The sequence below is a fragment of the Glycine max genome, chromosome 9 (assembly GCF_000004515.6).
Source record: "Glycine max cultivar Williams 82 chromosome 9, Glycine_max_v4.0, whole genome shotgun sequence".
Taxonomy (NCBI): domain Eukaryota; kingdom Viridiplantae; phylum Streptophyta; class Magnoliopsida; order Fabales; family Fabaceae; genus Glycine; species Glycine max.
The window spans coordinates 135,501-377,464 of record NC_038245.2 but is presented as its reverse complement, the minus strand read 5'-3'; the positions used below and the strand labels follow the sequence as shown (position 1 = coordinate 377,464).

At 33.1% G+C, this 241,964-nt stretch overlaps 25 protein-coding genes and 2 long non-coding RNA genes across 53 annotated transcripts in view; 11 read left to right on the top strand and 16 right to left on the bottom strand.

The window, feature by feature from the left end:
• The window catches only part of LOC102670490 (glycine-rich cell wall structural protein 2), a 7,453-nt gene extending 813 nt beyond the window's left edge, over positions 1-6,640 (bottom strand). Inside the window, exon 1 of the mRNA XM_006587912.1 lies at positions 6,451-6,640. Within this exon, the coding sequence (XP_006587975.1) occupies positions 6,451-6,640 (190 nt within the window). The remainder of the gene's footprint in view (positions 1-6,450) is intronic.
• Positions 6,641-8,590: 1,950 nt separating this feature from the next.
• LOC100798980 (probable transcription factor KAN2) lies at positions 8,591-12,462 on the bottom strand. The gene is made up of 6 exons (XM_003534658.5): positions 12,072-12,462; positions 11,687-11,763; positions 11,449-11,485; positions 10,852-10,975; positions 9,588-9,717; positions 8,591-9,160 (listed from the first exon to the last, which is right to left on the bottom strand). Exons 1-6 carry the CDS (start codon positions 12,361-12,363, stop codon positions 8,969-8,971), a joined length of 852 nt encoding a protein of 283 aa, XP_003534706.2. The 5' UTR covers positions 12,364-12,462; the 3' UTR covers positions 8,591-8,968.
• Positions 12,463-23,180: 10,718 nt separating this feature from the next.
• On the bottom strand, positions 23,181-26,242 carry LOC547630 (adenosine 5'-phosphosulfate reductase). The gene is made up of 5 exons (NM_001248683.2): positions 26,089-26,242; positions 25,812-25,967; positions 25,546-25,666; positions 24,001-24,808; positions 23,181-23,890 (listed from the first exon to the last, which is right to left on the bottom strand). The coding sequence occupies exons 1-5, from the start codon at positions 26,183-26,185 to the stop codon at positions 23,660-23,662; spliced, it is 1,413 nt and encodes a 470-aa protein (NP_001235612.1). The 5' UTR covers positions 26,186-26,242; the 3' UTR covers positions 23,181-23,659.
• A 6,872-nt stretch (positions 26,243-33,114) lies between these two features.
• Positions 33,115-37,130, top strand: GLYI-10 (putative lactoylglutathione lyase). 3 transcript variants are annotated; one of them, NM_001353857.1, is made up of 9 exons: positions 33,115-33,230; positions 33,604-33,736; positions 33,818-33,942; positions 34,091-34,155; positions 34,246-34,458; positions 35,610-35,657; positions 35,777-35,884; positions 36,311-36,463; positions 36,892-37,130. In NM_001353857.1, the coding sequence occupies exons 1-9, from the start codon at positions 33,143-33,145 to the stop codon at positions 36,931-36,933; spliced, it is 975 nt and encodes a 324-aa protein (NP_001340786.1). In that variant the 5' UTR covers positions 33,115-33,142; the 3' UTR covers positions 36,934-37,130. The 3 variants fall into 3 exon arrangements, with proteins under 3 accessions (NP_001340786.1, NP_001340785.1, NP_001340787.1); NM_001353856.1 differs by having other exon boundaries at positions 33,190-33,327; NM_001353858.1 differs by lacking the exon at positions 33,115-33,230 and adding an exon at positions 33,342-33,365.
• Positions 37,131-39,823: 2,693 nt separating this feature from the next.
• On the bottom strand, positions 39,824-45,693 carry LOC100798449 (arogenate dehydratase/prephenate dehydratase 1, chloroplastic). Its single transcript, XM_041005274.1, has 10 exons — positions 45,345-45,693; positions 44,080-44,144; positions 43,904-43,996; positions 43,556-43,756; positions 42,550-42,630; positions 42,348-42,443; positions 41,390-41,467; positions 41,227-41,316; positions 41,074-41,141; positions 39,824-40,725 (listed from the first exon to the last, which is right to left on the bottom strand). The coding sequence occupies exons 1-10, from the start codon at positions 45,637-45,639 to the stop codon at positions 40,518-40,520; spliced, it is 1,275 nt and encodes a 424-aa protein (XP_040861208.1). The 5' UTR covers positions 45,640-45,693; the 3' UTR covers positions 39,824-40,517.
• A 5,533-nt stretch (positions 45,694-51,226) lies between these two features.
• LOC100797386 (ankyrin repeat domain-containing protein 13C) lies at positions 51,227-53,820 on the top strand. The gene is made up of 2 exons (XM_003534655.5): positions 51,227-53,008; positions 53,199-53,820. Exons 1-2 carry the CDS (start codon positions 51,608-51,610, stop codon positions 53,535-53,537), a joined length of 1,740 nt encoding a protein of 579 aa, XP_003534703.1. The 5' UTR covers positions 51,227-51,607; the 3' UTR covers positions 53,538-53,820.
• Positions 53,821-58,337: 4,517 nt separating this feature from the next.
• On the bottom strand, positions 58,338-60,081 carry LOC100784677 (autophagy-related protein 8C). Its single transcript, XM_006586693.4, has 6 exons — positions 60,026-60,081; positions 59,856-59,918; positions 59,530-59,585; positions 59,384-59,436; positions 58,602-58,720; positions 58,338-58,520 (listed from the first exon to the last, which is right to left on the bottom strand). Exons 2-6 carry the CDS (start codon positions 59,890-59,892, stop codon positions 58,426-58,428), a joined length of 360 nt encoding a protein of 119 aa, XP_006586756.1. The 5' UTR covers positions 59,893-59,918; positions 60,026-60,081; the 3' UTR covers positions 58,338-58,425.
• Positions 60,082-70,859: 10,778 nt separating this feature from the next.
• LOC100527312 (uncharacterized) lies at positions 70,860-72,486 on the top strand. The gene is given in 2 exon segments (NM_001251072.2): positions 70,860-71,181; positions 72,023-72,486. Coding segments are annotated over 2 exon segments (645 nt in total). The 5' UTR covers positions 70,860-70,996; the 3' UTR covers positions 72,483-72,486.
• A 798-nt stretch (positions 72,487-73,284) lies between these two features.
• Positions 73,285-74,691, bottom strand: LOC102668809 (thaumatin-like protein). Its single transcript, XM_041005273.1, has 2 exons — positions 74,253-74,691; positions 73,285-74,109 (listed from the first exon to the last, which is right to left on the bottom strand). The coding sequence occupies exon 2, from the start codon at positions 73,951-73,953 to the stop codon at positions 73,453-73,455; it is 501 nt and encodes a 166-aa protein (XP_040861207.1). The 5' UTR covers positions 73,954-74,109; positions 74,253-74,691; the 3' UTR covers positions 73,285-73,452.
• A 197-nt stretch (positions 74,692-74,888) lies between these two features.
• Positions 74,889-75,682, top strand: LOC121172801 (uncharacterized). Of its 2 annotated transcripts, XR_005886461.1 has the most exons (3): positions 74,889-75,086; positions 75,217-75,269; positions 75,354-75,682. It is a non-coding gene; the product is annotated as an uncharacterized lncRNA (long non-coding RNA). The 2 variants fall into 2 exon arrangements; XR_005886460.1 differs by having other exon boundaries at positions 74,889-75,269.
• A 1,073-nt stretch (positions 75,683-76,755) lies between these two features.
• Positions 76,756-84,274, bottom strand: LOC100819943 (chaperone protein dnaJ GFA2, mitochondrial). The gene is made up of 18 exons (XM_006586691.4): positions 83,956-84,274; positions 83,774-83,864; positions 83,395-83,481; positions 83,135-83,217; positions 81,237-81,320; positions 81,087-81,125; positions 80,301-80,390; positions 79,763-79,813; positions 79,592-79,679; positions 79,416-79,480; positions 79,246-79,320; positions 78,954-79,026; positions 78,556-78,647; positions 78,403-78,474; positions 77,647-77,703; positions 77,514-77,562; positions 77,267-77,333; positions 76,756-77,138 (listed from the first exon to the last, which is right to left on the bottom strand). Exons 1-18 carry the CDS (start codon positions 84,025-84,027, stop codon positions 77,042-77,044), a joined length of 1,332 nt encoding a protein of 443 aa, XP_006586754.1. The 5' UTR covers positions 84,028-84,274; the 3' UTR covers positions 76,756-77,041.
• Positions 84,275-86,235: 1,961 nt separating this feature from the next.
• LOC100816204 (FT-interacting protein 1) lies at positions 86,236-90,551 on the top strand. Its single transcript, XM_006586690.3, has one exon. It carries the CDS (start codon positions 86,332-86,334, stop codon positions 89,872-89,874), a length of 3,543 nt encoding a protein of 1,180 aa, XP_006586753.1. The 5' UTR covers positions 86,236-86,331; the 3' UTR covers positions 89,875-90,551.
• Positions 90,552-93,137: 2,586 nt separating this feature from the next.
• On the bottom strand, positions 93,138-96,261 carry LOC100796856 (O-fucosyltransferase 20). The gene is made up of 6 exons (XM_003534654.5): positions 95,432-96,261; positions 95,073-95,238; positions 94,639-94,728; positions 94,244-94,527; positions 93,880-94,138; positions 93,138-93,767 (listed from the first exon to the last, which is right to left on the bottom strand). The coding sequence occupies exons 1-6, from the start codon at positions 96,052-96,054 to the stop codon at positions 93,531-93,533; spliced, it is 1,659 nt and encodes a 552-aa protein (XP_003534702.1). The 5' UTR covers positions 96,055-96,261; the 3' UTR covers positions 93,138-93,530.
• An 8,754-nt stretch (positions 96,262-105,015) lies between these two features.
• On the bottom strand, positions 105,016-109,252 carry LOC100807128 (beta-glucosidase 24). The gene is made up of 13 exons (XM_003534425.5): positions 109,063-109,252; positions 108,884-108,953; positions 108,223-108,281; positions 108,054-108,129; positions 107,796-107,873; positions 107,622-107,709; positions 107,265-107,517; positions 107,026-107,141; positions 106,089-106,303; positions 105,952-105,983; positions 105,710-105,812; positions 105,500-105,596; positions 105,016-105,389 (listed from the first exon to the last, which is right to left on the bottom strand). Exons 1-13 carry the CDS (start codon positions 109,186-109,188, stop codon positions 105,221-105,223), a joined length of 1,482 nt encoding a protein of 493 aa, XP_003534473.1. The 5' UTR covers positions 109,189-109,252; the 3' UTR covers positions 105,016-105,220.
• Positions 109,253-110,456: 1,204 nt separating this feature from the next.
• Positions 110,457-113,575, bottom strand: LOC100796323 (G-type lectin S-receptor-like serine/threonine-protein kinase LECRK3). The gene is made up of 2 exons (XM_003534653.5): positions 112,719-113,575; positions 110,457-112,214 (listed from the first exon to the last, which is right to left on the bottom strand). Exons 1-2 carry the CDS (start codon positions 113,563-113,565, stop codon positions 110,620-110,622), a joined length of 2,442 nt encoding a protein of 813 aa, XP_003534701.1. The 5' UTR covers positions 113,566-113,575; the 3' UTR covers positions 110,457-110,619.
• An 8,837-nt stretch (positions 113,576-122,412) lies between these two features.
• LOC102668053 (uncharacterized) lies at positions 122,413-123,720 on the bottom strand. 2 transcript variants are annotated; one of them, XM_006586688.4, is made up of 4 exons: positions 123,505-123,720; positions 123,358-123,428; positions 123,145-123,292; positions 122,413-123,075 (listed from the first exon to the last, which is right to left on the bottom strand). In XM_006586688.4, exons 1-4 carry the CDS (start codon positions 123,562-123,564, stop codon positions 122,539-122,541), a joined length of 816 nt encoding a protein of 271 aa, XP_006586751.1. In that variant the 5' UTR covers positions 123,565-123,720; the 3' UTR covers positions 122,413-122,538. The 2 variants fall into 2 exon arrangements, with proteins under 2 accessions (XP_006586751.1, XP_006586752.1); XM_006586689.4 differs by having other exon boundaries at positions 122,413-123,072; positions 123,505-123,702.
• Positions 123,721-128,912: 5,192 nt separating this feature from the next.
• Positions 128,913-135,129, bottom strand: LOC100802340 (protease Do-like 10, mitochondrial). Its single transcript, XM_003534416.5, has 8 exons — positions 134,745-135,129; positions 133,722-133,967; positions 132,350-132,545; positions 131,585-131,844; positions 131,311-131,438; positions 130,523-130,726; positions 129,765-129,815; positions 128,913-129,280 (listed from the first exon to the last, which is right to left on the bottom strand). The coding sequence occupies exons 1-8, from the start codon at positions 135,034-135,036 to the stop codon at positions 129,071-129,073; spliced, it is 1,587 nt and encodes a 528-aa protein (XP_003534464.1). The 5' UTR covers positions 135,037-135,129; the 3' UTR covers positions 128,913-129,070.
• Positions 135,130-135,283: 154 nt separating this feature from the next.
• LOC102667834 (uncharacterized) lies at positions 135,284-140,511 on the top strand. Of its 2 annotated transcripts, XR_005886459.1 has the most exons (5): positions 135,314-135,419; positions 135,521-135,725; positions 139,026-139,097; positions 139,206-139,268; positions 140,246-140,511. It is a non-coding gene; the product is annotated as an uncharacterized lncRNA (long non-coding RNA). The 2 variants fall into 2 exon arrangements; XR_415803.4 differs by having other exon boundaries at positions 135,284-135,725.
• Positions 140,512-142,428: 1,917 nt separating this feature from the next.
• LOC100795266 (pseudouridine-5'-phosphate glycosidase) lies at positions 142,429-149,620 on the top strand. The gene is made up of 13 exons (XM_006586687.4): positions 142,429-142,588; positions 142,675-142,780; positions 142,855-142,965; positions 143,418-143,500; positions 144,317-144,376; positions 144,463-144,523; positions 144,845-144,951; positions 145,032-145,109; positions 146,248-146,293; positions 146,371-146,491; positions 146,590-146,675; positions 147,229-147,310; positions 149,308-149,620. The coding sequence occupies exons 1-13, from the start codon at positions 142,517-142,519 to the stop codon at positions 149,312-149,314; spliced, it is 1,020 nt and encodes a 339-aa protein (XP_006586750.1). The 5' UTR covers positions 142,429-142,516; the 3' UTR covers positions 149,315-149,620.
• A 2,998-nt stretch (positions 149,621-152,618) lies between these two features.
• LOC100795799 (ethylene receptor) lies at positions 152,619-159,444 on the bottom strand. 11 transcript variants are annotated; one of them, XM_014761816.3, is made up of 8 exons: positions 158,894-159,444; positions 157,430-157,553; positions 155,313-156,260; positions 154,248-154,616; positions 153,872-154,138; positions 153,644-153,771; positions 153,296-153,493; positions 152,619-153,152 (listed from the first exon to the last, which is right to left on the bottom strand). In XM_014761816.3, exons 3-8 carry the CDS (start codon positions 156,216-156,218, stop codon positions 152,798-152,800), a joined length of 2,223 nt encoding a protein of 740 aa, XP_014617302.1. In that variant the 5' UTR covers positions 156,219-156,260; positions 157,430-157,553; positions 158,894-159,444; the 3' UTR covers positions 152,619-152,797. The 11 variants fall into 11 exon arrangements, with proteins under 11 accessions (XP_014617302.1, XP_006586744.1, XP_006586745.1 ...); XM_006586681.4 differs by having other exon boundaries at positions 157,430-157,516; XM_006586682.4 differs by having other exon boundaries at positions 157,430-157,497.
• A 2,385-nt stretch (positions 159,445-161,829) lies between these two features.
• Positions 161,830-164,922, top strand: LOC100793330 (CIII PRX family protein PRX17-like protein). Its single transcript, NM_001289380.2, is given in 3 exon segments — positions 161,830-162,113; positions 162,189-162,380; positions 164,169-164,922. Coding segments are annotated over 3 exon segments (1,029 nt in total). The 5' UTR covers positions 161,830-161,897; the 3' UTR covers positions 164,790-164,922.
• Positions 164,923-165,081: 159 nt separating this feature from the next.
• On the bottom strand, positions 165,082-175,557 carry LOC100788400 (SCY1-like protein 2). 3 transcript variants are annotated; one of them, XR_003262739.2, is made up of 15 exons: positions 174,806-175,543; positions 174,372-174,476; positions 173,416-173,526; positions 172,635-172,817; positions 171,892-172,018; positions 171,171-171,232; positions 170,987-171,073; positions 170,544-170,630; positions 169,135-169,248; positions 168,903-169,031; positions 167,991-168,053; positions 166,817-166,978; positions 166,565-166,683; positions 165,357-166,433; positions 165,082-165,227 (listed from the first exon to the last, which is right to left on the bottom strand). XR_003262739.2 is itself a non-coding variant. In XM_003534389.5 (14 exons), exons 1-14 carry the CDS (start codon positions 175,295-175,297, stop codon positions 165,482-165,484), a joined length of 2,793 nt encoding a protein of 930 aa, XP_003534437.1. In that variant the 5' UTR covers positions 175,298-175,557; the 3' UTR covers positions 165,082-165,481. The 3 variants fall into 3 exon arrangements, 2 of the variants coding, with proteins under 2 accessions (XP_003534437.1, XP_006586743.1); XM_003534389.5 differs by having other exon boundaries at positions 165,082-166,433; positions 174,806-175,557; XM_006586680.4 differs by having other exon boundaries at positions 165,082-166,433; positions 174,591-175,543.
• Positions 175,558-178,157: 2,600 nt separating this feature from the next.
• On the top strand, positions 178,158-197,926 carry LOC100787334 (molybdenum cofactor sulfurase). 8 transcript variants are annotated; one of them, XM_006586679.3, is made up of 22 exons: positions 178,164-178,412; positions 178,494-178,592; positions 178,687-178,745; positions 178,855-179,015; positions 179,969-180,120; positions 180,191-180,317; positions 181,763-181,868; positions 181,950-181,995; positions 182,333-182,371; positions 182,444-182,600; positions 184,334-184,436; positions 184,743-184,859; positions 185,014-185,091; positions 185,196-185,297; positions 185,590-185,662; positions 187,947-188,057; positions 189,565-189,629; positions 192,825-192,973; positions 194,071-194,303; positions 195,692-195,828; positions 197,361-197,465; positions 197,560-197,926. In XM_006586679.3, exons 1-22 carry the CDS (start codon positions 178,295-178,297, stop codon positions 197,662-197,664), a joined length of 2,442 nt encoding a protein of 813 aa, XP_006586742.1. In that variant the 5' UTR covers positions 178,164-178,294; the 3' UTR covers positions 197,665-197,926. The 8 variants fall into 8 exon arrangements, 7 of the variants coding, with proteins under 7 accessions (XP_006586742.1, XP_006586741.1, XP_040861203.1 ...); XM_006586678.3 differs by having other exon boundaries at positions 197,557-197,926; XM_041005269.1 differs by having other exon boundaries at positions 178,165-178,412; positions 181,766-181,868.
• A 3,860-nt stretch (positions 197,927-201,786) lies between these two features.
• On the top strand, positions 201,787-204,943 carry LOC100783254 (SUN domain-containing protein 3). The gene is made up of 4 exons (XM_003534379.4): positions 201,787-202,078; positions 202,165-203,321; positions 203,432-203,517; positions 204,658-204,943. Exons 1-4 carry the CDS (start codon positions 201,946-201,948, stop codon positions 204,905-204,907), a joined length of 1,626 nt encoding a protein of 541 aa, XP_003534427.1. The 5' UTR covers positions 201,787-201,945; the 3' UTR covers positions 204,908-204,943.
• Positions 204,944-206,061: 1,118 nt separating this feature from the next.
• LOC100778966 (dynamin-2B) lies at positions 206,062-224,871 on the bottom strand. 2 transcript variants are annotated; one of them, XM_006586675.4, is made up of 22 exons: positions 224,396-224,871; positions 224,266-224,316; positions 224,046-224,166; positions 223,828-223,920; positions 223,351-223,412; positions 223,139-223,256; positions 222,650-222,992; positions 222,248-222,395; positions 220,944-221,045; positions 220,752-220,871; positions 218,273-218,356; positions 217,963-218,090; positions 216,631-216,715; positions 216,365-216,512; positions 214,583-214,659; positions 212,493-212,549; positions 210,596-210,740; positions 210,342-210,493; positions 209,010-209,123; positions 208,850-208,917; positions 207,473-207,654; positions 206,062-206,721 (listed from the first exon to the last, which is right to left on the bottom strand). In XM_006586675.4, coding segments are annotated over exons 1-22 (2,544 nt in total). In that variant the 5' UTR covers positions 224,540-224,871; the 3' UTR covers positions 206,062-206,719. The 2 variants fall into 2 exon arrangements, with proteins under 2 accessions (XP_006586738.1, XP_003534419.1); XM_003534371.5 differs by having other exon boundaries at positions 207,485-207,654.
• Positions 224,872-226,632: 1,761 nt separating this feature from the next.
• LOC100776835 (eukaryotic translation initiation factor 2D) lies at positions 226,633-232,827 on the top strand. 2 transcript variants are annotated; one of them, XM_003534367.4, is made up of 8 exons: positions 226,633-226,875; positions 226,969-227,080; positions 227,576-227,766; positions 228,043-228,137; positions 228,223-228,648; positions 229,237-229,345; positions 230,323-230,968; positions 232,524-232,827. In XM_003534367.4, exons 1-8 carry the CDS (start codon positions 226,741-226,743, stop codon positions 232,643-232,645), a joined length of 1,836 nt encoding a protein of 611 aa, XP_003534415.1. In that variant the 5' UTR covers positions 226,633-226,740; the 3' UTR covers positions 232,646-232,827. The 2 variants fall into 2 exon arrangements, with proteins under 2 accessions (XP_003534415.1, XP_014617301.1); XM_014761815.3 differs by having other exon boundaries at positions 226,696-226,875; positions 226,959-227,080.
• Positions 232,828-237,750: 4,923 nt separating this feature from the next.
• Positions 237,751-239,680, bottom strand: LOC100819053 (solute carrier family 22 member 3-like protein). The gene has a single exon (NM_001253285.3). The coding sequence runs from the start codon at positions 239,579-239,581 to the stop codon at positions 238,058-238,060; it is 1,524 nt and encodes a 507-aa protein (NP_001240214.1). The 5' UTR covers positions 239,582-239,680; the 3' UTR covers positions 237,751-238,057.
• Positions 239,681-241,964: the final 2,284 nt, after the last annotated feature.

The window sequence follows — 241,964 nt, the reverse complement described above, 5'->3', positions numbered from 1 at the left end:
TCGATTAATACTTATTTGCTTGACGTTCTTGGTCATGATGGTCCCTTTATATAGGGACTCGCATATACTAAAATAACCATGCTCATTACTAAATTCAAAATGGAAGTGTGATGTGCAAGAAAAGTGAACATCGATATGTCCAGAAAGGTCCAATCAATTCCTTGCTTGGTCAACCATGGCCGCCTGAAAACATGACACTAGCTAGTTTAGGCCAATCATAAATTAATTAATGTCTAACTAATAATAATCCAAGGCCTTAGGTTCACATGATTGTTTGTGATGTGGCGTTTTATTATATAGTATACGAATCTCCAGTTAGACAGCATTATACTATAATTAAAAAATCGTATGTGGTGGAGTTGGTGACAGTATCATCTCCTAATATACAGTAAGAAAGGAACAAAGATATTCAAGTTTGATTATATGTCATTCAAGACTTATCTATCATTTCGATTTAAGAACGAGATATTCTTGAATGGGAATGAACTTAACATCTTATCCTTACGACTAATAAAAAATTAACTTATAATAAAATATATAAAATTATTTATTATTTATTAAAATTAATCTAATTCCTTTTAATAAAGAAATTAATGATATAATTTGTTTCTTCAAATAACAATTTGATCATACGAAGATATATTGAATATTTATATAATAATAAAAAATTTCAATTTCTTGTTTATGTGAAATAAAATACGTGACTAACTAAATGACAAATCATATAAATATAGTTTATATCTATTTTATTATTATTATTATTACTACTACTATTATTATTATTATTATTATTATTATTATAAACTTGTTAAAATTTAAAAAAATATGATGATTTTAAACTTGATTTTTTAATTAAATAAACATTAAAAAATTTCAGAATCTAACTTGTTATTAAAAATAAGCCTAGAACACAGTTAAAAAAAACCTAGAATAATCATTTTATATGTTTTTCTAAAATATTTATATGTATTTTAAAATTTATATATAAATAGATTTTAAAATATATACATAATAATCTATTTGATATATTATATATAATATAGTTTACTTAATATATTTAAGAAATAAAAAACTAAAAAAAGTTGCATAAGAGAAATGGGTGGGTCACGTTGCCACCTAAAAAATCAAGAGATTTAGTTAAAAAAAAGTTCAGAAGAAAAATGGATATAAATATTTAAAATTAAATATATTTAAAAATACATATAAATATTTAATAATAATAATATTAAAAATTACATATAAAGTATATCTATAAAAAAATCATTTAGTTTTTTTTGTGAAAAAATTCATTTAGTTACTTATAAACAAAAGATAACAAAAAATTGATTTTGTTATTATGTAAATATTTAATATATCTTCATAGGATCAAATTGTTATATAAGAAAATAAATTATATCATTTTTCTTATTAAAAGAAATCATATTAATTCTAATAAATGATAAATATTTTTTCTTTATTTTTATTAATTGTTATATTTTTATTGATTGTGTGTAGGAGTGAGATATAAGATTTGTGCTCACCCAAGAATATCTCTTCAAGAACTGCTTCTAAATCTAATTGATCAGTGCTCACTTATCTCTAATTTAATTGACCAATTAATGGATGTTCATTAATCACCTGCGATCACATGGGCAAAATGGATGCAAGAGCAACAATGTACGTGGGTGCCATGTGACGAATAAAAAATGTGAAGTTTTGGTTACAGAGTATGTTTGTCTTGGTAGTGGCTTATTAAACACTTATTGCAGTGTACGCCTAGCAAAATACAAGCAAATCCCCCACTTGCAGTACTCCTAAAATTTCATCATGGAACATAAAAAGTTGAAGACAGCTTTGCTTTGATGTCTTAATGGATACGTGGACTAATATCTAACCACAAAAACTAAATATTTTTAGCCTTTAAATCACACCCATCGCACCAAATCACCATGCAATTAATCCCCGTTAAATTAATGCAAGTATATCTAATGAAAAGATAGTCTATCATTGTCGAATTAAAGAATGAAAGAGCCCTTGGTTGCTTCCTTTTGGGTTGAAAATAGAAGGCTTTGTAATATATGGAGTTGAGTTCCTGCGTGTCTCAGGATAATTGCTTGTCTAAGGTCTGCGGGTGCTTCTAATACCTGCCACGTTATGACTAAGAAAACTAAGAAGTACTATATATTATATACAATAAAGGGCACGTTTTCTTCAATGTCCAACATAATTCATCAAATTATGAGTAGACTCTGCTGCTTTTTATCTTGCAGAATTTTTAAAAACTTTGGGAGGCCCAAAATCGTTCTAAGATCTTGCTTATTATGGCAAGAGAACATTATTCTTTGTAACTCTTGTCATTTTCTGACAACAAGTAAATCTTGATTGAATTTATAAGATCTTCAGTATTTGGTAAAGCTCAACTACACCCAATATAATTCCACTTCTGATCAATCCATAATTTTTATACATGAATGAACTTATAATAATCTCAAGGTGTGGAATACAATCTCTGCCAGAGCATAATTGCTTGAAGTTATTCATCCAATCTTAAGATATATTTTCAGATCAAGTTCGGTTATTTACTTATTGCTATTATAGATCTTTGAAAATTTCAGTGCACCTGCCAGCCCCCACCCAAAATTTGTGATTTAACTATTTTTTGAATTATGTATTTACCTTGTTCTGTAAAAAGAATATTTGAAATGTCAAAACAAACACATGTCAACGTGCTTCTAAAATCAACTTCAGTACTGTCATGAAATTATTTTGCAAAATTATGAAATAAGTGGTATATTTAAGTATATTCTCTTAAATGAAAATTAAAATTCATAGCAATGCCAACGGAGTGATTAATATACGAAAAAACTAATAAAATTTAGTTAAAATTCATCCCCAAAAAAAAATCCAACCAAATTTCTGAGGCAACATAATTAACACTATCTGGTCTCGTAAAAAATAGTACGTGTTTCCAATATTCTATAAAAGCTTGTTGGAAAATGTTTCTCTACTAAAAAATAGTTTTTATTGGCAATCTTTCCTTAACTTATACTCAATAATTTGTTAAGTAGATTAGATTCAAATTGAATACAGGCCAACTCACTTTAGTTAAACAAATGTATATATACATATGTACAGCTTGTTTCGCACCGTATATAAATTATTGTTCGATCAAATTCAAATAATTTCATTGAGTTCCAATTCAATCACCTTCATATTCATGATACATCTGCTCTCTCACTTTTACAATATTTACTTGTGTTAAATCATAAATGCACAGGTTATGCACGTAAAATTTACGTGACTAGTGGGATAAAAGGTATATTAAGAGAATTAGTTGGTATACACAGAAAGTCATGAATTTGCTAATTATATGTATACCTACTTATTTTTCTAAAAGAAATAAATTAGCAAGCCATAACTAAAAAGCTAAATTATAATTTTTGTCTCCTTTTAATTTTAATCTATGATTTTTTTATATAGAATTGATCTGTAATTTATTGGTTCAAAAAAATAAAAGAAAATAAAAAAAAATCAAAAATTAAAAGTACCAAAAAATTGTTGGATGAGATCATATTTTATATTTGATTAATCTTGGCTGAACCTTTTTTTTATTTTCTTACTTTACCAAAAAAGAGTATTTTATATTTGATTTTGAAAAATGATCTAATGTTTTTAATGACGACAAGCCTCAAGTCAAAAAAAGATATCCCAACTATGTTGGCATTCCTTTAAAAAAAAATATGTTGACACTCCCTCGTCAAACCATCATAAGCAAACTAGCCACAAAATATATAAATTTCTATTTATACATATATAAGTATATATTTTTATTTATAAATTTATGATATCACTCATATTCAATTTTTTATTTCTTATATAATCTAAAATTATCATAACTTATATATTTATGAGAAATACATTTAGTTAAAGATAATATTTTAGTAAGTATTTGATGTAAATGTACATCAATATAATTATAAGAATTAAAAAATAGTTAATTTAGTCAGTAAGATTTAATTTGTACTAATTGTTTTCTAAAATTATCCCAGACATTAATGAGAAATACTTTTTATTCTTTTTTCAAATATTTTTATTACTTTTGAATTTAATATTTTTAAGCTCACTCATCATTAATATATTTATTTCATTAACTTTTACTAGCTATTTAAATCACAGTTAGACTCTCAGAGTTTAAATCATTGAATGTATTTCACTTATCATTTATTTAACTTATAAAAATTAATTCATACAATTAAGGGTATATTTTTGAAAAATAATTAATACAGAAAACATCTTAAATTGATTTTTATAAAAAGGACTAAACCAAACGTCTAATTTTGATTTTATAAAAATGACCAGAAAAAGTTGTATTTATTTGAAGAGTTATATTACTAGTAGTTACTGTATAATAACTTATAAATGAGATATTTGATATAGTTTTAACAAGTCTCAAAAAGATAAATACGGATTCTTGGTGGGAACTGGCTGTGCAGTTGAGACATTTTCATCGGTAGGATCATATAAATGACTCCAATCATGTCACGTGTTGCATCTTAATTTTTTCTGAGTCAAACAAAAAAAGAAGTAATGGCACTATGTTACTAGATAATGTTGAAAATCTCATCCTCCACCGTCACCCTTGCAAGACTGCCACCGTCGTCGGCTACTTCCGCCTCTGGAACTCCCTCTCTACTACTCCTTTAATTTTACACGTACACCAGCTCATTCAAAGTCACCTAACAATTAAATCATAGTCCCAAGAATCAAAGAATCAAGATTAGAAACATAATGCCCCTCCCACTATTCACTCAAATGCCCCTTAAAGACAGTTTATGGAAATTATGATTAGTGACTTAATCTACAAAGTACAAATATATACTTATAAGGATGCAAATACTTGAACAAAAGGAATTCATCGAGTGCTTATTTTGTTTATGATTGGCATTTGGGAAAGAATAATGTTCTGATAGTGTTTAATGTTCTTCAATGCAGGGAAGAGAGAGAAGCACAGATAATGTGGTATATGTGGCAAGATTTGTATCATTCATTTTCATCTATGGTTCATGTTTATTTAACTGGATATTCTTCGGTTTTTGACAAATGGATAAAGGATACACTTCCTAGAAAGATATATCATTTTTTATTTTAATTTACTCATATATTATCATCTATTATAAATAAAATATTATTTTTACTTATAAAATTTTTATTTATCATTTGAAAAAAAATACAGAAGATATATTATAAAAATATATTTATTTGAAAATTTAGACATGAATAATTCCTACTGATAACATCAACATTAGGAAATAAAAGATAGAATTTCTTAATATGTGCACCTGCTATATTTTCTTTTATCTTACCATTAAAAAATTTCTTCCATTAAAATACAGAAATGTGATAAGATAGTCAAGAGTTTTTATAATAAAAATGAAAAATTATCACGTAAGGAAAAGTGAAAAATAGTTATGTGTTCCACTACAACCTAAACTATTAGCGAAATGAAAAATTGAAAATACTACAAATTTGATAATTTAAAAGCATTAATTGAGTTTTAGAAACTTAAGATAAAATTATTTTTATTATAATATGTCAAGAAAATAAATAATCTAATTAATTAATTAACTAATTATGTATCAAAAAATTAATTTTTTTTCTTTTCAAAATGTCTATTTTTTTTTTTGGGCATTAGGGTCTACATTGTCACCCTTCTAGCCTAGACCTTATGTATTTTGGCTTGAGCTCGTGGTCACTTAGAGCTCATTTAAATAATTTATTTTTAGTTTCAAAGAAGTTTTATTATGTCACGTCATATTTAAGTATTTCACTTATATTGTATTTTAATGCTGTAACTTTTAAAAAAGACTTGATTACTTTTTTGGTACAACTGTTTATTAATTTATTCAATACATTCTATTGATTTAGGATTCAATTAGGCTCCATAATTTTTAAAAATTAGTTAATATATATTACTCTTTCAGTCCAATTGAAGTAAAATTAAACATTTAGGAAATTATGTAACTTAATTGAAGTAACAAAGGATAACTTCAACTCAATTTTAAAAAAATTGGAATCAAATTAAATTATATATTAATAAGTGAAATTAAACGGAATAAAATAAATAAATAGTAGGAAAAAATAATTAAGCCTTTAAAAATCTAATTTTTTTTATTTTTTTATTTACACTTAATTTTATTTTACCATTAAAATATTATTTTTTTAACTACAAATTAATTTTTTATGCTTGTTTTATTTGCACTTAATTTTGTTTTACAATTAAAATGGTAATGTTAGTACAACATAAGACTAAAATATGTGTTGTGTGGAAGATAGTTAATCCTAAAATCATTACTTTCTATTATTCATTGAACATGGTACGTAACAACATAGGCGTATAGCAGGTTTTTATTTCTCAATTGATACTAACAACAGCACTACAAATAAAAACAAAACAAAAGTGAAATGGTAAACTAGTTTTAAAGTCAGGGTCGTAACTGATCCATGAATTCTCCACAAATGCCTCCTCCATATCCGCCGTCGCCCATCCCACCACCACCAAATACTCCGTTTCCGGCGCCAGCAGCACCACCAAATCCTCCATTTCCGCTGCCAACACCACCTCCAAATCCTCCATTTCCACCACCAGCTCCTCCGGATCCATGACCATACCCACCTCCTACTCCACCCTCATAGCCGCCGCCGCCACATAGGCATGCAAATGGTGAATCATTGGCTTCTCTTCACCAAAACCAGCAAGCTTTCTGGCCTGGGAGCTGGCAATTGCAGCAAGAAAAGCAAGCAAAAACAACTTGGAAAACATGACTACTAACTACTTATGTGATATGCGATATAAGAAGAGAATATATGTGCCTACACACAGAACATATAGATTCTCCACATGCTCATGTATACCACCAAAAATGTGGTGTTGGGGGTTTAAACTTTGCAGTTGCCCCACGCAATCCATGCTTCAACACCTACTCGCGCCACTCTCTATCCGCTACCCTTAGTTATCACTTCCACTTAATTGTGTGGGGTGTGCTCACAAAGATCCGTCCACGCTATGTATGCCATGCATGTATTGTAGTCTACATGAATCATTTCATCTTCAAAAAATCATCCTTAATATTTTCATAATAAACTAGCTGGTTGGAAGACTAGGTTCAATAAAAACCTGTTAATACAGATTAAAAAAATAAAAATATTTTTTTTTATCAAAAGTTAAAAAGCAAATAAACTATGCGTGAAACAAGTTTTTTTTAACTTTTAAGATAATCAATTTAAAGATTATATCAACTATTATTTGTGATTGAATAGCTGAAAACTATCTAATTTCTTCTTTTTTTAATGCTCTTTTGATTTAATTTATCCAGAAAATGTTAAAATCAGTGAATTTTCAGTATTTTAGTTCTATTTTTTTTTTATAGAGTTTGTTTCAACAACAAAGGTATGAAAGATGTTGAAGAACTAGGACAGAACACTCAAGTGCGAAGTTGTATCATGCATGCTTGCTAAACACAGCATATTTGAAGGACACTATGTTTTTGGAGGTAGTATTCAGTAAGGACGTGAAAGAGAGGCATCATCACTCACTTGGAACTCTTCTTCCATTTCCTTGTTTCATCTTGTATTTTTTAGCCTCTCATGATTATGAGAAGTTAAATTATCATTGTTGGGGGTTTGGAGATCAATCACTTTTAATGTAATGATCTTTACTATTCATTTAATGTTATTTCAATATTATTGCTTCCTTATAATGGTTTGACTTTTATATGTATGTTATTGGGTTTTAATTATTGGGAAATGTTTTTATCCTAAGAACTTGAAAGAGCTTCTAGGTAATCCATGCCTAGGGATAAAATTGTGTTACTTAGTCTTATTTATGTATTTTTATTCTTAAAGCAAATTATTTGGTTCAGCTTTTAAGTGATTAAGAGTGAAATTAAGTGATTTAGACTCCTTTACATAAGGAATCATGGTTAGTTTAGTTAATAAAGATAATGGTTAGAATAATTTTAAATGGTAAAAAATCTTTAAAATTACATCAAAAATAATTTTGGTATGTCAAACACTCAACATTTTCACGAAAATCTACACCAAACATCAATTTCCTCCTCCGAGTGTTTGTTTTCTTGTCTCTTGCATATGTTATGCTCTTTTTTCCTTTATAATGGTAGAAGTTTATATTTTTGTATTATCACTTTAGTTTAGTCATTTATTCACTTAAGATTAAATATATATAAACTCTAAGTACAGTCAAAATTTTTATGGACTCACACTCGATCTTATTATTTTAATATGACTTTGACAAATTGGTACATTTATCAAGAAATTAATACAACAAAATTATTTTACATTGTAATTGTAACTGTCTACATCATTAAACTTAATATCAAATGTTTATTACATTAAACGGTCAGAAATATTTAAGACATGCTTTTAAGTAATTAGTAAAAAACATTTAATAGAATATAATTAACGCTGTGCTGGAAACAAGCTAGCGAAGGAAGTGAAGTGAATGGCAATTAAACCAGCAAAAACATATTGGATAAATCAAACAGCCATGGTAGCTCAAACAACTAAGATTGAAATTTAGACAATTAATGCAACTACATAATATTTTTTGATTTTTAGGAGACACGATTTTATGTTCTTAATTAGTTCACTTGATTTCTAGTACTTCTGATCATGGGCACTAAATGATGCGAACTAAAGTAGCGTTGGTATTACAATTTCCTCGGTCTCCTGCTAACAAGTGCTTTTAGAGACATTTATTAAGAAATTAATAAATAAAAATGCATCGACAAAAATTTAATAATTTTTTAAAAATTTTAATTTCTTAATCGATGTCGGAAAAACACTTGATAGTATGGATTGTTCTTTCTTGAAAGGTCATGCACCATTAGTTTGTAGTGTAGTTGTAGGATGGAAGAAACATGTATAAATGATGACAAAGAAAAGGCTTGCTGTTATTATTATGTGCATGATTCTAAGAGAGCGTGAGCTCAAGAGAGACATCATTCGCATCTGGACCAGTACTGTGGCTCCGATTCAAGAACGAATGTGAAGAAGGCCTTGAGCTCATTGAAAGGGACAGAGTTGTGTCTTGGAATCTTTGATGGTCGCTTTCGTAACCGGCATCACCTAGTGACACCTTTTCAGTAGTAGTAGTTTTATTCTCCTGAAAAACAAAATGGAATAAACTGTTCATTCAACCATGTCTGTGTGTTATATATATAGATATATAGCATGTCCTTCTTTGATTATTATATACTCTTTTCCTTTCCTTTCGGATTATATCAGGTTTTTGATACAGGTATTTAAGAATTTAATTGATTTGTTGAATTTTAAAAAAAACATATTAAGTAATTTTTAATATATCATTTATTTATTTAATTAATTGTTTATTTATTCTTCTCATGCACTGTTTTCATTAAATATTGATTAAAGGTAATCTTAAAGAATATTTAATATAACATTAATTTTATAAAATAGCATATTTTGAAATAATTTATTTCTTTAAAATATTATTTATATAATCCGAAACCGATGGAATATGTGCCACAAAATCAACGAGACACTAATGAGAGTAAGGAGTTACTACTTACTTGGACAGACTGGCCTCTCAGAAGACCCTCGAAGATGATGTAGGAGTGCACCTTCTGTTCATTGCCGTTACAAATTATAATCGATTCACCCCCTTGGTTTCCATTGTAACACTCTTGCTCATCATGATTCCTGGCATAAGAAAACAAAATTACTGATGAGTTCTTTGTAACGTGTATGTGAAATTTATTAATGCTTCATTTTACTACTTCCCGATTCATGCATGTTTTCAAAATTCAAACCAATTAATTAAGTGCAGAAAAATTCTGATAATTAATTTATTTTAGTTTTCAAGAATATCCTTTCACCCCTTGTCAAGTAATCAGGGGAGACAATGGCGAAAGATGAATACTACTTTTTTCACATACATAAATTTGCAGACGAAATTTAAGACTTGTCGATTAAGTTAACCAAACTTTTTTCAATCAGACCAATATATATTGGTCATATTTTCCGAATATATTTGGCTATGGAATGATGATACTTTGCCTTAGTTTGGTATTTTTTGTTCACCTAGTTAACGAAATTGACAAAATACAATTTTTCTCCATGTTAAACAAATTTATGATATGAGGTACTCATATTTGGAAGGAGGAGTTTCAGTTTCGCCTATAAATAAATATTAGTTTTTAATTATCTGTTAAATAGATGTCCGTGTGTAGTTCACTATTTTAAGCATTAAATATAATATAATATATATATATATATATATATATATATACACTTAAATGATTGTTGTAATTTTGTGCACGCATTATATTGCTGAGCAAAAAATTGACACTAATTGAAATATTCTTTTAAAACCATTTCAAACATTTATCTTTTGTAGGTTAATGTCTTAATCCCTTACCCAAACAAAATGTCTTGATTAAAAATATTATAGCTGGCGAATGATGGCGTAATTTTTTTTTACAATGCTCAAAATTAAATATTTGCCAAAAAAATGTGACTAATCGAAATGAACTTTTTTAGGCCATTTTAAACATTTTTTTACAGTCATTCTAAAAAAGCACATTTTTTTATTCTTGAAAGATACGTTAATATCTTTATCTAAAAGAAATCCACAAATGCATATATACATTATACTTATACGAATACGGAGGAGCCTAATGTCTGATGTACGTAAACTGTCCCACATTTTTTGCAATTAATTTAAAAAACAATTCCAAACTACTACTATAACACAAATTATAAAGTCTTCAAAAAAATTATACACACTGTCAAAAGAGATGTACGATAATAAAAAGTAAAAGAAAATAGAAATACCATTGAGCTTGGGTGGGAACAAGCTCTTCCGTGCAGCTTCTTTTGTGAGGTTTCTGTTGCCTTGGGCCAAGAGTTGCGAGTGTGGAAGCTGGGAAATCCGGAGCCATATTATTCTTCTTTGCACCTAGTAAATAGATATTAATAAAATACTATAATTGATCATATATTTAATAAGGTTAAGAAAACGTTCTACCATGTTCATTAAGGTAGTAGTAGTATATAATTTATTTTGTACTCAGTGAGTGACCTCATGAAAAAAAAACATGTGTAACAGTATCAAAACACTAAAAGTTATTTTTCTAGGAATAAAATCCTGAAGAATATTTGACGTTACTTTCATTTTCTTGGTGACGGAAAAGGGAATCAACCCCTCAAGCTGACGTCCACTTTCCTTGGTTGAGTTCCTTTAATTTCTTGGTATATATGGATATATCTTCTTTTCAGTGTTTTAAAGATCTAATTTCCTCAATTGTACCAAACAAAATGTCTAATATTCTTAACACCTAGCTATTTCTTCCATATAAATGATGCATCATACATCTGTGGCATGAGAACTTGCACATAAATAACTGATGCACAGTACAATTATTTATATACCTTGACTCATCTGCTCGTGTCTCATGCTCCTGTACATCTGTCATCAATAGACCAGAATTTTGAAACTTTAAGAGTTAAGACTAACAATGAATTATGAAGCACTTGCATTCTCTATGAAGAAATTCTTTAATTATATATTTTAAAAATAAAGAAATTAAATAAAGAAAGAGAAAACAACTGATAACGCCTTTTTAATTTTCACCCATGATTTTTTTCGTGGCTATGGAGAAAAGAGTACCTGAAGGTGGCTTTTGACGTGAGATATAGTAAGCCCCTTTACATTCATGAGCTGTAAAACCAACTTTGGTGTGGCCCCTGTAAATCCAAATATATCAACAACATTCAAAATTAAAGGTTCACCATTAGAACATAGCAATTGAAAAGATTAAGCCTTTTGTTAGAGAAAAAAAAAGTGAATGAAATTGAATCTATATACGTTAACATAATCTTGTAGAAGAGACTAATCTTTCACTTTCACAACACCGCAAATTAATGTTTGAAACTCAATTAACGTTGAGTGGCCGACATCACCGACCTTACCTTAACGTAACTCGAACAAGATATGTACGTGAAAAAAGAAAAAGATATATATGTAAATGCAATAAAAGGTAATAATAAATTACTGTCTTCTCCTCCAAGTCTTTGAACTGCATGCACGAAGCAACGATGGAGATCTGGTGTCCAACGAAGCCTAGGCATTTTTGATCGAACATAAGGCCTAACCATAGGGGTTTTGAGGCTTATCTCAGGAAGGTGATGATCAGAGGTGAAACGACGGCGTGCCGCTCTTAACTGAGAAGGTTGAGTAGGGTTATTATTATCAACAAGAGTGGTGACAAGAGAAGAGGAGGAAGAAGACATGGTTGAAGGTGGGAGAGAAGTCTCACTCAGAGCTTCACCCTTCTTGTTCTTCATTGAGGGGCTGTGAAGAAACAAATAAAAGAGAATAAATACTAAGAGAGACTGTGTTGCAGAAAGGGTTTGTCCTTTAGTGCAGCTTTTGTTACCATGCACCCCTCTTGGGAAGGGTCAGTTTAGTCCTAGAGAGGTTCGATGGATAAAAGGAAAACTTGAGACACGGAAACTCATAGACCAAAAAATTGTTCAAAAATGCCTTCATCATTAGGTGAAAATGAAAGGTTAAAAAAGTGAAAGAGCCGTTGCATCAGAGGGTCTTTGTGATATCATTTTCTTTAGACATTCCCTTGGGTCTTTTCCAGATATTCTTTGTCTTTAAGGAAAAGAATCAGCTACTTACTTCTTTATTATTATAAATACATTTCAGGAACACTACAAGTGTCAATATAAATAGTATTAGCAGATGTGAAGCCAATATACCGATATACTTTTTACATGTACGTTTTAATTACATAATAATTCTTCTAACACATTTTTTCTTAACATATTTTATGAGGAAGTATTAACAATATATTTTTTAATATATACAGTAGTACATTTTTTCTCACGCACTATTTCTTATACAAAATACTAAATACACACAACTTCTCACTTCTTGATCACATATTTCTCTCTTCATTTTCTTTATTACATTTATTAGTTTCTCTCTCTTTCTTTATTAGCTGATTACATTTTTTATTAATTAAAAAGACTCAGAGATAATTTATGATTTTTAACAAAATTTATTGAATGATAAAAAGTGTGTTAAAAAGCGTATTTCATTTTTTCATTGTGTTATTGCATTTGTTAGTTTCTCTCTTTCTTTATTTTTTTTTATCTCTCTCTTTCTTTCCGGACTAGTAGAATTTTATGATTTTTAACAAAATTTAATAAATAGAGAGAGAATACAAATTTAATTAAGAAAGACAATAATAAATATCTTTGACAGAAATAATCAAATGGTACATGATTTAAATTTTGATGATAAGTATAAAATTAACTGATTTAAAAGAAACCAATTACTACTTTTGATAAGAGTTATTTGGTATTAATATTATGATAAGAAAAGATAATAAATGCTAATAAAAATAATTTATGACAGCTGAGGACAAAAAAAGAAGGGCAAAGTCAAGATTAACTGATAGCGAGAATATAGGTGGGAAATAGCTGGCTAGCTTAGAGGGAATTGAAGTGAAGAAGATGCATGACATAAGCAAAAATGAATGTGCCAAAGAAAGCAAGAATTGCCCTTTGTCATAAAGCCAATGTATTTGAAAGGCAAATAAAGCTTCTTCATTCTCCACACTACCCAAAGGACCCCATATTTACGTCACATACTATTCACACACGCTGCCTCCACACCCAATCAGCTGTTGCCACCAAGACATGCCAAGCATGTCGGGGATTCCTCCCACGCTTACACCTCGTTATTAAGTTACCATTGGTGACCATGCATGGAATATTTCAAGTTTATTTTGTTTTTCTTCACACAATATATGTATATATGTGCCAAAATGCTTCAACTGAAATCAATAACACACACGTGAGATCGATCGACCTCTCACAGTCTCTTACTCCACACACACGTACGATCGAGTTTGTGTAAACTCAAACACATGCAGGGACAGGTGTTTAGTGGCTTTGAAGGACACTGATCAATTGAGAGGTTTTGGAAGGTTTTCTTGCGAGAACACGATAACTATGCATGCGTTTCATGAGAACCGTTTGATCTCCATCCAACGATTTTCAAGAGTAACATGCATGCAAGTCCACGTTGTCTAACTAAATATTTCAACTTTTGAACTGTGAGATTAATTAACCCTCATTCAATAACTTTTTATGGATAGTTCCTCGTCTTTTTTTCTTATAAGTGTTAAATTCTTAGAAATTTTTTATTTCTATTTTTTTCGTGTTTTCAAGGTTTAAGATAATATTTATTTTCTTAATTATTAATTTATAATTGCATATGAATTCAATTCAAACATTCTTTCACAAATCTCTCATAATTGATTGGTTCCTCAAAATTTTAAAATTCTCACAATTAATTCAATTTTGCTTATAACACATTTTAAAAGCATCAATCCATTGCACCTCTGATCAGGTGTTTGCAGTTAATTTTAATTTAACCTTTATTAAAAAAAATTAATAAGTGAGGGTAGCTTTGTAAACCTCTCGTGATGTGTACGTTATGTTCGAGAGGTATGAAAACTCATGAATCATGATTACTATGAAAAATAAGAATATGTAATTATAAAATATATTAGATTGGAATTCATAATTTAAGTTATTTTTAATTGAAAATTTAACATAATTTGGCTTTTTAATTAAATGTCACATGTACAAGTGATCAATAATCAATAAACCAATCCGAATCATTAATTTTAATCTAATGTTATAATTAAATGTTTTGATTTATTACCATAACTACAATTCAACAGGTTACTATTATAAGAAAAAAAAGGTTTAATTGTAAGCATATTAAATTAAAATTAATGGTTTATACTATTCTTTATATTAAGGATTATTAGTTAAAGAGAAACAACATGTGCTATCAATTTTAATATTGTAATTTTATATAATAAAAAAATATGCACATTATATTATACAAAAATATTCCCAAAATGAATAATACTCATCTATTTTGGCCCCACTATAGAGATCAGATATTTTGAATCACTTGATTCATCAATATCTTATATGCATGTGCAAGGGAATTTTCATTATGGACTTCTTATTAACAACTGACGTGTTTCTCACTTTTGCATACTGTTTGGGATAAAAGTACTTTTACAAACAATCACAGTTTTATTGAATAACTAAAGCTGCAAAAGAATGATAATGAATTATGACTCTCTTCATATAGTAACGACAAGTCATGGGTGGGGGTAGAAGAATTTTGTTCATCTTAGGAACCACAGATGAAAACAAGTTCAGCTTCTCCATCAATAGCCTATAGACCGTAGTTGCAATAGCCAAGGACAAAAAGTTTCACCCTATTTCAGCATTAATTTAACCACATTATTTTATATTCACACTAAATTTTGTGCATGTCTTATATTTAACTCAACATAAAACATTTGTTTGACTAAGTTAATCTATACTTAACATCTTAATCATTGAGGATAGAGCAGATAGTTTACAAGTTGTTTATTCATTAGTTATTACTATTTCTTGAGTAAATATATGCATGTCAGGTAATCTTTGAACATGTGTCGATTTGATTCTTGTTTACATCTATATAATTTTTTTTAACTTTCAAATCATAGACGTTAATTAAAAAATACATTAAATATTCAATATAATTTCACGAGATTTAATTTCATTCAAGTAACCAATTCTAGTCAATTAAAATCAATCTAAAGATTATTTCAATTTCATTAAGAATAAGAATTCATACAATCTTATTTCTCAAGTCCATCAATTTCACTCGAAATGGTTTGGATGTTTGGTCTCTAAACATGTTGATTTTGTGATAAATTAGTCTCCAAATTTGATCAATTTCACAAATTAATTTGTCAAGTAGTTGACGAATTTAAAAAGTAAATACGACTACTGCAAATTTCCTAAGACCAAATTAACCCATGATACCACTTATATATGAGAATAAAGTTATGCATAATTAATTTAATTGCCTTGCAATCACAATCTCAAGTTATGAATGATACCACTTGGAAGATGTATACACTCTAAGATAGAATTCCCTTGCCCAATTCTCAGACCTTACATTCCACATTCCCACATTAGAAACTTTAATTATAAATTGTTGTGGCATTACATGGAATTTAACTAATAATTAGACACGTGTTTTCTTTTTCTTTTCTTCTCTTATTCCTTTTTTTAACCTGAGTGGTGCATCTAGGGATAACGTCTCTCAGATTGTAGTATGCTCTACTTGTAGGTGTCCATTGCCCGCTACCAAACCTAATAATCTCATAACATGAAATGTCATATATTTGAATTACACATAAATGCTGAAACATGGTTAAATAGTTATATTGGTAATTGGTAATGAGCTTACCCTACAACAAAGAAAGGACAGCCATTAATATGCCACGTACGACTGCAAAGAGTTTTCCCAGTTTTGGAACACAATCTCTACAAATTCATGACAGAAGTTTGGAGGTGGGCTTTGCCTTTGGTAGTGTTGGTAATGCATGGTAGGAATGCTTCCAACAGAGAAAACTCCAGAGATGTTGAATAAATCAGCTAGTTTCAACGGGGTATCTGGTGCTTATCTCTGCTTGCTATTGATAATAGGGGCAGAGTTTTCCAAAATGATGGTTTTCATCCATACTGGTAAGATGATCCCTGAGGGTTTGGCCTAGGTCCACTTGCTGTAATGTAAGGAGCAACGAAACAAAACATTACAACAAGCTATTAGTTAAATAAGAAGTAAGGATCATATACATATGTTACTTGGAAGTTGGAACTGCCAATAATGAAGTTCTATTATGTACATGAAAATTATACTAGTTTATAGGCTACAAATTGTGAATAAGTTAACAAAGGGTACCGAATATTCCTGGCCTGAAAAAAAGTGGAAGCAGTGACATGGGTAGTAGTGAAAGGAAGACATTGAAACAAATGCGAGTGGCTCTTAGTGTGTCTTGAACCAATCTCCAGCAAGTATGGTGAAGTCCCCTGCAGGAAGAGAGAAAGGAACAGGAATTCTGATGCCGCCAAATCCTCCAGCAGCTTTGTGCATTCCCAGAGATGGTGATACGAACCGAAACTACTCTACTGCTATGCTATACTACTGCTAAGTACTAAGAAGGAAGACTAATTGAGATAATTGTTCTGATATCCTCCATTAATTCCACTTCTTTGCATATTTATAATACTTTCCTTCTAACAGAATATAATTTGTTATAACTGCCTAACATCCTCCCAGCTAGCTAACTTGTGGAATTGTTATAAATGCATAAGGTAGTGCCTGTTGTGCTGTTATTTCTATCAGGATTGCTATCAATACCCACCGCTCCAAAAACAACCTTGTTCTCAAGGTTGGACAATAAAAACAAGCAAAAACAAGGATGAGTTTAGGAAACAAAAGGTACGTAAGTGAAGTGGCTTTGTTTGTGGGCTAGTATGGGTCCTAAGAATGATAAAGTCACTGCTCAGGGTTACATCAGCTTGCAATGCCTCCATGAACTCCTTGGTCCTGGAACGCGCAATGGTAACCAAGTTGTTCACCAGATCTGCTTTGGTCAATCCAATGCCGCGGTCAATAATGGAAAAAGTCTTGCTGGCCTTGATGTCGATGGTAGCGGAGATGATGGTGGAGGCGGTGGCTACGGAGGTGGTGGTGGTCGTGGCAGCGGGCATTGGTGTTGAGGACGAACAAATCAACGCTGAGTCTCAAAAGTGAAAAAAACCCAAATCCAACGCTGATGAATCTGGTGCGCGACGACGGGGTCCCCGTGCAGGATGATGTCATTGTTGTAGGGGATCTTATAGTAACGACGGTGGTCGGTGCGGAGTGGCAAAGGCAACACCTGGTTGGACTGGAAGTGGTGGTTGATTGTGACACGATGGTGCTGCCACACGCTGACGGGGAAGTCGATAGTGCTAGAATCGATTCCAATAACAGGACCATCTCGTTGTCCAGCCATGGAAGGAGGCACGTGAGAGCGAGGTGGAGGAGGGTACTGGCTGGGGTGGTAAGAAGAAGCATTTGACGGAGGAGCTGGCAGCGACGGCAGCGGTGGTGGCTGTGCCGAAGAAGGAAACAGTGGTGGCGACAACAACGGCGGCGATGGTGGCAGCACCGATGAAGGAAACAGGAAACGTTGGCGAAAAATCATGGTATCCAGTTTCCGGCTAAGGAGATCAAGTTTGAAGAGCATGGAAGTGTGGAACGCATCTAAACGAAGGTGAGATGCATGGAGATCGGAATCCACTGTGGCGAGGTTGGCCATGGCTGCCTCGAGCCGGTCCAGGCTGGCGTCGAGAGGTTCGACACCTGCCATTGAAGAACGGCAGAGAAGGGACAGGTCGAACCAATTGATACGAATAACGCTACTCTAATGTTACTGCTACACTACTAAGAAACTAAGAAGGAACACTGATGGAGATAATTGTTCTGATTGATTATTCATTCCACTTCTTCTTACATTTATACTACTATTAGTAACTGAATTTTGTTATAACAGAATATTGATGATAACAAATTGCTAATATGTATTGCTAGTAATGGAAATATAGCACGTGTTGATATTTCTTCTTGGTCTACTAGTATTATTCTATTCTGGTGCATCTTCTAGTATGTGGTCTGGTATAATGGCTCTGCTATCAACACCATTCTCTGCTGAATTGCTATCAGATGGGAAATTAAAAAAAAAAAAAAAAGCTACCAATCTGGTCTTCACTTGGAGAACATAAGTGAAGTGTTTTCCCAGATGTGATTGGACAATTTGTGCCACAAACTCCATCCTGCCATGAGTTTATCCTTTGCTATAAGCCATTCCTGCACAACATATGTTAAGACTATCAACATAATTCCAATAAATTATGTCTTTTACCAAGTTAAATGTTCATAAAACAATTTGTATGCCAGTTAGCAGAAGACAAGTCTTTAATAAAAAGATAAGTCCATTTAATTATTATCCAAGGTAGTGAAACCATGATAATTTTTTCAAGAAACATTAACTTCCTTACTAGTTTTCCGCAGCTAAAAGCATAATAATATTGCTGGATAAAAGGGGAGAGTGCTTAATTTGGTGATATTTTTCTTTCTTGTAACCAAAGATTCATTATTAATAGCATACATTCCTAAAGACTGCTCCAAAGGAGTTGAATAAGATACAAAAAAAAGTACCATGATATAAGCAATGGTTCCCTAAGGTAGCTATGCGCATTGATGATCAAGTTGTCATTTGTAACCGCGTCTATGAGGGACCCAGGGAACTTCCCATTAATCAAGATCCCCTGCAAATTGAAACCAAGAATCTCGTTGAACCCAAACAATTTCTTCCACAAGAGTGATCATCAGTTTGTTCAGCCAGATAAGAAAAAGATAAATCATTTGTTGCTCACGATAGCAAAATCAGCAGATCAAACTCTCGTGTAGGTTGCAATGGCATGCAGTTTCTGATAGGAAAAGAAAAGAACCTAGTGCTTGACATCAAGAGGGTAAATGTTACCATAGGTGAGCTTCCAAGTGAAGAAATGCAAGTTGACTCCATTGCAAAGGAATTCAAGTGCAAGAACAAGAATGAGAGAAGAAATAGCTTTGCATTGTTGCATAGTCTCAATGTGAATACACTTATTTTCTCCCCCGCTACCATAGAACTTGTTAAAACGACAGTGTTGTTGTTTATGAAGATTAAATTTCGATTTGTTGTTAACAAAGTTTTAGCGCCAATTGATAAAGAACCTATATATAACTACAAGGTCTCGCACTCTTTCTTATTCTTGTTTGTATAACGAGTAACGAGTGAGCAAATTAAAGAAAGTTGGAATGAGTTTGTGAGAACCTCAAAATCAGTACATACATAAATAAATATATAAATAATATAAAGTTAGTCTCTCACTCAAATTCGTGTATTCCATTGATGATCTCTACTAGAACTGCAAGAGACTCAAACTGCATCCAAATTAAATATTGAAGTTGACGAAAGAGATTGCATGTGTCCACTCATAAATTTTGTTAAAAAAATAAGATAAACATATCAATACGTAAAAAGAAGCTGTTATATTGGAATTAAGATACTCTATTACTTCATCTTTAAACAAAAAAGAAAAAAATCCTCTAATACTTGATATACTCGTGGAATTTTAAGTTAGAAGTCACCAAATAAAGGAAAAGACAAGAGAATCAAATATAAATTTTATAGAAAGGGGTGGTCTAACTGCCCCAAATAAAAATGGGGTTAATAATGATAATAAATTTGTGGAGATAACTCAGTTGATCCACGTTCACCAAATTATTTTTATACTTTTCTTTACCTTTTATTTTGTCAACTTCATATCCTTTATTCTTTAGTTGAGTTGGCTCACACAAATTTAACAAACTCAACCGAAACACAATCTTACTCGTGTTCACCGCTACAGTCCATTAGTCATTGGGTTAAGGGATTGGACACAGACCAAATAAGTTTGTGGTTGAGCACCTCAAATTCAGTACACACATATATATAGTGTTAAGTGTAATTCAAATATCAGTTAGTTAGAGATATGTCAGTTAATAGTTAGTTAATGTGACAGTTAATTACCAACTGTTAAACACTAAATAGTGTTATTCTCTTTATAATACATAAGTCAGTGTGAAATCAATAAACCTTTACCTTTCTCTACAGAAACTCTCTCAATCATAATTTCCTTGAGTGTTGTTCAACTTATTCTAACAAATTGGTGATCAGAGCTTATTTGTTCTTGGACCTGAAAACTCTAAGAGTGTGCAATTGCATCTTTGGGAAACAACTATGATGGGTTCAAGCTGAAACCTCCATTCGCAGTGGCCAATTCTTGTCATCAAGAACTGGGATAGATGGCGAATTCAGATAAGGGCGCTATTTGGCATCCGGGACATGCTGGAAATCATGATGGAAGGCTACCCAAAACTAGGTGAGGGAGCCTCAGATGCATAGAGGGAGATCCACAAAGAGAACAAGAAGAAGGATGACAAGCCTTTGTTCATGCATGTTGCACCAGTGTGTTGATGTAGCCAATTTCGACAAGATTGCTTATGCTACAACTGCAAAACAAACCTGGGAAATTCTTAACAAATCTCATGGGGGTGGAGAAAAGGTCAAGAAGGTTAGGCTTCAAACCTTGCAAAGGCAAAACAGAGAAAAGAGAACCAAAACATCTCATGGAACTTGGTGAAGGAATTTGACTTCCATTGTCAAAATTTTGGGGATTTGGACAAAAAGGAGAAGTGATAAATAAAGAAACTGGTGGCATTGTATGAAGCGTTTACAGTTCTATGGTGGAAGACAATGGCTTTACTTTCTTTTAACCAATTATGTTATGTTTGTGACTAAAGATGATTCTTAATTAAATTTCAACAGGACAGCCTGGTTTGTGCAGGGACGTTGCTTGTTCATTGATGCATCCAAAAGCTTTTCTTGCTTTGTATAATACACAATAGTTAGCTAATTGAACCACTTGTTCACACAATTCCTCCCCAAAGAAACCGAACTTTATGACCATAAAGCATTTGAACATTTACCAGTTGAACACATCTGAGGTGTATGCTTTTGAAAAAGTTCTCTAAAATATACATTTTTCAGTAGTTACTATAAAATAAGTTTTTTATAAAGCATTGTAAAAATGTAAAATATGCTATTTGCTTGATGACACTTAAATTTATAGGAGACTATGTTTACATGGAGAAGACTCATGTCACCCTGTTGTGTGTCAGCAACAAAACATTAGCAACTGTTGGTCACAGTATCAGCTAGAACGATCATGAGGCTGATAAGCATAGGATACTATTGAATATCGGACTAGTTGATATAAAAACACTCGAAAAATGTAGGACATGTGCCTTCTAAGATACCCAAAGAAAATACAGCATAAGTTTCAAATAATCCTTTCGGTCTTTCACCATAGCCAAATCTATTCCTTATTTGATCTCATAAAAGTGACTTTCGGTTACCAACTTTACCACCGTATATTTACCACTTGGAAGCTTTAATATTTCAATGATAATCGCAATAATTAGTCAAAGAATTATAATCATTATCTTTGCTTATATAGCCAACTTATGATCAATGAAAAAAAGGAGGAGGAGGATAATGAGATGTCCCAATTCATGCCACTAAAAAACTCTCTTTTCACAGATTGGAAGAGCTAGCGTGTGGATGATGTTGAACCACCACAGGTGGGATTGTTCAACGGCAAACCGGCAAGTGTTCCTAATCCTATGATAAAGTTAAGAAAAAGAATAAAACTTTACTAGGAAAAGAGACAAAAAGACAGACCTTAAATCGACATAAATGATGAATATATATATATATATATATATATATATATATATATATATATATGTATATATCAATCGAGTAATTAAAACGTTCTGGCAATGTTTCTGTTTGGACATCAATAAGCTAGTTATTGAAGAAATGGAAAATGCTTTGACAAATAAATAAATAAGAGTTCAATAGTCAAGCAATCTGAAATGGAATCCAAAGAAACGAAGGAAAAAAAGTCTGCATGTAATCAAACATACATGTGACACTGACAAGAAGTAGAACTTTATTAGAGTTTGTACTTACTGTAAATATTTGAAAGCACTGGCTTCTTAACTGGAATTAATTTGGGACCCATAAATAATATAAAATGCCAAAAATACTATGACAATTTAATTGGTAATAGTCTACATAATTTTATGTTCCCGGGCTCAGTAGCATCACATTATAGAGCTTAAAAATTTGGTAACTATTTTGGCTGCAACCTGATGTGCGATAACTTGGACGCCCCACTTCATCTATCCGTTGCAGTGTTTGATTGGGAAAAGTTCAGTACACAGAACTTTATAAGTACAAAAATCTCAGTGGCTCGAGTTTTATTGATGTGGATGAGAAGTGATAAATGATGTATTTTCACTCACGGATTTAAAGTATTTGCACTTCATTCCTTCTTCAATATTTGAATTTGTTTGATCATGCAGTGTTCATTCATGGACTTTCTCCACAGGGGCCCAATGGACATGGGTAATAGTTATGGCCCATCCTGTGTCATACTTCAGCTGTAGAAGTATTGTATTTTAATAACTTTGCTAAACTAGAACAAACGAGTAATTTATCCAATCGAATTTGAGACATGCGGATGAAAAATATCTCATTACCTTACCTCAATATCTGAATCTAGTTAAAGTACTTGAAAAAAGTAATATTGCACGGATACATGTTATTGCATACTCATTGCAGGAAAGAAACATAGGAAACCAATGATCAAATCCAAATTGGTTTTTGTTCCGTTGTGGCTAGAACATTTTAACAGAACCATTCCATGAAAACATACGAGACAGGGACACTATTATTTCACACGGAACATAAGCTGAACTATTTAGCCTTCGTTCTTGGAAATCTGGCAAAACTAAAAACGTAGATTATGATAGTGAAGAAACAACATAATACAACCATAACTCTACTCATCTAACAAAACAGGAAATCACATTCTCAGAATGACTACTACAATTATATTTGTGAGGAAGATTATCTAAACCTATACAGGGATACTTCTAGCTGAGAATCTTCGTTTTGCTGTCAAAACTGCCATTCCCATTTTCAGTGAATTGCCAAAACTGTGAAGAAATTTATTGCCGGTATTGTACGACGGAACATTGAGCAAGATACTCAATTAACCATCACCGTAAAGCATTCACGAATGCCGTCAATGAATCAACATCTCTCTTTTCCGAAGGGTACTTAATTGGTTGAGAAGAGTGTTTGGGGAAGAGTAGTATTGTGGGGAAGCTTCCCAACTGCAGTTCAGTCTTTGCATATTCCTTCTGGTCTCCATCCGCTCTGAATTTTGCAACCTTCACTCCTGACCCAGCTAACTTTTCTGCCAAATCAACATATGATTCCTCCATAGCCTGTTACAAGTCACAATAAACATCTCATTAGAGAATGGATATTTCAAACCAAATGAACCATAGTAAGATAATCTTAACAGAGTATTCAAGTTTGGGGAATAGAGTTTTACCTGACAGAAGCGGCACCATGGTGCATAGAGCACAACAAGCCAGGGTTCTTTTCGGTTCTCCAATTTTGCCAAATTCTCAATCCCAGACCTGCTCAAGCTGACCACATCCTGGGAGTTGAAAATGTCAGCGACAGTGGCAGATCCATTTGCTTGGGAGGCCCCATTTCCATTAAGCTGGGCAGCATCTTCATGTTTTATATTACCTTTGTGAAGACCACACTCCTTGGCTTTGGCATCCTCCCACCACCACCTTCCTTCTCTTTCATGTTGACCCGGTAAAACTGGCCTTGTGCACGGCTCACAGCCAATCGAAACATATCCTTGGGAATGCAATGAATTTACAGGAACATCCATGGTCCTAAGGAAGCTCCATATGTCTAGACCATTAACATTTGCAACCGGGTTCCACTTCACCAGGCTGCCAATTCCACCATCCAGTCCCTCAAAAACAGGATCAACCTGGACAACAGGGATTTCAGACCTAGTACCAGGAGACTGATCTTTTCTCTGTCCAGTGATCCATGCTTTGAGACCCTTAAGGGCTCTCCTCAAGGGCCTCACCTTCCTTACTCGGCAGCACTCTTGATGCCCATCCTCGTAAAATGAGAAGAGCCCTTTAGTTCTTACTAATGCCTGAACCTCAACCGCATCAGGGAACATGTACTCAATGTGAATTCCATAATGCTTCTCAACCGCATCAAAAAATTTGTAGGTTTCTGGATTCAGTCTCCCAGTGTCAAGACTAAACACTCTGTAGGGTCGACCCGTCAAATGTGCATACTCAATCAAAGCAACATCTTCAGCACCACTGCAAGATAAAAGTACTCATTAAAATTCAAATCCAGATAGATATCATAGCACTTGCTTTCTAGTTAGTCAGAGTCACACAAAATTCAAGTTACAATTTTCAAAATACAATTGACAATTAAACGTGTTAATGAATAAAAACCCACAAGCAAAACAAACGAATTACACAACATAATACAAACGGAACAAAAATTAATTGTCAGTTATATTTGAACTTCATCGTTCTTGTATTTCTACCGATCGATTCAGCAAATTTCATATTGATTTTGCATTTTCACCGAGTGACCCACGAAAACATTAAACAATTAGTTTAATATTTTCCATGTATTCTCTTATTAATCTCCTTACTTGCTTTGTAATATTTTTTTGTTTTCAACACATTAAATATAGACATATTCACTTTTCATTGAATACTTTCTTTAAAATTATTTGTAAAAATATATAACATTTCTCTTTACAAGAGCAAGTTAGAAATTATTTGTCTCATGTTCCCCTACGTCACTATCTACTAGAAGCTATGAACGTGACATTAGTTTTTGAAAACACCTGCGGAACATTTGAAAATCTTCCCTCACCAATAATTTGGGCCATGAGAACACGCTTGAAGGTAAAATTCAAAAGAAAAATTCATACGCTCATGCAACACCGACATAAAATTTCTTTCCCATGTATGGAAAAAAAACCGACAAACAAAACATCATGCAACCAAAGCACGAAAATGTAAAATTAAGAATCTACCTAAATGCAATAGCGATGTCGTTCCCAAATTTCTCGAGGGCCCTATCCATAATTTCAAGAGGAGATGCATTTTCAAGGTCTTTCGCTATTTGCTCAAAATCTTCCTCTTCCTTCTCAACCTCTGCAAATCACACGCCAAAACATCAAAAAAACGCTCTAATCGCCTCCAATTAAGAGGGGGGGGGGGGGGGGGGGGGGGGAGCTTTATTTCAGAAAATTCCCTGAAAACAAGGTAATGTGTTCATAACATAACGCGGAAAACGTACCAGGAGCAACGATAGTTGCTGCAAGAGGAACAATAGAATCGTTCCGTTGCGGTTCGGCGTTGAGTGGCCTCACCAAGGAGCGTCGTTGAGTTACATTGACAACAACAGACGAAACAAGCGACCTCTCCGGAAACCGAAACGAACCGATTTGAGGAGCTGAAAACAAAAACACACACGCATCAAATTAACGAAACCCTAACACATCATAAAAAGCGACAAATTCAGATCAGGTTAGTTTTTTTTTTTTGTCCTTAAAATGAGGGGAAATGATGAGTACCTTTTGCGTCGGAGGAAGATCCGAGACGAGAGAAGAAGGAGCTAGAAGCTGCAGCAGCTGCTGAAGAGGAAGAAGTAGTGGAAACGGCGAGAGCCATTGTTGGAGAAGGAATCTAAGGTAGAAAAAAAGAGAGTAGATTCTGTTGGTTTTTTTCAGGGACATGTAGGAGAATGAAGGTTACATTATAAAGAGGAGTGCATTTGAACCTGGACGCAATTCTTGCTATCTTCGTTTTGCTTACGTGGCGTGAAGCTATTGGATTAACGGAAACCCGTGGCGCGTGGCCTCTCTTCGGTCGCGCGGCCAAATTAGACTCTCCTGTCACTTTTAATCTTTCGTTTTCGTTATCTTCCCCGATTCTTCCTCTTCTTTTTTACTATAAGCACTTACTGCGTTTAAAACTGGAATTTATTGATGCAAATTTATCCATTTTTTAATACTGAATTTGATTCTTGAGAAGGACTTGAATTTGAGCAAGTTGAGACAAGAAGACTGTACTAAAAGTAATTAGCTATATTTTTAATTAAAATTAATTATCAATAAAAATAGATTAAATTTTAATTTTAATTTTTTATAATTTTAAATTTACAATTTTATTTTCATTATTTCTATATCAAGATATTTAATTATTCTTTCATCAATTAACATGATATTTATATTTATGTGAAAAAAATTAAATAATATAATAAATAATAAATATTTTAATAAAAATTGAACTCATAATTTTTATATTTATAAATAAGATAATAAATTATTAAGATATTTATTTTGTTTAGTTAATTATATTAATATTATCTTGTATGTATAATTTAATTTAATTAAGAGTTATTGATTTTTTCAAATTATTAATAATTCTTGATTAATGATACATGATATTAATATAATTAATTAATAAAAAAACAAGTATCTTAATAATTTATTACTTTATGTATAAATAAAGGATTATTAATTTAATTCTTATTATAATATTTTTTATTTTTTATTTTATTTAATATTTTTTATATAAGTGTCATACTGGCTCGGTAACTTCACATCAAGATCAACTAATATATCAACAAATAATGGAAGAATTAAAATTATTTTTTAAAAAATAAAAAAAACTAAATATTTTAATTTAAAAATAAGGAATTAAAATAGTATATTTAAAATTATAGAAAGAAAAAATTATAATTTAAACTAAAATATATTAAGAAATATTACATATCAATATCATAATAATCTAAAAATACTAATATTTATGTAAATAATAGGAGACATACATTGGTATTTAATTGTTTTTTATATATGTTTGTGAAAAAAAAATCCACCACTTGTCCCTGATTAATTTCTAATCACAGATAATTTGTGTGATTGTCACTTTATCGAAAAAGAAAATTATTTATGTGATGTGATTGTCACTGGGCATAGTGGATTCAAGCCACCGGCTAGCTACCAAAAAGATGTTATAATCAATGAGGCTGCAGTGCAAAGGGAGCAATGTTGCAAAAATGAACTTGGAAAGGCCTTTTCACAAACCAACAAAGAATCCATTATCTGAATATGTCATTTTCATTGGTGCTCTTCTTTAGATGATTTTTTAAGGTAAAATTAACTTATATTTTTAAACCATCTTATGCAAATTTGTTTTACTTATATTTAAATTATTTTTATAATATACGCAGTGACCCATGACGCCATAGTTGGTGAAACAACTAACAATCACCTTCCCATTAAATTAGTTGACATTTAGGGTGAATGATTGAATGAAGCAATATTGGAGAAGTCACAACTTTTTGTTAGCTTATGCATAATAAAAAAAAATCTAGTGGAGATCCGAAAGGATTTATTTTCTTAGAAATATGCTATGGGACCTCTAGATCCCCACCCAACGTAAGGCCACACGCACCACTGACTTTTATTTTTCTTTTAAAAAACAGACAAATAGCAAAGGCCAAGATTGTTTTAATTTTCATCGTATTCATTAGTGCAAAATATTTCCTGAGTGATTAATCTTTACAAAAAAAAAATTGGCTGATCATATTCAATAAAGTCTCCCTTTCTAATTATTTTAAAAATTAACAAAAAAAAGAGTTTGTTTAAAAGTTTCAAATTAATATCTCTCATGATTGAGTTATAAGATTAGCTCAAAGATAAAAGAAAAAAATTGACTCATCCACTGATATAAAAATTAATAACTAATAATTAATATTTATCAATAAAAAATCATTCTTGTAATGATATCAATGACATGTTAGCTTACGAAAATTGATTTTAAAAAGCGTTTTTTTTTTTTCAATCATGCAATAATACCTTCAGCTGCTTCCTCTCGAACTTCGTATCTTATTGGAATCTTTTAAAAGAGAAAAATAGATTTTTTATAATATCCCTTTTATAAAAGAATCTAAATTTAATATAAGATTTCGGGTAGAAGAGATTATATACAATCAAATACTAACTAAAAAACTTTGTAGCGGCTTTTACAGATTCTTCATTCTGGTATAAAGTTTTTTATATTATCAACTTAAAGTTTAATATACAGTTTTTTATATTATCAACTAACTAAAGTTTTTCGTAGCAATTCTTATAGCAACTTTTACAGATTTTAGTACAAAAAATTATATTATCAGCTAATTAAAACTATTATAAGTGACTTACAGAATTTTATGCTATCGATGTATTTTAATTATTATTTTATAAAATATATTTAAAATGATTATATATGTTCAGTATTTTGTAATTAGCAAATTTTACATTCAAGAAACCTCAATTTAACATCAATGAACTATTCATATTTAATTAATATTTAATATTTTAAATATGTTAGATGGAATGGTGGATCTAATAGTACTTTCAAATAATTACTTTTAAGTGAAATTTTTATGTTAGCGTTTATTTAAATGTAAATATATAAATAAAATATATTTTTAAACTCTTTAATTAAATAAAAAAAACACATTTTGAGCTGGTTATTTGTTAAGGAGATTTTAAAAATTATATGAAATAAATAAATAAGAAGAAGATAAATAAATTAAGTACCAACAACTTTTTTTTATTAATACAACTTCAGAAATTATTGTATTTTAAAATTGTTATAAATTAAAAAATTTAATTATTTTTTAAAATAGACTTAACCAGCAAAAAGTTTAGGTAAAACATTCACGTTAATACATCAAACGAAGGTCCTAATATTTTAATTCTTCGGTTCGTCTCCACATTAGTTGCGTTGGTCATTTTGTGCTCAATTATCAAAATTAACAATTAGGAGTGTAAATTTATTCACGTAGCTGCTTCGAATAAAACCGAATTAAAATTCTTAAACAATGTCGAGTGTAAATATATGGTTGGAACTTCGAAGTGTGATTGGAAGTAAGAATTTCATTAAAAACAATTAAGCATTGACAATGCTTTTAATTTTTTTGCTGAATATCAAAAGATGAATGGAATAGAATCATAAACTTGACTACAAGTCATAAGTCTTGATGCTCTTGCAATGAGTAATATAATTAATTTGTCTCCTAATGAAACTCGTCCCAGAATTTGGAATTTGTAAAAAAACTTGCTCTACATTAATTTTGTCAAGGATAACATGCAATAGATACACCATTTGCAACATGATTAAAACTCTCCATTATATATAGTTTTGCAATCGCTCTAAAAACTGTTATTGAATCCCAGCTGCTGGATCCATTGGATTAGCACATTCAGCTTCTGACGATGGTGATGGAATTCCTTGGAAAATATTGGAGTTTGATTTTATATAGCTTCCATGTTCTCCTCTGATACAAAGACCACCTCCAAATGTGTTTATCTCTTTGAGAATAGCAGCATCTAAGTTGCGTTTTAGGAAGCCGTTTGGAGGAGGAATCCAAGTTCTTTCGTTGTGATCTGTGCTATGTGGTTGCGTCATATTTGACTTTCTCCTAGCTGCATTTTAATCTGAAATATATTGTTGACTGACATTAACTGATATTGAAGGATCAGTGTGCGTCTCGTTCCTCATACTCGGTTCTAGTTAAATTAGTTAATACAAATATGGTCTTAAAAAATAACTATAAATAAAAAAAATAACGCATTTTATTTCCAAAGTTAAAGAAAATGTGTTTTTTTAAAAAATATATATATATAGCATAGAAAATCAAATTGATTTCATCGAAGAAGAGAAAAATCAAAGCTTATACTCATTAAATAGTCGCAACAATAGATACTCGTCTTCATGTAAATGAAAATCTCATGAATGAAATTCAACAAATAACAACAAAGTTGTTTGTTGGCAAAAGTACACTAAAATTATAAATTTTGCATAATTGTTCCAATTTCTATTCCTATGACAAAGTGTACTTTAAACTATGACAATTATAAGATTGAGGTATACATATTTTTAATTGATCGGAAAGATCATATTTAAATACTTCTTAATGAATCCAACAACAATTAATCATGGGGTGATAGTCTCTGATATGCTATCAAATCATGTTTTGTATTTTTGTATTTAAGTTTTCAAACGATACATTCATATAAGACAATCTGACATAACCTTAAGTAGTGTATTTAAGACTTTTATTTAATATTTTGTGTCTGAGATTCTTTATTGTAGAAAATATTCTCCTAGAATCTTGAAGAATAAATGAAATTCACAATCTAAAAGTGTTAATTTTCACCAAAAGGCATGCTCTATTGGTGCAAACCTGCTATAATGGAAAAAGTAACTCTCTTACTAAAATGTAAAACACGCCAACCTATCAACATGAACTTTGCATGAAGAAGGAACATGCATTTAATGCAAGCATTGAATGTTCCAACGACCTCAAGACTTCATATGAAAACAAAGTGAAGAATCCACCCGTTGAGAGACAGTAGATACTTGAAGATAAAGGCTATAAATAGGAGAAGCTTTGAAGAAACAAGGCACGAATCTACTTACAGATTATTCATTCATTCTTTTTTGTAAAAAGCTTTCTACAATTTTTTGTATAGATATTAAGCTCTCAAAATATCTTGTAAACCTTGAGAGAAAAGACTAAAGTACTAAGAGATATATTCGTTTGCGAGATGATCTCATATTAGTCATTGTGCAAACTTTCAACAAATCTTGTTAATTTGTTTGGAGTCAACAGTTGCTTGATAGAACAAAGAATGCTAGGTTGAAGTCAAACTTGAGGTAGAGCTTGTCTTTGTAAGAGTAAAAAGTAATAGTGGAAAATGCTTATAACGTCTCACAGGTTAGTAGAAATATGGTGGGTTGCCAAGAACTTAACGTAGTCTCAAGGTAGAGATAAACCAATATAAACTCCAGTGTGTTTTTCTTTACTACTCATCTTTGTGTTTTAGTGACAAAGGATTTGAATTTGTTTTTAAATCTTATATATGTTTTTGTGTTGATAAAGAAAATCATTATATGATAAAGCTATATTTATTTGTTTTCTTGAAAACTTGTATTAGACAATAAACATATTTTTGCTAAAAGAAAAAGTTTAAAATTTCTAAAAACACAATACAATTCCCCTTCTTATGTTATTTGCCTCTACACTCAACAAAAGCATGTCATCTTTTTCAACAGAAGTATACTTTTGTTTCAGTGAATAGGGGTGGAAAAAACTAAAAAAAAATAGAAAACACAATTCTGTTATAAAAATTCTGGTGCTTTTTAAAATGTTTTGGAGCATTGGTGTTTGTTGGTTCAGAATCTTTTATTGCACACCGTAAGTTGCCATATTTTGGGAGAAGAGCACATATACTAATTTTTTATCAGTGCAATGAGACATTTCCCTTTAAGGGCATAGCATTGCACATTTCAACCTAAACTTTTCTTAACTCTCCTTTGTTATATATATTTTTTTTTGTATTGATTGTTATAAGCATTGTATGTGTTTTTCATTCTATGTGAAATATAAAGGATCTAGGAATGAGAATGTTCTTACATTTCCACTTTAAAACTTCCAGGTTCTTAGAATTACCATATGGTTATCAAAGATAACAAAATATTAAATCTCCCAAAGTGGAGTTTCATCATGGAAACCCTAAAATTTCTTGAATGGATCTAGGGGAAATTTTCTTGTTGCTCGGTGGGAGCAGGTCGTTGATATTGGAAGCATTTGTGGCCCCCTGTCGACTTGAGCGACATTATTTTGGTTCACACCCTTATCTTTGTTGCAAGCGAGATTGTGTCGTGGTTTTCAAATCCAACACAAGAATAAGGGGTCCCCATCGTCATCTCCTTCGCTTCATTGTCCTTGCCGCTTTCATCTTGGATGCCTATGCCTCTAATGAAGTTGACACTGCCTTGCTCATCCCCAACCCTAATTTAATAGATTTTTCAGAGTGCCACCATGACGAGCTTAAGGGTGTTCACCATGAACATGAGGAGGTCGGTGGCGAAGACACGAGCCCAAAAAAGGTCGACTTGTTGCTGCCCAGGAGGATGGGAATAGGGTGCAACAGCACAAAGAGAATAGGGTGGTGCAGTTTATGAGTAACAAAGGGCATATCAGTCTATTCATGTTGCCAATGAGGTGCAGAAAGTAGAAAAGGAGATGCAAAAAGCAATTGCTCATTTGTGCGTAAAGACGGAGTGACTTAGCTTAGTCTTCCCTTATGAGCCCACTAGTATATCGATTATCGAATGCAAACGCCTCTCCTTCCAAATAATGTTTGTGAATTGTTGTGATGAAAATGGAAAACAATACTCCCTCCATTTTTATATATAAGATCCAATTATTTAATTTATTAATATATTTTTTCTTTTAATAAATAATGTTTTTAATTTAAAAATAATTAATACAAAAAATATTATAATTTGAGTGTTATAAAATATAATAAATACTATTTTACACTTAAATATTTATAACTTTATTTGGGGCAGCAACAACATTAAAAAAAAACATAAATGTCATTTAATTTCTTGGGAGAAATTAAATGTGCTTACCTAAAGGGTGGTCTGGTCCGGGCCTTATGATGGATCAATGCTTCACAATACCCACAACTCTGTCCTTATACATTAACTAATAATCGGCGGCCACGTAGACAATTTAAGTGACAGGCTGTTACATTATCACTCACTCACTTACTCAGATGACTAATGTTACTTTATAAAGCTACACGTCCTCAGTGTCGGAGATTGTTCTGGTTTGTCGTTCTTTGTCTCGCAATCTTCACTATTTTCACCGGTTAGACACCTCTCTCCGGAAATGGGGTTTTTGTCTCTTTGATTTCTTCATCCCCTTCAATTTCATTCACATTTATCTACAATTGTTGCTATCCAACGTGAGATTTGTGATTCATTAGGCAATTGGCATTTATGAGTGTGTAATTTTTTATTCATTTGTCAAATAGCATGCTTTTTTATTTATTTACTTTTCTATTTTGCATTCCAAACCTGTGGAGGCTGAAGGGTCTGTTTGTTGTTACTTTGTTAACGAGTTGAATTTTTTAATTAATAAAAAAATGCTAGATCAGCCTTATTTTTCTTTTTTCTGGTCACCACTTGGTGTTAATTGAATTTCACTATGCGTTAAAGAAGGTTTCTGAATGTTGTTGCAGAGCATTTGCATTCCACATTGAATATGGCTGAGGCTACACAATCTAATGCTGAGTTATTGGAGTGGCCTAAGAAAGATAAGCGCCGCTTCCTGCATGTTGTGTATCGTGTTGGTGATCTTGATCGCACCATTAAGTAGGATTTTGCTGACTTGGGTTGTTGAAATTCGCTCTGAAGTGTGTTTAGATGCTCATTGTTTCCTTATCGTTCTATCAGGTTTTATACTGAATGTTTTGGGATGAAGCTTTTGAGGAAAAGAGATATTCCAGAAGAGAAATATGCCAATGCTTTTCTTGGATTTGGCCCTGAACAATCCCATTTTGTTGTGGAATTAACATATAGTATGTTTTGCTCTGTCAACCTTTTGAATTCATGCATAACATTTCTTGTGATTCTCTGATTATATGTATCTTTTGTCTACCATCCGTTATGTGTTTGATTGAATTGGGCATGGCATGACTTATCTCCACATATGATGTTTTTGGTCAGATTATGGGGTGACCTCATATGATATTGGAACTGGCTTTGGACATTTTGCTATCGCAACTCCAGATGTAAGCCAGAGTCTTGCCTTCACCACAGGCTGACCATTTATTCGACCTTTTGTACTGAAATTGAAGTGTATATATCTCTTCCACTTTTAGGTTTACAAATTGGTTGAAGACATCCGGGCTAAGGGTGGAAATATCACCAGGGAGCCGGGTCCAGTTAAGGGTGGGAAGTCTGTTATTGCCTTCGTGAAGGATCCTGATGGTTATGCTTTTGAGCTCATTCAAAGATCTTCCACCCCTGAGCCATTGTGTCAAGTAATGCTTCGCGTTGGTGATTTAGAGCGCTCAATTAAGTTTTATGAAAAGGTGACAGTCCAAGTCATGTTTTTCTATTCATGAGCATGCAATTTAATATAAAACCACATTCATCTCCATAAAAACTGTTTTAAGTCATTTGCTCATAACACAGTTGCATAAATATTCATGTCTACCAACTTATAATTTATAAAATTTTCATACTTTCTATTGCTATTATTTGCTTTTTCTTTACAGAAGCCTCACTTTCTGCTGATATTTTGATGATATAAGTTCTGTGTATCACCTCCCTCAATTATTTCCTGCCTGGATCATACTCCACTGGGAAAGTGGCAAATCAATTCTAGGCATGTGGGATAAAAAATAGTGGAAATTTCTAGAGAGAATGTTATGTGTTCAGTACATTCAGTCACACTAAGTAAATCTTTCTTATTAATATAAAAAAAACACTTTCAGTTATGCCTTGAACCTACTGCCCAAAAGCTTAAGCTATTAAATATTTAAATGGATGTTTGGGTACTTCTCCGTTGAATATTTGAGTCACACTAGGCAACTCCTACGTACTTTTGTCAAAGCCTTTGTTACTTCTCTGTTGAACTACATCAGAATTCGTGCTACCAAGCTTTTGGTGGGAAAACAAACTTAGCTTAAGTGAATGCTCATGAATGCTTTTTACTTTTTACATCTACTATTATTTCCCCTTTCCGCAAGAGCCTATTTAGGCTTGAAGCATGGACAATCCACATACCCAGTTACCATGTGCTGAATTTCAATGTTTATTCAGATATATGTGAGTAATAAGGTTCTAACTCTGGATTACTTGGTCATAGAGGCTCTAATATCATGTCATTAACCAACTATCCTAAAGGCGTTAGTTATTATGAGAAGTTTCATGAATGGATTGTAGATCTAACATGTTGCCTGGTACTCTACTTATCCATTTTCCTTTTCTCTCTTTAAGGAGGGAATGTGCAAGGTGAAGCCTTGGGTTGAGTAGAATGTGTAGGGTCTAGTGCTTATACTGATAATTTTGAAATCTGTTTCATTGATTGGTTTTATGGATTTGTGTGGCATTATGGATCTGGGTTGGAAATTATTTGTTTTTGCTTGTGATGGACACAAAAATCCATGACAATGCAGTTGGTATATTATGTTTTTAAGTTTTACTGGGTTTTATTAACTATTGGATCATGTTTGTGCAGACTTTGGGTTTGAGGGTGGTAAAGAAGACTGATAGACCTGAATACAAGGTGAGTTTCCTTTTTGATCTTAGCAATCCACTTAAGGCAGGACATATTTCATACCAAAGCTTTTTGACTTCTTAGGTTTGACTTATGATTTTTCCTGGATTATGTTGCATATCTTACAGTATACTATAGCTATGCTTGGGTATGCAGAGGAGCATGAGACAACTGTGTTGGAGCTGACATATAACTATGGTGTCACTGAATACACCAAGGGAAATGCTTATGCACAGGTTAGTTAATACTTATTATGTTATACTCCCTCCGTCCCTATATATAAGACCCTTTTCAGTTTATTGTTTGTCCCTAAGACTCTCTTCTAATTGTTTGGTTCATTAATTATTGTTTTTCTATAATACCCTTAATTAATTACATTCTCTCTCTTATTAGGATTGGAGAATAGAAGAAGCCATATTAATTAATTAGGCGAGAAGCAATTAAGTGGAGAGAGAAATGAAGGATAATCTTGGAAGAGTAGTATAATTTATTGAAAAATTTAATGCAATTAACTAATTAAACTAATTTTCTTAAGGGGTGTAAATTAGTTGAAAGAATCTTAGATATAGGGACGGAGGGAGTATTTCATTCTGGAAGCCTAAACCAGCTATCTTCACTTTTCTGTACCCCTTGAAGTTAAAATTTGTGTGCTGCATATACAGGTTGCTATTGGTACTGATGATGTATACAAGAGTGCTGAGGTTGTCAACATAGTCACACAAGAGCTTGGAGGGAAGATTACTCGGCAACCAGGACCAGTTCCTGGCCTTAACACAAAGATCACTTCTTTCTTAGATCCTGATGGATGGAAAACTGTAAGAATTTTCTTTTTGTTTAAACTTTATGTTGTGAGGGTGTGGCTTACTTTCTATTTCTTTTATTGTATAATCATGAGATGAAATAATAGGTGAATTATGACATGTAGAACACATGCATATGTGCATACTCAGGGGCAACTACAATTGTAATTTGATGATAGTATAATGTTTCTATTGTCATCAACTATGAATTTGAATATGCATAATTATGAATATGAGGAAAACAATTGTTTCTGCAGCTAGCAAAACATTATTAATAGTGCCTTCTCTTCATCAATGATAATAAGGTTTTTTTCTTAACCTGTTGGCTGAAATGAAGTGCATTTCTTTGAGCATGTGCATATTTCTACTCTTGCTTGTGTTAAATTTCTGCCATTATCAATGGTGAGTATGTGGTATGATTCATTTTGTATGAATTTTTGTAGGTTTTGGTTGACAATCAAGATTTTCTGAAGGAGCTGGAGTAAAGAGTTCTGGCTTTTCATAGTACTAATGCTATTATATGAATAAGTGATCAGCTCGTGTTTATCAGTGAAGTAGTAGTGTTCAGTATGGTTTCTCTGATGTGTTTGCCTGTTTGGTTGAGATTCTAGACAGTCTACAGTGATATCCAACAGTACTTCAATATATTTGGTAAAAGTTGGAGAATAATTCTCATGTTTTACAGCAGAACCTTAATCAATTTAAGCCAAAATGATCCTGGACTTACTGGTCCAATAAAATTTAACTCTATCTACGACAAGTATAATTAATTAATATAAAAAGTCAATCTGATTTACATATGGTAATAATATGTTTTAAAATTTTATCCCCACAAATAAATATAAAAACAAAGTGGTATTGTGCTTAGATTAGAAAAGAATATAGAAGCAATACGTAGCATAAAACATTTAGTTTCAGTCTCTCAAATTCAAAAATAAGACGTATGGGTCTGTTCTGCTATAGAAAGAAATTACGAAACTTTATTCAGATATAAAAATACAAAATAAAAAATGTATTTAGATTTCCATGGTTTTAATACGGACAGTGGTTAAACTAGTCTTAAAGTTGGCTTTATCTTAAAACATTTTTTTCTTAAAAAAAGTTACTTTTAAAAGTTTACTGATAGCGTATTCTTTAATAATAATGTTTTTAATTATTACGGTTTTAGATCAATGTGAATCATGAATTGCGATAAAATTAGTCTCATCCTAATTGGTTGGAGATTTTTTATTCAAGAAAAAAATTTATAAAGGGCTGAAATTCTGACTCAAGAAAATAATTTATAATAGGTTGAAATTCTAATATATTTGAAGTTAAATAAATTTCAGATTTGAGTATTGTGTATTAGAAAAAAAATGTAATAGGAAGAGGAATGGGTGAACAGTTAAGTTTTTTTTTTTTGGGGGTAGAAATTGATCATCAGTATACTTTATAAATAACATGGCTACAAAATAAAAACAAATAATATACTTAAAAAAAATTTAGGAACAAGTTCATTTCACGAGTTTAGGTAATGCTTGAATTAGTGAGAAAATGAAAAAAAAAATCGGATGGAAGCATAATAAAACAAAATGTTTTAGAATAAAAATAATATTCTATTGTTTGAATATTTATTTTATAATGAAATTGAACAAAAATGCATTGCATAATTTGAAAAAAAAAAGAAGACTAAATAGAATGATTCACAACTTTTTAATTCACTGTTGAATTATATTTATATGAATCAACGGGATTAAATTGGAAAAGCAGGCATTCTTGGTAGGGTTTTGCTTATTGAATTTTATTTCGAGATTTCTCCATCCTAAATCTACTTAATTCAACACGCTAAAACTCTTAAGTATTTAAATTAATAATTCTCCAAAATACCGGATTTTTTATGGATGTTTATTTTTTTTTCCACTCATTTTATTTGTGTTATCACCCATATGGTGACGAACTGTTATATGAATTTCTCTTCCAGTGTCTCGAACAGACTTATGTATAAAGCAAAATACTCATCAGAGAAAAAAAAATATAGGTCATTAATTCTTTGCTATATGTATTTAGTTAATGTTATTTATAAAAAAAATTATGAATACTATGCATATTTCATCTTAAAAATTCTTTGCAAAGTATAATAGTTATTACACCATGCATAATGTCTATTAAACTACCTTTTTTATAATTGGATATTAAACTACTAGTTAATAAAAAAAGGTTGTGGTTTAATATCTGATAAAGAAAATAAAATAATTTGATATATTAGATGTGTTTCTTTAAGTTTTTTTTTTTTGATATAGTAAGAAATTTTTTGTCTATTTTTTTAAAAAAGTTTTTTTTTTTGCTTTTTGTAAGAAATTATTTTTTAAATATTATTTTTAAAATATGTTTTTAAGTTGAAACAAACCGACTCATTTGAATTGAATGATTTACATAGGCATAAAATAATTTTTTTATTACGTTATTTGGAAACTAGAAATTTTTAGGTAAATTTGAAATTTTCAAATTTATTTATATTATTTTATCTCGTGTTGATAAATTAAGAAAAAAATAGCTAAAATGAATTAAAATATATTCTACCAAATTATTTTATTTTATTTTAAATCTTCCAAAAAATGCTTAAATCATTTAATTCTTTATGCTTTCCTATACAAATATTCATTTACACAAAATCCTGATGACATTTTCTTTTGGTATGTATGATTTAATCTTTATTTATGAAAAAATAATATTGAAAACATTTATTCGGGAGAATCAATATTAAAAAAATTATGTTCTCATTGCTCTACATTCTCTCGCATTCTTTCTCATTTGAATTTTGTCTCACACACATTATACACAAGACATTATTGTTGAAAGATATATTTTTATTATAAAATTAAAATGTAATATATATATATATATATATATATATATATATATATATATATATATATATATATATATATATATATATATATATTATTTTTGCGGCTCTTCTTCATCCTTTATATTCTGTATAGCTTATCCATTTTTTTAAATTATAGTCTCTAATTTCTTGAGATATATTGTTATTTTAAAAAGATCTTTCTATTGACTATTTAAATAAGGTAGTAAAAACCAACAACTGTCATAAGTGTAAGTGGTTCAGATCTTCAAATTATAATACAAATATATATTTTTTTAAAAAGTTATGAATTCCAAATATAAAATCCATTTTATTCTGCAGAAAAATAAAAAGAACTCACTTAATTATTTCAAATCAATTACATTCATTATATATTAATTTTGAAAGTGCTAATTGTAGACAACTGACATCCTTACTGTGCAAATCACGTTTGACTAATGCATGTTTAAATTAACAAAAATTGTAAAAATTTCCTAAGTTTTGTTTCTCCAAAATTAAATTTTCAATCAAAATTTTAAACTTAAACATACTTTTGGGTGTATGATTCCAAATTAATTTTAGTTTCGAACATACTTTTAAAATGCTCACAAAAAATTCAAAACATACACATAATTTTTGGATAATACAAAAATGTTGAGTTTACGAGAAGATTCATCCCAAGTTGATCTCCCTCACGATTGAAGATCAATCTGATGTATCTGTTTTATCCACCGGATAACAACCAAGAACACGAATAAATTTTGTATACTCCTGAAATGAAGGGGGAAAGAACCAACAATTTGAGTTAGTATTTGACAACTACATTGAAAAGTCCTAAAAAGGCTTAATGCCAGCAAATGAAAAATATATAACACATTTTGCTTAACACACAGTGAAGACTGTTGGAATTTTTAATTTAAAGAGTGTATCATGCACAAATGTAGAACAATAATTTTAAGAATGTAGCATGCAATTGGCGTGGGATTTCGTGGAGCATATTTGTCTAAATGAGATGTTTTTCCCTATCCAGTCAGCCAGCCACCAAAAATAAAAAGAAAAAAAATACAAACAAAGGAACAAAATTGAAAAACATGCTGCATTTCTAGCAACGTTTTGGGATATGCTAATGTATGAAACAATGCAACATTGGACTCTATACATCATCAATAAATTAAGAAATCTCACCCCCATCAATCCAATATTATAGAATGCAAACTAGTTTGATTATAAACAAAAACCAGATTTAATTAGAACATGAAAAGCATCATTGACCATGTAATCATAGAATTTTAGATGGGAGAGTGATGATAAAAAGTTTATAAGATGTTTTTTCTGATATGATGGGCTCACCTGCAAATTTTCTAAAGCGTACTGGGCTTGCGGATCTGCCATTGAAGCTTCAAAGTCAATATAAAAAAGATATTCAAAATACCTGTCACCAAGAAACATCATGCCTGAAGTCAGATTCACAACACACTTCCACATAGAATACCAAAATCATTAGAGCATACCAAAGAGTAAAACCGTACCAAACCCCTTTCCCTAGTTTTTCCTTCCAATTTTGAACCACAAAGTTAGATATATGCTTTTTAGAGTAAAACTATAATATGTTTGATAATCTATTAACTTGAATGCTTAAACTTTAAAGTGATTTTTACATTAAACCCTCCAATATTTTTTTTTACTAGATATGAACATTTAATTGTATATAGTGAATTTATAGTTTACATACTGATACCATTACAAATATCCAATGGGAAACAAAATATCCATTACTCACTTAGCCCTCTCATCAATTAAATCTTCAACAATCCTTAAGGGAGACTGTTTCAAGGGGCGGCTCTCTATCTGAAATCACACCAAAGAAATGAGAGCAATGAAACATGAGTTTTATCTTCAAATTTCAATAGTTCTAATTATTATTGTAGCACACCTTTGACAGATTAATGTTTCTTAAGGCAAATGCTCCTAGGGCTTTGAATAGAACACCTGGACCTTCGTCTAGGCTGAATACAATGCTAGTCTGGGGAGAAGTCATGCATACATCAGCAAATTCATGAAGATTATATATAATTAAATAATATTTTTTTTCATACCTTATAGGGCCTGTCATTTCCTGGAATTCTAGGATCCCTCGCGAGTATCAGAAAACGAGTAATATTAACGTCGTCATCCTAGCAAAAAAAGAAAATGAATCAGCTTAACTTTAATCTTGAGACAACCAACAATAATAGTCATGTTTTCTATTTTGTTTTTGTTACACAATCATGTTTTCTGATAAAAGCTGAAAATGGTGTAAAAGAATGAGAAGTAAGAAGTTCAATCACTCTTTGGATATCCATGCGTACGTATCTGCATGTGTCAGATTCTCAGACATCCTTCATTATTGTACTTTCTTTTATGTTAAAATCTCAGAAAAGTACATACCCAGTTTTACAGTCTTTCTTAATGCAAAGATGCTTGAAACTCAAGTAATAACTGCTATACAAAGACATTTCTAAAACTCTAAGTATAAAGTATAAAGTAACAAATATTGATTGACACAGACAAGGTATAGGCCTTCCTTTTCATACGTATGTTTCACTCTTTTAAGACCAATATTAGCTTCCAAAGCAGCATGAAAAAGGAAAGGTGGGAATGTTATAGGTATCTAGCTGAGGGACGGAAAAAAAATTATAGGAAATGTGATATGATGTTTCCCTCATTACAGTCTAAATGTTATACCGAAGCAATGTACTGTATTGTTAATGTCATTAATTCCAAGAACTTTATTGATTAGGGTAAAAAAAGCATGCTGACTTGTTCGATCATTTCTAAATGAGGAATGATAATCATAGCTCATTTTTAAAATTGGCATAAAAATTGAGAAACTTATAAATTTGCATCATCCATCCTAGCAAAGAAAGGAAAACAATATTTTGGAAGGCATAAGCTCCCAACTCCAATGAACTCATATTGCTTAAATTAAGACATTTTGCCATAAGAGAAAACCATACACTAAGACTAAAATGTAGTAGCAGCCGAGTCTTCCAAAACATGTAAATGAAATCTTACCTGGATTCCTTCAGCTAGAACGTCAAGGCCATACATATTTGCTGCCCTTGAACCTGCAATAGCTCCAATGTCTTTTCTCCCCTTTAAGAGCACTGCCTGTTCACAATATCCCAATTAATCATTATTAGGAAATGCTGCTACTCTACAACCTAATCAAAGCTTGCTTTCAGTGGAGTTTAAGAAATTTATATTTTTAATATACCTTAGCAGCTGCAGCAGTATCATCTACACTAATCTTGGCAATACCTAAATCAGTTAGCATCTTCTTACATTGAACAAGAGCCTGCATGAAGGAAGATTATCTTAAGAATTTTGGAAGTTATATCTAGGTATTTGTCATCAACAGTTATGTTAATGATAATGACACAGTTAGCTGTATAAAAAATGTATGCAATCACAAATCCAATTAAGAGATGACATTTTTTTATTTTTTTATTTAGCATCAAGAGATGACATGTTGAGATACCCTAACGTTTCTGTTGAAAATACTCAACGGTTATACGCGCATTTTTGGTTTATCGTTTGCACGATTCCAAACGTCTGTTCATGCATTTCGAAAACAACAAATTAATAGAGAAACAAATATATTAGTGGATTGAAAAAGATATGGGTTATGTTCAACTCAACATTTTTCTAAACATACCTAAGATAGGTACACGTTAGTGAGGGATTGATAGGCACATAGTGAGGGAATAAGAGATAAGGCATATTGTCGTAAATACGAGTAAGGATTGAGAGAGGAGGTATATATTCTGTCATTGAAATACTTGATTGAGTTGGATCTGACAACTATAAGAAGGATTCCCCAAATATTTAATTAGGTGCTTATGATAGTATTAAAACTGTGGCAATAAACCTACTATATGATCCAATAACTTGTACTAATGTGAATTTTAAACGTTGATGTAATTTTCTAGAAAAGTAAAAGAAAGATTATTGTATCATGAGATTATTCTAAAAGTAATGCCACTAGAAAGTTGTAGCAGTAATGTAATGATTATTCTAGAGAAAAGAAGTGTTAGAATGTCAGAAATTAATAAAAGGATAACATTGATGAAAATGCTGCTTGAAATTAGAAAGAAGAAAAAGTTTTGAATCAAAGCCATACATGCACTTCATTTTTTCTAAAAACTAACATTGAGGTTTTGCTGGCATCATATGTTAAGCATGTGTGAAAAAAAGAATTATATATATATCTAATAGCTAACCTGAGGATGACTCATTACAGCTTTGAGATCCTCTTTTCTCACACCAGCCAATCCTAAGAGGCAGTGGTTAATTAGCAACTGCACCTCCCCAACAATGTGTAGCTTGTGTCCAAGAAGTAAATCATAATTACGGTGGATGCTTCCACCAACAGAATTTTCGATTGGTAGAACAGCTTTATCCACTAACCACGATTCGACAGCCTGCTTGCAGAAAAGAATATTATAAATATATCATCACAGAATATTTTAGTCAAGGCATCATATATATATATATATATGTGTGTGTGTGGGGGGGGGGGGGGGGGGGGAGAAAGAGAGAGATGTTAATTAAGAAACAAGCAATGCAACCTTGAATGAAGTCTCAAAGTCTTCACATGGCACTGTCTCACATTTTGGATATGCTTTCAAAACTGCATCCTCAGTATATGCTCCTGGAAGGCCCTGTATCAAGTAATTCACTAGTTAGGAGAGACAATGATGCTATGTGAATCTTTTTTTTTTAAAGAAACTATCATGCATCATACCTTGTAAGCAACGCGCAACTTTGCCCCACCATCACTTGAGGAAAATTCATTAGCCATTAATGGCTCTGCAATTAAAGAAGTTGTATAGTCATGCCAAAAGAAATTAAGAAAAAGGAAATGAGATTAAATCACTTCTCTCTAGCAAACAATAAAGGTTGCATCCATTATGATATAACTTTCTTTTTTTACATGCTCACACATGTGTATGTGTGTGCATTTCAGCATGGATCTATAGCTAGTTTGAAGTGTATTCTAAAAAGGAGGATATATATATACAAAACTCTATGGAGTACAGATCTTTATTACAACCATCAATTTTAAACTTAAAACGCTTAATGATTCATTACAAGAAACATAAGTCTAATATTTAGCTGAGCAACTTAAATTTATTTCTTGAGTGGGCACAAGCTAGGATCAATCAACTGAATATATGTTGCTGTGACAAAATTCATATACTAACGAAAAGCTAGGATTATATAATCCTTGCCATCATTCTGAGTCAACATTTTAGATGGTGTGTTACCTGTGTTCACCATTTCACATGGATCACAAAGGACAAGATTCCATATACATGGTTAAACAAGAAGAAACACTAGTGCCCCATGTACACATTTTAGAATACCCTATTCTCCATTGCCTTAATCTCATTTTTGTTTTTTTTTTTTTTTTATCTTTGGTGCACCACAAACATAATTAATGACATCGTTCACCAACATTTTCTATTATGGCAGTATCCATTTCCAACTATTTGAAAAAGGGAAGGGTAAAAAACAAATAGAGAAGCTCAGTCAAGTGTGTGTGTGAGAGAGAATGCACATGGCATGTCTTCATCGTTTTCCACATAATTTCGACTAAACACATCGACGGTAGCAAAGTACATCCAGCTCTTAAAGAAAAACCAAATTCAACAACAGAAAGCATATATAACAAGGAGTGTGTATGAGTGCAATCACAAACCCTAACAAGAATAAAGTAGCTAGCGCCCGTATCTATGTGACTAAATACGATTCGCCTTGCCAGTTTAAATACTCAAATCCTTGAACTACAAATTGTAACAACAAAAGGCATGCATTAAAAAACCATACCGCAAAAGGCCTAATTCGTGATAGAATAGTTAATAAGCAAAATATCATTATGAGATATCAGATACGCAAGATTGTTATAAGTATAAACTCGATAATCACATAGCAATAAAAAAAAAACTAAAAAATTCTCCAAATACCAAAAACCATGGAAATGTTAAATCTGAGACATGTATAACTCACTAGTAAGCAGATTAACATCCTTGTGAGGCCCTTCTAACTCACTTAGCTGAACCTCGACGACGTCATCATTTAATGAAGACTCATCAACCCCAGCGACAACGTGCTTCTCATCTTCAATTGGAGTCAAAGCTCTTGGACTCAAAACACGCAAACAACAACATTCCCACTTGCAGAATTTCTCAAGACCATGTTTTAAATTCACACTCGGCCTAGAACTAGAAGGCTGGAAGGTTGCAAAGCCCAATTGAGGAGCTTTGTTGGCACAACCCCAGATGGAACAATCCTTGAGAGCCATAAGATCTTAGAATTAGAGCAAAAAGTCTGATTCAAGTCAAAGAAGAAAGAAGTTCTCACCGATCAAAGTGCAAAAAAAAGAGGTTGGTGAACTTCTTATAGGCAAGAAAGATAGTGTCTAGAAGTTGGTGATGCAAAAAAGATGAAGGCGTTAGCATTTGACCAAGTAATATTATATTATATATATTTGTAATATGATATCAGTGAACTGAACTGCACCTTCAATGAAATCAAGTTTTAATTGGAATTGAACGTGAGAGAGAATAGAGACCAATAACTCAGACACCTGTTGTTTGAAAGAAATTAACGGTTAGGCAACTAGAACTTTATAATTGATTGTATATGTAACTGACACGGTCTCTCTCTCTCTCTCTTCATATAATATTTTTGCTTTCCACATGTATTATGAGAACAATTTTTTTTTTAAGGTTCGAGAAAAATCTTATTTCAGAGGTTGTTGAACACTAGATAATAAACATAAACATAGTCATCTTTTTAAGCAGACACTTAAACCTTAATTCCTGTAAGAACCTGGGTATTCAACCTCTCGTCAAACCTGTCTGTCATTGTATATAATGCTAATGAATAATATATTTTTTTAATTTAATTATATTGTATTGACACAATAAAAGATTTATATATTGTCATTCAGTAATAAAACATCATGTATTGCATTTTTTTTAATTTTTATGATAATTATCATTTGAAAAATCTTAGAATGTTTTTTAATTAATTTATTCACATTCACAGTATATGAAACTTAAATTCTTTGTTTGAAGACCAAAACAATGCATTCTTTAAATACTTTTTTTATATTTTAGTAAATTATATTAAGCTTCATTAAATAAGATATTTAAAAATTAATAAGTCATTAATGGTAGTAAAGAAAAAGATATTAAAAATATTAAAAATAATATAACATTAATGGTAGTAACGGTTAAAGTTAAAAGAGAGGCAAGAAAAAGGTGGAAACATTGAATCTTTTTTGTGTACATTTACTACTAAAGAAATTTGGTCAAGTCTCTTGCTCATTTCTGTGAAAAACATCACTTTGGTAGGGAACTGTGAATTCTCCCTCCATAGTTTTAATACCATTTTTTTTATAAAAAAAAAATCAAATTCGGCTAGTTCATAGTTCATACTTGCTCTCCAATATTAAGAATTTCGCCATGTAAGATTTCTTGGAGAAACAGTGACACCTATGAAAAATAATTCTTTGTGCCTATTTGAAAGTAGTTTTGTATGGAAGTTTTTTTTTTTTTTTACAGAGAATTCAATTTATGAATTATTTTGGTTTCTCAATTTATAAGTTATTTAAAAAATCATTTAATTCAAAGTTTAATTGTAATATACTGTAAACATTTTTACAGTACTGCAAACCAATTAAAAATTATTCTAGATCTAATTTTTAAAACAATTATAATAAAAGAATAATTTTACTATATACACATAAGAATTCATGATTAAATAACAGCATATATATATATATATATATATATATATATATATATATATATATATATATATATATATATATATATATATTATGTGTTATTTTAATTAAAATCATACTTATCATCACTCAAGTACTCAAATTTAAGTAGATATACAATGCATTAGTTTCTTTCTTTATGTGCAAAAGTGTCTTACATGCAATGAACGAATTAATTGAAAAATTTAACCGTTCCCATGTAAGAAAATTGACCACGGCGTAAAGGAAAATATTAAATGCTCCTAAATAAAATGAACAACAATTTCAATTACTTAGTATGAAAGACATTGAAAATATATGCATTTAATATTTTAAAAATATTTAAGATTTCTTTTGTGGGATATATTTTCTATGCATTAAGAGTGTCTCTTAATTGATTAATCAGGGTGTGTGAGTGTTGTATTAGTATTGTGTTTGATTCTTATCAATAATAATAAAAAAAGGGATTATCAAAGCAAAACTTGCATCTCTTGAGAAAGTTTTTAAATTCATTTTCTTTTATGGCATGTAAGCACAAATGTTTATCCAAAAGTGATAGGTAATACAGGAAAGTTGTGATTTAGACGAATTTTATCTTTAATATACTTTAGATAATGTTTGATCCTTTTTTTTTCTTTAAAAGGAAATTTTGGATCAAACACACTTGGAGGAAATTAGATTTTAAAAGAAGCTTATTTTTATATAAAAAATGACTGTAGCTTTTTAAAAAAATTGAAATAACTTTTACTGTATGTTTAAAGTTCTTATACTAAAATTTAAATTTTAAATAGCTTTTAAGTTTTTTTTTCTTTAAATAAGAACTGACCCAAACATAATCTAAATTTTAAAATTGTCACTTTGAAAAAGACTTCATTATTCACTAAGGGAAAGAGAGGCACTCTCTTTGCCTCTTTATATTTTTTTTAACTCTATATAAAATGGAAGTGTAGGGGGAGACAAGATATTATATAAAAAAATTAAAATAAAGTGAAGAGTAGTGGGTGTGGTTACAGCAGACACACACACACAAAAAAAAAAGATTTTAAAATTTGATTTACACCCTCAACTGTTTCCTCAAGTGAATTCATCCACAAATTTATGTTTAAGTTCAGGGGCAAAGACATCTTAAAAAAAGTGGAAAGTAAAGGAGTATATCATTTTTATAATAGTTAATAAATCACCTTTATTACGAAGCGTAGTTTCCTAATTTATTTTTTATTTATGAAAATATTGGTCAAAGATTAAGAAAAAAATTGAAGATAAAAAGAGGTTTATTTTAATAAGTACTTATTGCTATACCTATATTATTATTATTATTATTATTATTATTATTATTTAAAATTATTTTATCTAAAATACTCTTTTATTTAATAAAAAATAAAGATGTTTTAAATTTAAATATTTATATAAAATGGCACCAGAAAAAACTTTTAATTTTTTTTATACTTTTAAATGTATTATATGTAAGTTTTATTAAATGAAATATTAAAAAACATGTTACTAATGGTATAAACAATTTCTTTCAAAAGAAAAAAACGGTATAAACAGATAAAGAGGGAAGAGAGACAAGGAAAGGCAGAAAGGGTTGAATCTGAATTATCAATTGTTGGTATAAACTACTTATCCTTTATTAGAAACAATACTAGTGAAGTTTGTAAGATTGTTATTAACAGTAAAACTCCCCGAATTTGATGCAATGTTGTTGGAGTTAACGGAGGAGGTCAAGATACTCGAGATTTCCATGAAGTTAATTATCTGAGGATATTTTTTGAAGACCTACAATATTTATCAACTGTGGATAATGACGGAGTAAAACCATGGATATGGAGAAGTTAATTAGGGCTTTGTAAAAGGAAGGATGCATATCGACTAATAACAAGATGGACTGATTGTGTACACATATGAGTGGCCATAGTAGGCCCCACACGTTGTAAGGCCCAAACCCAAGACAACCCAAGTCTACTCACAACCAAATCATACCCAAAGGATCTGCATGAGCATCAGGGTTATTACATAATTGATGAGCGAAATTAGACATTAATCTTTTAATTAACATTCTTTCTTTCTTTTTTCTAAAGCTTAGCCATGAATGAAATAGAGTCTAAAGACTCTACACTACAGCTGGTTGCAAGTAAAAACAATTGGAGTAAAGAAATATATATAGCCAAAAAAGGAAGCTTCCTAGATCTCCTAAAAAGCAGGGATATTATACAAGTTGGAAATACCACCCCTACAACCTTTCTTTGATTTGATCCTCTTACTGCGTCCTTCATTCCTATGTTATAGACCTGATCCCCCACCCAACAAAAATAAAAGAAAGAAAGAAAAGCATTCAAACATGTTTTGATAGAATGTCGTAGAGCTAGTACAAGCTAAGAATGGATTCCTTTGCTTTTTGTCTCTCTTTCTCTCTCCCCATTACACAGAAATTAAATTAAAAAATAAGATTTTTTTTCACTTACAAAAACAAAAGGCTGATAAAGCTGAATTCATATTAGCAGAACAGTTTTAAAGTCGGACATGAAAGATGCACTTTAGGATAGATGCATCATGCTCATGCTCATGCTATTGCATCCCTTAGCTACCTGACTCACCCACTATAGCACGTGAATTCTATATGATTTGGGTCTCAGGCTAAAGATCAAATAATAATACTCTTGAGTAAATCTGCACAAAATTGAAATAAGGTAAAAGCAAAAAGAGAATTCAGATTTGTGTGAATCGATCATTGGGTCTCCTTAGGCTTTTACATAATAATTTGCAAATGGAGGCAGCCTTTTAACTCATCAGTGCTTGGTCATAGCTAAAGTGTTTAGGTGAATTTTATTTGTAACATGAGATTGTCACTTTATAAAGAGAATTTTAATTACCCTACTATTACCTCTAACTTAAAAGTTAATATCAATCAATGGCCCCAAAAAAAAACAATAGAGGCAGTCCTTGGAGCTGGAGAAGAAAAGTAGCCAGAAATGGCGTCTGTGTTTGTTAAATGGGAACATGCGGATCAATAGGGTCCCAATCTCCCCCGACCCAACAGTATGGTAGAAATTATAAAATGCACCCTTTGGTATCTGCTTTGTGCTTTTCAATCTCAACTTTAGACCAAATCTCCATGTTATTTAACCAAACCAACTCTCAAATAATCACCATTCTACTTTAATTTGTATAGAAATCAAAATCAAAAACCAGCTAGCTAGTGTGTTTTGTGTTCTATTTTTATGAATACTTTTTTTTTTGTTCTGCTTTTAAACTAAAGTATTAGTTGTAAGTTCGAGTTATTTTTTTATTTATTTTCTGCTTTTACACGCACTTTGTTTCTTGCAACGTTAGTCTTGCCGCAGCAAATTCTTGTACTATAATATAGTAGACACTAGACAGATAATCATATCCCCTGGTATAATTAGCGAGTTAATTTTCAAATCTATGAAAAAAAAATCTATTTTTAGAGATCGACGTCTTAATAATTAGATACTTTAGAAAGAATTAATATCTAACTTTCCAATAAAAAATAACTTGGACAACTAAAATAATAAAAAAAAGTCTTTAGGGCAACGAAAATTAGCCACAGCGCCTATTGACTAGTAAATAGTACTCCAGGCTATATTTTCTCTATTTGCATGGCAGAATGACATAATCTGAGTTTTGTTTTTCTATGTATCATACTAGAGTGACTTTGGTCCCCAAAATTCTTATTGTGTGAATTTAGTCTCTCAACATCTTAGTTAATGATATGATTTTGATTCCTTGGTCAATCTTTTCTTAAATATTTAATTTTTTTTTATTAATGTGGCAATGACATGATATTGTGAATGATGTAGTGCTAACACATGTCAAATGATATGGAAAATGAGATGGCAATAGTCAATAGATATGTTATGTATCACTACCATGCTAACAAAGACACTTATTTTGTAGTTAACTATGCCTAATCGTGACATCCCTCCACCACGTGCCATCTTGTGATTCTCTTTTATGTCACGTGCCCAAATCACAAACGACGAGTCAGAAGGTAGAATAAGACTCATTTGAGATTTGGCACAAAGGCTTTGAAGCTTCAAGGTTCCCAAATCTTCTCACAAATGGAAAATAAATAACGTCATTAACGTGCCTTGCCATCAATTTATATTAGATAAAACTAGCTAAGAGAGAATAGCTTTTTTCTCTTCTAACAGAATACCATTTTTTATTTTGCACAAGTCTCATATTAAAAAAATGTTAATTTATAGGACGAGCGCACGTAGCAATATTTTGTAGGATAAAGTCAGCGCGTAGATATTATAAGTTTAAATCGACAAAGTAATAAACTAGGAAAATTATATATTTTAGCTTTCAATGCATTTCATTTGAGGTTAAAAAGAGTTTCTCCTACTCGTCAACAAATTAATCAATACACATAACGTTTAGTAACACCTCATCCAATCAGGTACACACTTTTACGTTTTAAGAACAAAAGAAAAAGACATTACTGACTCTGTTTCATCGCAATTTGCAAATAGAGATGGCGAAATCGAGCAAAAATCCCACCACGTCGTATCCGGCGATAAAGGCAGAGCAATACTTACACAGCCCCGTTCACTACGCGCTGGCCATTCGCGACCACACAAAGCTTTCCAGAATCATTTCTTCGCTTCCCCGAGTTCCCGACCCTGCCCGAGTCATCACCGAGTCCGACTCGCTCAGTCAGGACCGAGTCGGGGAGAAAATCTCCGCCGTCCTGGACCGCCGCGACGTCCCGTTCCGGGAGACGCCCCTCCACCTCGCCGTCCGCCTCAACGACGTCGCCGCAGCGCGCGCCATAGCCTCCGCCGGCGCCGATATCTCCCTCCACAACGCCGCCGGCTGGAACCCGCTCCAGGAGGCGCTCTGCCTGCGCGCCTCTGACATCGCACAGGTCCTCGTCCGGCTCCACCACCGTGCCGCCTGGGCCAAGTGGCGCCGCCGCCTGCCGCGCCTAGTGGCGGCTCTCCGCCGCATGCGTGATTTCTACATGGAGATCTCGTTCCACTTCGAGAGCTCCGTGATTCCCTTCGTCGGAAAAATCGCTCCCTCCGACACCTACAAAATCTGGAAGCGCGACGGCAACCTCCGCGCCGACACCACCCTCGCCGGCTTCGACGGTCTCAAAATCCACCGCGCCAACCAGAGCTTCCTCTTCCTTGGCGACGGTGACGCCATCGCAGGCGTCCCCGCTGGCTCCCTCCTCGTTCTCAACCGCGACGATAAGAAAATCTTTGACGCGTTCGAGAACGCCGGAGCTCCGATGAGCGATTCCGATGCGGCGGGATTCTGCTCGCAGAGCAGCGTGTACCGGCCGGGGATGGACGTAACGAAAGCAGAACTCGTCGGAAGAACTAATTGGAGAAGACAAGAGAAGATGGAAAATGTTGGAGAGTGGAAAGCTAGGGTTTATGAAGTACATAACGTGGTTTTCAGTTTCCGGTCACGGAAAGTTACTGGAGGCGAATCCGACGTGGCAGGGAGCGAGCAGGTTTTACCATTGGAGCTTGATGAAGACGAAGACGGTTTTCTCGTTGCGGAAAATCCGAGTTTTGGAATGCCTCTCGGTAGTAACAATTCCGATAAGAGAAGACATAGTAGTTTTGTGAGAGAAGAAAGAGAGTGGGTCCCAATAGGGAGAAAAAGCGTGGATTTTCCTTCCGTTTCGGTCGCGCCACCGAGGAGGTCATCGGCGGCTGCGGCGGCTCCGGCTGCCCCACTGACGAAGGAGAAGGAGTATTTGAGAAGTTTGAGGCCGGCGGTGTGGTTGACGGAGCAGTTTCCATTGAAGACGGAGGAGCTGTTGCCGTTGTTGGACATTCTGGCGAACAAGGTGAAGGCGGTACGGCGGCTCCGGGAGCTTCTCACGACGAAGTTCCCGCCGGGGAGTTTTCCAGTGAAGGTAAGTGACGTGGTTGACCTATGCTGTGTGTGTGTGGGTCCCAGTCCCAGTGGGACGGAAAATGATTAACTTGATTATTGGTTTGATTTGATTGATGTGTGTGGGTTTTCGATAGTTGGTGAATGATTTTGAATAGTGATGGAAAGTAAAAAAAGATTTATGTTTTTGATGTTGTGGTTTTGTGGGGCAGGTGGCGATCCCGGTGGTCCCCACGGTAAGGGTGGTGGTCACGTTTACCAAGTTCGTGGAACTGCAACCTGTGGAGAAGTTCTACACGCCGTTATCGAGTCCTACGCATTTGCTCAATGCAGATGATGATGATCCTTCTGGGAGATCCACGTGTCTGAGAAGAACTAGTACTAGCCATTCGTGGGGTGGGGGGAGTAAGCACCAACAACGATCTTCTTCTTCTTCTGGGGCTTTGGATTCGGACCCTTTTGCTATTCCTGTTGGATATACGTGGACCAATAATGGGGATGATTCGTCACGGAAATTGAACAAGTCCAAGTCCGTCAGAAAATCCAAGTGAAAACGAACCACACAGCAACATCAAGTATGCATTATTGGGAAAGATTTTGAGCTGAAAGAATTCCACGAGATATGAACTATACATTGTAGCAAATTGCAATGTGCCAAAAGCTGCATCCATTATTATTGTGTAAATATCCCCGTATTGTTTTTTTTAATCAACTGGGGGCTTTGAGATAACGTACGTGTTCATAGAGAGGTTTCGCAGTAAGTAGTTTTTACAAGATAGAACAACATTATTACTTGAGTCACAGTTTTGTTGTCTATTTTCAGTTATATAGAAATTTGCTGTGGTTTAATTTTTCTTCTTTTGAATGGGTGCTGGGTGCAGGGACAGAGATCAAATGTTTCTTGCTTGTTTTTTGTTAAGTTTCAAATTGGTTCAATGCTACTACCATCCTTGTGCCCGATTGAGGCCAAGTTCCCTATAGCCAGTAGAATTGGCAATTTCATTTAGTATACCGTTAAAAGTAATTTTAATGTCAAATGTTTAGCAAGGATCTTGTACTCTAGATCTAACTTTGTGTATCTTTCAATAAAAGAGAATTAAAGACCTCTAGGGTAGAGAATGAATTTTTTTTACAAAGAGATCTTTAGGACGGAGAATGAATTCTTCTACAAGAATCTTGAAGATCTTTAACATACTTAAAAAAAATATTGAAACGAGAAGAAGAGAAGGTCGTTGAAGGAAAAAAAAAAAAAAAAAGAACGAGGAGGGGGCTACGAGGCCGTGGAGGAGAGGGGGAGGGAGGAAGGAGAAGGAAGAAGAAGGTGGAGGGGAGGGGGAGTTATAGGAAAGAAGGAAAAAAAAAAAAGAGGGAGAAGAAAGGTCAGGAGAGATAGGGAGGAGAAAAAAAAGAAAGAAAATATAATTAAGTATATTTAATTTAATAAAATATTTAAAAATAAAATTTATGTAAGATTTAGAAAAATTATCTAAAATCTTAAAATGAGATTTATCGTTAAAGAAAAAAAATTAAAAGATTCACTAAAAAATAATGTGAGATCTCAATTTAAAATTTATGACTAAAATTATTCTAATGATTTTCAACATGTATGAATTTTAAAGTAAGCAAAGTGATGTTTAGTAAAGAGAAATATCAAACAATCTTCACGTGATTTTGTAAAAATGCAACATGAGAAAATGAAAATCAGTTCTTACTTTCTCTCTTTTTCTTATGGGCAAAATTTTAGCGGGTGTTTGAATCCAACATAGGAAAAGCTTTCGAGTTCACAAAACACATGCAAAGAATTTCTATTTACCTCGTTCTGAAGATATAAGAGATGACTTACAACCTCTTAGATGCCAAATTCTGTTTTACTTTCAATCAATCTCTTGGGATTAGTTAGTTTTGCTTATCACTATTTTTCATTTTTATTGCGACTGCTTGTTTCCGCCTCAAGTGGTTGGTAAATGGTAATGGACCTGAAAGCTACAACTTGTAACGTCATCTTAAACGCACTTGTTGTGCCCGATAACGTGAAACCAAAGTTATATGGGAAGAATGTGAATCACCCACGAGTAAATTGAAAATTTTGATTACGCCCTCAACCATACACCCCCATCCTCATTGATATATAGAAGATTCAAGGGTCATCAATAACCAACAGCTCAAATGGTCAAAGACTCAAAGGCATATAAGACTTTACTTTGTCAAAAGCAGCCTTAGTCGTATACCCAATATTGTGAAAATGTATAGTAATTACATAAAAGACATTTTCGTACACTCAACCAGTACTAGATAGAGCAGAAGGGCTTGTGTTTTTTTTCTCAGCCACAAGAAATGCTTGATGTTTGTATCATACTTTGGAGAATATGCGACTAAAAATATGAGAGACAAGCGTTTGTAACGCTCTTTATTTTGAGTGCAAATAGCGCCAAAAGTGTTGATTATTAGTGATTCACAATATAACTGCACGCTCTGATATATATTGATTTGAATCAGGCTCCACTGACTTTTACTCATGATTCAGTCTCCCTAGACATTAGTAGTACAGAAGAAGGCATTTCCTTGAATCTTTATTCCTTATACCCCACAATTTGGACTAGGCTTTCCCTTTTCTTCTTAAAGTTTCTGATTGTAACCTCGAACCAGATTTTTATTTCCAATTGAGTTAGAAGCAATAACACAGGTCTTCTCAATCTCCTAGAAAACGTGACAGTAAATTTCAATTTTAACAGAAAAATGCTGTCACTTAACGAAGTTGATGCTAGAAAGTCCGGAGTTATTATCAGATGCTAAATTTAGTGTACCCTCGAAGTACAAAATGTTTCTCTTTAACTTAACCACTGACCACTGATTTTGATGTGTGTTATTTTGCCTCCAAAATGTGGATGATTTTTTTTTTTTTATGAATCCAAAATATGGGTGATAATATAATGATTGAGTGCTATTATAATAAATTAAGTAATTCATGCATTGATAGAAGTGGACTAAGGTAGAGACAACGGGTAAATCACCTTAACTTTTAGTGTTGAAAGTATTAAAGCACTATCACACGATTCCCTAAAATTAAGAAAAATTTAAATAAATCCCAAAATTCTTAGCCATTTTAACCACTTAGTATGGTTTTGATCCTTAAACAAATGTTAATATTAATCACTCAAGTCACATGTTACATGTGAAATTGAAAGATTGCAATTTCAGAAAAAAAAATTACTTAATTTTAGACACTAAAGTAACAAAGCTTAACACTTCCATGGGACACACTAGGTGATTTACTCTTTTAATAGTACAATATTACCAAAGCTTAACAGGACCCAATTCACAATGACTAGAGGTATAGCTAACTTACAATGCTGGCCGAAGTATCACTACTACGTGACAAGGTTGAGGATTAATAATGAAATTACCGAAGATGCCTCACAAAGTTTGCTTAATCAGGCGGAAATACTCAAATTGGTGAGTCGGCAAGATAACATTAAAGATAGATTAGGCAACGTAAGAGGGATGTCTAGTTGATTCAGGCCCCTTTCTGTTCCTCATTTTACATCTAAGACCAGCAACTGAGTCATACGAGCCTAGGTATTACTAATTACTCATGTCTCTAAGCATTTGTTTCAAGTTTTCAACTCTTAGAGTAGGCAAATACTTGTACGTAAATCTAAAAACTTCTATTAGGGCATGATTCTTAGAATCTACGTTTTGATTCATGGGGATGCATGCATGATGCATGTGCCCGTTGATGTTGCAAGGCAAGTACTTCTTCCCTAGGTTCATCAGTATTATGCCAATAATGAGAAGATTGTGGTTCCTCTACAAATCTAACAAAGGTTTAATTTAATGTTTTATTGTATTGAGGGCACATAGGAAAGAAAGATGGCGAGCGAGGCACCACGTTGGGCTGACCAATGGGGTGCTGGTGGTATTGGTGCTATGGAGGATGATGATGCCACCAGATCCCAAAAAGACATGCGCAAGAACAAGAATTCTGGTGGTTTTGCCAAAATTAAAAGCGGGGCCTCTATTTGTGTCACATGGATCAAAAACCAATTCAAGAGAAACAACACTTCCAAATAGTTGGGAGGATCCAAATCTACGTATAATTCTCCGAATGTCACTATTGCAATACCTTTTGAGTTTCTTTCTTTTGTAACATCTTTCGATAAAGATTTTCTATTTATTGATTCTGTGTTTTATTTTAGTATTTTTAAAAATAAAAACAACTTCAATGACTTGTTCAGAAGCAAACCCAGTTGAGGATTAGTGAGTTGATCCTATCGCTGCACACAGTAAAACATTCTGCACTTCTATTATTGTTTTCCAGTATTTCTCATTGCATTATGGAAAATCCATTCTGAAATGTAATGGATTTTTCATAATGCAATGAGAAATGCAGGAAACAATAGTGAGAGGACAGGAAGCAACAGTCCACTGCAGGATTGAGATTGGAGACTTGGAGCCCAATGTTCTTTGTAAACCATAAAATTCAATCAAAATTGAACGGCTTTCCTTTAAATTGCTTTTCGGGGTCGATCAGAATTGTGCAGTGGCAGATGACAGAACAAACGTCTATTTTAGCTTCAAACAATTTTACGATTTACCAACTTTAATTTCAGTTTGAAACTTCATTAGTAAACCCTGATCTCTTATTCACCTTCAACAGAAGAATGAATTAATAAGCCGACCCGGACAAATTTTATTGCTATAAGCCTGGTGTATTTAAAAAATTTAAGGCGTAAATCTGTTTTATTACCTATCATAGTTTTTTTAGGCTTGCACTGGCCTTTTTAAAAACCCATCTTGACTAATTTTAAAGACCCATTTCATATTAAAGTTTTATATATAACCTTAAAATAGACCAATATAAAAACTTCATTGGGACAGGAATAGAAATAGGTATTTATAAAAATCGAATCCAACTTATTTACGATATAAACTTATTTTTAAGAGTTTAATATAACCTTTTCATAATAACTTGTTTAAAAATCTTTGAAGAAGAAAAAAAAAATACTTGTTTAAAAATCAGAGTTTATCCTTCGCCTCCAAACAGGATAATACCTTCACCCCATTGATTTGTTTTTAAAATAGTTCATATGAGCCCACCATTGGGTTGATGAGAACCAGTGTTTGTGCAAATGTCAATTTGTATCAATAGTGCTCTTCCTACAATTTTCGCCCAAAAATTAGCATCACAAAGTATATCAATGTTACTGAAACCAAGCAACACAATTCAAATGCGTGGTAACCAAATCTAAATTCATCCAGTGAAGATTTGGAGTAGGAAACTAGATGTTACTGAAAACATGCGTGGTAATCAAATCATAATTTAAAGATAACATAATCAAAGTGTAGGATAATAATACTCAAAAGGCCGTGCATTGACAATTGGGTGCAGAGAAATTATATTTTGTGGGAGCTATTTACAGAAGTTAACATGCATTATGCCTAGTGGGATCCGAAGGTGTTCTCTCCACTGTAAGTCATGTAAAGAAAGCCATCTTGATCCTTATTTTCTTCATAAATAGCAGACATCAATGCAGCTGCAACAACAAGGGATTTAGTACATAAAATCATTGCTATAAAGGTAAAAAAAAAATCATTTGGCATGACTGGATACTTACCAGTTGGAGGCAGAGTGTTATTGATGAAAACAAAAATAGCCTTCTCTGCACTGAGCTTAATCCTTTTGCGGACAACATATACAAACTGGCCAACAGTCAAATCAGCAGGGACAAGGTATCTACATCATCACAACAAGAAGAGAACCAATTGAGAATCCACTAATGCACAGAATAACTATACACATTAATCAAGATTAATATAACCAATACTTTATAGCAGGAATATGGGGGAAAAAATTAAGTCTGGTCCTCCAACTTTCAATACTTGTCTTATCTCTAGCTTATATGCTTCAATGTTCAAAACAATATCAAACTAGAATCTCACTTGGAAGCAGCTTCACTGTCATGATGGATAGTTCAAAAGAGAATATTTGTTTAGAAAAAAAACAACAGTCAATATTCGTAGCCATTCTGCACATGCATATGAAGCATGCCCCTATTAACAAATCAAATAATCAAACATTCTTAAGCAGAGACTGTTTTACATTACTAACAAACCACATTTTGATCATGAAGTTATGATGTGGTATGTAAAACTATATAGAAAACATGATATAGCTTTAACAACAATACAAAATCATTAAATCTTGATTGATCACCATCAATACCAGCATTTTATATGAACATCAAAGTATCAACTCAACAGTTATTACGCACTTCCAGGACAAATTATGAACCTAACCCCCACCCACCCCCAAATAAAACCCTTCAGGCAGCAAAACAAAATCACCAGACCAGGAAACTAATCAAAAGGGACGAAATAGCATAAGAAAATCGCTCACTTTTTCTTATCAATGTCAGGAATGTCACTTCTTTCAGCTTTCTCCACAATCACCTGCACACAAAATTGCCATATATATTTAAACAAGAATGCTTCAAGAAAAATAAAATAAAATAAACAGAATATCTAAATTGAGTACAATCTTACAGGTATTCTATCAGGATATTTCTCTCTAATGCGAGAAGCTTCAGCCTGCCTTCTTTCTGACACATAAAATAGCAAGCTATTAGTTAAGTCGAATGAACAAAGGGTTTTAGAAACTCAGAAGAAAAAACTCGTGTGAACATAGTAAGCACGTTCATTCTTCTATCCGTGTAGGTAGATAAAAAGCTGAAGTCCTTGTCCTTCACCAATAATTTCATTTTTTTAAATTTTTTACGATTCAGAAGGCATGGCCAACAAAAAAATCTTTCGGTTTCTAACAGATTTTATAACAAATTGGAGAAAACAAAAAATTAAAGAAAAAAACGTACCCAAAGGATGCTGAAGCTTGAAGGAGGTTTTGGCCATGATGAAATTGGAAGAGTAATTCGTATCTGCGAATTTGAAACACCGAAACATTAAAAAATTCGCCCACCTGCGAAATCGAAAGGGGGTGGGAGGGGTTGCAAAGTATTACAAAAACAAAAGCAAATTCGCAAACCTAACAGGAAAGGATCAATGATTGAAACGAGGGGTTTGTTTCTCCAAACGAAAGAAAGAGGCTATGTCTCTGTCTGAGTTCGAATCAAAATCAAATGAAACAGATGAAGTTGAAATTAGGGTTTGGTTTGATGTTGTTCTGTTCTGTTCTGTTTTAGAACAACACGGAACGTCTACTTATAGTTTCTGTATACGCCTCGAATCGCCCCTTTCACAAGTAAACTTGGCTGTGTGCAACCTTCTTTCAATAACTGACACGTAAATATATATTTGTTTTCATTTTAGATTTTAAATTTATGATACAAAATTTAAGTTACGATATATATTGATAATAACTAAAAAAAAACAAATTGAAATTAAAATTAAAGGTGTTAAAACCGATAAATTAATATTAAAAATAAACAAGTGTTATACATTATGAAAACTTATGGTACGAAAGTGAAATTTACTCTTCTTTACGACGCATTGTTAGTTTCAGTGACAGGGAGACTTCGGGGAACTCTATGTGGTGGTCACTGGTCAGAGAGGCCATTGTCGCCGGCAGCGAGAAGTTAATCCAGTGATGTATGGAGCACTTCTTGTTCATAGGACGATGTTAAGTTATGTATCACGTCTCATAGTTTCTACTGGTTGAACATTATGTCACAGGTGATTTTAATCCATATAAAATATATAATTTTCCTTATAAATACGAGAAATTATATTAATTCTTCTTCAGGAATTATATTCGTACAAATACAACAAAATATATGACTAAAAGAGAAAATAATAATAAGTTTGAATTTGAAATATAATAAATAATAAAATGGAGGAAAGAGATCGACACAAAATTAAAGTGATATAAGAATAGAAATTAAAACTAAAAATAACTACTACTTTAAAACAACATTTGTATATATTTTTTGTTTGATTTTAAATTTTAAATTAATTTTACATGTCATTAAATTATAAATTGTAAAAAGTTAAAACTATTTTAATTTATAATATTATTTAGTGTTTCACAAACACTCGTGAGAATTATTTGATGATATAATTTTATTAGTGACAATGGTAGTAATAGAATAGATGATAAAAAAAAGCTAGACAAAATGAAATAAAATAATGTAAGAAAAGAAATAAAAAGAAAAAGGAAAGCAGAATAGATAATAAAATATATTGATAGTAGTAATAGAATACAAAAATAAAAACAAAAGGTAAAAAAAAAGTTGTTTGGAAAGAGAAAAGGAGAGAGAGAGAGAGAAAAATTTTGGAGAAAAATCTTTTAATCTAGTAATGACATGCGTCCAGTTTGGAATTTGTTTTATTAATAGTAATAGAAATAGAATAGATTAATAGTAATAGATTGTTTTGGTCAGGCATGCCTTTCGTACTTTGGAAAAAGAATAAGTTAGAATCAATGTTAAGATTCAAATTCATATCCTCAATAAATGAAAATAACAAAATTAAAATACATAACAGATTAATGGTGTGAAATTATAGTAATATAAAAAAAGAAAATAATTTGAATAGGAATAATAATATGTAAAAATAAATGTACAAATTCAAATCACTAATTTCAAGTGTTATAGTTAGGGGTAGAAATGAGTCAAGTCAAACCAAGTTTTATAGACTTAGCTCGGCTTAAGTTGAATATGTAAGGCTTGAGTTTGACTATTACCTAAGCTTTTTTTTTAAGTTCTGTTTAATTTACATAAAAGTCTGACTTGGCCTATGAGTGTATTTAAAAGTCTGTTTAAAGATGTCTTTGATCAATTAATTGTTTTAAAACCTAGTGAAATACTAACTAAAAAAAGAAACTTATAAAATTTCCTATAAGTAATATAGAAATCCAAAAATAATTGATAAACAAAATCATATTAAATTCAAATTGTTAAAACACAAAGTATATCAAAAGAAAATGAAAAAAAGATCATAATATAAAAAAAATATAGATTAGAAATGATTTATATTAATATAGCCAAATAAAAATATTTAAATTGTCTAAAAATGTTTTTACAAAACACTTTTTTCTTTGAAAGTATTAATCTGGTTGCATTATCCTTTTAACTTAATCTTTTTCTTTTTGAAAATTTTTCACATGCAAGTAAACTCTCTAAGAATTTTATGTCACTTCATCCTATCATTCATAATACCATAAAAATGGTGTAGATAATAGTTATTATTATTATTATTAATATTATTATTATTACTTAAACAAGTCGACTTGTCAAGTTTAACAACTTTTTTTTATAGTTTGGCTTTGACCTTTTTTATCTAATTTTTTTTTAAAAAGCTTGAGCTTGACTTTTATAGTAAACTAACTAAAGCCAAGTCTAGCCTTAAATAGGTCGAGTCAAAGACTCCTTGACAAACGGTTCGACTCATTCCCATCCCTAATTGTAGTGATTTGAATTTAAACATTTATTTTGACATGTTCTCTATATTTCTAGTATTTTTTTGGTAGAAATTAATTATAATTTATAACATTATTTTATGATTTTTACTTATGAATAGTATATACATTTTCTTATAAATACAAGCAATAATACCAATTCTTCTTTATAAAACTAAAGGGAATATTGAGGTCTTATATTTCCACCATTTGCATGTTAAAAAGGAACATGAAAATGAAGTTTCCACATCTATTTTCATTAATTTTCACGTTGTTAGTAATCGGTTGCAATGTTTGTGAATCTCAAAATTGTGGTAGTCCATTCAAAACCATTATTGTTAGCCAATCAAGCAACGCAAGTTTCAAAACAATTCAAAGTGCCATCGACTTTGTCCCTTCGGAAAATTCTCAATGGATTCACATCCAAATTTCGTCCGGTGTTTACAGGTAATATATATGCTCATATTTATAATTATTTATTTGTATGCATATTTGTGTTGAGTTCAATGTGAATTATTTGATATATTTAGCATTTTATTGTCACGTTATTTTGCATATATTTAAGGTTATAATAAACTTAAGCATTATGTGTGCTTCGTGCAATACAGAGAACAGGTTGTAATTCCCATAAACAAACCATGCATTTTTCTTCAAGGAGCAGGTAGAAATTCCACAAGTATCGAATGGGGTGATCATGGTAATGCAACTTTCTATACAAAGGCAAATAATACTATTGCAAAGGGCATTACTTTTACGGTATGATCACTTTCAAGATATTTATTTGAAACAGGCAAGGTTATTGCTTATATTAAATAACGATATCACATTTTGCACTTTATATTCTCAGAATACACTCAACAAGCCTATAATATTGGAGGATACTAGCACTACAATCACACAAGCCAAGGCAGCTAGAATCCATGCAGATAAATGTGTTTTCTTTGATTGTGCATTTCTAGGGGTGCAAGACACCTTATATGATGATGATGGTCGTCATTACTACCGTAATTGTTATATTCAAGGTGGATCTGATTTCATATATGGGAATGGTCAATCAATCTTTGAGGTATCATAAAATTAACTTCATTTCGTATTCTTCTAATAATTTCTTCAGTGCTTTAAGTAATGTATGTTCAACTCAACTTATTTCGGAGGAAAAAAAACTCACACGTAAGAGAAATGATATTTGTAAAATAATTGGTATGATAAAATATATAATCAAGAGAGAAAAAGAGATAAAAGAAAAATCATTTAAATTAATAAATGACAAGATTGAGAAAAAATATACACATAAAATATGATGTTAAACAAATTATTATATAACTTGTTATGTGTATCATATTTTTTTATATAATAATACTTAATTCTTTATATAATAATATTTAATGTGTATCACTGTATCTATTAAAACATTTATTATATCTTATATTTCTCTCTCTTTTCAATTATTATTTTTTGCTCAATATTGAAATTTGTTGAATGAGTTTTGTTGTATAGATAAAATTCCTCCTTTTCTTGAGTACTTTTCTTTTATATATATATATATTGATATTCATTACAAGTAGTAATTTGGTTGTGAAAATATAGGCGAGTCACATACATTTTTCAATGGGAAAAGATGGTCCCGAAAGGGATGGGGTAATTACAGCACATAAAAGGCAGACACCAAATGATACTAGTGGATTTGTCTTTAAGAATTGTAACATAACCGGGGCAAAAGGAAAGACTATGCTAGGGAGATCTTTAAGGCCTTATGCCAGAGTCATCATTGCCTACTCATTCCTATCAAATGTGGTTACACCTGAGGGTTGGAGTGCTCGTACCTTTGTAGGCCATGAGTAAGATATTTAAATTTTATAGTAAACTTCAATTTATTTATTTATTTTTATTTTGAATTTTGGATCCTGAAAGTGTGCGTGTAATTATAATCATTAATCTTTAAATAAAATGGTTGAGATTATAATAAAAATACGTGCACATGCATAATAAACTTACAATCTCAATAATTGCTATAACTATACTTTTATCTTGTAAATTATACTCTCCTCACTTCAGAGGAGTCTAAATAAGAAATTGTTTTTTATTAAGTTATCTCCTATTTCAATGACCTCTTAACATTGTCTTGTACATTCATGTATAAAATAAACTTAACTACAGAGGAAACATCACATTTGTGGAGGAGGGGAACAGAGGACCAGGGGCAAATAAATCCAAACGTGTGAAATGGATGAAGCACTTAAGTGGACTAGCACTTGATCAATTCCTAAATATCTCTTACATTGATGAAGAGGGATGGATTGCAGAATTGCCACCCAAGATCTTCATCTAATTGACAGACAGATTATGGTTGTAAAATCAAATTGTTCATAGATTTTGGTACTCTCGATGGGTGTACTATCTTTTTTTTTTGGTAGGTCAAATAATATCTCTTATAATTAATCAATTAATAAAGATTAGTTCCTCTTTAATTCTTGTTTATAACTATCTTATTGCCAAGGATAATACTTAGATATAATAATATAATTATTACTGGTAATTTTCTCCAAACAAATTTAGGTATTATATTTCAACTAATAACTATTGTTAACATCCAGACTGTTGATTTCATCTTTGTACCTAAAATGGATGCAACGATTACCAACGTTATTTAGATTAGCAAAGAGTACCACAAGTACATATGTTTCTATAACTAAGTTTTGACCTTTTATTAATTGAGATCGATTTCGTAAAATAAATGGATAAATAAATAAATTTAATTGAGAAAAGTTATCGGAATTTTTTTTCCTTTTTGGTAGTTGTATGGGAAAGTTTAGTATCAATTGAAGATTTTTCAAAAAGATTTTAATGATACTAGTAAAATAGTTTTACTTATTAGTGTTTGTATGACTTAATACATGATGAGTTATACTTAGATAATTTTATAAAATTATTTTATATTGTTATTACATAATCATTTTTCCTTTAAAAAAGTATATAGAGAAATTTATTTGCAAAAAAAAAAAAAAATAGCTCATGCCACGACATTTAATATTGTTGCCAATGTGTATAGTCAATATTATTTAACATAGTGGATTTTAAGGTGATATAGAAGTGTTCCCCTTTCACTTGCGAGGGAGTAAAATGACATGCAATTGAAGTTTTCTTTTTTATCTTTTGGATATTTGATTTTTTTAGAATCTCAAGATATTTTTTATAAGTTTTGATTCATTAGACCGATAATAATACTAACCATTAGAAGTGAATAGGCAATTTAGTCCCTAAGATTGTATTCATTTTGCATATTAATCTCTAACTTAATGTTAAATTCAAAATAGTTCATATTTTTATATAAGTGTTGTAAAATAGTTTTTCCATTAAATTTTAAAGTAACACGGTTAGTGAGGTCAATTTTAGTGCCACGTGGACTATCCAACGTGGCACTAAAAGATGACGTGGCATGGCACGTGAACGTATCTCTTAAAAGATGTCACGTCATTTGATGATAACAAAATGAGTAAATAGGCAATTTAGTCACTGACTTTGTACTCCTGTTGCATATTAGTCCCTAACTTAATGAAAAAATCAAAATAGTCTCTATTTTTTGCATGAGTGTTGCAAAATAGTCTCTAACTTAAAAGATGTTAGAAATCGTGCTTAAAATATCCATACATTGCGATTATGTGTGTCAAATTTGAAATGGTTTTGATGGCATGATTCAAAGGTGGTTGTGTAGAAAGGAGCGTTTTTAATGAAGTTCATTTATTTCCGATCGTGGCCCCTTATGGCGGTGATTGCAAAGGGGTTGTATCCCATGTCATCGTTTGAACTGTGCACGACAAAGAACTCTGTGGTTGGTGGGTGGTCGGAGAATAACGAGACAGAGGGAATGAAGACTTAATTCCTCTTCTGAATCTCCTTGCTTTCAATTATTTCTTATGCTCTAAGATTTTTGTTTCTAAATTTGTTTTTTGAAATGTGTTTGTGATTTAATTATTGTTATTATTATTGTTGTTATCGTTTTGAGGAAGTTGAGATTACTTTTTAGTTTTGTTTTTGAATTTGTCTTGTGTTTGTTATAATTTTGATTTAGATTTGATTGTGGGGGGTGAGTTTTTGAAATTGGGTCTGATGACAATGATGAGTTTGACGATGCTAGAGTGGGGGTTTGATGATTTTGATTTGATGTATATATATATTTTTTGTTTCCATAGGTTATTACCTTCCTATCTGAGTTTCAATAGATGAAGAGTTGCTTTGAGTTATTTTTGAGTTCATGTGCTAGAAAACGAATCAAACAAACAAAAGGGATAGGGATGTTTTGGGGATAAGAATCATTAAAACATCATATGTCAATGTACAATCTGTTAACGATGTTAGCGATATTTACTATAATTTTCTCTAATAAGAATGAGGGAAGCATGTGTAATTTGTGTAAATCTTAGGAAATATTAGTATAATTTGCTCTAATAAATATAAAGATAAGGAAGAACATTGTACTACCAAAGGTTTATTTAGAAGAGCCAAATTTTCCTAGCCTAAGCCTAACCCACCATTTTGCACGCCGCATGTCTAACCCATGGACTACACCTCTTTTTTTTTTTTTTTTTTCTTTATAAAAATAATAATATAAAAAAATAAAAAAATCCAAATAAATTATTTTTTATATAAAAAGTTAATAAAGTATTTTTAATAAAAGATATAGGTTGTCATTTGTATTATAAAATAACAAAATTACAAATACAAAAAAATAAATAAAATATAATGCACCAATTATAACAATAAAAAATATTAGAAATTAAAAACAAAATTCAACGTGCATAAAATATTAACCTTAAAATGAATATTAACTACATATGTAATATGAAAAATATCATTTATGACTTAATCAATTATAAAAAATAATAAAAGAAAAATTAGCCAACCAACTTTGGACCAATGAAAATTGGAATTAAACTAAGCCAAAATCGGATAAAACCTTCAAACTGGACACATTTTGACACCTCCAGGAATATGATACTTCATTCAAACTCAAGTATAATCAGAGACAAATATCTCATGAATTGTGGATAAAATACAAGCAAACTTATCAGCAAGTCATTGATTATTAGACTTGATCTACTTGAGCAAATTTTTGAATTTGAATCTTATAAATAAAAAAATATAATTGAAAATAGAGAATTTCACTATAAATAATCAAAATTTCTGATAAAGATTAATTATTGATAAAATTGAATGATACTTCATATAAAAAATATGATAAAAAAATATAAGCAAAATCTTAGCTAATTTCTCTTTATTTATTTCTAAAATATATTTCGGAATTTTATTTTCAATTATCAATTTTTTTATTTTTAACATGAAAATATAATGAAGGAGAATTTTAAAATATATTTTTTAAAATGTGATTAATAATATTAAATGATACCAATTAGCTTTCTTATTAGTGCACAAACTAATTAATTTTATTTACATTTAAGTTTAGTGGGAATTGTCCTCTAATTTGATCCAATGAACAGGTTTATAAGAAATCCAATATTCACAAACACTAAACATCAACAAACACCATAATGGCATAATCCATTCGTTTATCAAATTTGATTCAATAATGCATAAACGAAATTGAAATAACTGAGACTTTTTATGCAAGAGCATGATGATAAAACACATCTTACAAAACTCACCATTTTTGTGATGGAAAATTAATAATAAGTGATGCACAATTATAGTATGTTAATAACACATAATAATCACAAAAACAATCACAAGAGGTTTAAAAGGCGTGTATCTGATTATATCTCAAAATAAATATAAAAAAAACGTGTATCTGGAGCGGATATAGAATTCATCCCAAGTATGATAATTGAATCAAGATCACACTGAATTAGAGAGATACTATGAATGAGAGAGATATTATTCTATGAATGATGACTATAATTTTCTTATAATGTTGTATTATTCTAAATTTATCTAATGAGACAATAACTTGATAATCACTAGACGAGAACATAGACTTTTCTTTTGGACACTCAGGGAGTGAGACCAAGGACATAAGTAGGTACTGTGGTAGGGGGCCTTGGCCCCTTGGCCCTCTCTCACTTTTTCCAAATTTGTAAAATTAGTAGAATCTGTTTTGTTTAGGAAAAAAGGTTAATTATATTTTGTTAAACTTTAATTATTAGGTAATCAAATTTTCATTTTGTTAAGGAGATAACTTAGTTGATTAAATAGAATATGTGAGTTATTATCAATTTTTTTATGTTATCTTCAATTTTCACTAATAAAAAAAATCAATATTTCTTTTTTCATTATGCGCTTTGTTAATCACTAATTGTGTTGTGAACCTCTCTTATTATCCTTAACTTAATTATAATGAAAACAAAAATTAAAATAAGTTAAATCCTAATTTTAGGAATGCTTATTTTTCTGGAAATGCACAATAATGGCACGAGTAAATAGTTACGATCAGTACGGCAAAGCAAAAGTTGGTGCACAAAACATATTAAGGTCTTTTTAATTTTTTATTGTTCCATATTTTGTGAATTTTTATACATATATATCTTATATGGATTGAATCCAATATATTTTTAAAATAACTATATCTTTATATTAGATAGGGGTGACAAAATAGGTTAACATGTTCCAATCATATCCTACCGTTGACTCGTTAAAAAATCTATTCTGTTTTAGATAATAAAAATGATTTGAGAACTTAAGTGTGTTCTGTATATCCTCGGGTTTGATGGATTGTCCGGTTGACTCATCAAAGACAAAAGATTAAGAAACAAATAAAATAATAAATATATTTTAATTGATTTTATCTTTTATTAGTATTAAATAATAAATACATATTAAAAAATTGAATGTATTACATTAAATTTTGAATAATATTTTATTTAGACAAAAATAAATGAAATAAAAATTAATATATACATAAAGTATCAAAATAAATATTAAATTTATTTATTAAAAAAAATGAGTTGGTGAATTGATCCATCTTTGTTTTTTCTTTATTCATTTTTTATGGATTAAAATAAGCCTAGTTAAAATGTGTTGACAGACTAAAAACCTCAATCCAACCCACAAAAATAAGTAAGTTAGCAAGTTGACCCTTCAAGTTATATCCCTTTTGCCATCCCTTCATTGTATGTAATCATAAATTTTTAGTATATATAAAATTAGATGTGCATGCATTTAAGTCAGTTGATTTTTATACTTGCCCCGGACATATAATTCTGCTTCGGTCCCTGAGTGATGCCAAACTCATCATAGGAACATTCACATAATAAGTTCAAATAATTAATATCTATCAATTAATATATTATATATTTTATTTATATGAATTAATTAAAAAAATTTCAACATTTTGAACCATAGATAATCAAGATTAATTTGTCATTATTTTTTATTTAATTTTTGCTTCGAAGATTTGTCACCATGTATAAAAATAGATTGTCATATAAAATAAATAAAAAAGATTGATTTTCAATAATTACTTTAAAATTTATCTCTGAAACTATTTTTATTTAATTTATATATATATATATATATATATATATATATATATATATATATATATATATATATATATATATAAAAGCATTATTATATAAAACATTGTTTAGTCACATATAGAATAGTTTAGTTACTAAAGCGTGTGACTGCTAACCCAATGTTAGTGGGTTGTTATCGTTTCTTTTATCAAACTTATGTATAAAAAAAATATTTAATTACTGTTTTAGTTTTTAAATATGGGATATGTATTTTTTTAGTGTTTAAAATTTAAAAATATTTCTTTTAGTTTCTAAAATTTTAAAAAATTACTTTTTTTGTCTGTCACATTTTTGTGATAACTTTTAATTATCTTAAATTGATTTTTATTTTTACCTGTTTAAATTTATATTTAAAATTCATTACAAAATACTTAAATTTTTGTCACAAAAATGCTTAAAAATAATCACAAAGTATTACTTTATTACGTAAAACATTAAAAAAAATTAATTTTTCAAAATTTAAGAACTAAAAAAATACATATATTAAATTCAAGGATTAAAAAAGTAATTAAGAAAAAAAATATTAAAGTACATTTATTTATTATAAGACTTCTCATACATTCTGAATCTGGAGCATTCACATGAACATGAACCCCGAAGCGATACAGTTGTACTTGTACCCATCTTAGATTCCATCATTCCACGTCACAGTTAAATATATTTGCTTTGCTTCAGTTAATAAAAGAGGTGTCGACATCCCAATCTTCCTTTCTTGTCGTGTGTCCCAAGTTGCTGTCCTAATTCCAAACTGTAAACTCGTTTTTCTCTGCTTTCAGCAAAAGAACGCCTTTCAGGGGCAACACGAAACAAACAATTAATGAAAGTGAAACTGATTGACATGCCATTTTTTGCTTACCCAAATGCCAATCTAACCAAAACCAACCACCCCTTTTTCTCTTTCCTATAAAACAACCTTCCTTGGAGTTGGAGCACACAAACAAAGCGTGTGCACATAGAAGAGGTCTCGTTTTTATGCAGGGTTTGCCTTGTTGAGTGCATTTTTCCAAAGGGTTGTTTTGTTTGTTGAAGAATGGTTCAGTGGCAGGGTGATGCTGATGAGGGTATCGACTACATGTTCAAGATTGTGATGGTTGGGGACTCTGGGGTGGGAAAGTCTCAGCTTTTGAATCGGTTTGTGAAAAACGAATTCCACATGAAATCGAAACCCACAATTGGGGTGGAGTTTCTGACTAGGACGGTCGTCATGGATCACAAGCTTGTCAAGGCACAGATTTGGGACACTGCTGGTCAAGAAAGGTCCAACATTTTCTACTATGCATTCAGTTTCTTCAAAATGAATTGCTTTTTATTATTATGTGTTTTATGTGCCACAATGTCACTATGCTTGTGTTGAGCTATAATTATCATTTTTCTATTGATCATGATTGAGAATGCAACCAAGATCTGAGAAGTAGTGGTTAAGATCTGAATAGATATTTTCAGAATCGAGATAAAATAAAGCAGCATGGTTTTTTACTATAATTAAGCCAAAAGTTGCATGTGGGTGAATTATGGATTTATGGTCCTTCAAGTAAATTATAATCATCAAATATTTTATCATTTGATGGCTTCTTGGTTGCCTCGGTTGTTGCATTTTGCTGCAACAGAATAGGGAGAGTGTGTGAAGAGTTTTAACCAACGTTTTGAAAAACGGTCTATGACTGTGAGTTCAGCTGCAACATCAAGGTTTCGGGGCTCTCCGCAATTGCAATTGTGGTTGCATCAGCTGAATTTGTCTACAATTTCTCTTTATGTCAAGGATGACAACTAAATTGTGATTGCAATTGCCATTTAAATTTAAAACCTTGGTTTTAACTATAGTTACAGAATTCTCTCAATAACCCTGTGTGTTACATACCAAATTCACCGTAGCACGTACTGTGAACTGCGTGATGAGCCTTGTACCTACATGAACTGCATAACCGTGTACTATGTTCTATGTACCTAGTAACTACGGTTTTAACTAGTCTATCAAATGTCATGTTTTTATTTTTTTATTTTATCAGTTTATTTGTATGTTGTTGATTTAGTTCCTGAAAGTGTCCTTCAGATGCATGTCTATTTCATTTTCATGTGACAATGTTGGCATTCATCACAGGTACCAGGCTATTACAACTGCATATTACAGGGGTGCAACCTGCGCATTACTAGCATACGACATAACCAAGCAGCAAACCTTTGATCATGTTGAAAAGTGGTTGGATGAGCTACGGATACACACGGATAAAAATATACTTGTCATGCTTGTTGGCAACAAATCTGACCTGAGTTCTCTTCGAGCAGTGCCTACGGAGGTAGCCAGAGACTTTGCGCAGCAGGAGGGTCTCTTCTTTCTTGAGACATCTGCGCTTGACTCCAGCAATGTGGAATCAGCTTTCATTGGCCTCCTCTCTCAAGTATATAGAACCGTCAGTAGGAAGCTCATCCTTGTGGACGGACATGAATCAAATTGGGATAAAGTAAACCTTGAACTTGAAGGAACAAAAATTAAGGTCCCTTCACAAGAACCTGAATGCCAGAATGCCAAAAAGAGATTCAATTGTTGCAGTATTCTTTAAAATTTTGTATTGACCCCCTAGATGCACCTTAATTCTTGTGTAAGGACTATTTTCCTCCCCCCCTCTCCATGCTGTTGTGGATTTTGTATACATTGCCATCTATTTTTCTTTTTACTGTACTTTACCTTTCAGGAGATAGGTTTTAGGCATAGTTTTGCAAACTCAAGAATGAAATGATGAATTTGAGTAGTCTATTCAATGTATCTAGCTGTGACTCCTTTACCATGGCTGTTTATTCTAAACAGCTTTCCATCACAAGAATGCAAATAGGACAGTATTCTCAGTTATATATGACAGAAAAAATGCCATTGTTATTATGGATAAACATACATTTGAAGCCAGATAAACAATTCATTTTAAAGATATGGGGTTTGAAATGAAATAATGAATGGCTATCCTGAATCATCTCCTTGCTAAAGCTGTTACCACTTTTGCCAGGCACTACATTTTTATATTGTTTTCATTGCATACTACAATGATCTCAGCACATTCCGATTGATGTGATCATTAATTTTCATTTAGGATTTGTGTTATAATATAATTGGACCAACCTCATTGCTATATATTAGTAATTTCTATATTCTCCAGCTAACCAGATGCGAATGAGGATTGCAGAAGACTAAGTTTCTAATGCATTTGTAGGAAGCCTTCTTCATTAATATTAAATTTGAGAAATGTTTATGTGTCTCTGCAGTAGATTAATGGGGTTTTGCATTACTCTGGAATTGATGTTCATATATTTGGGTTTGATGGATCTCAATTTTTTACTATCTACAGCCTGCTTTTCATTGATAAACTTATCATACATAATTTTAATCTCAACCATTTGTTAAATATCCAATGGTTAGGATATTTCTCATAATAAACTCGTGTATATTTGACATGAGTACATGACATTTCTGGAGAAAATCTAAACTAGAGGAAGCAAGAACAGAAACACACACATAATGTCTATTCCTGCCTATCCTCTCTAACAAAACCTAATTAAGTAGTTTGCTCCTTGGCAAGTGAAAGTGCTTGTTGCATCATCATAGGCATAGCTATAAGCCTGAGGACAAGAAGCCTTGAACACCTTTGAATAGCTTGTTGGCTGGCACTTCTTCGGGCTATTGAAGTAGCCTGTGCAACAATATTCCGGCTTGTTGAAAGCCATACATGCACTCTTACAACCAACAATGTGACTTTGGTTTCTCACCTCCAATCTGCTGGGGCAGTTTCTGTTCAAATCCGACCGGCATGTAACCGCCTTACACTGCCTGGATCCTCCAGTAGGGAAGATTGACACTGGCAAGTTGTAACCATCAACAAGGCTAACATCATAAAAATCCCCTTCCTGGCTGTCTAGTGTAAACTCTGCTAGTGAAGCGGGTGGCGCACCACCAACTCCATCACACTTAAGCTTGCCTCCACAGTCTCCTGTGATGCATGTTCCACTGCCAGAGCTATCAAAGATGCATCCGTGCCGGACCATCCTTTTGGTGCAGTGATGTTTATTGCTTTGCCAGGTTTTAACTCAATCCCATCATCCCATCATCTACGAGTTGAGGTCTTCCTGCTCCTGTTAGGATGCCAGGCCACACTATGTCCCTACATCTATTTTGTAAAGTAAAAACTGTTGCATCCACTCCTGAAATTAAAAAAAAAATATATATATCATGAGGTAGGTACATTGACATAAAATTATATAGTAAACAGTAAATTCAAACACAGTTTTAAATATCAAACATCAAATGTGGTGTATTGGAAAAGAGAACATGTAATTACAATTACCTAATGAGAAAAGCATCACAAGAAGGGAAATTAAGCTGTTTCAATGCCATTAAAGTTTCTGATTTTTGTCACAATTTACGATTTGCTTGAGCTAGGTGATACTTATAAGCGAGGGAAATTAGGAGGTTCAACAAACACAATCTTTATAAAATAGGGAAAAGGTGAAGTTTAGTTTGCTTGCTTTACATTATGACAACTGTAGAGTTTATATTGAAAGAATCAACAGATTGCCGATATTTTATTTTCAGGTGCTAAACTGTCCGGATTTTTCTTAACTAAAATCAAAGACCAAAATTTGATTGTTGTGTTGGCTAAAGTCTTTTGGTTAGTAGGAGGTAGATGAGCAAATGGATGTGCCTCCTGCCTCTAGTTTCATTGTTGTTGAGATTTCTGTTCTAGTTGTGCGTTACGTATTTGAATAGAATGGTAAATGAAGTATTAATCTTAGTTGGCATTTAAGACACTAAGTTGTTGCGTATGGATGGATTATACTCCCTGGTTTCCCATAGAACCTTTATTTTATTGCATAAAGAATCATTATCAAACTTTAACGTGTGTATATATATATATATATATATATATATAATTCTAATTTTCATTAACATCAATCATATATATCACACGAAATGAGTCATGTTACATGAATGATGAATGAGCCCCAAAATCCATCCACACAGCACTATAAATACATGGCTCGCTTTTGCTACAATTTCCATATTTTTCCACTCACTAACTCTCCGGCCATCATCATCACCACTGAACAGTGTCTCTGGGGCGAGGTCACATCTATTGCTTCCTGGTGATTAGTGTTACTTATAGGAAGGCAAAAGAAAAGTATATCTGGAAATCAGTTGATTAAAGAATTTATATATCATGACAAATAATCTCTTCAAGATTGATTTTAACACAAATAATGTGTTTGTCTCATAGACTATATTACTGACAGCCATTTCCTTTTGCACAGTTCATCGATCGTAAGCATTTGCTATTAAGCAGCCATGGTTCCGCTTCTAGAAGGTTCTCGTGAGCTCCTACATTGTGAGCAGGTTTGTTGTCAAAGGGAACATGTTAATAATTTATTTATTTGTTATGTACGTGCAGTGGATTCTTCATGATTAGGGAGATGAAGAGTGCATCAAAATCTTGAAGAACTGTAGAGAAGCCATCCCAAAAGAAAATGGAAAGGTTATTATTGTAGATCAAGTGATTGAAGAGGGAAGTAAGCACGGAAAATTTAAGGACGTAGGTTTGATATGTTGGACATGGTAATAATGGCGCACACTAACTCAGGCAAAGAGTCATCAAAATGGAAGGATTCAGCTCATACACTGGAATCCATCCATGCTCTGCAATTTGTCATTATAGCTTTCTATTAATTTAACGATTTTAGTTCTCGTATTCTATGAATCAGCTGAAGCAATTAATCTTAATTATTGGAAGTCTACTGCTACGCACGTAACAATTATAAAGCTAAATCTGATATGAAATTTCCTCATGTCTCATTTTTTTAGTAGAGTAAATAACTAGAACTAATGTAATTTATAATTAGCATGATTTGCCAAATTTACTGATACACAAGCCTCCATCTAAACACAATGCATGAGTGAGGGTTATTGGTTTATGTGACAAAAAACATTGTGTAAAGATTTGTATCAACCGTGTGTAGTCTGCTGTGAGAGGGATTACATATATAATATTACAAAATTGTAATTGTGGTTCCTTTCCTCCCTATAATCATACAAACATGATTCTACCAAATTACAGCCAAATAAATAACAAGATAATAGAAGAAAATACAACACATTATGCCCTGATTTACAATAGATTTAATTCCCAAATTACTGCTAATCATATAATACAATGGGTCAGGCAAATGAATTTAAGTTAGAAGAGGGCAAACTTTTTGTAGATAGTAAGTATGAATAGGTGGTGTTATGTGTAATAGTGCTGAATGTTGATATCTGGATAATTTATACATTATGACACTTTACACGATAATATCTTATTTAACATTTTTATTGGTCATAACTCTATAAATAGTATTTTTCTATAGTATCTTATTTATGCAACTTATTTTTCTTCATACTAGTACATGAAAATTGAACTGAAAAATAAATTACACACCTTAACATTTCTCTTCCTCTCATCCTAAACTAATTAACGTAAAAACAAATAACTTCTATTTTATTTTTAAAATTCTTATACTGAACTTAAACTATAAAAATAACTTTTAATCCATAAAACAATGAGCCAAATATATCTCTATTTAAAGAATAAGATCACTTATTTAGAGATAATTATTTTAACTTAATTCAAAGGCACTAAACTTGCAGACTTTTTTAGTCATGCTAGGCTTTCAATCATACTCAACTAAGTCTGGAAAAAAAATAAAGGCCTGTCATGTAAACCGGCCTCGTCCAAACTTTAGATTAAGATGCATGCCAATCTTAGACCTTGTAAAGCCTAGTTTAACCAAGCTCTTCTACCCATGGTACAAAAAGAATGACAGTTTGTGACTTGCACTCCTGCTAAAAGAAAAAATATGTACAACATGACTAGTATTCCACTGATGTATAACCACAAGGGAATTGTCTTCTAAATACTGACCTTAAAATTTAAATTGTTAACATCACTTGTGACAAAAAAAAAAATATTACATACACTATATGTGGATGGGGCAAAGAAAAAAAAAACTTTAATGCTCCTACAAAACTTCTAACAAGTGGGTTCCCACCTAGTTGAGCATATGACTTGACAATAAACAAATAGAGGAGATTCTGCAAAAGTTTTCAACCAGAAGCCGAAGCAGCTCTCCGTTTATCACATTCCTCTTGTCCTTCCTTGGCAAACTCTTCAATTAATTCACGCTGTCTCTGTGTCAGGTTTCTGTAATAACATTTCAAATACAGGCCTTTATATTCTAAGCATCCAACAGAGAACCTAAACATGGTGTAGAAAGAGGAGCGAACAGCACATAATAAAAGACACTATAAAATATGTCATATGACACTCACGTTGGGATGTTGACATTAAAATGAACATATTGATCCCCAAATGTGCAAGAATTTTTAGTCTTGACCCCTGTTCAAAGAATAACCAAGATAAGAATGATGAAAAAAATGTGCGTAACTGCTTAAACTAGCAGCCTTTAAAAATCCATGCAGCATAATGCCCATAAATTTCAAATGTATTTTCGCCACAACGATCTAAAAAAAGTAACAAAAGTTCCCAAATTCCCCCAAATGGTATCAGATTGCTTACCTTTCTTTTTCAAAACCACTTTCTGACCAGGTTGGGTGCCTGGGCGAACCTGCCAAACAAGACTCATCATTCAAACTTCCCCAGTTACTGAAAGTGCCATAAGAAATATTATGTCTTTCAATATAATCCTAACCTTAAGTACAACATCTCCAGTAAGAGTTGGGACTTGAATAGTTCCCCCCAAAATTGCCTGAAACACACATATACACAAATTTCCAGTGTTTAGTTTAACTACAATAATGTCACTAAATGCAACATAAACAACTAACAAGATGTTTGGGATCCAAAATATTATGACAATAAACTTCCAGCACTAACAACATCCACCACCATCACTATTACTACTAAATAAAAAATTGAAATAATAATTTTCATGAAACCAGTTTTCCCCAACAGTGGCAAACAAAATTCATGCCATCAAAACTTGAACAGGGCAACAGCTTCCAACACAATTCTTAAATATTTATATATATAAAAAAAAAAGATACCTACTTCAGTACTACCAAACGATTATATATACCTCAATGATAGATGTTTAAACAGCATTTAGAACTACATTTTCTGGAGTATTGCATGTGATTCTAGAGTATAACAATTTTAGTGAACAAATTTCTTTTTAGAGTAAACTACCATTTTGGTTCCTAAAAGATAGGTGACACCAAAACAAGTGACATGATATCACCTATCTTTCATAAACCAAGTAGAAACCCACACTCTCTTAGGGACCATAATGACCGTACAATTTTTTTAGACTAAACAACTAAGTTGCTCCCGAAGAATTATAAATTAATGCATACAGTTAAGCACAGACATAAGTGGATCACAAGAAAACTGAACCAAATAACTGCATAAAACATTGCTAAAGGTTTTCTTCATCAAAGATCATCACCTGAGTGATACTTAAAACAGCATCTACATGAATATCAGATCCTTCTCTGCGAAAAACAGGGTCTTCTCTAACCTGCAAAAAGGACAAACAAATAAAAATGTCAAGTTTAAAAGTATCAACAAAAAAATAGCGACTTCCAAGCTATTGAAGTACCTTGATAGTAACATAAAGATCACCAGGTTGATCTCCATCAGGATCTGCTCCACCACTTCTATAAACCTTTATGGTCTCGTTGCTGTCTATCCCTGAAAATGTTAAAAACATAAATCAGTCAACCTCTCCATAGCTTCACCTAAGGCAAGAGAAATAAGAGACGGGGTGTGCATCCACCCCACCCACCCCCCCCCAACATCCATCCTAAAATTATTTAAAATTTAGGGTTTCCTAGCTTCAATAGGACATTAGGTATCTTCTTTCCTGTGTACTGTTATTATGATAATTAAGTTTAGTGGTCAGAGGAGTGGGCTCGCCTAGTTCCTTAGATCTCGTATTCACATAGCCTACGTAACTAGTAACAGCAATGCATCCCAAAAAATTGACATGACAATTACCAGGCATAATATCCAACTTGATCGACTTCATTCCTTTGACAATCTTTGCACCCCTGCAAGACTTGCAGTAATCCTGATACCAACAAAAGACGAAAAGTTACTATTTACAAATATATTCCCACAATTTTGTAATTCGTATGAAATACCATATAATTAAGAAGAATAACCCAGTTATGTGGATCACACTATCATAGTGACTCCATCCATCATATTTTCTGAACCATTGGGCAATATACTAAAAATAAGAGATTTAATAGTACAAATGTAAAAGAAGGGGATAGTTATACCATACCGATACAATTTTTCCAGTTCCTTTGCAGGTACCACAAGTACTCTCCATTCTGAATATGCCAGCTTGTACAAATAACTGAACATGTCCCCAAATTATCAATTTTACAACACTTGTCTAATTTAAAATTATATATAAAAAAAAGATTAAATTATTTTCAAGACAATACTGACCACTCTGGACCCTTTACACGGCTTACAAGTTTCAGGCCTAGTACCAGGAGGAACACCACTGCCACCTGTAATAGATCATTAAGCAAAAGGGTTGTGGCTGAGAACTTCATTTCCAGGTGCAGTGAAATCAATATAGTAGTGACAGATAACACTTTAGAGCTTATTAATGAGCATACCACAAGCATTACAAAGCACATCCGTTTGAAATGTCAAAGTTTTGGTGCACCCTTGTACTGCTTCCATAAAAGATAGTTCAATAAAAGTCTGAAAGAAATTATTGAGATGCTTTTGGTCAAACAACACCTTAGCATACTTAAAAGAGTCCAAATATGAAGAAAGAAAAAAACCTTGACATCCTCTCCACCAATATTCTCATGGAAGAAGCTCTTGACAAAATCCTGATTGCCATTGAGAGAATTGAGAAAACCATATTAGATTTCAAATGTAGGATGAATGCAAAGGAAATTTTAGAGGCATTTATATTTAATTAAAGACTACATAATTAATAAAATACAGATTTCAGGTGATAAAACAAGCCCAATATAAACTTACAATTGAAAATGAGAAACTGATGCATAACAAGCATACAAATTAAATGGAAAATTTTGACTACAAAGTTCACCATATACATTTTTGTCCAGATGTTTAATGAATCATTAGATCATTTTATCTTTAGATTGAATTAATAATTGAAACTCCACTTCTATGGTGCTAGTACATCACAAATTTAACAATTGAAATGATATAATAATGAATTTTCCTTATTATTGTGGAGTGAATGTAATTACTTTGATTTTACAACAACAATGCAGACCAACAAAGAAAGAAGTATCTCCTAATAGAAATGATTAATAAAATAAAGGGAAGAAACTACCAAGTTCTTACATGATCACGGAATATCTGCTCAAAAGGATTGAAGCCACCCTCGCCTCCAAAACCAGTGCTTTGTTGGTTTACATAAGCATCATGACCAAGCTAGATATTTATGTTAAAAGTGAATCAAATGAATGATGCAGTAGAGACTTTAGAGAACAATCCACTCAAAACAAATTTAAAATACTCATATAACCAAGAAACATGTGCGTAAAGTATGAGTTGTACTGAAACATGAAAAACCTAAATTGTTGCTCATACAAAATACGAAGTCCTGCTATTGAGCATAAAAAGTGTAATATCAACAAAGCCAAAAAAAAATATTGGAAGCATTAGTAATCTGGGCAGTAAAATTTCACAGCAAGGAAAATTTTCTGACCCCACTCTGTAATCACTATAGATACTAGAAAATGAAGGTTTTATCTCATTTTAGATTTCACAAGACATAACACAGAAAATGACCACATTATCAGCTCTTTTAGCAATATCATCACTGTACATGAAGGACAAATACCAGGGACAGGAGAATACTCTTATTATCTTCCAATGCAAAGTACAAATGTGCCATGTTACCAACTCCCTTTTTCCATTTTTTTCCTTCATAAGTATCCTTAGACAAATTTCTAATTCTCCATGAAGCAGAACTCCACTATTTAGATCTTACTATTCCCTCATTTTCTAATTCCACTATGTCATTCATGTAAATTCATTCTACAATTTATCCCAACTTAGAGAAAAATGTGTAACAGAAAAAATTTGAGCAGAAAAGCCAAAAAAGTAATCAGGAAAGTGCTAAACCTGATCATACTGTTGACGCCTTTCCTCATCCTTCAAAACCTACAACACAAGAAAAAAGACAACAAAGCAGCAGAGAATTTGGGATATGAAGATTTGAAATAGACCTCTCTGGCTTTGGTACAAACTAAAACATAAGCAACAAGAGTCCACCTCATATGCTATTGAAACTTCTTGAAACTTCTTTTCAGCTTGAGGATCATCTTTGTTTGTATCTGGATGGAGCTTTTTTGCAAGCTGCAGACCATTAAGAGAAATTGAGAGGGAAAAAATACATATCATTTTGGAAAGATAATTCATATGCTGGCCAATCCTGTTTTATCAGTTCATGTCAAAGTAGAAAGAACGGCAAAAAGTAAGGATGAACTAAAGTACTTTCACAATTGTGAAGCATAGGGGATGACAATGCAAACATGAATATAATACAAAATTGCATATTCAGATTATAGAAGCATATAAAACAAATAACAACAATAGCCTTATTCTACTATGTGAGGTCACTATATGGATCCGATCCCATTAGATTCAGTTAAAAACCAAATTTCCAAGGATATTATCACCCTGAGACCCCTTATAATAATTTCCTTCAATGTCCTTCTTAGTCTTCCTCTACCCCTTTTCAAAGGATTAAAAATCATGCAATCTACTCTCCTCACCAATGCCTTCTTTGCATGTGTTCGAACTACCTTAACCGATTTTCTTTCATCCTTTCCTCAATAGATATCACAAATATTTTCTCATATACAATCATTTTGTATCATATCCTTTCTTAAATGGTCACACATCCATCTTAACATACTCATTTATACTACTTTTCTCGATTGTCCCTTTAAAGTGCTACATTCACTACCCTAGAGTGTAATTGGTCTGTAGCAATATGATAAACTCCCGTTTAAGCTTGATAAGTATTTTGAAATCACAAATAATCCTCAATGTCTCTCTATTTTAGTCAGCTACCTTGTATCCTGCGTGTGACATCTTCGTTAATGTCTTCATCATTTTGTAATATTAATCCCAAATACTTAGTAACATATGGTAAGACATCTCCAATTTTTACTTTCAAGTAATTTTCCTCCTAATTCTTAATAAGTTGCAATGCATATACCTTGTCTTGCTCCTACTCATAGGTTTTATCTCTTTGTAAATTATACAATTTTGAATATGTCTCTTGTTCTTATATATAGGAACCAAAAAAATTCATCCTCCATCCATACAACATTTTCTTAAATCTCAAAATCATAATAAATAGCTTAGTGAACCAAACGATACCCTGTTCTTTTACACATTTTCAAGCTTCAATAAGAATTTAACACTAGGACCAACAATTGTATTATTATTCATCTTCTTATCGACTTCTTTTACCACTCTAACTCAAATTATGCTAGTAAGCCAAATTTTTCTCATCCTCTTGAGTTTCTAACCCTTTCATATTACACATCAATCCTTACCCATCATTAAAATCCTTACAAAAAAATAATTCTCCAATCTCTCTTTGATATCTTGATCTATAACCAAAACTTTCTCTTTCTTCATCCTTAACACATCTTACTTGGTTTAAATCTATGCCCTTTTACTATTTTTGCCAGGTTTATGCATCTTATGTTTTCCATTCTTTGTCCCAAAATCTCGATAAAATTCCTCAAAAACTTTGGATTGTACCTCACTCACAACTTCCCTTGTACTATTTTTATTTTCTAGCCTTCTGATACATTACCTAATTTTGAGCATTACTACACTCATCTAAGGTCTTAGAACACCCCCTTTTGTTTCTTACCTCTCCTTCAACCATTTCATTCCACCACCAAGATTCCTCACCTCTTTTTCTCCTAAGATTACTTTAACAACATTCTAACCAGGAAATGGGTCATATAACTATCTATTTTTTTTTTCTATTTCTATCCCTCATTTCTCCCCTATCTATTTTATTCCTCATCCAAAAAAATTATTAGTGAATTGATAAAGTTTAACCAGGAAATGGGTCAGATAACTAAAGCACACATATTTTCGGTACCTAAATTTATGTATACTAACAATGGCAAGGAAAAACTTACCCCATAGTAAGCTTTCTTTATTTCAGAAGAACTTGCATTCTTACTCACACCAAGAACATCATAATAGTCTCTTGCCAATGATGCTGTAATAGTTTTTGAGGAAAACAAATAAGTCGTCAACATGCAAGCGACAACAAACAAGTATACATACGGAAGCAAAGAGAGTATTGAATGAAAAGTAATGAACTTCAAGCTCCTTCTGATTCCATGAATAGTTAAAATCAAGCCATTTATGTGATGCTGAATTTTGTAATTTATACCCGAGCCATGAATTGATCTAGATGCCCCCCAATATTTATTTGCCGCTCCCAATAGCAACCATTTCTTTAAATTAACGGCATCTCCAACTGCAAATGGATAAGGGGGACCAGGTGAGCATAAACAACAGTTGAAAAGTATATACCTTTGGGGGTGGAGAACAGTTAAATTAAATCCAGCATTGCAAGGAAAACAACCAGTAGTGAATTCATGCAGCAATTCATTGACTTATACCAAATAACCATACAACCAAATTACAAAAACCCGAATAGAAAATTTTGAAATAAAAACAAAAATTGACAATTTACTCAATTTCCCAAAGAGTCGTGTAATGAACTTAAAAAGAAAAGAAAAAAGGTTAATTTAACAGTTAACACACACCATTGGATGCAAAAGTACCAACAACTCTAGCTGGACTGCAAGGCCCAGAGTTCAATGCCCTATAACCCTTTTGGAAAAGTGCTTGATAAACCTGCAAATTAAAAATTGCCACATAATTGGAAAATGATATTTCATAGCAAAATCCTGAGAGAAAGAAAGAACAGAAAAGGATGCGTGCGTACAGAATCGTTGGCGTGACAGAAAGATCGACGAGCAAGGCGATTAATGAGGGTGACGCCATGGGAGCAAAGCATTTGGGTATTGAGAAGGAGAAAGTAGGATTATGGTTTTGGGAATTGGGATGAGTAATTAAACCCTAGATAAACCCTAATTAGAGGAAATTGATTTGGAAGGTTCTAGTAAGAGCAGGAAGATGAGCTTTGAATTGGCAAATCAAACTGCTCAGCTCTGCTCCTACGTTAATGGAACTCTGCGAGTGTTTGTGGTTCATGTCCCTCATAAGTGTTTGGCTGCGCCATCACTATTTTATGACCAGTATTTTATTTTGTTTTAGTATTGTCCAAATTGCATGTTACAAAAAAGTTCTATTTCTTTCTTTCTTTCTTTCTTTTGAATTTTGACCTTAAATCCAATCGACTTTAGTTGATGAGCTACATTGTAAATTGTAGCTTATTTGGATGTAGGGAATCCAAATCCATGCATTTCCATTTCCAATAATATACATGACACATGCCTCTAGCTTATGAGAACTACTCAAGGAATAGAATTTGGTAGTTATAAATTTATTTATAAGTTAATTATTTGGCAAAGATAAGTCATCTTTAATAGTAAAGTTCACGGCATCGCTAGTTTATAAGTTATTAATTTTTTTTTCTTTTTTATTTTTATCTTTGTTAACTTTACCAAACATTTTAAAATTAGATTAGTTAGTTTATAAATTTTTAAGACTCATAACCTACCTTTTAAGATGATATCAAAATCTATCATAATAATATGTTGTTATGCTTAAGATATATAGTTAGAGAAATGTGTATTAAAGATCTAGGTGGTTTAATAATATAGGCAAGTTAATTTATATAGGTGAATTGTAATTTCACCCGATTAAGGCTCATAATCATATTTTAAGATGCTTATAAACTAATTTTGCTAAACACACAGTCAAATCTAACTTAATGTATTTATTTTTTCATTTTGATGGTTCTCTCGTTCTTTCCTTTCCTTGGTAAACCATATAATTTCCAAACCAACTCGAAACAGGAGAGGATTCAGTGTGACTGTGGCATTAAACTCTAAAAAAAAAATTGTTACGTTTACTTCCAGTATCCTCTCTTCGGAGAAAAAGATACTTCTTTAGCCATCATATACGGAAAAAAAAAATAAAGGGACTGGGGAAAACTGAAATCGTTATATTCACTTATTTATTAATGAATTACATGATTACCCACTTCTATATTATTTGCATTTATTTTAACTATAATCAAAAGACTCAAATAATTATTTTGACTAATTATTACTTCCTTTTTTTAACTTTAAACTTGCATGAAATAGATATCAAATTTGGGAGAACATTTTTTGCGTCAAAATAAAATATAGATATTTTACGGCATTTTTTTTTCCTTTGCTAAGGTCTTCATCATGTTGCTCTATTATCTTACTGCGTGACATTTGACTTGCCTTAGTTATATGTGTCTTGCATGAAGTCATGAATGAAAGCAAACTCGGCATATAAGACAATTATAATATATAGTATTCAATCTTAAAAGGAGGATCGAGGAGAATGAAGCACAAGAAAAGCATCATAGTCTATGATATGACACATGCCTTAACCAAATCTACCTTTGCTTTCTTGCAGCTTCAGCTATGCCTTTCATGCCCCTTTTATTTCCTTTTTGTACACTTAGACATTGCTGCACATAGAAGAAAGCAATTATCCTGAAAAATGCACATATAATAACCATGCATTTGCTTAGATTAAACTAATCCCTTTAGGCCATTTACCGCCATTAAGTAACTAATACATTGACAGACAGAAAGTTTAGAATCATTTTTGCTTTATCAATAAGTTACGAATCAAACAATTTTTCCTTATTGTCATTAAACAATGATATTCATATTAGATACACAATAAAAAAAGAAAGGCAAGCAAGTAGCAGCTAAAATAACAAATTAGAACCATGGTTTATTTGTTTGCTCAGTGGAAAATCAAAATTCTGAGATTGCCATTTAGCATTCATATTATTTTTTTATAATTGTTGAAGAATTAGCATAGAATTGTAACAATTACGACAACCTTCAGACTAGAATGATCTTGGCTTTAAGTTAGATCAATCTGTTTCCCACCATTCTTTTCTGCTTTAATCTCCTATCTTCATATTGCTAAAGCTCATGCAGCTTCTCCATGAAATTATTCCTTGCTTAACCAAAATAGAAGCAAGTACTTGTGTCAATCATGAAAGAGAAGAGAACCACAACTGTATTTTCTTTTGGCTTTTGTATTCTTAAGTAGAACTTCTTTGCTTCAGAATCGAATTTCTGGTTACTTTGGAAAACCAGCTAGCTGCAACAACTTGTGGCAGTGACACCAGAAAGAAAAGGGCATGAAACTGGTTGTGGAAGTTATTAATGCTCATGATCTTATGCCCAAAGATGGCGAGGGATCAGCCAGTCCCTTTGTGGAAGTAGACTTTGAGAACCAGCTTAGCCGAACCAGAACCGTCCCAAAGAACCTCAACCCCACTTGGAACCAAAAACTAATCTTCAATTTAGATGCAACCAAACCTTACCATCGCCAAACGATTGAAGTATCGGTCTACAATGAGAGGCGACTTACTCCAGGCAGAAACTTCCTTGGAAGGGTGAGAATTCCTTGCTCCAATATTGTCAAGGAAGGTGAGGAAGTATATCAGATTTTCCCTCTTGAAAAGAAGTGGTTTCTCTCACCTGTTAAGGGTGAGATTGGCCTCAAAATATACATTGCATCAGAGTCTAATTCCAAACCAAAACCTCTTTCTCCTGTTTTCCCTTCAGAACAAGAAAAACTTCCACCTTCCACTCCACCCCGAGAACCAGAATCCACCATTAGTGACCTTCCTCCGCCACCTCATAGTATCCCCTCAGGCCTAACTGACAGAACATTAGAAGCTGATCTCAGTGAAGAACTTCCTGCATTTGACACCCCAAAAGCAAGCACAGAAGAAGCAGAAGTATATTATGTTGCAGAAGCTCGGTCTAGCAGTGTTGATATCGATCAAGAGCCAAAGAAAGAAAATAGAGAAGCTGTCGTAGAGACCGTCCAACAACTTGACAAGCACCAAGTTCTCCAGCCACAAACGATTTCAATAAAGAGAAGACCACAAGGTACTCCATCCACCATGCACTCAGTTGATCCTCAAGTCCAATCTAGCCATCACGAAAACTATAATCACAATGACACCAATCAACAGCCAAGGATTTCAATAAAGAGGCGACCGCTAGCGCAAGGTGCTCCATTCACGATGCACTCGGGTGATCCACAAGTCCAACCAAGCCATGGTGAAGGCTACAATCATAATGACACTAACCTGCAGCCAAGGATTTCAATTAAGAGACGACCGCGAGGACCGGGTACTCCATCATCAATGCACTCCTTTAATCCACAAGTCCATGCTAGCCGCAACGAAAGCTACAATAACCTCATGGGAACCAACCCACAACAGCCAAGAATTTTAGTAGAGAGACAACCACAGAATACTCCGCTCACCGTGCACCGAGTTAGTCCCCAAGTCCCTACTAGCAATGATGAAAACTACAATCTCAGTGACACCAATGTGCAGCTTGGCGAGCGGTGGCCCAGTGATGGAGCTTATGGTAGAAGAGGGTGGGTGAGTGGTAGTGACAGATTCACTAGCACGTATGACCTTGTTGAGCAGATGTTTTATCTGTATGTTCGTGTTGTGAAGGCAAAAGATCTTCCCCCAAGCACCATCACCTCAAGCTGTGATCCTTATGTGGAAGTGAAGCTGGGGAACTACAAAGGAAGAACAAAGCACTTTGAGAAGAAATTGAACCCAGAGTGGAACCAAGTGTTTGCTTTCTCCAAAGACCGCATTCAGTCTTCTGTTTTGGAAGTCTTTGTGAAAGATAAGGCAATGGTGGGCAGAGATGACTATCTTGGCAGAGTAGTTTTTGATCTCAATGAGGTTCCAACAAGAGTTCCACCAGATAGTCCACTAGCTCCTCAGTGGTACCGGCTCGAGGACTGGCGCGAAGAAGGCAAGGTGAGGGGTGACATTATGCTTGCAGTTTGGATGGGAACACAAGCTGATGAAGCTTTCTCTGAGGCTTGGCATTCTGATGCTGCCACTGTCTATGGGGAGGGCGTTTTCAACGTCAGATCAAAGGTTTACATGTCACCAAAACTGTGGTATCTCAGGGTGAATGTAATTGAAGCACAAGACGTGATCCCAGGTGACAGAAACCGCCTACCGGATGTTTTTGTGAAAGCTCAAGTGGGCTGCCAAGTGCTGACAACCAAGATATGCCCCACCAGAACAACCACCCCATTCTGGAATGAAGATTTGGTCTTTGTAGCCTGCGAGCCATTTGAGGAGCAATTAACAATCACTGTGGAGGATCGTGTGCACCCTTCAAAAGATGAGGTACTTGGGAAGATAAGCCTACCAATGACCCTCTTTGAGAAGCGGCTAGACCACAGGCCGGTTCATTCGCGCTGGTTCAATCTTGAGAAATTTGGTTTTGGAGTGCTAGAAGGTGATAGAAGAAATGAGCTCAAGTTTTCAAGCAGGATTCACATGAGAGTTTGCCTTGAAGGTGGATACCATGTCCTAGATGAGTCCACATTGTACACAAGTGATCAAAGGCCAACAGCAAGACAGCTATGGAAGCAACCTATTGGAATACTTGAAGTAGGCATCTTAGGAGCGCAGGGGCTTCTCCCAATGAAGATGAGGGATGGAAGAGGCAGCACAGATGCATACTGTGTTGCCAAGTATGGTCAGAAATGGGTCCGAACCCGAACACTTCTCGACACTTTTAGTCCTAAATGGAATGAACAATACACATGGGAGGTCTATGATCCTTGCACTGTGATAACGTTGGGAGTTTTTGACAACTGCCATTTAGGTGGAGGGGAAAAAGCTCCTGGTGACAGTGCTGCTAGAGATTCTCGGATTGGAAAGGTAAGAATAAGGCTATCAACACTTGAAGCTAATAGGATTTACACCAATTGTCACCCTCTTCTTGTTCTACACCAACATGGAGTTAAGAAGATGGGTGAGATTCAGTTAGCAGTGAGGTTTACGGCACTTTCACTAGCCAACATGGTTCACATCTATGGCCAACCCTTGCTCCCCAAGATGCATTACTTACATCCCTTCACAGTGAACCAAATAGACAACTTGAGGTACCAAGCCATGAACATTGTAGCTGCGAGGCTAGGCCGAGCTGAACCGCCTTTGAGGAAGGAGGTGGTGGAGTACATGTTGGATGTTGATTCCCATATGTGGAGCATGAGAAGAAGCAAGGCTAATTTCTTCCGAATCATGTCCCTTTTCTCTGGTATGATCACAATGGGAAAGTGGTTCAGTGATGTTTGCCTTTGGAAGAACCATGTTACATCAGTCCTGGTTCACATTCTTTTCCTCATACTGATATGGTACCCGGAATTGATCCTGCCAACCGTGTTTCTCTATATGTTCTTGATTGGTCTGTGGAACTATAGGTTCCGGCCTAGACACCCGCCTCACATGGATACTAAACTCTCGTGGGCAGAAGCCGTTCACCCCGACGAACTCGATGAAGAGTTTGACACGTTTCCGACTTCTAGATCACAGGATGTTGTGAGAATGAGGTATGACAGGCTTAGAACTGTGGCAGGTAGGATTCAGACAGTTGTTGGGGACATAGCTACACAAGGGGAGAGGTTTCAGTCTCTACTGAGTTGGAGAGACCCCAGAGCAACCAGCCTCTTTGTAGTGTTTAGCTTCTGTGCTGCTGTGGTTCTCTATGCAACTCCATTCAGAGTGGTGGCTCTGGTGACAGGTTTATACTTTTTGCGGCATCCAAAGTTTAGGAGTAAGATGCCTTCAGTACCAAGTAATTTCTTCAAGAGGCTCCCAGCTAGAACAGATAGTTTATTGTGATCTTGTTTTTTCATAGTTTTAGTTTGTTATACATAGTTACATACAGTTTTCTGTTTATTATCATTTCCTTCTTTAATATCCTTGTTACTTCCACACTGTTGTAGTCATTTGGATAGTGTACCAATGAACTTATCCTTTAAGTACCATATTATCAGAATTGATTATTAAATCATTGAATAGAACATCAAATACTTTGACAGATTTTCATGTAAAGCATAAATTGTGTTTTGGACGGTGTTATAAGATTAACTAAGTGGCGAAGGGAGAAGGAAGAGGGAAGAGGTTTGTTGGTTCGAATTCCCTCAATAACAAAAATTAATAGTAAACCTTTGCTGATAAAAAAAAAAAAAAAAAGTTGTGTTTTGAATTGGATTGCCTATGATATGACAAAGATTTATACATGCATTGTGCAAGATTCACAAAAACAAAACATTGTAGTACAGACCCCATTTAGGATCAGTAGTAAGTAGTAACACATCCCCAAAACGAGATCAGAACCAGCTCAACCAGTAAAAGTTAATGATGCCGAACCACCAAATCTCAACCGAACAAGTGGAAACGAGGGAAAAGTTAATAAGTAACAGAAGATAAAGTTCACAATGTTCAGATTACAACCACTAAGCATGCCAATTGCCAAGCTTCAATAAAGTTAAAACCATTCTGTAACCTGCAAGGGAAAGATCAACTATCTATTTTCTAATTACCACCACATTTAATTTGATTTAAATTTGAAGAATATGATAGTATAATTATAACATTAATATTTAAAAACAATAAAATTGGTTAGAATTTAAATTAAAATAAGATTTAATTTGAATTCAAAGATAAAACTTATAATAACAATAATTATTTTTCGAGAGAGAATGTATTGTTGAGTTAAAAAACAAGCGCTGGCTTTGTAGCCATACATAATAGAAAATAGAAGCAATGAGACAATGACCTACGACCTGGTGACTAAATGATTTAAAAAAGAAAGAAACCCTGTCATTACATCTCCAGAGAAATCGACTTCCTAGAAACCAAGTAACCAAATTAAGAGTTATACTATAAACCAAGAAACCAATTGGTAATCCTAAATGATTTCGTAACCAATGGAGTAATTTAACATGAATTAGAGCTACAAAATAATCCAATGAGACTATTGGTTCCTTGCACCCACCACAATTCTTTGCTGCCTTGAGTCCATACGTAGGTTGTGTGTCATCAGCTTGTAAATATTCATAATCCGCTTCACATGCCCACTATAGATTCGTCGTGAGCTTGCTACATGATAATGCAGTTTAGTTATCCCTTTGTTTCTTTAACTATAGTCCTATTTTCCATTTAAGTGTGGCATGTGCTAGCGTTTGATGTAATAAAAATTGATCTTCACAAAGAGAGTAATGTGTAGAGGCAATTTGTGATTATATGTAGCCTATAGGACACCTAGCACGCGTTTGAGGAATACATTTTTATTCTTATTATAACATTCTTTTATTTTCAGTAAGATAAGTGCCTGTTCCTACAGAAGTTATAGCAGGTTTTTATGACAAATGTAGAACACCCCACTCTTATAGTTTCCTCTGAGTGATTCTTTTGCTCAGGTTAATTACATGTCTTATAGTTCTATGATGCTTTCGTGCAAACCGCTTCTTGATCAGGCTAAGTGTGTCCCCTGTGTGACTCTATTCGTTATATATTTTACATATATGATGGACATTTTATCAGAAAAATCTAGAAATTTCAGTAGTCATTCCATATATTCAGGTCTGATTCGGGGATTTAAAATCCAAATTTCATACATCTTATAATTTATAATTTGAAATTATAACAAATAAATATATACTCCTCTCAAATATAAGAAAAAAAAAATTCCCAAAAACTAATTAACACATTTAGTTTTACAAATTTTAATAAGTAATTTTTTTTCCTTATCCTATGGTACAACTTCTAATAACGGCTCCACCTAATTATAGGCACATACGAGTTCAACAATTCATATTAGAGTGTCAAAACAGCCCTCACAAAGAACTAAACGTGGAACACCAATCCGGAACGTTTTTTTATCCCTTGGGAACTGTATTTTCATCTTTCTATTCTCTTAGTTCCATAACACAACACGGGACCTTTAAGATTTTTTTTCACAAATATTAAAGAATATAATTAATTTGTTAAATTTTAAAAAAAATATTTAAAAATTTATTAATATATCTTTTATCCTTTTAATTAATGATTCATTTTTTCTTCTTATGCACTACTCACACTAGTATTTATTAAGAATAATCTTAAAAAAGTATTTAATGTAACATTGATTTTGAAACAATTTTTTTTTTTGAAAGGTCATATTTTAAAATGGAATGAATAATAAATAATTATGAATTAAATGTGAAGTCATATATATATATATATATATATATATATATATATATATATATATATATATATATATATAATTTTTGTCTTGAGTCTCTATAATTTATGTTTTTGTTATGAGTATATTATATTAAAAGTTTTGGTTTGAATATATGTAGTTAATGATTGATATATATTAAAAGAATCATTGAGATAGTGTTACACTGTTTGAGATCAACAAGAGAAATATAAAATAAAATTTGAAATGTCAATTTATGAAGAACTCAATAAAAATTAAGTGTATATATATTAATGATCTCAAACATATTTAAATCATTAAATGAAATCTGCCCTCCAATTTCCAAACATTTGCTAGTATAAGGTTATTTATACCGATGACCTATCTCATGGGGAACAGGTGGTTGTGATCAATCGGAGCCTTTTGCCAGCTATACATTCAGAATGACTGTGATTTGCTTTATAGTTTGGAGTTGAATTTTGAATCTGCTACTTGAAGTTTGACAACGACTCATTTAATACCTAGAAAGATACATCTGCCACATGTCCTCCTCACCATTCTGAACATAATATAGTACAAGGTTTTATGTTATGAGAAATTGCAAGCATGCCATAGAGTAAGTGAATACAGACCTTTAGGCATCGTATGGTAACAAATGGATGGTCGTATAGCCAATTCCTTGCGATGCTGGTTATAACACACACACAACACCCTTTTCAATTTATTTAAATGGACTATAATGATGCTTAATTCAAAGTTTCCATCAGAATGTTAACAATATTTTTCTCTTCACCAGATGCTTTAAAAGTATTTTAATCACATGTTCAGTTTCTTTGAATTTGCAACTTGTGCAAAACTCCCACTGCTGAATTAAGTGACAGCAAAAGGTGATCTTGAAAGGGCAAATAACCAATGCAAAACTGGAATTTATACAGATATGTACAACAGTATAAGGCTTCATAGTGTACTACAAAGAATTAGATGTAACAGTAACATATAACCTATACAAACTCTAAAGAATCAAAGAATGATCTGCTGTGCAATGTTTTTTAGCCTGTTCTGATGAAAATCTACATTGCCTCACAAAACATACAGATTTCGTGTATTTAAGGAATAACGTTAGTACACTTGTAGGGATAGGCGTGCTTGACATTGTGGCTCTTAAAAGATGATGCTCTTAAGAGCTGTTGTTTCCGTGGAAAATGACACCTCAAGCAATTCGCAAGGGATCAAAATCATATTGCCAAAACTAGCATTGCTTCCGTGTAATCTTTGGAACAAAAGCTTTGGTATCAAATGCACAAAATTAGGAAGTGTGATGATGAGAGTCATCATTGCACATGCACTCAGGAACAGGATACTTTGTGACATCCCTCCCAGACTTGCTAGTCCTGAATTCTGGCTGACCTAATGAATCCTGATGCAATTCCTTGATAATCCTATTGAACTCTTCTTCGGGGAGGGAAGAATCCAGAAAATAGGGGAGCATCTGTCTTTTGTTTGGGGTTATATATTTCTTGTGTCCTGCGTAGGCCCGGTGACCCTGAAATAACATTTAGTTTCAATAATTATAGAAATTGTCACATTAAGAATATGAGTTATTACAATATAATTATAGAAACGGCCATCTATATTACTTATATAAATCTTTATACCTGAAGTGCATGGCCCATATTGCCTCCATGAGATGGCATGAAAACATCACTCTTCTCAGAGACTATGTAATCAATGGCAGCCATTAGAGAAGCTTTATTTGCAAATGGTTCCAGCTCTCCATGCAAAGCAAGATCTTCTTTACTGTAAAGATGTGGAAATTCATTGATTAATGGCTGTAAGACCTCCTTTCCACCCAGTGGTTGTCCTCCAGCCCAATAAATTCTTGCATTTTTTGGAGCACCTAGACCTTTAAGCAGCCTGTAAATGAAAGGGGAAAAATAATCAGAAAAGCGTGTCACACTTAATACTTAGAAGACACCTAAAACCTATTTAAAAGATGAAAAGGATTATATTTATATCTACCTTGTAACCTCAATAGAATTCAAGGGGCAGAGGCCAGCCAGTTTTCTTTCATGGTAAGTCATGTTTGATTTTGCTGTCAAGAGTTCAGGCCGCTTTGTCCTCTCGTTGTTAACAATTTCATCATACTCAGGACTCAAACCAGGGAGACAACCAGTTCTCACCCAGACATCCTTTTCCATCCGTAGATGAAGAGCAAGGTAGGGTCCCTTACTTTTCATTCTCTCAGCAATATTGTTACCAAGTTCCTGAACAGGCTTTGCAAACCTTAATGCCTGAAAAGCAACCTGAAAGATAGACAAGAACATTTAGAATCTGCTATCAATTGGCATATAAAGTTAGATCAGAATTGCCTTTCCCTCTTTGTCTTTGACATATGAGTAGAGACTTTGCAATACCTTGCATCGAAGCTTCTGAAGATCAGGAGGAAGATCCTTTGTTAGCCTCGAATCCAATCCACGTAAAAGCAAGACACCTTCTCTGTTGAACTGCATAGAACAACAAGAACCATGTTAAACTCTTGTTCAACAAGAGCAACAACAGTTAACAAGTCAAAGCTTTCCTAGTTAACATTGCAAAATTGATACATGTTAATATTTTGGCAACATAAAAGATTGCAGTCAATAAATTGATACATAAAGGTCTCTAACTACTTGTGTAGAACACTGTAGCTCTTATTATGGTACTATAGGTAATCTCGGTTCCATCCATAAAATCTATCATAGGTGAAACTGTGAAAGTTAACATGAAACTAGACAAGAACTAAAGCCTACTAATTACAACTCAGTGCATGCTCGCAGGAATAAAACTCAAGAAGAGAAAACAAACATACTCTTCTGAGATAGTGTGACCGAATCCAACTGGGAGTGGCATGAGGGATAGGGCTCCCCTCCACAGGCCTTGTCATTAAGTGTGTTGATGGTAATGCTGAAACCACCCGCACATCATCGGCAAGAACACTCTTGAAGTGCTCCAAATCAAATATATCAGCAAATTCACTGCAAAAATGGAAACAAACCCCAAATAAGGAAAAAGACAAATCATATGTGACATTTGGATATAAGAAAAGAAATTAAACCAGTATCAAAAACAAGATTGAAACTATGAATTGAAGATTCAATCCAAAAATGTTAAACAGTTTAATTCATAATCAAGACCATGAAGAAAAATAACATATTTTTTCTTTTTTACCTTTCATCTCCCCAAATGACATTGACTTGCAATATGGGAACAACCAAAGAAGCCCCAAGAATCCTAGCAATGACAACAGCATCAACAATCTGATTCCTCTGCTGATTCATCCCTCCAGAAACCACCACCATGAGGTACCTCCTCCTGTTCTTCACAACCCCTTCACTCTCCCTCCTATACTCCTTACTGAAATTCAAACATGGCTTGTACCCTGACCCATCTGGCTGCTCCCAAAACTCACTCTTTTCACCCACCCCACTTGGAACCTCTGTACCATGTAACTGCACACTGCTAATCAGAGCCTCTGAAACACCAACATCACCACCTTGCTGTCCAAGATTGGATTTTGAGGGGTCTACTGAGGTTGCACATGGGAATGGAGGAAAAGGGGTGTAAAGATTGAGACCAAACTTGAGCATGGCAAAGAAAGCAAGGAAAAAGAGAGTGAAAAGGAAGAGTCTTGGCCTTATGCACTTGACAAAGGTGAAGAATTTGGAGTGTCTTGCACACTTCTTGGGAGATTCAAGCAGAGATTGAAGAGAAGAAGATGAGATGGAGTTGATGATCTGAGAAGGAACTGAGATGTAGGACAACTTCTTGGCATTGTTCTTGGACTTGGCCATTGCTGGCTTCTTTTTCTTTCTTCTTCAAAGATTCAATGCTTTCTTTTGGTTGGTGGGTTTTATAAAGCCTTGTTGTTTATGGGGTGTTTTGTTTAATGGTTTGTTTATTTATCTTTTTCTAGAGAGAGAAAGGGTGAATGGGAATGGTAGAGAGAGAAGGGGCGGCGGGAACACCAAGTCTAAGGCTACGCGTTGATAAAAAATTAGTTCATGTATCATGATGCCTATTGGTTACTCGTTTTCTAGCTGCTCATGTGTTGTGAAGTCTTGAAGAAAGAAGATTGTTTATTTTATTGGTGAATGAATAAATTTTACTTTTTAAAAAATTAAGAGACAAATTGATTTTAATTTATAAAAAAACAATTATTATTTTATGAAAAAATTAAGAGACGATTGTTTTGAAAACACTGTTGGACTAAATAAACACTAAATATAAATATTTTAACATTGATTTATTATAAGAGACTAAATTTTTTACTAAACTTCATCTTCATTAGTATTAAATATATTAGTTAATTAGATTCTTTGTTTAATGTTTATCTTTTTAGGATAAAATATGATATTTGAGAACACAAAAAATTACAATCTTTTTCTTTAGGAGACAAAAAATTACATTCTATTTATTGGCATGTAGTGAAATGTGAGATTGTATCTTATTATTGATTTTTTAAGAGGGTAATATTATATTTATTTATTTATCTATCCATAATTTTTCCAATTTAATAAAAAAAAACTAAATTTCTTGATTAAATATCCATGCTTATCCTTGTGCGGATTAGGGAATGACCTGGAGCTCCTTTCCTTTTCTGAACTCATCCATCATCATCAATGAATGTGGACAAATTCAGGTAGAATTTTCCACCTATATTCAGCCACTAAATTTAGCAATCATAAGTTTGTTTCACCCAAAGATGTTACAATCCAATCTCCTATGAGGGTTAAATAAATTCCAAAATTAATAGTAAGATTTTATTCCATTAGTTTCATAGTTAGTACTAGTAGGAGTATATAACTAGTTGAACAAAGTTGACAACATTTTTTTTTATCTAAAAAAGGGGTAATTAAATAAGGATGATGATTCTAAAGACAAACTTGGCGAGTAATTAAGTACAGTTCACACTCACAGTTAAAGGTAGGATGGTAAACGTGAAGAAAACAATTTGAATTTTTGAAACACATGATGGAATTGAAGAATTCTTGGAGTGTGAAAAAAGGAAGAGAAAAGGATGGTTGATGCACGATGGAATATTGGGTTAGGCAGCAGTCTCTATAAAGACATTAAAAAAAAATAGATGGATTGAAGTGTGTGTGTGTTGTTTCATGACAAAAGCCAGCTGCCAAGGATGAATCAATCAACAAGTTTCATTGAATATTGTTGTATTCCGCCATTCCAAGACACTGCTTCTTACACACACTGTGCACTTGCATATTTTATTGCTCAAATATATTTGCAACAAAATGTTAACATTGTCAATTATATATACCATCTTGATATTGATTTAAATTGGATAAAAAAAAAACATGAGTATACCATATTCTTTAATATATTTTCTGTTGCTCTTTTTTTATATATATTGTAATTGTAAAGATTTTATATTGTAAATTAATTAGAAATCATCTTAAATATAATAATTTATAATTGAATAATAAGATAAAAAAAATTAACTAAATTCAAATACAATTAGTATATTTTAATTAAATTTTATAGTATGAAAATACATCATAATTTAAAAAACATGTATTGTCATTTCAACTTTGTGAAGCTGAGCCTACAAACAAGGTTGGATTATGCTCTTTGCTCTGCTCCAGCGCCCACTTGCCAGCTGGATCCTGTTCATCCAGTGCCACGCCACCTAAGCTTTTTTTTGGGGACTCCAGAATGCTACCACTCTCGTAAAATGAAAACCAATTAATAAAAATAATCATTTGAGTTTTAATTAGTATTTGAAAATGATATGTATTGAAAGTGTGTTTTAAATTACAAAGAAATATTGTACCCAAGAAAATTACAAAAGAAATCAATTTTATACTGAATTTAACCAAAAAAATAAATATAAATATATTAAAAAGGTAATTTAATTTGATTTATAAAATTAAAACTAAACTGAAACAAAGCAAAAAAAAGGATTTTTTTTTTTACAATTCTTTACGTTTATTGATTTGATCAGCTTTCATTTTTTTTTATATCAATTTGAATGTTTAAAATGATTTAGAATTAAAAAAAAAACACTTTTCAATAAGTTTCATAACTAAACTCGTATCATAAAATTTGATGTACTAAAATTTAAATAAATAAATACGTAGCTATATTGTTTACTCAATGCACCCGAAATTTAATTAAAAGATTGGTTTTTAAAAGAAAATGATCAAGTTAAAAATAATTAATCAATGTAAAAATACCAATCATTAATCATTAATAGCTACTATTATAAATGCTCAATCAGATTAAGTTAATTGATAGAATCTATCATAAAATTCGATAAATTAAAAATATTCTTCTGAAAAAAAAAAGATGAGATGATCATAAGCTAGAGGCAAACATTTCAATCCAACTTTGCAGGGTTTTTCTATTCGAGATAATGGCAACCGTTGATGATGCATCGTAGGGTCCACATGTTGCTGCAGGTTCTGACGCATGAGGAAACAAAAGTAGTTGTAGTATTTTTTGTCAGAACCAGGCAATGAAGAAGGTTCCTCGTTCTCTTTTATGTTTCACTAATGACCGCGTATAAGAATACAAGATTATAGCCACATCAGTTTCCCCCGTAGAGCACTACATTATGAGTATATATAATCACAATCAAACTTGTCAAATTAAGATATCATTAAAAAAAATCTCTAAAAATTAGATTGATATCCCCATCATAATTAAGGGTTATTTATCACACCAATATTTTAACAATTTCAGCTTTAGTTGAATATTGGGTATTTTAATTATCTCTTTTCCAATGTATGCAAACAAAGATTAATTCCATCTAAATCCCCCTTAAAAAGAAAGAGATTAACTGCGTGTGTAGCCTCCAAAAGACAATTTTTTAAATCACTTTATTTTACTATTATATTGATAATAAATACAGTATAATATTTTCCTTCCATTCCATAATAAGCATATAAAAATCGTGCGGGCATGTGAATGGAATTTTCAATTTAACACATATGCATATACAAACCTGGCAGTTGACATGTAAAGATAAAGGCATTATATCTCTGACTCCTGGATTTTTAATTTAAAACATCATGAATAATGGCCATTATCGCGCACAATCTCAAGTCACGAGCATGATCTAATTTGTTCATGATTCTAATATATAACAATTGAATTATAAGAGGGTTAGAAATACTTATTTATTTTATAACAAGTGATTTATTCCTCTTACGACCCGTAGTCTACGCATAGCAGAAGCAATAATTAGTTGAATTGAAGCTTAGTATTTAATGAAAGAAAAGGTTTTCCAGTTTGGTTTTTCTTTCCTGTACTAATAAGTAATACCAATTATTACACCAGCATTCTCCAACCTAAAAACAATAATTGATGTAGAAAATTTTTCAATTATTACGAGTAATAAACATCATTAAATAACATTTTAATATGTTTGTGTATTTTTCTATCGCAATTTATCATCTCTTTCTTTGATGATAACCTATTTATTACCTTTTAGTTTTTTTTTTTTGACAGGTTTATTACCTTTTAGCTGGAAGTTTCTTTGTTGACCCATTCAAATATATATACCAAAGTGGTACTGTGATGTCACACAAATTTCTTGCATGGACTTTGTTTCGGACGTATATGTTCCTCAAATTGAGCATAAATAAATAATCCTAGAATTGACAAGATGTGTGTAAACAAAATAGTATTAAGAACTGATAGTCATAGCTTAACTACACCGTTTGGACTAATGAATTGAACCTCGATCTAGAATATAAGATTATATTAGAGATTAAGGCTTGTGATTATTTATGATTATTAGGTGGTTATATGTAATCGTCTCTAACTGCTTATAAAACATGCGTAACAACTCCAAAATATTGTCCTATTTTGGTGAAAGTGGGTGTACCAATCTTATTAGTTGTCTTAATTTACAACTTTATTCATTTGGATTCTGGCTCGAAAGCTAGCAATGCAAGGTTGTACAGATAGTAGCTGATGCAATTTTCTGCCGATCAACTCCTCATACTTTAGCCCAAAAGGGAAGAACAGCTATATATATAGCTAACTATTTCATTTGATAATTAATTGTTCCATCATCAGGAATTAAGATTAAGAAATACTTTGTTGGAATCAAGGTGCAAGTGGAGAAAAACTTCTTTTTTTCCTTATAAGAAGGAAATTATTAGTGGACCTTGACTTTAGGAATATGCCAGAAACTTCATAATCAATTGACAAAGAAGAGAAAGCTAACTATCGTTATTATATTTAACTATATCTTTCTTTTCTTAGCTGAAATTGGATATCTCTGTAGATCGACTTCATAAGGTTATGGTTTCATTTAGCATTTCGGTAAATCTAAAAACACAGAGATAGTTAACTGGTCAAAATCATAAGAGGAAATCAGGTTATTAGAATTATATTATCGTTTGTCTAATGGATGAAGGGCAAATTATAAAAGGTTAATTAGAAGCATACTCAAATTTAGAACACCAATAGTGTAAAAAAAAACTTTATTAGAAAATGACATACTTACAAATTAAAACATTAACCTAATATATAGTAAAAAACCTAATAAAATATTAAAAAAATTATACACAACTTATTAATTAACTTTTAAAATAATTATTTTAAAGTAATTTAAATAATAACATGTGATTAAATAATAATATAAAATTATTTTATATTATCGCTTAATTGACATTAAACTCATATATATATATATATATATATATATATATATATATATATATATATATGTGATTTCAAATTTATAATAGATCACATAATTATATAGATTTGTAGGGGAATCAAATTATTCATTCAGATCGTTTTTATAATTCTAAATTCTCCAATTAATAGAAATTCAAATCTAAAGAGTTCTAGAACAAAAACAAGCAAACTAAAAATTAACAAACTGAAGGTGTAGAAGGTGCGGTTTAATTAATAATTTCATGACACGTTTTCTTTTGTAGGAAGGATTGCAAGACAAGGTTGAATTACGCCATTAACTACTCAAGTTCTTGAAACCTTTTCAATTTGGTATTATTAAGCAAGGAATATTGCACAAACAAGTAACCATTTGGATTGTTGAGGTGGTGGTTATGACTTATGGCACTATCGTTTTCTATAGTGTACAACTATGGTCGAATTAACTACTCTTTTTTCCAAGTTATTGGTTAAGAATATGTAGTCATAACCCTACTATTTTATATGTTCACTTTGAGTATGATTGAAGAAAATAATGTTACCAAGCGTTCTGTGGATGAAAATCCGGCTATGGCACAATCCTGCTTAGGCGAAGATGCCAATCCCCAAGTAAAAGATCTTCAGTAATATAAATTGAAAGAGTTGAAGTAGGAGCACTTTCCATAGAGTTCTACATGAGAATTTGTTCCAAATGTGAAAGAAAGTTTAATTTTCATGCCGTGAGAGTAAACAATTTTATATTGTCAACTATTTTCTTTGGTCTTTTTATAGGAAATAAGTTTTAGTATAAAATATATTAAAATTTGTTTCTTATAAAAAGAATAAAAAATAATATTACAAATCATTATTAATAGAACTTAAGTTATTATAAAACTCAACAAACTCATCATAAATTATAATCTTAAATTATAATCTGTAATGGCATAATAGTATAAAATAAAAACTTTCTTAAAAATGACAAATAAAAAAGGGTAATAAATGTTTTTTCTAATATGAACTTTCATTTTTTTACTAGTTCTTAAAATATGTTCATAACTGCATGTTTGACAAAATCATAAATTAAACAACGTTTATTTGGCTAGAAGAATACTGAATCATAGAAATGACAGTATTTGTGTGAAGGATACATAGGCCATTAATTTACATTGGCAGCCTTGTTAAATGGATTGAATTCCACCAAAGCAGGCTATAATACCCACAAGTTAACTTATTCCAAACCCATTTATGGTTTGTACCCAGCTTGGAGGACAAGCAAAGCGACCAATTAGTACAAGCACCTGAGCAATTAAGGCTGCATTATTGGCTGAACACCAATCATAGCTTTGCCTTCATCATTGGTATAGAATAGGAAAATACAACAAAGTGGCAAGTGGGTCATTACTCACTACTCACTAGTTTGGCAATGGCTTTAACTAATACTCCTACGCTATAAGCTTACTCTAACATGTAAAGATAAATGTTAACTAATGTTTTCAGAAATTTTAAAATAAAAAGGTTATTAAGATATGTTAAATTATAATATTTATGATTTTTTTTTGTTTTTATATGACTTTTATAATAAATATTTTTTAAATCTTTAATCAGTATCCTTGATTAACAAGATCCATATGTAAATTAAGCTACCATATCACGTGTTTAATGCTAATTTGGTGAATAAGCCCCCTTTTTTTTTTATGGAAGGGCTCTTTTTGCAAGAAATTTGAAAGGTCCTTCATGCATTGGTCAGAACAGACAAGGATGACCCATTTGAGACTTTGAACTATGTGTCAGTGGCAAAAGTGATGGGTGAATAATTTGGCAAAAGGGGATAAGGAGAAGGGGTGTGATTGGCTGCACCATAAGAAAACCAAAGTGGGAATGCTTTGCATTCAGGAAGCAAAGCAGTGAAGGACCATGTTTCTTACATGTGAGGATTGTCCCTCTTCCATGTGCATTTATTGAGTCCTTTTTTAGCTCATGTCTACTTGAGCAAGCATTTCATCTTGTTTTTATCTAACAAAAGTGCTTTAAGTAAATTCTCAGGGAAAGGTTCAGCATTGTGCATTATTGGAGGTACAATATCTCATCATGATTACGACTCTGTTAATGTAGACCAAATAGGAAATATATTTAACATCTTAGGTAAATACGTTTCATAGGTTAGATTTGAAGTGATCTATGAGCCAAAAGGAGAAGGCATTAGTAGAGTTCTATATTTATTATAGTCTTATAGACGTTATTTAATTTTGCTTTGAATTTCTGAGTTTGGTGAGAGAAGAAATTGGTTCCTTCTATCTCCATTCCTTACTAAATTTTGGAGATGAAAATTCGCTTTCAAAAGCTGTGCAGGAGCATGTTTGTTGGCCCTAGGCCTAGTTATTAGTTATATATATCCATGATGGTAGAGAAAACAATACATTATTGATGTTGCCATGTTGGACAACAATTACAAATGCAAGAAGGGGGAATTAAATACACTGTTTCTCTCAAACGAAGCACTACAAAAGCATCCAATGAAGTTATATTTATAGGGTTTATTCCAGAATTTGGTTTTGATTTTTTAGAGAATTAAATTGATGTCATTCTTAACTTTTTATAAATTAGATTAATATCAATTACAATGAATGCCATTAAACTTAGATTAATTGTCAACTTGGCTAGAGAGAAATAGATCATCAAATCACTTATCAAACTGATTAAACATTGCTTACAACCCAATTATTTAAGAATCGAAAATGCTAACTGTATTTAAGATTATACACAAAGTTTGAAACAATTTTAGTTGTTCCATTACAATTCTTCCGACTATTTGCAACAGCAATCTTTAGTTAATTAATGTCGAGCTTTCCTTTTGATTACAATTTTGTGTGTGAAAAAATTGGTAGAACAGAGAGACCCCGAATACCACTGAATGGCTGTAAATGACATGTTAGTAAGCCAGCAGAGATCCAACCGGACAAAAGTGTGCAGTGAAAGAATCTAAAAAACTTGAGAGAAATTTAAAAATTGAAAGGGAAAAATAAAGAAAACCAATTAATCAATATAGGCATTGCTTCCCCTCTCTCTCATCTGGGATAGAAACTGATGGGCCTGCCTTTCTGCATTAGATACAACTTTTTTTTTTAAATAATATTAATTTGTCAGCTTACTGAGAAAGCTTTTAAAAATTAAGTTGATAAAAATTTGGTTAAATTGATTTTTTAGTTCCCTAATTTATTTTTTAAATTCAATTTAATCCTTTATTTTTTTATTCAATTTAATTTTCTAATTTTTTAAATTGATTCAATTTTATCCTTCAATCTAAATTATAAGAAATTACACTTTGTTTGAATTGATTTATTTTTTAATTCAGTTTTGCCCTTCAAAATCATCACAAAGTGATTTTAAAATACCACAAAATACACATTTTTCAAAATCAATTTTAAAAATTAGAGGATCAAATTGAAAAAAAAAACTAAATAACCAAATTGAATCCAAAAAAATTAGAGGATCAAATTAAACATAAATAATAAATTAGAGGACAAAAAAACTAATTTAACCTAAAAAAATTCCGGAAAAAAAAAGTGAGAGTGAGTTAATAAATGTCTTAACATTTTAAATTCATGGTCTCTGTAACCTTCTATTTACTTCTGGCCCAATAATACGGAACTTGTGTCCTTAACAGGATCCAAGTCCAACAACTATAGCAACCGTGACCGTTCACTCTGGTCAATGACAACAAATTCATAGATAATTTAAATTTGTCTGTTCAGAAATAGTGTGACCAAATAATGGTAAAATGTTGGTGCAAAAAATATGATATTAATATTGAATAGTAAGAAATATTTTCACTAGTTTATCAGTTGTCTTGAACATACGTTTTTAGCTTATATAACGGATTGATCAATTATTATCATAATTTTGAACATAAGTTTTCATCTAGAACATAATGCTGAGATGTTAATCAATTATTATATGAGATTAAATGCAATGAACATTTAGAAATCCAGTTGACGCAATTAAAATCTAGGAGATCAACCACACATGTAATACTTTAGAGACTAAAAATATATTTAAACCTAATTAAAACATGTCGGAGGCCCTAGAGAGCTCTTGGTTGTCCTTATATGAGTGTTGGGGTAGGGACAGGAAAACCAAATACAGAAACTTATTAATGGAAGTAAGTTATACAGATAACCATGAAGCCTCACTATTGGCAGGCTGTCAGAAATCATCAAAGTAGCTCTGCTTAGATCTTACAATGGCCAAAAGAAAATGACTAGGATTAAGAAAGAAACAACATATTCTTATTTCTTCCCCCATCAATTCTGTCTTTCACTACCAAGGATCATTTCATTGGTGAAGAAATATTTTGAACCACAAAGCTGATCTTTTGCGGTATCTTTTCAGTCCATTCTTGTAATCCACATACACGAGCCCAAACCGAAGACTGTACCCTGCATTCCATTCAAAATTGTCCAACAATGACCATGCAAAGTATCCTTTCACCCTCACTCCATTCCTACCAGATTCAAAGTTTGAGCCTTAGCTTACAATTGTTGAGTCCAGAAAAAAAAGAGGTCTAAGTAAATTTCATAAGAATTATAACTAAAATGTTCACTTTAAACTCACCTTATGGCCCTTTGAAGATACAAAAGATGGTGACTGATATAATCAATCCTCGTTCTGTCATTAAGTAACATTTTCCCATCATTAACCTCATCAATTCCTGCAAAAATTCAAATAACACAATTCATGGAAACGGAAAAACTAGCATTTTTTACCATGGCAAAATATCAATTTTAGGAAAAAAAAGTGACAGAATATTGCAGAAAATTTTACCATTTTCTGTTATGTAGATAATTGGGTTGTTAAATTTCTCCTTAGTGTATTCTAGTAGACCTTGAATTCCTGGTGGATAGACGTAGAGCCAGTCTGAGGCTGCCTGCAAAATTATTCATTTCTCAACTCCTTTCTGAAAAATTCTTATCGAGTAGGTATAGTGAAAAATAAAGTGCAACTATTCGTAAATAGAGTAAACTCTTGGTTAACTAGTACTAATGAAGTGATAACTATACAAGTACCTTTGGACCAATGAGAAGCCCATTTCTTACAGCTGATGCAAGTGCAACAAAATGAATCGTGGGTAAGCAAGTGAATGAGGAAAATTCAATAGAAGTTAATAGGAAAGTGTGTAAGAGCTTCACATAGAATGACTTACTAGTAAATCTAACGCAGGCGTCTGTAAAGGCAGTTGGCCTTTCACGTGGGCAAGGAGAACTAGTTGCATAAGTTGAAGTGTAATAGTTTAACCCTATGAAATCATAGGACCCTTTAACCATCAAGTATTCCCTTTTGGTAAACTTTGGCAAACGACCTCCAACTCTGTTAACCATTACAGCAGGATATGTTCCAGAGTAAAGTGGTTCCATGAACCTTGAGTAAACACAAAAAGAGGAGTTAGACCTGACTGTGTCACCAGAAAAGGTTAAAAAACTTGGAGTTGTTATGGTATTCATACTTGTTAACTGGAGAATGGTAGTATGATTTTGATTAGTTAAAACATTCATAGGTTGCTATTTATACTGGATTCTCAGTTCCCACAATAAATTCTTAATCAGCAACCAATAAATGCTTTATGATTCATTCATCAAGGTACTAAAATGCAGGATAAATATGAGTACTGCCGTACCAGAGTAATCCCCCAAAACAAAAACAGCACAAACTGATGCAGCTTGCATAGTGAAACGGAACTTGCAATCCAAAAGCTCTTTAATTTGTTCGAATACTGAGAAATTGAATTTGTAACTGAGAAAATGCTCAAACTTTTTTATTTTTCCTCCCCTCCCCAAGTCTGTTATTGATTACAATATATAGAAGTTCAAGTCTCTATTGAGTTGAGGAATTTCTAGGGTAAATCTCAGACAAAATCAAATTTAAGGCATTCCTAATGCTAATGGTCAATGACATAATGCTTAATAAAAGGAAATAAATTAGTGGCTCAAAAGCCTCAGACTTTTTAAAATAAAAAAGGAAACAAAGAAAGGGCTAATTTTCTGCCACGAAATCCTACTCTTTTTGTACTGCATCACAAGCTGTTGCGAAACTTAACATAACTGGAAACAAGAAGAGTGTTTCTAAGTGGCAAAGACACTTACCAGTCATACATAAAGGCAAGACCTCGATATGCAGCTTCTCTGTCCTCTTTTGATTGAGAAAGTGGCACAACCCAAGCAGAATTCAGTGTTACCCCAATTTGACCCTTCTGAGAAGCCTATTAGAAAATCATCCACTGTCAATTAATCTTGTACTGACCACATATTGAATGATTTTTGTCTTAAATTCTAACCAATTATATTCGCTGTTGTATTAAAAATAATTATAATAATGCATTTACCTGGAACTTCTCCCTGTAGACCTTTACTGCTGCAGCATGAGCAAGAATGAGGTGGTGTGTAACTAAATAGGGCTCGGTAGTAGAATCACCAGCAGTGCAGTTAGCAAACCACTTGGAGCATCTATTGGGTGGGGATCCACCACTTCCATAACCTCCATTGCTATATAGCACTGGCTCGTTTAATGTAATCCAGTGCTTAACCCTGTCACCAAATTCCCTGAAGCATACTTCTGCATAATTTGCAAAATCTTGCCTGTTTGCAAAATCAAAGTACCGATTCTTCATCAGTTGGGAGTAAATAATAGGAACAAGTCCATTTTCAATCTATTCTAGATAACATATTTCACTATTGCTTACTCAATTTTGGGACTAAGAAAACCACCATATTCGTCTTCAAGAGCTTGAGGGAAATCAGAGTGAAATAGAGTTATAAAGGGCTGCTGTCCTGTAAACCAAAAAGGTATATATAATTTAGTTTGATTTGGAGTATCATGAGAGAGAGGAAGAGAGAGAAAATTAACTTCTGCTGACCATTTGCTATCAGTTCATTTATGAGATTGTTGTAATATGTGATGCCTTCTTGGTTAACTCCTCCCTGCAGGTTTCCACCTAAATTCAAGGTAGTTTAAGCTTAATTGCATTATGAACACATCGATATCTATGTGCAATTCAAAGTGCTAATAATTCCCTTAAAATCATGCAAACTAATTATCCAAAACCTAAAAAATAAATAACTATTTATCAAACAACTAATCTGAGGATAATTAAAGGATGATTAGAGTTTCTCACGAGGTAGTATCCTTGGCCAAGAGATGGAGAACCTGTAGGCATTGAATCCAATATCCTTCATCATGGCCACATCTTCCTGGAAAAAAAATTGTGTGAGCAAACAATAAAATCTCAAAAGCGAAGGAAATTCATCTAGATCTCTAAACTCAAATTAGAAGAATGAAAGTACCTTGTAGCGGTGGTATGAATCAATGGCAACATCCCCATTACTGTGGTCTGCTATTCTATCTGAACAACAGAGAAAAATGTCTCAATATTTGGAGTTTGTTTCATTATTCAGTAAACCAACTCTGTTCTATCTGAAAGTACCTTGTATAGACCAACTTCAAAATGAGAAAGGACCAAGAAACATTGCTTATATTGCTAACAGAGATAAATTGATGATCATTGTTTTTCTCATTCCACGTATTAGCCCCCCAAAATCAATTTGGTCAAGCAAATAAATGGAATGGGGGGTCATTGAAGTAAATCTTCTTCAATGCTAACCCAATAAATATTTTACCATTATCCTTATTATTTTTGTTTTTAACTTAAGCTTGCCCCATTCAACTCTTTGGGTATTATTCGTCGGTTTAATATATATGGTTGCCCAGTGGTTGGGAAATGGTCAAAGGAGAAGGGAGGGGGAAGAGGTCGCGAGTTCGAATTATCCCGAGTGACATTTCTACCAAAGCTAACAAACCAATATTTGTGGATAAAAAAAAAAAAAGGTGGCTACTACTAACAAAACAATGAAATATATTGACAAAGGGAAATAACCATGAAACAATGCTACTCAAAATGAACAAACAAAGAAATATGATGGGAAAAAGAAGAGAGGAGATGCAAACCTGGGTGGCTATGAGTGAAGGTGTCCCATATACTAGGTCCCTTGCCACCTTCACGTGCTGCACCTTCATACTTCACATCCCAAGTACATAAAAAGAAAGAAAATGCAAATAAGATCCAACCCTTTTACATAGAAAGATTAAAAGACTAAAGATTTAAACAAGTTGGGACAGAACAAAACCTGGTAAGCTGAAGAAGCTGTTCCAAAGAAGAAATCTGCTGAAAAACTGCTACGATTAAGAGAAGCTGCGGCTAAGTGAAAAAGAGAAAGTGCTGCAAGGAGAAGAAGAACAACCTTAACCCACATTTTCAAATCTGAACGAATTCAATTCTCAAACTTTGGGTTGCACCCTTAAACTGAACTTTATATTATTATATAGTTTATATTTATGAGGGTTCTTTGTCTTTTAGCAAGTGAAAAGGCAGAGAAAATGCAAGAAAAAAAGGATAACTTTATTATACTATACTATTATTATATTATATTGTTTTCTTAAATTATATCATTCGTTAAAGTTCTTGAAATGAAAAGATGCCATTATTCTTGAGAAGGGAAAATAGGTTCCATGCTTAAACTACCATATGCCGTCTTCATCGTACCATTCGAATTGTGTTGGGAAAATTTGTTCCCTTATATGCCGTCTTCATCGTACCATTCGAATTGTGTTGGGAAAATGTGTTCCCTTTTATGGAAGTCGGTGAAACCTTTGAAGGAGGGTGAAATAAAATCATTATTTTAAGAATAATAATACTATATGTATTAATATTTATACTATCGTTTAATTATAAATTATTATTAATAAATTTATTAATTTTTATAATAATTACTTATAAAAGATATTAAGATAAAGTTTACCCATGTGTTAATTTGTTTGCATCTTGAACAAGTCTATTTTGTTAATTCAGCTCCACCAAAAACAAGGCTTGAGTAGATAATTTTTTTGGTCCTAATAATAATTAGAGGTGACTTGAATGGATTCAGCTTGATATAATAATAATAATAATAATAATAATAATAAGTTAATAAGCCATCAACTTCATCAAAATGAAAAATTTATAAAACTAAGCATTAAATGTTATAATTAAAAATTAAGAAGATAAAAGTTTTAATTCAGTTAAAACTTCACTAAGACTATTAACTCTAATCTAATTGGGGTATTATGATGGTAGAATCACACAACCATAAATATAGAAGAGAAAGAGGTATTTATGAAGAAGAGAAGAAATATGATATTGTGAAAATTTATGATTAATCATTTTTAATTCAATTTTTTTATAATTAATAATTTTGATTAATTTATAATTAATTTGATAACTCAATTAATTAAAATTATTTGTTAATAAGACCAAAATCACCTAATTTATAAGACTAGAGAAATCAAATATTACAATTAAAATTAAAATTTATGAAAACCAAAATCATAAATTTGAGATTAGGGTAAACAAAATTACAATTTTTTCAATAAATTTTCTAGTTGTATTATGTTATTGAGGATTGCAGTATATTCTTTCTCTTGTATGAATGATTATGCGTAAAGGAATTGGTTAGTTTACTTTAGTCCCACAAGGTACCGATAATTTTCTAATTGTTTAGCATCTCCAACTTAATAGACTAAACCAAACATGATGCAACACACGCACTATAAGCGATCTCAGTAAAGAGAATCAGTAGTCATAAACATACAAATAAAATATATACAACAAACAACTATGATCATAGAAACACTGATCAACAATTTAGTTACGAAGTAAATGAAATTTCAAACGATGATGAACTGAATATGGAAGGGCGAGGTGGCACAGAAACTGTTGTCACGCCCTCAAGCATTTGGGTAACCTTCTTCATGGAGGGTCTCAACGAAGGATCCTCTTGAATGCACCAAATTGCTACCATGACATGCTTTTCCACTCTCTTTATATCATTCTTTGCCTCCTCATCATTTTCTACCAATTTAGCCACCTTCCCTTGGCTATAACACCGATATGCCCAATCTATAAGTGCCTCTTCATCATTAGCCATCGCAAAGGCAACGCTTGACTTGCAACATATGATCTCTAACAACACCACCCCAAAACTATATACGTCTATTTTAGTGGTGATTGAAGCTTTCCTAAACCACTCAGGTGCAAAGTAACCAATTGTCCCTCTCAAACCCGTCTTAGCAGCTTTTGATTGTTCAGCCAACAACAACTTTGCCAACCCAAAATCAGCAATCCTTGGCGTGAACAACTCGTCTAAGAGTATATTCTGAGGCTTTATGTCACAATGAATGATCTGAGTGCTGCACTCTTCATGCAAATATGTGAGACCTCTTGCAATCCCCAAAGCAATTTGCACTCTTTGGTTCCAATGGGGCCTTGATATCCCAAAGAGAAAGCTAGCCAAGGAGCCATTGCTCATGTGCTCATACACCAGAAGACGATGCTCCCCTTCGTCACAATAACCAAGTAAACGAACCAAGTTCCTGTGGTGGGTTTGTCCAATCACACTCACTTCTGTTTTGAACTCCTTCTCGCCTTCTTGCACCACCTTATCTAGCCTCTTCACAGCAACATACCTGCTTGTATCTGATGTTAACACCCCTTTATAGACTGTTCCAAAAGCACCACGACCCAACATTTGTTTGAACCCCGTGGTTGCTTCTTCAAGCTCCTTGTATGTAAAAGATCTTATGGTTGCAGCTGACAATTTTGGATTATTCAAAAGCCTCTTGTGGTAGAAAATGAAAAAAGCAACAAACAAGGCAACAAATAGAAGCACATTGAGAAACACTGAGCTCCCAAGCAATATTGATATGACAAGCACAAGTGTAGTCTGTTCTCTCCCACCCCTGTCCAAATCTCTTTTAGGTACCTTGACAAGAGCTATTCTAGTAACATTAGGGTGCTTCCTTCCATTACTGAAAGGATACTTCTTCTTCCAACATTGTCCCTCACCATATATGGCTACAGCACAAAAGCAATCCTCAAGGCACTTTTGTTTACACATATCCTTGTCCATAGCAGTTGCAACCAACTTGTCATAATCAGAGAGAGGCCAGTCCAAATTTGTATACTCTTTGAAATCTACAAGATCCTTATTCTGCTCCCACCCGTCTTTGTTGCAGCTCGGCAGGGGAAAATCTGGCCTACAACCTGTGAGATTGTCATGTTCAAAAGAAGAATAATGATCCGGGCACTCACACTCAGGCTTCCCATTGATGGTAATGCAGTAGCTGTTATAACCACAGATTACATTCCCAGTTTGTTTTGTGAAGGAAAGACAAATATCTTGGGGATACTGTTGCACCACACTCCACCACCCCGAACTGCAACTATCAGCAACTGTGTTCTCACCTGTGATGCATAGATACCATACTTGTGTCACATATGATTGTATTCGATATGACAATATATAGGATAGTACAATAGATGTAGTGATTATATAATTGCAATTCTAGGAATCCAAATTTAAGAATTACCAAAAACATTCTTCTATTTAGATTTTCATAACATTTTTAAAGGCTTAGACTCTAAGCCTCAGACACTTCATAGATACGTATCGATGAAGTATCATTCAAAAGTATCGATACGGATACAGATATAAGATACATAAAAACTTCGTACCCCGTTGTCCAGAGGCTCTTCGCTATGCGAAGGTATGGGGGAGGGATGTTGTACGCAGCCTTACCCTTGCATATGCAAAGAGACTGTTTCCGGATTTGAACCCATGACCAACAAGTCACCAAGGCACAACTTTACCGCTGCACCAGGGCTCGCCCTCAGATATAAGATACATATCATATAAAAATACATGGAAAAAAAAATGAAAACATTGGTGCTTAATATATAGGTTCTAACCTTTCGGATGCCGATATAATCTGAAAACCCCATCAGGGTCAATTCTAGCCATGTAGAAGAACTCTTCTGGTCCACTGTATGTGATTTCACTGATCACTGTACCCGTGTCATTTTTTATGTACATGCGTCCGGACTCATCAAAGAATAGTTGTGATTCAGTTTTGAAAGTTCCAGTGGCCCAGTAAGCTTCACCTGTAGGAGATTGAGAGGCTTGATCATCGCTTGATTGTGGTGAATAGTAAAGAACCAAGTTGCTATCGTTCTGCCAACTGAGTTCAAAACCCCCATTATAAAAACTTGTGTCAGATTCACGTGCTCTGAAGGTTTTAGGCTTAGCCAGATTCTGACCAGGCAAAATGGTATCTGTAGGCTCTTCAAAACTCTCCCAAACCTGCTTCCCACTTTCATCAAGAAGCACAAAACTTCCATTGTCTAACATAGAAGCACATGATACTAAGGCAATAGTAGTGTTATTTTCTGGACGATGCCACATCTCATGACCCTTTGGATCGTTGACTACAATTCCTTTGTTTGTTAGGTTTACTGTGGAACCGGAAGGAAAAGCAGGACTTTGTTTTTGTTTTGCATACCATACTATGGTTCTGTTGGGGTCTTTGGCAAACCAAACTGCAAGCACGGACATGAACTCCTTGTTGTCGAATAAAACACTTTGGAAACCAAAGGCAAAGTGACCAGAAGGTGAATTCCATGTGCCATTGGTGACCAGAGAGGAATTTAAGTCTACATTACAGTTTGAAGAAGTAGCACTAAACACAGATGGGAGAAAGGGGAGAATAATTAGAAGAAGAAGCAGAAAATAGGAACGAAGAAAAGTTGAAGAGGCCATCTTGGTGCTCTCTAACAACATTGTAATTCGTCAAATAACAATTTATAGCATGATAGTGTTGTCAAATTCTCCTGCCACGGTATTGTTTGATTTGGTCTTGGTCTTAAGTTTTATTTTTTTTCTTATAATAAAACACTATAAGTTCTTTATAGGAAGGGTAGTTAGATCCTTAATGAATAAACAACTAATAAAATTGAATATATTATGGAGTGTATCATGATTAAACACCGCGACGAATTGAAACCTTTGTCCTTGTAAGTCACATCAGACACTTACACTATAATTTTCGAAGAGAGGAGCCGTAACCATTGAAATGCTTTACTTACCTGCTCCTATCAACTACCGAATTTTCTTATAAACTTTCTTCCATTAATTAGTCTACAAAAGAAAGGTCTGCTGAAATGTGAATGAAAGTCAGGGCATGTGGTCAAATGCCTTGAATAAATAAGCAATAATAATGTGCTGGCCGGTTTGTTTTATTTTCCAGATGATCTTATTTTCTCTCTATATTTATTAATTAATTACATAAACTAATCTTATAGCATGGGGTATGCGACTCAATGAACTGAGAACACTAGAATGTTAATATATTTATGATTAAACTAATCGTTTAATTCAAATTAACTGACAAGTAACATTCATTTCAAAATAAGTACTTAAGTTTTTATAAGCTTTTTTCAGATATCAATTAAAACTTATGAAACACAATATGACAATAAGGATCAATGTATCTAATAAAACTGTATATGGATTAAAATAACTAATTATTTTTATATAAAAAAACTAATTATTTCAAGCTTAACTTTTATCATGCGCTTTTTTATAAAGAAACTTTTATCATGTGTTTGTTATCTATTTTAAATTTGATCATTTTTATGTTATTCTTAATTAATTCAATTAATATATATATAGTGTTCAGACGCTTACATATGTCTAATTAAGGATGTTTACACCGGGGTGGGGTAGCTACGTTAATTACGACCGGGATATTAAAGAGAAAACCCAGAAATAGAATAAATACAATTATGATTTGACCAAGTACGTAAATTAGAATAACTTTGTCGAAGATTGTTTATCCAGTTTCATGATGTCATGGTAAGAAAGAGAGAATTTATAAAAGTAAAAGTGCGACCAACAGAAATGAAAAGTAAGCAAAATAATGTTTTTAATTAGAAAAATGTTTTATCTACACAAATTAACTTATTCAACTGAACAAATAGAATGAGAGTAAAAAATTAGTGAAAAATATAGGTGTAATAAAATTTATGATACGACATAAAAAGAGAGATAAAAAAATAAAAAATATTGACGTGATATTTAAATTAAAAAATATTTGTGTACTAGTACGGTTTAAGTTAACATGATTTATGTTTTATAGTTATCAATAACAATATTACTCTCTAACCATTAAAATTAAGGGGTTGCTTTTGGCCCTTGCACCATTTGCTATTGGTCCTTATAAAAATAAAATTTCTTTAGAAAAAACTTTCATTTCAAACCCACCACCCATCCATCTTTAATTCCCCCACCCCAAACCTTCTTTTTATTTCCAAGATATATTCGAGTTTTCATTGTGTTTTATAAAATTCAAGAAAATCTCACATTGAAAATACAATTTCATTGTGTATTTGTAATAAATTCACAATAAAATTATATTTTTGTTGTGTTTTTTTTTCTTTTAAAAAATAACACAACAAAAATACAATCTTATTATGTATTTGTACCGAAATTACAATGAGATTGTGTTTCCACTATGGAACTTTTTCCGGTTTTAAAAAACGCATAACGAAAATATAATTTTGTTGTTCATCTAAGGAAAGATCACAACAAAACCATGTTTTTGTTGTGTGATTGTTTAAACCTCGAGACTTCTTTTTGCATCACTCCACCTTCGTCCTCTAGCAAAATTGTTGCACACACCCCACCCCAACTAGATCCGCACATGAACCACTCAATGCGCCACTACCCATCCAATCACTGTCACACCATCTCCACCCTATATTTGAACCCAACCACTCTAACCACGCACAACACCACCTACACACCTCTGTCCCCGCGTCCTTACCACCTTTGTGTTCAAACACCTATGCATCAATCAAGACCCATGGACCTAGATCTTCACCACCATGTCCAAACAACACAACATAAGTATGATTCTATTGAACATGCACAACGAAATCATACTTCTCATGCATTATTTTTTTCACACCCCAACATTGCAACTAAAGTATGTTTATCTATCTATCAATATATATGTGTGTATGTAAATTTTACTTGAAGTTTTTACAGCCATCAGATCAAAACTTAAACTTAAAAATAATTGTTGATCTTATTCAATTATGTGACATTCACTTTAACATTTTTGAGTCACTAGATTGAAATTTCTATTTAACAACCATTGATATGATTTAATGTGATATGAAAATATCTATATCTATCTATATAAGTAAATTTCACTTGAAACTTTTACAACCGTTGGATCAAAAGTTACACTTTATAATAATCGTTGATTTGACAAAATAATCTAAACTTAAAACTTAACCATTGATCAAAACTTAAACTTTATAATTTGAATCAATTCAATATAAAATTATTGGAGGATTAAATAGCTAATATTAATGATTTTTATTATAAAATTTAAGCACATATTTTTTATATACAACTAATAAATATAGCATGCTAAAATATCTATTTGTTCATTTATTTAAAAAATTTATGTATATAATTTATACACATATTTATAATATCTATTTATATATTATTATTATTATCTATTTTTACACAATTTAATAATAATATACTTTTAATTTTTTTTAAATAAGAAAAAATAACATCATTATAAATACAAATGTATTAAGTGTCTTTTTTATTTAAGATATAAGTAGGTGTAATGAAAAAAAATGGGATAGTCAATTTAATAAAAAAAATATTTATTAAATAGAAATAGAGAAAATTAATAAAATAAGAGATAATGTAACTACTATAAAATAGTAGTATTTGTTCCCACTTGTTTATTGTTATTATTTTATTGCTAATCAGTTATCTAAATAATAAAAAATGATGATAATAATAATGTTATATAATTTTGATGAGACTAAATGAGAATGTTTAATTTATGATGCGACAAGAATAGTCAATTAAAATCTTCAATAATATCACATAATTAAAAATAATATCTTTAAAATTATTAATAAAAATACATTGTTTAAATAAATTTTAATTTTGATAATAAATGCAGTTAAAATTTTTACATATTAACATTATAACAACAATACATAAAATAAATATAAATTTAATATTTATATTGTATTAAATATTCATATTTATATGAGTGAGAGATTGTGTGAAATTACTCACACCATTATTATAATTTTTAATTTTTTTAGAACCATTATTACAACTATATGCTATAAAATAGACCCATGTCTTTAAGAATTTTAGAGTTAGGATAATTATTTTCTATTTTCTCTTTATTTAAATGTTAATAAATATGGAATATATAGTTTACAAGGAAATATTTGATAAGCTACCTTAATAAATTATAATATTTGATATATTTTATTTTCCAATGATAATCTCATGAAAAAAATCAACAATCAATCTGCTTAAACTTTTATAAAAAAATTCACACAATACTTAAAAACTCCATTTACAATGAATTGTTTACAATAAATTACAAAATGATAACAATTTTATTTTTAAAACATTATATCTATATTTAAATTATCTGCTTATATTCAAATAAACTCGCAAAACAAAGGTTAATAAATTTTAATGAAAATAATTATAAATTTACATGAAAGCAAAGTCTCTCTACTCTGTTCTCATTATAGCTCTACAACATTTTATCCTTGGAGACTCAAGAGGAGCACAACTTAGTTGAAGGCACAAGCAAATCCTGAATGATACATGTACCAAATATTTGCATGAAGCCTACCTCAAAGTTTAACATATCAAAAAATTCTTTCCCTTAAAAACAATACAGAACCTTATATTTCTGGTGGCAGCTCACATGAATTTATCGAAACACTCAGAATAGAACTAGTTGAAGAGTAACTTTCTCTACTCCTATTTTCTCTATCAGAAATTGATGGCGGCAATTATTAAACACTTCAACAAAGCCAAAGAAAGATTATTGCAACCAGCAAGAACAAGGTTTGTCAGACTTGGAGCCTAGAAGAAATTGAGCTTTATTTTGAAACTAGTATTGTGAATGAAGACAGCTTTAGCAAAAGGTTGAGTTGCTGTTGAAAATTAGTGCTTCATATTTTCTAGGTAAAAAGAAAAAACCTCAACTCAAGGACATTGCATTTTACATTTGGTACTGCAAAACCAGGTTGATTACAATAATGTAATTGTAAGCTATACTTAAGCAAGTGCAAACAGAGATTCTATGGGTTGAGCCTATGCTTCCTTCTCCAAGTGAACAGAGATTTTATGAGTTGAGCCTATGCTTCCTTCTCCAAGTGCCCGTTGCACAAGTGAATTTCAGTTGATGAAACAAATGAACATACACTTATTCTTCCTTCAAAACTAGGAATCCTTTTTATGGTCAATGAAACTTTTGAAATTCAGTAGATGATATAAAAAGAGAGAAAATTAGTATAGTTGGGAGATATTGACTGGAAAATGGGTGGAATTAGTGTATAAATAATCCAGTAGAGTCGGAATCCATCTAACCAATAGTATGATATTTGTCAGAAAAACATGCAAGGATTCATATTGAAGGGGCTAATAGAAGAAAAATATGAGAAATAAAAGGCTGTTAGGCGTGCATCACAGTTACTTTTCAAAGAAAAATAATTTTTCATAACAAGCAATCATATTCTCACCATATTATCATGCATATCAGACTATCCTGCATGCAAATCTGGGAGATACTTCTTCCAAATTGTTTCAAAGTTAGCAGCAAATCTTCCTGGGATTCCATACCACACTTTTGGTTCACCCAAATGCATATAAGATAATGAGTATAAGTGGTGCTCTTCAACTTTCTGTTTTTGTCAACCGATTAGAAAGAAAAGTAAGCAGAAGGGGTTCATTAATTATATTTGAAAATTAGTTGGGAAGTTTCTCCCAGAATACCATTAGGAGAATGAAAAGATATTGAAAACAAAGATGTGATGTGCATGCAAGTATAAGGCAATAAAGCGATGGCATACCCAGTTGAGTGGAGAAAAGCACATTCCCACGTGAATCTTGGGGGCAAAATTACGTGAAGCTTCAGAGCTTTCAAAACAAAGAAGGGAACCTGACAGTGAAAGTATATTATTCATGTTCCATCCAGATTTCAAATATTCAGGGTAAGTGCATGCCTCCACAGGATCAGAAAGTGTGGAAAATCCACTGCTAAAAACTCCAGCCTCCAAAGTGTTAATACGAAGCACCTACCATGAGGTAGAATGAGATAAATTAGAATTTTCACAACGTATCAAAGACTGAAGATGGACAAGGTACTGCATGTTTCAATTTATCCTTCAATATACTTTGATTTCTTCAGTTGGATTTTGAACAATCCGTCCATATTCACCCTCAATATTCTTCACAGATGGTTCCCACTGCTGACGTATATTTTATATTGGAACCTATAATCTTCTTATTATCCTTGTAACTGAAGTACTGGCTCTTAAATATGTCTGCATATTTCTTAAATGTTTTGAGACTGAATGTAGGACCAGGTTCAGACTGACAGTCACATTTTTCAACATTCTGGGTATTTGGAATGCTGGTGTTTCTATTCCAAGCTGAGAGTCTAAAGCTACTTTTACATCTCCTTTTCTCTTGGTTTTTGTATTTCCACGAGCACTAGCCGTAGTTTCTTGTGCATTCTGAACTTGGTGTCCATCAATTCGCTGAATCTGAGCAACAAATTCAGACTTTTCCCATAAGTTCTTTTTCTCAAGAGAGCATGGTGATTTCCAGCAAGTAGGAGGGACAATACGGCAAATTCCATAAGGTTCTGCTTTGGAACGTATGCTTGCAATATATTTAAGTGTGTCTTTGAATTCCTTCATAATGTACACAATTCCTCAAACATTTTATTCTACAATCTCAACAATCATAAGAATCCACATTTGATGACATAAATGAAGAAGTGTACATTAAAACACAAGAGTGTTTCCATGTACACGTCTTCTGTTGGGTGGTAGGTACCTCTTCTGTTGGGTGGAAAATAGGAGCTTCTTCCAAAACTCCTCTTATGGCATCCCTAGGATGCCACCTTGCTGTTACCTGGTTCAAGACATTGATAAACAAACAAAAAAAGGAGACATGATCATGACTGTTCCAATGTGGAAAGGTAAATTGAATGGTACATACCTTCACACAATTACTGCAGTTTGGACATCCATGTATGGCCCCTTTTGGACGACCAGCATTTAAAGAGGGATCCTCGCAAAAGAAAAAGAAAACACAGTTAAAAGATTATGCTCACAAAAGCACGTGGAAAATTGGAATCAGTCATCCGAAGTAATCATAAAAGATTATTCTACCAATATCAGTAGTGAGATATTGCCTAATTCACACCTAATTCCAAAACAAACAAAAACATAGGCAGTTTAAGTACACTATCTGCATCTAAATATGAGTCCTAATAACAATGCAGAACTTGAACAAGATAAGATCAGCAAGATTCCATTCCAATTATTGTAGGTTACCCTTACCCACCACCTAAGGACATGTATAGTATCTTGATTCTTGTATTTATTATTGAAATTATTACTCAATATAAAACAAACATCGACACTGATTTTTTAATGAACAAAATCATTAAAACTTATTCATATTGCCATATTCTCATTCATGCATTTCATTTCAGAATTCAGATTCAATATTCTGGGTATAAAGTATCAATACAATTAACTTATGGTGCAGCAAGAGCCATTGTCTGCTCTGGGACCATAGTTATAGAATCTCATGATTCACAATTCGATTCAGCTAACTATCAATTTGTATCATTAGATGAATCTCAAATGACTTTGAACCTTACAATACATGAACGAATCAGTACAGTTTCGTATCATTGATATAAATCACATGATACAACAATTTGTTACTTTTACTTACTTTTCTTTCACCAATTTCCATGAAATAAATTGAAAAGTCAAATAAGCTTAAACTGTTAAATGGAAAGGGATTGAAGGAACACTTCTGAACTTATCCTATTGGATTATTTCACAAATTTATTTGTCACTGACTCTCACTTGTCCAATGCATGCACCCTGTTTTGTTATTTCATTGATTCGCTTCCATTCTTGTAAAATAGAGACTTCACAAACTTAGATATAACTATTAATTTGTTGATGAGCTTTATGGCTACGTTGTTTTATCTATTTCTAGTTTAAAATTATTAGATTGAACACTATGCATCAACTATGTGATATATTTGAAGTTATATTTCATTGTCTTTGAATCTTACAATACACTTATACACATTATGATTCACAATTCAAACTTATGATTCACTATTTGAATCTTGATTTGATCATCTTGTCTGGGACTATGCCTTTCTAGTTTGATTTTATCAGTAATCTAATCACTAACAAAAAAAAATGCCGTAGGTGTGAGATTCCTCAGGTTTGCGGTGGTTGCTCTGGTCCGAGATTATCCACGGCCGATGCATAAGAACCTGTCTATAAGCAGTAATGTCATTCATCTCGGGTATAGTCTCCATGAAGATTGGCTCTTGTTCAGATGCAATTCACAAGGTTGTAGATTTATCACTTTTCTTAACATTTCCACCCCTTTTCAAAATGAAAGATGTCAGGGATGTAAAACCAGGGGGAACTGAAAGATTTTCTCTCTTCTCAAATTTGGTGCAATCCTTTCCATAATCCGCTTCCATAATCACTGCAGGCAAAAGCCAAGCAAATATTTTCTAGAAAACCATTTTTAGCACCAATGGGTACTTGGAATAGAAAATGAAATATTGGGATAGAATGAATTTAATATGATTGCAGACAATTTACTACCCTGATAGAATTATTATTCACTCAACAGTTCGAAATTCAAACCAGTACAACCGCTCAATAAAACATCCAGCATTTCAATAGGAGAAGAGAAGTGTAGACAGAAGAGGGAAGTGTGGACAAAGAAACCAAAAGCTAATGAAATTCAACTCTAAGGAATGATACAGAAGTTGTGCATCTTAACATAGAGGACACAGAAGCAACATGTACAATAATGTGTCAATGAGTGATAAAAAAATTAGACATTGTTTTAAGTTAAGAATATATCAGAAGCAAGGTAGTCACACTCAAGATTTTACTCAGACTTGGAAAGGGGACACAGAATCGTAAATCAGGGAATCATAACACGAGGCGGAAGATCCTACATCCTCAACCCTAAACCCTAAACTCTAAAGTCATCCCAAAGTTGTTGTCAACGAGCAAAACGTGGGGACCCATAAACCGGAGTGAAGAACCAAGGTTGTTCTTGTCTGCACGAAATCTTCGTATGAACAACCTGTAACAACACTGTTGCGTACTATGTACGATTGTAACCCAAGCTTTTTAAAGTACAGAATATATCTCGACTACATTTTTTATTTCTCTTGTAACGTCACTGTGTAGTGTATGTGTGCGTGAATGTACATTTTAACATACTGCAAGTACATAAATATGATACTCTAAACCCTAAACCCCAAACTCAAACATAAACCCTAAATAAGCTCTTCCAATGCCCCTAGTGCCCAAACCTTTTCTTAAATACAAATTATTCTTTCTAAAGTGAAATAGTATCAAGGTTCAAAAATATAAATTATTCTAAATCAGTATAACATTGGTATTGATAAGTAATAAGCACCACACCTTCCCAATACATATGGAATAAACTTAACAGATGTCAATCAATATAAATCTGTTATGTAGCTATGATAGAAATGCAATTATCACAAACACCTTTACATTAACAATACATATTTCTTGTTTCAACCAAAAGTTTGACAATCTACCACTAGTTCAGTGTGACAGATCATTATCTACGACTATAAAGCCTGGGAGACCTCCTCACTGGAGAAACAACAGTGGCTATTGTAGCTTTTTCATCTTCTTTAGGCATTGTGTGACTTCTTTTGGAAATGCTTCTAGTTACCATCCTATTACAGGAATTGCTGGCATCTAATACTATCTTTTGTCTAATTTGTTGCTTCTCCTTGCGGTCCATTTTCTCTTTGGAAGTTAGAGGTTTAACCGTGCCTTTTCCAGAAGTGCTTGTACATTTGTTAGAATCAAACATACTCATGAAGCTTTTTTTGTTTCCAGCTTGGCTTTCAACTGCAACATCTGAGATTCCTTTTTCACCAACCTGCAGCTGGGACGCTGTATTGTTACATTCACATTCCATGTTATCAGTAGATTGAGATTGCTTGGAATGATTCCCAGAAGAAATTCCCAGTCCATGGCAAATATTCTTTGAACAAACACTTGAGTCACCAAAAGCATCTCCAAAACTATAAGCTGAATACTTTTTCCAATCATGCGGAAATCCAACAAGGAAGTGTTGGCATACCTGCTAAAAGAGATTGGATTTGGGCGACCATTTTGATGAAAGAATGGAAGAGAATAGAAAAATGATTGTAACCTGAAAGGGGACGCCATTTTGAGATGAACGAGAGGTGTTAATGAAACCACGGAAAAGAATAGTGATACCATCTTCAGAGTGGAGGACATTGGTCTCTTCTCTGCCTACAATCACGCTAGACAAAAACACTCTTTCTCTATCTGCAATTCTGCGCATTGCAATTACAGAATGAATGAACAAATTCAAACCAATAAAAAGAACAAGTAAACTTACTCGACAGAAGCAAGCCCGCCAACGGCTAAACCCTTGCGTTGCTTGACAAGCCACCATTCATGTAAGAAAATCTACAAACAGTAACAGTAATAATGAATGATTTATTTCATGACAGTGAAGAAGAAGAAGAAGAAGAAGAATTAATACAAGAGATTTAGGGGGCACGGGGATGAGAGGAGTAGCTGAATTGCATTTGCTGGCCGCCATTTTCTAACGACGGTGGTTGCGGCAGAAAGCGGCGGCGGCGGCGGTGTTTCCTGTGTTCTTAAAAAAAGTTAGGCTAGCACGTGTCTATTCGTGTGTTTCGTGCAAAATAGCACCGCTCTAAAGCTTTTTTGCTTTGCCCCAAATATGTGAAATTTTAATAATTTTTTATAACATCAAATTCTAATCACTAAATAACGTGTTTCCATTTTGTGACAATAATTAGATTCACGATTATGTACATGTATCTTTACGACTACTAATCCCAAACAATTTTTTTTTTCTTGTTTTTGATAAAATTTTGAGAATTTATTTATATGTCATTTATTGGAAATGAATTATGGCCTATCAAATTTAAGGTACATATGGTCTTGAAACATTTAGAATTTTTAATTATATATATAAATTGTTTTAACTAATAAGTAGTTCTTCAATCAATTAATTTGAATAATTTATTTTAAATTATAATATAGTAAGAAAATAATGTCTATATTTACATTGCAGTGAAATATATTTTAATTTATTTATTTTCAAAAAAGAATATATTTTAATTTATATAAGTCGTCTCACAAAATTTGTTCATCTTCTCCGTTTCTAAAATATTAACTTATTTTGTTTATATTTTTTATGTAATTATAGAAACTAATAATTTTTAGGCAAATTTTTATTTTTAATCATTTCTAGTTTACTATTTTCTCATTTAACTAAATTATTTAATATTTTCTTTCACCTAGATAATGCTTTTTTATACATTGATATTGAAATGTAAATTTTTTAATATAGAAAATATATTTAAAACATAACACATGGAGATGATTTCTTTTAAAAAAAAAGAAAATATTATAATTTACATTCAACTCATTAGAAATGAAATTTTTACTTAAATCACATTAACACATAACTTATTAGTGTAAACTATTTTTAAAAAAAATTGTTATAATAAGTTTAGAACAAATATTTTAATATAAATATCTATTATCATACTAATTTTAATATAAATATATTTTCTTCCTTCCTATCTTTTTGGCTTAATGACTTAATTTATTCAATATTTTATTTTATCTAGCATGGAAAGTATGAATATTTTATAACAAACGGGATAAAAAAAATCAAGAGTGTAAAAAATTACACTTACATCATAGGATTAACAAACTAGCTTAAATCACATTAGAGAAAATGGATTATGAGAATGTTTTTTTTTTTTATGAAATCAAGTATGAGATTTATATTTAACTCATGGGGTTAATAATTTACTTGAAATCATATTAACATCTAAATTATTAGAATAAAATTAGTTATTTTTTTCTTTCAATTCCTTGATATAATAATAATTTTAATATGACTGTATTTTTATATTAATTTCTATATGAACAATATAATTTTTTTAGGCAAATCATTATTCATTTCTTATTTATTATCTTCTTACTTATGTAAATCAATACAAAAATTTCTTCATGTACGTAAATCCAATTTTTTATACAGTGATATCTATTTATATAAATATGTTGACATGTAAATTATATTTAAAACATGCAAAAAAAAAACATTTTTTAATGAAATCAAATGGAAAAAATTCACAACTAAGTTAAATATTCGAAGGGAGAGTTCTATGGCCTACAGTGATTCATTTGACTCGAACTCGAACATAATTCTCTTCCCGTGCAGTGGAAGATATATGTAGTCAAGACCAAAAAATGAATAAATTTTCTCTTAATTTACGGGGTGAAAGTTTACCATAAAATGATTCACCCACCTATAGTTTTTTCATTAAGTATGTAAGTTGTTTTCACACTTTAATAAGCATTTTTTTTAATTACAATCACAATATTATATTTCTTTAACCTAATAAAAATCTTTTATTCTAAAAAAAACTAATGAAAATCTGAATTTCTAAATTAACTTTTTCTCAAAATATGTAAGACTGGTATTGACCAAAAAAATGAAGAAATTTTCTCTTAACTTATGGGATGAAAGTTTCTAATCATAACATAGGTCACCCACCTATAGCTTTTTAATTAAGCATTTAAGTTGTTTTCACACTTTAATAAGCATTTTTAATTACAATTGTAATATTATATTTCTTTAACCTAATTTAACGCAATGAAAATCTTTTATTCTAAAAAATAACTAATGAAAATCTAAGTTTCTAAATTAACTTTTTCTCAAAATATGTAATCCTGATATAATTATTAAAGAGATTTAATTCAATTAGCTAAATAAAGTAGATGATTTCAATTAGTTGAACAAAGTAGATGATTGTTATAAATTATTTGATATTATTTTTAATTCTTACCAATAAAAAAATCATACTATAATTTTGACAATTTAATCAATCAAAGTTTTTCAATAATATTTGTAAGTATTTTTTATATGCTCACAACAAAGACAAGTAAATGTCTGTGTTACCCATTCACTCACGAGTCAATATACTAAGAATGTGAATAACGCATAAAGGATGTGAATAGTGTGTTATTTGTTATTGTTGAGGGTAAGTAATATATGTTTTTAAGTTTGCAGTTTAATTTTTTATAATGTTTGTGTTACGGTAAGTAAAAAAATTCAAATATTGTATTAAAAAACTAGTATGATTAAAAACAGGAAAGTAGTATCATTAAATTCGTAGTTATAAATATTGCTTGAATTACTTTTTAAACGAGTATTTACAATTATTGGGTTTAATTATTTTTTATCTTCCATTTTCTTTAGGTTTAATTTGAAAGGTTCACTTAAGTATTTTATTCTTTAATAACAGCCTGAACCTTAAATTCAATACCAGGCAGTGGAGCTTGCTGTATATGGTTTTAGTGGCCGCTGGAGCGAAACGACAGTGTTTCAACAGATGCGAATAAAAGGAAGACAAGAAAAGGTTTGGAGCTATGCGGACAAATGAACCCATCACCACATTTACACTCCGGCCGGGGCTGGGGGTCGCAACAGCTCAATATAATGGTTAAGAGTAACATTTATTTCCCTTAAGTAACATGTTAAAATATCATTGTAATATTTGCACATATGCTGAAATATAAATGATTAATATTTTGCCTTAAGAAAAAATCAATTGGACCAATTAATAAAAGCACGTGTAGTATTGACAAATGTTTTTATGTCTATTTTTTTATTAATAAATTAATTTTTAAATTATAAAGAATCAATTTTGTATTTTTATATTTTCAAATTAAAAAGGTTCAAATATATATGTTTTACCATCTATTTACAAAAATTGTATTTGTCATACCTAAATAGTGAACATTTTTTTATAACCCCTTACACCAAATAAGTGAAATAATTATCCGACAAAAATTTAGAGAAGGATATGAGATAGAATAGTATTACTTAATAGTGTATTGCTTATTTTCTTTTTCCCATTAACTATTGGTAGTAACCATCGTCTAAGATAATTTCCGACTTTGGCTTTTCATTTTCTTAAATCTTCTTTCTTTTTAAAACTAAAACCAAAATACTTTTACAAATATTCTCCCTCTTCGCCATTCTCATCATTAGTGTTGTTAATAACATTCTTAGAAATGCTTTTATTTAAGTAATAAACCGTTGAACATGTGTAAATGTACACTGACATTAGATTCACATTATCACATCAGACATATAATAATGAATGTTGTGACTAATGACTTAAAAAACTTAGACGTCTAGGTGCTTGAACCTCTATGCCAAAACTTTTTAACACCAAGGTAATTTTGACTAAAAGTCACAATTCAACCCCCTTTTTGTTTTGATCACTTCACCTAATACTCCCAAAGCTATTCTTATGAAAGTTCATCCTTAATCCGAAAATTAATTCAAACAATCTAAAGATAACTTTGATGGTGAGAATATTTCTCATATTCGTCTCCCCAACAAAGATAATGTCATCAACGTATTGTAAGAGACACACTTCACACTCCTATCTTTCCATTAAATACCCATTAAACAAATTCTTCCCTTTTGCTTGTCTCATCAAGCCATTCAACCCTTCTACCGTCACCAAAAAAGGAAATGAAGCCAAAGGATCTCTTTGTGGAAGTCCCTTATGACATTTGAACTCTTGTGTTGGCTTTCATTTACCAACACCGAAGCCCAAGAAGATTCAATACATTTTTTCATACACTTGATCTTGTATCATGGAAACCCAACCTATGGAACATGTATAAGAGGAATTTCTAAGAAATCGAATCATAGACCTTTTCAAAATCTACTTTAAAAAGGAGACAAATTTTCTTTCTCCTTTTACCAAGTATAAGAGTAATCTAGCTTTATGTCTCTATGTAGTCTAGGCCAACTACCATGTTCATTTCTTTCTACTATTTTCTCAATATGATTGGACCTATTTTAGAAATATTATTATGTTTATATCTTACATTGACGCATATTCAATGATGGCAATGAATATTTGAATTGGTTGCAATTTTGTTTCAACAAAGGAGTGTCAACAAAACATTCTCTAACACTCTTTTTTACAGTTGGTGAAAACTACAAAATTAAATTCATGAGAAAGATTCATTAAAATAAGCAATGTGAATGATTTTCAATAAATTTCAAACAATAATAGTATGTTGCTAACATTTTTGTTCAATAAATTCAAAGGTTTGTGTTTTGAGTAATGATATTTTTACCACTAGAGATTCATCACTTAATGTCTACTTGTCACAAGTAGTTAATAACGTGTGTTAATATGATTAATTTTATTTTATAAGTAGTTAAAAATAAAATAGTGATTATATATTATCAATTTGTCATTAGTAACACTAATGATTAAACATATTAGCAGGGACACTAATGGCTAAATATGTCTCACAACTAGTAGATTATTGAAATGTCAAAATGGTTAAGAGGAAATAAAGGCATATAGAGAAATTACAATTATCAATATGTACATAGTTGGCATTGGTTTTTTATGCACATTTCAAAATGAATTATGTATATTAATTATAAGTAAAGGGAGAGATCAACTTATACAAAGTGTAACTCTTTTAGAGTTATTCTTGATCCTCATCATTCATTTTCTTGACATCTAATGAATAAGGTTATTGAGTTATTACTCATTAGATTTCAAAAAAAAAAATGATAGGAAACTCTCAGTATAAATTAAAGTAAACATACTAAATTCATCCAAATAACACACAACCATAAATTGAATATATTAATCCTTAATCAGAAGTTTAGTTACAATGAAAGTGTATCGTTCCTCTTGAAGAATGTGTTTTGCGGGAAAAAATAATGTATGTATTATTAGATAGACGAAAAAAATTCTTGAAGAGATAGACCATGTAATTTATTGGGAAGACAATATAAGAATAGAATAATAGAAATATAAAACAATATATATTAAGTTTTAAAAAATTATGAATAAAATCTAAAAGAAACTAGGAATAATTATATGAAAAATCTAAAAGTAAAATTTTCAGTTTTACGAGAATCAAATTGACTAGGCACCAATTGCCAAATATGCTAAGTAATACCAGGTAAAAAAGCCATTACAATCTCAACATGAGCCAGTCAGTCTAAATTATAATTATTCTGTATCAAGAAGATCAACGGACATTGATGAAGGTATTCTGTGACGCTTCAAAATTCTAGAAGTCGCAATTTTTGCCGTTCCATAGTTCAAGACAATAACTCGATCATCCTCCAAATCAAGCCGCAAGAATTCTGTGTTACAGCTTTCAACAAGTTGGCGTAAGTGTTCTAGGTTGTCAATTTCCGTTTCATTGACCTTCAAAACCTGGGTTTTAGAATTTAAATATTAAAGCAAATAGGGATTAAAAGATCATCCATTTTAAGCGAACAGCATTAACTTGTAACAATGATCAAAATATGTATAGAACTAGTAATGAAGATTGAAAAGTGAAGAAATGGCAAAAGTAAAAATGCAGCATGGGTTTCAAATGTTTAACATGCGTTCATCGGTACACATTAGAAAAACCAAACTTCCTATAAATATAAATATATAATTCTGATGATCATTGAAATGATAAGCTGTTAGTTTTCAATATCTACTTAAAATCAAAATCTGTCACTCAAGAACTGATTTTGCTAAGACATTTTGTTTTTAAAGGATAGCTCTATGTTGAATAATTTCTAAAGCATCCTATAGTAAGAATTCTCTAAGGGGTTTAGTTAATAGAAACTATGATGTTAATGTGGCCATAACATGATTTACTAAAAGAATAAAAGAATAGATAACTTAACCATAGACAAGTTGGCACCTGTAATTCTGCGAGACGCTCATATCCAGCATTGATATCATCCATCAGGACCTAAAACGATCAAGATATTATTAAAGAAGCAACTCCTGAACCATGCATTCATTTGCTAAAACCAACTCATAAGGAATCTCTACCACATAGTAACTTAATAGTTATTTTTAATGAGACAGATCACTGTAGGGTCCCCGTAGAACTTAGGCAAATTATTTTCTCCACTTACGTCTTCTCTCCTTTGTCCAAGTTATTTCTACTCTTGTTGAATTTTGATATTAATTTGACATGGTAAACCTAATCATCAGGAGATGCAAGTTTTGTGCAATCCATTTGAGTGTATTACAAATAAAAATATCATTCACAGTGGCACAAACTAATATGTTGCTACTTAACAAGATTGCAGAGGCATCATATGGCAATCCTTCTTTAGTCAAACAGAAGAAGTAAACTTCACGTGGGGTTAATCATGTCAACGAGCTTTACAAAGGTAGACACTATTATAATCTTAAGAAAAGAAATATTATTTGAAAAGCCAAGGAATGAAACAGAAGAGCAGATGATAATCCTCCTAGTCCCAACAAGAAATTAAGAAACCCAAAAAAGCCTGAGCAATCCAGAAAGACACAATGCATGGGGAACCTATGCCATATCTTGGCAGTCAACAGTGGCAAGTCTGGTATTGGGCAAGCACATAACTAACAGAGGTACGAATAGCAAAAACATCAACTATATAAGATCTGCACTAGAATTAAAAAGACTTTCACCTGAGATAGGATAACAAGTTGTTGATTTGCTTTCTTTGGCAATTCCCGCAGTGCCCGTTCACACAAACGACGAGGTGAAGTATTATACCAGTCCTCCCCATACTCATGAAGGTATGGCTGAGTGAGTGGAATGAATACCAGACCAGCAAAAATGTAATAACTTGGAAGTTTATCGAACTGATGAACTGGAACTAAGGGTTGGATCTGAAATGTTGATAGCAATATATTTAACAAAACTATTGTTTAAAACCAATTCGTAACACAATTATAATTAGTTGGAAATGGATCCACCTGCACTTTGAGGGAGAGGGGGGGGGGGGGGGGGAGGACTGCAGCATTGTACAGTTAACAATCTCCCCGTTCAAATAAATCTCTCCTTTCTTCATACATTATAAAACATTTAAACTCAATTAAGGGTGCCATCCCCTTATGTTTAAAAGAAAAAATGCAGGGGATCTTAATCCATTATAAGTATGACAAAACAGTAAAATTACAGAGACTAAAGAACTATAGCTTGAAACTTAAATTCAAGGTTATACAAGTTTTAAGCAGTAAAAAAACATGAACACAATTTTGAGGAGACTTTTAATACTGTCAATATCAGACATCGAATGCCATCTCTTTAGCACTTACTCCATTAAATTAAAATTTACAGAGTCAAACACGAAGGACAGAAATCATTTCAACTTGTTTTTGCTCTATAGTGAAAGCATATGCACAATGCTGTCCTATAGCAAGTGGAGGGCAATCATTCATTTATTAAACAGAAGAAATACATAATAACTTACAGGTTGGAGAATGATACTAAGCTCCTGCTCTTGGCCATCCCGCAGAATTCTGACTAATGCTTTTTCATTAGTTTTCTTCATAGACACCAAGTGATCAAATGTTATCCGTTCTCTGTTTCGAAAAGGAACTGCAGTATACATGCCATATTATGCCAATGAACTTAATGGAAAATCATTGAACAAAAAACAATTCATGAAAGCGTTAGAAAATATCACAAGAAAGGGGATCACATTTGCTATAGGCACACCTGAGATATTTTAAGAAAAAACACACCTGTCCCATCATTTGCTATAGGCACACCATCAAATGAAAGTATAATATCATCTTTCTTCAAAACCTTGTATGCATCTGAAAGTGGATTAATTTTGCTTACAAGCACCCCAGTCATGTCAGGTAGCATGCTAAAATGGTTTCTGAGGTGCACATTTTCAGTAGTCTGGCATGACAAACCCAGAGAGCAAAATCCAATATATTTTCCATTTTCTTCTACACCAGATATAAAATGCTCTATTACAGGTACAGGTATAATGTAACTGCAACATCCAATATGAAAGGAAGTAATCTAGTATGCAAAATTTATGTTTGATCAGAAAAACAGAATATATAATGCTTCATAATAGTTTGCATGGTTGTACACTTAATCTAGTAACTTGATCATGATAGTTTGCAGTGTTGTCAATGACATTCACCATGGCAGCATGGTATGGCATGTATTTGCTTAGTTTCTTTCTTGACCATCTGCCTTATTTTTCCCCATCCATTTGCATGGTTTTTTCCCACTCATTTGGTACATGTGTGATCATTCATGAGAATAACTGAATATTCATATGAATTTTTTTCATCAGCAAGAATTTATTTATGAACTTTTTAGCCACATAAATTTTTTAATGAATGCTAGTTTGTTTCATGGTTTAGTTTGTATGTTGTTTCTTTTCGTGAATTATACTAGTATATGTGAAATAAAAACTACTGGAATATTGAGACTTTAATAAGAGCTTTGAACTCAAGAATAATAAAGGCAAAGAGAGTCAGACTTACCCTATATTCTCGGCACCTGAAAGATTTTGGAATGCTACTCCAGCAACCTTGCTGCCCATAATTGCAGGGCCACCACTGTTCCCTGGATTTATGGCTGCATCAATCTGTATTGCCATCAGCTGTGATGCACCATGAACATACTGTGTGGGTTCAACCCTGGAAACAACTCCTTTAGTAACTGAAATGTTGTCACCACCTGCAAACAAACAACTACGTTAATTCAAATGTGTCGTCACCTCTGCCGCAGGTGTTTGCAGATTCCCATGGAATGTATGCCTCATATAACTTTGCAGTAGCGTAACATGCCTGAAAGCTTTTTATTTTTCTTTTTGGGAGGGGAGAGTTTTTCAAGAGAAAGAAGTACAAATGAGGGTAAGAAATCCTCAAAGAACCTCCCCCCTCATAAAAAGGAAAAAAAAGTGAAGCAAACAAGAGGAAAATTGGAAAACATTATGTGCAAAGAACCCTTTAGTTTCTCTTTAACCACACAATCATTGCAACTCATCCAAGTCCCTGGAAGTTTATTTCTCAAGGAAAACCTTCTTTTAGACCATTAATTATCACACATAAAGTATTTGGGGGGGGGGGGGGGGGGCATTTCAGTGAGGGATATTCTTCCTTAGAGGCTTTACCTCGTTTCTATTGGCTCTTTTGAATAATTCTCAATGAAATATTTTTCTATTTTAGTTCAACAAATATTTCTTGAGATTTTCAAATTAGAAACCTGAATGATGAAAAAAAATAGTGAATTAGAGTTGCTAACTCTTTCACTCAATCCTATCCATCTCTTTGATCCAAATCAAACATAAGACTTTGAACTTTGATTCTTTTTATCTTTTGGTGAGTTTTCTTGTGAATCTTTTTTCAGTTTATGCATCTCCCTAATCATTAGGGATTTCTTCTAGACAAACTGGCATAAAACCACCTCTTAGGTGAAGTCTTTGTTCGGAACCTGGGACAATTGTACTAAATAGGAACCATAGTAATGTTAGATTTGTTGGCATAAAACTCATGTATTTGGTTAGACTGTTAGAGAGCTGCATCAGTTTCTGTTTGTCATGTGTTATGGGATAGGAAATGGGATTGTGTTTCTAGCTTCTTTTCGGTGCTATGCTCAGGTTGTTTCCAGGGAATTCAATTACTGATATCCAAAGAAATTGGACAGATTTTGTGCATTTCTCAGCCACTTTGGCTTGCTTTTATTATTATATTTATATCTGAATTTATTACTATTATTCATGAGGATATCTTGTCTTTCTTTTGTTGTAGATTCTTTTTTTTATTCCTAGTAATATACAATTCTTTTATCCAAAAAAAAAAAGGAATACAACACAAAATATGTAACACAAATTAATCCATACTCTATTGCTACCTTGAGGATATCCCACAACAGCAACAGCTTCTTGTAGAAATGGGACATCTCCAAGTTCCAAGGGATTCATACCATCCCAAAACTCTTTGTTCTCAATAACCAATATAGCTAAGTCACATTCATGACCAACAGCTTTGACTTCTGCTCTATATTTGGTGGGACAACCATGCTTCCTTACAAGTACAAAAGAATGATCAGCTACCACATGAGCATTTGTAAGAATCTTTCTACCGAGAATTACAAACCCTGCATCACCGTCATAAAGATTTTTTAGAGAAAGGAAAAGGCATAAAAGTAACCAACTAGGACAGCATGGCCAAGGGCATACACGCTTCAACAAATTTATAGAAAAATACCATTCCTTAAAATATATGCATTTTCTCAGTTTAGCCATTTAGTCTAATTTTATCAATTTTTTTGTTACACTTTTTATTTCAACTTAGTATAGTCCAGTCATATGCATCAAATTGGTACAGAACCAAATTGAGATAATTAAAAACATGCAAGCATATCAATAATATATGAATATTTCTGATTAAAGAACAGGATTGATTTTAACATAACTGACACAAAAGAAGAAGCAGACAAGATGCGTGTTTAGAAAAAGTCAGTAGTGCATCAGTCATAGGATTGGAAACTTTCGCTGTTACATGGTCAGAGAACAAAAAGCTCAATACAAAATAGATTACCGCTCAATATTTTCCAACATTTAATGAACTTCAACATTCAAATTTTAGTCTCCCTTAAAGAAACAGAAGTTCCCTCCAACAGCTATTTCTTCCTGCGCTTATAAATAGTCAATAGCTTGCGGAAGAAACAGTTTTTTTTTTTTTGAAAAGACTAGGAGGAGTCGTTAAAAGGGAGTTACATCCCAGCTATGTTGGCACCCACATCCCTAACACACTCAACTATATGCATATTTATTGATTTTATTTCCAAACGTTTGCGGAAGAAATAAAGTTAATATGTGTTAGAAACCACAATGAGGAATAAGAGAAAACAGTGGAAGTAAAATAAACTGACCAGAACCCATTGTTTCCCGCTGGGACTTGTTCTGCCAAGGAAGTAAGTAGTTGGGACTGCAGGAAACAGTGAAAATTTTGACTACAGAATTGAATGCAAGCTCGACCGCTGTAGTATGCGTGGCGTTGGCCTCACGATGCTTCCTAACCGGCGTTCTCCCATACCTGAACTTGTAACTTTTGAACACAGACGCCGAAGACGTAAATAATTGTTGGCTGACATTCTTCGACAATGACTGCGAACAAAAGGAAGACCATAAAAGGTTTCGAGCTATGCGGACAAATGAACCCATCACCACTTTTACAAATCCGCCGCCTGGGGCTTCAATTAGGGCGCCATGAGTTCCGCAGGTTTGTTTAAATTATATGTTCTTTTTATATACTTGTATTTTATTGACTTTATAAATAAAACTATCGGTTGTTTTAAATATTACATATAATTATACTAACATTAAGGAATATGATTAATAAAATTTTATATTGAAATTTATTATGACTTATTTTTCTATAATTAATAATTATTTTTCAATACCATAATGTTATAAGAGAAAAATTTGATGAGCTTGTAGAAAGAAAGAAAGAAAGAAAAAAGCATATCATTAATGGGGCTTGGAGTGATTGGACTTGAAGGAGTAGGGGAGCCCTAAGCCTAAGCCCAAAGTGCACAATGCAAGGAGTGAGTTTTGGTTAGCGTGCATGCGAGTAGGAAGACAAGTACGATATCGATTCCGTTTCTCAAATTTGTGAGTCCAATGATTCATTCTTATTTGCTTGCAGCAGCAGCTACGCTACGCGACGCAACGCAACGCAACACAACACAAGCAAAACCAAAAAATAAAAAATAAAAATTAAAAGAAGGCAAAGTTCTCGTGTTTGATTCCTAATGGTGACGAGAAAGCTGATTCGCGATTTGTTACTCTCCAAACGATCCCTTCTTCTTCTTCAATGAGTTCTCTAAGAAGATTAAGGGCGAAGCTGTTAGGTATTCCTCTTTCTCTCCTTTTCTAATTCAATTGCACCATAACACTTATAACAGCTATGTTCGAGTTTAACGCGATTGGTTAGTGAATTCTGTGAGCTTATTTGTAGGCGAACGAGACTATTTTCTAATTCAATTGCATCACACTTTTACTATGCCTTTTCTCTTCTTTTTTCCTTTTGTAAACCAAACGAGGGAACATCTTTTCCCTCCACTCCATTCCCTTCCATCAATCGAAACAGACCTTTAAATGACATAAGTGGTATTATTTTCTCAACACTCTCCCTCAAGCTCAAGCTTATTATGCTTTAGCTTGTTACAAGAAAATTTATTCCCAGCAAGAGGATAAACAACTGAACTCCACTAAAAACAATATTTTGAAGACAACTGAGGGATGTTGGTGAAATCGGGGAATATTACTAGAAAGAGAGAGCTGGAATACCCATCAGCCTAAGAAAATTCAAAGTAAGTTCTCACTTTCTTAAAAAACCAGCATTTGGAAGATTCAAACCAGTATTAGTGAAGACCCAAAATTATTTAAACTGAAGAGAGGAAATCACCATATCCAGCAAAGCCCAGAAAAGTCACCGAGAAACACGCTGGAAAATGCCAGTGACAAAAACGGCAACCAGAAAATTCTTTGCCGTTAAATAAGCAGCAAGCTGAAGGCGATGGCCAGAAAAAGTGCTGGAAAAAACGGCAACATGATAGGTGACCAAAATTCTTCCCCGGAAAATGAACAGCAAGCAGAAGGCGGTGGCAAACCACTGGCTAAAATCCTCAAAGAATCCGTAACAACCATAAAAGTGCAGAAAAGGATGAACAAACAGCACCTACAATGTAAGAAAGAAGCTGGAAAACTGGGTTACAGAGGAACATCTCCAAAAACAGCGCGGATCAGGCCCAAACTCCAGGGTTATGGTCGCACAAAAGAGGCAACCACTGTGTGAAAAACACGACCTGAACGGACGCAGGACGCGCTGCCACGTGCCGAGAGACCTTCTGGCACTGATGCTGTTTGGTGTGCCTAGCAAACCTGCGTGAGTGCATCTGATGTCAGATGGGGACGCCGTTGATGACGGCAGAGACGACATTAGTGGGTTTGTCTGCTGGAAAGTTAGCCAGAGAGACGACGGCAGTAGGCAGAGAAATCACCGGAATGCGGAAACAATTTGCTGGAAGAAGGGCAACAAGTGGAAAAAATTATAGAAGAAGGGCAGTGAGTAAAAAGGCTCACCGGGGACAATGGGTACCAGTGAGGAACGATTTGTTGTTATTCCTCTATCGAGTTCTAGATACCATGTTGAATTACATAAATCAGAGGCATAGTAGGCTGAAACTGTGTGTCTGAAATACACCTCGGATGACTGTATATATAGGCTTATTGCATTAAATAAATAAATCGAGAGAATTTGTTGAGATATGATTCTGGTATGTGTTGAGATATAATTATGGTATGATTGTTTCCTTATTTAATATTTACATTAAGATTGCTTCCTTATTTACATTATTGATTTAGTTTCCTAGTTCCTACAATTAAGGGATTAGATTATTACTGTAGGACATTCTCTGTAGGCATTTAGAATATACAATTCAGATATTCAAGTTGGTACCAAAGCCTGGTTGAGAGATAACGAAAAATTGTACTCCACCAAGGACTTGCTGATCCCGCTGGACCACTTTGCTTGTCCTCTGTTTGTCACCCTTCTTTCGGCTGCCTATTTCCACATTCCAGTGGACCTTTATACTCGACGTATCTTTTCCAGCAATGCTTTTTCAGTGACATTTCCAACCGGTGACCCCATTACTTGACTCGTCTTCTGCCAGTCTACATGGCGGTGGACATGACTTCGGTATCCGACTTGTCATGCGCTCTTACGTGCCTTTCCTTCTATGCGCCAAACAGCCCCGTGCGAACCTTTCGTCGGCGTGTGACGGTGCATGATAATGTCCTTTTTTGCCGTCGACATCACGGGCAGACTCACCTTTCGTCGACGTGTTTTTTCAGTTCCTATCTCTCTCAACAATGACTTCCACTGCCCTATCTCTGTCCCACATGCACTGGCCTCGTCTTTGTCCTAAATGCCTTGGCCCTTGTCTTTGTTCCAGTTGCACTAGCCCTTGTCTATGTCCCGGTTGCACTAGTCCTTGTCTTTGTCCCAAATATATTGGCCCCGTTTATGTCCCAGGTGCACTAGTCCCGATGATTGTCCTAGATGCATTTGTCTTGCCTTCAATTTGAATGATTATAGGTCTTCCACGAAAGAAATTGAAATTGACTGTCTTTTTATGCGATAGAAGATAATTTATGGAGAAGTTACTACCAGATAATCTATACCCTTCAGCTTGAGGGGGAGTGTTGAGATATGATTCTTATGTGTTAAGATATCATTTTGATATGATTGTTTCCTTATTTAATATTTACATTAAGATTGTTTCCTTATTTACATTATTAATTTAGTTTCCTAGTTACTATTTTTATGTAATTGATTTAGCTTGATTGTTATCCCTACAATTAAGGGATTAGATTATTACTGTAATTAAACATTGATTACTATAAATAAACAGTAAGGGGACATTCTCTTTAGGCATTTAGAATATACAATTCAGATATTGAAGTTCCTCTAAATGGAGATAATGTGCCTATAAACTATAATTAATACAATGAATGTAAAATATTTGATTGATTCTCAGCATGTGACATAGTTTGGGTTGACGAAAATTTCCTATGCTGCCAAAATTTCCTTTCTTTCTTTGAAGTATGTCCCCTTTTCCTCGTTGGTGACTTCTCATAATGCCATGTAAGAAGCCTTACTTGTTTTTAAGTGATATGACTTTTCATGCAATGCAAGAAATACAGTCTAATGGCCCGACATATGGGAATTCAGTATCATATTTATGTACTTGCAGTATTATGTTAAAACGCACATGCATACACTACCCAGTGACGTTACAAGACAAATAAAAAAATGTACTTGAGATATATTCTGTACTTTAGACAGCTTGGGATACAATTGTACATAGTTATTTTCCAAATGTTTTCTCCTTTATCTCTTCTAATATGTGAATGAAATATGAAAGGCAGATTTTCTAAGGTTGGATCATAGTTTTACTCATAAAAGATGCAATTCTGTTTTAAGTACTTTTTTTGTTCTCTGAATTTATCTTAGTTAAGCCAATCTGGCATTCTCTTGTGAATCTTACACAATTATTTCTACAGAAAAATATGATTAAGGCACTTGTACCTACTAGGATTAGGATATTTAGTGTTTTTTTGGCTTTTAAATATTTAACTCTATGCAGATTTTGCATGTATCTGATGTGGAAATAAGAGAGACCAAGATGATGGGCTCATCTCCAGTAATTATTGTAATGGTATGTAAATTATTACTTCCAGAAATTCATTGCTAATTTAGAAAATTTATTCTTATGCAGTAGAAATGAAAACTTACATAAGTGATTTTGTTAAATGAATTTTCACAGTTTCAAACACAGCAAATCTATTGTGTACGTGATAGGAATGGGGCAATTACAGAAGGAGGCAAGGTAAATACTGTGTTTTTAACAGTTTATATTTTTTAATTGCTACAATTTTAAAATGTTAGGAACCAAGAATTGAAATGAGAAAGAAAAAGGATTTTATTGACTAGTAAGAAAAGAACTGAAAATAGGAGAAAAACTCTCCTCCAAGGGTTTCTCTTTCACCAAGGATTTTTCCTTTCACAAAGAACTAATGCTCAATCTACAAATGATAAGATCCCCCTCTCTTCTATCCTTCTTCCCCTATTTATATCTAATATACCCCTCTAACTAACTAACTAACCCGTTAACTAATCAATATCCTAACTGTAGTAACTAACTCATTAATAGTCTAACCATCTTAACTAACTTTCCCTTCTCCTTATAGCCTAACAGAAAATGCTGTGTTTAAACTTAAACAAACAAAATCGGTAAAATTTCAATTAGTTTTTTCTGTCCCATTTGAGAGTGTGGGTGCCCCTTAATAGTTAATACTTAATAGTATAAGCATTTCTAATTCCATTACTTTGCACATTTTGCCTTCCCTTTCCCTTAAAATCTTGAATTCTTGATGTAATTTTTAGCCCATTCAATTCTATGTTGGGCTGTTCACGTCATCTCCTATCTATTAGAAATTACGGTAGGCATGGATCAAGTAAAGATGGATGATGTATGCATGTTTATACTGTGTGGAAATGCTTGGTTCCATAGTTGCACTATATATAAAATGGTTTGTTCTGTAAAGAGAAAGACATGCAAATGGCTTAATAATTACGCCCTTATGGCTCTTATCATGTCTCAATGCTTCCTGCTCTCTTATCTGGGGCTTCAGTTTTGATTTTTGTTCATGTTTTATGTTGTCCCCCATTTAAGTAGTAAATTTATAGTGTTGTCAATATACAAGTTAATGTACAGCATAATCTGGGACGTGTGTAATAATACCATTTCATGAAGTGAATGCAACCTTGCTTGTATGATTCTGATGTTATTTTTTTCTTTGCTAGGATACAATCCACACTGTATTCTATTTTTGGGCATTACAACAAATGGACCAAGAAGATCGTGGAGAAGATGGTATTTACTTAATGTGGAGACTAAGAGAGATGCAACAGCAAGGCATCCAAGCTCTCATCTAGTTTTTGACATGATTGCTTTTTCAGGGATTTGTATAATTGAACCTTTATATTATATACTACATTTACTCATTTCATTTCTTGGGGCCAAGTTGTTATATCCCGATCCTTCAATTTTTTTATGCTAACTAGAAAAATAGTTTGCACTTTTGTGTTCATTGATGTATGTTAGATGAGCTAGGCAATGTTTTTACTCTGCTCTCAAGCCTGGTAAATTGTCTATATTGTGACAAGTTATTTATTTCTTTTTAATTCATAATAATGATAATAATAACAACTTGTACCCTGCCTGTACGGTAAGCATTTTTTTCTGTTTACCAAAAGGTTTGGATATGCAGATTAATGTGTACAAATTGGTGTCTAAATACATAATTTGCATATAAAAACTCTAATGGTCAATGATGTAATGATGTCAAAGAAAGAGCCACTATTGAACATCATCTATAATTCTATAATTTTTTAATATTAGTATTACAGGGATTATCCATTTTTGATATTGTTTATTTGTAAAGGACTACTGAGTTATGTATTCGAAGACGTAAGGATAAATTTTAGGATAGATTCGTAAGTACATAACTACCTATTGCAATAATTTATCATATTTTAAAAAAATATTAAAGTATGATTATAAATACTTAGGTTTAAATAAATTTTTAGTCTTTATAATTTAACATTTTTTTTATTATTGTAATATTTTTAAGTTCTTGAAAACTTTTTTTTTTCCATCAAGTAGTTTAGGTAGCACTTTTTCACTATTCAATGTGCTATTTAAAACACTTTAAGGAAAAAAAAAAAAAAAAAAAGGTATTTAACTACTATCTCCATCCGTGCTCCGATTTGTTGCATCAAGGAGGCGACGATGGAGACTCTCAAAAACTACTACCTCCTCATTGACATTAACTACAAAGGTTTTTATGAATCATCTTTTGATCTAACTTTTTGCATCTCTGAAATCTCTTATGGTGAAGCAATTCTAGGGATTCACCAAGATACCTTATTGCATCCAATTTTTATAGAGATTGGTGGGGGCAAATCAAACCTAAAGATCAGTATTTACACAAGCCTTGGAGATTCGCTACTTCTCCTTTCTTTGTTGCATAACCATCACCACCAATTGCACAACCTCTTTCTTGGTACTCCTTGACCAAATCCACATTAACACTAGATCTCCAATAAGCATGCCCTCCGACAAGGACAAGTTTGACCTAGCGAAGCTCGCATTGTAACGATGGTGATGAGTTTGGCCCAGTAAATCTTGCATCCTAGTGCTTTTGCCCCAAACATTGTTGTTCTCGTGCTCATCCTAGCAGAGATCAAACTCTTAACCACCGTGTTCAACAACATTGCCATGGATCCTCCTTGCCAAATGCAAAGGCTTACACAAGGAGGGAGGATGAAGACACAAGAATTACAAGTTGGATCCTCCCAACATCAAAGTTTACATCCAAATTAACCATCGTGATATTCATACACATTGTGTTTTGGTCACATTCTTTTTTTTGCTTCTATTGATGCATGTCATTGGTACAAAAAGAGTTTTTTGTACTAAAGAATCATAGATCCTAGGAATCTTTCTTGAAATCATGATTCCTAGACATAATTAAAATTGGTTTGATTTGTCTTAAATATTTTTATAAATATTTATATAAGATTGTTTGAAATCAAATATTAACGTGATATTTTTATTGAAAGATTTAAATGTTTACCAAATTACATATTTTAATAGTGATATGAAAAATTTGAATTATATTTATCACAATATTTTTTTTTAACTCAAAAAAGTTAAATTTTCACTTTCTTTCACAAGAATGTTAGATTATTGAGAATGATTTTTTAAATTTGTATACCAAAACGTATGAATTAAAAATTTCCAACTTAAAATTCCTGCAAACTTTCCTATCAAATACCCTCTAAAAGTTGAAGAAGATTTATTTTTTTGGTCCCATGAAGCCACATTACGGAGGCAACCGACTTCACGTTTGGGACTAATTTGATTTGAGTGAAGAACATCAATTTTGGGGTCTTTTTTTTAATTTCGTTAAATCTAGGGACCAAAATGAGAGTTGGTTACAAATTGAGGGACCATAGTCGAGAATATATAAGGAAAAAGTGAATCTCTTGAGTGTTGAGTAAGCAGGCGGCATGGCATTCTCAGCGGTCTGGCGACTAGCGAATCTTGGGCGACACTTGGATTTGAGTGAATCAGTGAACAAGGTATTGTCGCATAATCATCGTTAGTATTTGCTGCTATACCAAGTTATATTATTCATATGCAAAGTGTAAAATGGGTTTTGATATAGGCTGCGCCAGTTGGGTCAATCAAGTTGAAGGTAGCTTCAGAGGTTTCTGAAGCATTATCACTGGGTCGTGCTGTTGTTGCTCTTGAATCTACCATTATTTCGCATGGTTCTCTCTACTTCCTCTTTCACCTCCCAATACCCACAACTTAGTATTTAGACTATACTCACTTTTGTTTGTAGGGATGCCATATCCCCAAAATTTGGAAACTGCAAAAGAGGTGGAACGTATTGTAAGAGAGAACGGTGCAGTTCCTGCAACCATTGCAATTTTAGATGGCACGCCTTGTGTAGGTCTTTATTGTCATCTTTCCCAACTCCATGCATTCAATTCTTATTTCACATTTTATCATTCCACTTGCAAGCACAATTGATCAGGTATGAGCAGAATGCTGGAGAGCTTGCACTTAACTACTTGTGGATTTCCTTTTTCATGTTGTCTTGTAAATCAAGTTTGGTTTTAAATGGGTGCTTGGAATGTAGAGAAGAGTAAAAATAGCAAACAATATTGATTCACAAAACAAACTAAATGGGAGTTAGGAAATCCACAAATTGTGAACTGCAAGCACTGTATTCTTATACCAGATCACTTGCTTTATGAGTCATTTGTTCACAAAGTTGAAAAATCAGATGAAGAGTTTGTCATCCCATTTTGACTTTGATTCTGCAATGATAATATTGTTTTATTGTATTTTTTTTGTTTAAAATGGACAATTTTTCTTTTCTTGTTTGTTTCATGTGGATAGGCCTAAGTGTAGAAGAACTTGAAAGGCTAGCTATTTTGGGAACCAGAGCTCAGAAGACAGCTCGAAGGGACATCGCACATGTTGTGAGTGTTTTGGCATCAGTATGCTCACCATATTTATGTAGTGTATAATTGTATACGTCTATATATGGATGTTCTTAGCAACCTTACAGAAAGAAAAGTAGAAAACTCATTATAGCCAAAATGTTGTGTAGTCCAAGAATTTTAAGCAACTACTATGTATAGAAAGAATTCCTTGGAATTATAAGTTGCCCCTATCCCACCATTTATTTTTATTAAAAAAAGTTAACAAATATTTTCAGAATATGTAACTATCATGAGGGACATAAAGTTATTGCTATAGTAAAGTTGAACTAATAGTTGAAAGAAAAAGTAAATCAATGAAAAGATCATTCAGCTTTATGATAAGGTTCATTTACTTATACTCACTCAAACATGACTTCAATGGTGCAAATTTTACTGCTAATAGTGATGGAAGACTTTGTTATCATCTTGCTGGTTCTTCCCAATTTGCTGATTACTTTTTTTTTTTGGCTGATATATTGTTCAACTAATATCTTAGATTCTTGCAACCATTTTGGATTGGTTTCTTGAATCTTGGGTTGACTAATAGTCTGAGACTTTTAGTTTTATCACCATAATATTTTGTACTTCTAATGGGCTAAATTTTGCTTGACTGGTTTTCAAATTTGTTACTGCCATTATATTCATCCTTTTAGGTTTTTTTTAATGTTATAAAACTTTTAGAAGTGAACTCTCTATAGTAATGGCATATTGATAAAAAAAATTATTACCTTTCTCATACCCACAACTAGTGTGCACATTTATGGTTTTTTAGTGTTTCACTACAGTTTTCATACTAACATATGTAATTTTTAGGTAGCTTGCGGTGGAAATGGTGCAACTACTGTTTCTGCAACAATGCTTTTTGCTTCAATGGTATTATTCTGATATACTGTCTCTTCATCACTGCTTGTATCGTGCATTTTGGTTTCACAGCCTATGCTTTTTAAAATTTTCTGCAGGTTCATATTCCCGTTTTTGTTACTGGGGGGATTGGGGGAGTGCACAGACATTCGGAACAGAGTATGTTAACCTCCTAAATCTTACTACTAGAAAGAATTGGTTTTCATAAAGGATGCTGACAAACCTTGTAAGATGACACATTTCAGATCAAATGAATCAACCAGTGCATGTTTTATGAATTATTGTCAGAATCCTTAAACAATGAAAAAGGAGATCTATTGCACCTGTCGAAGTTTGACCGTTCACAGAAAAAAACTTTATAATTTCATGCTGCCATCTACAAACATAAATGAATTTTCATTTTTTTTTTATATTATTGGGGTTTATGGAAATAAGTCTGGCATGTCTATTGAGCATATTACTTTTCATATTCTTGGGCAGCTATGGACATATCTTCTGATCTCACTGAGCTAGGCAGAACACCAGTAACAGTTGTATGTGCTGGTGTAAAATCAATATTAGATATTCCCAGGACGCTTGAATATCTGGTACCCATTTACTTTTGTGTCAATATTACTGAAGCAGTCATCTATTATAGCTTTTTATTATTTGTTTTTATCTTGAATAGGAAACACTAGGAGTTTGTGTAGCTGCTTACAAGACTAATGAGTTTCCTGCATTTTTCACGGAATCAAGTGGCTGCAAGGTATATTAAATTGCTTTCTCATAAGGCTTTCAGTTTTCTTAAGCATATTGAATACTTGGTGTGGTTGCACTTCAGTAAATAGCTTAATTACGTGCTTGTTTAGGTACGGTTGAGCCTGGTTTTCTTCATCTTAAAAGCTACTTTGAGGAAGTTAAAATAGCATAGGAAATAAAAATGCACTATTTGGTAAATTATATATATATATATATATATTTTGGCGTAAACCTCCGTAACCATTTCTCAACTCAAGCTTCTATCGTAGGGGCGGACCTATTGTAGGGCTGTGCATGTTTTTTTTTTTAAAGGTTCAGTTTTTTCAAAGAACCGAACCTAACTACTTTATGCAAACAGTTCAGTTTTTACTTTTTATGGTTTGGTTTGGTTTTTGAGCAGTTCAGTTTTTTGGCAACCCCTAAAATGTAGTAGATAGATAGATCGCTAGGAATAAAGAAATCAGAGAAGAAAAAATCTCTTCCAGACCATCCAAAACTACCCAATTGATCGTCTACCTCTCATTTCCGGTTCAGTTTTTCAAAGATTAGAACCAAACTACATTATTAAAACAGTTTGGTTTTTTTGAACACCCCAAAAATGTAGTGGATAGAGAGCTAGTAATAAAGAAATCAGAGAAGAAAAACATCTCTTCCTTATGGCAAGAGTCATCCAAAACTACCCAATTTGATTGCCTACCTCTCATTTCCTCCCTTTTTCCCTTGTATTTGGCCTCAAACTTTATGTCAATGCTTCCCCTTTAATAATTGGTCATGAATATATAACAGTGTTTAACTGTAATGTTGTGTCTTGGATGACCACACTAAGCCTTTTATTTAAAATGAGCAAATAGGATCAGTATTAATTGCATAGTATCAATCTCATAATGAGTAATAAAGATTAAATCACTAATTGCTATCTAATCATAAATAAGAGAATAATATTAAATCTAACATAACCATTCACAATACATTTCAATTCATGATTTTGAAAATAGGCCTTCTGATTCGTGATTAATAATTTCACAACCATGTTTTCACCATCATTATTATGATAGCATTTTAGTATTTAAATAGAATAATGTACCAAGAAATGAGTTTAATTGAAAACATCTTATTTGATCATTTATTCATTGTAAAATTTCCAGGTCTCATGTCGGGTAGATACCCCTGAAGACTGTGCTTCCTTAATAGGCAAGGAAAACAATCTTTTTTTTGGTAAATTTATATTTTATCTATTTGATCTCTTTTAATTTTTATTCTTCTAGCAGAAGCAAGCATCAAACTCAAGCTTGGAACTGGAATTTTGATAGCAGTTCCTATTCCTCAAGAACACTCAACTTCTGGACACATAATTGAATCTGCCATTCAGAAAGCCATTAAAGAAGCTAGGTAAATGTTTTTGTTCTCTCGCTTTCTCTATCCATTATGGCATAATATGTATGTTGTACATTAAATGGTTTTCTATTGTTTTCATCATCCACTTGCAGGGAAAAGAATATAACAGGAAATGCTGAGACTCCTTTCTTGCTTGCTAGAGTAAATGACCTGACTGGAGGTGCTTCACTTGCTGCAAGTATCCACTTTTAAAGTTTTCCAACAATACATTGTCATAAAAACAATAATTAACAAAGTACTACCTTTGGTCCTCTATATATAAGAAACATAGGACTAAATCATCAAGAACAAGGAATGTGGTTAAATTAGTTGTTTTTATTTCATACTAGCGTAAATTCAAATTTTATTCCCAAAATGCCCTTAAGATTAATTGTTTTAAGTGGTAGTTAGATATTGACACTACTCATAATCCAAGGAATACCAATGAGTTATATTGTTAATAGCTCATTAAATGCATCCACTTTCATGGGGAATGAGTGAAATCTCATTAATAGACTTCACAATAAATTAAGGGTATAAAAGGAAACTAGTCATTAATACATTTAAAAGAGGTCATATGTTTCTTATAATTAGGACAAAAAAAAAATACTACGATTTGTTTCTTACATAAAGGACCAGAGGTAGTATGTTTTAATATAAATTTTAGTCTATTGTAACTAATATGATTTCAAATGTAATGTCCAAATTAAATATTTGATCTAGTGTTAAAGTGAATCTTAACAATAATTTAGACATTGCTCTTGTGAAGAATAATGCTCTTGTTGGAGCTAAAGTTGCTGTAGCCCTTGCTCAATTAAGAGAAAATTGTCAAAGGTGAGCTTATACCAGTTCAGCATGAGCGGGTATATGTATGACATTGATTCTTATCTTTGTAGCTGCAAATTTTACTTAACATAATCCTGAGAAGGTTTCTCCGGTGTCAAATGTTAACATCTCTGTGTCTTATCTATGCAAGATAGATTTTCTTTAATGAGATAAATATGTAATATTGAGGAAATTTTTGCTATTACATCCCAAATTAACTTGCAGGAAGCATGTAGTATGGAGTTTTTGTTTCGGGAAAAAGAAAGCAACTAGATAAGTTAGGAGAGAAACTAGTTCTGCAGTTCATGTAGAATTTGCTGTCACATATGTACATAAAAAATGGAAAATGAGGAAACAATACATGTGCTTCCTGGATTGCTTAGAAACAGGACAATAGATCATTTTCATCAACTAAGCTATTGTTATCGCAAGCATTGATGGGTAGGCAAGGGGAAAGCGGCATAGTGGAGAAGGCACTGGAGTGAGAATGAGAAATTGTAGACAAGGGTGCTTGTGGATTGGTTTTGAGAAAAAATTCCTACATATCTAATTTAATCAATTTTTATAATATTATCTTATTGGTTTGGTTCAAATGTAAATATCCAATTCAATATCAGTTTGGATTAGACTGGTTATTCAATTTTTTTTTTATAGAAATTTAATTTCATCAAATACAAGTCTAAACTAATTCATCAAGATACAAATTTAAAATCTTTAATTTAATTCCAAATTGATTGATCGCTACTGTTTGGATCCTATTGTACAGAAGGTTTCTTTGTAGACAGGATTAAATCCCGGCAGTAGGAGATTATTAGGTGGTAAAGGGATATGCAGCAATTCAGGAGTTTCCTATTTTACTTTGGATTCTAGTTAAAGAGGCACATGCTCTTCTTACAAAATTGAAAGAATCTAGGTGTGAGCAATAAAATAAAAAGTGTGGGAAATTGCGAGAAACTGTAGAGTAATCTTTGAGAAAATCTATGCGAAACTTTACATTCATATCTGATAAAATACTCGATGAATTCTTGCATCTAGAGTCTGGTGCACAGTTTGAAAAAGGTTGCAACAGCTAACTAACTCTAAAGAAGCTATTACAACTAGCTAACTTTGAACAACAGCTACAAAGGGTTTCAACAGAAGTTAGCAGCTTCTCTAGCTGAACTGGTAACTAGCTTACTCTGCTACACGAGTATGTTTAACATTCCCCCTGCTAACTCGTTGATAAAATTGGTTGAACAGGCGGTGTTTATCTTTAACATGACAGTTCCTTAGTGAGAACATGACATGATTATAGATCCAACTGACTCAACAAGGCTCTAATGGTTTACTCTTGTCGGTTTACACCCACCTTAGAGGGGGAATATATGTATGCACTTATGCGACAACTAGGATTGATGGATTGAATCCACGCATATGACATTGACATGGATGCATTGAATGAATTAAGGATGACTGCCTATAAATTTTATATGAAAATGAGATACTTTATCTAAGGAGATGGAGTCTCGGTTTATGTGACTTGAGGGAAGATTTATGTTAAATTATTATGGATAATTATGATGTCAAAATTTAGTGAAACTTGCATGACTTATCTTTGGATTGTAGTGGTAGACGAGTGCATGATATATTGATGTATATTAGAGAATATTCTGGTTGGAAAACATGATGTGCTGTTTATTTCTTGGATTATATTCAACTTATTTTAGTTCTTATTCTGCTAATTTTCCTAATTCCTATAAAATAAAGATTACTGAATCATGCTTCCTTTAACTTATTCTGCTCCAGAAAAGGAAAGGCACTATATGATGACCATGGTTTTGGGTTGTTTCGAACAATGTGGCATATTAATTGAATTATGTTTCTTGTAAATTCCTTATTACTTTTATGTTCATGTTTCTTGTAAATTCCTTATTACTTTTATGTTCCTTATAATGATTGGATGTGTATGTTACTCCTGATATGGGTTCCTATCTTATTATCTGTTGTGTGTTTTTGTATAAATAAAGATCTTAGAAGTTGGAAGATGGCCTCCACAACCAGTCTGATCCAACTACAATTGGGAGCAGGAACCTAGAAACTTGATCACTCTGCTAGTGCTTCACTTCTTGACGTTTTGTGTTGTATTATCCCCCCGGTTTTCCTTGTGAAGTGGATATTTTTTTTTGCTGTTGTTGTTCGTTATGCATTTCAAAATTGCAGAAGTGGTTAGTGAACTTGACAAAACATATATGTTGTGAGAGGGATACTGCTGGACAGGAAAGATTTAAAATTCTAATTCAATCTTTCCAAGCTAAATTAAGGACGCATCTGTTGCTGTCATTGTTTATGATATTATGATCTTTCATTGTTTATTTATAGTTAATTAGAGTTTTTTTCTCTCTTTTTGGATGTTGGTTATTTAAAATGGTGAATTTGAAGATCTGACTTTGTTATTCATTTTTTTTTCGATAGAGGAATAAACATATAATCCCTAGGGGTGTTCAAATTCAAACTGATAAAAAATAAAAATAAAAAATCTGAAGACCGAATCAAATCGGTTCTTTTTGCATTTGTTTGGATGATTTTTTTTTTCTCAAACTGATTTGTTTGGTTCAGTTTGCGGTTGTTGCTTTTGAAATTGAATCAAACTACAATACTTATATTAACACTTGTATTACTTTAGAATTCATTTGGGAGAGGTTTTAATTTTGAGTTTCAAAATTTTTAAAAATAGCAATCAGATTTTAGTTTTAGTTTCAAAAAAATTTAAACCATTTTTAAAATATGATTAGTTTCAAATAAACTCATTTTGAAATTTCATATTAATTTAAAATTAGTTTAAGAGTGTTTTTGTGTGTAGTGACGAGAATGATGATGATGATACCAATAACAACAACGGTGATAGAGATATTAGTGATAGTTGTGGTGATAGTGGTGGAGGTGGTTGTAGTGGTGACAAAGGTAATATTAATGGCAGTGATGGAGGTGATATCAATGATAGTGGTGGTGTTGGTGGTAGTGACAAAGGTAGTATTGTTGGTAGTGGTGATGGTGACAATGAGGTAGTAGTTACATTAATGATAGTGGTGGTGGTGATGTTAGTGACTACAATGGTAACAATAACGGTGATGTTGGTAATGACACTAGGTGGTGGCAGTTGTGATAACATTGGTGGGGTGGTAGTAGTGTTGGTGATTGTGGTAGTGGTGGTAATCAGTTATGATGACAACAACAATGATAATGATGGTATCAATGACATAAGTGGTATTAGTGATGGTGATAAAAGATTGTATTGGTGGTGTTAGTGGTCATGATGATGGTGGCATTAGAATATTTTATAAACAAATACGTTATAATCTCTTTAAACCAATGATACTTACACATCATAATTCTCTTTGACCCAATAGGGTAGAAATACTAAAAAATCATGTGTTTTTTTTTTCACTTCTAATTTCCAAAGAATTCAGGAAAATCCTTGAAAGAAAAATAATTATTCATTTTTATAATTTATTATTCCATTGGCATATTTTTTAAATTGTAGGAGAGCTAAAGAACATGTTAAATGTAATTGTCGTTTAATTTATAATTATCATTTATGATAATACTATACATAAATAATATTATTTTCCTTTTCCTTTTATGTATGTAATATTTCTTAACATATTTTTGCTGTATAGGTCGAAGAGAAGCAAATATTGATTAGCGTGTGTCTTCTGTCGTCAAAGGATTTGAAGTTTGAGAGTCTCCTTCACCTCCTGATCCAGCAACCTATATATTATTGTCGAATTCGTATGCATCAGAAGGGAGGTGGGATGATGTGGCAGCCTTAAGAAAAAGCATGAAACAATAAAACCAATTTTGAGTTTAGAGTTCTTGGCCTCAGGTACTGTAAATTTCGAAGGGTTATTTAATACCTTATCTTTTGCAAGAGTTATTCACTTTTTTGCTGCTCAGACTATGCAAAGATTGTGAACGAACCACTAGCTAATTGCTAATGGTTGACAAGCATTTGTTTTGAATGATGAGGCTCGATGCTACCGTATACGGTACACCATTTTCTTGTTTATGGTGCCTTATTCCACATATAATATATTGTGCTAAAATAGCAGTCTAAACTGTACTATTGTCAAGCCTTGAGAGATGACAACAATCTCTGAGCAAACATTTCAATTTCAATTATAGTAGATTTTTCACTATAAAAATAAAATAAAATCACATCCGCAGAGGAGATAAGGAAGTTCTAACTATAATCGGGAGAAAAAATTAGAGCAATCTGGATAGGCCAAGATCATTGATATATGTAACTTCCCGTTTGGCTAATAAAGCATAAACGGAAAAATGGTGATGATCCGTAATTAGAGCAATCAATATAGGCCAAGATTATCAATTTATGTAAGTCTACGAAGTTAGGAACAAGCACAGTAATAAAATTATGTTTTTTACATTTATTATTTTAATTTAAATTATAATACAAATAAAATAATATTTTGAGTTGAAATAAAATAATATAAAAAGTATTAATACGTGGGGTAGAATCACAAAATTATGTTAAGTATTCACTTTAAAAATCTTAACCATAGAGTAATTTTTTTACGTAAAGTATTTAAATTTATGTGACATAATAAGTCCCACAAAATTATGATAACTATGCATATGGATGGGAGTTACTCTAATTGAGTTATTTGCATTCATGAAAAATTAGAGATTTCAAAAGGCAAGCAAAAGATATCGCATCCAGTTCTTTTATAAAATTAAATTAACTAATTCATTAAGATTAAAAAAATTAGTTATATTATAAAGGTCATGTGGATTTTTCCTATTTACCCCTGCTAAAAACAGCCACCCTAAAGAGTATCAAACTTAAAAAGTAAAATCAGCACTAGAACTCATTTGTAAATTAGAGTAACAACTAGACTTTAAGTAATTGGGTATCCAAACCCACACGACCATGACACCTTACATGTGGAACCTATGGAACTCAAAGGCTTTTCCCGCCAAAAACAACTAAAAATAAGAAAGTTCCTATCATGTATGGATAAAATCAACTCAGTCTTTGCAGGAGCTACCACTGTACACATGGCCTAAATCCTCTTGTGCATCCCACAAGTTAATTATTTTTTTCTTCTAAGAAATAGACAAATACCAAAAAATTTATAATAATTCATACACTACGTTCAACCAATTAAATTAAACTCTCTTGATTTACAACAATTTAATTTATTTAGTAATATTAAAATAATTAAACTTAAATCAATTAATCAAAACAATCTAGGACAGTATAAATGCACTTTTACCGCCATTGAAAAACATTGAAAGACTGCTATAAAAATGCAGAATATACAACATATACGAACTTCTGTTCATAAAAAATGATTTAACAACGTAGACTCAATCGTTGTTCCTTTCGCCGGGATCTCATAAAAGCAAAAAGGATGAAAATTAATGTCAATTGCCTCATGTTTTCATAAGTTTGTGTTTCTCCAAATTTGATGTAGCTATATACAACAATCTAACAGGTTAAACAGTTTCGAACAGAACTCGGCGCTCCAATAGTTCTGATAAAACACCCCTCATTTTGTCAACAGAAACAGGTTTCAATATAAGGCCATCCATACCAACCCTCATACAGTTTTCTTTTGTTACCTTTTTGGTGTTTCCAGTAAGAGCAACTATTAGTGGTCTATCTTGATGTTTAGTAAACTTTTCATGTATGCGGATTGCAAGTTCATAACCATCTAACCCTGCACAAACATCCATGAAGACCACTTCATGTTCCAGAGAAACAACACGCAGACATTCTTCACTTGAGCTTGCTGTGGTTACATCACATCCTAAATGCATAAGAAGTCCCTTTGTTACTGTCCTGCTAACCCTGCAGTACCATCAGTAATAAGTAATCAACCTAAGTTTGCTTTTATATGATATCCAAAAATTCTAATGTTTTACTTAGTAAGTAAATGATATAGAAACATATATCAGAACTGAAGGTACAAAAATAAAGCCTATGCGACCGACCCATTGTCATCCGTGACAAGAACTTTGAGCCCAGCAAAGTTTGTAGATCCATGATTTCCCGGTACTTTAGGTACAAAAGGTAGCTTAAATTCATTTGATCGGTCTGGGATTCCAAGTTTTACAATAAAAGTGACTGTACATCCTTTACCAATACCTTCGCTTTCAACCCAAATATGTCCTTCCATAAGATTTACAAACCTGCTCACAATTTAAAAGAACAGTACATAATGAACAGAAAAATCTCGAATAGGAATTCTAAAAAGAACCTGATTCCAATTTTACAATATTCCAAGGAATAGAAAATAAATAACTGTGCTTCACGTCCTAGTTTAAGGCGGAAAATAGTACCTCCTACAAATTGCCAGGCCAAGTCCACTTCCAGCAGGATTTCTTGTTGTTAACGATTGGTTTTGTGCAAACTTAGTGAATATCTTTGGGATATCTTGTGGATTAATTCCTGATCCTGAATCTTTTACCTATGATGTGTAAAAAATTAAACTCCATCATTGTAGTCAGATAACAGAGAACACAATACCCTAAGGAAGAAGTTTGTTAACTAAGCTTGAAGAAACAAACCTGTACTCGCAAATAAAAGTGGTTATCACTTAGCACTGGAAGAAAGTCAGGAATTCTAGCATCTCTAAAGGATTCAGGCTTTGCAACGAAAGCAGAGATGGAAATGCAGCCCTCTTTTGAGAACTTCACAGCATTACCAACAACATTCAGAATAGTTTGCATGAGACGTTTTTCATCACCAATGGCATACATTGGCAAATCTGAGGCTATATGTGAAGTGAGTGATAACTTTTTAACAGATGCAACAGGCTTAATCAAGTTAAGGACCTGCAATCAGGATAACAGATCAACATCAAGCTTTTAAAGAAACTAAAGATCATCAGCTCGAAGTCAGACTAATATAATTAAATATCAGGATTTAGCATGAAAATTTCACCTCTCTGAACAAAGAATGGAGGTTAAATGTTGTTGCTTCAAGTTGAAGACTGCCATCTTCAAGCCGTGAAAGATCCAAAACGTCATTGATGAGGGTAGCCAACAAATTGCTGCTTTTCAATATTGTCTCCACCATCAGACGTTGCTCAGCCGTCAAATCTGTTTCCTGTAGTAATGAAGAGAGTGCAATAACTGCATGCATGGGAGTTCTCATCTCGTGGTTCATAACAGCCAAAAAGTCATTACGAGCACGAATTGCAGTTTCTGCTTCTCTTCTTGCTAGATCCAATGCAACATTCTGCTCCATGAGCTGATCCCTTGCCCTCATTGACTCTTCTAAGATTGCAGCATGTGAAAGAGCAACAGCTACCTAATGCAGGAGACAATTGTCATAGGTAATTTGAAGGTATATTCAATTGATAGACTAATGAAGTACAAAAACTGATGGTTCCCACAAACATATTTTTATGTCAAATGTTTCACTACGCCATAGTACATCATTTAATAATTAATTCAACAGCCACCACCAGCTTTTTCTCATTAGTTAGGTTGGGTTAGCTATAAAATAATTTAAAAATATAATATAAAACCGTTCATGTGTATTCACTTAACTGCTAAAGGTTTTTGGAGAGTGATTTCATCACATGATATCAGAATCCCTATACTATGACCTAGTGGTCTAGAGTTCAATCCTTGTTGTCCAAACATATTTAAGATAAAAATAAAATAAAAAAATTAGGCACAAAGTAGTTGGGTCTGCGCATTGTCCATGCTTCAAGCTCAAATGGCTCTTGTGTGATAAAAATATAATATGTTGAACTTGAGAGAACCATACATGAATACAATCTATCAAAAAACTTAAGCTCATCTATTAGAGATAATAACAAAAAAATATATAATAAAAAAAATCACTTTGCCACGATTCCAAAATCTAGAAACTTACCCAAAAAGTAATGAATGACAAATATATCCATGTACAAGAATTGGGAGCGACTAACGTAAAGACATGTAACATGTAAATGAAATTTGCTAGAAAGGCAGCTGAATAAAATGGAAAATTGCTAACCTGGTCAGCGACTACCTCAACCAGTTCTAACTCATGCACATGCCATTGCCTAGCACTATCTGATGGAAGCATCAAAACCATCAAAGCATAACTTCTTGTCGAAACCTCAGGCCAATCATATATTTGGAAATTAGAAAGATGTAGGAGAGGAACTCGAACAGCTACTACTGCCCCAGGCATGTATTTTCCAGCATAAGGTCGTAATCTAGCAACTGGACAATTAGGTGAAATTTTTACTGCCCTGTTGCTACTAAATACTTGATTGATAACAGGAAGATGAATGGGTACTGTGTATCCAACTGGGTTCTGCTGTCGCAATGTGTAAGAGAGTTGAAGCTCCAAACCAGTTCGTGTTGGCATCCATAACGCACATTCCTCTAGTGCCAAAGTTCTACCCAGTTCAACAAGAGTCGTTTTCAATATTGTGTGTCTATCAAGAGTGCTTCTAATCTCATGAGTCAACATCCTAACATGTCGACCAGTTTCTTCTTGTGTGCGAATCAGGCCCATTTCTCTATCAAGCTCTGCAGCCTTGTTCTTCAAAAATAATTCCCTAGTTTTAACACTTAATAAATCAGGAATAATATGTACCAGCATGAGGGCAGTTGCACACGATACCACAGCAGTTAAAACCTTAGCAGTGGTCATTACAACAGCCACAGTTCTTGAATGAATTCTAAATGTCCATAAATTAATTAGATGTGTTGCTCCACATAAAACAATGAAAGCACCAAACTGAACAAGGACCCATCTATATGGAAATACTGCTGATTTCTTAACAAAGTAGATAAGCTCCAAAGGGATTGAGAAATAAGCAAGGGCAATGAAGAAATCAGAGATATATTGGTATTTCATCAATAAGTCATCAGCTGGCACTTGTGGGTCAATACAATTGCAGGATTCCATAGTGTTTGAACCACCTCAGGCGATTTTTCCTTTTTCACATAACTACATTAAAAGATGGAAAAGTTAAGCATCAGATAGATGGGAATGGAACAGATGAAAACAACAATAATATTCGAATGAAAACAGCTATCAAATGAATATTAATGTCAGAACATTCTGTCATTCAATTCCCCCTGGCATGTGTTTCTAACCACAGATAAAAGAGGAAAATCGAATTAAAATAAGATAGTTATGTACTATAAAATCATAAACTATAATGTTGAACTGACCTAATTAAACAAAGGCAGCAAAATGAGACAGTAAGTTAGAGATGTAGTAACAAACCATTCATGTCTTAACCTAACATCTTAAGCATTTGGGGATAGTTGGTTCCTAACATGGTATCCAAGCCTGCACGGTCAAGTGATCGATCTAAAATTCGATCAATGTTGCCCCAATTATTCTAATGGAAAGATAAATTTCAGCGCAAGATAGATGGGCGTGTGCATTATCCACATTTTAATCCCAAAGGGCTATTGTGTGAGGGGGCATTTCAGAGATGCAATATAAAATCATTCAAGTTCACCCAATAGCTTAAGCTTTTACGATAGTTTATTCATGACAGAGTACTACCGGTTATACGATATAAAACTTTTCAAGTCTTTTTTTTAAAATAGAAAATGATATTTTATGAGAGAAGACAAACTGAAACAAGGGGAGGATAAAATATCCTCCAAAACAAATTAAAAATTCAACAAAGCTGTCCAGCTCTCCAGTCTCTCTCCGTATGATAAATGAAAACTCCCTCAAAAGAACCACAGGAGAACCAGATAGAGGCTAGAAGACAATCTTATTCAAAAACAATTTCTGAAGCATAAAGATGCAATCATTCCTCACCAACCAAATACACCATATAACTGCATGTATTATACACTGCCAAAAACTTTCAATCTCCTTGGCTTTACCAAATGTAAGAATTTCTTGAGGCTTAGGATACATGGCAATAATACCATACTCGCTCAGAGCTTCTAGATGACCTCTTGTTATGCTTTGTTTTCCTTATTTGTGACTATAAGAATAGCGAAGGAAATATTTAATTTCTCTTATTATTTTTGAATGACACAGCCACTGATATATAGGCAGAATTAATGCCGAAGAGGAAACTAAATCTGCAGTAATCAGGGAGAAAAATTAGAAAGTAACTGGACAGCCATGGATATTTAGTTTCTAACCTTACTCCTGTGAAGGTGTCCTTCTTTGGTTACGAAGGTGCCCATGCCCCCCATGGACAGTGAAACATCTGCCCATTTAGAAATAGTCTATCACCAATGGTCATAATTCAGATTTTATTCAAATCTGGTTATGAACAGATTTATTACAATATCAAATCAATACATAAATTATGAAATGATTGCTAGAAAATTAAGGACCAAATTGCAACAATAACAATGTTGTGAACATTTATATGCAAAGTTCCTAAGAAGGCAATACAAAATAGTCAAATACGTGATGCAGAACTGATAACAATGTATCAAGCATGGCCCATGTATTTCATGGAGTATAAATTAAACACGGCACCATCTATGTACAAAAAAAGCATTGCAAACGTGGCGAAGTGGATGAAAAATGGAACAAAGTTGTGAAAAGGCAGAGATAGAGAGTTCAAAGTAGGGTCTTCCTCAGCAGCCAATTAGAGCATAAAAGGCTTGCCCTTGGGTTGGGTCAATTAAGAACAACAAACAGTGTTAGTTATTTATTCCATAAAAAAATAAACAGGTTAGTACTATCCCTATCCTTAGATTGAATCGAACGCCTAACTCTTAAACACATGTGATATTCCTTAAGAAAATTAAGGCATCGGAGAAGGAGAGCAGAATATAAAATATCTATGGATGAGAAACTTACATGGATGGAAAAGCAAGACAAGAGAAAAGAAATGAATAGCAGCAGAACAAGTTGCTTAAATTAAATGTAATTTAATATTCTTATTCCTATGGTCAAGTTCAATGAATTGCTTTGTATCCAAGAGGAGCTTACAAAATATGATGGAGACAGATCTCTGCAAGTCTCAAACAGTCAAGCCTCTCTCGCCTCTTACTCATATCTTTCCTTTTTCTAATTCAATTTTACATTAATGTTGTTGTAAACATCAAATCAAGAGGGGAAAAAATGTTGTTATAAATATATATATATATATATATATATATATATATATATATAAGTATATTTTTATTAAAAAAATATAGGCTAAATTTTTTAATTCTTAATTCGTAATTAATTTCATAAGTTATATGAAAATGATTTATAATTTAAAAAATGATAATAATGAGACTAAAACATTATTCCTACAATGAAATTGAATATAGTGAAAGAAATTAATCTCCGTGATGAATCAAGGATTTATAAATATTATAATATTAAAATAAATTACATAAACTTGTAATTTTATATACAGTATAAAAGCCTTACAATAACATTTACTTAGTAAAAATCATTTAGGCCAGAAATTGATACAAACACTAACCCAAATCAAACCCAAACAACCAACCTCAAGCATTATCTAACACAAATTATCCAAATCAAACTCTTTTCGAACAAGAACACCACGATCCTAACACGTCCAGTTAACAAGTATCCCACAAATTTAAGTATAAACCCAGACCCTTAAATGGCAACAAAGCCACTCAAAATCTAACCTTGAGAAGCGAGAACACGCAACCAAAATGGGGTCGTTTAACGCCAATTAAATCGCCAAACTTCTATAACTACAAAAGAGAAAAAAAGGCAAATTCTACAAAACAAAGTACAAAAGAGAAGCAAGATTCGAGTGTGTAGGAAATCGAGGGAGAGAGAAAACTATCATTTGAGCATGCCGGAGTGAGGTAGAAACGTCTGATGCTGATTCCAATAGTCGTCTTTGCGAACGGTCCAGGTTTTTCAAGTGAGGTGGGAGCGGGGTTGTTTTGTGTGTTTTGTTCTGAACATGTGGATTTGGTTCACGTGGTTGTTTTGTTTTTTATGCATGTTACCATTTCGATGGTTCATATCAACTGGAGAGGTTGCTTGCGAGTTCAAAGGTAGTTTTGGGTTTCAATTGTTGATTTGGTGATCGTGAGGTTGCCAGTGGTCAGAGATTTTCAGGGTTATCTGCCAACAAAGTTGCTTTCTGTTCCCAACACAGTTCTGACTGTATTTATCTCTTTTTTTCAGAGAAGAAAAAATAGTCAATTCGTTTGCCTCATAGGAATCCGTAAGTCTCATATCAATTCATATGCTTATGGGCTTACATATTGGCAATTCATAATCCATAGGGTTATACGTAAAAAATGATAAAATTAATTTTTTTTTACGATATGTTGGGTATCAAAAAATTTGAATGGTGTAAAAAAAATAACCCGTGACTGTATCTGAAGTCTGAAATGACAAGGTGACCGACCATGTTGAACGCTTCTTGAAGGACCTGCACTTTCACAATCCCCGCACCCTCAAATTAACACAGTTTGTCCCTGACCTTAAAAACTTCAAATAGTTATTAGAAAAAAATATCGAATAACATTTGTTAAAGTTTGAAATTATTTTTTGCGTATGATTCTTTCCATATTTAATTTATTGTGCGTTGTCATTGATAAGAAATAATGTGCATATATGTTAAATTTAAATTGACAAGAACCCTCAACAAGTTAAATTGGTAATTGAAAAAAAAAATTACTCCATCCATATCGCTCTTAAAAAAGTTAACAAATATAATTTCGATAACATAAAATATAATAATATCAAATAAAAAATATTAAATTAATATTTTTATTTTGTTTGTTATAAATATATATAATTTGTTTTTAGATTTTATATTTTATTTTGTTTCACAAATAAAACTTTTTTTTTTACTTAGCCTAATCTCTAAGTGTTTTAGGTCTTTTTACATTAGACGATAACACATGTTATTTGTTTTAAGAAAAAAAAATTAAATTTCTAAAAACACAATTTAATCCCCCCTTCTTATGTTATTTGCTTATATACAAATTCTATGAGAATATTTTTTGCATTAAAAAATCTTAAACACAAATTATTAGATGAAAGTCTTAAATGTATTATTTAAATGTTATGTTAAATCGTCTTAGGAATGTATTGTTTAAAAATAAAGATGCATCAATACATATTATGATCGGATAGTATATCAGACACAATATTTATCATTTATATTTATTTACATCTAATCAAAATAATTAAGAGTTTTGATTCATTTTTAAAATATAAATATCTTTTAACTTAACATATATAACACTTAAGAAAGATAAAAAAAAAAAAAAAAAAACCTTACCCTATATGCTATTCTCTTTCATGCTCACATGAACCCACCCCAAACGACGATGTCACTAGCACAACACCCTTGTCATCAATAACATTTATTAAGTAAGAAAATATTAATATATTTAAATTATTTTATAAAATAATATTTACACATGCATGACTCAAGTCATCTACTCTAGTTAATAGCATATAAGATAATAGTTTCATTTGGTAGAAGATTTGATTTGGAACCTTATAAAATATTGTTAGTAATATCAGATTTAACATTTTCATTAAATGACAAAATTTGTAGGAGGAATGTAAAAATAAGAGGGACAAAGAATACAAGTCAAAAAATATGATTATGTATATACTAATAGTTTACGTATAACATGAGACTTGATTGAAAATTTAAAAGTATTTTTAGAGATGAAATAGTATTTGATTAAGTTTGGAGACCAAAATGTTTCAATAAATAATTTATTAAGTTCAAAGTCTAAATTAAAAATATAACTAACAATTATCAAGTATCACATCATCACCGATGATGACATGTAGGTACGCAAGTTAAGGATGACAAAAAAAAATAATGATATAAATAATTTATTGTACTTTTTACCCATTTAAGAATTACATTCAATTTTTTTATTTTCATGAAGTCAATATGTTAGTGTTTTACACTTTTAAATATTAAAATTAATATTTATCTTTAAATTTAATTGTATCAATTAAAACAAAGTATTTATTACAAATTATACCTTTTATTAACATTTATATTGTTATAAATAAAATTTTGTAACAATAGTCCTTTTTATTCAAATACTGATGATTTTTACTTTCAATTTTTAACACAAAAAATTGAGCAACACGAAAAACAAAAAACCACGCCCCTACATGAAGGCAACAATTATGGCACTATGGCCGAAAAAAAATCACGGCAACACCCATACCTGAATGCCCACTTTATCTATATCTAACATACTGCAGTGAAATAAAACATTTTTGCTTAAATTAATCTTTTGGTACTATTATATAAAATAAAAAAAAGTAAGAATCACAAAATGAGAGAGTAATTTAACTCATATTTTACTTTAATGGCATTGAATGCGACTTATACAACCGGTAACCATTATGGATGCTGGCCCTCGGATTCAAAAAGAAACTTATCTAACGGCCGAGGGTACTTTCCCAAAATGGGAGACATGTCCAGCCGACGCCTTATTTCATTCCTATAAAAGTGAGAAACCGTGTTCTCTAAGTCAGACGATATTCCAAAAACGATTTTATTAATTGTTAAAATGAAAAAAAGAATTACTTTATCCACCTCCAAAGTGAGTTAGTAGTTGATACTAACCATATATAGCCACACTCCTCAGCTACTCTGATCAAAACAAGGGGACATCTTTGTTTGTGATGAGCATGAACATGAACATGGCTCTGTTTCTGATGTTCCTTGTTCTGCACATAGCTTGGCTTGTAGCATCATCGGATCTCCGAGCTGGCTTTTACTCAAAAACATGTCCAAAAGCGGAAGTCATAGTCCGAGATGTGATGAAGAAAGCCCTTATGAGGGAAGCCAGAAGTGTTGCCTCTGTCATGCGCTTCCAGTTCCATGATTGCTTTGTGAATGTAGGTGCTAGTAATTGAATTGATTTGAATTGAATTGAATTTGATTTGATTTGAATTTGAATTTGATTTGTGAAGGGGTGTGATGGGTCTATGTTGCTTGATGACACAGCAACGATGCTTGGGGAGAAAATGGCCCTCTCAAATATAAATTCGCTGAGATCATATAAAGTTGTTGATCAAGTCAAGCAAGCGCTCGAGAAGGACTGCCCAGGAGTGGTTTCCTGTGCTGACATCATAATCATGGCTTCCAGAGATGCTGTCGCTCTGGTTCGTTCCTTCCTTCCTTCCCTCATACTTAAGATGATCATAGTTACAAAATATTATTTTGACACCCCTAGACTACCACTCAGAACCCGAATCACATTAAAATAAAAGAGAAGAAAACCAACAAAACATTGAGAGACTAGGTTACAACAAATAATAACAAAGAATCAAAAAATGGGTTAGCAAAACATATAACTAGGTACATATGATCTGTTCTGAAAGTCTTTCCAAAATAAAAGACAGTACAAGATCCCACCAACAAAAAAGAGAACTCGAGTTTGCCACAAAATTGGCCAACTTTTTGGCGCAAAAATTTCCTAAAATTGAAAAATTCTTGCAAAGATTAATAAGTATTGTTATTATTTTTTTTAATATCTTCTTATTAATTTGCTTAAGCATTTTATGAAGAAAGCATGAAATGAAAAATTAAATGCCTTTCTTATTTTTCAAGAAGTTTGGTAAAATATCTTCTTTTTAAAGTGTATCTGATACTATTTCAAATCATATAATAATGAGTGCAGTATATTACAGCAACAATATTTAGAGTAGTAGAATCTTTATTGGTCCATCTTAATCTTAAACTGTATGCCTAACCACACCTGATTCATTTTATATAAAAGTTTATTTTTAAAATGCTTGGTACATTTATGGATATTATAGATAATAAATCTGATGTGATTAGATATATGATTTAAAACTAAGATTGACCATTAAAAGTTTTACTGATTCAAATACTACTCTAATATAACGGAGATGATCTACATTTATGCAGTAGTATTCTTCGGTTTCTTTTCACATTTCATTTTGTGTAATTGCACAAGGATTAAGTAAACAATTAATGAGTCAACCAGGTCCACTGCACGTGTATTATGGAAAATTTGTTCGAAATTCAATTTTAAATGCCACTGTTCCCCCCGCTAGAATTTAATGTGATGTACTGTTAGGCCAAATGTTTATACTAGCATTTATTGTTGTGTTACTGCATCATTTAATGGATTAATTATTAACATATTAAATGCATAGACAGTTTTCCTTTTTCTACCAAAAAAGAAATGCATTGACAGTTTTTTTAATATTAACAATGCATTATAATTAAATTTTTTACTTATAAATTTATATTTAAGTTGTTAAGTGGTTATTTTTTTGGGTTCTGAATTTGGAGTTAAGCCTTTTAATTATTTTTTTAAAATATATTTTTATTCCTTCAAAATTAAATCATTTTCTTTTTAGTCATTCAAATTTAAAGTTATTTTTTTAATCCTTCAAATTCATAAAATAACCTTTTTAATCCTACCGGCCAAACATAAAAAAAAATTCACAATTTATAACAACTTTTCATTGCCAAAATTTGTTTATCATTCTATATTTTAAACTATGTTTCTCACAGTTAAAAATTGACATGATCAAGTCAGGATAAAAAATTAAAAATTCATTAACCACTTTAAAAATTGTTTTAATTTTTTTATTGAGTTGATTATTGACAATCAAATATAAAAATAGAAAATCAAATTATAAGGGTCAAAAATTGTGAATCTCTTCTTTTTTGTTTGGCTCACAATTTACAAAAGGACTAAAAAATATTTTATAGATTTTAGGGAATAAAAAAATAACTTTAAATTTAGAGGACTAAAAAAAAATCTCACATAGAAGACTAAAAAACATATTTAAACTTTTTTTGTTTTTAACAACCAATTGATAATTAATACTGTTAAAGTGTTCAAAATATGCTTTTAAGGTAAATTATGCTAACCATTCTTTAGCCTTTTGGTATAGTAATGACTTGCATTGCAGACAGGTGGACCCGAGTGGGAGGTGAGGTTGGGAAGATTGGACAGCTTGAGTGCGAGTCAAGAAGACTCAAACAACATCATGCCGAGCCCAAGAGCCAACGCAAGCTCTCTTATTGATCTCTTCCAGAAATATAACCTCAGCGTGAAAGACCTTGTAGCACTCTCAGGATCTCACTCTATTGGCCAAGGTCGTTGTTTCTCCATCATGTTTAGGCTATACAATCAATCTGGAACTGGAAGGCCTGATCCTGCCATTGATCCTAGCTATAGGCAAGAGCTTAACAGGATATGTCCACTGGATGTTGACCAAAATGTCACTGGGAACCTTGATTCCACGCCTCTCGTCTTTGATAACCAATATTTCAAGGATTTGGTTGCTGGGAGGGGCTTTCTCAACTCTGATCAAACACTCTTCACATCCCCTCACACAAGGGAGTTTGTGAGGTTATTTAGTAGACGCCAAACTGAGTTTTTCAAAGCATTTGTCGAAGGAATGTTGAAGATGGGTGACTTGCAGTCTGGTCGTCCTGGGGAAGTTAGGACTAATTGCCGGTTCGTCAACGCTCGCCCGGCTAATTTGCTGCTTCAGTCTCCACGCGACATGGAGAGTAACGATAAATAAAAATAAGTGCATGTCTCTTCAGATTATATGTTATCCAACTATGAAACAAAATATTTCACTTCCAAATTCAGAACAACTATGTTATCAACAGAATCGTATTTGAAAAATTGAATGCAGCTATTTCACTTCCAAATGCAGCGTATTTGAAAACATGTATAAAATGACATGAGTACCCGAGTTACAACCAAAAGCTGAAAGTCAACCTAAAAGGTTATAAAAACAAAGTCTCTTATGCGTCTCAGTTCTCCAGTAGATGAGATCTTAAGAGCAAGATATGGGTAGAGATCGTTTCTTCACCCACAAACAATTTCTGTATTATGCTAGTCGTACATAACGGAATTCAAATCCTTGTTACAGAAGATACTTCATGACAGCCTTTATTATTTTCAACCCAGTCACAGTAATCAGGACTTCTTTTAATACACTTTGCCTGATGCCCTAAGAATGAAGTATGAAGCGAGGACAAAAAAATAAAAAATATTAAGCCAAATTTTGCAAAATCACTATAGACTAAGCAACATACAACAAAACCTTTACAAAGAGTAGCCGTCCCTTAAAACATGTTACCTGGCAAGATTTTCTGAAATCTCCCTTCACAATAAATGTCTCCAAGCACTCAACATAGGATGTTGCATAAAATGTACAATCTCAACAGTAACTCACCCTAATACGTGAACAATAATAGAAGCAAGCTACCCCAACAAATCCAAAAGGGGTGGCTGCTCAGCGTGTGACTTGGTATGAGAGGAACCAGTGGTTGAAGCAGCTCCCCTCCCTCTTCCCCGTCCTCTACCCACAGTGGTTGAAGGGGGTGGTGCAAGTTTAGGTGCAATTTGTTCATTCCTGTTGGAAGAAAATATTGATCCAAGATCTGTTGCTGTTGACTGAACATTATTATATGAAACAATTGATGCTGGGAAAGCTTGGCCTTGTTTTACAAACCCAAGAGATTTCTGTTGTCCAAGGCCACCACTATTCAGGCTACCCATTGTTGAAATAGGATTCCTTGAGTTCAAACTAATGGACTCTGCAGAACTTTGGGAATTAACAGGCCAACTGTTGCTAGTTTGGGGACCCATATTGCTTGAAGTGCTTCTCATTGAATTAAACCCAACTTTGTTCAGTGGCATTCCTAAAGTACCATTGTTGGATATTCCAGATCCACCTGATACTGAGCCATTAGGACGTGGAGGCCAATCAGCAAAAGGATCATCAGATTCAAGATTAGATGGGGATGAAGTTCCTGCTGCTATTGTCTGCGTTTCAGTATCACCAAATTGTAGGGTAACACCAGAAGATGCACGAGGTGGCCATTCTACATCCACTGAGGGACATGGCTTGGTTGTTTGCTTAGCAGATAAAGCCGCTAAGGACAAATGCTTTTGTAAAGATGTTACTTGACCCACAGGGTTGCCTGCCATAGATTGACTGGTTACATCAATAGAATTCTGGATAGAAGAGGCAGTGCCCTTTGGTTTGGGACCCCAATCTTCATCATCCCAAGAGCTGCTTTTAGTTGAAGCAGGTATAGAGCTGCTGCTTGTCCGCATGGCTTCGGATTGATGGCCATTAACCATGGGAGCAAGTTTTATCTCTGGCGTTCCAGAATCAGTCACAGCCACTCCTCGTTTCTCTTCTATTTTGCTATACAGAACACAGTTTTTTTTTTAAAAAAAAAAAAAAAAGAGAAGTTTGTCAGAGATCAAGGACAATGAGAAAGACAGAAAATAAATAAAAAAAATGAGGGGGTTAAGAATTATTTAAAAAAAAATTACTGGAGCATATCCTTGACAAAGAGCATATATTTGGCAAACTGTTGAACATTCAATTGTGGAGCAGTCAGCAGGGGCATAAGCAATGGAAGAAGATGCTCAGCTACAAATTCTACTCCATACTGAACGAGAAAAAAAAAAACAAGACTTAGGTATGACTCCAAATAATATTTAGCAACAACTCCAAAGATCATAGCAGTCAATAACATAAAAAAAAAACTGTGATTCGTGTCAGGTTCATCATTTGAAATTTACCTGCTTGAAAATAGAATTTGCAACCCCTAGGGTACACATAAGGGTTGGAGGGGAGCGATCAACAGCAGTACAGCGTTGAATAGTTTGCAAGATGTCCAAGACAGCATGTTTATCAAGTCGGCTAACCATGTCCCCAAGGCACAACAATGCATTGACTCTAACCTGTCAAACCAATTAGAAAAATACAGACAACAGGTTTGCATATAAGGTGTAACATTGTCAAACTCAAAGGTCCTACCTAAGATTGAAGAGGTAGAAAAGAAAAACATGATATTATAACATGAAAGGTAAAACCCTACCTATTATATAAAGTTATATTCAAGAATGCACACATACAAAATAACACAAACAAGACATAATAATAAAATTACAATCACATCTTGCATTTAAGTATGTTCCATGCATATTAGATACAAGTTTGTAAGGACTATGTACAAGCCTTTGCAACAGAACAAAAGGTCCTAACCACAAAAGACAAGCCTTTTAAGAAAACAAAAGGCTTCTAACCTATCAAAGATAACCCTTATAACAAAACAAAGGTTTCTAAAACAGTTAAGTTAATTGTTACAAGATTAAGTGGCAGAAACAGGGGAACCATAAAAGCATCACTCAGAGACCAAGCATAGCTCAAAATTTGAATGCCCAAAAACAGATTAGCATGCTCAGAAACCAGAATGCAACAACAGAAGGTTGCAGTCACAGAATCCAACCCAAAATAGCACACACAGAAATCATTCATACAGAAACAGAGGCACCAGATATCAGTCACCTCTCATCCCAGAACCCATCCAGTGCACAAGATCATATAGTTGAGCTTCAAAAACACAGTAGCAGCAAGGGTTCAAAGAAGTAGAAGCTACACCACTAACTGGCAAGGGTTTGAAGAATGAAGCTTAAACCTCACTCGGATGTTTATAATGCAACTTGAAATAAGATAATAACAACAACAGTATTGCCAATGGAATGTTCACATGTTAAATGGAGGAAATAGGTGGAATATGAAAATATGTGATATGAAACTTTAAAAAGAGCTGATAACTAGCATTTGATTAACTACCAATAATAAGGATCTAATTATTCTGACTAAATTAGGTTTGGATGCTAAAAGGACACCACATATATGATGTCAACCTAAGGCATTGCAAATAAAGATAAAAGCTCAAACAAAACATACCGCCGCAACTGTTGTTTTAAGTGCTAATCCATGAACACGGGGCAAAACCACTTGTTTCACGAGCTGAAAGGAAGAAACCCAAAAAAAAATAAGAAACATAATAGATATCTTACTTTAATACTCAACATTTGAATTGAAGTTTCAAAAAAAAAGTGTCAAGGATTATGGACTGAACAACATTAGGGCTGTATGATAATATAAGCCTCAAGGGGAAAATAAGGTAACAATTAATATAGTAGGATTATTCATTTTATTATTATTGGGCTTTGGCTTGGGCTTGTACTAATAGGACTAGCACTTGACCTAACTCACCTAAGTAGTAGCATATTAGGTGCATATTGGGAAAAACCCAAGTCTCACATCGCTTAGAGATAAAGTCAAGATAAAGTATATAAGTAAGAGGCAATCCTCACCCCTTGAGCTAGTTTTTGGGGTTGAGTTAGGTCTAAACTCACATTCTAAAAATCTAAGATGGTATTAGAGCATATCCAAGATTCATTCAAAGGGTCACTCACCATGTTATTCACGCACCAAATCCAAAAGTGTTGGGCGTGAGGGGGTGTATTGGGAAAAACCCAAGTCCCACATTGCTTAAAGATAAAGTCAAGATAGAGTATATAGGTGAGAGGCAATCCTCACCCATTGAACTAACTTTTGGGATTGAGTTAGACCTAAACTCACATTTTAAAAATCTAAGAGTGCATTAAGTTATTGTATTTGAACTTACTATCAATCTCATAATACATTGTTAGCCATTATTCTCTATTTTTCCTTTTCCTTGTCCAATCCATAGAGTTTCAAAGTCCCCAAAAGTTGAAAAAATAGTACAAACATGTGATACAGATTCAATGGCAAACATGTGATAGTTTAAAAGAACTCAAACCTACTCAAAAATTAGAAAATAGTACTCACCTGGGCATCTAGTTGTTTGGCAAGGGATACAGATTTTTTCAGGACCTCTTCTTGCAAACGAGCATCAGTATCATCATAGGCCCGAACAATCATTGGAAGAACATGTGAAACTAAATGTTCTTGACTAGTCTAAGAGAATAGTAAATGGAAAATAAGTTGGAATAAACATAGTCACTAGATACAGAGATTTTCAATCATCAAAATAAAGAAACTGATATAAACTCTCAACTACCTTGTTTATTATAAACTCAGCATGCTTCACAAGCAGTAATAGTGTCTCACCAGCAGCAGAACTAAAGACAGGGACAAGTGCTGGAAGTGTTGATTGCTCAAAATCATTCTTGTCCTGAAAAATAAATTATTTTTTTCATTTTGGGTTAATGAATTTCTTTTTCATAAAAAAAAACTTCAAATTGAGTCCATTGTGCCCTTATGTAAATCTGGTTTACTGATGATACACTACCCTCACTTATCACAAACCAAAAAAAAATCAACTGTTGCAACTTGCAACTAAATAGTAACTCATTTCACCATAACAGACCAAATCGCTCATTTCCTAAACTATAGATCAAGATAAAGCAGAGAGAACAGACAGTTTGCATCCAAATAAAGCAAGGAGACACACACAATGAGATATCTGATAAATGTACAACTAATAGAGCCAAAACAAAAAAGGCTTATATAAAAATAAAAGCTTTGCACAAGAGGAGGGAGAGAAACAATCAAGCCTCACCCCATAAGGCAGGGTTAGCTATATGAATCAAACCACACCATTGGGCTCTATCAAAACCAAATTTGCAAAAGAAAAAGAAAGAAAAAAAATCAGAGCAGTTTCATTATTAATAGCTTCTCTCAGTTTTCTTCAGTCTTCCTCTGCCTCTTTTAACCTGTCTCTGTTCCATTTGCCCGTTGGATAAACAACTTAATTAAGGTCTTATTGAATAAGTACTAATGTATAAGTTGTTTTCACTTTTCAAAATTGAAGGGAATAGGGTTAAACTGTTTTTATATAAAAGCTATAAGCTGTTTTCATAAGCTATACTGAAGAACTTATTAAAATAAGCTGAAAATATCATAAGTTATTTTCACATGCTCTCCCCAAACACATACACAAGTGCTTATATCATAAGATATAAGTCCAAATAAGCTGTACATAAGCTCTTCCAAACAAAGCCTTGATCCATTTTTCTTATTGGAGCTTCTCTTGGTCACAACCCAGCCACAACAGCAAAGTGTGCCACTATAAGCATTCAAGAGAAGCCAAGAGCTGCTCCACTACACCATGGCAGCTATAGCAATTAATACAACCGAGATTAACATGCTAACCTTAAAACAAGCAATTTTAAGGAATTGGACCGTTTGAAGTGTTTGTAATCACATGGTTAATATTTTCATTTGGTTTAGTAAGCAAATTATGCCATTAATTTTAAGATATATTGATAGAGTATGCAAAAAAAATTAGTACTATCAAATTAAATGACAAATGATGTATATTTTCAATATAATGGTGGATTTTGTGAAACATTCACCCTACAAAAGAATATTTCTTGGTGCAAGATTGATTTTCAATTACAATGCTGACAACACCAGCACTAATTTAGGTATTATATGGAAGTGAGGAAAAGAAAGATATATTAGTACCTGAGACTCGGCAATGGTTAGAACCATTGGTAGAATCATTGGCTGTATCACCACATTCCTAAGCTCTGCACAAAGTGGTGGAAGGACCTGCATGAATTTTATTTGTCCAAATTACATTCATGACAATAGTGAAAAAAACATACTCAAAATTCAAGAGAAATCAGAGTAAAGAAGTAATAACATTGAATCACATATTTGGGCAAACAGCATGGCAAGAGTTTAACAAGTGCAATATAAATTCAAAATCCATGAAAGCTTGAGAGACCATATTGGCTATTGAAGTTATAGGGCACAAGACAAAGTAATTGACAGCAAGAGTATCCTGGATTATAAATGCTAGCGGGAGAATACAAATTATGTATGCTGGGAGAGAGACGTGACACAAAATTCACTAGCAGAAGTGAAAACACATAAATTTCATAGCCAAACAGCATAGAGCATACCTTGTATCGCAATACACGTGAATCAAAATCTTTCCACATATCTGACAATGCTTTTAAGAACTCTGACTTCTGCATGTTATCTCTTTCCTGAAGGAAAGGAGGACACATCATCAAGAACTTCAACTCTAAAATTTGCATGTTATACATTTTGTAATGCTAAAAGGCTAAACTAAAAAAATCTTACAAGCATGTGATCAAGGAAGCGTAGAGCACGCAACCTAGTGTCATGCCTAAAAAATGGTGAGCCTGCAAATATGAGAAGCATATATCCTGTCAAGATTTTGACCATCTAGAAGCTCCAACAACCAGCAGAGACACTATATTAATTGCAATGTTCAATGGTAACCGGTTGATTATGAGTTACTTAATCCTGAAGAATTACACATGCAATCCTAATCAAAAACACTTCATGGGTTAATGATTGTCATGTTAGTTTTACATAATCAAAGTTAAACTAAAACACCATTTTGAGTCACCCTTGTGGCATGAGATATTAAGGGATCTTAAATCTTAATAAGTTTATAAATTGGAGTTTTGATCTCATACAAATTGTCACGACCCATTTCATTTTTGACAAAAATGCTGTAGCTGCAGTTGTTAGGCGAGTCTGAGGTTTATCAAAAATCTTGATTGTTATTTAAGGAGGTTTGCAACCACTTTCCGTTAATCAAATTGTGTTTGCCCAATTTCTTGATACACAACAAGAGTAGATAAACACTTCTATTGACATTTGACATTATAGAGTTTAGGTCAAAAGGTGAAAAAGGAACTCCCCAAGAAACTATTTAATGAACACCTATTAAAACTTCATTTACAAGGAACTCCCCAAGAAAACTATTTAACTGTTTTGATGTCACGCCTTTTTTTCATTTAAGAAATGTACTGATTCTCCAGCCTATCTTTACCTGTAAAATCCATTGCTGATGGCCTGGAAGACTCATTTGGAGAAAGCATCCTTTGCAAGTCAGGAACCAGTTCTGATGGGATAGATGAGAATGCGCCACTGGATAAGTAAGTCAAGGTATTCATGTACTGCATAAGTACAAAACCAAAATTTCTTATTACCTTCAAATGAATAAAATAAAATAGCTACATTATTGTTGTCAAGTAATGAAACTAATCACTTTTCCCTCTTTCTGTTTAAATACATAAAAAGTATATGCATTAAATGAAAGAGAACAATTTTTTTCATGGTTACATACAATAACATGGCTGGCATCTAGTGAAATTTATTCAATAATTAACAAAAACATATTCTCTCTTTTAGAGACAAGACACATGCAACCATCACTGAATCTCCAATCAGAAAATTTGAAAAGAACATTGATAACTTTAAAATCAATGCAACTTAATTTCAGTATTGCTAGCATTGACTTTGAATATAGAGCTGAAGTAGTATGTTAGTACTTTATGTATTGAAAATGACACCTAGAACACTAGCAATTATGTCGCTAACTAGTTTAGCGACTAACAACCTAATAGCAATTAGGAGGAGGGGGGGCTCAACACTAGATTTAATCTGGGCCACAATAAACCTCTGTCCACAAGTTGTGCTAATTAATGTTTCTTTTACAGATATCAAGCTCATTTATTTCAGATACCACAACCAGTTTTTGAAAAGGGTAAAAAAAGAAGGATTTGTATGTACCATCTTCACATTGTTGTGGCAGTCAAACAAAGGCTTGCGGGCAATTAAATGGTAGGCAAGACATCCAAAACTGAAAATATCAGATGAGCACCCAGCTGAAGACGCAGTGCTCCTCGCCAGCTCAGGAGCAGTGTAATTAAGTGATGGTTGAAGTGGCAAGATAGAGTCCTCAACATCATATTCCTGCACAGCAGTCAAAGTGAAATAAGATACAGGTCATTCAAGCAAAACTTACAATGCTCCTGAGGATGAGAATAAGATACAGAGATAAAATAGTATAATTTTTCATTTAGGAATGATAACTTTATTTGGCCTTTCTTGTAAATCATAGTTTAGATCCAGATATTACAAACATAATCAAGGAAATCAAATGTCACAAGGCAAAACTATAGACAACATGTACCAGGAAGAATAACCGCACAGGTATGATTACAAAATGTAGAGACTTCTGCTGGCAGAAGTATATAAGGTTACTAGAAGCAGAAATTTGTGTCTAAGAATAATCAAAGGAAGAAAATATTGAGATCCTGATGAAGAAGAAACATATAACATATACAAAAGAATTGCATGATACAAGATTATATGATTGGTAATATAACAATGAATTGATCAAATAGATATACCAAAATTTAGAGAAGAGCTAACATTAAAAAAAAATACGCATCATATGCAACAGTAAATCAATGACAAGTTGACAACATTACAGTATTTAACATGTCAAAGATGTCAAGTGAACAAATTTAATGTAGTAACTCTTAATCTTATCAATTTTTCCACTCACAGCATAATGGAAGGGTTGCAGATTAGATGAGTCACCAGAGGTCTGAGTAGCAGAAACTGCAAAACCAAATCCAGCGAGTTTCCAAGCTCCACTCAAGGTGATCAGAATGTTCTGCAAAGTATAAACTTGTATTCAATGAGCCAATCTTAAATTTCACAGCGGTGAAACAGAAAAGGATGAGTAAGAAAGGTTAACTGTCAACCAAAAAGTAATTTATATCAACTGTGATTGGTGCAAAATGAAACTTCAGCAAGAATTTCAAAGAGCCAAAAATATTTTCACAGTTAAACAAAACTATGAAAGTAACATTCAGAAATACATAGATGTCACTAACTGGCACAAGGCTTCAAAAAACAGTCAACCACGATGTCAGACACGTCAAGGTTTTTGCGGTATTCACAACCACAACACAACCACAATTGTCACATTTGTCCGCAATATTAAGAATCGCGATGAAACCACAACCACAATTTAAAACTTGCACTGACATTATTTATTTGTCAGAATTTCTTTTATTAAAAAAAGTGTCATAATAAAAAGAAGGCTTAGTTGCAGTTTTTGGCCCCAATGTTTTACAATGTTGGAAATTTTGCCCCCATCTGGAAAAACCACCACAATTAATGAAAAACCAATGCAAATTGTCTTAATTGTGGCAGTTTAAAGGAAAAAACCGCCACAAAATATCTTAATTGTGGCGAATTCTCGGCATGAGAGCATAATACACGATATTTTGAAAATTCGGAGGCAAAATTCGCAACATTGTAAAACTTTCAGGGCAAAAAATTGTAATTAAGCCTAGAAAGAATTAAGGGCCAAAATAATTAAGTCAAAGCAAGATTTTGGCCGCATCAACTCTTTTTGGATATATCCACGACCACATTTCTGACAATATCAAAAAACTACAACCTTTGTGGCAATTTAAAACCTTGAGTCAAAGTAATGTGAAAGATTATCACCTCAGGTGATATAGCTCGATGAAGAAGATGAGCATGGTTGTGGAGAAAGTCGAGGGATTCTGCTATTTGAAGTAAACCATGCTTCACCTCCAAAATTCCCATTTCCTGCAAAGCAAAGGCTCTTTCATCAGCAACCTACTCAATTTATTTTACTAACAAATTTCAATTGCAAGGATTTAATTGACATTATTCTAAATTCAGGGACTACTGTGACATCACTTTTTTTTTGTTAGCAGGAGGGATCGAACCCACGACCTCTCTCCTCTCCATTAATCACCCAACCCCCGCCTTATATCTCCACTGTGACAGCACTTGACAAATTGAAGGACTAAAACGGAGGTTTACTCTGAAAAGAATTAGCAGATCGAGAGGAACTAGTAGATCACGAAAGGAATTGTGACTGATATAATAGGGAATTGAAAAAAATAGGGTACCATTCCCCTGAGATCTTTAGGAAGATTAGGAATATTGTCGACAATGCCAAGAGTATTGGCAGCGGAAGCAAACAAGGGTTCGGTGACCATAGCCATTGCATTCTTGCTCTCGTCGAGGGCCTGGACGACGTGAACGACGCCGGGATGCCTGAGGCGGACGAGCTTGGCGGCATCCGTCCGAATCAAATCTAGAAAGGAATCCTCGGCGGCCTTGGTGAGGCCCGCGCGCATTCGGGCCTCGGAAAGAGAGCGCTTGTCCAACACCCATACACACACCACCGGATACTGGTGCTGCCGCGAGGGATCACGGGCCCGGCCCGAATAGAGTCTCCAGGCGAGCCCGGGCCCCGCGGAGCCGATCTGGTCGAGCAGCTCGTAGTCCTGAAGTGCCTTCGGGCCCGTCACCTCCTGCACCGTCGTCTGCACTGTCTTCTCGATCACCGCCGCGGTCTTCGCCAATGCTTGGGTTAGGGTTTTCATATTCAGCGACATTTTTTTAACGTCAGGGCAGGGCACAGCTCCCTCCTATATTGAATTGAGATTTTGAAGATGGATTTCAGATTCAGACTGTGCCCCGATCACGCCACGCCACGCCAATTTCCTCTCTTTCTCTCTTTATATTTCTCCTGTCTTACAAGTCATCTTCTTCTCTACCCCTCGTCTCATCTAGCTTCCCCCGTTTGTTTTTAGTCAATTTTGTCCTCCCTTCCTCCTCTCTTTCTTCCACAAAACTTTCATTTGTGATTTTTTTTATTGTTTATCAAAATATATTATAGTATTTATATATCTCTTACCAAATTCTCCAATTAGCCCTTCAATGCTTTATTACAAATAAATACTATTAACTAAAATAAATAAATAAATTCAAAATCTTAAAAAATGTTTAGCCCTTACGAATAAAAATACTATTAATTTAAAAAAGAGACTTTAAATTTATTCTTAAAAATGGTGATTTTATGTCTCCATTATAATTTGTTAAATATTCTAAAATTTACATAAAATATTGACATGCATAGAACTTTACTTTAAAGATGTAAATAAAAGATTATTAATGGACATGATGAGGAGGATGAAGATTTGAATTTAGTGGTGGAAACAAGTGCGTAATTGGGGCCAAGAAGGCCAAGGGCTTAAACCATAGGTAAGAATCTCTAAACGAAGACCAACAATTGAATTATTAATGATCTTTAATCTTTATATATTGATAGAAAAAAAGATAAATTATGATAAATGTTAATGCTTTTTATGGATTCAATGGAGGATGCTATAAAATATACAAGACATTTGATTATGAAATCCCTTCTCGTGACATGGTGAGTAAATTACTCCTACACGATGTCCTGAGTCATTATCATACTTATTATTAGTCTGGGTGTGTCGTTCATAATAGCTTATGACATGTATCACCATGGAATGATGATGAGGATTATCATATTGATTATTAAGTTATGTTAAGAGACACCACAACTTATATATCACTCCACGTAAATGAGATTACTTCATCAGGTAATGTCAAGTATTGTATCATGGAGAATATGTGAAGTTCCATTCAAACATTAGAAAGACATTCATTGTATATCTTTTATGTTTGTGTGTCACCTATTATATTTTCTTGTAGTACATGAGTATGAATTGTCACTCTTACCATTTTGTTTGGGTAAGTGTTGTACTTGTAGAAGGGTATTAAGGTTTTTTCCTCCTTATAAGTGTCTTTAATAGTGTGTAATATCATTTTCAATCTTCAACCTCTTGAATGTCTAGAGAATAGTCTTCGAACTCCCGAACGTTTGAAGGGGTTAGAGATACTTGTTAAAAAGAAACTGTGACGCTCAAATCAAAAGACTAACTCAATAATAAATTAGCATAATAAATGATAGTAAACAACTAGCTTACCTTGACAATCTAATCCTTACACACATATATATTTGCAAGTCATTGAAACTTTTTGTCATGAACATGCTGAATTCTTTTATAGTCACACATAAAGAAGCAACAACATCAAGGTCAAACAATGAAAGCACAATAACCTCAAATATTGTATCTAACACAAAAGATAAGATAATATAGTCTTTAAATATTTTTTTTAAAGGTTTAAATATTGAAAATTGAAAACATAAAAAACAGCTTTGTAAACTTTCAGATGCAATTTTCAAAACAAAGCATGTTTGACAAAAATCGAATTGAAGTGATTTTTTTAACTCAATTTTGAAACAATTTTACATTCATTTTCAAAGCCAAGAAAAAAGGTTTTATAAATTTGATTTTTAATTTTAAAAAATACACACCACCACCATCATGTTTTTTCTGCCACCCCCACTTCACCATCATAGTCTCGACGTCACCATCATCATTCCACCCCACCACTACCTTCAACGTCGCCACCATTTGACCACCACCACCTTGGGGTGCGGTCTTGTTTGGTTCGGCTTTTTACTAAAAAGTCATTCAAACAAAACATAAAATTTGTGTAGTCTAATTTAGTTCAATTTAAAGATAATATTGAATCTGAAACAAACTAAATCAATTTTTTACGATTTGATTTAGATTGAGTTTTGTGATTTTAATATTTTTAATTTTATCTATATGGTTTTTTTTTAAAAAATAACTAACACAAAACATTAACACTAACACTAGTAAACATTCAAAACCTTATTTAGACATCATAGCCCAACAATACCTAAGAGGTTCATATACATTTTTTTTATATCAATTATATGAAGTAAAAACTATAAATTAATACTTTGGACTCACAAGTATAATTAAACACAAATTTCAATGAATTATAATTCAATCTTATATATATATAAATAATAAATATAAATATTAAAATATAAAAGTTGATTTGATATCATTATGATTGTTATCAATATTATTATTATCATCACCATTATTTAATAGTGAAATGTAATAAAATAAAATAATTAACTCATTTTATATATTTTTAATTTTTAAAAACTCAAAAGAAAAATAAATCGAAACGAAAAACTCAACTAAAAATGAAATGTCACCTCGAATGGGACATCAGGTTTCATGCTTGAGCAATAATTGATAAAAAAAGAAGAAAAAATAGGAAAAGATCACTTTTGTTCACGAAAATGTAAAATAATGACAATTAAATTATTTGAAAATTCTGACTTAATATTGAGTTAGTATCTGAATACATAAAAAATATTCAAATTGGTTCCTTTACTATTAAGTAACTTAACATCTAATTGATAAAAAAACTTAACAATAGGATATAACTGCCAGACACTTTATACACGTCGAAAACTTTAAAATATTTTTGACTTTGATGAAGGAAAGAGGTCATTTACTAAAAAAATAAAAAATAAAAAATATCGTGGTCTGTCTGGGTGAAGTGGGGAAAAGACGCATGAGGCGTGATATATTATTGTCCATGTGTCATGGACTCATGGAAGAAACGTTTCTGCACGTAACAGCTCTTGTTCGCTACTCCATTTGCCGCCTCTGGAACTCCGAACGTTGAACATGGACGCTGCCAAAGAAGAATTTCTCAGAGACTTTGGTGAACACTACGGCTACCCTAACGGCCCCAAGTCCGTTGATCAAATTCGAGCTACTGAATTCAAGAGATTACAATTACAAGGTCATACATACATCAATCAATTTCCGGATGTTGTTTCGTCTTTCCTTTTCCGATTTCTTATTTCCATAACGCTTTTCACAGATCTTGTATACTTGGATCATGCTGGGGCAACTCTATACTCTGACCTGCAAATGGAATCTGTTTTCAATGATCTCACTACTAACCTATACGCAAATCCTCGTATCCTACCTAATCTTATACGATTGTTTCACATCACACTTCAATATTCTTATTACTGACTTTATTAACTGAAATTCCTTAATTTCGATACTAGACAGCCAAAGTGACTCCAGTTCTGCAACTCTTGACATTGTCAAGAACGCCCGCCAGCAGGTACTAAAGTTCTATTGCTATTGCTGTTTCTTGTTTGAACATTTTGATATCTGTTCTGTAGATTTCTACATCTGCACAGATTTTTGAACTATCACATTCACTCATGCAGGTCCTTGACTACTGCAATGCATCTCCCAAAGAATACAAATGTATATTTACTTCTGGGGCAACAGCAGCGCTGAAGCTGGTAGGAGAGGCTTTTCCATGGAGTTGTAACAGTAGTTTTATGTATACAATGGAGAATCATAATAGCGTTCTTGGAATAAGAGAGTATCCTATTCCTACCTGATAAAAAATAAATGGTAAACCATTCAATTTCATAATAATTGCTTTTGGCTCACTTCAGGAGAGTGAAGGGTAATAGTGCTCTACAACACGGGGGTAGAAGACATAATGAAATTCTAGTGTTCACTTTTGGGTCACAGAGCTGTTGTAAAGAAAAGAAATGGATATACTGTGATAGTTACTGTTCAATACATCGCTGTTCAGATGATACAATGCCTTTAAGTTTAGAAAAATGGGATGAATCTTGGCATGAGGAATGCTAGCAACCCATTCTCTAACACACTTTATCATTGCTGAAATTTATTGAAAATCATAAAATTTTGTGAGTCCCACTAATGATTTTGTAGTTTTCAATCAATAAATTTTAACTAATAGTAGAGTGTGCTGCTAGCACTCCTCATCTAGGCATTGGATGTCTAGAAGTCGTTAAGATATTTTTTTTTGGCATTGATGTGACTCTATTCGATACTTATCAAACCATTTTTCTGTTCAACGGGATTTGAGGACTCAAATATTTTTATATTATTTTTTAGTGATTTTATTTTACTTTCTTGAGTTTGGATTCAGAGAATGCCTTATCTCTTCTGACTCTGTTATTGAATATAGTATTCTCTTGCAATAACACTGCTTTAGTGAAATGTTCCTGTCACATTCTGATAAATATAAAAAACTTCGTACCCCATTGCCCGGAGGCTCTTCGCTATGCAAAGGTATGGGGGAGGGATGTTGTACGCAGCCTTACCCTTGCATATGCAAAGAGGCTGTTTCCGGATTCGAACCCATGACCAACAAGTCACCAAGGCACAACTTTACCGTTGCACCAGGGCTCGCCCTCATTCTGATAAATATAGATGTGTTATTAATTTTTTCCATTATGATTGCTCTGCTACACGAGATGATGAATGACACCATTCTGTGTACCTCCTTAACTAGTATAGATATGCTCTTGGTCAAGGAGCAGCAGCCATTGCAGTAGATATTGAAGGAGAATTACATCCTGAAATATCAGGAGAAACAATTACTACAAAGATATCACCACACCAGGTTCAGAGGAGAAAAGTAGCTGGATCACTGAAAGAAGAGCCAACAGGTAACTCTTAAGGTCATGGATATGTTTCTGTGCCTTAGATGACTTTCTTATATCTGTTTGCTCAATGCAGGTGATGTGTATAATTTGTTTGCCTTTCCATCAGAGTGCAATTTCTCAGGGTTGAGATTTGACTTGGACTTGGTGAAGATTATTAAGGAAGACTCAAGCAAGATCTTGGGAATTTCTTCAGTTTGCCAGTAATATACATCATTCTATCTCTATGTTTTATTGACTCCTTGTATATGACGTTGTATCTTTTATCCAAATAACATGAAAAATGACTCAAGTTATGCATATTTAACTATTTTACAGTGCAGACCCTATCACAGCTTGTCAAATTGATTATGCATGCAATTTATTATTTGCTTGTATGTCCTCATTCAAAATATTCTGTATGTTTTTATTTAAAGGATAAATATTCTGTATGTTGAAAAGAATATATGATAGATAGTAATTAAATAAACTACAACCATTCAAATGTGAACCCATGTAATGCAAGATTTGTTGTTACACTTTTATATATGCTAAATTCCTAAATACTAGAGGTGCAGTGTGACTTTAGGATTTGTTTGTGCATGTGTATGTTTATATTTTCGGATGATACATTCCTGAACATTACAGTGTTATAAAATAATCATGACTTCTGCATTTTTTTTTTAGAATATGAGGATGCATCAATGAGAATTATCCTGTTCACAGAAACTTAAATTTTAGTACTTTGTATTGTTTTTGATAAGCAAAATTTTTATTTAGAGAAAGCAGATGTACAAAGGCAAGATGATAAGAATTCCTCAAAAACTATGAAGAATGAAAGGGAAAAAAAGAAACATGTAACACAACATGCCAATCTCTTTGTTGATCTACCAAAGACACCACTTTAAAAGACCATTAGTAGAACGACATTAGTACTTTGCATATTTTTTTACATGCTTTTTCTTTCACTTTGTTAGTTTGTTTTACTCGTCCTTCCCAATATAATGGAGATCCCAATGACCATAGAAGACACTTAGAATGTGGGTTTGGGCCTAACTCAATCCCGAAAGCTAACTCATTGGGTGAGGGTTGCCCTTCACTTATATACTCTATCTCTACCCAATGTGGGACTTGGGTTTTTCCCACTACACCCCTTCACGCCCAACAACACTTTTGCGCTTCGTGCATGGATAACATGGTGGGTGGCCCTTTGAATGGATCTAGGATAGACTCTAATATCATCTTAGAATGTGGGTTTGGGCCTAACTCAACTCCTAAAGCTAGCTCATAGGGTGAGTGTTGTCCTCCACTTATATATTCTATCTTGGTACTATCTCTAGTCAATGTGGGACTTGGGTTTTTCCCAATAAAGACTAACTAGATGAATTACTATGTTTTTTTCTAAGTCACTCTAAGAGAGCTTTATTTGTCTTTGGAAATTCTTTGAAGCATTGATGATTGTATGTTTACTTATCTGATTACTTTTTTCCCCTTAAGAAATAGACAATGCATTGTTTTTTCTTAGACACTCTCTCTTTCTCTTTGTATGTTTGTGATGATTGTCTATATCTATATGGAGAAAGAGAGAGGGAGCACTTTATTTGTCTGCTGAACTTCTTTGAAGCATCAATGATTGTAGATTTGCTTAACTGTTTTTTTTCCTCATAAGAAGTGGACAGTGGATGGTCTTAATTGATGCTGCAAAGGGATGTGCTACCATGCCACCTGATTTGTCTAAGTATCCTGCAGATTTTGTTGCTATCTCATTTTACAAGGTATGAGCATATGTATTTTAATTTTTTTTTTATCAAGGACTACTTTGAAAATTGATGTTTTTTCTTCTGCATTTCTATTAGCTGTTTGGCTATCCAACTGGGCTTGGAGCTCTCATTGTTCGAAATGGTAAGCTAATGATTGTGAACAACAAATATATTCTAATTTTATGCGGACTTCATGATGTGATAACATTCTGAACTTTGCCTAGAACTATATTTGATACTTTTGTTTATTCATCAATCTTGATGACATTAAGTACAAGACAGTCATCTATGTTTGTATTATATATCTCAGGATGAAAATGTTTGAGTAATTCATTGTATTCTATACCTGTTGTGAATTCTGTTGATACATAGTGTGTTGTCTCAGTTTAGTAAGGAACCCATGTCTTATATGGATGGTAATTTGACTCTGCAAAAGTTTGTCTGTTATTGATTATCTTCTTTATTCTTTTACATTGCAGATGCTGCCAAGTTACTGAAGAAGACTTATTTTAGTGGAGGTTTGTGGCTTAGCATTTACTTACCTCATCGTGGTTTATAGTTAGTTATTTAATTGGTTGGACCCATCACAGGAACGGTTAGTGCATCGATTGCTGATATTGATTTCATTAAAAGAAGGGAAGGTATTGAGGAACTGTTTGAGGATGGGACTGTTTCATTTTTGAGCATAGTATCTATCCGCCATGGCTTCAAAATCCTGAATTCTTTAACTGTATCAGCAATATCAAGGTATGCAGATTTGGATAACTATATAAAATATCCAGTTTTGTACATAAAGTTACTATCATAATATCATTTACCCTTTGAGGTTTTTGATAGATGTTTATTTTGGTCTTGTTGATTGTATGGCTGGTTTAACTAGCTGCTTATGCTTTTCAACATCTGATCAAGGAAAAAATATTGACAAATTCACAGTAAAACAGAACAAATCAGAGCTATTCTAAGCATGTGACAGCTCCTGTAGCAGCATAACATTGCAGTTGGAGCTGTTGTATTGCAATTTTGTGTAACATACCCAAAATTGTGTCAATTTGCCGCTGTTGCAGCTGCAGTTGGTAACGGGACATCGATGCCATTTCATTGTAGTTTATGAGGAAATTTATGCATTTTTGCTTGGGTTGTTTGAAGATAAAATGCACAGCTAGTTTGTAACATACTTGTACCTTGTACTCAGGTCATTTTCACAACATAACAATATAATGGCAATAAAATATTTAGATTAAATGTTCATTATTGATGACCAAAGGTATATATTGATCCTGCATTAATCAAATTGGTCCTTCAATGATAAATTAAAGTCATCAGTTTTGTTCTTTTACGTACCAATTTGGTGTTACTTTAAGAACCAATTGATACCATAAATGGACATTTAAGGATGGATTTGATGTATGTACAAATGGAGGACCAACCAGTGGACACATATATCTTTGGAGGACCAAAATGGACATATATTCAAATATGTAGCTGTTCTTAATAATGAGTTATTTGAAGCTGTTTTCAGCAATACAGTACAATGCATCGGATATCGCTGAAACTACGGAGGCATAATGTAGCAGAAAACCGAGAAAAAGAAGAGACTCTAAAAGATTATCCTATCAAAATTAATTGCAATATAAAAAACACTGATGCAGAAAAAATGGGAAATTTTATGATGTCAATGTTTGGACCATAGTTAATCACAAGTTGGTTAAATGCTACTTCTGATACTGCACAGAACAAAATTTGAAAGAAAATATTTTCAAGATTCAGAAGCAGGTGATCACGATTTTTGACATTTGGAGACATAATATATGGATGTTAGCATATAGTATTTATGATTTGTAAGGTGAATACTGTTTGATGTCTCAAGTGCCATATACCAACAAAAAAATGTTATACCTTAAATTTATGATAACAAAGGGGAATTTTTTTTTGCTGCATCCATGTGTTTTACATCAGACACATGTTTACTATTGTAAATAACAATTCACCCACAAGTTTAACCAATTAGTTGAAAGCCAATGAATAAAATAATCCATTGATGCAGAGTGGGGATTGTTGATATTACTGGGTGTAGGTAAGGAAGGAGAAAAAGAGGAATAGAAATTCAGAATAAGTGGATATTAAATTGGTATGGTGTATCATGATGTGGTACAACATCTAAGAATTTGGATTTAGGACATAATTCAACCCTACAAAATTAGCTTGTAAGGTGAGGATTGCCTAAGCTTTATAAGAACTACATTGATCATATCTCTAGTTGATTTGGGATCTCAACCCCACAAGACTGGCTTGTAAAGTGAGGATTGTCCAAACTTTATAAGAACTACATTGGCCATATCTCTCTAGTGTATTTGGGATCTCAACACACACCCTCTAGTTTAAAGTAATTTATTATAACATATTGTTTTCCTTTAAGTTGTCTCAACATTATTTCCTTTGAATTTTTATTTTTAAAAGCATGCAAAATTGTTTCCTTGTAGACATATAGCATCTCTTGCCTTGTATACGAGGAAAATGCTCTTGGCCATGAGGCATGGCAATGGATCTAGTGTCTGCATCCTCTATGGACACCATAATTCAATGGTTAGTTTGTGCACAATTTCTTGTCCTTCCCATTGAATTTAGTACCTGAGGTGTTTTTTCCTCATGCTACATAATACTATTTTATATTCCTTATTTGTTGGTAGTTAGTACAGCATTGAAAAAGAATAAGAGCCTCGGAAATGACATAGTTTTCTTGTTTTTGTAAATAAAAAAATGTACTTACTACCTTCGCACACACAATGCACATATATCAGCAGCAGCAGGTCACTCAAGTGATTTCATTTATTTTCTCCATCTGTCTTTAGGAACTTCGTACTAGTTAATATTGTTTTTATTTTAATCCAGAAACTGTGTCATGAAATGGGTCCAATAATTTCATTCAACTTGAAACGGCCTGATGGCTCTTGGTATGGATACCGTGAAGTGGAAAAGCTGGCATCACTTTCAGGAATTCAGCTAAGGGTATAAATTATGGATTTCTTCATGTTAATATTTTCTTTTTGTAAATTCATGTAGTCATCTTGGTAAAGTATTGTTTATTTGTACTTTTGCAATGCTTTTGCATTAAGGTTATTGATTGAATGCTGATTTTTATCTTCATTTGCTATCTGTTTAGACAGGATGCTTCTGCAATCCAGGTGCATGTGCAAAATACCTTGGCTTGTCTCATTTGGATCTTATTTCAAATACTGAGGTATTTATACCATCTTCTTACGATGATTGGTTTATCTATGTTATGAGTGTATATTGTATAACGTAACAAATGATTTTTATTTATTTATTTGTTTTTGTATTTAGGCTGGTCACGTTTGTTGGGATGATCTTGATATAATCAATGGTAAACCTGTTGGAGCTGTAAGAATATCCTTTGGCTACATGTCAACATATGAGGATGTCAAGGTTTGAAATCTTTGGACCATTTTGCATTTTTGTTCAACTTTTGGAACAATTTAAGCTCATCTGGTTCTGTATTCATTTTCATTTTGTTCATGAGTAACCTATACTTTCTTAATATGGAAAATAGATAACTTATTGAGTTAAAATAGGGCACCAAAGACTATGTTATGAATTGCTAATTCTGCTTGGAATTCTAGCTTGGTGTGTTAATGTTGGATTAAGCATATTTTTCAAGATTTTTGTTACCCTTTTCACAAATCTAATTTTGTTATATTTTTTATCTTCTGATTTTCAGAAATTTGTTGATTTTGTTGCAAGTTCCTTCATGTCACCTCAAATTCACATTGACCATGGGAATCAAATGAAAGGTCCACCTCCTTTTCTAACATCAATTTATTCTTTGTACTTGATGAATTCAAGTCCCAATTGCTTATGTCCTTTAAATGACAAGGACTTGCTTTTTTATTGCATTTGCATTTTTGCCCCTCTCCTTCCCATATGAAAAGGCACAAATAGATTTGCGTACATGAATATAGTGCATGCTTTAATGCAGCTACATAGTAAGCTTACTTGACAATTTTCAATATGGGATTCTTACAAGCTAGTAAATTTTTATGTGGATTTCTTCTAATAATTTCTTCAGGAAGTTTGTTTAACTGATATCAAAGATTTTATGCTGTTGTTTATTTTTCTTTTATGCGAGGGCAAGGCTTGGTGCAATGGTAAATTGTTGCCTTGTGGTTTGGAGGTCATGGGCTCAAATCCTGGAAATAACCTCTGCTTGTAGGGGTAAGACTGCATATATCTACCCTCCCCAAACCTCACTTGGTGGGAGCCTCGTGTACTGGGACGCCCTATTTTGTTTCCTTATATGCCCATTAGTAGTATTTCTTGGGTATTCTAGAGGGTTTCTAGTCGCCTTGGCTGATATTGTTCTCTCTCTCACTATATTGTCTAAAGAAAAATGAAAATGGCAATCATATTTGCTACTTAGTATTACTTATTCATTTGCCACTTTCCTGCCTTCTTACTTGCTGTGGTGCTGCATTCAACTCAGAAGTGAACTTTTGTTTGCCAATGCTCAAAGTTGGGATGAAGCATCTTGTCTTAGTTGCAAATCTTAAACATCACTCATCATCTTCCTTTTCTCTAAGAGGAGCATCAGAAAGATGAACTGGCTTGTCAATACTCAAACAATGCTCTAAGCTCAATCAGCAGGGGATGCAATTCTCCCGACCATTCAAGATGTGATTACTGATTTCATGGGTGGTAATCATCTCAATCGTTTTGGTTGGGGAAAACATTGCATTGGTCTATGTGATTCCGTGAATTTTATGTATCTTATCTCCAACATTATCTGCTGTTGAATCCATTGAACTTCAAAGAAAGTTGCAAGTACCAAAGACAATCACCACAAAACAGGCACAGAAGAACGCCACGGGAATGGACAACCCGAGAAAGAAGACAATTAGAAGGAAGAAACACCAAGTGGCTCCAAACTCCAAATAGATGAGTGTCCCATATCAGATCAGAATCATTGGAACTTATCAAACAGGCCAAGATCATTATTAGAATGTCACACGTAATTGGAAAACTACCCTATAATGGATAAGAAATACGGAAACCAAACAGCAAGAAATCAACCAAAAGCTAGACAGAACTACCACTGCTGGCCAGTAAGCTGTTACCAACTTCCTGAGTGAACATATCATGCCAGAAACATCTCAGATGGCATTGAAAAACTTAATAAATGGCATGCCCACACTCGCCAAATCAGGGCATCTGCATGGAACACATTGATTTTGGATCCTTGAGCATGTAAACCAACTCTTTTTTTGCATGCACAATACTTGATGCAACGTGTTAGAAATGGACTAGGCCTAACACTCTATCCCAAAAGATAGTTGGGGGGAGGGGGAGGATTTTTCAAGCCTTATAAGTAGTATCTTGGCCTTATTTCTAGCTAATGTGGGATATCTTGACACACACCCTCACACGCAAGAATGGACATCTGGATTGGAGTGTGAAGTTTACAGGACTACATCTCTTAGTGGCTTGACATTAAAACTAGATAGACTCTGGTATCATACTAGAATTGGACTGATAACTATAGAGGTAGAGGTAGTCCAGGAAAGAGTTCAAGTAAAACCATCTAAAGGAGATCCAAAATTAAGTGGCTTTGTTGAAGAATTAGTTATAGATAGAATACAATTGTGTCATTTGATTCATGTAGCTTAGCCCATCTATTGGGAAAAGACTTTGATTGTTGTTGTATATAAAAAGCTTTTGTGTTTGCATGGCTTCCTAGAATCCCTTCGGGCAATGGCTCTTTATATGCTCGCTCTCCAAAATCCTTCCACAATTTGTGTTCCAGATAAAAAAGAGATCTTAAAGGGGACAATAACCTTCCTTGCATAATTTCAATGTGTAGAGCTATAAGTCAAATTCAGTTTGTATTTTTTAATCATCAATTAACTTATCAATTGTTGTATTTCTGTTGTCACATAAATAATCCAGGATTTTGTTAAATATCTCTAGTTAAAAGCTATGTTACACACATTGTTTTGACTGTTTGGTCTGTCCTACTTAAAACATTCTATAATTCTGTTTTTATTGTTTTAGATGGACATTTACTCAGTTGATTGCCTGCAGGCCTTGATAAGGGTTTTGTGGATACTGGTTATTATCTCAAATCAATTACAATATATCCAATAAAATCCTGTGGAGGTTTCAGTGCAAGCAGTTGGCCTCTTAGCAACAATGGTAATAATTTATCCCCCCCCCCCCCACACACACACATATATTAGAGATATAGTTGGTTAAGTGTTTGTTAGTTGTGAGTTGCTAGTTTGTTGCCTATATGAAAGTCTTGATGTAATCCATTTGTACTGAACTTATCTAAGTTTTATACTTTCCTCTCAATTGAATCATGTTTACTAACATGGTATCAGAAAACCTTGAAATTTTTCCCACTGCTTCATTCCTTTTCTTCTCATTTTGTTTATTTTCGTTCTTATTCTCCCAAGAGAAATCATACAGGTTTTTCTCTCCTTGTATTTTTTTTTATCAGATTCTCATTTCTTCCACACTCACATTTTTCTTTTGCTGTCCCTTTAAAGCCTAACATTCACTACCATAGAGCATAGTGGATGTATAGCAATACGATAAAATTAGCCTTTAAGTTTGGTGGGTACTTTGCAATCACAAATAACCTTGATGCATTTCTCCATTTCAGCCATCTTGCTTGCATTCTCTGTGTGACATCCTCATTAATTTTCCCATCATTTTGTAGTATTGATCCCATATATTTAAACTTACAAACTTGCGGTATGATATCTTCTCCCATTTTTACTTCCAAGTCACAATCTTCTCTTGCTAAGCTTGCAATGCATATACATTGTCTTATTCCTACTTAAGCAAAAACCCTTTGTTTCCAAAGTCTATCTCCAAAGTTCAAGTTGGAATAACTGCTTTCCTTGATTCCTCAATCAATATTATATTATCCACAAAAAGCATCTAATAAGGAATAGTCTTTTGTATGTCCCTAGCAAATCCAAAAGTGGATTAAACAAGGACTTAAACCTGACCCTTATGTAATTCTATGCTTATAGGAAAGTCTTTAGTCTTGCCTCTTGGAGTTCTCACACTAGTAGTTACCCCATCATACATGTCCTACATAGCTTGAATATATGCCACACGAACCCCTTTCTTTTCCAAAGTCTTCTACAACACTTCTTTTGGCACTCAATCAGAAGTTTTTTTCCAAGTCCATAAAATTCATATGCAAGTCTCTTTTAACTTCAGTACCTTTCCATCAATATTTGTAAAAGATAAATGGCTTCTGTTATCGACCTTTCCAACATAAAACCAAATTGATTCTCCATAATCCTCGTCTCTCCTCTTAATCTTTGCTTAATTACCTTTTCCCATAGTTTCACAGTGACTCATAAGTTTTATACCTTTGTAATTAGCACAATTTTAAGTATCTCCTTTGTTTTTAAATATAAGAACCAAAGTGTTCTTGTTTCATTCCTAGCACTCCAATGATCATGCCCAATTCTTAGCATTATTGCACCCTTGTAGAACTATTCAAGAGCATATATATCTTACATTCTCAGCATTATTTCTCACACGTTCAATTTTTTTTCCCAGTTTTACTTGCTTCTGATTTTTTTTTAAAAAAAATTCAATCTAGTGAACCGGTCATTTTTTCTCTCTATAGTTTCTCTTATAGCCTTTGATGAAAAGGTTTTCCTTAAATTTTGTGCAGGCTTGACACATGATCGCGAGTGGATTCTCAAAAGCCTAACTGGTGAAATACTTACACAGAAAAAGGTAAGCTGTTGTATGAAAGACGAGCTCTAAAATTTAGATCATCTGTGATGCAGGATGCATACTTCAGGAACTGCATCTTGTCTTGTATGTTTTGGTTGAATGCATGAGAATAGTTTTTCTTTCTTTGAAAATTTTGATCAAGTGTAGGTGAATAGCAGTAATACTCTTTTCTCATGGGAGTTAGTTTATGCCATGTAACAATGGATTAAAACAGAACCAAAATGAAGGGTTGATTAGATGTTCAAGTCTTCATGAACCTTTTCAATTCAAACCTTTAATTGTATGGTAGATGGATGAAGAACTGGATGCTTGATTATGTACATAAAGAGAAGAAAAGAAAATAGTAGTATTTCTTGAAGTTCACAAATTAATATCTCTTATCTGATTTTATGACTTTAAATGTTCTGGTTTATTAGGGTAATATTAAATATCCTATAATTTAGGAAATCAATCTTTATGATGCTGATATCAATAATTTATTTTCCTGTGATTTCTTGGTCCTTTATTTCCCTCCTCCTATAAGAGGGATTCAGCTACAGTACTGTTATTTAATAATATAGACAAAATATTCTTGAAGTGTATTAATATAAAAAAAATGTGAAAATGTATAAGGAACACGTGTAAATATAAATATTTAAAAGATTATCTCGTGTGTATGTGTGTCCCTATGCTCCCACTAGTCACTACCCAAAATGTCTAGGACGGCCATTGTACTGAAGGAAGAAAATTTATATTGGATGCACTAATTTTTTCTCAGGTAGCCTCCTTGTGTATGTATTTATACTTGAACAAAGACAAGCACAATTTATATACATTTAAAATACTGATGCATTTATAATTAACCTAGTTACAACTAAGAGCTTCAGTGAAGATTTCACACCAGCTGTTGTCCATTGTTAACTCGTTGGCAAGTGTATCAAATTGTCACAAGTAGTAAAGTACTCAGAAGTTCGAGTGTCGAATCCACAGGAACTTTGTTTGTACTTAGATTAATGAAGCAATAGATAAAGAATTTAAAATAAAGATAAGAAAATAGAGTAGATAAGATAAAGATTTAAAGATCAAAATAAAAGATTTAAATTAAAAGATGATAAAAATAGAAGATAAAGAAAATAAAAGTAAAAGATAAGAAAAATAAAAGATTACGATAAAGATAAGAAAAGATAAAAATAGAAGATAAAAATAAAATAAAATCAGAATTTGATAACGTTGGGACCTAGCCTGCCTTATCTGCCTAGGATGTATGATTTTATGATTTTTTTTACCAGGTGATTTTATCCTATCCACATTGTTAGAATACTTGCCCGTGATGTCTCAAGATGACAAGCCTATTTTATTTACCTATCTCTCAAATGTCTTTGAAAAGATTCAATAAATAAAATGCATGAATGTTTAATTCTAGATGTTTGCTGTGACACATGGACATAATGCAATCATTCTATGTTTAACAATGATTTTATTAAGATATCCTTTCTTCTTGTTCGATTAAAGGTTACCCTATCTCGAGGGTCAACACCCTAAAATCGATACATGCCTATTCTCTTTAAATCTTAATTAAAGGTTACCCTCTCTCGAACACCTGACCCCTAACAGAATATAAAGATGAGTATGCAAGATAAAAATAAAAAAGATAATAGGAAAGAAAACACTTGATATTGCATTGATAAATAGTGAGTACATCATACATCGCTTTGATTTTTAGGCCTACTAGGCCCTAACTAAGGGTTTAGCCACTCATGGCCATTGAGGGCTTTACAATGAAAAGAGGTGAAAGAAAGGGAGAAAATGATTTTCCCTAAAGGGGATTCTGTAGTGGTGTCTTTTCTAATTGGCTTGACTCCTTTTTTATAGTTGTTGTAGTGGACTTAGGCCTGATGCTAGAAATCTTCCTTTTTGATATCTTTTGGGTCTGTTTTGCTTTTAATCATATCTTCCTGAGACTTCCTAATATTTTGGATATTTTCTTGATCTTTTTCTCTTTTAATCTCTTCATTTCATATCTGCAAGGAAAAATATCAAATCTTAATATTTAAGCCAAATTAAATAAATATTTTTAAAGATATTTTCAATATATTTTTATTGTAAAAAATAGCTCATATTTAGCAGTTATCCATTCCTCACGTGAAATGTAGAAACAAATTTTTGTTGGAGTCTTTCCCAACCTCAGTATGCTTTCTCCTCTTTTGGACGACTGGATAAAAGACCATGCAAAAAGCTGCTTCGTTATCAGTGACCTTGCACTATTGAAACCAATTTTCTCAAGTAATTGTTGTGATAATTTCAACTCACAAGTAGTCTGAGTTATTCCAAGGGACACAATCCAATATTCACGAGAAAGTGTTCAGGAAACTTACATAATGCTCATTCGTGCATGCCAAAACAATGTTCTTTGACACTAAGTGAAGAAGACTCAAATCCTCTTCCTTTGTAACAAACCAACTTCCCCGATGATCACATTTGATGTCTTCTTGTCTTTGACTCACCTGACAAAGAAGGTTCTTCATAATCTTGCGTTTTTTGACCTCATAAGTGCATGTAATGAATATAAGTTCAAAGAGAAATTATGGAAGAATGAACCCTAATAAGGACATCCATCCTCCAAGAAAATAAATCCTTTTTCAAATCTGTCTCAGTTCAATTGCATGATCAAACATATACATTATTGTATTGTGCAAAATTCCAAATAAATACTTTGTTAATTTCTAAATGTATTTCAATTTTTCTCGGCACTATGCTGTTAAACATTGGCTATAATTAATTTAATACATCTTTGATGCTTAACATTGAATCAATTTGGTTGCTTTGAGTATAGACTTCTTTTTGGTAATAAAAATTTTAGGATGAGAGGAGGCTCTACCTATTCTTAGCCTAGAGCAAATTGCCAACCACGGTGAGGATGTACACCTTGAATTTAGAATTGTTCTACATTCATTCATCTAATTTGTTTGGTGTCCCTTGCTTTTATGGTTTATACTCTTGCTAATACTTATTAGTCATGTCTGTATGAAGCTTCTGTGGATTCAGGTATTAAGCTAAGATTCCTAGTGTTGCTACCTTCACTAGTCTTAATGATGAGATTCCAGCCAACTCTGTCTATCCCTCACTCTGAATTTTGTTACACGTTTACCGAGTTTTCAATTTTCACAAATTATGCTTGATTGTGAAGTTTTGACTTGTTTGATCTTAATTTTGTAGGTTCCTGAAATGGGCTTTATAAGCACCTTTATAGACCTCAGTCAGGGAATGTTGTTTGTAGAATCTCCACGTTGTGAAGAAAGATTGCAAATTCGGCTTGAGTCAGATGTTTATGGTGTTATAGAGGAGATTGAACTATATGGACAGAGGTATATGATGTTATGTACATTATCCATATATGGATCAACTTACCCTTGCAAACTTATTGTTATGCTTGAGAAAGTTTGTGATTGTGCAAATGAATTTTCTGAATAGTTGAGTAAGTTACGCATCTGATCTAGTATTATATACACTCTGGAGTACATCATGAATGGTATATTCTAATTACAAAAAATAGCTACATATGCGATTTTGAAAACTAATTGTTACAAATTTGAATAGATGTTTAACTACTATATCCAATACTCCCCCTCCAGTTAGAGCATAAATGTTCCAAGCTTGGAACAAATATATTGAATTCTTGATCCTCTTAGAAATTGTGAAGATGTTGCTACACATACAAATTTTGAAAAATTAATTGCTACAAATTCCAATAGGCATTTTACTCTTCTAGTTGATTATTAGAATTGACAGATTTAGTAATGATTTCTTTATAGAGAAATTATTCCTGAATAAAATTACAATCAATTTAAATATGTTTTGTTCTTTCATGGAACACTAGATTGGAAGCTATAGAAGGAACCACTTGAGTATCACAACATAATTTCATTTGCCAAGTATTACCTAACTTCAATTCTTGAAGTTTTTTGATCCAAATGAGGCCACACGTGATTGTAGCCTTATTCCTATATTCTACTTCTGCATAAGGCTAGGATTTGGTGAGCTGCCAAGTGACTAAAGCTCTTAGCTGATCTAGTATTTATAGACACCTTGGCTAAGATTACAATTTTGTGTTTACTGGGAGATTAATGATGATTCTAGTTCCTAAGTACATGCATGTATTCTAGGTACAACAATAGCCATGGACATAAATTTGAGGGACTAAAAAAGTGTCTCAAATTTGAAGAACTATAAACATATTTAAGCCTTATTAATTTATAATCTTTTGTTGTACATGTATTCTTATGTATCGTTAAGGGTAATTTCATTAGTTTGGTACGTACATACACTGGTGTTGATTAATTGAATCTGAGAATATCACATGAACATTTAAGAAGTTTGTAAATTGTTTTACAGTGTCAGCTTTATTTTGATCTCTCATGCTTGGAATTATTTTATTTTATTTTTTATTTCTATATTTTCTTAGGTACGAGGTATATAGTTATGACAATGAGACCAATTCATGGTTTAGTGAAGCCATCGGTAAAACTTGCTCTTTGTTACGGTATTCTAGTTTCGATCAGGATTTTATGTTAAATAAGATCAAAGGTGCAGCCACATGTAGAGATCCGAAGAACAAACTTAATTTTGCCAATGAAGCACAGTTCTTACTTGTATCTGAGGAAAGTGTTTCTGACCTAAATAGAAGATTAAGCTCAGGTATTCTCGTGTACCCATTTTCTTATATAATATACCAGTCCTTGTCTTTCGTTACTTCAGTTTCATTATAGAATGCAATAGAATATTTTGATTGATGTTTGACAAATTTTAAAAACCTAGTTAATGATGCATAAAGGATTGCACTGTTGCTGATTCAGAGGGGATTTTAATGTAATAAACAAAATAGAAGGGCATGTGAAATTCCTTAGAAAAGATTAAATTTTCCTTTAGCGATCACTTGTATATCACAAACCGTTGCAGCATGTGATGAATGGTTTATGTTTTATTTGCTTTCTTCTTTCTGCTTTTCATGTTGTATAGATTTTATTTCCTTGTATGTTTTTACTGCCTCTTTGTTAGGGTTTTGTAAGGTATGAGACTTGAATCCCACATTGGGAGTATGGGATTTTTGTGTAGGGTTTATTTGTCCTTGGGCTCTCCCACTACAATGATTAGTTTTTGTGGTGTGGTTTTCTCAAAGATCTTATTACTTTTTTCCTTTAATTAAGATGACAATTTTTTCAAGTTGATATTATAGCTCCCTGTTAGAATATTATATGGAAATATCCAAAAGTATTTTATATCTTAGATTATCTTCTAGGATTAGTTTCCTTGATTCTTTATTATCTCTTACAATTGGTTATCATATTTCCTTGTCTTATCATCATGATTTTTTCCTTAATTAGTTCGGATTATGATTAGTATTCTTAGAATTTTGGATTAGGACCTAATTCAACCCATAAAATTGACTAGTTAGATGAGGACTGCCCAAGCTTTATAAACTTTATTTAAGCCATATCTCTAGTCGATGTGGGACTAAACCATCACCCTTGAGGTTGCAATTAAGGCATCCCCCAAAGAGGCCGCAATTAAAGCGACTTTCCACATTTCTCTTCACACTTAGGGATACTGGCCTAAAGTGTGGCAAATGCTGGTGGTAAAAAACAATGGGCCTACGATAAACTTTGATACCATATTAAAATGTGGGCTTATAGTATCTTAGAATTTGAATTTAGACCTAACTAAACTCCACAAAATTAGCTTGTAAGGTGAGGGTTACTCTCACTTATATATACTATTTTGGCTATATCACTAGTCAATATGGGATCTCTAACACACACCCCTCACACCAAGAACTAGACATTTCGAGCGTAAAAGATTATACATTTGCAGGTGGTTCAATAAGGGTAGTCTAATAGGTCCAACAACCTTGTTTATCGTGTATCTTCATTGTGAACTTTACCACCTTTTTGTGTCCTGAACTACATTCAACAATATTTTCAGTTCTCATATTTCTAATCAAACTTTATTAGTTATATTGTTATTTATCTCTCAACCCCAATATGTTGGAATATTGAATGTTTTCCAACTATAATTGATGTTATTAGATGTACAGAAGGGCATATATGGAAAAGTGATGCAAGTCAGTGCAAGTAGGTTTCGTCCCAATCTTGTGGTATCTGGAGGTAGGCCTTATGCTGAAGATGGATGGAGATACATTAGGATTGGAAACAAGTATTTCAGTGTAAGTGCAAATAACCTTCTCAATGATTCGATAGAACAAGTTTCTTCTTATTGTGCAATTGGACATAGTAGATAGATAGCCCTTTTTGACCAACCTTGAATTATGCTGCTTGTGTTGATTAATGGTATTGATTTGAGCAAATTCATGGATGTTGTCCTTCCGCGTTACAACTTCCATTATCTGCTCATGTAGCAATCTGCTAAACTAATATAATTTCCATGTGAATTTGTCTCTATTTGTATTTCATCTTTGCTTGTTTTTTCTGATGAGATCTTCATTAGCACATTTTTTATAAGAATGCCCTTGATAAGAGTAGTGTATTAATATTAGGGTTTGACAATTAATTCAAGAGAATTTGATAAGAAATGAATTTGAGAGATTTTCTATCATATTGTTCGATCAATTCTTGTAAGCAAGTTGGGCATTTTGGATATCTATGGACCAACTTGATGGGGGTGTCAAAGTTGTTAAGTTATTTTAGAATATAATAATTCTAGAACCCTTAGAAGAGAAAAACAATATTTCTTACTATTGATTGACAAGAATTATATGAGAGAGTTATATATGTAGAGATAGCTAGGAGAAATCCTGACCACTCTGATTACCAAATAAATACAAGAATGAGATGGAGAGAAAATAAGGGAGAATCAAATAAGTTTAGATTTGAATAATCTAAGTCTAATCTTTATCTTAACTACCTAAATCTTCTAGAATAATTATTTGAAATAAAAAATAAAAGCACGTGCAACTGTTGACACCCCAGCAAGTTGGTGCTAAGATGTCCAAATGCCCAACTTAAAAAATAAAGAATTCAAAGTCATGTCTAAACAATCCTTTTGCAATAATGCTTGCCACTTACTGTGAAGTACGAATATTTTTCATGCCAGTTAGGCTTTCATCCACCTTCTATTTTATAAAATGTCTGTAGTTTCTACATGCTTGGTTCGGGTATTTTGAATTGGATTTTGGGAAATACTAATTGCATCCTTGTTATCACAGTACAACTTCATAGGAAGAGTCATAAGAAGTTGTAAATCTTCTAGAATTTTTTTAAGCCTTAGAATTCCACAAACTCCTTGTGCCATTGCCTTATATTCAACCTTTGCACTACTATCTACAACATTTTGTTTTTTTTCTCCTCCATGTAACCGAATTTTCCCAAACAAATGTACACTAGCCAGATGTTTACTTTGATCAATAATGGATCCAACCCAGTCAACATCTATGAACAACTTAAATGCCTTGCTGCCCAATTTTCTTCAACAACAATCCTTGTGGTATGCCACCTGCGATTCTGCATCTCTTCTTCCACCTTAATAAATAGTTGTACAATGTTGTTCCTTGTCCAATTTTAGGGTTTATGGGTGATATTGTCATATGAAGTATTAATCAAGACATAAACAATAGCAGCATGCATGATGTGATGAAAATGTCCTTCATACAGCTGTATGCACTACTTGTAGAGAACAATATTTCTTTTGCTTAATTTTGGGGATTTGATTGTTTGACCTCTCTCTCTCTCAATTCACCAGTCGCTTGGGGGATGTAATCGATGCCAGATAATCAACCTTACAATAAATGCGGGACAAGTGCAAAAGTCAAATGAACCTTTGGCAACTTTAGCATCCTACAGGAGGGTAAAGGTTGGCCAAGTTGTTTTTAACTAGATTTCAGTTATATATTTGATTTATTTTAATGCATCAATATTCTAATATAAATATATTACAGCAGGGAAAAATTTTGTTTGGTATACTGCTGAAACATGTTTCTATTGACGGAGAGCAGCAAAAAGGTGATTTCTGGCTTCATGTGGGCCAAGATGTGCATCCGGATTAAAATATGCAATGTGTGTGTATAATCATACACAAATGCCTGCAAATTCATGTCCTCAATATAGTTCGTGACCTTGTAGTGCATGTGGCTCTAAAGTATCATGTATTTTCTTCTTTATGTCGTGCAGTTCCACAATTGGGGTTGCGAAATATGCTCTAATGTGAGAATGAATATTGAAAAAATGCATATTGGTAATAAATTTTGTAATGTTGTATAATGACAACAAAAATCAATAATAAAGAAGGTATGATGTGATTTGATTCAACCACCCAAGATCATGAAAAAAAAGCTTAATCATCAATTCAGTTCTCAAGTTTTTAAAAGATTCAATTTGGTCTTAAAGTATTTTAAAATGCATCAATTTGATCTTTTCCGTTCAATTAAACTGATGGATTGTGAATTCCAACAATTTTTGTTTACGAATATGATATCTTGCTAATACACATATCCGTACGTCGGCAACACACGACAACATCACTTAATCTGGTGTCCTCCCCCCATTTCATCTCATTACTGATCTTCAATGAATGAATAAGTAGGAGTAGAAGCAGTTGTAACAAGAGATAGTGTCCCAAAAGCTAAGGTTCCCTTCCCTGTTGTCGGTGACGCAAAGCTCGTGATAGATCTCAACACCATCCTTGTCGCATCGATACAAGAGGTCAAAGACTACATCTCACACATCAAGTACATCTTTTGCTCCTAGCTCTACCAAGGAATATTCGTGGTGTGGTTTTGCCTAAAAATTAGTTCGGACCAAACAAGAAAATTAAGTGCGATGTGGTTTGGTTCAACTTTTGTGGTTTGAAAATTTTGTTAATGAGTAATAAAATATGCTTAAAAAGCTTATTATAATTGGACACAACTTGAATAATAAATAGTTCAACAATCAACATTTACGTAATCCTGTTTCCAAATTCCAACGACTAAACTTATAAAAAAATAATAAAACAACATTAATAATTAGTATTATTATTTTAAATATTTTTAAATAAGTGTAGTTTGATAATTAATTTGTAAGTATTTATTTTTATATTTTGGAAATTGTATTAATTGTAAAATAATTTACACTTATAATTTATGTATAATTTATTTGAGTTGTTGTGGTCTAAAATGATTGTTTTTTGTGGTTACAATTTCATGAATTAGAATTAAGTTGAATAATATAATTTATTTTAGTACATATGGTTAGGTTATAATTTTTTATCTATTATATGGTTATCAATTTTAAGTAGAAAAAGTTGATGTTATTGGTTTTTAATATATAGGATTATCAATTTAATGTTTTATAATATTATATGCAATAAAAAATTAGTTAGGGTTTTGTGTTATAATATATGTATGGTGCGGTTAAAGGTTGTTTGTTTGTGATTGAAATTTTTGAATGTCCTGTTGAGGTGGATGAAGATCAATGGATGTATGACAATATAATGTCTAAAGAAGTTGATATGAATGAACAAAATGAGAACGAAGCTGGTGTGAATGAAAAATATGTTGATTGTTCTGATGAATTCAATACTTCTCAAGCTATTAATATGATTTATTGTTATTAAAGTAATTAAATGAATGTCCCTTGAAGACTAAACTTGAGTGGATTGCATTATAGGTGTTTGCTACCTGAGATGATGTTCTACATTGGGCTCGATCTGTTGCTTATGAAATTGTATTTGTGGTAGTGATTATGAGGTTAGACACAAACGCTGGTATGAGAGGAATGACTTCATTTGTCTTAATTGGTAGTGAAAGGAGTGGTCAGTATAGGTCTAGGAAGAAAAATTTTGTAAGAAGAGATACTAGTGGTAGAAAATGTGGGTGTCTCTTTAAACTTCGTGGAAAACCAGTGGTTGGAAGCCAATGATGGATGGTGAAGTTAATGTGTCTGAATCACAATCATGAAATGACAAAGTCATTAGTTGGACATTCATACGTTGGTTGATTGACTAAGGATGAATAGATAATTATTGTTGATATGACAAAGTCAATGATGAAACCAAAAAATATTCTGCTAATGTTGAAAGAACACAATACCAATAGTTATACAACAATCAAACAAATATATAATGCAAGAAGTGCATACCGTTTTTCCATAGGAGGCAATGATACTGAAATGCAACAACTAATGAAGCTTCTTGAATGAAATCAACATATTCATTGACATAGATTAAATGATGAAGATGTTGTGCGTGATATCTCCTGGTGTCATCTTGATACAATAAAGTTATGCAATGCCTATAATTTGATATTTTTGATAGATAGTACCTACAAAACAAACAGGTACAATCTCCCGTTACTTGACTATATTGGTGTGACACCAACGAGGATGACATTCTTGACTGGTTTTGTCTATTTGGAAGGAGAATGTCTAAATAATATGGTTTGGACTCTAGAACAGTTTCAAGGTCTTTTTCTAAGACTTGATGTCCTCCCAGGAGTTATTGTTACCGATAGAGGCCTAAAATTGATAAATGTAGTGAAAACTGTATTTCCTGAGTGTATCAACTTGTTGTGTAGGTTTCACATTGACAAGAATGTCAAGGCAAAATGTAAATCCCTGGTTGGTCAAAAAAATGCATGGAATTATATGATGGATGCCTGAGGGAGTTTGGTTAATTGTTCTTCTAAGGATCAGTTCGATGGTTGTCTTAAGAAGTTTGAAATTGCTTGTTCACCATGACCAATATTTGTTGACTATGTTAATTAACTATGGATAATTCCTCACAAAAAAAAAAATTGTTAAAGCCTAAACGAATAAGGTGATGAACTTAGGAAACGCAACAACAAACAGGTATGAAAATTGTCATTTTTTTTATTAGGGTTTAGGACTTAATGGATAAAAATATTTGTATTTGTTTATTATTTTTGTGTATTTCATATGCAGGATTGAATTTGTTCATTAGGCTTTAAAAAGACTACTACAAAATAGCCTCAGAGACTTATGTAGTGTTTGAGAAACCATGAATAACATGATCACACTGCAACACATTGAAATTAAGACATCTTTTAAGACAAGTACACATGTGGTTGAACATGTTTTTAAAGTTACCTTATACAAGAGACTACTTGGCATGATATAAGATATGCTTTAAATCAGATTATTGGTGAGTTTAAGTGTGTACATTATGCTGACAAAAACCATCGAAGGTGATAGGCACCTCTCCTACAGGAAGATGGAAACTGTTAGTTTCCTTATGCCACCTCTCTACAAAAGCCGATATAAGTCCCCGATCGCTAGTGTCCAATGAACATGCGATCAAAGAACTTAATCTTGTGGCAACAACTAACACTTCAATCTCTACAGTAGACCTCCCAAATTTTTGAACCTTCCTTCCATGGGATGATAACTTCAATTTAGGACGTTCCGAAAAAAAATTAAATAATTTTAACAATAATAACAAATACTTATTGATAACAATGAGAGCTTTTGCTTTGCGCTTACATTGAGAACGTGTCGATCACTGTCTGGTCGAGCTTGCGAGAGCTACGCCGTGACCTCTTGGAGGATCCGGGGTGGTTGTGGATGTTGGTGGAGGGAGAGTCAGAGCAGTGGCGGATGTAAATGGAGAAGAAACCCATTAGAAACTGGGCGAAAATGAGGATCACGATTATGATCGCCATGGAAGGGCTGAACTTGTTGTAATATGATTCGATTTGGTTGCTAGTGTTGTCGGGTTGTACCGTAGCAAAATGAAGGAGGAAGAGAAAAAGAAGGATACAAATTCCTCCATTTCAATTTGAGTAATTCATTTGGGTCACTATGAGATTTTTTTTTTTACTTTGATTGATTCTAGGGTTTTTTACCGTTAAAAATTTTAAATTTGATTTTGAAACAAATTATGACTGATTTTGAGCTGTCAAAATCATGTCATGAAATATTTAACAGACACGTTATCACTTACTTAACTGACGACAAATATATAAAATAAAATCTTCAAATATTATAAGCTGATTCAAAGAATAAATTTATCGGTGATCAAATACAAAAATTAAGTATATATCATAGATAAAAAATATATTTAAACTTCAAAGAATATAACAAAAATATATTTTCACACTGATGTGTTCGCATCGTTTTTTATAAAAAAGAACGTGTTACCGTTGTCTATTTATCACATAAAAACAATTGCAGAAATAAGTTACTTTTTTCCTTAAAATAATTTTGAAGGAACCTGTCATATGAGGGATTTTGTCCTTCCGTGTTTTGACTAGTAATGGTATCTTTCTGAATTTTGGTTTGTAAACAACACACACAGATCCATCGATTCTTGAAAGGAAAAGCAGTGATGTGCAATGCAGAGATCACGTGAAGCTCTTCTACAAAGAAGAAGAGCTAAAACTCAACTCTCTCTCTCGTTGCTTTTTGTTTTATGGCCTCTAATCTTCCTCTTCAGTCGCGCTCATGGTTACACTCCTACACCCTCAGGTAAATAAATAGAAATTATGGTCTTGCTTTTCAATAATCAAAACAATATTCTTATTAGTCTCACTTTATCATCTATGGATCTGAAGTTCGATTGTCAAATTGGAAGGAAGATAAGCACCGACAGTGTAAAACCTCTAATTCTGCTAATAAATGTTTGCTCAAAGAAACTCATGATTACATTCTCCCAAATTATAAGGAAGATTGTGATACTCCCACTGTAGTGGATGCTCAAATGTCTGATCACTTACCTTGGGCTGTGCCTCTCGGTCTTGATGAATTCAAGAGCAGGGCAATTAGTTCTAAAATTAAGTCTGGCACTTCTGGTTCCTCTGGAAGTGTTATGCATAGAGTGGAGCCTGGTGGTGCAGAATACAATTATGCTTCAGCCTCCATGGGAGCAAAATTATTAGGTTCTAACAAAGAAGCCAAAGGCGCCTCTAATATCTTAAGCAGAGACAAAGATAAGTATCTTCGCAATCCATGTTCCGCCGAAGACAAATTCGTCATCATAGAACTTTCTGAAGAAACCTTGGTAGATACAATAGAAATAGCTAATTTTGAGCACCATTCTTCCAACTTAAAAGCTTTTGAACTTCTCGGAAGTCTGAGCTTTCCAACAGATGTTTGGGTTTTCCTTGGGAATTTCACTGCCTCAAATGTGAGGCATGCTCAGAGGTTTGTTCTTCAGCAGCCTAAATGGGTGAGATACCTAAAGTTGAATCTTCAAAGTCACTATGGTTCTGAATTTTATTGCACACTAAGCGTAGTTGAAGTTTATGGTGTGGATGCTGTTGAGAGGATGCTGGAGGATTTGATACATACTCAAGATAATCTATTGGCACCTGGAGACGGTAATGCTGATAAAATGACAGTATCACCCCATCCTAATCCTCCTGAGAGTGAAGATGCTCATCAAAATACTTTTGGAGGGATCAATTCTTATCCTGCTTCAGATATCTCTTCTGCAAATCATGAGAAACTAAATAGTAACGTTCCTGATCCAGTGGAAGAAATCCGTCAACAAGTTGGCAGGATGCCTGGGGATACTGTTCTCAAGATTCTGATGCAGAAAGTTCGTACTCTAGACTTAAATTTGTTTGTTTTGGAGCGGTATATGGAGGACTTAAATACTAGATATGTCAATATTTTCAAAGAGTACAGCAAAGACATTGGAGGAAAAGATATACTTATACAGAATATCAAAGAAGACATTAGGAATCTCGTTGACCAGCAAGATGCTATAGTATGTTAAATCTATCCTGGATATTGTTGGCATTAATTGTATTTAATTATATAGAAACCATTATTATTCTATATTTTATTCATTTTGCAAATGATCTGTTGCCCTTGCAGACAAAAGATGGAAGTGATCTCAAATCTTGGAAGTCCCATATTTCCATGCAGTTTGGTCATCTACTCAGGGACAATGCTGTTTTGAGGTGAGAGTTTACATCACAAGCTTTCTGTAATTTGTCACTATATGAGCGTAAGAGCTAGTTCAGATCTAGTAACTGGTTCACTTTGAGAGTATCTTTAAAACAGTAGAGTAGTTGAACATCTATGACAACCAAGAGAAGAAGTTTATAGCAGTGCTAAATACTCAGTAAAATTACAGTTGTGATAAAGAAGAAAAAGATAAAATCTTAAATCTTTCTATCAGTAGTTTGCTATGTAGAATAAAATTTTAGAATTATATGGCTTGCTACTTAATGGCATTTTTATTTTGACTTGTGTTTGCTACTTTACGTATATACTTTTAGATGTTTAAATTTTCATATTTTTTGGTTTATTTAATTATCTATAGTCTATACTATATCTAAAATATAATATTAATTTGTAGAAATTTATATAAATACAATTTCAGTTCAACCACAATTTGACATTTGATCAAGCCTTTTGTTTCAAGATCAATGACTAATCCAGTTTTCAGAAACCGGTTGTTGTTTTTTGTTTTCTTGCTGAAAGGAAGTTTAGGGAGGGTCCATTGTCTATCCCAAGGCATGCCACATGCCATGGCGATGGCTAACCATGATACTTATTCAAGACTACCAGAGCTTTATGTTTTACCCCCGCATTCTACTATCTACTTTCATTTTTATAGGATGAAAATTGGTTAAAGAATCAGTTTTAGCAAATAAAATCAAAGCAATAAAAGATTGTTTTATAGTCAGGGCTACTGCTAGTTGTTAATTTCATTTCATTTCTTCTCTTATTAGATGCAATTCCACTGTTTGATGCTCTGTATATTTATCATGAAAAGTGCCATTTAATAATGACGAACCAAATGGGCTCATGAACATTTTATACTACATCAAATATTTGTAAAAGACTCATAGGTTTACTCTACAGTACCTACGGAGACTTTGAAAACCTTGTTCATGGGAATAAAAATATTGTCAGCCATCGGACGAAAATACTATGAAGATAGTTGATATTATTTACTGTTTCTGAACCTTTGCCCTCTGCTTTGTGGTTGATGCTTGGTTATCAAAGCTTGAACATTATTTTCTTTTCCTAATGGATGATGCTAATAATTATTTAGTTCTTTGGGATCTGATTTTTTTTTCTTAATAAATCAGGTCCGAGGTTAATGAAGTCCGCAGGAAGCAAGCATCTTTAGAAAACAAGGGTGTGTTAGTGTTCTTAGTGTGTTGTATTTTTTCAATGCTAGTTATATTACGGCTATCTCTAGATATGGCTACGAGTGTCTATAGAGTATTACAAAGTGTTAATAGAACAGATTGCTCCAGGAAATTTTGTGCCGTTAGCTCTTCATGGTTTCTCCTATTATTGAATTGTATCATTATTATTTTTATATTAACTCTGTGATAGTCCATTTTTTAAATATGTTGTTAACTTGTGTGAGATGCTTGGTTTCAATATAGATATAGAAACTGTCTTCAAAGTTCTTTATTCATTTTTACTTGCAGTGACTAAGGTGGCTTTGGTATTGCCGGTAATTTTAATTTTAAAATATTCTGGTTATAAAAAGGCTTCCATCTGTTGCAATAACAAGCCCCATTTTAATATGAAAATAAACATAACTCTGGAGATAGATAACAGAAAATAGAAGTAATGCAGTTGATCAACATATGACACCTAAAGAACTATTTGTAGTCCGAATCACAATAAATTAAATGCTGGTCATGTTGAAATTTGCATGATTACGTTTTAGAAAAAAAAAATCAAATAGCTTAATAATGGTTAGAAATTCACATTTAATAATATTCTTAAAAACTCTGGACTTTATATTGTAGGAGTATTTTTTAACGGTATTTTTTGCAGTTTCTCAAATAATAAGAATTTAGGCATCAAAATGTCATTGGTCCGTGTGAATTTGAGTTTAATTATGTTGATGCTTCACAAATGTTATAATGATTCAAAATAAAAATAAGAATGTAGGCAATTCAATAATAAACACAGCTATTTCGTTGCACACTTGAATGAATGTTAAACGAAAATCTCTTCTTTTTGTTTGAAGAGCACGTGAGGAAGGTCATCTCCAATTGAACTATCAAGTAATATTATCCTCATATAAACCCATAGTGCATGTTTGAAAAAAAAGAATTGGTGACGCATGTCAAACACTCTTCATATCTGATGGTGTCTTAAGTATTGACGAGAAAATAATCCATAAGAATGTCAAGCACACTAAATCGTTATTTTGAATGAAAAATATTCATAAACTCCTTTGTGAATCGTTATTATTTCCACCTGATTTAAAGAGAACAGCAACTATAATTTACTAATAGAACACCAATATATAATTACATCTCCAAATATATACAAAAAAAAAAGTTTCAAACTTGACAATATGTAATTAAATGAGAATGTAAGAAATCTTCCAACTCGACAATCTATAACAGTTAATTTGAAAAAGTAAATCAACGACCGAATTTGCGATTAAACATAAAATATAAGGATCAAAAGTTTAATTAGACCTACATAAAATATGCCCATGATTGAGAGATACTCCAAAATGGTAGTCACATAAACCCATCAGCCATGGTGTATTATTTCAATCATTACAGAACAAGATACATTGATTACAACCAAAATGAGTGCAAATTCTAGAGAGAGAAAAAGGAAACAATAAAAGCTATTAAAGTGAAAAGAATATTGAATAGCAAAACATGATAAATGCTTCGTAAACAAAAAAAGCAAAACATGATAAATGTACTCAAGTCCACCTCGATACCAAACTTCCGGATAATGAGACGAATGCCCAGAAAACTTATACTAATAAACTATAGTCGTCTTCTATTTACACAAACATTTCCTCACCTAAATATACCGGCAGAAACAAAGAATTGGGGATGACCGTATGAAATGGGGTGGGAGCAGCCTCACCCTCCAAAAATGTATCAAACAGTAACTGTCAAGCAATCACTAGTCAGCCACCTGTTAATATTTGTAACCTGAAGAACCCGGAGGAGCAGGAGGCAACCGATTAGGCGTTCGACGGCTGCTGGAGTTTGACCCAGAGTTCACATCACCATTTTGGGCAGCATCACTAGAATGTCGACTGTGACCATTGGATCCCGATCTTGATGAACCACTTCGACTAACAGGGCCATTGGCAGCTGCATCAAAGGCAGATCTCCAGTCATCACCAGGTCCGCTGCTGCTTCTTGGGCTACTCTCTGCAAAACGAATAAGTAATTAAGTACACTAAAAGGAAAAAGAAAAAAAAAAACAGAAAGAAACTACTATCAACCGAGAATCCAAACAAGGAAAGAGAAAAAAATCAGTTTCAACAAAAACATTAACTCACGAGTCACAATACAATCAGGTTCATTACCAGGACAAGTGAGGCTTGGATATGTTTAAATCAAATGGAGAAGTACACTTTACAAAATAAAATGCAAATTGTAACTGCTAATGAAAAAAAATCAGTGAATTTAAAGACATTCATAGACTGTTATGTGAATGTATTTTATTAACACTGGGACAAAACATGCACTCCGTGCCTCTATGTCATCTTTAAAAAATTAAAAAAGAAAAAAAAAATAGAAGTTAAATAATAATGGGTGGTTTGCAAGATGTGACGGTTGCTATCGGTTGTTTGAAGAGTGCAGTTACAGGAGTAAAGAAGATATTTATAAAGGTAGTAATAAGGGTAAAGTGGGATAACAAATGTGTACACCAAAGCTTGGTATTCCCTATATATATATAGAAGATAGATATAGATTAATAAATCGATGGTCAATATGTTCAGGCTATGAATGTAACAGAAAATATCAGAAAACGGTACCCTAATTCCTAATAATATTCAATCATCAATGATGCCAAGCTTGGGCAATTAAAAAACAAAAGAGGTGCACAAATACGTTTAATTAATACTGATGACTCACCCATCCAATAAATATGTAAATGAGTAAGAAAGCAACTTACACATTGACATACCTGCACTACCATTTGACCAGCCAGAGGCAGCTGCTGCTCGGGTGTCATGAATACTCAATTGGCGTGTCAATTTCGAGAGAAGGGATGATTGTTTCTGGATTCGATCCCTTCTGCGCTTAACATTTTGATCTTCTAGAAGCAGTTCCTCAATCTTAGCCGTGCTTTGAGCACTAATCACGGAAACATACAAAAAAATGTTAAACAGAGACCAACATCAAAGCAACTAAATGTAAAAAATTGTTATTATCATACAAAACTGTAACATACAGATTAATTAGCATGCAACTTGTACATGAACACTTGAATCAATAATGAATTATGAAGCAAAATTACGGTATCTGAACACACACATATGGGTTAGCATCCTCCTCATTTTTCTTTCAGACAAAAATCCGTCATACTCAGTTAAATAACTGATTAATTGATAAAACTGCCTTTTCATTTTTTTTCAAATTTAAATTTTCTGTAACTTCAACCATCTCTTTTCTCTCACATACAGCATGCATTCCCCATTGAGGCTCCTCATCCTATTCCTAATTAAGAGTTGTTGTGACACTGCCCAGCTTGGTCATCATCCAGCTATATTTGCTTCAACCGATATCAGTTTTCACTCCACATTTGGTACATTGAAAAAGTTTGTTTGAGAGTGTTGAAGCACACTGCAATTTATGAGAAGAAAACAGAAGAGTAATGCCTTCCATGAGAAAGGAAGTGTGGACATGAAATATCTGTAATCCCCATCATGGTGTTTTAGATTTTAGAGTATGCACAAAATTTTATTACATTGGACTGGTGGGAAGAGTACAGAGGCGTTTGAACAAGAGAACAGAAAAAATTAATAAAAGTATGATATTTAGATGATTTTCCAGAAGAGATTAACCAGCACACAAAAAACAACTGAACACAACCAGAAAGCTTTTACAATCTCTTTACATAACAATAACCAAGCTTTTCCCCACCAGCTGAGGTTGGATACATGGATCAAACAACATTAATGCTCAATTCTTACATTGAAGAAGTTCTACCCTAGTTTGTCCACTAATTCAACGCAACATCACCATTACATGGAAATTTTATTATTAGAATATTTTTATTATTAGTTATTAAAATTTTTATTTTCTCGTTGGCTTTTTATCTACTAACATTCAGTTCCATGATACATTGCAGGCCTGAAGCTGTGCAGAAAAATGTTACTGAAATTGTCAGTCACACTCCAGAAAACTTTTAGGAAATGGAAAGAGAATTCAAAGATATTTTATAATTTCTTTATGTTCCTTCAAAATCTTCAAGAATGAAACTGACAAATGCAAGGAAGAAATCTAATGCAAGAGGATAAGAATAAAAGGCAAAAACAAATATCTGAACCTGACAGAGCTATATAATTGATTCAGCATGTCTTCCTTAGCCTTTTCAACTTGACAAAGGACAACTGCCTGTAAACCAAGCAACCAGAAAATGCATCAAGCATTAACTGGAAAAACTGAAAAAATTATATAAATAGAAAATGTTAAAAGCAGAAGCTTACCTTCGGTACATTAGCAGCTAAACTATTTAAAACTGCTTCAACATATCCACGAACTTCTTGTGACATCCATCGGAGTTCTTCCTCAGGATCAGCAGGTCTTCGAGCCATTGTGTCCTGAGGCAGGATATATGAAAATAAAATAATACACAGTCAATAACCACATTTTCAGGAATAACAATTTATTCTTTATTTATGTATTTTTTTAATTTTGTTATGCAAATCCTCAGCTTATACTGACTCAATCAAGAAACTTTAATGGACTTAACAGAAATTAGACAAGTTCCGTGAATTGCTTGAGTGAGCATTTAGCATCCCTGACATTTATAAACACAAAAAGTATATGAACTATACATTTTTACCAGAACAAAAAATAAATTTATACTATTTCCTGTGACTAAACCACTCCAGTGATACATTTACGGATATACCCCAAGGATATGTTAATCATTATCACAATTTCCAACATATCTTTGATTACCTATTCGGTAATATTTTTTGTTCATTTTTTTTTTACAGAACTAAAACATTAAGAGAGCCATTAATGCTTGAGTAGGACAACATTAGACTCCAAGGCTTAGGGATGTTCACAAATTGATTGAATGATTAGTAGAGTTGAATAGCTCAGTAGGATGAGTGTAGAAGTATTATATCCCTAGACTTGTTTGGTTGGGTTTGTTGGCAGCAGGAATTCCCAGATCGTTGAGCGGAAAAGTATGAGAGGGAGCTATGAAACTTAGTGGAGACTTTCCTGGGCAAATATGAATTGAGTGAAACTTCCTAAACACTAGTACCCATGAACACTAAGTGTTTGTTTGGTTTGTTGGCACTTGGCAGCAGGAATTCCCAGTCCGTTGAACAGAAAAGTATGTGAGAGGAAGCTTTGAAATCAATGCATGTTTGGTGTGAGGAAACGGAGAACCAAACACACTATAAATGCATTTTATCATGTGACTGAATCTACTATTTCCTACAAACGTTAAGTAACATTATTTCCAACAGTATCAAATGCATTTTTGGATTTCATCATTTTATCTAATAGTTTCTATTTTAATTTTTTAACCAACACCCTAATAGCACACAATAACAAAAAAAATATAATTATATAGAAACAATGGTTTTTAAAGAGCCCAAAAAAGAAGAGTGAATTATGTAGAAATCAATTGGCGTAAAAACTATGAATAAAAAAAATCACAAGATTAGTAAACTTATATTAAATGGTTAAATGAGGTACAATCTAAATTCTAAGAACTGACTTTAATATACAAGTCTAATGAATGCACCATAAAAAAATGCAACACGTGTGATGAACACCTTTAAGCCACAGAAACTAACCAAGGAACCATCAGAGAGGCTATGCCTCATTGTAGGGCCACCATCAGATGTCCTAATCTGTCCTCCCTTTGCTTGTATAACTTGGCTTATCTTTTTAATCCATTCAACCTTATCAGCTGCACTTTCAGCCTTCAAAACAACAGCACTGTGTGCTGCAAGAGAGAAACACATTGTAATTAAAATGTTTTCAGAAGTTTATAAGAAATAAAGGTGTGCATGTACCATTGAAAGCCATATCAACAAGAGAATTTTACCTTTCAAAACAGTTTTATAAGGAACTCTACTGGTAATTTTAAATAACAGGTTGACTTTGCCAGAATCAGGTCCATTGGACTTTTTGTCCTTTGAGCTTTTGGATGGAGGATCCTCTTCATCTGCAACCTCTTCAATGTTACATTCCTGCATAGCAATTTATTTTGTATGCTTATTAAGACTGTCCTAGTGGGATTAGGATTTGTTTTTGTTACTTAACAGGACTACAAGTTATGCATTACTCACTCGTTGACATTATAAATATCAAAGCCAGTACATACTGCAAAAGTGTGGAGCTTCACTTTGGTAAATTACAAGTGGATATTCAGTTAGCAAAAATCATAGTAAAATATAAAGCTTTGAAGATGAGTTCTAAGTTCTAACAAATTTAAATTGTGGAGCATCCACATCCAAGTAGAACATCCAAAAGATCTTACAATAGATTCAATAAGCATTTTCCAGCAGAAAGAATTTAATTTTGCCTTGTTTGTATATTCCAAACTTACTTGAAGGTGACTCCATAAGCAATAATACAATACGCCAACATCACACAGATTACGAAGATCCTTAATTCTGGTCAGGATAAATAGACTAAAGGTTTGCAAACAAATGCAAAAGGCTTTGATGAGTAGGTGAATGCGTAAAAGTCCACATATTTTCCAACCCCTCAAAGTCCTTTTTCACTGTGTGCAAAGGTTAGTACTGTCCCCAACCCAGAGCCTAAAAAGAGGATAACATATTTTCCAAGGTTAGTATGGTCTATTTCATTTTTTTTTTATTTTTATCCTTTCTGCTGGCAGCTTATCTAGGAAATGGACTTCAGCCTGCAAGGCACCCCTCACAACTTAAGGCTGGACAAAACACCAGCGCTAAATTCCAGCAACAAGAATTCTAATACGCAAGAATCAAAATGATTGTGGGTTGTACATTACATCTTACTGGGTAAAAGAAGAGAAATTCTTAATTTCCAGAGTTGCTTCGTATATGAATTAAGGATGCAGATAAAAGCAATTTAATTGTACAAATACATCTAAAATCCAACGAACAAACATTCAAATGATTGTGCTTTCATATTACCTACTGCTTACTTGTTAACAGTTAGAAATTATTAGTTTCTAGAATTGCCTTCACATAAAAAGTAAGCATTTAAGAATAAAGACCATATGGTATTTGCATTAATGTAACCATCTTGCAGTGTCAATCAACAAGCTAAAAGTAACATGTAGCAATGACATAGTAAAACTAAGCATGAAATCTTCAATAGTCAGAATTAAAGGTAAAGGGGTGGTCCAGTGCACGACCTAGTGGGATATGGGGAGGGTAGATGTATGCAGCTTTATTGTAAATATATTATCCAGAAGGTTTGCAAACATGTGCGGAATGAGAATTTGGTACATGTGTAAACTTAACCTTAGTAATAAAACTCCAAAACGTTTGCTTAGGCAAGGAGCAGACTGATTCAGCATTCACGCATTTTGTTAAACATCAGTTGTATTAACAAAGTTACCATTGCTTTATTACAAAACTTCAAACAGTTAATGAAATTTTCTGGGAAAAATATCAACTACTCTAACTTGTTTCAAATTTAGAAAATAATAATAAAAATAAAATATGGGGCCTAATATTTCATATTTTAAAGGTTTTATAAATCATTATATTTCAAATGAATCCTTTTGAAGTCTAATTATACATTTCCAAACACAGAATTAGAAAAACACAACCATAAGGGAAATTTTGATAAAAATCGCTAAATTAAACTGGCCAAGTGCAGGCACATGCAAAATCTATTCAAGGAAGTATCATGAATTACTTAGTTAAGAATTCCAACATGCACAAGACACAGTACCGTAAAGTTTATCAAATTATTGAACGTACAAGATTAATGAAAGCACTCCATACCTCTAATGTAATAACACCGCGAAAATGTTTTTCCTCTTGTTTTTTGGTGTACCCAAGCTGTGAAGTGAAAGGTTAAGGTCAATATCACACAGTAAATTGTATTAAAAGTGGACAATTATATATCTCATAGCTGAATGAATCAAGATGCATCACAGATTCAAACATAAAAGTTGAAATCTGCAGGAATTATCATAAGTGAAAACATCAATGAAGCGTTTTGAAGCAACATAATTTGTCAGAATATTTTGAGTTATTCTGTTATTAGTCATATTTGGCCAGCCCATACATGTATTACTATTCTACTACTCCTATTCTAAATGGATCCCTATGGTTGGCACGCTCTAGGTAGGTAGCCTTGAGCGTGAGGGGAGGTGTGGAGAAAGTCCCACATGGCGGAGGAGCCATGAGGAAAAATGGGACATGTTAAAGTCCCACATCGAATGAAGATAGTGCCGAGATAAACTATATAAGTGAAGAGTAATCCTCACCTTATAAGCCGGTTTTGTAGGGTTGAGCTAAACTCATGAAAAACCCACTTTCTGACAGTTGTGTTAGTAGCATCTAGTTAGGATGTCTTCAGACTATTGTAGGATATCTTTATCAGGATAAATAGTAGCTTAACTCCAGCTTTGTATTAATCTCATTTTACATAGTATTTCTAATTTCCTTTCCTTATTTTCTACCTAAATCCTATGCTTTCAACATGGTATCAGAGTGATAACATCAACCATTGCCTACTCCTGTTACAATACCTCTGCCTCATTCCAATACTCCTTTATTGTGTCCTCTATTTTCACCCTGCTTTAACTTTCAGTGGCTGTCACACGTGTTTAGGCAATTTCTCTGTACACAAGCCGACATCTTATGGCAGTTGGTTGTCATTTTTTTATCAACCCGGGGCTGTTTGGCCTGTTCCCTTTTCTTGTCTGAAATTCACTGGTTTAATCAATAGAAAGCTCTTATACAACCACCACAAAGTTAATTTCCAATGAATATCCAGTAATCCTTACTGCCTTTTCCTTCGGCTCCAACATCCATCATCCCTGCTTTGTTTGATTTCTTACTAGAAAATTACCACTTTGCCAATGTCCAACATTGTATATTAATCTATTTTTAGGTCATGGAGCCCACATTATATTTAGAGTATTTTCTTTAAGTCAAGTGTCCCTATTTGTAATAAGCTTACAGGCTTCAAGCTAAGTAAATCAGTGTCAAATGGTATTAGCCTCACTAAGCTTGGTTTGTAATAGTAAAGCTGTAATACTACAATACATTCTTGCTCATAATCTTATCTCCCCTACTTTTTCACTCATCAATCTCAGCATTCTAAGACATACACCTTATTTTTTGTTTTTGTTGGTACTTCACATCCAGCATTCACTGTATAGAGCATCACTAGCCTTATAGTTATCTCTCAGAATTTACTTAAATACACATTTAGCAGTCACAGATTATGCAAGAAGCACTTATTTTCGTCCACCCAATTTGATGTCTATATGTGACATCCCCATCATCCCCCCCCCCCACAAACTTTGTAAGGACTAAGAAGCATCCAAATATACTGCTTTCTATATCTCCAATTCTACACAAAAAAAATATAATTTTGAATATTCTCTCTGGTGGTTCAACTATATGAGTCTCCATCTTTTGTTGATAACTTGCTGGTAACAAAGGCTTTCCCATCTTAATTTATATGCAATCTACTTTACCTGAAATCCTAAATTTCCTATACTGAGTGGTAAGTTTGTATATATGTCCTATATGTTGGGAGTGTAAAGAATGATAAAACCCTCAAACAATTTGGGACAACACCTGGTTAACCACATTGTTGGTATCTTTCCAAAGTACCTGATACTTTTCCGAATCTTGCAAAACATTGCAATGTTTTAGAGCACTCTGTTTTAATCAAGAACAAGAATAGCACTAAGCCAGCTTAGACATCTATATTTGTGTATCTAGAAAAAGCAGCCATGACTCATGAGTCAAAAGACTAGCATGTCAGTCAGAAGACAGTGAAACCAGATGTAGGAATAATAATGATAAAAGACTAAAGAACACTGTAAATATCAACTCGGCCAACAGTCACCAACCTTTCCTGTCTTTTCATTTAGCACAAACCATCGCCTGCTCCAACCATTAGTTTTTGCACTTTTCTTTAATAAAAATCCTGAAAACAATAAAGAAAAGTAGTTTTAGTTTATTAATAATTTTGAAATATATACTTTGGCACATTGTAACTTCCAAATTCATGTATTTAAGCATAGCTCCCATGCCATTCTAGGTTAGATAGCCAAGAAACAAAGTTGAATGAGCTTTTAGTCAATTAAGTTCCTTTATAGTTGCAAAGTTAATAGAACATAATCTAACTGGAAATTCTAGAATAGTAGTTAAGAATTTCTAAAGAATTTTCAACATAACAGCAATAGTAATCAATAGCAGTGTTGGGCAGCTACCCCCAAAAAACACTATGGTAGGATGGCCACTATATATATAATAGTATGTATTTATTTAATAGTATTTTATTTTCTTTCTTCTTAGTATTACTACATTTGTTCTATTTAATACATTTATATATTTGTCTGTATTGTATAATTATAATTATATAATATGTAAATATAATTATGTTTTAATATTTTTTTTAAAACATTTATATATTTGTCTTGGATGAATATTAAAGGTGCTTTTCCATTAACTCCAAAATATCATTTCCTCCAACATTCATTTGTTCAGGTGGATGGCATAAGGGTCAAGAGATGGCAATGTTGGTGGTTGGCTGTAGCATGGTCCATTTGGCAGATGCGAAACAGAATTCTGTTCTCCAATGCACTTTTCAATGGCAACAAGCTGTTCGAGGATGCAATATTCTTAATTTGGACTTGGCTTAGAAACTTAGAGAAAGATTTCACAATTCACTTTAATCAATGGTCAAGTCACATCCGACAAGGCTTTTTGTATCAGTAGAGGGTAGCTTTTGCTTGGATTTTTACCAGTTGTATATTACATATGTAGCCATAATATGGTTCCTAATCAAACTATATTAGTTTCACTGAGGAACCATGTTTATGGAATCCTATCTATGTACAAAGTACCTTTGGTACTTCAATTCTATATATATATATATATAATTTTTCTGATAAAAAAAAAGCAAAATAAACCCTCCCCAATTGTAAGACTGTTTGGGGTGGAGAGTGGCCCAATTTGAGGTGCAGGCGCAACACCTGTCTCACCCAAAAAACCATGGGTGAGGAGGAAGTGGCTGCTGACAGGAAGAAAGAGGCTAGGGTTTATTTGGGTGAGAAGGGTGTTGGGCACGCACCCCAAATAGTCCTACAATTGGGGAGGATTTTTTTCTGTTTTTTTTATTTATTATACTATCATAATACAATAATGTACTCTATAATATTTAAAAATATAGAAAACAATATTAATACATAAAATTATATTATATAATAGAGACAAATATATAACATATTAGCATATAATAATTTACAAATAGAAAATTGTAATAATTAATTTAAATAGAATTAATATAATAATAAGAAAAATATATACATATATTTATATATTTTAAAAAAATAGAATAGTGGTCATCCTGTTGTAGCATCCTGGGCGGTGGCCGCTGCATGCTGCTATTGACAACTATGATTTCCACTGAACTAATTCAGTACTAGTACCCAAATCACAAATCAATTCAAATTCAAAGATTATATATAATATTTTTCTGATAATTCCAGGAGCATTCTGTCAAAAACTCAAAATTCAGAAAGAGTACCTACACAAAAAAACAACTTAAGAGAGTGCTGAAGGGGGGGAATTGAGACTGCAAGAAATTTCTATCAGCAAAATGTAGTAGCATATAGAAAAGGACAGACCTGCTGTTATTTCTCCTTCAGCACCAGCAGTCTTTAAACTTGAGCTTTCTTGCCCTTCTTTCTCTGCCGGGCCAGATTTGTCCTTTTCCTTCTCTTTCTTGTCCTCCTTCATTGACTTCATGCTTCCACCAGTTTGGGGACTACTGGCCTACAATAAGTTCACAAAGAGCTATTTAAATTCAACAAGTCACAAAAAAAAGGAGTAAAATTAATCAACAAATGAAAAGTTAATTACAATCCTTCTGTTACAGTAATTGACCACCCACCCGGTTAAGTATAGATTGCTCAGCATCTTGCCCTTTTTTTGAGGATCGGCCCTTCAGCTCCTCCTCTCGACGTTGCCTTTCCATCCTAAAGTAAATAACATGGAATTACTAGATCAAGAATGACTTCACAAATATAAATTTGGGTGACATCTAGATGTATAATGTTACTTATAGGCAAGTACTAGAAAGAATTTCATGGTTAACTATGCAACACTATTCAAAATAACTATCAAATGAAAAAATGCAGCATATTCATAAACAATTGTCCTTGGTGAAAACTGAAAAGGACATAGCAAATAGATCCTGCTTAAAAAAATTCCAACCAACCATTTGCTCTGTCAAGGTAAAAGTGGGTTTGATTTGATAGAGCCCAAGAACACATGCCCAAAGAAGATATAGACCAAATCAATTACAACATGGACAAAGATATAGAGAATTTACTGTATAATGAAAATGGGACACATGGAGAACATCCAAGAACACACTAGTCAAGAAATTTTAACTTAAAATTAAGTTTTGAACTTGAAAAATTATAGAACTACCAGACAATTTTAAATTTAAAGCTCCTAGTTTTAGCTCTAAAGTAGCATTTAAGCTAAAATAAAAAGGTCGGGTCAAACGCTACCTAAAAATGCCACAAAAGATGGAGCACTAGATAAGAACGGAGGCACAATAATTTGCAATGATGCAGTGCGGTCCAATGGCAATTCTTCAGTTTCAGCATAATTTGATCATTATGCTTCAAAAAATGGGATCCTAATCAAATAATTTTTGCTACAGAAAGGTCAATATGCTTTAAGCAATGGGACCCTAGTGGAAGTTTCTCTCAGACTTGTAACAGGGACCCAACCCACTCTTTACCAAGGTGAATTTTGGGAGGGAGTATTGATAGACTCCAATACCAAGGTATGTGCTACAATGGTTGGGAAGTAGAAGGACAGACACACAGGGATAAGGATGATAATATCCAAAACACAGGAAACCCAAGTTATTATGTTTGGATTATGACCAAATGCTGAGTTACCAAGGAGTAATCAGAAGGAGGGGGTGAGAATTTAGTTGGAAAAAATGAGAAGGGAAGATAGGTAGTATGTGGTAGGCATGAATTGAGGGGAAAGGGGAATGAGTTAAGTGCTAGGGCTAGAGGTTATGTACATCTGCAAAACTCTAGATTTATCTTTACTTTCTGCATTTCTGCTCTTTGGAGGAGCTAGTGTCTCCATTGATTTTACCAAAAAAAAAAAATTAGTTGCTAACAAATAATAAAGAGTAGGGAACAGATCACCCAATGAGAGGGGATCTAGATCCATTCAAGAAATTAGTCCAAATTACCTTCTTTGTACCAAGCGAATGAAGTGTTGAGGTGGGACAAAAGCACGCTCCATATCAACGAGTGCAACAACCATTTTCTTCGATTCATTCTTAAACCCTTCTAGTGCGGAAGTTGCAATAGCCACAACCTTGAAAGATTTTTAAACAATGTTATCTAAAAGAAAGAGAAAGTGCAGTCCCCACCTAAGGGATACCTTTAAGAAGAAAATGTATAAGGGAACTATATGCAACAAGAAAAGACTCAAATTTAAAATAATATATTAATACAGGTATCAAATAGAAACAGAAAAACAGAAATGAAGTACAATACCTCTCTCTTGAAAGGTGGGTATCTTCCCAAACCAGGTGTAGCATTGGCAGCAGACGAAACAATATCTATCAGGACACGATGTACCTGGAGCATAAGGCAAAGAGAATGTCCATGAGTAACAAGTAAAATAGAAGGAACAAACTAGGAAAAATGCAGACAGTGAACCAAATTCCAACATTAGTTGCAAGGTACGATTACAATGTAGGACTTCTGATAGGAACTCATTTTTTCTGATAATTAAAACAATGGAGACTAGCTCCTTACAAGAACATAAAATGTAGAAAATAAAAGATAAATCTAGCGTTCTGAAGATGCACATAACCACTTAGTCCAAAACCCACTCCTTCATTCCTCCAATTCATGCTCTATCATGTACTAAACTATTCTGGCCTCTTATATTCCCATAAGCCCATTTCTTCCCAACTGCATTCCATCTCCCACTATTTCTTTCCAGCCCAGCATTCTGTTATGCTCAATATATATAACAACAAGAACATTCATTTTATTTCCTATTCTGCCATCCTCAATAATAGCGGTCTATCAAGTTGAGTGGAATTAGAATCATAAAATTGACAGTCACCATTATACATGTGCTGAATTTTTTTTATCAGCAAAAGTAATATGAATTATAATAATGGTATTAGTACAAGGGGTACTATTATATTTACACTGTTGCCATACTATGTGTAGACCTGTGGAGTCCTAATACAAGCTGTATTGCAAGAATTAGGCATCCATAGGTCTGGAATTATCCAGATACCCCTCCACAAAAAATAACCTATATAGCACTTCCCCCGAGTACAAAACCCGACCCTTATATTGCTAGCCCATGAATGAAAAGGGAAGTCAAATCCTTTTTTCCATATTTTTGGGCCATATCCAGCAGAAAAATATTGCATCATCCATCATCCTTTGACCCTTGAATTTTTCATTTGAAAAAACAATCCTGTTCCTATGATACCATCTGCACCAAGTTAAGGAAATCCACCATGTTTGCTGAAGGAAGTGATCTCTGGGTGCTTCCGGGGAAACGCCAACTATGTTTAACCAAGAAAGCGCTTCCCACCATAGAGGCAAGATTTTATCACAGCTGAAGAACAAATGGGTCACATCCTCCTCACAAGATTTACAGAATGGGCAATATAACTCATTCAGATCCACATTCCTCCTCCTCAAATTGACCTTTGTTGGTAGCCTATCCCGAATCAACCTACAAGCAAAGTGTGACACTTGGAACTTTGAGCTTCCATAATTCATTAAACAAGTCGTCATTATTTTCACTTGACAAATGTCTATTGAGCAGTTTGTAAGCACTGTTCACTGTGTATCTCACGCTAAGATCCACCCCCCAACACCAACTATCTTGCTGATTAGTTTGTACTACCACACCCTCGATGTCCTCTGTGAATTTTGCAACTATGTCTATCTTTGCTTCCCTAAATAATATCCTCCATTGTAGCTGCCATTCCCATCCTCCTACTGATGTGACCCCCAACTGCTGGATAAATTGATGTTGTTCAGACATGCTGTACATGCGCGGATATTTCTCCAGCAACAAAATCCCTCCATCCAGCCATCCATCTTGCCAAAACTTCACCTTTGACCCACATCCAATTTTCCATTTTATCCCACTTCTGAACCAACTCCCCTCCTAAGATGAATTGCAGACAATACGTAAATCCTGCCACCAAATTGAATGTCTACTATTCCTTCTTGATTCATCCAAACTTCTCCAACTTCCGTATCTGGAGTCCAATACTTTCACCCACAATTCTCCCTAGTGATGGAAGAGGTTTCATCTCCATTTTCCAAGTAAAGCATAGTTGAATTTTACTAAATCCCACACGCTTAATCCACCTTTTTCCTTTGGAAGACAGATTGTCTCCTAGTTCACTCAGGCGATCTTCTGCTAATCTGACTCCCCCCGCCCCGACTCACAGGAACCACTGCTGATAAGAACCTTGGGAGAACCACAACACAAAAGCTAGCTGTTGTAGTCGAAGAGCCCAAGCCATGTATACCCCACACAAAAATCTCATACTTACAATGTGGGACTCATGACCCATACCTGGCAATTGGATCCTAACATGTTCTTTGAGAGGAATCCAACAAGTTATTCAAGGAATCCCATCTAAATTAAAAAAAAAAAATGTATAGTTCCACTACAAGTAACATGTTTTCACAATAGGTAGAATGAATATATCCAGATGGAAGGGAAAGGACAAAGAATATGGACACTAGATCCATACTTCAAACCTAATTGACAAGCCAAATGAAAATATAAAGAAAAACACTACAAGATATAAGGAACAAGCAACAATCATTTAGAAACTAGATCCAGACTTCAAACCTAATCAAGAAGCCAACTGAAAATATAAAGAAAAACACTACAAAATATAAGGAACAAGCAACAACCATTTAGAAACTTGAGAGTAAAGTTAAATATAATTCAAGTTCATTCTACACATAAAAAAATTACCTCATCAACACAAAGACGTGATGGCTCTTTCGCAAGCTCTAGAACCCCTTTGATTAGAGATCTCAATCCCTTTTCAGGGGAAATAAGATACGGCTGATAACCATCTGCTTCTAACACAATCTGATAAGAGACAAAGGGTAAGCAAGAGTAATAACCAAAAAAGATATCAACAAACAGTGGTTCAAAACTTACCCTCTTCACATTGTTGATATCAAAATGCCTATCTAAAGGTAATTGCTTCATTCTATCAGGAAATCTCCCCTCAAAACAAGAAACAATTTTCCAACCAGATCCCTGTCAGATAATTAATAGTATATCAAAAAAAGGCCCAAGCAACATATATAAAATTCATTATTCATTAGCACAACATGAAAACAAATTGTCACCAAATGCTGAAATTTCAAAATAATTCACTAATCAATTAATCATAAATGAGACTTTCCTCATTTATCCATCCATCATAGCTGTGAGCTACATTTGAAATAAGCTGTTGTAGTATTTGTTATGACAATTTAGAATTGGGTATGTCCTGGTATGTTGGATCAGCTTCTTCTTGTTCACTTTCAAGAGATTGGCAAGGAAAACAAAACTTGGTTGCAATGTGTGGTCTAGGGGATCTTGAGGTTTGTATGGTTGGAAAGGAAAGCTTGTACCTTCAAGGGTGTATATGTTCCTTTAAATTTGCTTTGTAAAGAACTGTGCATTGTGTATATCGCTTCACCTTTGTATGCAGGGCATGGTTTACAAAAAGATTGGACGGCTCTTCTAGACCATTTAATTTTACAGAACTTCTGCTTGTGTCATTGTATTGGTTTGCTTTAATTGATCAGAGGATTCCTTATCTTCCATCTCATTGTACAGTTTTATCTTTCTATTTCTAATACAATTCTCACAAAAAAAAGTAATAATATTGTTAAAATGGGAGAAAACAAAGGAAAATTGAGTGAAAACCGTATGACTGAGTACATAGTAGGTGCATGTTTATATAGGTTAGTTACATTAATTGTACATAAATTGAGGATATTCTGTTTATCTAAATCAGAGATTATGTTCCTATAAACTGCAATTATTAATTGAATCAGAATATTAATTCTGATTTCCAACAAATATACTAATTAGCACTATCTAAAATTGCATTGTAGTAATAATAATAAATATTGCATGTAAACCAAGCAACCAACTACATTTTTTATCCGGAGCAAGAGCACCAGAACAATAATTATGAACATAAAATGCAAGTTAATCATTTCTCTATTGTAAAACCTCAAATATGTTCTTTCTCAATTCTAAAGTCTCTTGAGCTTCAACTTCTTAAATTTAAATTGGTCCCAAAAAAATAGTTCCTTCAATAAAAAGTAACACTAGAATCGATATGGTACTATAGACAAAAAATGAAGCTATAGATTAATTGGGGCTAAAGAAATAACATTCCCAATAATAACTGACATAAAAATAAATCTAATTTTAATTAAAATATAAGATTTGAGACAGCAAACCTCGCCAGTGGTAATGTGCTGTAGGAACTTATCCTCAAATTCACGGCAAAGTTCCAAGGCTATAGCACGTGTACCCTCTGAAGTGGTGACCATTGACTCACCAAGCCTTGCCAATTCATCCTGAACTATCTGAGACTTCCCTTGTAACCTTAACAGTGTCAGTAAAGTAAAGATTAATAGAGTGCAGTTTCGAACACAAATCATTTTAGTAAGAACAGTTATTTACATAGTAAAAAATTATGAAAATTAAAAACACAAAAGACTTTGGATAAATGCCAAGTAACAAGAACCATTGATCTATTATACGGTTCTTAGTTTCCCATTACTATAAAAAAGAACCAAGTCAAAACAACAATACTTAATAATTAATGAGAAAATGTCATTGCACTACATGGTACTTACCCAGAAAGAAGGTTAGGAAGCCGAAGCTTCATACGATTCTGAATCTGGTGTGCCAGGGCATCCACTAAAGCGATCCTTCCAAGCTTACTCGGAGGAGCTCCTGTCAATATGGACTTGAGGCTTTCACTCTCTGCTCTCCATGCAGTTTCTAATGAATTTTCAGAACCAGCAGATCCAGACTGTGCCGTAGCTATTGAAACAGATTGACCAATCAGTGCAACCCAAGGGATATCCGATGTTTTTGCAGGACCCTGATTCAATAAGAGAGCTTGTACTGCAGCCAGCGCTTTTTGGTCCGATGCAGCTTGATCTATTTTACTAATAATGCCAATGGTTCTGGTACCTATCAAAATATTTTTTTGCCTATTTAGTCAATTAACAATGAAAAAACTAATACCTGATAGAGAAGGAAATCAGACAAGTACTCAAGAAAAATTCCATGAGTTTTACGTAACAATAATCCTTAAAAAAACAGTGGAAACAGTCTACCTTCTCCATCATATTCCTTTGCATATTTTAGGGCTCGAGATGAAGCAATTTCAGGTGCTTGAACTGCAGGTACAATAACTAGCAAAATGGCATCATTATGCTCTGCATATTCGCTAACCTATGCAATGACCACATTAAATAACATCAGAATCCCAAAACTGTTCAGTAATAACAAAAACCAAGAAGTTTGGGAATTAATTTGGGAAGGTTACCAGTGATTCATCCATGATGCGCTGATCCAACCCAGGTAAATCAACCAATTTAAGAGGCGGTGCTGGGAAGAGATAAGATGATAGAAAGAATGTTAGGATTTAGGAAACTTAGTTTACAAAAAATAAAAACGGTACGGCACGTATAACTGGAGCCTGTCAATAAACAAACTCATTCACTCTTTTAGGGTTCAAATGCAAGGCAGCTTCCAGTAATTATCTGACAACATAACATATTAATTGCACGAAGCAACAAGAAACTCAAAAGTATTGTAAAGGACCAAAGGCTACTGTAATTTCAAGAACTTATTTTGACAAGCAAACTTCTTTGTGTGGTTATGCATGGATAGTCCAAAAAGACATAACAACATGTTACGATATCAGCCAATTCACCTTTTCAAAGATGTATAATTACTCTATCAAATTGCATAACCTGAAGATAGTAAGGTAAGTAAAACAAATCATCAGACATCAACAAACCTGTGCTCGTGCGTAGCTTCAAATAAATTTGATCCCGACCCTTGCCGGTGGAACTCTTACTCAGTCTATCCTGCAACGAACGTCTCAAAGCACCTGCGGCAACAACAACGAAACAAAGCACGTGAACATGTCCATCAGTAAAGAAAATAAGCGAATTGCACAGATCAGCCACTTAGGTGTGTACTGTGTGCAGTTTGAAGAAGAAAATAGGAACTGACTTGCGGAGACTTGCTGTGACTTGTTGTCAATCTGCAAGATAATGGATTTGCTGCTCAACGAAGTGTCTCGCAGCAGATCAATGCATATAGGAGCTCGAGTAGCTCCGTTCTCACCAGTAGGCTGCAGAATAATACAAAATTAACCACACTCACTCTCACAGTTTCACTTTCATAACAACAATAGAATAGGGTTTAAGAGTGGGTTTGAAGTTTAAATTACCAAAACGGGATGTCCAATCAAACTGTTGAGAACTGCGGATTTACCAGCACCCTAAAAAAATTGGAATTTAAGTGAAGTGATGAAAACGACGATGCGGAAGAAGAGAAACAGGAAGAAAAAGGATACTTACAACATTGCCGAGTGCAACGACGTTGAGGAAAGTGGAAGGTCTTCGAGAATTGGTGGAGGATTCGTCGACGTCTTCGTCGGCGAGGAGCGCCGCGGCTTGGCGCATCGAATCGGCGAGCTCCGACAAGTCCTCGATCGCCGCCATGGATGATGAATCGATCAACGGATCCTAAACGGAGAAGAAGCTTAGTCGTCGAAACGAAACGAATCGAAGGAACTCGCGCTCGCCGGTTAGGGATCGATCGGAATCGAACCCTAAAACAGAGCTTGAATAGTAGGATCTGGAGCAAGGTATGAATCAGATCTCTTTCTCTCTCTAGAACTTTAAAAATGGGGGTGTCGTCTTGACTATATTGAAAGTTCTGATTCAGAGAAATTTCAAAAAGCACACACTCTCTCTCTCTCTTGCGCGTTTTGAAATGGCAGTAGTCCCAGTCGTCTTGTCTTGTCTTTTTATTTTGAATCGTGTTTTGTTTCAACCTAATTAACTTTTTTTTTTCCTCTCAAATTAAATCACCACCCAACGTCTATACGGTTAGGTTCAATTTATCATTCTTTTTAATCTAATAAAGATTTGATTTGATGATCCATATATGTACTCCTATGATTGTTAAGGTAGAAATAAAAAGAAGAAGAATAAAGAAAAAATTAAAATTAAAAAAACGAAAATATATATATATATATATATATATATATTTTAAATGTTTAAATATATTTTTTATCTTCATAAAATTTCAAATTTTGTTTTTTTAATATTTTTTAAACTTTACTTTCAAAAAATTAACTTTTTATCGTTTGATAATTTTTTATTTTATTTTCTAAAATTATCAAGGATCAAAAGTTATTACGGTCTAAAAAAAAATTCAAAATCTATTAGAGATTAAAATATATTTAAATCTTTAAAAATTATTTTCCATTTATTTTCTATTTTCTCAAAAGTGCCTCTAGTAATTTAAAAAAACAAATAATATGTTTTAATATGAATTTATGGGTTAAGATTATAATTTAAACGTGTGTTTTTGTGAATGTAATTTTTTTCTAAAATATAATTTGTGTGCTTCTATTTTTTTAAATCCATAATTTTAATTTTCTTATCCTTTATTTTTTAAAAATTTGTAATTTTATTACTCCTATTTTTTAATTTAGACATGTTCTTGACATTTTTAAAGAAATCTAAAAAAAGACAAAAATTATTTTTATTTGCTCTTCACATTGATATCAAAACAAAAGTAATTTCTATAAAAAATAATGATTAATCTTTATAAAAAATTATGAATACATAAATCAATATTATTCTTTTAATAAAATTTATTTGGTACACAATCATAATCTACTTGGTTAACAATACAAGTTATCATCACTTATGACACTTATGTCATGATTAATTGTAAATGTAATTTAAATATGTGTGATAGGTTAAATAAATTTAGCAATTAATGCAACCTGATAACTTAACTAATTGAATTATAGGATATTTGGACAAGTGTGTTAAGAGCATACAATATAAAAATCTTACAAATTTATAATTTATTTTAATTTTAATAAGCTTTTTAATATAACTTAATTAAATAAGTTTCTTTTTAAATCCAATACATTAAGATTCACGGTCAAATTTATGGAAATAAGTTTTTATATAATGATTGAGTAATTAAGTTATTAATCAATTCATGTATAAAAAATGTTATTTAATGGTACTTAACTAAAACTCAAAATCATGATTGATTGTTAGGAGTTATGAATTTGGAATAATGTTTTTTTAAAAATAAGTAAAATTTATTTGATTAGTTATAAATATTTGCGATTTTTTTAATATATAAAATATTTTAAATAAAACAATATTAAAAATATGTAATATATCAAATAAAACCATATAAAAATATATGTAAGATATTAAATAAAATTAATAACAAGTAAAATTAAAAATATTTATTTAATAATTAAATAAATATTTTTTTACAATTTTTTAAGAAATAAAAAAAAACAAAAAAGAAAATATAAGTAAATAAAAAATCTTAAAATAAAAAATTTTAAACAAAAAAAAACTTCAAAGTGATAAAAAAATTATAATTTCAAAGTTGTAAGTTAAAAATAATATAATTTTAATTTTACAAATAAAATAAAAAATTATACTAAAACAGTAAAAAAATAATAATAAATCATAACTCAGAAGTTATAATCTATGATAATTTTACACCCTTTTGGGCCCTGGGTTGATTAACACCCCACTCGTAACTCTTACTCGTCTGCCTAGGTTACCCGTTAGTTAGAACATAAAAAGAAAAAAAGAAATAGGGAAAACTTGGCGTGTCCTCTGATACACTGAACAGAAGAGAAGTGAGTGAGAGAATGTTCAAGAAGGCGGTGGAGGCGAAATCTCACCAGAGGTTGTCTGGTGCGGACCGGAAGAAGCTGAGGCGAAGCATTAAGGACAAATTCCCAAGGGTTTCTGATTCCGATTTAGATGCCTTGCTTCCTCCCAAGGTAAATCAAATAATTAACTCCTCATCGATTCATTCATGTTTCTTTGTTTCTTTTCATATATCACACACACACACACACTGAAGAATTAAACAGGCAGAGATTACAATAGCCAAGCTTCAAAACCGTGTCCATGTTTATGCTGTGGAAGGAGGCTTTCCAATGTTTTTCGATGTTGATGGCCGCGGCTCAGACATTTTCCCTACAGGTTTGCTGTCGTTTCATTCTATTTGCTCATATTTAATAGACCTGTTAGGAAGTCCCACCTCGCCTACCTCAATTCTCGTGTGCATCTTATATATCTTTTGACAACTTCACTTAATGCCAATTGATTTCATGCTGAAATCTAACAAGCTATGAAGCACAGATTCTCACACGAACAAAATATAGGACATGGGAACACTGCATACACACAAATAGAGATTCTAATTAAATAAAATATGAGTAACATATAATAAAATATCTAAATTGATTCTATATTCATCTTTTAAAACTAATCTTTTATGTTTTTTCAAGTGTATTGATTGTGTAAAGGTGATGACTTTATGAGTTCAAGTCAACAAAATATTTTTTGAATCAGACACCTAATAAGAAGTGTCAAACAAGTGTCCGGGTGTGCCGCCGTTGGAAACGTATCCATGCTTCATAGTAGCAAAACCAAAACTTGAGTTCTGAGAACTAAAATTAAAATGACTGGATGCAGTTTATGCACTGTGGATGGTCCCTGAGCTACTGCCAGTTTTCGTGCTAAAGGGTGGTGAGGTATCCCGGTTCGTTATCGGAGGAGCAGACTTGATGTTCCCTGGTATAACTGTGCCTCCCGAAGGTCTTCCTTCCTTTCGGGCTGGGGAACCTTGGGCTGTCAAAGTACCCGGAAATTCTGCTCCCATTGCAGTACGTAATGTACTTTGCTTCTTCATATTGTATTATCAAGTTTAATTACTATGCACTGTCAGTGTAAAGAAAAAATTATATTGTCAACCAATCAGAAACCAATCATTGTCATGGTTTTTTAAGGTAGTTATTGCGAAAGTTAACAAACTTACTACAGATGGTTGTTTGTGGTTGGATTGGATGGCAATATAAAAAATGCTTTACGTTGTCAGTGCATGCACTATTTAATATTCCATAGGTTACATGTCAGCTCAAAATTCATTGATTCTCTTGAAGGTTGGGAGTACTACAATGAGCAGTGCTGAAGCATTAAAAGCTGGATTACGTGGAAAGGCGCTGAGAATAACTCATTACTATCGTGATTTGCTTTGGCAAGTGTAGCTAGAGACAGCCTGATGATCCTTTTATTCAGTACAAGTAAAACAAATTGAATCAATCTGTTCATTGGATTTGCAGGGAATCTGCCGAGGGGCATTGCGTGCCTAATGCAGGTTTTTTCGAAGATGTTGTCTTTGAGGATCCTTCTTTGTTACAAGCTTCTCATGATTCTGATTTGACTGAGGCTGTCGGTGAGACATCAATTGATCAGCACAACAACCCAAAAGGTGATGGACCGGAGGAATCTCTAGATGTAAATGAGTTCCAACCTGATTCTAACCCTGCATTGACGATGCCAAATGGTAATGAAAATGATACCGCTGCTGAAGTAACTGAAGGCGTGGCTGATTTGAATTTACGGGATACTGCCTCTGCTAATGACCCAGATGACCAACAGACTCTATCAACTGCAGACGTTAATTCCCTGTTAGATAAGTGCCTTCTTCAAGCTTTGCACACAACGGTGAAGGACAAAGACCTTCCCTTGCCTGGAAGCACTCTATGGTGGGATTCTCTCTCTCTCTTTGCCTCTTGGTTGACCAAGTTGAACCATTTGAAATAGATTGGCCAAAAAAATCTAGCAAACCAAGAATTTCAGTTGACAATTAGGTGTAGTTTAGAGATTTTGAAAAGATAGTTTGCTTAGTAACAATGGCTCCAAAATATGATCTCTGTGGAGTGCACTTTCAATTGGATGAGATAGTGAGAACTTTGGTAGTGACTTTTCAAGACCTCAATTTTTATACTGAGCAGGGAATTTAAGCTAAATATGAAAATTTAGCTCTGGACGTCAGTGCTGAAGAATTAAACATTGAATTTCTGTTTGAAAGGGTTTTAGCAGAGGGCATGAAAGAAAACTGTTTTAATTGAGTTATAATAAATAACTTTCCATTTAATCAAGTTATTGTCATTTGGAGGACAGCATAATATATTTGATAATTATTCAAGTGCTTTGTCATTTGTATTCAACATTTTTTTTCTGACTTAAATTCATTTCAGTTTGTATTAAATATACACTGTTAGTTTGTGTTGAATTGAAAAGTCAGGCTTACCTCCAGTAATCTAATAATTATTTGTTTTTGGGCATTGCAGGTCAAACCATGTATTGCCGTGTAGGCCTTCAGGAATCACTTTAGACATCAAAAAATCTTCCTACAAAAAGTTATCAAAGTGGTTACAAGCAAAATCCACCTCTGGCTTGGTTTGTCGTCTACTGCTTTCTTTTTACTTGGATAAGTAGAATAGTAATAGAAGCTTGCTGATATTGACTGGGAAATCCTTAAATTGTTAAATGAGTTATAAAATTAGAATCTAGAATGTGCCAAAGTAGGTCTCTGTCAGTAGTGCATTGCCCTTATGTCTTTTTCTGTCAGGATGCACCTTCTAACGAAGCATTCCGACACTTTGGAGCCTCCTCAGCTTGTTAGATGTGTAACCTCTTAGCATGTTAGATATGTAATCCAAGGCACTATGGTAAAGAAATAAGTTTGACAACATTTTTCTGTTGTAGATTTGTTTCATGAATTGGAATGGAGATAGAAGGTTGGACCAGAGTAGTACCCTTAATTCCATATGCAAATATTAATTGGAAGTTTATATAACAATCTGTATTATCCAAATTTATGACCATGAGAAAAGATTGAATAGAAAAATGGGGATTTGACATTCTAAATTTTCCTGTCTTACAAGCTTTTTTTAAAGTTTTTAGTGAATGAATTGCTTTTGGAAGGTTATAGCTGCTGAAATCAACTCAAGGAATGATTCTCAATTCGGGATGTTTCTTATAATGTTGTCTTTCTAATGTATTTAAGGTTGATGATGCGTTGGAAATTTTTGAGACTATTAATGTAATTAAAGTATGGGGGAGGGATATTGTACGCAGCCTTACCCTTGCATATGCAAAGAGGCTGTTTTCGGAAAACGAAGTTTTTTTATTAATGTAATTAAAGTTTATCCATGTATTCTTGTGAAATAAGCTGCATCATGGGACAAACACAATATTAAATTATGCATGATAGTTACTTATATGTCCATTTTATGTATACATCATGAACAAAATGCATTGATGTTTTTTATTTTTACTGTGTGTGGTCCTTTTGATCATTTGTCTTCTACTAGTAAAGCTTTCTGCAATGCTGTTTCTGGATTCTTTCTTCACGCATATTCACATTTGTACAGATATCAGTGAAAGAAGATAAACACAAAAAGGAAGTAATGCTATTTTCAGTAAACCGAAAACATGCTGATTATTCATCCTTTAAGCCTGAAAAAAGGCAAGTGGAGAAAAGTGAGCAACCCAGTGTTCAGTCTGCCAATGAAATTCGTTCATCCAAAACTCTTGAAGTGGCTGAAATCTACAAACCAAGTGTACATGTCAATTCCATATTTTCATCTGTAGGAGCTGACACAGGGAAACTTTTTAGTGCTTCTGAAGCTACTGATATTGTCTTCAAATATGTTGAAAAAGAAAATCTTGTGAAACCAACAAATAAATCCGTTGTGGTTCTTGATGTAATATTATGTGATGCACTGTTCAAGGGGGCTATTAAAAAAGGAACAACATATCCTACAGAAATTCACAAGAAGGATTTAGGATCAACATTTGTGAGCCGTATGCAACCTCATCATGTTGTGACAAGAGGGAATGAATCTGTTGTTTGTAAAGGTGCCCTTAAAACAATTCAGTTATTGACAGAACGTCGGCAAGGCAACAAGAAGGTAACCAAACTCTCTGGTATGGAATCTTTTCTTATAGATGCTGAAGCATTGGCATCAGAACTGCAGAAGAAGTTTGCTTGCAGTACCACTGTTGCAGAACTACCAGGTATTTCATGGTTGCATACAAGTTTTATTTTTGCTTGTGCTTTGTTATCCTCAAGAAATATGGGATTTACGAGCATATGAATGTCTTTATTCCTAATGTCTGCTAGATGTTGCTTTTCTATGTTTAAATCCAATATCATATTGTGGTGTCTGATTAATATATCTGCATTCATATAGAATATATATTTTTGGTTTTATCTTTCCATGGTTGATAGAGAATATAGAACTACATTTTGGTCTCAAAGGAGGAAATGAAAAGATATCAAATCTCTGTTGTTTAGTCCTCAACATTCATATAGAATATATATTTTGGTTTTATCTCTCCATGGTTGATAAAATGCTGATACCTGAAATTATAAATCTACATTTTGGTCTCAAAGGTGGAAAGAGAAAAAAAAATCAAATCTCTGATGTATAGTCTCCAGCTGTTGCATCTTCTTACTTTTCTTTATTTTGGTCTTGCCTTCTGATACGTCAGATAGTCATTCTTTTTCACATTAACAAACATTTTAATGGTAATATGTATGAGCTAACGTACTAATGAATAATGAGGAAACAAGGAAATAAAGACATTATACCACCAAAGGATTTATTTATTTATAAATAAGCAAATTGAATTTTTAACAATATGGAAACTATAATTGATTGGGGAACTACTATCGCAAAGTGCGTTTTCCTTAAAACCTGGTTGTGTGAATTCTCATGTACCATAAATAATATTAAAATCATTGAAGTGGTACGGTCTGTATTTGCTTTGTAATCCCAGGTTGGTATATTTAATTCTATATATTTCATTACTCATTATCGTATGTAAATGAAGAAAAATGAGAGTTTGAGGGTATTTATTTTCTGTTGCAAGCCAAAGTTGGCAATTGTAGTGCTATTGGAGGTGTGACAGATTGAGGGTATTTGTTCCAGTACTTGGAGGGTAGATAGTAAGGGGTCATATGGGAAACTAAACTTATTTAGTATGGTACTTGTGGGGGAGCTTATGCAGTAAGCGTGACCACTGACCACTATGATCAGTTTTGAGTTTATAGGTCTATTTTGATAAATGTGTCAGTTTCCTTCTGAATGTAACAAACTCAACAAAACCAGGGGATTGGACTTGCATGTGAAACTAAACTGATTTAATATGGTACTTGTGGGGGAGCTTATGCAGTAAGTGTGACCACTGACCACTATGATCTCTTTTGAGTTCATTGGTCTATTTTGGTAAATGTGTCAGTTTCCTTCTGAATATAACAAACTCAACATAAAATCAGGGATTAGGCTTGCACGAGTAAAATTTTAATGTTCTTTTATTTGCTCTTCCATATCCTTTACATCCTTCTGCCTTAGCCGAGTAGGAATTAGGTGAACTAACAGTGAGTGTATATTTCCTTGTTTATTTCATCAAAATATTGGTTGGAAATGGCTTGATGAAGATGGTCAGAGACTACACCCTTCCAACATGGTTCTGACTTGTCAAGTTTGACTTTCTAGTTAAGAATAATAAAATGATACTACAAGTTTATTATATTGTCTATCTGAAATTCTAAAGCATTTGTTTGCAGGTAAGAAAGGGAATGAAGTTTTGGTTCAAGGAGGAGTCATCGATGATTTAGCTAGGCATTTGATTGATCAATATGGAGTTCCAAAGAGATACATTGAAGTTCTTGATAAAACCAAGAAATGAGCTACATACAATTTTATTTTATTTTTTTATGTAACGCTGATGGGAGTGCTTTACTTAGATGCCGAGAGATGTGTATGTTCTGTACTTTTCGTACACTGGTTTATTGTTGGGTTGAGGTGAATACAAAAGGAGCGCGATAAGAATATAAATGGACAAAGCACAAATGCTCTTTTCAATTCAAAGAATTGTTGTGTCAAGTTTATTGTTATACTCTGAATGGAGGAAGTCACCATTCAGATCAAACAAACTTGATCAGTTGAGGCAGCATTCACAATTTTTTCACTATATGAAAGCAATAGTCTAAACTCTCCCTTTAATCTTTGAGATTGCAAGTGCCAGATACTGTTTCTTTATAAAACCTTCACTTTAGTCTCTAATTTTCTAACACATTTGTTTTTTTTAAAAAAATTATTACTCAATAATGACTTTGAAATACAACATTAGAAAGTGAATAAAAAGTAGAAACCAAGAGAATTTAAGCTAAAATAATTTTATTCAAGATGATTTTGATTTTCTAGTTTGGTGATTATTTGGTAATGGTATAACTCTTTCGTGGGAAAGGAAATTTTTCTACTGGAACCAAAACCTCACGAGGTAATTGATTATCAATGGGGTGAACATTTTAAATGAGTATATATATTTTGTAATATAACTATTTACCTTTTAAAATTAACGCAATATGTCTTTTTATAGAAACAAATGTAAATTAAGGGCGGGTTTGGAATTTTTATATAAAACCTCAGAAGTTGGATATTTTTTTCACACACTAATTGGTAAAATTACAAGTATATTCTCTCTCCAAGTAAGCTATACTTGAAAAGTGAGTTTGGAATTTTACAATTGTTATCATGAAAAAAGTTTTCACTAACTATCATTTTTAATTTGATGATTAATTTCATAATTTATGTAAATAAATGTGTTAAAAAATAAAATAAAACTGATTTTCATTAAATAATTTAATCCAAATATACAATAAATTGATAAGTGTAACACTGACGCCGAACAACAGAATGGAAAAGGGAAGGTGGATATATAAACACCCTTTCCCTCCAAAACGCTTTATATAAACGGTTGACAAACTCGAATTTCGTGTTCTCTGAGCTCTCAAATGAACGGTACTTGCGAATCCACTCACAGCCACCTTGTTAAATTTTTTAATCGATCTGAAAATGAAAATTGAAAACTGAAATTGAATTCAAATGTGGAGGATGAAGCGGCAAAGATTTCGGCCGAAGAGGAAACGCAATTGACCAACATACGCACTTTGGAAAACGACATCCACTTCGGTCAGCTCTAGCATTTCAGTTTTCATATCGTTTTCTTCCATTTCGGAGCACTCACTCACCTCACCATTACTTTATTTATAGATTTTAATTTCTTTGCACTTTTTCAGCAATAAAAAACCATTGATGATATGTTTAAGCGTGTAATGATTAAGTATAAATATGTTTATAATTTAATAAAAGTATGTACACCCGCCGAGGATTTGTGATTGAATGATAGAATAATTTTTTTTCAGTGTCATTACATACATTATTTACTCTTATTTATAAATTGTGAACTGAATCTGCAATTTCAAACCGACCACTGGAGCTTAAATGTGAATGCGTTCTATTTTTTATTTTTTATTTTTTATAATTGAGCTACCTCTTTAGTCTTTTCTCCGTTGTGGTCAATGGTCCTGCTCAAGTGGAAAGCGTGATATGTTCAATGTTATTATTATACTTTAAGTGATAAATATAATGCCTGCATAAATTTCCGTATTTCATCTACATGTTAAGTGATATGCTGTTACACTTACACTCATTAACTTGGTACACAAAACTCAAATTTGGTAGCCAGAAATGTATACTTACAACGATAAAGTAAGAGGAATGCTTACGGTCACATCTCTCATCGATGTAACGGTGAGAATGTGTTTAAGAGAGTGTGTTTGAGAGTGTGACCCTAACCCTAACATTCCTCATAAAGTAAAATTAATTTAAATTAAAAGTCGTGCTTTCCAGATAAAGTCTAGAGTTAATGTGGGGATGTGATGTGAAAACTTGATAAATCTATATGGGGCTTTAGGATTTGTTATGAAGAATTTTGACCTTGTTGCTTGTTTTGACACGCTCTTTATCTGATGCCTTGAGCTGTGTTGTTGTCCTTGATGCTCTACAACAGACTTTGGATCTTATTCAGCAAGAGAGAGTTGGGTTATCTGCCAAACTTTCAGAGAAGAGGTAACTGAAGATACTGGGGGAATGATCTTACACATTTGATGGGTATTCATCTAATTTGTTTTACTCTTTCAGAGCCTACTATAGCAAGGTTGCAGAGGACATGAATGCCAAATTACAGAAGCAACAGGTTCGCTTTCATTCTTCTTCTTGGTTTTATTGGTGTGCGACCTTTGGAGCGCAGGCTCAATGCATGAAGTAATATCTGCGATCAAGAGAACAATTAGCAACAAATGTTGACATCAGAGGACTATTATGTTTGGGAAATAGTTTCATTTGAAATACATACATGTTCTGCATGGAAGAATGGTTTATCTTACTCAAAATTGCACCCCTGAACAAGACAAGAAGCTAGTATAAATATTGAGTGCTATTTGGGTGTTTGAGGTTCTAGGGTGCGGAAAAGTGTGGAAATATTTTTTTTTAAATTAAATATTATGTTGAAGTTGCATTGGAAATCACGGGAGAATTCACTGCTACACTTCCTATAGAAAACTTTCCATTTTTAATTCATCAAGGCACTGATTAGCATTTTCCTTAATGAAATCATCCCAAAAATATTATTTATTTAGTTCAGATTTTATTTCCTATGATTCTTTTGATTCCGATGATATTAGTTTCTTTTTACTTATATTCTTAATTTGGAGGAGTTACATTTAATTCACTGAGTAAATCTATTTTCCAGCATCCTTGTCCCGTTAATTTTATCCTGTTACCAGCTCTGCTTTCATTTTTCATGCGAGTTCTTTCATTCAGTTTGTTGCAACTTTGTACTGAAAAGAAATCTTTGGTACCAATGGGTCAATACTAAGAAGATTAACAGGGAACTGAAAAAGCATGATTTGGTATGCCTTTTTGTTATTCGTGCAAATAACTTTAAACAGTTTATCAGGAATACCCATATATATCCTTCAGTTCCTCTGAAAATTAGAGTCCTTGATTCCTTGGTACGCGTTTGAGCAAACTTCTTGAGGTTACTTATTTATTAGGAAATAATATAACTTTGTCCAATAAATTATTGACTAAAAGGAAGAATAAAGCAAAGAAAATTTCCTCCGATTCTCAGGTTTTATTTGTTTAATTTATCTACTTTTGTGAGAAGTCTCTCTTTGTCACTTCCATTTTGAATTTATGCAGGTCACCGGAAAGGCTGTTGGGCAAAAAAGTAAAGTTGAAGGCATGGCTCTAAACTTTAGTGTGATGTTTTACACACAGTCTTATGCAAAATGACTCTTAAACTCTGCCAACGATTTCAGGAGGATCTATTTCTTTGCTTCCATTTATCAAAGCTAAATTAAAAAGAGAGAGTAATAAACATGTTCAAATAACTTATCATGAATTTAATAGCAATGAGTGATCAAGATTCAAGATCATTACAATGTTTATGTATTTTAAGGCATTTGAGTTATGACTGTCTGTCGCATTGTTGGACTGGTTCCATAAGATAGCATGGCTTGATTTAATTTCTCAAATTGAGAACCAGTGGTATTTGACTCAGCCTTCTGAGTTAAACTAAAATCACCCCGTAAATGCTCACTGTAACAAAATCAGTAATGAGTGGGATACCTTGGCTTTGTCAAGGCTGAACACTGAATCAAAAGTCCGTTTTCTATTTTTTTTCTATTAAACTTGCAGACATTTTATAATCCCTTTTGTAAAACTAAATTTGATATCCTAACTTTATTTTCATAATTTTAACTTGCAGGGAAGGCTGGTGCAAATGATAACCTTGTAATGGATAGCATGGTAGACTACTTCTTTCATCAATGCATATTACATGAAGTTGGAATCTGGTAATTTATCTTTGTTTGACAGGGGAGTGATGTAAGGAAGGATTTAATCATTAAATTGGATAATGCTAAAGCAAGGCTTGATGGGATTCTTGCTCTGAAAGCCAAGGTTCTTACAGAGAACAACAAGGTCACTTATCTGCATCATTTTTAGGTTGTGAAGTATAAATAACTCAAGTTTATGGTTGTTAAGTTATTTTTGGTCTGTGTAATTTTTTTTAAAGCATATAATGAAACGTTTCATTCATTCTAGAAACTAAAATTCAGTATAATATGAATGGGAAGATTTAGATTTATAATATGCTAATATGTTTATACTTTCTGTATACTTTATTTGCTTCTTACTATTATTTCTTTTTTGTCTCTAGATATAACTGGCTATTGAGGATATACAGTACAGAGAAAATGAGTTTAAGGTTGGTTGTTAATTTGTTATTCTGAAAGAATTATTAAGAATTGTGTGGTTACCATAATTTTCCTCTATTAGGATGGTCGAGTGGAAAACATTTCCGTTTTATATATGAGTTTTATATGGTAACATCCCCCCTCAAATTCATGTTGGTTGATCAAGAAGCATCAATTTGTGAACAAGAAACTGATGAAGTTGTCTAGGGAGAGAATTGGTAGACATATCAGCCATTTGCAAAGCTGTGGAATTTGGAAACATGTGAAAGATAAATGACCCAAGTAGTATCTACAACTTGACAAATATAGTGATAATTCACTTCAATATGCTGGTACCATGGTAGATATTAGATGAGTAGCTATTTGAATGACATTTGTGTTATCTTCATGTAGAGGAACGGGAACAGTTTGAGGAAAGCCAAATTCAATCAACAATGACATTGCACAATATTCAGACTCACTACAGGATTTGGATTTTGTAGACAATTTATGTTTTTACATGATATCAGAGTCTACAGGAAATATGCACCAATGAATACTATAGAGAACTAGTACAATCAGCATCACTAAAAGCAAGAAATGCATAGGAGATCGGGCATGAAAAATATACTATGACATAGAGAACCTGGTAGATATCACATGATGCGGCTGCGGGGAATAATAGCCAAATGTAGATGTCATGGAGAGTGCACAAATGATAACTTGCTAATCAACAAAAGTCATATGAGGTTGATTGGACATTACATAAATTAACTTAAATGATACAAAACTACATGAAAATTTCAAGAACGGAGTCCGTCATTTATAGCATTGCTTAGATATTTTCACTTCATAATCGAGACAACATAAAGAACATTTCCTACCGATGTGGCAAACACAGCGAACCTACAAAAGCATCATAAACTGACCCAGTTATGCATTTTACCCAGATGTGTTGTTCTTTTTCTCTTGTTGACAAAATCAAGAAAATTTCTTTCCGAGCCCTGTTACACATTTTACACAGATAAGCTGTGCTTTTTCTCTTGTTGATCCATGGTATCACAAAGTGCTATTCCTGTGGTCTCTGGCAAACAGACTAAAGTCAAACAGGATGATATTATAACTACTCCAAATACGCCATAGGAGAAAATATCATTTTTCCTTCCTGCAGATATCAAAAATGGGATGAATATGTTACCAAATACAGTTGCTTGCCTCACCAATGAGGTTGTGGTGTTCCTTACGCTGGTGGGAAACAACTCTATAATGTAAATGAGAAACACATTATAAGCCGTGACAGCACTAAAAAAGGCTACCAATGATATCCCCACCTTAGCTACCTGCTGCCCACTGCCTACGACCACACACAATACACAGCATATCCCACTTGCTACTGAAAATGCAAGAATAGATGGCTTTCTTCTGTAGTTTTCCAAGAAGTAGGTGACTACACAAGAAGGTATTTCCATCAAGGCATTAAGCACAACTGCCAAGTAAATGTCAAATCCTAAGTTCCCGACGGCCAAAGGCATGCCAAAATACACCATTCCAATCCCAAGACCAAGCACCATAATGGCCACCATCCGTTTAAGAGCCCAACTTCTCTCAAACAACTCTGCTATTGATGAGTAAAGTTGGAAAATTGAAGACTTTTGTTTAGCAGCAGGAACTTTCAGCAGGCTAGCAGTTAAATTAGCACCATTTTCTACTGAAGAAACTCCGTTAAGCATTGCCATGGCTTCTTGCTCTCGACCTTGCATGAGAAGCCACCTTGGAGACTCGGTAACAAAAAGGTAAGCAATGATAGAGTAAAAAATGGCAGGAATGGATGTCCACACATAGAGAGTTTTCCATGAAGAATTCTTGTTTATATAAGCTATTCCAGGCAAGATCATATACCCCAATGTGAAGCAGAAATATTCGACAATTCCCACTGTGAACCTCCACTCAGTGCTCACTTTCTCAGTCAGCAACACCAGAACACATGTTCCGATGGATGAACGCCAAAACCCGATGAGGAATTTAAAGGCGGAGTAGATCCAAACATTGGTGGAGAAGACAATGAAGATAGAAGATATGGACATTGATAAACAAGACAGCAAGAGGAGGTTCTTTCTTCCAAGAGATGTATCAGCCAAGGAGGCAAGAAGAAAGGAACCGATAAGGCAACCGGCGAAGAAAGAAGATTGAGGTAAACCTGTGATGAAGCTGCCTGCACATTCAAGGCCAAACTGTGATATGATTGTCTTAGAAGAGGGTCCATCCCATGCCCAAGAGGACTTTGGAAGCTTGCATATGTCAGAACGTGATGAGGTGCATGCTGTCTCTGTGCAGTGCCATGTTGGGTAGTCGTCGGAGTAGATTGCCATGAAGGACTGCTGTGCATCAAAGCACATAGCAATGGACACAAGGATGCATTGCGCCATCCCCGACCACCCCAATTCTCGCAAACCATTCTCTATCGCTTCATCCCATGAGGGAATCAACTTTTCCTGCACAATACAATCAGAGTTTCTTAAAATTGGAACTGAATCTTCCATTTCTTTTTCAGCCTCTCTAATAACTTAAGCCAGAATGGGTCTATATAATCATATGTAGTCACTACTACTGTCAGGTTAGCTATGTTATACTTTGACCCCAAGTTTTATGGCAGCGAGCCAAGCTTAGCTATATACTATATATTTTTTATTATGTTCAGTAAACTCAATATTAAATTAATCAACAGTTGGGAACGCGTAGTTAATTTGAATGACGAGTAAAAAAAATGTGATTGCCAACTTGGCTATCATTATCAGCACTCAGGTTGATAAAAAACTATGGCAGGAAATCCGTAATGTGTCTATTTTTATATCTCTCGTTAGACACGATTCACATTTATTTATAGTATATAGTGCTAGCAACACCCACACAGCCAGGCCCAACAGGAACACTCAGCGTCCCAATTACTTGAAAGACTATGTCACAACCTAAAGCAAGGCCCTCAGCCACAAGCATGCAACCATTACAGTCTATGATAATATTCTAGAAGCTACGAATATTAGGATATTCCAGAAATAGTAATTAATTGGATATTTTGTTCTTAGAGTTTGTTATCAGAATTTGTTATGAATTCTGTTACTAGAAATGTATAAATAAGGTTGCAAGGAATAGAAATGCAAGAAAGAAATTACACTCAATCTCTCAATTTAGGAGGTACCTTGTCCTCAAAACAAGGCTCTCTGTTCCCTCCCCTATCAACTGATCTGACCACCACACCCGTAAGACCACCACGGACAAACTTGAGGAAGCCATCTCTCGTTTGTCTCTCCACCACGCCGAGCTAGCCAGCAAGGTCGATTCCATCTTAGATCGCCTCAACCACCAAGGGAGTTCCAGTCCTGTGCCTTCCTCCAACTATTCACCTGCACCACGAGCACCTGTCAAATTAGACGTTCCGCATTTCGATGGATCCGACCCCATGGGATGGATTTTCAAAATCACGCAACTGTTTGAGTATCAGGGCACACCAGAAGAGGAGCACATTACCTTAGCTTCTTTCTACCTGGACGGTGCCACGCTCAGTTGGTACCAATGGATGTTCAGAAATGGTTTCATCACATCCTGGTTCGGCTTCCTTTAGGCTTTGGAGTCGCGCTTCACACCCACGTACTATGACGATCCCAAGGGTGCCTTGTTCAAGCTGGCCCAAACCGGCTCTGTGAACGAATATTTGACAGAGTTTGAGTGCCTCATGAATCGGATTTTCGGACTCCCTCATCCATTCCTCTTAAGCTGCTTTGTCTCCGGCCTAGTGCCGGAAATTCGCCGCGAAGTCTTGGCCCTCCAACCCATTTCCTTGCCGGAAGCTGTGGCCCTTGCGAAATTGCAAGAGGACAAGCTGCACGATCGCCGCCGTACCACACACTCTCATCCTCTTGTTCCCCTCCACACTACTTCCCAAGCCCCACAGGTCCCCCTACACTCTCCTACCCCTATTCCCTCACCTTCCCCATCTCCTCGACCTAAACCACCCTTCATCCAGCGCACACCAACCGAAATCGCCTTCTGCCGCGAACGCGACCTCTTCTACAATTGCGACGACAAGTGGAGTGCCACCCATTGTTGCAAGGGGCGCGTCCTATTGTTCATCGCGAACCCCAAGAACCCCGAAAACCCCTCTGATCCCACAACCATTGACCTTGCCATTCCCTCAGACCCCAACCCCATCTCAGACCTAGACCTACCATCTCCCACCCTCATATCAGTCTCAACACCTTGTCCGACCTCCCTACCCCTGAGACCTTCCGCCTCTTTGGCTACATCAACCACACCCAAGTCACTGTCCTCATCGACAGTGGCAGTACTCACAACTTCTTGCAACCCCGCCTCGCCAATTTCCTTCGTCTCCCCACCACAACCACATCCCCCCTTCGCGTTCTGGTAGGTAACGACGTCATCCTCGACTGTACCCTCCTCTACCCCGATACAACCATCTCCCTTCAATCCCACCCATTTACCCTAACCTTTCACCTATTACCCATTTGTGGCATCGTTTTGGGCATTCAGTGGCTTAAGCTTCTTGGGCCCATAACCATTGATTATGCCTCCCTCATTATGAAGTTCCACCATTTGGGCCAACCTGTTGAACTTCACGCTGACGCCAACAATGGCCCAACCTTGGTCTCAACCACCCAAGTCAAACATCTCCTCTAGACCAATTCCACCTCGGCCTTATTCCAACTTAGGATCTTACCCGCCCCTGAACCCGACCCACCCCCACCTCAAACACCCACCATCCCTGCCATTGACACTCTGCTCACCAACTACAATTCCCTCTTTCAGTCAGCCCATGGCCTTCCCCCGTCCCATTCCATCACCCACCACATCACCCTTCGCCCCCACACCGAACCCATTAATGTGTGGCCTTACCGGTACTCGTATTTC

Excerpts from the sequence above, each read along its gene's own strand:
- LOC100798980 (XM_003534658.5), bottom strand. The coding sequence starts at position 12,363 with ATGAAGAACAAGAAGGGTGAAGCTCTGAGTGAGACTTCTCTCCCACCT. Across the intron at positions 11,764-12,071 it reads AAGACTTGGAGGAGAAGACA|GGGCCACACCAAAGTTGGTT; the intron begins GTAATTTATTAT and ends TTGGATTTACAG. Across the intron at positions 10,976-11,448 it reads ACACGAGCAGATGAGTCAAG|GTGCAAAGAAGAATAATATG; the intron begins GTATATAAATAA and ends TCTATTTACTAG.
- LOC547630 (NM_001248683.2), bottom strand. The coding sequence starts at position 26,185 with ATGGCTCTCGCCGTTTCCACTACTTCTTCCTCTTCAGCAGCTGCTGCA. Across the intron at positions 25,667-25,811 it reads AGCAACTATCGTTGCTCCTG|AGGTTGAGAAGGAAGAGGAA; the intron begins GTACGTTTTCCG and ends TGTGATTTGCAG. Across the intron at positions 24,809-25,545 it reads GACATCGCTATTGCATTTAG|TGGTGCTGAAGATGTTGCTT; the intron begins GTAGATTCTTAA and ends TTTATCTTGCAG.
- GLYI-10 (NM_001353857.1), top strand. The coding sequence starts at position 33,143 with ATGTTACTTTATAAAGCTACACGTCCTCAGTGTCGGAGATTGTTCTGG. Across the intron at positions 35,885-36,310 it reads AGGGAAATGCTTATGCACAG|GTTGCTATTGGTACTGATGA; the intron begins GTTAGTTAATAC and ends CTGCATATACAG. Across the intron at positions 36,464-36,891 it reads ATCCTGATGGATGGAAAACT|GTTTTGGTTGACAATCAAGA; the intron begins GTAAGAATTTTC and ends GAATTTTTGTAG.
- LOC100798449 (XM_041005274.1), bottom strand. The coding sequence starts at position 45,639 with ATGGCTCTCAAGGATTGTTCCATCTGGGGTTGTGCCAACAAAGCTCCT. Across the intron at positions 41,468-42,347 it reads TTCTAGCTGAAGGAATCCAG|GATGACGACGTTAATATTAC; the intron begins GTAAGATTTCAT and ends TTTTTTTGCTAG. Across the intron at positions 41,317-41,389 it reads GAAATGACAGGCCCTATAAG|ACTAGCATTGTATTCAGCCT; the intron begins GTATGAAAAAAA and ends ACTTCTCCCCAG.
- LOC100797386 (XM_003534655.5), top strand. The coding sequence starts at position 51,608 with ATGGCGAAATCGAGCAAAAATCCCACCACGTCGTATCCGGCGATAAAG. Across the intron at positions 53,009-53,198 it reads CGGGGAGTTTTCCAGTGAAG|GTGGCGATCCCGGTGGTCCC; the intron begins GTAAGTGACGTG and ends TTTGTGGGGCAG.
- LOC100784677 (XM_006586693.4), bottom strand. The coding sequence starts at position 59,892 with ATGGCCAAAACCTCCTTCAAGCTTCAGCATCCTTTGG. Across the intron at positions 58,721-59,383 it reads CCTGACATTGATAAGAAAAA|ATACCTTGTCCCTGCTGATT; the intron begins GTGAGCGATTTT and ends GTGATGATGTAG. Across the intron at positions 58,521-58,601 it reads TAACACTCTGCCTCCAACTG|CTGCATTGATGTCTGCTATT; the intron begins GTAAGTATCCAG and ends TTGTTGTTGCAG.
- LOC102668809 (XM_041005273.1), bottom strand. The coding sequence starts at position 73,953 with ATGGTCCGGCACGGATGCATCTTTGATAGCTCTGGCAGTGGAACATGC.
- LOC100819943 (XM_006586691.4), bottom strand. The coding sequence starts at position 84,027 with ATGCTTTGCTCCCATGGCGTCACCCTCATTAATCGCCTTGCTCGTCGA. Across the intron at positions 79,680-79,762 it reads TTGGTGGAGAGGATGTCAAG|ACTTTTATTGAACTATCTTT; the intron begins GTTTTTTTCTTT and ends AATTTCTTTCAG. Across the intron at positions 77,139-77,266 it reads TTTAATGTCAACATCCCAAC|AAACCTGACACAGAGACAGC; the intron begins GTGAGTGTCATA and ends ATGTTATTACAG.
- LOC100816204 (XM_006586690.3), top strand. The coding sequence starts at position 86,332 with ATGAAACTGGTTGTGGAAGTTATTAATGCTCATGATCTTATGCCCAAA.
- LOC100796856 (XM_003534654.5), bottom strand. The coding sequence starts at position 96,054 with ATGGCCAAGTCCAAGAACAATGCCAAGAAGTTGTCCTACATCTCAGTT. Across the intron at positions 94,729-95,072 it reads GGTCACACTATCTCAGAAGA|TTCAACAGAGAAGGTGTCTT; the intron begins GTATGTTTGTTT and ends TGTTCTATGCAG. Across the intron at positions 93,768-93,879 it reads ATATGGGCCATGCACTTCAG|GGTCACCGGGCCTACGCAGG; the intron begins GTATAAAGATTT and ends ATGTTATTTCAG.
- LOC100807128 (XM_003534425.5), bottom strand. The coding sequence starts at position 109,188 with ATGTGGGTTAAGGTTGTTCTTCTTCTCCTTGCAGCACTTTCTCTTTTT. Across the intron at positions 107,874-108,053 it reads TTGGCCAAGGATACTACCTC|GTGGAAACCTGCAGGGAGGA; the intron begins GTGAGAAACTCT and ends CCTTGAATTTAG. Across the intron at positions 105,597-105,709 it reads TATCTACATAACAGAAAATG|GAATTGATGAGGTTAATGAT; the intron begins GTAAAATTTTCT and ends GAATTTTTGCAG.
- LOC100796323 (XM_003534653.5), bottom strand. The coding sequence starts at position 113,565 with ATGGCCTCTTCAACTTTTCTTCGTTCCTATTTTCTGCTTCTTCTTCTA. Across the intron at positions 112,215-112,718 it reads ATTATATCGGCATCCGAAAG|GTGAGAACACAGTTGCTGAT; the intron begins GTTAGAACCTAT and ends TATGCATCACAG.
- LOC102668053 (XM_006586688.4), bottom strand. The coding sequence starts at position 123,564 with ATGGCGGCCAGCAAATGCAATTCAGCTACTCCTCTCATCCCCGTGCCC. Across the intron at positions 123,293-123,357 it reads GGCGGGCTTGCTTCTGTCGA|AATTGCAGATAGAGAAAGAG; the intron begins GTAAGTTTACTT and ends TGCAATGCGCAG. Across the intron at positions 123,076-123,144 it reads AAAATGGCGTCCCCTTTCAG|CAGGTATGCCAACACTTCCT; the intron begins GTTACAATCATT and ends AATCTCTTTTAG.
- LOC100802340 (XM_003534416.5), bottom strand. The coding sequence starts at position 135,036 with ATGGGTTCATTTGTCCGCATAGCTCGAAACCTTTTATGGTCTTCCTTT. Across the intron at positions 130,727-131,310 it reads TTAGTATCATTCTCCAACCT|ATCCAACCCTTAGTTCCAGT; the intron begins GTAAGTTATTAT and ends TCAACATTTCAG. Across the intron at positions 129,281-129,764 it reads AGCGTCTCGCAGAATTACAG|GTTTTGAAGGTCAATGAAAC; the intron begins GTGCCAACTTGT and ends TCTAAAACCCAG.
- LOC100795266 (XM_006586687.4), top strand. The coding sequence starts at position 142,517 with ATGGCATTCTCAGCGGTCTGGCGACTAGCGAATCTTGGGCGACACTTG. Across the intron at positions 143,501-144,316 it reads GAAGGGACATCGCACATGTT|GTAGCTTGCGGTGGAAATGG; the intron begins GTGAGTGTTTTG and ends TGTAATTTTTAG. Across the intron at positions 144,377-144,462 it reads CAATGCTTTTTGCTTCAATG|GTTCATATTCCCGTTTTTGT; the intron begins GTATTATTCTGA and ends AATTTTCTGCAG.
- LOC100795799 (XM_014761816.3), bottom strand. The coding sequence starts at position 156,218 with ATGGAATCCTGCAATTGTATTGACCCACAAGTGCCAGCTGATGACTTA. Across the intron at positions 154,139-154,247 it reads TCCATTCTTTGTTCAGAGAG|GTCCTTAACTTGATTAAGCC; the intron begins GTGAAATTTTCA and ends TCCTGATTGCAG. Across the intron at positions 153,494-153,643 it reads GGCCTGGCAATTTGTAGGAG|GTTTGTAAATCTTATGGAAG; the intron begins GTACTATTTTCC and ends AATTGTGAGCAG.
- LOC100788400 (XM_003534389.5), bottom strand. The coding sequence starts at position 175,297 with ATGTCGCTGAATATGAAAACCCTAACCCAAGCATTGGCGAAGACCGCG. Across the intron at positions 172,818-173,415 it reads TGCAACCCTTCCATTATGCT|GAATATGATGTTGAGGACTC; the intron begins GTGAGTGGAAAA and ends ACTGCTGTGCAG. Across the intron at positions 171,233-171,891 it reads ATCAGCAATGGATTTTACAG|GCTCACCATTTTTTAGGCAT; the intron begins GTAAAGATAGGC and ends TCATATTTGCAG.
- LOC100787334 (XM_006586676.3), top strand. The coding sequence starts at position 178,295 with ATGGACGCTGCCAAAGAAGAATTTCTCAGAGACTTTGGTGAACACTAC. Across the intron at positions 185,663-187,946 it reads CCATGGGAATCAAATGAAAG|GCCTTGATAAGGGTTTTGTG; the intron begins GTCCACCTCCTT and ends GATTGCCTGCAG. Across the intron at positions 192,974-194,070 it reads ATTGAACTATATGGACAGAG|GTACGAGGTATATAGTTATG; the intron begins GTATATGATGTT and ends ATATTTTCTTAG.
- LOC100783254 (XM_003534379.4), top strand. The coding sequence starts at position 201,946 with ATGCAGAGATCACGTGAAGCTCTTCTACAAAGAAGAAGAGCTAAAACT. Across the intron at positions 203,322-203,431 it reads TTGACCAGCAAGATGCTATA|ACAAAAGATGGAAGTGATCT; the intron begins GTATGTTAAATC and ends TTGCCCTTGCAG. Across the intron at positions 203,518-204,657 it reads AGGGACAATGCTGTTTTGAG|GTCCGAGGTTAATGAAGTCC; the intron begins GTGAGAGTTTAC and ends TTAATAAATCAG.
- LOC100778966 (XM_003534371.5), bottom strand. The coding sequence starts at position 224,539 with ATGGCGGCGATCGAGGACTTGTCGGAGCTCGCCGATTCGATGCGCCAA. Across the intron at positions 222,993-223,138 it reads AAAGGAATATGATGGAGAAG|GTACCAGAACCATTGGCATT; the intron begins GTAGACTGTTTC and ends ATATTTTGATAG. Across the intron at positions 220,872-220,943 it reads ATATCAACAATGTGAAGAGG|ATTGTGTTAGAAGCAGATGG; the intron begins GTAAGTTTTGAA and ends GTCTCTTATCAG.
- LOC100776835 (XM_003534367.4), top strand. The coding sequence starts at position 226,741 with ATGTTCAAGAAGGCGGTGGAGGCGAAATCTCACCAGAGGTTGTCTGGT. Across the intron at positions 227,081-227,575 it reads CTCAGACATTTTCCCTACAG|TTTATGCACTGTGGATGGTC; the intron begins GTTTGCTGTCGT and ends GACTGGATGCAG. Across the intron at positions 228,138-228,222 it reads TACTATCGTGATTTGCTTTG|GGAATCTGCCGAGGGGCATT; the intron begins GCAAGTGTAGCT and ends TTGGATTTGCAG.
- LOC100819053 (NM_001253285.3), bottom strand. The coding sequence starts at position 239,581 with ATGGAAGATTCAGTTCCAATTTTAAGAAACTCTGATTGTATTGTGCAG.